This window comes from Oncorhynchus masou, chromosome 12, assembly GCF_036934945.1.
Source record: "Oncorhynchus masou masou isolate Uvic2021 chromosome 12, UVic_Omas_1.1, whole genome shotgun sequence".
Classification (NCBI taxonomy): Eukaryota; Metazoa; Chordata; class Actinopteri; order Salmoniformes; family Salmonidae; genus Oncorhynchus; species Oncorhynchus masou.
Window position 1 is genome coordinate 53,532,622 of NC_088223.1, and position 286,982 is coordinate 53,819,603.

Sequence of the window (286,982 nt, forward strand, 5' to 3'; positions counted from 1 at the left end):
AGTAGGATTGAATGCTCTGGTTGTTCTATACAATTGAAACGAAGTATGAGGAACTTGGTTTCAACATGGTGTTAAAACCCTTTATGGCATAGTAGAGTCACGATGGGACACTGTATAAAGACGTTCAGATACATCAGCCTGTTTGCCTGAGTGATTATATAAATGCATTTGTCTCTTCTCCTCCCTCTTTCTTTCTCTCACTGTTTGCTTGTTTCTCTCTGCAGTAGGAATGCATACGGGAGGAAAAGAAAAGATTCGCTGTGGCACCGTTTTATTTCTCCTTCCTCCTGTTATGTCAGAACTTAAAGAGTGGACTTGACAATGCAAGCAATTAAGCTGAGAGCGGTAGCAGCAGCAGCTGCAGAGGGAGGAGGAAAAGATGGATGGAAGAACGGAGGCTAGGACTTATAAATATTACATCACAGGAACATTTTGGTAATAGTCTCAATGGGCATGTAAAAAAAGGGAGAGAAAAAGAACGAGAGAGACAGACACACACACACACACAGAGAGAGAGAGAGAGAGAGGGAGAGAGAAATTGACACAAGGGCCCGAACAACAAGACCCAATATAATTGTCTTACGTAAAGCTAAGTGTAAATAAAGACAGTTCCACGGTTTAGCTATGCTTTCCTTTATTCATTTCTGAAAGAGTACATGTAAATGCTAAATCTGCACACTGTTGAGTACATTCAGACCCTCAGTCCATGCTGTGAGATGGTGTTCCATGTCCAGAGTAATAGCAGCATCTTATGTCATCATCTTCCTCTCTTCCTCTTATTCAGTCTGTACTTTTGCACTCTGTCTCCGTCTTCGTCGCTCCTTTCATTCATTTCAACCATATTTTATTTTACCACTTGTCAGTATTGCTGTGACAGAGTGAAGGGGGGAAAGACAGGTGCCACCAGAGACAGATACATCTCCATCCTCTCCATAATTAACTTGGTTTCAGTGGCTATCCTTTAGGCCTCGCCGTTGCCATAGCTACCCTATCCCCAATTTTTTTCATCTGTGTGTCTGACTGTGTATGTGCTTGGATACTCCCTGTCTCTATCACACTCCCCCCCCCCCTCTATTTTGATTCCTGTCACACTGACACAGAAAACTCACTTGCACATACACACCAACATACTTGTAGCCGCCAATCATTTTAATAAGGATTCAGAACACATCAAACCCAAGCCTAGTCTTTGGACTCATGTAGTTTTGAATCTCTGCAAAGCTCCAGTTGGTCAGTGTCTACCTCAGCCTATTATACACTAGGTCGTGTTCGTCTGCACATGGGCTTTTGAACTACACTAGAGCATAACTTCAAAGTCAAATACAAATGATCGTGATAGTATTATTGCCCATTGATGTCATTTGTTTGTACGAATCTGTGTATACAATCTCACTATCTTCTCTCTGGTGTCTAGGTTACATAATGTTGTGTATTTCCATACAAAGGGTCCATAGTGGCCACGGTGGCTATGCAACAAAATGACATCAAAAGGACGACACTAGATGATGTCAGTCCATTTTATTTCCATCTCTTTCATGTACCCAACTCTACATCTCATCTGTGGTTTTGTTAAAGGAAGTGTTCACCAGGAGGGTGGAGGGTTACAGAGGCTGGGAATCCAATCAGAGCACCAGATACACAGCTGTTGAACTAGTCGCTGATTGGCTGGCAAAGGTACAGCAATTATGTGGATGGCTAGATTGGGAAGTAAACCAGGGGGTCTTGATTACGGCAACACCCTTCCTCCCTGTCAAGGGACCTTTAATGACCACAGTTAGGACATCTGAACGACATTTCTAAAGGACATGCTGTACAGCCAGTAGGGCTGATAGTGAGTATCAAACTCTGCATGAATAGTGTATATTAAAGCAAGTGTGGTCAATGATCCATGTGCTACACTATATGACCAAAAAGCATGTGGACACCTGCTCGTCGAACATCTCATTCCAAAATGATGGGTATTAATATGGACTTGGTCCCTCGTTTGCTGCTACAACAGCCTCCACTCTTCTGGGAAGGCTTTCCACTAGATACTGGAACACTGCTACAGGATTGCTTCCATTCAGCCACAAGAGCATTAGTGCATGGACCTCACTTTGTACACAGGGGTATTGTCATGCTGAAACAGGAAAGGACCTTCCCCAAACTGTTGCAACAACGTTAGAAGCACAGAATTCTCCAGAATGTCATTGCTGTAGAGTTAAGATTTCCATTCACTGGAACTAAGGTACCTAGCTCAAACCATAACATTTTTTTTTTGCCCCAGACCATTATTCCTTCTCCACCAAATGTTACAGTTGGCACTATACACTGATGCAGGTAGCGTTCTCCTGGCATCCTCCAAAACCCAGATTCGTCCGTCGTACAGCCAGATGGTGGCAAGCTTTACACCACTCCAGCCGACACTTCGCATTGCGCATGGTGATCTTAAGCTTGTGTGTGGCTGCTCAGTCATGGAAACCCATTTCATGAAGCTCCCAACGAACAGTTCTTGTACTGGCGTTGCTTCCAGAGGAAATTTGGAACTCGGTAGTGGATGTTGCAACCATTGTTGCACCTAGACATTTCCACTTCACAATAACAGCACTTACACTTGACCAGGGCAGCTTTAGCTCTAGCTCTTCAATAAGGCCATTCTACTGCCAATGTTTTCCTATGGAGATTGCATGGCTTTGTGCTCGATTTTATGCACCTGGTCAGCAATGGGTGTGGCTGAAATACCTGAATCCACCAATTTGAAGGGGTGTCCACATACTTTTGTATACATAGTGTATCTGTACTTCTATGTATGTCACAGTTACTATGTGGCTCGCTCTGCTCTCTCCCCTCTTCACTTTATTCTGTTCCTTTAGCATGCATACTGGTAGGTTCTACACATGGCTTTGCCTGAGGTGCAAGGATGATGGTGTGTCTGATATGGCAAACCCAGGTGCCTGGCTATATAAATGTGCATTAGCAATGAATGAACACATATCATGGGAGTAGACAAGCTTTCAACAAGCGCTCTATTTGTACCTGTGGGTCTTATGTGTGTGGGTTTAGAGTATTTGTAGGTTTGAAAGAGAGAGAGGGAGACAGAGCATGTGTGATGCATCTGTGCAGCAGCGACTTCTTTTGTGTGTCATGTAAGTGTAATTTATGGGTGTAACGCACCGCTGTGTAAATATTAATTAATAGTGGAGTGTTGACTCAGTACTCTTTGGGGTGTTGTGTGTGTGTGTGAGGGGGGGGGGGGTGTTAAGTGCCTTGGTGCCTTGCTGTGTGCTAATCAATAAAATAAAATGTTATTGGTCGCGTACACGTTTATACCAGTGATAAATCTGCGCTGCTAATTCCTACTCATCAAAACCCATCCCTCTCCTCCTCCTCTTCCACCACCTCCTTTGCTTCTGCCTCTCATTGATCTCCTCACGTATATGTATCTTAGCCTGTCAACTTAGTTTTGCCAATAGAGCAACAAACTATGTCCCAAAAAATATTGAGAAATTCCTCTAGACAAAGTATGTTCTCCACTTCATCATGTTGAAACTCTCATTTGGTAAATTGGTGAAGGGAAGCTATGTTTAATGGACTTGCCTTACATCCTGGCATGTTTGGCTACTGCAGAGATGCTGTTGCAATGGCAGATGCATTTGTATTTATTTTGCTGCGGGGAGTTTGTCTTTTGAGCCCAGTGGTGGGAACAGTGAACACTGGCGTGGTAAGACAGTGAGTCAACTCCTTGAAGAGGCATCCAAGAGCACACTGCTCTCTTTCAGGAGTGATATCTGGGAGGCAGGTCCTATGCGATTTGGCACTGCAGGCTTTTTGAACACAGTGCGTTGACACTATTTGTGTCTATGTTTGCGTTGGTCATTGTCAGTAACTGTGACCATATGTTTCAAAGCGAGCTCTGTTTCAGTTCCTGGCGTTACTGTGGCCTATTGTATAGATTTCTGTTTCCATTTGTGACTCAGACTCTTGTTGTGCCTCAGAGGTTTTGTGATCAAGTCACATTTATAGACCGTATGGGCTTTCTTGTTAGATGTCGTACTAAAAGCCCATACACATTCCATTCTGCCCATATATCTATGCAAGCAAACTCACTGACGGAGACCGTATGAGTATTCTCTGTTCAGAGGGGGAAAGATCAGCATTTGAACTGACGTTTCTATTGATGGAACATGTACTTTATCAACAACACTAGTTTCAGTAATGCCTTGATGGTTACTGGTCATGTACCTGGAGACAGAGTGAAAAGTACCTCATCCCTACATCCCTCGCTCTCTTTCTCATGTCATCCTGGGTTTTGCTGAGAGCAGACAAGCATAGAACCTTGGTGTTAATTATTGAGGGACAGAGAGAGAAGAGAGGAGATCATTTCCAAGGGATACAGTATGCCTGATGAAGCGAGAGAGAGGGGATGGGGAGTAAAAGGTAGAGTGGGAGGAAAGAGAGCTAGTCTGTGAGAGAGACAGAGTGGAGTTGTGATAAAACATCAAGAAAAGTCAGCAAGACATGTTGGCACCGACAGCCAAACTATTCAGACAATAGCAATGTAGAAAATATGCAGAATATATGTGTGTGTGTGTGTGTGTGTGTGTGTGTGTGTGTGTGTGTGTGTGTGTGTTTGTGTGCTCATTGTGCCTATGTGAATCGGAGGTGTAGGATGTGTGTGAAACAGAGAAGCCCATGATCCCCAAGACCACCGCTGCTCTCGCACTGACTCACTGAGAGCCACACTGCACAGCCCCTCAATCAACTCTAACATGTCTGCTCTCTCTTCCTTTCTCTCCCTCCGTCCTCAACACCCCACAGGTCCCTCGCTCGCTGTTTCCCTCTAGATAATCTCTCTCTTCCATTTTATAAACGTTTTTTTAACATGACCAGTTGTTTTTGTTGCTCTCGTCCAGTTTTGTTGTCTTTCTTCTTGCTCTTACTGCAGTGTTGATGTTTCCTCATCCTTGCCATGTTTATATCCCTGTGGTTTTGTTCACATACACTGAAAAAAATGAAGGTTCTTAAAATGGCTCTTTCTCAGCTCTTATTAAGGTTCTTTGGAGAACTCTTGCCCAATAAATAACATTTTGAGTTAAGTGTGGGGTCCTTGACGTTGCATCTACGGTTCTTCAGAATTCTAAAAGATTCTTGAAATTTGTGGAAGCCTGCAAATGTGTCCCTTTCATAGCACACAGCAAATTGGCCAGTGTTAACTAGTGTTGATTTCTCAGCGAAACATTTCTAGCATTGATTCGGTAGTTAAATTAACACTGTGGTGTAAAAGAACCCCAGTGTTGGCGTTAATAACCAAAGTTGAACTAAAACCACGCCCATCATTATCATATTTTCCAGCATGCAGGTTGATTTTGTATGTACATTGATTGATTGATTGATTAATCTTACGCTACTCAGATATAAATAACATACATTTTTCTAAACTATTCCTATCTGTTACTTGTACTTAATGCACCCATTACTGAAATGGTTGTTCCAGTTTATATGTTTAAGGTAGTCTCATATCTTAGTCTTCCCAATCCGGCAGTCATTCTGAATGCAGGTTGCAGGTGAATAAAAATCCAAAATGTTGAATATCCTCACTCTGGCTGGAATCCAAGAGGAATTATAGATCACTTTGCCAGCTAGCATAATGTGACTTGCAGGCCTGGTGTGGCCTGTTAAACTGTGAGTTTCATGCCACTGCATTAAGGTATAACTAGGCCCTTAAATTAAGGCTTTATTAAATATGTATAGTGTTGTCTTTAGTGATGGGAAGTTCAACTATTTTTACTGACTTGGATCTTTCCAACTCGTTCAGTCAAAATGACAAATTATTTATAAAAGTGTGCATCAAACAATACACTTTTGTGATTGCTAGGCATTCAAATAAGATTAGTTCTTGATACCTTTGAAACAAGGTATATTTGCGGCCGCAGCCGGACTAGATTGTTGAACAATTTTTGTCAGAATGCAATTGCTTGACTCCGGTGAGGGAGATTAGCACAATATTGTTTGCGAACTGCAGCAGCCCCGCAAAATGAATGATTCGCTATGGAGTTCGAGCTTGTTAAACAGTCAGGCTATAGGTTTTGGTTCCACAAAGCTTTGTCCATCGATAACGTTAAATAATCAATTAATTGCATTAATTCTTGCACCATGCGATCAATTAATGTATATGATCATATATTTTTATTCTCTATGCTGCCTGCATGATCCATTTTTATTTCCTTATATATGTTAGTCTGGAGCTGCTGAGCCGGTGACTTAAATGAATGAGTCACTAGAAAACAAAAATATGACTCTCAGGTCAATAAAAAGAGTTGTGAATCTGCACATTATTAATTGTCTTAATTTTTAAGAGACCGTATTCACTTATGATCTCATTTCTGAAGGCTACAGGACTGGAAATGAATGAACACAACAACCATGTCTCTGTCACTAGCAAACACGGTCATGGGTAGTACTGGTAACTGTAAAATAGACTCGAAAGGCACCCTGGGAAACATGCAAGTAACATGCTGACCAAACCACACACGCAAGTTGTTTGTTCACCCACACCAGGTTGAAACACAGATTGAACCAATTATATTAATTTGGGTTCAGGTCAAAAAGCATGAAACATTTATAGCAATGAAGCTGGCTAGCTAATTTGTCCTGGGTTGAAATGCACAAGATCCTCTACTCCGACATTGAATCCACAGATAAAACGGTAAACCGAATTCTCCTCCTTCCTTCAGGCTTCTTTTTCTTCTTTGGACTTTATATGGCAGTTGGCAACAAATTTTACAACATTACTACACTGGCCAATTTGCTGGGGCAGCAGGTAGCCTAGTGGTTAGGGCATTGGGCCAGTAACTGAAAGACTGCTAGATCAAATCCCTGAGCTGACAGTTAAATCTGTTGTTCTACCCCTGAACAAAGCAGTTACCCCACTGTTCCTAGGCCGTCATTGTAAATAAGAATTTGTTCTTAACTGACTTGCCTAGTTAAATAAACTGACCAGAGTGTGGACCTGAGTTAATCTTTCAATCACCCATGTGGGTATATGCTCCTAAAAACCAATGAGGAGATGGGAGAGGCTGGACTTGCAGTGGTGTTGAGCGTCACAAATAAAACCAATTTCTATTTTAGCGCCTGTACACAGATTGAATGTCTACATTTATTTTGCACGCGACACGAGTGGTGTGGTCAGTGTGAAAGGCTTAAAACCATACAGCCGAGCTATTCAAATCCGGTCCTGGACGGCCAAAACATTTCTGGTTTGGGATTTTCTTATGGTTCCTTAAAGAACCATCTCATTTATGGTTGGTTCTTCAGAGACCCTAAAATGGTGTCCCTATGACATAGCTCTCAATAACCTTATTTGGCTCGAGCTTGCACCTCTATTTGTAAGAGTGTACTACATCAACTCGTCCTCATCTTATCTCTCCCTCAAGTCTTCGTGGTGTCTGCCCCTTTAGTCAGCCTGATGGAACTATATCCTATTTGATTGGCTGTCAATATTATCCTTTTAGTGTGAGTGACATGAATAATCCTCTCTTTGATTACTGATTGAGCATGCTCAAGCCCTTTGGTTCCTGCCTGATTATATCAAACTATGATTGTACCTGCAGGGCAGCAAAGATCAATTGCACCCCCTCAAAACAAATGTGCCTGGCCAATCACAGTAAAAAGAAACATCATAAATGTTACACTTTAAAAAATATATATATTTCACCTTTATTTAACCAGGTAGGCCAGGTGAGAACAAGTTCTCATTTAGAACTTCGACCTGGCCAAGATAAAGCAAAGCAGTGCGACAACAAACAACAACACAGAGTTCCACATTGAATAAACAAACGTACAGTCAATAACACAATAGAAAAAAATCTATAAACAGTGTGTGCAAATGAGGTAAGATTTGGGAGGTAAGGCAATAAATAGGCCGTAGTGGCGAAGTAATTATAATTTAGCAATTAAACACTGGAGTGAATAGATGTGCAGAAGATGAATTAGCAAGCAGAGATACTGGGGTGCAAAGGAGCAAAACAAAAAAAATACAATATGGGGATGAGGTAGTTGGATGGGCTATTTACAGATGGGCTATGTACAGGTGCAATGATCTGTGAGCTGCTCTGACAGCTGATGCTTAAAGTTACTTGACATGGGGCTCAGTTTCCTCTCTTTGGATCCCATGAATGTCTGGCTAGACCTACACAATGCAGTAGCCCTCTTTTCCATAAGCAGTGAGGACACAGCTGTTGTTAATGTGTGTAATATTGATATTATGAATCTGTGCCTTTTATTATGACCTCAAAATTATTCAGCTCTCGTTTACACTCAACAACAAGATAAACAAAGTTAGTGAATAAATCTACTATCCAATCCCCACTCACGAGGCCCGAGTCAGTTCCCCCTTCATGTTCTTCCCCCACTGCCCTCTCTTTCCCTCCTATTCTATTTATTCCCTCATCCCTCACTCTCTCTCCTCCGTCTCTCAGTGGGAGTGTGCAGTAATTACACAGTCAGACTGTGTTTACAGATGAAAAAGCTATTTAATTTATTCCAACAGTTAGCAGTAATTCCCCACTTTAATTTATAGCTCCCCCACCCCAGGGAGGGAGAGGGAGAGAGAGGGAGAGGGAGATGGAGAGAGAGAGGGAGAGGGAGAGGGAGATGGAGAGAGAGAGAGGGAAATGGAGAGAGCGTACACTGAGTGTACAAAACATTATGAACACCTGCTCTTTTCATGACATAGACTGACCAGGTGAATCCAGGTAAAAGCTATGATCCCTTATTGATGTCACCTGTTAAATCCACTTCAATCAGTGGACCTGAAGGGGAGGAGACGGGTTAAAGAAGGATTTTTAAGCCTAAAAGACAATTGAGACATGGGTTGTGTTTGTGTGCCATTCAGAGGGTGAATGGGCAAGACAAAATATTTAAGTACCTTTGAACAGGGTATGGTAGTAGGTGCCAGGCGCACTGGTTTGTGTCAAGAACTGCAACGCTCCTGGGTTTTTCTGGTGCCAGAAGTCAACATGGGCCAGGATCCCTGTGGAACACTTTCGACACCTTGTAGAGTCCATGCCCCGACGAATTGAGGCTGTTCTGAGGACAAAGGGGGGTTGCAACTCAATATTAGGAAGGTGTTCTTAATGTTTTTCACACTCAATGTATATTAAAGTATCAACCCTACACTCTGCACACTACTATACTTTAAGAGATCTAACAATCTGTTTCAGATTTTTAGGCCTTTTCCTTTGAATGTTTCTGTTCTATTGAAAGATTTCAACCCACAGGAAATTTTAAGGGACTTTCCTCCGTTGAAACCAATTTCCGTTGAAACCAATTGGAATCAGTGGTGTAGGACGCACCGCTACAGCCGGCCACCGAGCTTTAGTGGAAAGGAAAACAACCCAAATGATCTACTTTAACATGACCCATAAATCTGTCCATTCATTCATGTCCCTGGAAAGTATGTGGTGTTTGTGTGCTGACTGCTGTGCAGTGGTGGGAAAAATACCCAATTGTCATACTTGAGTGAAAGTGAAGAAACAATAGAAAATGACTCAGTAAAATACTACTTGAGTAAAAGTAAAACAGTATTTGGTTTTGAATTGACTGTACTAAAGTAAATGCAATTGTAAATGCCATGAATCATTTCAAATTCTTTATATTAAGCGAACCAGACAGAACGATTTTTATAAAACTGTTTTTATTTATGGAGGCCAGGAGCACACTCCAACACTCATGATTTACAAACAAAGTATGTGTGTTTAGTGAGTCACCAGATCAGAGACAGTAGCGATGACCAGGCGTTATCTTGATAAGTGTGTGAATTTAAAAAAAAATCCTGACTTGCTAAGCATTCAAAACGTATGGAGTAAAAAGTAGATATCTTCTTTAGGAACGTAGTGGAGTAAAAGTAAAAGTAGTCAAAAATATGATTAGTAAAGTAGAGATTGCCCCAAAAATCAACGTTGAGGAGTACTTAGTTACTTCACACCACTCCTCTTAGGCTTCATTATCATCGGTTAACAACATCTCCAGTGTGACGAGCTGGACGGCGTGCAATGACATTTCAGACACTGTGTTTGATGACGTCAAACGCCACGTTTAGCTACAGACAGATCAATAATGGGCGTGGGATGAGCGCAATGTCTGGTCATTATTCATCTCTCCACTTAAAACCCATGCAACACCTTTCACTCTGAACAACGCTTTGGCCAAACATTTATATTCAAGGCATTATTGTCTGCTTTAAAAAATACCTTTCTCTGCGTATTTTTTACAGAAAGCAATAATGGAGTTAAAGATGAGTTATAAATAACATGTCGTGCTCTATCAATGTGATTCCAAAACAATCAATGACTTTGTGGCCATTAGCATTGTGGTTAATGGTAGTCTTGCTGTGGGAGTTAGAACTTCATACACTCAATATTGACAGTCAGAGGACCCCCATCCACCACGGAGGCCAGAGTGAACAGCATGAGAGAGAGAGGCACTCTGTCTGGGCATTAAGTGGTGTCGTCAGTCCAGCCTTTTAGTGTTTGGACTTCATATCTACAGAGAGCCTCTGTCCCCAGGGGGAAAGCGAGAGTGTTATGTACTCATGTTGTGTGTTTTCCATGGGCTCCCAGAGTGTTTGTGTCTAATAGACTTCTGAGTGGGAGATGCATGGTGTATCGCTAGACTGGGGATAACCATCCTTTACTTTAAGGAAGAAGAAGGTAGATTCTCCATTCAGGAAGGATACTTTTAAGTCGAAGAGTAAAGCTTAATCTGGGTCGAGAGAACTGGTCCCCAGATATCCTGTGTCAGACATGGACGTGACATGTAGAGTAGGTGTTCTCTATTCTGGTGTCAGCATGGATAGAGCTTGGGCTGAGCATGGGGAGAGGGAGGGTTGTCAGTCTGTTAGCAGGCCTGGTGGCCCCTGGAGGGTGTTGTTCAACTGCTGGGTCGCAGCATGGGGCTGCTCCTAGTGAGGGACAGGGGCAGTGGGAGGGTAGCAGGAGGGGTACTGTATGTGCAGCAGGGAGACATTGTAGTTTAGAGTTGAAAGGCAGTAAAAGACAGGAGGGGCCTGGTCTTGTGTTTATTACTTTTTGGGTGTTCATGGTGATAGGAGTCCCTGAACCAACCTGTGTACCACCGGAAGGCTCACCCCAGTGGAGCAGGGAGAGACGGAGAGAGAAACAAACATCATTCATTATCAAGGGGACCTGGAGTCTGGTCTCTCTACCGTCTGTGTAATTAACATCTGTGAATGCCCCCGTGGCCTAACACAAACATATCCCCAAGGTTCTTTTTTTCTCTCTCTCTCTCTCTCTCTCTCTCTCTCTCTCTCTCTCTCTCTCTCTCTCTCTCTCTCTCTCTCTCTCTCTCTCTCTCTCTCTCTCTCTCTCTCTCTCTCTCTCTCTTTTTTCTCTCTCTCTCTCTCTCTCTCTCTCTCTCTCTCTCTCTCTCTCTCTCTCTCTCTCTCTCTCTCTCTCTCTCTCTCTCTCTCTCTCTCTCTCTCTCTCTCTCTCTCTCTCTCTCTCTCTCTCACACACACACACTACCGTTCAAAAGTTTGGGGTCAGTTAGAAATGTCCTTGTTTTTGACTTCATTAAATAGTACCTGCTTCTTTAATCAGGAATCAGTTTTCACCATAATTGCAAAAGGGTTTTCTAATGATCAATTAGCCTTTTCAAATGATAAACTTGGATTAGCTAACACAACGTGCCATTGGAACACAGGAGTGATGGTTGCTGAAAGTGGGCCTCTGTATGCCTATGTAGATATTCCATTAAAAATCAGCTGTTTCCAGCTAGAAGAGTCATGTACAACATTAAGAATTTCTATATTGTATTTCTGATCAATTTAATGTTATTTTAATGGACAAAAAATGGGCTTTTCTTTCAAAAACAAGGACACCCCAAACCTTTGAATAGTAGTGTATATAGATAATGCTTTTCCAACAGTCTTGAAGGAGTTCCCACATATGCTGAGCACTTGATGGTTGCTTTTCCTTCACTTTGCGGTCCAACTCATCCCAAACCATCTCAATTGGTTTGAGGTCAGGTGATTGTGGAGGCCAGGTCATCTGATGCAGTACTCCATCACTATTCTTCTTGGTCAAATAACCCTCACACAGTCTGGATGTGTGTTGGGTTATTATCCTGTTGAAAAACAAATGATAGTCCCATTAAGTGCAACCAGATGGGATGGCGTATCGCTGCTGTGGTAGCCATGCTGTTTAAGCGTGCCTGGAATTCTAAATAAATCACAGACAGTGTCACCAGCAAAGCACCACCACACCTCCTCCTCCATGCTTCACGGTGGGTACAACACATGTGGAGATCATCCGTTCACCTACTCTGCGTCTCACAAAGGAACAGCAGTTGGAACCAAAAATGCATTGCTCATGTTTCTTGGCCCAAGCAAGTCTCTTCTTATTATTGATGTCTTTTAGTAGTGGTTTCTTTGCAGCAATTCAACCACGAAGGCCTGATTCACACATTTATTTGGGCTGCAATCTAATGTGCAGTTAATAATGAACTTATCCTCTGCAGCAGAGGTAACTCTGGGTCTTCCTCATGAGAGCCAGTGTCATCATAGTGCTTGATGGTTTTTGCGACTGCACTTGAAGAAACTTTCAAAGTTCCTTACATTTTCTGAATTGACTGACCTTCATGTCTTAAAGTAATGATGGACTAACATTTCTCTTTGCCTATTTGAGCTGTTCTTGCCATAATATAGGCTGGGTCTTTTACCAAATAGAGCTGTCTTCTGTATACCACCCCTACCTTGTCACAACACAACTGATTGTCTCAAACGCATTAAGAACTTTTAACAAGGGAGACCTGTCAATTGAAATGCATTCCAGGTGACTACCTCATGAAGCTGGTTGAGAGAATGTCAAGAGTGTGCAAAGCTGTCATCAAGGCAAAGGGGGGCTACTTTCTCAAATATAAAATATACTTTAATTTGTTTAACACTTTTTTGGTTACTACATGAATCCATATGTGTTATTTTATAGTTTTGATGTCTTCACTATTATCCTACAATGTAGAAAATAGAAGAAAGAAAGAAAGAAAGAAAAATCCTGGAATGAGTAGGTGTGTCCAAACGTTTGACTGGGACTGTATGTATAATGTTTTTTCAATGCCTCCCGCTATGACACTTAACTATATACTTATCTCGTATGATACCCCTTCTAAAGCAGAGAACATCAATGATGTTACACATTTAAATGTTGTTAAGAGAAAGTTCTGAAGGGGTGTGGCGACAAATACAGATTTAGGATCTTAATTTGACACCGTTTGCTACAGCTGGAAAATAATCCCCTCAAAGTAACTCAACACAGCCGTTAATGTCTAAACCGCTAGCAACAAAAGTTGCCCAATTAGCCATTTTCCCTCCCCGGTGTCATGTGACTCGTTAGTGTTACAAGGTCTCAGGTGTGAATGGGGAGCAGGTATGTCAAATTTGGTGTCATTGCTCTCACACTCCCTCATACTGACTGGTCACTGGAAGTTCAACATGGCACCACATGGCAAAGAACTCTCTGAGGATCTGAAAAAAATAAATTGTTGCTCTACATAAAGATGGCCTGGGCTATAAGAAGATTGCCAAGACCCTGAACCTGAGCTGCAGCATGGTGGCCAAGACCATACAACGGTTTAACTGGACAGGTTCCACTCAGAACAGGCCTCGCCATGGTCGACCAAAGAAGTTGAGTGCACGTGCTTAGAGTCATATCCAGAGGTTGTCTTTTGGAAATAGACATATGAGTGCTGCCAGCATTGCTGCAGAGGTTGAAGGGGTGGGAGGTCAGCCTGTCAGTGCTCAGACCATACACTGTACACTGCATCAAATTGGTCTGCATGGCTGTCGTCCCAGAAGGAAGCCTCTTCTAAAGATGATGCACAAAAACAGTTTGCTGAAGACAAGCAGACTAAGGATATTGATTACTGGAACCATGTCCTGTGATCTGTTGAGACCAAGATACATTTATTTGGTTCAGATGGTGTCAAGCGTGTGTGGCGGCAACCAGGTGAGGAGTACAAAGACAAGTGTGTCTTGCTTACAGTCTAGCATGGTGGTGGGAGTGTCATGGTCTGGGGCTGCATGAGTGCTGCCGGCACTGGGGAGCTACAGTTCATTGAGGGAACCATGAATGCCAACATGTACTGTGACATACTGAAGCAGAGCATGATCCCCTCCCTTCAGAGACTGGGCCACAGGGCAGTATACCAACATGATAACGACCCCAAACACACCTCCAAGACGACCACTGCCTTGCTAAAGAAGCTGGGGGTAAAGTTGGACTGGCTAAGCATGTCTCCAGACCTAAACCCTATTGAGCATCAGTGGGGCATCCTCAAACGGAAGGTGGAGGAGTGCAAGGTCTCTAACATCCACCAGTTCCGTGATGTCGTCATGGAGGAGTGGAAGAGGACTCCAGTGGCAACCTGTGAAGCTCTGGTGAACTCTATGCCCAAGAGGGTTAACACACAAAATATTGACACTTTGGGCCCAATTTGGACATTTTCACATAGGGGTGTACTCACTTTTGTTGCCAGCGGTTTAGACATTAATGGCTGTATGTTGAGTTATTTTGAGGGGACAGCAAATTTACACGGTTATACAAGCTGTACACTCACTACTTTACATTGTAGCAAAGTGTCATTTCTTCAATGTTGAAAAATATATAATTCACATGAAAAGATATACTCAAATATTTACAAAACTGTGAGGGGTGTACTCACTTTTGTGATATATTGTGTATATACACCTAACTTATCTTGTGGCAACTTCATATAGGCAGCGTGCTTTTGCATTGCAATATGCCCTCTTGACTGCATTTTGATATTACATTTTGTTCATTGTTATGGACAGCTTTGAGGGAAAACCCCCTCAGAAAAACATTAAAACCCCTTAAGTCACGAAAGGTCTGGATTTGACTGGATTCAGATGGAAGCAGAAAGAGGGGAGGTATTTAAGCTCACAGAAAGGCCACCAAATTCATCCTTTTATCATTTTAATTATTTATCTCTTTTATTCTCTGGTCTCAACTCAAGTGCCTTTTCTCCTCTTCATATCTGCCTCTTTTCGTTGGCTGGTCACCTGAGAGAAAAATATGGGAGGAGAGGAGACAGGGCTAAGGGGGAGGCAGGACAGTGAAAGAGAACGGCAGGGGTAAAATGAGCAGATAGCTAAAGGGAATGAGGCCAGGGATGCTTTCGTGGCACTATATGGTCAGTGTGTCTGCTCTGCTGAGCACCAATGGGGAGTGGCGATACTGGTGAGGCCATCTCGCTGTCCCATACCACCACTGACAACAAAAGTAAAACCACTCGCTGCATTATAAATAAACCGGCCTTCTGCAAGCAAATCTGCGCCCGCACACATGCCCTTGAGATGTTTCAATTTGAATTGGTGCTGAGACATAACTAACAACAGCACCACTGAGTGATTCTGTTCACTCTGAGTGTGCGGTACACATTTCCATCTCAATCAAATTGATGAGCAAACAATTCGCTAATGCTATCTCACTTCCTCTCCCTTTCACACCTTCTCTCTGACATGCATACACTCTCTCTCTCACGCTCTGTTGATGTATGGCCTAGGTGACAGGTAAAACAAACACAGGGCCAATCGATGCTGTAAACAGGAGTGGAACGAGGTTGTAAATAAGCCGTCGTGGCAGAGGAACAGGACAGCCAGAAAGGGGCGGAGGAGGAGAGGAGTTCCTTTTTCATTTCCTGCTTTAATATCTAATTTGTCTGTCAATGCAATCAATAAAATCACACGCCTCCCCCTTTCATCATCATTTTGTTACGCCGCAGACCTTTTAGAGGACCGGAGGGGACTGAGCAATATCACTGAACCACTCTGATCAAATCTGGTGCCAGAAGTCAAATGAACATTTGACTTGACAGGAAACACTCCGATGAGCAATACAGAACTGAGATGAACAGATAACTAGCCACACGTTCAAAGTATTTTAGACCTGTTTAGTATGCGGCCTTGGTGATGTCATCTGTGTTATTGGTGTGATATATGATACTGTATGATTAATAGGTTGATCCCAGCAGGTCCATTGTGTTTGTCCTTAGGACTCTTGTTCCTGCTGTTGTTGTTTCTGGGGGGAGATTAAACGGCGTCACACTGGGACTGCTATAGTAAGGTAGGGACAGTGGGGTGAGGGGACAGGGAGTTGTGTTGAGTCAGCCTTGCCTGGCAGTTTATTTTTTATTTTATTGTCACCCCCCCCCTTGCATCGTCCGAAACACAACCCAACCAAGCCGCACTGCTTCTTGACACAATGCCCACTTAACCCGGAAGCCAGCCGCACCAATGTGTCAGAGGAAACAGGTTATCGTCACCGCACGCCTGTGCGTTGGCGGGTCATCGTCACAACACCCTGTGTGTTTGTGGGTTATCGTCACAACACCCTGTGTGTTTGTGGGTTATCGTCACAACACCCTGTGTGTTTGTGGGTTATCGTCACCGCACGACTGTGCGTTGGCGGGTTATCGTCACAACACCCTGTGTGTTTGTGGGTTATCGTCACAACACCCTGTGTGTTTGTGGGTTATCGTCACCACACCCTGTGTGTTTGTGGGTTATTGTCACCGCACGCCACACTGCTTCTTGACACAATGCCCACTTAACCCTGTGCGTTTGTGGGTTATCGTCACCGCACGCCTGTGTGTTTGTGGGTTATCGTCACCACACCCTGTGTGTTTGTGGGTTATCGTCACCACACCCTGTGTGTTTGTGGGTTATCGTCACCACACCCTGTGTGTTTGTGGGTTATCGTCACCACACCCTGTGTGTTTGTGGGTTATCGTCACCACACCCTGTGTGTTTGTGGGTTATCGTCACCGCACGCCGCACTGCTTCTTGACACAATGCCCACTTAACCCTGTGCGTTTGTGGGTTATCGTCACCGCACGCCTGTGTGTTTGTGGGTTATCGTCACCACACCCTGTGTGTTTGTGGGTTATCGTCACAACACCCTGTGTGTTTGTGGGTTATCGTCACCGCACGCCTGTGTGTTATCGTCACCGCACGCCTGTGTGTTTGTGGGTTACCGTCACCACACGCCTGTCTGGGTGGTGAGTTATTCTCAACACAGGGCTCATCCCCCACAGACTCCAAAGACGTGTGAAATTACTAATCAAGGATTCCTTCTTGAAGATTCCCAATTAGAGATCTAATTTTCCACACCACTGGGTCGACTTACTCCGTCACGGAGCATAGGGGACGGAAATATCGGAGGTGGAGAATGTTGGAGGTGTTGCCATAGATACATATGGTTAGACGTGCTGTGTGTATCTGTTGAGAAGAAAACCTCTCCGATGATGGCACTTGAATGCATTCAGATATACAGTCCAGCACAGGTTTGACATGTTGGGTAAAAAAAGACGTCCATTGAGAAGACGACACAGCTGCTCTAATGGTTTCAGTCCTTCAGAGTGCAGTCCTAGCTGGCAGAGTGAGGGAGTGTCTGAAATCCATTTGAGCTGTGTCCTGTTGGGCCCAACTGTTATGATGACTGCACTACTAGATTGTGAGAGCAGAGACAACTATGATAATGATGATGAGAGGGGGGGGGGGGGGTTGACTGTTTCTGAACGATGAGGTTGCACTCCACTCCAACTGTTTGGTTCCCTTCTGCTCTACATGTCCCCTACTCCCCACTCCGCCCTGCCTCGTAACCCTGGTATGAATCACCTCAATGGTAATCATGATGCTACACTGACACTCTGTTTGTGCACAAGGGTGAGAATGTAGTCAGTGCATCCCTCATCCCTTGAGCTAGCTCCAGCACACAGGCAAGCTATTAAAGGCATCAGGCCTGTGAGGACTCTGTGACTGTATGCACTGTGAATGCAATTCAGCTTCAGATCAATAGAGAGAGAGATGGCGAGAGAGGACGCTAATAAGAGCAGCGGTGTCTCCACAATGCAGTCAATTGTGCTGCCTTTGAAATGGTGGCCCGACACGAGTCGTCTCTGTGCTTGTCGGACTGGACCCTTAAAATGCACACACATGAGAGAGATGGCCTTGACCTAAATCACAGATGGACGCGACAATTCATAACGGTTCATCCTTTTGAATGCTCCACGTCCCAGTAGACAGGCCGACCACTTCACAGCCTCAGTGTCTGATGCCGTAAGGCTTGCATTGAGCTCCCCTCAACGATCGCCCACATACGGGACAGTAGGCTACTCATAAAGTACTAATGGGTGGGGCAGCTTATTTACTTGAGAACAGAAATCTGGTTTGCGTTGGCTAGTTCATCCCACCCCCTACGGTCCGTCCCATTGTGTTTAACCTTGTCAGAGATGCACTGCAGCATCCCATTAGTGTCTGTCTGCTGTTTCCAGAGAGGGGTGAGCATTATAAGCTCATTTAGAATGACTTTCACTTTTTAATAAACTGCTCACGGCCCTGTAGATCAGATACTGGGTGAGGTGCACTTAACAATGACAGAGAGACAGATATGAGTCGTTATTTCGTGGAAATGATTTAGAAATTATACCAACCAAAGGGCACATGTCTGAAGCCCCCTCTCACTGTGTGCCCTTCCTCTTCACCTCTTCTCCTCTAATTTGACATGTTTGACACCTTTAGCTGCCGTCTCATCCTCTCCTCGGTGCTGGCCCTACAGTGCTTGCCCTACAATGCTGGCCCTATAGTGCTTGCCCTACAGTGCTGGCCCTACAATACTGGCCCTACAGTGCTGGCCCTACAATACTTGCCCTACAGTGCTGGCCCTACAATACTTGCCCTACAGTGCTTTTTCATACCCTCCAGCTAAATGTATTCCTCTCCTTCTTTTTTCCCCAGCCATGATTCTGCGTCTGTTCCTCACGCACACTTCCTCGGCCAACTGGGTCAGTGTGTCAGCCGCAGCCGGCCCCACCTGGTGCATTTGTCTGAATGTATGAATATGCATATGAATTAATCAGTGTTTAAGGGACGTTCCGTTAGTGATAACATCCGTTTGCTTTTCATTCATTTGACCAGAGAGCGAGAGAGAGAGAGAGGGCTGGTGGTCGGTCAGGGCAGAGAGGGGCAGGATGAAGATAATTGGTGTTAAGGTTGGGGCTCAGAGAGAGTAAGAAAGACAGGGGTGATCCCTCTCTCTCTCACTTTCTCTCTCAAATGAACCAGAAATGAAGGGTTAGGGAAAAAGGGGACAGGGGGAAAGAGAGAGCAATAGAAGAGGGGGGTTGTGCCAGAGGGGAGGGCGAGGTTAATGGAATTGCAGGAGTAAAGTGTGTGTGTGTGTGTGTGGGGCGGGGGTAAATGGCATGTGAATTCAAAATGCCTTTTTAGCCACTGAATCGATGCACAGCCGCTCTCTGTCTGAGAGCCTGTCACAGTAGGGGATGGGGGTAGATGGATAGTTATGACTCGTGGTTATAGGGGTGAATGGGTGCGGGGTGAAGAGAAACTGCAGGAAACCGCTGTTTATATTCAAGGAATTAGAAACTAAAATGTCAACAATCGCATAAATGTATTTTAGGCCAGAAACCAATGCACTGCTGTAGTTTCCTCGCTTTGCATTACACATCTCAGACAAATTAATGCTGAGCTAGGAATTAATTAGTTTTACAAAATGAGTTTTTACCAATAAACAAACAACGGATGAATCATTTACGATACATCTGTGAGAGTTTATGCAAAGACTATGCACGCTTCTAATCTCTTTCATTGGCATGCAATAAATTATATGCAGAGGACGTAGGGGAGCCAACTAAAGAGGAATATGTCCTTATTATAGGAATGATTTGAATTTGTTTAAAAGGAAACACAACAGCTTTTAATTAGCACAAAAAGACCACACACTGAGTGTTTCAAGCAATGACCTCCAACAATCACCAGTCGCAAACCAAATCAACATTCTAATTACTGTAAAAAGAACACAGAGGATCCAGCATAGGCTTGGCCTGCTATAATTATGATATAAATATTCAATACTGTTCAATAATCCAAGGCCCTCAACAACAAAGCTGTTCAAAGCAAACATCTATCAATGTTTAAAAAGTATCCACTTTAAACAATGAAAGATCCTTTTTTCAAGCTATTTAACTGCCAGTGTCGAAGTGGACGCTCACTGCAGTGACAGGAAGATGCGAGCAAACGAATGTGTGACTGTGTAATTGTGTGTGTGCCCACACTGTGGCTGCATTTACAGACAGCCCAATTCTGATATGTTTTCCACTAATTGGTCTTTTGACCAATAACAGATCTTTTCCCGTCAAGACATTTTTTCAGAGCTGATCTGATTGGTCAAAATAGCAATTAGTGAAAAAGAAAACAGGCTGCCCAATTCAATTTATGCAAACTGCAGTCTCTGAGTCCGATGTCTCAGATCTACTCAGATTTTGACTGTCGCAATAATAGTGTATTGCGTAAATGTCATTGAGTGAGAGGCAGAGAGCGGTAAAGGGGTAGAGGGACAGACACAGAGGATCACTCTTACCTCCTCGTGGCAGCTGGCTAATGCAGTATTCAGCAAGCCATCTCCCAAAGCAGAAGGACACTGACACTGCCACCCCGCACTTGCTGTATGGAGACACACACACATTCCTTCCTTGTTTCCCCTCTGCGCCAGCAGCACATCAGTCAATGTGACTGGTGCTTGGAGTTACAGATGAGCACTCACCACCAGTGACCTTGCATGCGGGACACCCTCTTCGCCTCTACAGTCACATGATTTCTGGTTTGGCCCTTTCTACCCCATACTACGGGAACTACTTGGGCTCCATATAGTACATGCTGGTGATGGAATGTTGCCTCCTCGAGTTCTATGGTGCGCAGAGGTCATCTTTCGGTTTAGCAGAAGGAGTTGTCGGAAAGCAACAGTTACATTTTGACGGCAGGGGAATAAAAAGTGGTACATCTGCCATGAAATCAACCTCACTGCATTGGCTGACACGGGTAGAGCTGCCCTTCTCTGCTGTTCCTTATTTAAAAGCTTGGTGGAGGAATGCAAGACGAAGTCAGCATGTGTGGTCTGTTCGCAGGACTTTCGGGTCTGCCAAGAGTTGATGTGCATCTGTGTGAAAGGGCTGGGTATATGTGCTCACGTATACATTTCATCCATTCCAGTGTGTGTGTTCTCACCGAAGGCAGGCTCAGTCCTCTTGGGGCACTTCCAAGGCTGCAGATTGTAATTGATGGAATGGTTTTGATTTAGCGTTCCATCTGTGTCATGCTCAATATATCACAATTTCCTATGCAAATGATCCGCTCAAGGATCGTTTTGATTAATGGCACAATGAGTCACATTATAGCCATTGGTTTTCAATGGCTCATTGTGCCGGTTGGCCTGCTACTGGTAAGCACCCTACTGACCCCTGCTGGCAGCGTAATAATACTACAGGCCATTTCTGTCAACTCTCAATAATACAATTGATAATATATTTCCTGGATCCACAAAATTAATTCCAAGACAGTTGAATTTAAAAACAAAATGGTCATCATCTGTAAACCGAAAACACTAAATGCTAAATTGATGTGAGAATAGGAACACAGACTACGACCAGATCGAGAAAAGTCATTTATTTTGCTCCAGACTGAAGTGTTCTTGACCCAAACCAAGCAATTGTGACATAGGGAATCTCAATGTCAGGATATGCTTTGAAGAAAGAATTGAAAATGTTGGGCAAAAAAGGACAGCTATACAGGAAAAGGGTAGTAGCTCATTAAAAAGAGTCAAATTCATAACATAAAAAAAGACAACACAACATCCAAACAATAGCATTATGACAAAAGCACGGTTCCCAACAAAACTAATGTTTAGAAACGAGTAACTAATAAAATGTGATCAAAACAATTATTTACTACAGTAACTTGCAATAATATACAATCCCCAGAACCAGTCACACCGCACGCGCGCACACACACACACACACACACACACACACACACACACACACACACACACACACACACACACACACACACACACACACAGACAACCATTACCACAGCATTATAAAAACATGACATATAATAAATACTAAAATAAGCATGGTTTAAATCTGAAATAACTATCACTGATTAAAAGGACTACATTTGTGTGATATCCAGGTACAAATCAAATCAACAGTCAATATATTCCGGTAGAAAAAAAAGCGATGAGTAAATGATCAGTGGAACTGACATTCAATGATCAAAACACCTAAACGTCTACAAAAACACTAACCTCTAAACCAGGGTGACAATATTTACTCACAGTAAAAAACTATTCATTTTTTCCATTTGGCCCTGCGCAATATAATGAAAAGTTGCCCTGCTCAGAAAAGTACATCATAGGCCTTGGAGCACTGTGTATGGGACTATGGTATCAAATCAGAATGTCTATCACCAAGCGTTCCATCTCCCTGTATTCCCTGTCAGAATCATGATGGTTGTTAATGTCGCACACGTATGCATACAGAACAATGGATGCCGTTAATTTGATTCTCAGGTGAACTTCAGCGAACCAGTTAACTACGCAGACAGACACCAACGTCGATAGAAGGCTGATATCTCAAGCCAAAAGGAAATGATTCTAAGGGTCCTTGTAAATTGGCCGTATGTAACTAGAACCATTGGGTTACAAAGACAGCGTCCCATGGACTGGGATCATCCCTCAAGGTCAAAGTTCATTTGAACAGCTGTCCGCAGTACCAGCGTTCTTTCTTAATCTCAACCATATCATTAAAAACAGAGCGAGACTTCCAACAGACCCCCAACCACTGCCTCTCCATTTTGCCACGTGATGAGCACCGTGTATCTATCCATAAGTGCTCTGTTGTAGAGGCCATGGCCTCCCTGTGTATGTATGGCTTGTGCTCATTCATGACTTTTGCATTTCCCCTTTAGGACTCTCTCACTCCGCTTCTCTCTGACTCGTTCTACGACAGCGCTCCTTACCTCAGGTGCTGACAACATGCAAAACGTCAGCATCATGTCCAACTGCGTGCTCATCGTCACCCTGCTAAAAAGTGACTGAAAACTTCAGAAGTATGATCTTAAAGCCGACGAAAATGTCTTCCGTAACTTACCATACTGATGTAAAGCCTCTGACCGAAATTTAGAAAACAATAGTCTAAAGCTTTGTTCCATTCAAGAAATGACACGTTAGTTCATTTCTTAAGAAAATGCATGAGATGGGACAAGCTACTGGTATAAATACATATAACGTCCTTACATCATTACGATAATGCAAAATGCCATTCAGCATATTCTTTCAAAGGAAAAAGGGACGTGAACCCTTTTGTTTCATCTTAAGTATTGGACTAGTCTCTTAGTTTGTTCATAAATAAGATCTTAGAATTTGGAGATTCTATATGACTTTGGACTTAGAGGGGATATAACAAATCATCTCTGGTCTTTCAGAGCCAGTATTCCAATCTGTCATAGCTGAATTAATGTGCTTTATTCTCCTAACTCCTTTCCTCCCACTCGTCCACCTCCTCGGCTGCTAGCTCTTTTCTAGCTTCGGGGGTAGAGTTTGGTGTGGTGGCTGTGTTTTTAGGTTTGTTGCAGCGGCAGAGGCAGTTGAGGAAGATGATGACGAGGAGGAGGAAGAGGAGCTCCGTCGAGTCTCCACACCTGTACTTGTCATCTTGAGCTTGCGCCGCTTTGCAAGGGGGGCGTTGTCGACACTCTTCAGAAAGAAGCCCTCCCTCTTCCCCTTGTTGAATGCCTAATGGAGAGGATGTACATACAATAATATAGCCTACTTATTCTATTACATTGCACATACACCTCCATTATATACTCAGTGGACAGTCTATTAGGTACACCACACTGCTCACGAAAATGTTTTGCTCCTACAGACAGCGAGTCGCGTGGCCGTGGCTTGCTATATAAAAATCAGGCAGACAGGAATCAAGGCATTCAGTTACTGATCGATTGAACGTTGGAATGGGCAAAAAGACTGACCTAAGCAACTTTGAGCGTAGTATGATCATCGATGCCATGTGCGCCAGTTCTAGTATATCAGAAACGGCCAGCCACCTGGGATTTTCACGCACGACAGTGTCTAGGGTTAACCGAGAATTGGGCGACAAACAAAAAAACATAGAGTCAGCGGCAGTTCTGTGGGCGAAAACAGCTCGTTGATGAGAGGTCGAAGGAGAATGATAAGAATTGTGCAAGCTTACAGGCAGGTCACTAACAGGCAATGAACAGGCAAAGAAAATAAAAAAAAGAGAAAAGAGAATGGCAAGAAGCTAACAGCTGGGCCACAAACAGGCAAATAACGGCCCAGTACAACAGTGGTGTGCCAAACGGCATCTGAGACCACACAACTCGTCAGTCCTTGTCATGGATGGGCTATTGCAGTTGACGAGAAAAAAAAAGAAGAATCTCCAGTGGGCACGCAATCACAAACTTTACAATTGAGTGAAAAAACACATTGCCTGGTCTGACGAATCCGGGTTCCTGTTGCGTCATGCTGATGGCAGTCAGGATTTTGACACAAGCAGCACGAGTCCATGACTCCATCCTGCCTAGTGTCAACAGTATAGGCTGGTGGCGGTGGTGTAACGGTGTAGGGAATGTTTGGTCCCTTGATATCAATTGAGCAATGTTTCAATTCCCGAAGAATTCTGAATGTTCTGGAGGCAAAGGGGGCTCTGACCCAGTACTAGATGGGTGTACCTAAAACTGTCCACTAAGTGTATTTCTCTACTGTCGTTACATTGCACATACCATTTATTATATTAATATATTATAGTGTTTTTATAGTCATATTGTGTTAGGCCTGAGACTAAGTCAATATATCCTCCAAAAACCAGCTTCGAGGGAATGATCACTTTTACATGGGCTACCAACACATTCAAATAATGATTGACAAACTTGTCATTAAATACCAATGAGCTAATGATGCACGATTTTGCCTGGCATAGCAAAATAATAGGCTCTTTTGCAAGGACACGGTTTAGTGGAGCTAGCCAACTACACAGCTAACACAATGATTCAAATGGAAGTTGGAAAGACAGCAGACTGCATTTCATTTGACCTGATTTTCTATTGACATTTTTTTGTATATACAGCACCAGTCAGAAGTTTGGACACCGACTCATTTAAAGGGTTTATCTTAATTTGTACTATTTTCTACATTGACATCAAATCTATGAAATAACACATTTGGAATCATGGAGTAACCCAAAAAATGTGTTAAACAAATCTATTTCATATTCTTCAAAGTAGCCACCCTTCACCTTTGACAGCTTTGCGCACTCTTGGCATTCTCTCAACCAGCTTCATGAGGTAGTCACCTGGAATGCATTTCAATTAACAGGTGTACCTTGTTAAAAGTTAATTTGTGAAATTTCTTTCCTTCTTAATGTGTTTGAGCCAATCAGATGAGGTGTAGGGGTGGTATACGGAAGATAGCCCTATTTGGTAAAAGACCAAGTCCATATTATGGCAAGAACAGCTCAAATAGGCAAAGATAAACAACAGTCCATCATTACTTTAAGACATGGAGGTCAGTCAATCTGGACAATTTCAAGAACTTTGAAAGTTTCTTAAAGTGCAATCGCAAAAACCATCAAGCGCTATGATGAAACTGGCTCTCGTGAGGACCGCCACAAGGAAAACCCAGAGTTACCTCTGCTGCAGAGGATACGCTCATTAGAGCTAACAGCCTCAGAAATTGCAGCCCAAATAAATGCTTCTCAGAGTTCAAGTAACAGACACATTTCAACATCAATTGTTCAGAGGAGACTGTGTGAATCAGGCCTTCATGTTGCAAAGAAACCACTACTAAAGTACACCAATAAGAAGAAGAGGCTTGGGCCAAGAAACATGAGCAATGGACTCTCACCATACCCTCTCTGCTATGCAATCTGGTTTCAGAGCTGGTCATGGGTGCACCTCAGCCACGCTCAAGGTTCTAAACGATATCTTAACAGCCATCGATAAGAAACATTACTGTGCAGCCGTATTCATTGATCTGGCCAAGGACTTCGACTCTGTCAATCACCACATCCTCGTCGGCAGACTCGACAGCCTTGGTTTCTCAAATGATTGCCTCGCCTGGTTCAACAACTACTTCTCAGATAGAGTTCAATGTGTCAAATCGGAGGGTCTGTTGTCCAAACCTCTGGCAGTCTCTATGGGGGTGCCACAGGGTTCAATTCTTGGACCGACTCTCTTCTCTGCATACATCAATGATGTCGCTCTTGCTGCTGGTGAGTCTCTGATCCACCTCTACACAGACGACACCATTCTGTACACTTCCGGCCCTTCTTTGGACACTGTGTTAGAAACCCTCCAGGCAAGCTTCAATGCCATACAACTCTCCTTCCGTGGCCTCCAATTGCTCTTAAATACAAGTAAAACTGCTCTTCTTCTTTATTTATTATTTAAAAAATGTTTACCCCTTTTTCTCCCCAATTTCGTGGTATCCAATTGTTGTAGTAGCTACTATCTTGTCTCATCGCTACAACTCCCGTACGGGCTTGGGAGAGACGAAGGTTGAAAGTCATGCATCCTCCGAAATACAACCCAACCAGCCGCACTGCTTCTTAACACAGCGCACATCTAACCCGGAAGCCAGCCGCACCAATGTGTCGGAGGAAACACCATGTACCTGGCAACCTTAGCTAGCGCGCACTGTGCCTGTCCCGCCACAGGAGTCGCTGGTGCGCGATGAGACAAGGACATCCCTACCGACCAAGCCCTCCCTAACCCGGACGACGCTAGGCCAATTGTGCGTCGCCCCACGGACCTCCCGGTCGCGGCCGGTTACGACAGAGTCTGGGCACGAACCCAGAGTCTCTGATGGCACAGCTGGCGCTGCGGTACAGCGCCCTTAACCACTGCGCCACCCGGGAGGCCCAAATGCATGCTCTTCAACCGATCGCTGCCTGCACCTGCCCAACATCACTACTCTGGACGGCTCTGACTTTCCCTACTGTATTTATTTATTTAGCTCCTTTGCACCCCATTATTTTTATTTCTACTTTGCACATTCTTCCACTGCAAATCTACCATTCCAGTGTTTTACTTGCTATATTGTATTTTCTTTGCCACCATGGCCTTTTTTTGCCTTTACCTCCCTTATCGTATATAGACTTGTATTAACTGTTTGTTTTACTCCATCTGTGTCGTTGTACAGTGGGGCAAAAAAGTATTTAGTCAGCCACCAATTGTGCATGTTCTCCCACTTAAAAAGACGAGGCCTGTAATTTTCATCATAGGTACACTTCAACTATGACAGACAAAATGAGAAAATCACATTGTAGGATTTTAAATGAATTTATTTGCAAATTATGGTGGTCATTAACAAAAGTTTATCAATACTTTGTTATATACCCTTTGTTGGCAATGACAGAGGTCAAATGTTTTCTTCTAAGTCTTCACAGGTTTTTCACACACTGTTGCTGGTATTTTGGCCCATTCCTCCATGCAGATCTCCTCTAGAGCAGTGATGTTTTGGGGCTGTTGCTGGGCAACACATACTTTCAACTCCCTCCAAAAATGTACTATGGGGTTGAGATCTGGAGACTGGCTAGGCCACTCCAGGACCTAGAAATGCTTCTTACGAAGCCACTCCTTTGTTGCCCGGGTGGTGTGTTTGGGATCATTGTCATGCTGAAAGACCCAGCCACGTTTCATCTTCAATGCCCTTGCTGATGGAAGGAGGTTTTCACTCAAAATCCCACGATACATGGCCCCATTCATTCTTTCCTTTACACGGATCAGCTGTCCTGGTCCCTTTGCAGAAAAACAGCCCCAAAGCATGATGTTTCCACCCCCATGCTTCACAGTAGGTATGGTGTTCTTTGGATGCAACTCAGCATTCTTTGTCCTCCAAACACGACGAGTTGAGTTTTTACCAAAACGTTATATTTTGGTTTCATCTGACCATCTGACCAATCTTCTTCTGGATCATCCAAATGCTCTCTAGCAAACTTCAGACGGGCCTGGACATGTACCGGCTTAAGCAGGGGGACACGTCTGGCACTGCAGGATTTGAGTCCCTGGCGGCGTAGTGTGTTACTGATGGTAGGCTTTGCTACTTTGGTCCCAGCTCTCTGCAGGTCATTCACTAGGTCCCCCCGTGTGGTTCTGGGATTTTTGCTCACCGTTCTTGTGATCATTTTGACCCCACGGGGTGAGATCTTGCGTGAAGCCCCAAATTGAGGGAGATTATCAGTGGTCTTGTATGTCTTCCATTTCCTAATAATTGCCCCCACAGTTGATTTCTTCAAACCAAGCTGCTTGCCTATTGCAGATTCAGTCTTCCCAGCCTGGTGCAGGCCTACAATTTTGTTTCTGGTGTCCTTTGACAGCTCTTTGGTCTTGGCCATAGTGGAGTTTGGAGAGTGACTGTTTGAGGTTGTGGACAGGTGTCTTTTATACTGATAACAAGTTCAAACAGGTGCCATTAATACAGGTTACTAGTGGAGGACAGAGGAGCCTCTTAAAGAAGAAGTTACAGGTCTGTGAGAGCCAGAAATCTTGCTTGTTTGTAGGTGACCAAATACTTATTTTCCACCATTTGCAAATAAATTCATAAAAAATCCTACAATGTGATTTTCTGGAATGATTTTTCTCATTTTGTCTGTCATAGTTGAAGTGTACCTATGATGAAAACTACAGGCCTCATCTTTTTAAGTGGGAGAACTTACACAATTGGTGGCTGACTAAATACGTTTTTTTTTGCCCCACTGTATGTGTCGAACTGATTTGCTTTATCTTGGCTAGGTCGCAATTGTAAATGAGAACTTGTTCTCAACTTGCCTACCTGGTTAAATAAAGGTTAAATAAAAAAAATAAAAAAATGATCCAGTGGAAATCTGTCCTTTGGTCTGATGAGTCCAAATTTGAGATTTTTGGTTCCAACCTCCATGTCTTTGTGAGACACAGAAAAGGTGAGTGGATGATCTCTGCATGTGTAGTTCCCACCGTGAAGCATGGAGAAGGAGGTGTTATGGTGCTTTTCTGGTGACACTGTCTGTGATTTATTTAGAATTCAAGGCACACTTAACTAGCATGGCTACCACTGTCATCAAGGCAAAGGGTGGCCACTTTGAAGAATCACAAATATAAAATATATTGTGGTCCCAAGAACACAGTGGCCTCCGTCATTCTTAAATTAAATTGTTTTACACTTTTTTGGTTACGACATGATACCATGTGTTATTTATAGTTTTAATGTCTTCACTATTATTCTGCAATGAAGAAAATAGTGAAAATAAAGAAAAACCCTTGAGTGAGTAGGTGTGTCCAAACTTTTGACTGGTACTGTATCTATAAAAACAATATACCAATTCATGATTTCAACTGGCTGAGAAAAGCTGCCCGTCTGTCTGTCTGGCCCCTACACATTCATTACTGTGTGGGACAGCTGGAGATCGAATTTCAATATTGAAACATTCCTGCAAAAGTCAGAGACAGATGGCAAGGTTTATACTACACGCCTCTGCTGTTGAAAATCAATTGCTAGTCTAAAAGAAATGGAAGATAATGTCTAGATGATTTTTTACAGTGGAGATCTAGTTGATAAATTGCCTGGCTGGGCTGATGAGACAGTGGATTGATTGCACAGGGAGATGGAACAGTAAATAGGCATTTCAACATCATAGCCTTAGCCGGTGGTAACTTGTGGAACAGCTGGGACACGGTTTTAACCAATCAGCATCCAGGATTAGACCCACCCATTGTATAAATACTCATACTATATTTTTTTGACTTGATATTTTTATTGAATACTTTTTTATAAAATGTTGCACTGTTTGAGAGAAGAGCTTGCAAGTAAACACTTCATTGTACAATACGCAGTACTCTGCAAATGCCAAATTGACTTTGATTTGGTTGGGAGAGTAGGAAAAATTAAATAAAAAAGTTACAAGGAACAAACTACTTTTTCCTCAATGGATTTGAGTAAAAAAAAAAAAAAAAAAAAAAAGATTAAGAGTTCCATTACCTTGTAGGTGGCGTTGACATAGGAGCGGACGATGGGGCCGCTGGACTCGAGCACATCTGGGGTGCAGAGGGGGGTGGACGATAAGATGGCCCCGCCCTGCAGCCAGCTGTTCTCTCTCAGAGCAGACAGCTTGAGACGCCTCTCTGGATCCACCGTCAGCAGCCCTGAACACAAACAGGGGGAGGTTGGTTTAGAAGAGTTAGGGAAGGAGAGAAAAAATGAGAGGTGGGGCAGAGAGGAGTAAGGAAGGAGCAGAGAAAGCAAAATGATAAGGGAGTGACAGATAAAGGGGTTCCATTATTTTTTATATATATGTATGTATATTAGTGCCTTCGGAAAGTATTTAGACTCCTTGACTTTTTCCACATTGTTAGGTTACAACCTTATTCTAAAATTGATTAAATAGATTTTTTCCCTCATCTATCTACACACAATACACCCTAATGACAAACAAAAACAGGTATGTATATTTTTCTAATTTATTCAAAATTGAAAACAGAAATATCACATTTGCATTAGTATTCAGACCCTTACTCAGTACTTTGTTGAAGCACCTTTGGCAGCAATTACAGCATTGAGTCTTCTTGGGTATGACGCTACAAGCTTGGCACACCTGTATTTGGAGAGTTTCTCCCATTCTTCTCTGCAGATCCTCTCAAGCTCTGTCAGGTTGAATGGGGAGCGTCGTTGCACAGCTATTTTCAGGTCTCTCCAGACATGTTCGATCGGGTTCAAGTCCGGGCTCTGGCTGGGTCACTCAAGGACATTCAGAGACGTGTCCCGAAGCCACTCCTGCAATGTCTTGGCTGTGTGCTTAGTGTTGTTGTCCTGTTGGAAGGTGAACCTTCGCCCCAGCCTGAGGACTTGAGCTCTTTGCAGCAGGTTTTCATCAAGGATCTCTCTGTACTTTGCTCCGTTCATCTTTGCCTTGATCCTGACTAGTCTCCCAGTCCCTGCCGCTGAAAACACCCCCAGAGCATGATGCTGCCACCACCATGCTTCACCGTAGGGATGGTGCCAGGTTTCCTCCAGATGTGACGCTTGGCATTCAGGCCAAAGATTTCAATCTTGGTTTCATCAGACAAGAGAATCTTGTTTCTCATGATCTGAGTCTCTTCCGTCTGGCAACTCTACCATAAAGGCCTGATTGGTGGAGTACTGCAGAGATGGTTGTCCATCTGGAAGGTTCTCCCACTATGTCAGTGACCATCGGGCTCTTGGTCACCTCACTGACCAAGGCCCTTCTCTCCCATTTTGGACGGGCGGCCAGCTCTAGGAAGAGTCTTGGTGGTTCCAAGCTTCTTCAATTTAAGAATGACGGAGGGCACTGTGTTCTTGGGACCTTCAATGCTGCAGAATTTTTTGGTAACATTCCCCAGATCTGTGCATCGACACAACTCTGTCTAAGAGCGCTACGGACGACTCCACATTTTTGCTCTGACATGTACTGTCAACTTTGGGACCTTATATAGACAGGTGTGTGCCTTTGCAAATCATGTCCAATCAATTGAATTTACCACAGGTGGACTCCAATCAAGTTGTAGAAACATCTCAAAGATGATCTATGGAAACAGGATGCACCTGAGCTCAATTTTGAGTCGCATAGCAAAGGGTCTGAATACTTATGTAAAAATGTCTGAAAACCTCATTTCGCTTTGTCATTGTGTGTAGATTGCTGAGGATTTCATTTTTTTAAATTTTATTCTGTAACGTAACAAAATGAGGAAAACGTCAAGGGGTCTGAACACTTTTCCGAAGGCACTGTATGTAGTGAACAGATGGGAAAAAAATGATGAATTGAATCAATGTCAATGAGTGAATTAGGAGGGATTGCACAACACACCTTTAACAAGCTCTTTAGCCTCGTCTGACACACCCTTCCAAGCCTCTCCAGCCAAAGAGAAGTCACCCTCTTTAATCTTATGCATGATGTCGGCAGCATAAGATGAGGTCATCCCCGCCCGCTGCTGCTGCTCACTCTGAAAGGGCACCTGTCCTGACAGCATGGTGTACTGCCAGAGAAAAACACAAACATCCTCAATAACATAACGATAATTAGTTTTTACTAATGACACATTACAGAGTCAGTCAGTGGTGTAAGTACCAGGATGACCCCAAGGCTCCAGAGGTCGCAGGCCTGGTCGTAACCAGTGCTGTGGAAGAGCTCAGGAGCAGCGTACTGCAGTGTAAAGCAGGGAGTCTGCAGGGGGGCGCTGCCTGCAGGGCACAGTCGGGCAAAACCAAAATCTATCACCTTGAGCACCGAGTCCTCCCCCTCGTCTGCAAACAGCACATTCTGCCAGGCGGAGAGAGAGCGAGAGCAGTGAGTGGGCAGTGCAGGAATGACTCCGTCAACAGAAGGTTACATTCATTGGCTGATGTAATGGAGCAACAAATGTCAATTTATTTCACCCTGAACCAACAAAATACAATAGGCCATGCTTAGTGGTTTTTACAGCATTGCTAAACACCTTGATCTCATTACACTCACTGCCTGCAAAATTTGGTCGGTGTAATATTGCAGCCATTTCAATGTGTGACTTCTTCCTGGCCATATATTTCTATAGATTCTAGAATATATTCAGACTCCCTCTCTGTGAGTCAGTCTGTTGGCCCACCTCTGGTTTGAGGTCTCTGTGCACCACTCCAGCCTCGTGCATGAAGCCGACAGCTGACACCAGGCTCCTGAGAAGCTGACTGGCCTCTGCCTCCCCAAACAATTTCTTCCTCTTGATCCTCTCCAGCAGCTCCCCCCCACGCAGCAGCTCCATCACCAGGTATGTATGGAACTGAGAGAGGGAGGAAGAGATAGGGGTGATTGAGAGGGAGATGGGAGAAGAGAGAGAGAGAGAGAGAGAGAAGATTAAGGTTGTGTCTGTGATGAGAAAATTGTTTATTGCTGCATGATTGCTTAAGTTTCCCAATATATTCCCCAAATGTCAAACATTATTGTGATTCGAGTCCTGCCACCTTGTAAGTAAACACAGCCAATGAGAAGAGAAAGAACACCTGACAGTTTTGTCAGTGCTTGAATGTGTGTCTGCTGATGGCATTTCTACCATCATTGTGTACCTGATCAGTGTAGACCTCATGCAGTTTGACGATGTTGGAGTGAGCCTCACACTGCCTGAGGGCAGCAATCTCCCTCTGAGTGTTTACTTCCATTCTAACGAGACAGAGTCACACACAGGAGACAGAGAGAGACAGACAGACAGACAGACAGAAAGAGTTCAAAGGCATTCATGCACCAAAGGTCAACAACACAAACCACCTCAGTGCACCAAACAGGTATGGTAAATCATTGGAATAGAATATATTAAAAACACAGCAGCGTGAAGTGTGTAATTCATCATGCTGGTATAACAATGACACATTGCATTAGTGCGTGACGGTCTCTCAGCCAGCGCCACGCCCGGCTCACCTGCGGCTGATGATCTTGACGGCGTACTCATGGCCGCTCTGGTGGTGTCGACACTTCCTGCACACAGAGAAGCTACCCTCGCCCAGGGGCGCCCCCTGCAGGCACAGCTCATACAGCTGGAAGAACGTAGAGTCCTGCAGAGGACAAGAGAGGGAAGTCAAGTACAAACTACACCGGAAACTGTGGAATGTGTCGAAATGTGCTCCACTGCAGGAAATGTCCAAATCCTACCCTTGCTAAATGTGAAAATGTTGCACATAGATTTTTTTATACTAATGAAGTACAGGTTGAGCTCATGTCAAACAGTGTTGTACATAAGACCCTCTCTGGATACATTGTGATAGTTATTGTGTCGTCAATTGCCACTGGAAAATAGGCGTTTGACAAATCACTGACTTAATAGACCATTTCGGTTGATGAAAACAAGGTGAAATTATCTCTGTGACTAAAATATGACTAGTAAGTGAACTGGACAAACATTTTTACAGAGATTGAGAGCTTTTTTTGTAAGGCTTTCTCAACGCAATGTTGCAATTATGTTATTGGTGGGAAATAAATACCATGCTCAGGTCATTCATGATTCACCTCTCTGCCCGGCAACCGTTATCCAATCTGGCAACAACAAATCATTGCTGCAAATAAGGCCCACGCCATGGCTACTCTTCCGGTGGTACAAACTCCCGGTAGAAAAAGGGGCGATGTTTGGAGCCATCTTGTCAATTCAAACAAGACCGAATGCAACGTTTCCACAGTGTTTGCACTCACAAGTTGACAGGGAATAAAATACTACCAACCTCAAGGCACATCAGATAACAACAGATTGATAATCCTAGCTAGATAGTTTGCTGCAACCTATCAGACCACTACTGATGACAGTACTTCAATTACAATATAGCTACAGTATGTCAAGGGGTGAGATTTTTATCTGCTGCAGAGTAATGTGTTCTTCTGCTAACTTGGCTGTTGGGTAGAGAATCATGCGGTAGGATGTTATGCAGAAAAATATGTTGGTAGGACCAGGCTATGTATGTTTGTGCACATGGAAGTCAGTGATTTGTGTTTACTATAGGGTAATGAGGCAAAAAAAATATACAAATAAAGTGACTAAAATGAAAGGATTTAGTTGTCTAAAATGGCCCACTGTTTATCATATTTGACAATAACGAGACTAAATAATTAATCAAATTACAAAAATGTGACTAAGACAATGATATTTTATACAAAATGACTAAGACTACATTTAAAAAAATGAAAGAAAGTGCCAACATTAACACCGATACATTTCACCGAACCTCGTCTATCCTGCGGCCATGAGAGGATTAGTTCCATACCGCTAACATAGCACTGCGACGGACAGTGGCTGAGCCCGGCCGGTCTGCACCCATCTGGCCCTCCATGAAGTCACCCATCACCACGTTCTTGTTGAACAGAATGGAGGGAGCAACGAAGGAGTAGCCCTGAAATGGAAGACAAGAGTCTTGTGTATGTAGGGTGTCTTTCTGTAACAGTGGAAGCACACAATGTGTATTTAACGAACCTGGAACAGGCGGTCAGTGCTTGGTGGGGTGCTGGCTGGAGAATAGACAGGATTCATGCCAGTGAACTCCTCAGCAAAGTTCCCTGTATCCAGCTCACTCCTGATCTCTGGTTTGAATGGGCTGACTACCTTCTTCTCAGCAAGGTCTGACCAACTGAGACCCTATGAATATAGAGCAATGGGAGGAGAATGGTGAGCAGAGTGTGTGTGTGTATGTGTGTGAGCACGTTGGGAGAGAGAGAGGGAGATGGGCCTAGAGACAGAGAGTGGCAGGAGAGACGAGGAGCACCTTGAAGAAGGCATGACTTTTGATGTCCTCGGCCCCTCGTGGTCCCGAGCCTAGTCTCTTGTGGGGGTCTTTAACCAACAGCTTCCTCAGCAGGTCCTGAGCCACGACTCCGATCATAGAGGGGAACGGCGGTTCGCAGCGCAAGATACGCCTGAGAGGAGGGCAGGAGGGGGCGGGCCGAAGAAGAGAAACAGGGAAGAGCAATCACTTTGCCTTCAGTGCCTTCAGAAAGTATTCATAGCCCTTGACTTACTCCACATTTTGTTGCTACAGCCTGATTCAAAATGGATTCAATATAAAATAAATGTATCTCACCCATCTACACACAATAGCCCACAATGACAAAGTCAAAATGAAATGCAGAAATATCTCATTTTAATCCCTTTGCTATGGTACTCCAAATTGATCTCAGGTACATCTCATTTCCTTTGATCATCTTTAAGATGTCACTACAACTTGATTGGAGTCCACCTGTGGCCAACTCAACTGTTTGGACAGGATTTAGAAAGAAACACACCTGCCTATATAAAAGGTCCCACAGTTGACAGTGCATCAGAGCAGAAACTATATCATGAACTCCAAGGAACAATCAGAATTGCAATGAGGCATATCTGGGGAAAGGTTAAAAAACATTTCTAGAGCATTGAACATTTCCCAGAGCACAGTGATCTCCTTGGAAAACATATGGAACTACCCAGACTCTGCCTAGAGCTGACCGTCCGAACAAACTGAGCATCAGGGCAAGAAGGATGTCGGTCAGGGAGGTGACCAAGAACCCAATGACAATTCTGACAGAACTACAGAGTTCCTTGGTTGAGATTGGAGAACCTACCAGAAGGACACCAGTCTCCACAACACTGGGCGTTAAGGGAGAGTTGCCAGACGGAAGCCACTCCAGAGAAAAAAGCATGACGGCATGCCTGGAGATTGCAAAAAGGCAAGTGAAAGACAGATCATAAGGCATAAGATTCTGCAGTCTAATGAGACTGAGAAAATATTACTCTTTGGACAGAATGCAAAGCGCCATGTCTGGAGAAAACTAGGCACAGCTCATCACCCGTCTAACACCATCCCTACCGTGAAGCAAGACTGGTAAGGATAGAAGGAACAATGAATGAAGCCAAATACAGGCAAGTCCTTGATGAGAGCCTGCTTCAAAGTGCAAATTACCTGTAGGAATGCTCAACCGGTGTCGCTCATTCAGCCGAAATAAACGTTCAATCGGGTCTCCACATTAAGAAACGAGTCGGAGTCAGAGGCCGAGCCTCCTCTGGTCTCTCCTCTGCCTGTTACAGGGTCTGAGACATCAAAGCCTCCCACCATTAGCTCTGACAAATTGAAAACCCTAGTCCTTTGCGACTCCATTACCAGCAGTATTAGACTTAAAAAGAATCATCCAGCGATCATACACTGTTTACCAGGGGACAGGGCTACCGATGTTAAGGCTAATCTGAAGATGGTGCTGGCTAAGACTAAAACTGGCGAGTGTAGAGTATAGGGATATTGTTATCCACGTCAGGACAAACAATGTTGGGATGAAACAGTCAGAGGTCACCAAGCGCAACATAGCCTCAGCGTGTAAATCAGCTACAAATATGTGTCGGCATCGAGTAATTGTCTCTGGCCCCCTCCCAGTTACAGGGAGTGATGAGCTCTACAGCAGAGTCTCACAACTCAATCGCTGGTTGAAAACTGTTATGCCCCTCCCAAAAGATAGAATTTGTAGATTATTGGCCCTCTTTCTGGGACTCACCCGCAAACAGGACCAAGCCTGTCCTGCTGAAGAGTGACGGACTCTATCCTATCTGGAGGGGTGCTCTCATCTTATCTATGAACATAGACAGGGCTCTAACTCCTCTAGCGCCACAATGAGATCGGGTGCAGGCCAGACAGCAAGCAGGCTGTTAGCCAGTCAGCCTGCCAGCTTAGTGGAGTCTGCCACTAGCACAGTCAGTGTAGTCAGCTCAGCTATCCACATTGAGACCGTGTCTGTGCCTCGATCTAGGTTAGGCAAAACTAAACATGGCGGTGTTCGCCTTAACAATCTCACTGGAATAAAGACCTCCTCCATTCCGGTCACTATTGAAAGATATCGTGATATCTCACATCTCAAAATAGGGCTACTTAATGTTAGATCCCTCACTTCAAAGGCAGTCATAGTCAATTAACTAATCACTGATCATAATCTTGATGTGATTGGCCTGACTGAAACATGGCTTAAGCCTGATGAATTTATTGTGTTAAATGAAGCCTCTCCTCCTGGTTACACTAGCGACCATATCCCCCGTGCATCCCGCAAAGGTTAAGGTGTTGCTAACATTTACGAAACCAAATGTTTAAAAAAAACTGAGTTTTCATCTTTTGAGCTTCTAGTCATGAAATCTATGCAGCCTTCTCAATCACCTTTTATAGCTACTGTTTACAGGCGTCCAGGGCCGTTTACAGCGTTCCTCACTGAGTTCCCCGAACTCATATCGGACCTGGTAGTCATCGCAGATAATATTCACATGGAGAAGTCCACAGACCCACTCCAAAAAGCTTTCGGAGCCATCATCGACTCAGTGGGTTTTGTCCAACATGTCTCTGGACCTACTCGATGCCACAGTCATACTCTGGACCTAGTTTTGTCCCGTGGAATAAATGTTGTGGATCTTAATGTTTGTCCTCATAATCCTGGACTACATAGGACCACCATTTTATTACGTTTGCAATCGCAACAAATCATCTGCTCAGACCCCAACCAAGGATCATCAAAAGCCGTGCTATAAATTCTTGGACAACCCAAAGATTCCTAGATGCCCTTCCAGACTCCCTCCACCTACCCAAGGATGTCAGAGTACAACAAATCAGTTAACCACCTGAGGAACTTATTTTAACCTTGTGTAATACCCTAGATGCAGTCGCACACCTAAAAACAAAAAACATTTGTCATGAGAAACTAGCTCCCTGGTATACAGAAAATACCCGAGCCCTGAAGCAAGCTTCCAGAAAATTGGAACGGAAGTGGCGCCACACCAAACTGGAAGTCTTCTGATTAGCTTGGAAAGACAGTACCATGCCATATCAAAGAGCCCTCACTACTGCACAATCATCCTATTTTTCCAACTTAATTGAGGAGAATAAGAACAATCCTAACTGTATTTTTGATACGGTCGCAAAGCTAAATAAAAAGCAGCATTCCCCAGGAGAGAATGGCTTTCACTTCAGCAGTGATAAATTCATGAACTTCTTTGATGAAAAGATCATGACCATTAGAAAGAAAATTACAGATTCCTCTTTAAATCTGGATATTTCTCCAAAGCTCAGTTGTCCTGAGTCTGCACAACACTGCCAGGACCTAGGATCGGGGGAGACACTCAAGTGTTTTAGTACTATATCTCTTTACACATTCATGAAAATAGCCATGGCCTCTAAACCTTCAAGCTGCATACTGGACCATATTCCAACTAAACTACAGAAAGAGCTGCTTCCTGTGCTTGGCCCTCTCATGTTGAAGATAATAAACGGCTCCCTATCCACCGGATGTGTACCAAACTCACTAAAAGTGGCAGTAATAAAGCCTCTCTTGAATAAGCCAAACCTTGACCCAGAAAATATTTAAATACAAAATGTAAAAAATAGATATTTTTTTAATGGTTTTAAAACTAACAGCCTATATCAAATCTCCCATTCCTCTCTAAATCAAATGTAAAAGCTATTGCGCATCAACTCACTGCCTTCCTGAAGACTTACAATGTACACAAAACGCTTCAGTCTGGTGTTAGAACCTATCATAGCACTGAGACTGCATTCGTGAAGGTGGTAAATTACCTTTTAATGGCGTCAGACCAAGACTCTGCATCTGTCCTCGTGCTCCTAGACCTTAGAGCTGCTTTGATACCATCGATCACCACATTCTTTTGGAGAGATTGGAAACCCAAATTAGTCTACATGGACAAGTTCTGTCCTGGTTTAGATCTCATCTGTCAGAAAGAAATCAGTTTGTCTCTGTGGATGGTTTCTCCTCTGACAAATCAACTGTACATTCCGGTGTTCCTCAAGGTTCCCTTTTAGGACGTCTATTGTTTTCACTATATATTTTACCTCTTGGTGATGTCATTTGGAAACATAAATGTTAACTTTCACTGCTATGCGGACGACACACAGCTGTACATTTCTATGAAACATGGTGAAGCCCCAAAATTGCCCTTCCTGGAAGCCTGTGTTTCAGACATAAGGAAGTGGATGGCGGCAAATGTTTAACTTATAAACTCGGACAAAACAAAGGCGCTAGTTCTAGGTCCCAAGAAACAAAGATCTTCTGTTGGATCTGACAATTAATCTTGATGGTTGTACAGTCGTCTCAAAACTGTAAAGGACCTCGGCGTTACTCTGGACCCTGAACTCTCTTTTGACGAACATATCAAGACTGTTTCAAGGACAGCTTTTTTACAGTTGAAGTCGGAAGTTTACATACACTTCAGTCAAATACATTTAATTAAACTCAGTTTTTCACAATTCCTGACATTTAATCCTAGTAAAAATTCCCTGTATTAGGTCAGTTAGGATCACCACTTTATTTTAAGAATGTTAAATGTCAGAATAATAGTAGAGAGAATGATTTATTTCATATTTGATTACTTTAATCACATTCCCAGTGGGTCAGAAGTTTACATACACTCAATTAGTATTTCGTAGCATTGCCTTTAAATTGTTTACCTTGGGTCAAACATTTTGGTTAGCCTTCCACACGCTTCCCACAAAAAGTTGGGTGAATTTTGGCCCATTCCTCCTGACAGAGCTGGTGTAACTGAGGTTCTTTAGGCCTCCTTGCTTGCACACGTTTTTTCCAAGTTCTGCCCTACAAATGTTCTATTGGATTGAGGGAGTGGCCATTACAAAGCCATGACAATATCTTGACTTTGATGTCCTTAAAGCCATTTTGCCACAACTTTGGAAGTATGCTTGGGGTCATTGTCCATTTGGAAGACCGATTTGCGACCAAGCTTTCACTTCCTGACTGATGTCTTGAGATGTTGCTTCAATATATCTACATAATTTTCCTTTCTCGTGATGCCATCTATTTTGTGAAGTGCACCATTCCCTCCTGCAGCAAAGCATCCCCACAATATGATGCTGCCACCCCCGTGCTTCATGGTTGGGATGTTCTTAAGCTTGCAAGTTTCTCCCTTTTCCTCCAAACATAACTGTCATTGTGGCCAAACAGTTCTATTTTTGGTTCATCAGACCAGAGGACCTTTCTCCAAAAAGTATGATCTTTGTCCCCACGTGCAGTTGCAAACCATAGTCTGGCTTTTTTATGGCGGTTATGGAGCAGTGACTTCTTCCTTGCTGAGCAACCTTTCAGGTTATGTCGATATAGGACTTGTTTTACTGTGGGTATAGATACTTTTGTACCTGTTTCCTCCAGCATCTTCACAAGGTCCTTTGCTGTTGTTCTGGGATCGATTTGCACTTTTCACACCAAAGCACATTCATCTCTAGGAGACAGAACGCATCTCCTTCCTGATCGGTAAGACGGCTGCATGGTCCCATGGTGTTTATACTTGCGTACTATTGTTTGCACAGATAAACGTGGTACCTTCAGGTGTTTGGAAATTGCTCCCAAGGATGAACCAGACTTGTGGAGGTCTACAATTATCTTTCTGCTGATTTCTTTTGATTTTCCCATGATGTCAAGCAAAGAGGCACGGAGTTAAGGTAGGCCTTGAAACACATCCAAAGGTACACCTCCAATTGACTCAAATTATGTCAATTAGCCTATCAGAAGCTTCTAAAGCCATGACATAATTTTCTGGAATTTGCTAAACTGATTAAAGGCACAGTCAACTAGTCTATGTAAACTTCTGACCCACTGGAATTGTGATACAGTGAATTATAAGTTAAATAATCTGTCTGTAAACAATTGTTAGGGAAATGACTTGTGTCATGCACAAAGTAGATGCCCTAACCGACTTGCCAAAACTATAGTTTGTTAACAAGACATTTGTGGAGTGGTTGAAAAATGAGTTTTAATGACCCCAACCTAAGTGTACGTAAACTTCCGACTTCAACTGTTCGTAACATTGCAAAAATCAGACACTTAGTCCAAAAAGGATGCAGAAAAATGTGTCCATGCTTTTGTCACTTCTCGATTAGACAACGGCAATGCTCTATTTTCAAACTACCCAGGTAAAGCACTAAATAAACTTCAGCTAGTGTTAAACATGGCTGCTAGAATCTTGACTAAAACCAACCCAAAATGATCATATTACTCCAGTGCTAGCCAATCTACACTTGCTTCCTGTTAAGGCTAGGGCTGATGTCAAGATTTTACTGCTAACTTACATGGGCTTGCTCATATCTATCTTCCCAATTTGGTCCTGCTGTACATACCTATACATACGCTATGGTCACAAGACGCAGGCCTCCTTATTGTCCCTAGAATTTCTAAGAAAACAGCTGGATGCAGGGCTTTCTCCTATGGAGCTCAATTTTTATGGAATGGTCTGCCTAACCATGTGAGAGACGCCGATTCAGTCGACCTTTAAGTCTTTATTGAAGACTCATCTCTTCAGTAGGTCCTATGATTGAGTGTAGTCTGGTCCGGGGGTGTGAAGGTGAACAGAAAGGCACTGGAGCGATGAACCACCCTTGCTGTCTCTGCCTGGCCGGTTCCCCTCTCTCCACTAGGATTCTCTGCCTCTAACCCCATTACGGGGGCTGAGCTCACTGGAGGGGTGTGTCACTTGAGTGGGTTGGTCAACTGGCAGCTTCATTAAATTGCACCCGCAAAACACCAGTCTCAACGTCAACAGTGAAGAGGCGACTCCTGGACGCTGGCCTTCTAGGCAGAGTTGCAAAGAAAAAGCCATATCTCAGACTGGCAAATAAAAACAAAAGATTAAGATGGGCAAAAGAACAGAGAATGGGAGAAAATCTCCAAATCCAGATGTGCAAAGCTGATACAGACAAACCCAGGACGTCCTTAAAGCTGTAATTGCCGCCAATGGTGCTTCTACAAAATATTGACTCAGGGGTGTGAATACTTACAGTACCAGTCTAAAGTTTGGACACACCTACTCACTCAAGGATGTTTATTTTTACAATGATCTATATTGTAGAATAATAGTGAAGACAAAAACTTTGAACACATATGGAATCATGTAGTAACCCCCCCAAAAAACGTGTTAAATCAAATCATATTTGAGATTCTTCAAAGTAGCCACCCTTTGCCTTGATGACAGCTTTGAACACTCTTGGCACTCTCAACCAGCTTCACCTGGAACGCTTTCCAACAGTCTTGAAGGCGTTCCCACATATGCTGAGCACTCATTGGCTGCTTTTCCTTCACTATGCGGTCCAACTCATCCCAAACCATCTCAATTGGGTTGAGGTCGGGAGACTGCGGAGGCCAGGTGATCTGATGCAGCACTCCACCACTCTCCTTCTTGGTCAAATAGCCCTTACACAGCCTAGACGTGTGTTGGGTCATTGTCCTATTGAAAAACAAATTATAGTGGGACTAAGTACAAACCAGATGGGAAGGCGTATCGCAGCAGAATGCTGTGGTGGTCATGCTGGTTAAGTGTGCCTTGAATTCAAAAATCACAGACAGTGTTACCTCCTCCTTCATACTTCACGGTGGGAACCACACCTGCAGAGATTATCCGCTCACTTACTCTGCGTCTCACAAAGACACGGCGGTTGGAACTAAAAATCTCTCATTTGGACTCAACAGACCAAAGGATAGATTTCCACCGGTCTAATGTCCATTGCTCGTGTTTCTTGGCCCAAGTCTCTTCTTCTTATTGGTGTACTTTAGTAGTGGTTTCTTTGCAGCAATTCAACCATGAAGGCCTGATTCATGCAGTCTCCTCTGAACAGTTGATGTTGAAATGTGTCTGTTACTTGAACTCTGTGAAGCATTTAATTGGGTTGCAATTTCTGAGGCTGGTAACTCTAATGAACTTATCCTCTGCAGCAGAGGTAACTCTGGGTCTTCCTTTCCTGTGGCGGTCCTCATAAGAGCCATTTTCATCATAGCGCTTGGTGGTTTTTGCGACTGCACTTGAAGAAACTTTCAAAGTTCTTGAAATTGTCCTGATTGAGACATTATGGTTAGTCAAATTAATGATGGATATTCGTTCCTCTGTGCTTATTTGAGCTGTTCTTGTCTTAATATGAACTTGGTCTTTTACCAAATACGGCTATCTTCTGAATACCACCCCTACCTTGTCACAACAACTGATTGGCTCAAACGCATTAAGGAAAGAAACTCCACAAATTAACATTTAACAAGGCACAACTGTTAATTGAAATGCATTCCAGGTGACTACCGCATGAAGCTGGTTGAGAGAATGCCAAGAGTGTTCAAAGCTGTCATCAAGGCAAAGGGGGGCTACTTAGAAAAATCTGAAATATAAAATACATTCGGTTACTACATGATTCCATGTGTGTTATTTCATAGTTTTGATGTCTTCACTATTATTCTACAATGTAGAACAGTAAAAGAAAAAAGAAACCTTCAATGAGTAGGTGTGTCAACTTTTGACTGGTACTGTATGGAAATGAGATTTCTCCATTTAATTTTCAATAAAATGTGCAAAAATGTCTAAACATGTTTTCACTTGGTCATTATGGGGCAGTGTGTGTAGATGGGAGAGAAAACCATTTTGAATTCAGGCTGTAACACAACAAAATGTGTAATAAGGGGTAAGAATACTTGCTGAAGGCACAGCCCTCATACAAGACAACCATTATGGCCATAAAGAACATGATTGAAAAGAAACAGCTTACCAGAAAGTCTAATTAGGCTGCAGGCTTTATGTTACACATAGAACGCAACACAACTCATTTATTTGTTATTGTATTCAGACAGCGAGATAAAGAGAGGTAGAAAGAAGCCACCGTTACAATAGATGTCATTATTTTGATAAGTAGCCGAGGGCCACGGGCAATGATGAAAGAGTTGGATGGAACCATGGTGTGTGTGTGAGGAGGGGTGGATGACACACAGCACTCACTTGGACACCTCACTCTGGGAGTTCCTCTCCCCCTCCAGTGTGAATGGGGATGCCCCCGTCAGCAATTCAAACATCAGGATACCCAAACTCCACCAATCTACTGACTGGGGTGGGCAGGAGAAAACGGTCAAAAGGAAGAATGAAGGAAACAAAAAATACAAGAAAGAGAATACATTTGTGTTCTACAGTAATTGATGTCTAATGAACCGCCGTAGCTCATAACCCATCACTCGGGGCATGGCTAACTCTTACCTTTCCATGACCAGACTTCCCCCTGATGATCTCTGGAGCCATGTACTCTATGGTGCCACAGAACGAATACGTCCTTTCCTTCTGTAGTGGGGGGGGGGGGAATAAAAACACAAGTCTAAGTCTGTAGTGACAAAAATATATGCATGGCTGGATGGATGCATACATGCACAGATTGCGTCCACACAAATAGAGGCATCAATGAAAAATGTATTTTTGTCGTACCTCCTCCTCGAGGAACTCTTTGCTGAGCCCAAAATCTGTCAGCACCAAATGTCCCTCGCTGTCCAATAGGATGTTCTCCAACTTGATGTCCCGGTACACAATGCCGAGCTGTACACATCATACCGAGCAAGAAGTTGTACACAGGATAACATTAACAGATAAGAGCAAAGTATCCAGCCGAAATTGCATCATTGTAATAGGACCACAGATACAATTAAGGAATGGAATATCAGCAAGGTTATATAAAGGACAGAGAGGCTCGATAACATACCTTGTGGAGGTGCTCCAGTGCCAGGATAATCTCCCCGATGTAGATCCGCACCTCTTCCTCAGAGAAGTGATCCCGCTGGTACAAGTGTGTGAACATCTCCCCTCCGCTCACATAGTCTATACACAGACAGATACAGATAACACTTGAATAGAAAAACACACACACATACACAGGCAGAAACACAATATACACACACAAAGACACACTTTCAGCACTTCCAAGGTCATAGCCAGAGAGTTCCATGTATGGGTTTGTTTGATCCAGCGCTCACCCAGGATGAGATGGAGCTTGGTCTGGGTCTGGAAGGCGTAGTGCAGTGTGACCAGGAACGGGGACTGGCGGATGTGCTCCAGCACCTGTCTCTCTGTACGCGTGTGCTCCGCTGTCTTCGCCTTCTGAACGATGGCTGCTTTCTTCAGCACCTGAGACGTTATCATCAACAGGTAGGTCAACCAGTCCATGAATTCTCCCCACATCAGACAATGTCAACGCTTTGGGTTGCCTTTGGACCAATGTCAAAGACAATACAGAGACTCACCTTCATGGCATACAGCTTCCCTTCATCGTGACCACTGTTCTTCCTGACCAGAAACACTTTCCCGTAGGCTAGACAGAGAGGAAAGGTTGGAAACATTTATCACATTTGATTGGAGCCCCTACCACCCATCCTACCACCCACCACATTTACAACCTTAACTTTTTATTCTAAATGCTCCACCAAAAAATAGACAGTAAAATTAAGTTATCCAGGTCTCCAATAATACCATGGCGCTATCCCAAGTGGTGCAGTGGTCTAAGGCACTGCATCTCAGTACAAGAGGCTTCACTACAGTCCCTGGTTCGAATCCAGGCTGTAATCACATCTGGCCGTGACTGGGGGTCTCATAGGACGGTGCACAATTGGCCCAGCATCGTCTGGGTTTGGTCGGGGTAGGCCGTCATTGTAAATAAGAATTTGATCTTAACTGACTTGCCTAATTAAATAAAGGTTCAATTTAAAAAATTATAATCATATACACGGAGTATAAAAAAACATGACAGACTGACCAGGTGAATCCAGGTTAAAACTATGATCCCTTATTGATGTCACTTGTTAAATTCACTTCAAATCAGTGTAGATGAAGGGGAGGAGATGGGTTAAAGAAGGATGTTTAAGCTTTGAGACATGGATTGTGTATGTGTGCCATTCAGAGGGTGAATGGGCAAGACAAAATATTGAAGTGACTTTGAACAGGGTATGGTAGTAGGTGCCAGGCAAGAACTGAACTGCTGGGCAAGAACTGCCACACTGCTGGGTTTTTCACACTCAACAGTATCAAGAATGGTCCACCACCCAAAGGACATCCAGCCAGCTTGACAACTGTGGGGAGCATTGGAGTCAACATGGGCCAGCATCTTTGTGGAACGACTTCAACATCTTGTGGAGTCCATGCCCTGACGAACTGGGGCAGTTCTGAAGGCGGGGGGGGGGGGGTGCAACTCAATATTAGGAAGGCGTTTAGTCAGTTTATAAGCAATATAGTCGGTTTATAAGCAATCGACCCAAGATCGGCGCAGTGAGCCTCACCTCCTGTGCCCAAGACTTTGAGAAGCTCAAAGTTCTCCATGCCCACTCTCTCAGAATGGCCTGTGAGGTTCGCTGGCGGAGGGGGAGGGGGGGGGGGGAAGAGAGTACAGTATCAGTGTATGCATGCACACAACACACGCTCACGCAGGCAGGCACACACAGAAAACATAGCAGAGCACAGTAAACTGAATATTTGTGACACCACACGGTCTGCTGGCATTCGTCCATGGCTGTGTTCCCAGGTGTCATGGTTCTCTGAGATATCACCACTCACCAAAATATAGCACATCAATCTGCACCTGAAGACAACTGAACACAGCTTGAACATACACTACTACTTCTGCTATTGCTGTGTCAGTCAAGGTCAGGATGCAATTGTGTCAGGAAACAGATATTGATCCACACAGAATTACAGAAACTCCAAACAATCACTTTTAAGCTTACATAGAGCCCTAGCCCATAGCTAAATTACAGAAGGCAATATTTACCCAAAGTGTACCACATCTTGAAATCCTTTGGCAGATTCAAATAATCAATTATGAAACAGTGCAGAGCTAGATTGCCTGATTAATCAGACTGTGCTACACAATTGAATTGGTATACAGTCAAACAGGAGCGCAAAATCGTGGACATGTTCCGTACAAAGCTAGAATGTTTAATAAAATGACGCTTGAACTTACTCTACAGTTGGCCTATCAACTGCTCGAAATGTAAGACAAAAATATCCACAGGAAAGTATTATTAAACCGACTTCGCAACCCAGGTCTGTGTGGTGATCAAGACGTGTTTGCTTATGACCGAAGGCACGTGCACAAGACAGAAGTGCATGCATACAAACCAAAGTCTCACGGGTGTTTATGTGGTTTTGTGCACGTGCCAGGTGATAGAAATGTAAACTACAGTACTGGTGCTCTAGTCTAAAAAGTTGTATAAACAATACTTTCATGTGAATACTTTGTCTAAAATGTAGAGCAGCTGAAGTACCAACCTTACAGACAAGCAGTAGAGTAAGTTAATTGCACTAAACATTCTGGCTTGTAAGGGACATTTCCACTATTTTGTACTCCTATGTTTCAGACTGTATACCAATTCCATTGTGTAGCACAGTCTGATTAATCAGGCAAAGCGCTAGTTACGTTGATGGTTACTTACCATTGGTAATCTCATGTTTGACAGTGCAGGCTTTTCTCCGGATCCCTGTATCAGAGTCATCGCTACTACTACTATTACTACTACTACTACTATCCGAGCCGTCCCCAGACATATCAAATATTTATTTGGCTACTCTTCAAATTAAATAAACCGATTTAGCTATATTCGTATGTGTGTTCTATAACCCAAGACGCACCAGATGTGATGTATAGTCAGAGAAAAAAATTAAACGTTGAGCCTTATACGATTTCATTTGGGGGCTTTTGTATGCCTTGTGATCATGGTTGTGTTGTTGTGTTTTCTAAACAATATCATTGCTGCACTAAATCCCCTAGACATCCTGCTGTTCCGCCTAATCTTCAGGCGCACATTGATTTCCACGACACGACAGTGATGATCGTCTGAGTCAGAAATCACGGCTTTACTTGTACTGAAGGGCAAATACTAGCACCATCTACCAAATATAACTATCACTGTAAAAAATAAACCAGTTATCGTCAATCTGTAGTTAGCTAACTATCTGTGCCCATAATGAGGATGTTGTTTCCTATTACGACAGACAAACTGCTGCTGATCTCTCTAGCACTGACCTGGTTACAATGTAGCGCCGATCTGACCAGACAGCTTTAAACTGGCTACATAGTAGCCCATGTCTTGCTTGCTAGCTACCTTTTGCAACAATATATTTTGACAAACTGAAACTAGCTAGTCATTTGTAGCAAAGCCGTAAGAAACTATTACAACTAACTAGTTAACTTCAGTAATATCACAACGCTAACGCTATGTGAAAGCTCGCTAACTTTACAACCTATCTTGTCAGAGATAGCTAGCCTGCCTGCTGACAATCGGTTAATTTTAATTTCATAGGCAAGCTTACTGTTGATAGCATGTCGCGAAGAGTTTTTTTATCCGGTTTCGTCCGGATAGGATGTGACTTGCACTTAAGATATGCACCTTATGTGTCCAATTCATTTGACAACGATGACTGAAAAACTAGCTACCGGTAGGTTAGCTATCTAGCTAGTTGATGTTATGGCTGGGATTCCGTAGTACGGAAGCCGCAATGTTACAGCTTTCATAACTTTTGGTTAGACCTCTGAAGTTGGTTACAGCAGCAGGTGACATTTTTTCTGATATGAATGAGGATAGCAAACTAAGTTATGACAAGGATGACTATTATTATGTTTATATTGATTAATTATCGGCTATTATTTTTATTTAACCTTTATTTAACTAGGCAAGTCAGTTAAGATCAAATTCTTATTTACGATGACGGCCTACCCCGACAATACCCGGAGAACGCTGGGCCAATTGTGGCAGCCCTATGGTACTCCTAATCACATCCTGGATTATAGTTAATTATAATTACTCAGTCATTTTATCTAGTAGGCCTACACCTAATTATTTCCACTTGTTTAATCTTATTCCATATAATGTTGGTTGTATTTCTGGTTTGCATAATAAACCACATATACTGTATGTGAACAGTACATTTATCCCTTCTCCACATACATTTTTGTCATTTAGCACAGGGTTTCCCGAACACTGTCCCCTGGGTGCACGTTTTGGATTTTGCCCCAGCACTACACAGCTGATTAAAATGAAGCGTTGCTTATTTGAATCAGCTGTGTAGTGCTAAAGCAAAAACAATAACACTCTTATCCAGTGTTACATTTGCAGACTTTTTAAAAGATATATATATATATTTTTTTTTTTGCACTGCTCCCCCTTGAGAATCGAGCCCACAACTCTGGCATTGCAAGGACCATGCTCCACCAACTGAGCCACATGGGACTTCATGGCCTTCCTGCATGATGACTGCTGGGGCAGCAGTTGGAGTATTATCCCTGCGATTAGCAGAGTTGTGAAGGGTGTCAGGACAGAGGACACAGACTCACAGCTTTCAATTGCATTACTGACATCAATCATCATCTCCTTAATCCTATTCCTCCCTGTGACTGACACTTAGAGAGGTGAGGAGGGGTTTAGTGAAAGGCAGAGGAAGAAAGAAATGGTAAAGGGAAGCTGGTCAACAACAATCAAATAAGACAAAATGACAGAACGCCACAAAGCAATTCAAAATGGTAAACTTTAATAGATTCCCTGTCATAATAGGTCTGTAGTACAGTGCTGTGTATGTCATTATGCTAAGTGTTAAGTAGCAGAACATTGAGCAGTGTATCGTTCTACAGTCAGCTTTACATTGCAAGTATTCCTCAAAATTCTATTTTTTTATTTGTGTCTTTATCAATTTGACATAGCTCTATCCTTCAGTAATTGGAAATATCTTTACATTGTAAGTGTCAACCATGATATTATTGTGGTATTGATGGTTGAACACTGAAATTGTGAAGTAGTTGAACATATCCAACTAATTCATGTCATGACCATGTTACAGCTGGTTTTGTATCTTTCTCAATTTAATTATCTTTTAATGAACCACAACCAAATTTTCCTTCAAGGTGGATTGTGGACCAGTAGAAATAATAGTACATGTCAATCCCCGGTTCTAAAAAACCAAATGTGTTCTTTATTTCTCCTTTGGGGAGTACATGGAATTGACTGAACATCAAATAGCTTCATTAATCATGAAAGGATTATGGAGGGCTTGGGGTGACGTTAATGTGTTTAATGTGTGTGTGCGTGTGCGTGTGTGTGTGTGTGTGTGTGTGTGTGTGTGTGTGTGTGGCCATGGGTACCTAAAGCTCAGACTGGGACAACTGATACAAAAATATATTTGCCATCAAGTGACTGAAATAGATTACAACATTCAAAACACTCATTTGGGGTAAAACATATCAGCATTGGAATGGATTGTGATATCAAAGAAATACCAAATTAATTTGTCAGTGTCTAGTTAGATTATTTATCACCCAATAAAGTGCCATGTTTGCCCTGTACACCACCCGGTTTGAAACATTTAGATTTCTCCTCATTATTTGGCGGGGGTCTCCCCAGCTTCAGCGTCCTCACTTCCCACCTGGTTCAGCTGAAGGAAAACCAGCACAGGAGTCACGTACTCCATGATCGTCTCCTTCACCCCTTTTTCCAGCAGGTAGCCCTCGGTCTCAATCTCAGTGTTCTCCTGCCCTGCCACCGCCTCCATGGCTGTCTGCAGGTACCGCAGACTTACCAACACTGATGACTGGGAGGGAAGGATAGGAGAAGATAGAAAGGTTATACAGGAGGATGGGCATACTGTATTACTCAACAGCGAGCTACAAGTATAATTGTGGCCACTCACAGGAGTCTGTTCCGGGGACCCTCTGATTGCCACACAGGACATTATCTCCCTTTTAGGTTTTTAGATTGATATATCTGCACAGTACCTGGACCAGGAAGATGGACAGCACCGCAGCACCAATAGTGTTCATCAGGCCCATGTAGTAATTGACCAGAGCCTCCCTGCAGCCGCGGATGTAGATGTTGAGCTCCTCGGTCTGGTGCTCGTAGTTGTAGTGGGCTGAGTTGTTGGTGAGGCGCTCCTGGATGCAGGGTCTTGGGGAACTGGGGTTGCAGCAGCTGAAAGGGACCCCATCAAACAGGTAACGCCCGTCCACGTTGCTCTTAACACGGCTAAAGAAGAAGAGATGGGGAAGAATGTAGAGAATAAACAGTCTGCATCATGGCTTTGTATCACCTCAACTGCATATTTTCCTATAACCTTAATGATTTATTTAAATTATAATCTGACATGGGATTATTCCTTTACCAAAGACTGTCAGACTGCTCTCTGTCCTCTAATAGCCTCTGCCAGTACTCACTCCTTCACTTCCTTAGAGCTAAAGTCTAGGTAGCGGTTGCTGATCCACTGGACCTCGAACCAGTCCTTGAAGTCGGTGTTTCCACAGCACTGGAACTCCATCTGCAGGCGGTCAATGTTCTGCTTCTGGAAGCAGCGGCCGGGTGTGTCTGTGTCCTTGTAGAAGCGGATGCCGTTCTTTAGGCCGATCTTCAGGGACCACTCCAGATTCCCCTTCATAGCGTAGCTCATGATCACAGTTGACAGCATGAGGAGTGTGAAAAAGAGGGAGACTCCCCAGTAGGGTTGTAGGAAGGTCTTCCAGCGGGGGAAGCGTCCGGCATCCAGGGCATCCTGGCACATACGGCCTGCGAAGTAGTTGATACCCAGAGAGGCCAGACCCACTATCATCAGGGTGTTGGGCACAGCATGAATCTCTGTGTTGTCCATTACCTGTAGGCAGAAGAACCTCATGCATCAGTGATACTGCAAACTATACAGTATAAACTGATATGTTGGGCTCTCAACCCATTGATCCCGTAATATTGAATCTGTAGAGGTTGGTGATTCATCTCATTCTTTAAAGTGGGAAACATAATTATGTATTTGAGGAAATCAATTAGGTCGTTTTTACTTTGACTTCTATGCCGAATTTGACATAAAAACTATATTTGCTGCAAAAAGGCTGCATTGAGGGAAGCCTTGACTTCCAGGCCTCGCTCTGAGGTGAAAGCCTTGTTGAGGCTACATTGAGGTTAATTTTGTTTCTATTTATGTATTTAACAAGTGCAATAGTTGATAGTATTTTATTCCAAGTTCTCAAATCTCAAGAGATAAATGGTAAAGTCTACATCCGTTGTATGTGACAAATAACATTTGATTTCAATCCACGTTCTGTAGGTCAGTTAATCTTATCCCTATTCTCAGTTTATCACCAGTGTGTTCAGACCAGAGACAATTGCCCCCTGTTGATAATGTCCACACCTAACCCCTTATCCAATATGAATACCTCGTCACAATCTCACTCATAAGAGCATTATCAAAGGCTCCTGCATTCTGCATGAGATATTATCGTCAACACTCCAATGCATTTTATTGTGTCATGTCTGGAAGCACTCAAAAATAAAATCTTAATTTAAGCTCTAATGCACTCGAAGAATGAATTTCCCCCGTTTTCACCCTCTTGCTTTTCATGCAGTTTATTACCAGAAGTTTACTAGTATCACTCTTTACTAGTATCATTCCATTCTACTGTAGAACTTCACTGAATACAACCCTAAATACCAGAGGAGAAATCCGAGAAAGTGAGGCTTCTGGATAAGTAATATGTATTGTACTGCAAGAATCATAGTGGCATTGTGTACGATGTAAAGCTGTAGAGCATTGTGGTACCTCTGCCCTCCTGCGGAGCTCGGTCTTGAGGAAGCAGCCCAGGGTGAAAGTCAACGCTCCGGCCAGTGTGGCCATCCAGGAGAGCAGCCACAGCCCCTGGGCTAGCTTCATTCTCTTCTCAAAAGGGAACTTCATCTTCATCAGCACCATGGTGTTAGTGGGAGCCCACAGAGGCTCCGAGGGTCACTGTGATAATTGGATGAGGAATGTGGTGATGAAGGGATCTGAGGGGAAGAAGGAGAGTGCAGCAACAGACTGCTGGAGCGATCTGAGATAGGCGGCCTTGAGAAAGGATCGGGTCAAAGGTGAAGAAGAGTACGCCTGGAAGAACTTCAAGCGGAACAGGTAGAATTCTGAACTGGAGATGGAGTATTCTGATGAGTGTTTCTCAAAGGAGAGACAGTAAGATAATTCTTGATGAAGAAAGGTGGTTTTGTTATCCAAAAGTAAATAAGGAATAATACAACCAGATAGTTTGTGAAAAAAATCTGTGGGGAGAAATAAAAGCCACAAAAATCTTAATTGGTATCTTCTGGATTCATTAGTGGAGGTGTGTTAAAGTTCACATGCTTGATCCCCCAAAAATGTGTTAAAGAAAGTCCAGATGCCCCTTCAGTCCTGTTCTAGCACCTGTGTGCCCATGCTTAGGTAGGTGAGACACAATGGATTTGGACAATGTTGGACGTCTAGAGAGTCTTAGCACTAATCCCTCACCTATCCTATTAAACGGCCTTTCCAATTGGAATTCAGGCCTCTGTCTGGTCAGCAAAGGTAGCCTCCCTTGAAGCAGGGGTGGGGACATGGATGAGCTCTGACGAACCAAATTGAAGATGACAGGGCGATTGATATAAGCATGGGCACTGATATGTCGGCCACTCCTATAACTCTTCCTAACCTTTCTGAAATGTTAGCATGAAGCTTATGATTATTATTTTTTAAACTCTCAAGCACTGTGGTGAACATTTATTGGGGATTGATATCAAATTTGATTTTTTTTGTTTTGTTATTGTCACACTGGATAGTGGTGTTGTTTTACAGGGTCAGCCATAGTAGTACGGTGCCCCAGGAGAAAATGAAGCCTTGCTCAAGGGCACGTCGACAGATATTTCACCTTGTAGATTGATATAGTCAAATCTCAAGACCCCAAATCCATATTTTCCCCCAAATCCATTTCAGACAGATAATGTATGGCCAGAAAAGGATTACAGTAAGAACTGGAGTGAAAATGATGTACAAGCATACTGGTAATAAACTCATCGAGGATATACTGTAGTAGGCTACTCTTTAATTGAATTGAGAAAGCAAGAGATCCAGGGAGAGAGAGGAAAACGGAGGATTATCCTTTCTGAAGCTCCTAGAACCGGCTCAGCAGAGTGAGTTTAAACTCGAACACGGAAAACCATTTACAGCCTAAAAACCTACGATCCAGTACATCGAGCACATTGACTTCTCTGTAAAAATGGGTGTTTTCTGTGACAGCAACACCCATGTTCAACTGCTATGAAGTGGCTGGCTCTTGACAACTCAGACTGAATCCACCTTGATTCATTAATACGTGACACATAAAGGTGGACTGACATGGCCTTATGGCAGTATATCAGTGTTAATGAAGCCTTTTAGTAACAGCATTTGACAAGACAAGCCAACCTTTAAATTAACAGGCCACCAAAATGGCCTGAGAAACGGGTAGAAATACATATATTCGTATACTACTCATATCTCAGTAAAACTGCTGCACGCCAAGGAGAACCCATAAATCAAAGAGTGTCTCTCCTTTGTGATAACCGACTGACTCTCCTCCCCTCAATCTAGCACCGTCGCCTACGATCAGACACGACAGCGTAACGTGTTTGACTGAATTATTTATACTAGACTTTGTGTGTCATTATTTGTTTTAATTCATGTTAAATTAGTACATTACAGATGACTATATTTATTGAGAACATTCAGACACACATGCAGTACACAGCACGAGGATAAGAAAATACAGACAGTAGTAGTTGTACACAGCTCTGTAATATCGTGCATGGTTTAATGAAGTTCAACCTGGGAATGGAGAACAGGGGGAAAGCAACAGCTACCTCTAAATAATAAACATGTCATATATACAAACATTATCGTACATGATCTATATAGTGGAACTCTATCACAAACTACTGGTCCTGCAATACACCATTAAGGATAGAGGTATGGATTGGAGGGGGAGGCAGAAGGCGGCCTGACAGTACAATACACCATTAAGGATAGAGGTATGATTTGCAGGGGGAGGCAGAAGGGGGCCTGACAGTACAATACACCATTAAGGATAGAGGTATGGATTGGAGGGGGAGGCAGAAGGGGGCCTGACAGTACAATACACCATTAAGGATAGACGTATGGATTGGAGGGGGAGGCAGAAGGGGGCCTGACAGTACAATACACCATTAAGGATAGACGTATGGATTGGAGGGGGAGGCAGAAGGGGGCATGACAGTACAATACACCATTAAGGATAGAGGTATGGATTGGAGGGGGAGGCAGAAGGGGGCATGACAGTACAATAATACACCATTAAGGATAGAGGTATGGATTGGAAGGGGAGGCAGAAGGGGGCATGACAGTACAGTCATCAGAACACACTGTGCTTTCATCACATCTTGACACGTGACACAGTGACTATGATTTTGGTTGAAAATAGCAATATATGTTCCCGACACACCCTCTGTCTCTATATGCCCCTTCCGATCCATCTCAGTACACTGAGTGTACAAAACATTATGAACACCTGCTCTTTCCTTGACTGACCAGGTGAATCCAGGTGAAAGCTATGATCCCTTGTTGATGCAACTTGTTAAATCCACTACATTCAGTGTAGATGAAGGGGAGGAGACAGGTTAAATAAGGATTTTAAGCCTTGAGACAATTGAGACGTGGTTTGTGCCATTCAGAGGCTGAGTGGGCGGGACAAAATATTTAAGTGTCTTTGAACGGGGTGTGGTAGTAGGTGCCAGGCACACCGGTTTGAGTGTGTCAAGAACTGCAACATTGCTGGGTTTTTCATGCTCAATAGTTTCCTGTGTGTATCAAGAATGGTCCACCACCCAAAGGCCATCCAGCCAACTTGACACAACTGTGGGGAGCATTGGAGGGCCTTGAGGCCGGTACGTGGAGCTTATTTTTGTAACAGTATTCTTTTATTGGAATTTCACAATTTTCACCCATATTAAGAGATACAACAACAAAGACAAAGCAAAAAAACAGCACTCACTTACACAGACCTGCATGTATATATATATATATACATATATATACATACACAGGTACATACCCACATACATACCCACATACATACCCACACACACACACACACACACACACACACACACACACACACACACACACACACACACACACACACACACACACACACACACACACACACACACACACACACACACCATCTCCCTCTCCCCGCTTCTCTCACCCCATCCCCATCATTGCGTCTCTCAATACATACATTTTAAACAAGCATACAAACAGAAATTAAACAAAAAAAGCTCAGTTTAAACCAAGAAGTTAGGTTCCACACATGGAAGGTACAGTGTAATTCTGAAATACATAGATCACCACCATTCTAAGGTAATTTAGATACGGTTCCCACACTTTGTAGAACTGATCTGTTTTAGAATGTAATGTACATGTCAGATATTCCAGAGGCACCCATTCAAATAGTATCTTATTCCAATCTTTAATAGAAGGAACCTTATCACTAATCCACTGTAAGAGGATGTTTTTCCTCGCTGCGAAGGTAAGGATGTTGTAAAGCCTCCTTTTACCCATAGAAGTAATATGCCTACTAGGGAGACCCAACAGTAAAGAAATTGGGTCCAATTCTACATCAACCCCTAAGATCTTTTCAATTTCTTGCAGAACACCAGACCAGTATCTTTGTATTTTGGTACATGACCATAAACAATGTGTTAAGGTGCCTGTATCAGTTTTACATTTAAGACACAGGAGAAGAGGGGCGAAAAGCATGTCTGTGATTTGTGGATATATGCAATCTGTGTATTATACTTAATTGGATTGCTCTAGTACGATTACATATAGATACTGTTTTTGCATATTTCCAAATGTCCTCCCACATCTCTTTGTCAATAGTAACAGACAATTCTTTCTCCCACACTTGTTTCGCTCTCTGTGTGTCTACAGCAGAAAAGGACCTTAAAGCATCATCAAACAGACTTACAGACATTTTCCTTTGTGAAAAAAAAGCATTCTTTCAATGACAGACATATCAGGGTTGCCAATTAAGGTGGTGCACTTCAGAATATAATGTCTTATTTGTAGGAAGCGGAAAAAGTCCTGCTTTGGGAGTCGATATTTCTCGACCATCTGCTCAAACGTGGAGCTTATTAAAGAGCAGTGTGCGGGTTTCTTATTTTTTCTCATTTTAGTCAACTGATTCCATGCACCTGCAAAAAAGATTGCTCAGATGTGCGACTGCGTTTTTGAATTTTGAAACATTGGAGTCAACATGGGCCAGCATCCCTGTGGAACGCGTTCGACACCTTGTAGAGTCCATGACCTGACGAATTGAGGCTGTTCTGAGGGCTAAAAGAGGTGAAACTCAATATTAGTAAGGTGTTCCTAATGTTTTGTACGCTCAGTGTTTTTTTTTTTTTACTGTGGTTGCCTGAGGAAAATCCCTTACACAGGACAAAACAGACATTTCATGTGGCATAACATTGCTTATATCATACATTTCTCAAACTGACTGTTGCATGCCTCTGGTGACCACAATGAGAAATGGTGATTCAGATTTACATTTTGTCTTGTGAGACTACAGCATGTACACAAACATCAATATTAAAATATAGAACATACTGTAGTTTGCATGTACATAAACATCAATATTTCCAAGATAAAACATAGTTTGCATGCAAGAAGAATAAATATGTTGTTTTTGTCCCCCATGGAAGGAGGAAACTATCTAGCAGTTGGAACCATTCACACCAGACCACACAGATCCATCAGCAAAAATCATAAAAACCGTATCAAATGTTTCTGTTTTCATTTGATCTCCATCAATTAAAAACCTGACTTAAAATACATTGTTTCCCATCCACAGTGACGGTCCAACGGACACTCTTTATACGGTATGTTATTAAATATTTGACTATACACTGTACAGATTAGACCTGGTATTATGTCTATATCTACAGGTGGATTAATTTATGAGGATAAACAAAGTCTATCAACACATCTTACATCTTTACCTAAAGGACCTCAATTCTATGCAACACTCCTCTTCTTATCTAACATGCACGGAGGGAAAAACACAAACCATTATGATGAATTATGCACAAGAGGTTCTGGAAGGATCTATTATTATATAATCCAGAGACAAGGGTGGGATTCGGCTGTGCTTTGCTATGATGAGACAGTAGTGAAGCCTAGGACAGGGTTTCCCAGAGTGAGGGAACAGGGAAAATCAAAGCCACATGTTTTTTGTTTGATGTTACCTCTGGAGGACATCAAAGCCAAATCCCTACATACTGGGGGAAAAAAGACCTCAGGACATGTCTTTGATTATGAACCGAGAAAAATATCACAAATATTAAAATGTGGAGCTGAGGATCTCCAACTTGGGCCGCTTGCCATTACAGCTCTTTGCAGGCGTTAATTACTTAATATCTTCAAAAAGAGGAAAACACTATGCTTGAAACAGTTTCTTTATCTTACTTGTTATTAATGATGAATACTATTTGGGGCCCTGTTATTTAGGCCTGAAAACGTTTTAAATCAGATGAAAATTTTAATAATTAAAAGTATTATTATTCAAGTGGTCAATTCTGTTGCTTTATGTTCAAAATACTAATAATGTTATCCAAATCATGCTTACTTCAGTAACCACCAACCCAGTCGACACCTGTCCACATCTGTAGCTCGGTGAAGAGATCAGGTGTCACAGCTGTGTTCTCTCCCCATTCAGCACTTCGTCCGGCGCCCCTCCGGTCCTGCCCCGCCCCTCCTCCACACTGGGCTGCAGCTGGCAGATAAAGTGGTTGAGCATATTTTGGGCCGACTGCAGGTTGTCCAAGCTGCTGCCAGGATCTACCTCCCTGACATCCATACCCATGTCCTCGCTCCTTGTCCTCCAGTTCCGGATGATCTCATCTTCTGAGTCGTCCATGGTACCGTCCTCTGGTTGGTAGAGGTCCATCATGGCCTCTGTGCCCTTCAGCTGGCCATGCTGCTCCTCCTGCCTGTGCTTCTGTCTCCTGGAGGAGGGAATCTCATCCAGACTGGCTGACAGGATGCGGATGGGAGAGCCCAGTTTGCGGCTCGCAGTGACCCTGTACCCGTCCTCCTCAGTTGGGCCATAAGCGGAGTTCTTGAAGCTGGTGGTGAGGGTGACATCATCCATGGGGGCTGGTAAGGTCTCAGAGTGAATGGTGACGTGGAGATGGGGGATCTGTAGGGAGTGGGGAGGGTGTTGTCTGACAATCTCCTCACCCCCTGACTCACTCTCTGTGTCTCCCTCTCCCTGTCCTGCCCAGCAAATACGCTCCTGTCTCCACGGTTGAAACGCTGTGCCACCATGATGACCTCCCGCTGACCTCAGAACGCATTTTGGAGCCTCATCCCCCATCTCCGACCAATCAGATTCCTCCTCTTCTGGCAATGTTCCCAGCGATAGGTCTTCCCCTTTGGTGGTGACCTTTCCATAATGATGACTATCCATGAATTGGACTGGAGGGGGGGCAACAGGGAGAAGGAATTGATTGACAGAATCATCTGGGTGGAAATGTTTGTCGAGGGCTTCCTGTAACAAGGATGTTACCTAAGGAATGAAAATAGACGACACAGAACAGAATACAGTTATGTTGTTATGACAATAAACATCTGTTCATCATGAAAAAAGCTGAGTCAAAACTAAAAGACAACTCATAGCTTCATAACAATGGGCATTAGAAAGAATGGGCTACGTAAAACAGCATTTACTAACTACACGCATCTCAAAGCAAAAACAATGGCTTCTATTGGTGGTTTCACTCTGAACTAAAATGGGTTTGATGAATAAACAAAAGGTCAAACTAATGGGAGATATGGGTGGTGGAAGGAAGGAGACATTCTATACAAAGAGGATATACACTACATGACCAAAAGTATGTGGACATCTGCTCGTCGAACATCTCATTTCAAAATCATGGACAATAATGTGGAGTTGGTCCCCTTTGCTGCTATGACAGCCTCCACCCTTCTGGGAAGGCTTTCCACTAAATGTTGGAACATTGCTGTGGGGACTTGCTTCCATTCAGCCACAAGAGTATTAGTGAGGTTGGGTACTGATGAACACAGTCGGCGTTCCAATTCATCCCAATGGTGTTCAATGGAGTTGAGGTCAGGGCTCTGTGCAAGTCAGTCAAGTTCTTCCACACCGATCTCGACAAACCAGTTCTGTACCTCGCTTTGTGCATGGGGTAATTGTCATGCTAAAACAGGAAAGGGCCTTCCTCAAACTGTTGCCACAAAGTTGGAATTACAGAATCATCTAGAATGTCATTGTATGCTGTAGCCTTATGATTTCCCGTTACTGGAATTCAGCTCTTCGTCCAGCACCCCTCTGGTCCTGCCCCACCCCTCCTCCACACTGGGCTGCAGCTGGCAGAAGCGGTTGAGCATATTTTGGGCCGACTGCAGGTTGTCCAAGCTGCTGCCAGGATCTACCTCCCTGACATCCATACCCATGTCCTCGCTCCTTGTCCTCCAGTTCCGGATGATCTCATCTTCTGAGTCGTCCATGGTACCGTCCTCTGGTTGGTGAAGGTCCAACATGGCTTCTGTGCCCTTCAGCTGACCATGCTGCTCCTCCTGCCTGTGCTTCTGTCTCCTGGAGGAGGGAATCTCATCCAGACTGGCTGACAGGATTTGGATGGGAGAGCCCAGTTTGATTAAGATTTACCTCCACTGGAAGTAAGGGGCCTAGATCAAACCATGAAAAACAGCCCCAGACAATTATTCCTCGTCCACCAAACTTTATAGTTGACACGATATATTGTTTCAGGTACTGTTCTCCTGGCATCCGCCAAATCCAGCTTCGTCCGTTGGACTGCTTGATGGTGAAGCGTGATTCATAATTTCAGAGAACGGGTTTCCACTGCTCCAGAGTCCAATGGCAGCGAGTTTTATACCACTTCAGCCGACGCTTGGCATTGAGCATGGTGATCATTAAGCTTGTGTGCGGCTGCTCGGCCATAGAAACCCATTTCATGAAGCTCCCGACGAACAGTTATTATGCTTACAGAGGCAGTTTGGAACTCGGTAGTGAGTTTTGCAACCGAGGACAGAGGATTTTTATGCACTTCAGCACTCAGCAGTCCAATTCTGTGAGCTTGTGTAGCCTACCACTTCGCGGCTGAGCCGTTGTTTCTCCCAGACGTTTCCACTTCACAATAACAGCACTTACAGTTGACAGGGACAGCTCGAGCAGGGAAAACATTTGATGAACTGAATTGTTGGAAACGTGGCATCCTATTACTGTGCCAGGTTGGAAGTCACTGAGCTCTTCTGTAAGGCCATTCTACTTCCAATGTTTGTCTATGGAGATTGCAGGGCTGTGTGCTCGATTTTATACCTCGGGTGCGGCTGAATTATTCGAATCTGCTCATTTGAAGGGGTGTCCACATACCGTTGTATATATGGTGTAGTTACAATTCGTTAAGCCTTTACACTCGTGGGAATTGGCCTATGTGGTTAGGGCTAAATTTAAATTTCTTACAAAAGAAATATAAAAAGCATATACATAACCATGGTAGCAATTGAAAGGGAACAGTTTGGAGATAATGGAAAAATTATTAGACAAAGGGTGAGTGCACAATAGTTCACCTGACACAAGACTGAATCCAAAAATTATACTTTTGATTTACATATGCTTTTCCCCGCATTTGTTGATAATGAAATCTGAAAAAACTCTGGATACATTCATCAACATGATAAAACTATTCCTGGAAAATGTGGAGTAGGTACAAAATAAGACAAAGAAATTACAAGGGTTTGAGTGAGAGGACTAACTGGTGTCGCCAAGTGGCCATACCTCTCCAAAGTGTGCACAGTTCCTAAGCAATTTCATTGGACTTTTATGACTCATAGAAAAGTTTTCAATTATAAGGTACTTTTTTGAGCTCTCCTAGCTGCGCCGTCAAGGAACTAGAGCAAGCACACTTGTGGTTGTTTCGGTTTGGAACACAACTGTTGTTGTTTACGCAATCCAAAATCGGACCATTTTTAAATTGCAATCTGGGTCAGGTGGGCATGAGTTAAAATCTTCTTCTATTGCCAACATAAGTTATAAAATACCATCTTGCAGTGTTAGGCATCATAAGGCAATTCAGAGAAGCAGATGGTATTTTTTTACGGCAAATAGAAAGGAGTCCTGAGTGCATTCAGATGCGTGTGCCGTGTTAAATCTCTTCAAAATAAACAAAGAGGCTCATTCTGTTCAACAACCCAGGGTATGATGCCATGTCATCTTGTAACTGTACATCATACATAGTGATCATAAATGTTGTCCCTGTACAGATAGATGCAGGATCTTAATTTGAGCCAGTTTGCTACAATAGAGAAATAATCCTGCAGAAACAGGAAATGGGAATTTTTATGGTGATTATAATGAATGGATTTTGTTTTAGGAGTTTGTAAATTTGTCGTTGGGGCAAATCAAGTCTGACATTTTAAAGTGGAAATTACAAACGTCAGAAGCCCTTTTAAACTTTGAAAGCACTACAAGTTTGCATTTCCTGCTGTGCAGGAAAATGATGAGCAACAAAAGAGTGATCAAATTAAGATCCTACATCTGTATGTGATATGCGTTTCAGGAGTTGGAGATGTGAAGTGCACATTTGGACTCTAAGGTGTTTGACTTGCTTGTTTGACATCAGAGCGGGATTTTATTATAATCCTCAAAGTCTTATCATTCAAAATACATTGAGTCATCTTATTTCACAGCATTTCCCTCGCTCAGACAATAAAAAAAATTGTAAAAGTTGCCCAATTACGGGGCGGGATAACTTCTTGTCGCGCAGTGCTCAAGTTCAGATCGGCTGTCAGTCAAAACCCATACAGAGCTCTGACATCATGTATAGCATGTTGCTGTACAGCCACTACATTCCAATTTAGCAGCCATTTTCAACCAGTATACAGGTACGAATGTAAAGGGATAACATTGTGTAAGTGCATGCCATGCACTATAGCTAATTCTTATTGCAATGCAATCCAAGGTTGGGGCTTGAGGGTCAGGGGATCATAAAGGTCAGGCAGGTTTGATTCAGGACCTGTACTAGCAGTATTTCTCTGTACTCGGCCACTCTGGTCTGGTTTTGCGCACGTTTTAGGTTGTCTTTTTGTCTCGGCTAGATCTGTTCATCAGGAGGAGTTCTCACGTTAATAGTCTCCATGCTGTGGATGGTGGTCTTGGCTGAGGACAGCTGATCTGTCAGGGCTGTGATGCGCTGGTTCAGATGCTCACGCTCCCCGTCCATACTCTGAGCCTGTCAAACCACACACATAACATAAGACACACATAAACATGACGAAAAATTGTAATACCATATTCCAGATATGTAAACAATGTACTTCTATCGACTTCAAAAAAATCAAATGAGCCATCTGCTGGTGCCTCACCACTGAATGAAGCTTCCGCTCCAAGAGATTATTGGTCTGTTGAGTGTAGGAGTAGTTATCCCTCAGTCTGAAAAAAAAAATATATATATATATTTTGAGAGAGAGAGAGCGATGGAGAGAGAGAGAGAGAGAGCGATGGAGAGAGAGAGAGTGATGGAGAGAGAGAGCGACGGAGAGAGAGAGAGCAATGGAGAGAGAGAGAGCGATGGAGAGAGAGAGAGCAATGGAGAGAGAGAGAGCGATGGAGAGAGAGAGCAATGGAGAGAGAGCGATGGAGAGAGAGAGAGAGAGAGAGAGAGAGAGAGAGAGAAGAATTGTCAGAGTTACAGTAATAACACTATCTAAGCTTGTCAATGTCATGCATATCAAATCAAAATAAATGGCAAATAAAATAACATTGTAACTGCCACACTAATTTGCCTCCCTGAACCCCCTTTTAATTCTGAGGTACAATAAATATCCCAATGACTTATAACTCCTCCCCCAACCTTTTGAATTTGTCCAGGAGGCTACTCAGCTCCACACGTGTGTTCTGTAGTTCTGACTCAAGGAGCTGGTGACTGCTCTTAAACTCAGTCCCCATGCACTCCATTCGCACGGCAGTCTGGAGCAAACTGTGGTGCAGATCCTCATTTTGCTCCTGAAGCATCCTGAAGGGAGTAGGAGAGAGGAGGGCGGAGGGGTTAGTGCTCAGTTAGATCACCATTTGTATCTTAATGAAACATTTATTCATTTGTTAAACAACAATAATATGGAACATGTGACTAAAACTTTTATTTTACATTCCCAATTTTAATTATTCCCCCGATAAGCAACAAGACAGAGATCAAATGAAACATAAAATCAAACTCACATTATTCGATCAACCTCGGATCCTTCCTATATGGGAAGGACAAAGCCAAAATTGATTTTTACAGTAGTCAACAACGTGCATTTCATAAATAGAAATGGATTTTGAAGCCTCCAGTTAATAGACATTGATAACCAATAGTGACACGTTGTGTGGTCATTTTGATGTGTCATCCATGATTATGTAGGTAGGTGCCTGCATGTTTAATGCCACAATCAATGGGAAGCAAATTAATAGAACATTCTTACATAATTAAGAATGTAAAACACGTGCAACGGTACAAACGGGTCAATAAATATACCGTGCACAGTAGATAATGCATGACATAACTAGCAATAGTAATAAACCCAACCCCATGAGCAGTCATACTTTATGTAGAGAGGCAGTTGAGCCGCTGTAGGCTGTCTGCTGCTCATCCTGATTCGTGGGGCTGGTGGTATTCCTGGAAGACTTGCTGGAATGGGACAATGACTCCAGCTCTGCAGCTGACACACTGACAGGAGAGTTCTCCTTAGAAGGGCTTGATGGGCTGTGGTGATCGTCATGGTGATGATGGTGGTGGTGTGTGGCTGCAGGTGAGGAGGGATGGTGGTGAGATTCAGAATGGGAAGGTTGGTGGTGATGGGATTCATGGTGGGAAGGATGGTGGTGATGATGAGGTTCTAGGTTGCTAGGACTGTGATGGGGTTCAGAATGGGAGTGTGGATGGTGAGATTCTGAATGAGAGGGGTGGTGGTGATGGTGAGAATCTTGGTGGGAACTATGGTGGTGATGGAGAGATTCTGGATGGGAGCCATGGTGATGGAGATATTCTGGATGGGAGCTGTGGAGATGGAGAGAATCTGGATGGGAGCCATGGTGATGGAGAGATTCTGGAAAGGAACCATGGTGATGGAGAGATTGTGAATGGGAGCTATCGTCATGGAGAGATTCTGGATGGGAGCCATGGTGATCATGAGATTCTGGATGGGAGCCGTGGTGATGGAGAGATTCTGGATGGGAGCCATGGTGGTTGCAAGATTCTGGATGGGAGCCATGGTGATGGAGAGATTCTGGATGGGAGCGGTGGTGATCGTGGGATTCAGGGTGGGACAGATGATGGTGGTGGTGCAATTCTGGATGGGAGCCATGGCGACGGTGAGAATCTGGGTGGAGAGGATGGTGGTGGTGTCCATGGTGATGGGGATGAGTTGGGCTGTGGTGGTCTCCATGGTGATGAGGATGAGTTGGGCTGTGGTGATGTCCATGGTGATTGGAATGACTCGGACTGAGGTGATCTCCCTGTTGATGGGGATGTGTTGGACTGTGATGGTCTCCATGGTAATGGGGATGAGTTGGGCTGTGGTGGTGTCCATGGTGATGGGGATGACTGGGAGTGTGGTTGTCTCCATGGGGATGAGTTTGGCTGTGGTTGTCTCCATGGGGATGAGTTTGGCTGTGGTGGCTTCCATGGTGATGAGTTGGGCTGTGGTGGTCTCCATGGTGGTGGGGATGAGTTGGGCTGTGGTGGTCTCCATGGTGATGGGAATGGCATGGGCTGTGGTGTTCTCTATGAGGATGAGTTTGGCTGTGGTGGTCTCCATGGTGATGTTTGTTTTTTTGGCTGTGGTGTTCTCCATGAGGATGAGTTTGGCTATGGTTGTCTTCATGGGGATGGGGATGAGTTGGACTGTGGTGGTCTCCATGGTGATGGGTTGCGCTGTGATGTTCTCCATGACAATGGGGATGGCTTGGGCTATGGTGGTCTCCATGACGATGGGGATGGCTTGGGCTGTGGTGGTCTCCATGACGATGGGGGTGGCTTGGGCTGTGGAGGTCTCCATGTTGATGGGGGTTTCTTGGGCTGTGGTGTTCTCCATGAGGATGAGTTTGGCTGTGGTGGTCTTCATGGGGATGGGGATGCGTTGGGCTGTGGTGGTCTCCATGGTGATTGGTTGGGCTGTGATGTTCTCCATGATGATGGGGATGGCTTGGGCTGTGAAGACCGTGATGGTGATGGTGGTGAAAGGGAGAATGGGAGCGATGCTGGTGATGATGGTGGTGTGGTGTTGAATGACAGGAGGGATGTCTTGATGAGGAGGGGCTATTATCTGGGCTAGTGCTGTCATCGGTGTGGCTGCTGGGACTGTGGTGTATGTCTCTTGCAGGCTGATGGTGTTGGTGGTCCTGGTGTTTGCCGAGATGGGAGTGAGAGTGCTTGCTGGAATGAGAGTGCTTGCTGGAGCGGAACTGCCTGCGGATATGGGAGTGAACACTGAAGGTCGTAGAGCTTGCACTGCCAGGTCGACTACCCTTTTGTCTTTGCCTCTCCTCCCCTCTGTGTTCCACCTTGGGGGACCTCAGGGAGGCTTGTCCGGGGCTGCTGGGCCTGTGAGCAGCTGTGACCCCAAGAGAGGTGAGTCTGTACGGGCTGAACACCTGCCTGGTGATCTCGTTCAAAAAGGCAGAGAACTTCAATTTTTCCTGCACTAAGTTCTTCTTGGCTACCTGCTCTCTTTTCTCCAACTCCTTGTCTACAAATGTATCTGCATCTCCATCCCTGTCCTTACAATGGGACAGTGCCTCCATTGACTTTGCCTTGCGAAATTTGCCAGCCATTCTTGCCCCTTCAGAACTCTCCTGCTTCTTCAGGACGACATTGGCAGGGGTCTGATGAGAGGACATTGCTTTCTTTTTCTTTTTTTCTTTCAAGCTCTTTTCCTGTCTTGGGAGGTGGCCTTCATCATCAATCAAAGGAGATGTGTCATCTTCTTCATCTTCCTCCTCGTCATAGGCCTTCCGCCCCCTGTAGATGTCAGTGCAGGACTGTGAGTACTTGGGCTTCTGCAGTGGATGTTTGTTATCCTTCACGGACTCATTAATACTAGTCTGAGAGGACCAGGTGGAGGAAGAGCCAGAGGATGACGAGGAGGAAGAAGAGGATGATGTTGAGGAAGAGGAGGAAGAGGATGAAGATGATGATGAGGAACCAGAGGAGCTGGATGAGGTTGCTGCAACCTGAGGGTGGGAGGTCACATCTGTAGCATGGTGATGCGGATGGTGATGGTGATGATGGTCAGGGGAAGAGGGATGAGATTTCTCATTGTGGTGGTGAGGGTGATTGTTGTGGCCATGGTGATGGTGGTGGACAATACTGCCCTCTGATGTTGAATGGTTGCTATTGCAAGAGGAGATAACAATGACAGATTTGAGCAGTATTTCACTGAGGCAGAGACCATACTCTTAGGCTGAGTTACACGCTTTACTATAATGCAGCGTTGGTAAATTAACCAGGACAAGATCATTTTGTCACATCTGCATAATACTGATCAAAATATGTACAATTTCCAAAATGTTGAATACCAAAACAAGGAATTATAGTTCCATCCAGACAAAATTTCAGAACTTAGTTAACTAATAAAGTAATGTAATCAAACATACCCATGATCATTCTGATCTTCTGACCAATCTGTCTTTTGCTGGTGATGATGAGGATGGTGATGCTGATCATGGTTGTGGTGGTGGCGGGGATGGTGTTTGTGGTGATACGTTTTTTGGTCAGCCATCTTGCCATGTGTGGGGTCCCTCTCCTGATGCTCATGGAGGTGGGGCTTGCCGTGCCTGTGGCCCCTGGTCCCCTGTTTAAGCTGCACAGGAGTGAAGTACTTCTCCATCACCTGCTGCTTCTCACTCCACTGCTTCCGTGTGGTAGTCCTGGGTGCAGGAACAATCTGTTCCTTTGCTTGCTGTGCAGTCTGCAACAGTCTTTGAACTATTCCTCTCCCTGTGTAATGGGTGTATTTCCTTGATTATTCCTGATGATTCAAAAATATTTTCTGGACCAGAAATCAACTGTTTGGAAAAATGCCATATGCCATAGGAAAGTTAGGACATTACTTCATGTGAGCTAATTCAAAACTGAGCACATTCATAAGTGCATAATAGTTGTGCTGACTTCAAACAGACCATTTAACACATTATCTTGCATCAAGTACAACTATTTTTTATTACAAAACTAATAACATGTTGAGTTATTATTGAAATATTTTAAGAGGTCAACACAAAGACAAAAACATATCAGCAAATACAATCAATCTCAAATCCGTCAGACTTACCTACAAAAATGGTTTGAAAATATTTCGATGTGCAATTAATTCAAGAATCCTCATCAGGATTAATGAACTTGATCTTATTAATGAATTCAGATATGATCCTAAACCACATAAGCAGTGGGTGCCAGCACATACTCTGTCAGAGAACCCACAAGAATGACACAGGCTGAGATGCTCATTGATGTTTTGTACTAGGATTCTGCTGGCACTCTCCATCTGATGAAACCATTTTCCAATTGCGCTGGAGCGTGCATGAAACACACCACACAGAAACATCAATAAATTCTCTGCACCCACCCACTAGCCCCAAGCTATTTCAGAACACATGTGGAAGCTACTTAATAATAGACAAAACATGGAAACTTTTCCTATTTCTGTGATGCATAATAAAGTAAAGCATTGGTCAGCTAGTCTATTCAAGTGACATGGTATGGGCAATGTTACATTTTAAAACACTTGTGTCATTTGTGCAACATTCTTGGGGGTTGTAGTTTATTCACAAACTCAATTATTATATTTAAGAACTCATTGTTTATGTTAAGCTTAAACTGAAACTAAAAATATCCCTGAATTTGTTCAAATAATGTTGCCCTTTAAGTTATCTATGAATACAATGAAACTGTGTGGACTTCAGTGTTTAGGAGATTGCCTGGTTAATGCCCAGCTTGCTACTGACCTACCTGCACCTACTGTGTCACTGCAATATCCACCATGATATGGACCAATAAAATTGGATTTGACTTGCAATAGTCCATGATAACTAAAAGGAACGGCATAGAGAATTCCATTTAATTCCAATGGCATGACACAAGCAACCACATACCAAGAAACACGATTATTTGCAATGAATGATCATATCTTAATCCCATATCACCACACCCTGAGAGTTAAGTACAGAGGTACACGTAAGAATTGCTTCTGGGATGTTTGACACCAGTAATAAAGACAATAATTTGTCTCCGGACTGTCTATCTCTGAGGTTATAGCCATACAATACTAGCGTCTGTAGTTGTCCATCGCCCGCAGCCCCTTTCCCTGAATTGATTATCAATTGTGTGATACAGCACAGCCCTCCACTCGCAATCAATGGCAGCAGTGCACTGATGTGACCCTCCAGCAAAGAGAATGGAAGGTCAAAGCAGTGTGGGGCTAAAACCCAGCCCACAGGTTATATAACTCACAAATCAACTGTTTTCTCCTTCAATTCTAAAGGACAATGTTATTTAGGAGACCTAGAACATTGATACTCAATATAAAACATGGACATTTATAAAAAAATTATATAAAAAAATAATCACTGGCCTGGTAAAATGTTACTTCAAAAAGTATCTTTAAAAGAAAAATTAATGACTATAATGAACGCATTATGTAGCACAGTTGGTATCACAAATGCATAGATCAAAGGAAAAAATAAACTTTGTTTCATACGGTAATTATTCTAACTGGAAGAGTTACACAGAATAACAAACTATTTATTATATTCATGATAACGGAACAATTCTAAAAAGCAACATTACTTCTTACAGAAAAACTAAACAAAGCAAAGAGATCAACCATATGATAGACTTGAGTCAGTAACGGACATGGTCAACCAATAAGAACGCGTTTCCAATTGATATGGAGTGGTGATCAGATAATAAAAGTCTTAAATCACTAACATCTAAACTATCATCTATGAGTGGAATAAAGAAACTAATTACATTTACACTAACACAAAAGAAAATAGCAGTGATGGAAGAAGCCACAATGAGAGGATTAGCGCAACCTCCAGGGAACAAAATATGATAGGTGCTTTGTAAATAATTCTTATAGGTTAAAACACACCTGTAATCCAACAATGATTGAGCAAATAATTTAAAATATAAAGGGTGCTCATCAACACAATATGATGTCCCAGTGACCTAATGAAGTTGTAATTTCAAAAAACAAATAACTATTAACATATCAAAGTGACAGGAACATCCTTGAAGCTAGAATTCTTTCTTGAGATACATTGTTGATGATACCAATGATTTTTTTTTGTATAAAATAAATATATATATATATATATATATATATATAAAAAAAAATCAATCAACATTTCTGTCTTGTAAATTAATCCTGTTGGTTTCCCATAGGTGGCATTTTCATTCAAATAAAAATTTAACTCTTCTTCACTGTCTTTGTAATTCAATAATGAAATTAAAAATATTAACACGTTCTCCAGTATTGGCAACCAGTCTTTCAAGTCACATGTCAAAGTCTTTGTAGATGACCCATGAGTTTATTCCACCAACAATTCAAATCCTTCTGCCTCTTCAAACTCCGCATTCATCTTTGCCGCAAGGTCATCCAGCTCTGCCAGCTGGTTAGGAAGGAAATTGAAAAGTAGATCAACAAAAGGTACAAATGCTATAACTTCTTCCACACCTCCATCTTGAAAATAGTGGTCAGACCTGGTTTTCACATCTTGTTAAGTGGTAAAGTACACTGTAGTCTACTATAGTTTAGTTGTCCATCAATGTTGTCAACAGTGACATATGTCCTCACTTACTTTTATTTGAGGAACCTTCTTCCTCCTCCTCTTGTCCTTTACCACAGCGACACCAGGGATATTGAAATCTGGCTCTGGAGCAGCACTGTTGTCCCCTTCCAGCAGGGTGAAGGAGCTGACTCCACAGAGAGACCTGGAGGCTTCAGGGCCCACCCTGAACTTCTCAACCTGGCGGAGAACCTGAGGTGTCTGAAGCTTCTCAAATCCAAACAGGGTCTCCCGACGCTGAGGAGATGGGGAGTACATGGCCTGGTGACTTTCAAATGAAGGGTCACCTAGGCTTAGGCGGGTATAGGACCTCCGCACCTTTTGTGACCATGCTGAGTCTTCTGGGTTTGCTGCAGCCTGTGGACAGGGTGGTGAGGGGGCCAAGATCGGGCAGAGCATGGTGGCTTTGGGTGTAGGGACCTGGGCAGGTCCTGGGGTATAGATTTGGGACTTCTTAGGACTGCCTTCAATCAATCTTTGTTCATTTTCTGTGTGGTCCTCAGAGGGGACCTGAAACAAAATCAATTGTGCACATATGACTGGGCTAATATGAAATAGCAGAAGGACCAAACATTTAAACTATGCAGCTTATTATAAAAACCGATTTGCTGTGTTCTTTCAACTCACATTGACTTGTGTTTTCCTGGGTGCAATCTTCCTCACAGTGATGCGGCGTTTTACGGCATCTGTAGGAGCCTGTGGATTACAGTAACATAATTCGACAAAATACTGAAATGACTGAAGATGTTTGCAGGATGCAGTTTGACTATGTCAATAGGTAAATTAAAATGTTACTAGTTCTGAAAGACTAGTGGTGTTTAGTTCTAGCTGCTGACAAAGGTACTACTCACAGAGTTGGGGACATTATCATTTGGAGAGGTCAACCGCATTGACCTCCTTCGTGGCTGGCAGGTAGAATCTGGTATGATAAGACAAAGAATGGCCCAACCATAAACAATTTTACCCAACCAGTAGCTACAATGGTGTGATCTTTGTAGCCAATAGCAACATGACTTGACAGTTAAAGACCCTTGACTGCTAAAGTTGAAGTGACAGTTGTTTTTAGTCTACTGTCAAGATGAGTCCATGTCCAAAGCCATCTGTTGTGAAGATCCAGCTGTATGCTTTAATATGTAAAGACATGGGGAAGATAGGCAACAGTTTGTAACTGTAGCCTGCAATTCAGGGCGTTCCCCCTGCCTACCCTTACCACCTGGGGGAGGACCGTTGTAGAGAGCTGTTCAGTCCCAGGTTCCTGCAGATGCAGTAATGCCCAGATGCAGGGACGCCCTGAATTGCAGGCTGCAGTTGTACCCTTCTCATTGATTTGAGATTGGGGCATATAGCTAGCTTTCTAACCAAGTCTACAAAATAGATAACATTTGACACTCATCTCACCATCATTTAAATCAAAAATGTAAGTTTGATTCAGTGAACCACACATTTGCTAGCTTCGGGCAAGTACTTAAGAACTTCTCTAAATTACTTATTTAGAGTCAAAGGTGTTAAGGTAACAAAAAATGATTTGATAAAATATTGACTTTGGCCTTACTACTAAAGCCCATAGAAACACATTGAATAACACATTCATGGCAAAAAAGGAGAGTAATATATATATATATATATATATACACATATATACACACACAGCTCAAACAAATAAAGGGAACACTAAAATAACACATCCTAGATCTGAATGAATGAAATATTCTTATTAAATACTTTTTTCTTTACATAGTTGAATATGCTGACAACAAAACCACATAAAAATTATCAATGGAAATCAAATTTATCAACCCATGGAGGTCTGGATTTGGAGTCACACTCAAAATTCAAGTGGAAAACCACACTACAGGCTGATCCAACTTTGATGTAATGTCCTTAAAACAAGTCAAAATGAGGCTCAGTAGAGTGTGTGGCCTCCACGTGCCTGTATGACCTCCCTACAACGCCTGGGCATGCTCCTGAGGGATCTCCTCCCAGACCTGGACTAAAGCATCCGCCAACTCCTGGACAGTCTGTGGTGCAACGTGGCATGATGTCCCAGATGTGCTCAATTGGATTCAGGTCTGGGGAACGGGCGGGCCAGTCCATAGCATCAATGCCTTCCTCTTGCAGGAACTGCTGACACACTCCAGCCACATGAGGTCTAGCATTGTCTTGCATTAGGAGGAACCCAGGGCCAACCGCACCAGCATATGGTCTCACAAGGGGTCTGAGGATCTCATCTCGGTACCTAATGGCAGTCAGGCTACCTCTGGCGAGCACATGGAGGGCTGTGCGACCCCCCAAAGAAATGCCACCCCACACCATGACTGACCCACCACCAAACCGGTCATGCTGGACGATGTTGCAGGCAGCAGAACGTTCTCCACGGCGTCTCCAGACTCTGTCACGTGCTCAGTGTGAACCTGCCTTCATCTGTGAAGAGCACAGGGCGCCAGTGGCGAATTTGTCAATCTTGGTGTTCTCTGGCAAATGCCAAACGTCCTGCAGTGTTGGGCTGTAAGCACAACCCCCACCTGTAGATGTCGGGCCCTCATACCACCCTCATGGAGTCTGTTTCTGACCGTTTGAGCAGACACATGCATATTTGTGGCCTGCTGGAGGTCATTTTGCAGGGCTCTGGCAGTGCTCCTCCTTGCACAAAGGTAGCGGTCCTGCTGCTGAGTTGTTGCCATCCTAGGGCCTCCTCCACATCTCCTGATGTACTGGCCTGTCTCCTGGTAGCACCTCCATGCTCTGGACGCTACGCTGACAGACACAGCAAACCTTCTTGCCACAGCTCGCATTGATGTGCCATCCTGGATGAGCTGCACTACCTGAGCCACTTGTGTGGGTTGTAGACTCCATCTCATGCTACCACTAGTGTGAACGCACCACCAGCATTCAAAAGTGACCAAAACATCAGCCAGGAAGCATAGGAACTGAGAAGTGGTCTGTGGTCACCACCTGCAGAATCACTCCTTTATTGGGGGTGTCTTGCTAATTGCCTATAATTTCCACCTGTTGTCTATTCCATTTACATGTGAAATTTATTGTCAATCAGTGTTGCTTCCTAAGTGGACAGTTTGATTTCACAGAAGTGTGATTGACTTGGAGTTACATTGTGTTGTTTAAGTGTTCCCTTTTATTTTTTTGAGCAGTAATATATATATATATATAGTACCAGTCAAAGTTTGTACACCTACTAATTCAAGCGTTTTTCTTTATTTTCACATTGAAGCATAATAGTGAAGACATCAAAACTATTAAATAACACACATGGAATCATGTAGTAACCAAACAAGTGTTAAAAAAACATTAAATATATTTGAGATTCTTCAAAGAGGCCACCATCTGCCTTGACAGCTTTGCACACTTGGCATTCTCTCAACCAGCTTCACCTGGAATGCTTTTCCAACAGTCTTAAAGTCTTGAGTTCCCACATATGCTGCGCACTTGTTGGCTGCTGTTCCTTCACTCTGCGGTCCAACTCATCCCAAACCATCTCAATTGGGTTGAGGTCAGGTGATTGTGGAGGCCAGGTCATCTGATGCAGCACTCCATCACTCTACTTCTTGGTCAAATAGCCCTTACACAGCCTGGAGGTGTGTTTTGGGTCATTGACCTGTTGAAAAACAAATGACAGTCCCACTAAGCCCAAACCAGATGGGATGGCGTATCGCTGATGAATGCTGTGGTAACCATGTTGGTTAAGTGTGCCTTGAAATCTAAATAAAATCACAGACAGTGTCACCAGCAAAGCACCCCCACACCACCTCCTCCATGCTTCACGGTGGGAACCGCACATACGTAGATCATCCATTCACCTACTCTGCGTCTTCCAAAGACATGGCAGTTGGAACCAAAAATCTCAAATTTGGACTCAGCAGACCAAAGGACAGATTTCCACCGGTCTAATGTCCATTGCTCGTGTTTCTTGGCCCAACAAGTCTCTTCAACCAAGTAGACCTGATTCACGCAGCCTCTGCTGAACAGTTGATGTTGAGATGTGTCTGTTACTTGAACTCTGAAGCATCTATTTGGGCTGCAATAACTAATGAACTTATCCTCTGCCGCAGAGGTAACTCTGGGTCTTCCTGTCCAGTAGAGGTACTGATGAGAGCCAGTTTCATCATAGCGCTTGATGGTTTCTGCGACTGCACTTGAAGAAACCTTTAAAGTTATTGACATTTTCCACATTGACTGGCCTTCATGTCTTAACGTAATGATGGACTGTCGATTCTCTTTGCTTATTTGAACGGTAGCCTAGTGGTTAGAGCGTTGGACTAGTAACCTAAAGGTTGCAAGATTGAATCCCCGAGCTGACAAGGTAAAAATCTGTCGTTCTGCCCCTGAACAAGGCAGTTAACCCACTGTTCCTAAGCCGTCATTGAAAATAAGAATTTGTTCTTAACGGACTTGCCTAGTGAAAAAGGTTAAAAAAAAATCAATACAAATAGGGCTATCTGCTGTATACCACCCCTACCTTGTCACAACAACTGATTAAATCATACGAATTAAGGAAATAAATTCCACAAATTCACTTTTAACAAGACACACCTGTTAATTGAAATGCATTCTAGGTGACTACCTCATGAAGCTGGTTAAAAAGATGCGAAGAGTGTGCAAAGCTGTCATCAAAAGGCAAAGGGTGGATACTTTGAAGAATCCCGAGGCACATTTTCGGATTTAGCGGGTGTGAAATAAAGAACAAAATAACACAAATACTGACCAGCCAAAACGGGTTGTGGTGTCTCGTTGGTCATCCTTGCCGCCTATCCAGCTTGATTTACCAATATAAAATCAGTAGCTAACAAGCTAGCTTACGAAATGAGAAAAGACAATTGTATAGTTAACAAATAAATATAAAAAGCTAACCAGGCCCCTAATAACTAATGCAAAACCGATGTAATGCAATATTGCGAGTGGATAACTTGCTAGCTAGGTAACTACTGTAGTAGTTCACTTTGCTTGATCTCCCTAGCTGAAGTCCTACTCGTTTCAAAATTGCCCGCCTGGAAGTACCGAAGTGCTAGATTGCCACTTCCTGTCCGTTGTTTACGTCGTTCTCTACAACCATTTACTTCAGTATTGCACAGGTACTACATTAACGATAAATGTGCGATTCCAGCTAAACTATGATAAACTCCAGAATAGTAGGCGGAAACACAGGGCTAGATCAAATAAATATATTAACACTCCAGTATACACCTTTCATTTTGTTGCAACCGCCAAATACAAATTTAATGAAGAAAACCTACGATAAACACAGATAGAAACATTTGCCAGAGATTTCACCGGATGTATACGTTTGAAGCATCCGGTGGGCGTTTCTACTCACTACCGAGTATGATGATGACAAGAAGCCCAGTGGGAAAGGATGGAGCGAGATGGATTTGGACGATAGTTTTAAAAAATTGCGTTGTTTAGGAGTGCAAGGGCGAAATGAGTTAATACACACTTGCACGTCATAGAGTAGGCGAAAATATGCAGCTACGTGCTAGAACGCGCCACTATTATTATTTTGAACAAAACAAATACAAAAATAGAACTATACAAACAAAGAGTACATCACCTAACAGACAGGAGTATTACATATAGAGATACATTTTCAATTTGTTAAAACCTTTTATGGTACGTAACGTTATTGTTTTTTTGTTTTCACACTTATTGATAATTTCAAAATAATACTTAAATTCTATCTTAAACAATGTGAAGAGGGGTTTGTTCTCCGCCCACTTAAAAAAAAATACGATAAAATCTGATGGTTGATCTGCTCTCGCCAAACCAATTTTAACCTGACAACCTCAATTAAAAACTGCACAAACTAATCTTGGACCAGCTGGGCCGTGCTCACGTGACATCATTATTCTGCGACTCTACCGGAAGAGACGTGGCAAAATGTCAGCTTCTGAAAACGTTCACATTTTCTAGATTTAGCTGACCAAGTTGGTAGAGCGGAACATCAGTATTTTTACAACCCTTCCTTCATACGAAAAAGCATCGAGGAGAAAGCTTGTGTAACAGGTAAGGTTGAGATAATTTATAATTAAGGCCACCCGAAACAAATCTGATGCTGGTGAACTAGCAATATGTATCAATCCACGAAAGCAGTGTCTTACACACCCATATGTAATCATCAAACTTAATTTGATCCATGAGTAGATTTGACTGTGATATCAGAACATTGCTTAGATAATACCCATAACTATGATGTTGTTGCAGAAGCTTGTTTTGGTGGTCACTTGTGTCTGAATCTGTGTGTACAGTACTACAGACAGACCATGGGTCTGTGCAAGTGTCCTAAGAGGAAGGTGACCAACCTGTTCTGCTTTGAACATCGGGTGAATGTTTGTGAGCATTGCCTGGTCTCCAACCACAACAAGGTCAGTGGATGGACTGCTCTGAATATTAATGTAATGTGAAATGAAATATAGGTCGTTAACAATAAAACGTCACAATATGGTGCAGCGCGTTCGATCTGGCTGCTGGGGGGAAAGGAGACTTCCAACTCTGCTAAAACCATTGAGAACTACGTCCCGTTTTCAAGGACTTGTTAAATAACTATTTGTTTTTCATATCACCTCTTGAAGAGCATAATCAGAACTACACATTTCCGATTATTCCACGTGTATCAGAGTAATGCAGCAAGTAACTGCATTCGTTTCATGATCAGTAAACATCAATTATCATGTCATTTCAGATATGTGAGGGAAGCCAATCCGATTGGCATGTAGCTCGCTAGCCCTAGATCATGACTCGCCGTTCCATTACACATCGGACGAAGGTGTCTTCTGTACCGGGGAATGTTGTTAAGATTCTCAACACTCGTTCTGAACATTACAATGTATCGCTTGCGGTACAGTTTTGGAAGCATAAGGAACTTATCTATCATATCAGCGAGAAATAATGTAATTTCTATATATATATATCAAAAATACATTTTTTATAGGGTTAATGTTCCCACATGGCCTTATCGCCATGTTATACAGCGCATGTTTACGGAAGTTGGAGGGACCACTTGTTCTACCTGGCATGCTCCGAACACATGTGTGTAACGGAGGAATGCCACCAGAAACGTTTTGTCACTGAAAATTATTGTTGGCTGCAACTCTGATAACGCCTGTTAAAACAGTGTACAGTAAGTATATATTTTGCATTTGTGAAATTATTTTGATGTGACATGAAAGTAAAGTGCTTTATGTTTCTAGAACCTTCTCGCAATTGAGAATCGATTCACTTGTTGATTGAGTTTGTGGCTGCCTGAGCCAGTCCACCTCTGGAAATAACATATACTATCCATGGACCTTAAGGAGAAACGATAGGCTTCTTAAGAGTATATCTTGGGCTAGCTAGCTAAACAAACGTGTCATTTAGCTCGCTTCATCAGAGATTGTCCTTTTGGAAAGGGCTTGACATCAGCAAGTCCTCGTCCTGGTAAAGTTGTCAGTCGGACTTCTGTCATCAGCACTATAGATGGCAAGAAAATCAAACAATATTTGGATATAAGTTAGCCATCTAATTTATCCCCCTGAAAGTTAGTTTATATTGACGTGATATGTTATTAGCTAGCTAGTTATTTTGACGTGATCCATCAATCAATGTAGCCTATCATGTCTTTCAGCAGCAAAAAGTACATTAGCGAGGTCTACTTACCACTAGCAATGTTTAGCCAACTGTACAAAGTTTATACTGGTAGCTTGCAAAGTAAACATTATCAGTTAACTGTACATCGGGAAATGCCCCTTCTGCTACTTGACAGGCAGAGCCCTCAAAGGATGGGAATATAACGCTGATAGCGCTAAATGTGTGCAGTTGTTTTGCAAGTAATAATCTGACATTTGTAGTTCTGATTATACTCTTCAAGAGGTGATGATATTATGACCAAACAGTTAATATTTATTTAACAATCCCTTGAAACCGCACTGTGTTGGAGGTACGGGCCAAAGCTGCCAGCAGGCAGAACCATGTGCAAACCGTCATACTGCAGGTCGGACTGGTAACACTTCTTTGTGGATATATTGTGGATTACCTCCTACATAAGGACAATCATTGCCAACGGGTAAAGTAAGTCCAGAAGTGTGTTACACATTCTGACTTGTAATAGGACTATTTGGAAATGTTGAGCTTACATGTTAGAGACGAGAGTGTAAGTCTTCCACTCTCGGATTCTAAAAGGGACTAATAGTAGCTGTGTTTGCCTCTAAACTATGAAGTATTTTCTCTCCATTCTGATTACCAGTGTATAGTGCAGTCCTACCTCCAGTGGCTTCAGGATAGTGATTACAGCCCTAACTGTCGACTGTGCAATAACCCACTGATCTCCCAGGATACTGTCAGATTGGTCTGCTATGGTAAGATTGTCAACATCTTCGATTTGTTATCCTTTGTGCTCTTATTGAATTTGGTATAGTTGTGTTCTTTTTTGAGAGTAACTCTCTATATTATTGTTGTTGCTTGATATTACTGCTCTGTGGAATTTGCACAAACTCACCTGGATCATTGCCCTTTCTCTCTATCCAAGATGTATTCCACTGGGCCTGTCTTCATGACCTGGCAGCCCGGTTGCCCCTACACACTGCTCCTGCAGGATACCAGTGCCCCAGCTGCCAGGGTCCAGTGTTTCCCCCTTCCAACCTGGCCAGCCCAATAGCTGACATGCTGAGGGAACAGCTCTCCTTAGTCAACTGGGCAAGAGCTGGACTTGGCCTACCTCTGGTAAGGAATAGGGTTGGGCTGGGTCACACTAGCAGTTAGAGAAATTGAATAGTGATGGTGACAGGGATATACTGGTTGAGCTGCTGGGTACCGACATTAAATTGTGTATGACATTAGTGTAAAATATTTTTAAGGCTTAAAATATGTTTTAGGAACCATAAATCAAGTGTTTCTTTCAGCGAGATGGCAAGTATTCTGTGACGATTCAAATCAAACATGCACATACTCTCTCCACTGCAAGATTGATGAACCTGTAGAAGCTATTCAAGACAGCACACAGGATGTCACTGATTATGCTGACTGGTCCACATTTGATGGTGAGTCATTGTCTCTGGTTTGTTACTGCCTTGTTGGTCTGCAATAACGGGAGCCTATATTGCAGCTGAATCCCTGCATCATGACACAATACTAAGCTAAATGTTCAATTTGTTTGTTCAAATCAGAAAGGTTACTGTAACATTTACCTTCTCCCCCACTGTGCTAGCCCCAGCATTGGAGACCACTGAAGCTTACCCCACCCACTCCTACACCCCCAGCCCAGCCCCTAGTCTAGTTCCACCTCCAGTACAGGAAGATCATGGAAATCTCGACAACAACGGGGGGATGGTAGCACAAGAACAACACTCTGGGGTCAACATGATCACTGCAACCGCCAGTGACACAATCACCCTACACACAGGTAAAGGACTATGAATGTTACTCTGGTTTGCAGGAACTGTACTAATCCTAAATTTTACTAACCACACAGTGTTGTCATGCCATACAGGCTAGTCTAAACCGTAGCCTCAAATCTAATCTTAGTTCATGTCATTTTTGCTAACGCATTTGATATTCTTCACGTAGATGCATGTGTATAATGTATCCTCATATTTGGTTATTCATTTGATGTTTATTTTTGCTTCCAGCATCAACCCCAAGGAAAGTCTATGACACACGGGACTCTGGTCCCAGCTCTAGTTACAGCGCTGGACACAGCTCTGTGACACAGATTGACTTTGACGACGACAAGTACCGGCGACGACCAGCACTCAGCTGGTTTGCACAGATTCTCAAGTCAGTAATTTAATTATGTTACTAGTTATTCAACGTAGGTGCTATTCATGTAGTTATTGCACAGCAAGTACACCTTTCTGATCAATTACATATGGACAACAGTACTTTTTATTTTTATTTAACCTTTATTTAACATACTTAAAGGCGAAGTTTCATTTGTACAACCAAATCTCTATTTTTATGTATATGGAATGTTATAGAAGGGTCCAAGACATCTTTTTTTGTGATTTCACTTGTTTTCGATATACTTACCCCAAACAGCAATAATTGTCCTTGTTGTGTAATATGGGGGCCAAAGGCTCCAAAAACACCCAAATACATCCTTTTAGAAACAACAAAGCTCTCAGTATAGCGATGCAGGTCTTTAGATGCTGTACACATGAAACTGTGTCATTACGAACTTTCTCCGCAACGTTTTATTCCCTTTTGTGCGACTCGAGCTGTTTCCCCTATCCAGCTGTTTCATTCTCCATGTAGCCTGCTGCCACAGGTTGCTGCCACAGGTTGCTGCCACAGGTTGCTGCCAAAATAAAAGAAACACCAACATAGTGGTTTTAATAGGGTGTTGGACCACTAGGAGCTGCCAGAACAGCGTCAGTGCACAGTGGCATAGATTCTGGAAGTGTCTGGAACTTTGTGTCTAGTCACCCTATGTTTTCAATATACTGTACTTTGTATTCCTCATTTACTTAAGTGTTTATTTGATTCTTTATTTTTGGCAGTTACCTGTAGAGAGGGTCGCAACAAAATTGAATATAACATTGCAGATAAAGTTCGGAATGACACAATTTCATGTGTACAGCATCTAAAGACCTGCATTGCTATAGTGAGAGGTATGCCGTTTCTGAAAGGATGTATTTGGGTGTTTTTAGAGCATTTGTTCATAGTTTTTCTGGGCCTCCATTATACACAACGAGGATCAGGAATTGATTAGCTTTTTGGGGTAAGTTTCTCAAACAAGTGAAATCCCCCAAAAAGATGTCTGGACTCTTCTATAACAACATTCCATTTACATCAAAAACAGAGATTTGGTTGTAAAAATAAACATATCCTTGTAACTTACATTTTATAGATCTGATTGATCAGTTACTGTCTCCAAAGGTGGAGTCCCATTTCTCTAAACTCTGAAGATATAATTGAATTTGTGTTCTCAGAAATCGGACGGGTTCAAAGAGGACAGGCCTGTCCTGGAAACAGAGGGTCTTCATGCTCCTTCTGGTTGGAGTTCTGGGATTCTTTACCTTGATTATCATTATGGCTAAACTGGGCCGTGCTTCAGCTGACTCCGACCCCAACTTAGACCCCCTACTAAACCCCAACATCCGAGTGGGCAAAAACTGACCAGCACCCAACTCCATGTCCTGGTGAGTGTTGAACATGGGGCCGATCTAAGTCCATCTAAGATGGTGGGACCAGTAGAGGCAGAGAGGCACCTTCTCTCTCGGATATGAAAGAAGAGGACAGGATGATGCGTTTTTGCCCTGCAAATGATGATAACCTTATACCCTTTTCCCCTCTTTGGGATAGGCAGGTGCAAATTTCCTATTCATCTACTACTAAGAACGAATGAGCTATATAACCTGTGTGTGTGTGAACACATTCAATTATTTACATTGCTTTTAGAGCTATATGTAAAATTAATATATTTTGATCCACTGTACATTAAAGTAACTGTCCAGTGAAAATCTCACTTTAAGTTCATACTCTATTTAACTTTTACCCAAATAATGTTGTTGACTCATCCTATACTCATATTTGTGGCCAAAGCATACATTTTAATTTTAATATTTTAATCCAACACAAACTGAACTCAAACAGGCCGTTTAAAAAAATGCTAGCTATTTACTCATAGAGGACGATGTCATCCCGAGGATGAGCTGGTCAATCAGCGCTTTACTCGCATTAATATATATTTTTTTCCTTCCAAATTACTCATTGTAATTCATTCTAGGTCATATTTAATATAAATCTGGGAACACTGGACAGTTACTTTAAATGAGATTGCAGTGATGGTAATAAAGGTGATGGGAAAACAGAAATACTGTTCTATTAGATATGGCACACAAATATGGCTTGTTGCAACATCTGCTAAAAACAAAGGTATTTTTGGAGTGGGCATCAATAACAGTTGTTCAAGTTACTTGAGTGAGTGTGAGGTTTGTGTTGAACTGGAAGAATGCTGTGTCTGACATTCACATACTGTTTTTGAATGTTGATTAAATCTTAAAGTATGTAAATATAGAAATTGAATGAATTACGGTGAATTTTGTGTTGAACTGGAATAAATGATTCTAACCGATTGTCTCCCAAATTCTGAATGCAATATAAGTTGTAATATTTGGACAAAGAAAATGTAGAACAGATAGTCTGAGGATATTAAAATTGAGTAGTTGTTAACCCAAGGGACATTGTTCATTTTGGTATAGCATTAAAATAACATGGAGTACTTTTCTGTATGTAAATCAGAGAAGCTTCATTTTACCAAGTTATGTTTCATATGGTATGTATTAATCTGTGGATGTCCATCACCCATTTCATGACATGTTACGAATTTGCTAAACGTATGATATGTTATGAAATCTAGATAGGTGGTTAACATTAGCTAGGCCTGGGATAAAGGTGAGGGTTAGATAACATGCTAAGTAGTTGTAAAGTTGCTAATTAGCTAAAATTCTAAAGTTATCTGTGATGAGATTTGAAATCTCACCCATCCAACACGACCAACCACCCTACTTTCAATTATGCCTTAAGTAATCATCTGTCTTACGTAACTATACCATACTGAACGTATCATATTTTTTGGGCTTGCGGATTTATATTCACTATGTTACATATAGTCTATGAGACCAGGCTGTGTGCTCAGACACTGTTTGACAGAGTGGGCTACTTTCAAAGATCCTTAACTTGCTTCTCTTGAGTTTGAAGTGTTACTAAAGGTGTCTGCGTATTGCTGTGGTTCAAATTTGGTTGTATATTTGTACATTCTTTGACCATTTTAACTTGCCATTTACAAAAACAAAGTGTTAGTGGGTAGGTGTGTTGCTAGGACCTCTCTTTTGAAATCATTGTGTTTGAGATGTCCCATTTTATGTATTTTAAATCAAATGTCTACAGTACCAATATCAATTTGTTCTTATCTTTGCACTTTTGTGAAAAATTACATACTTTCAAAAATATTTGAGGAAAAATGACTCTTGCTGATGCTTACTCTGCAGAAGACAGTTCTGTCAATGTAAGAAGCTGTATTTTTATTTTTAATTTGATGTCCTTTTGATAAAGCTGACTATCCCTTTTGATAAAGCTGACAACCCCAATTTTGTTTTGCTGTGCTTTTCACATTTATCAATTAAATTATACTCTTTGTAAAGACTTAACTGTTTGTAATGATCTATGAACACATCATTGTCACTTTTCACATCAGTTTTTAAAAGAACTGAATGGTTTGACATATCATTAGGATCTGAGGATGGAAAGTTGCTGACTCATGCAAGTGTTCTGTTTCTTGAGGGGAATGTGATTAATTTATTGGTATCTCAGAACTGCTCTGTACAAAACAGTTCATCTGCTAATATTGTGGAATATAAAAATACTTGCTTGATATGTTTTCCAGTTTCTTGAAATACTTTGCAAAGCAACTTTATTTCAATGTGATAACTGAAATGGTCTATTCATTCCTTTTAGTAGATCAAGAGAAACTGACAGTGGTGAGTGCCTCCATTTCCATACTTATTCATACTACTCCCCTGGTGGGAATCAAACCCACAACCCAAGCATTGCAAGTGCCATGCTCTACCAACTGAGCCACATCATCACAAACCACTTGCTATCTCAATGTACTCAATTATATTGGTCATTTTGTTTTTCTATTCATGGTGATGGAAAGTCTACAGGTATGAACTTAGGCCGGTCATCTATGTAATGTACATTAAGTGGTTTGTAAGGATGGTCAATTAATTTCCATGTTATTTGATCAAGAAAAATGTTTTGTGTCTTTGCCCATTACTTTGCACCTTTTGGATGTAAATGTTTGAGGACAGGGTTTTGTTCTTGCTGGATTCAATTAGAATGACAATCGCAGAGAAAGGGACAAGGCAACAACTCTTTTAATTCCAACTATTGAATCCTACAAGATACTGTTCTTAATTATTCAACTTTTCTTTGCCAAAGCAGATATGGTGAACAAATGTTTTTGCCCGCACTACAAACTCTTCTACATTGGTCTGCTAATACTAGTAAAGGGCCAGTGCACTACTTTCGGGGGATTTTTTGTTGTTGTATTAATCATATTCTTTTTTTTTCCGGGGGTGATGCAGCACCCCTACTTCCCGTGGCTATGGTGCCTAGGGAAAGTCTACACACCCTTTGCAGTCTTTTTTTTCCCTACTGATCTACACAACATACTCACATTTTGAAAGTGAAAGAAAAATTATAGAAAACGTACAAAAAAAAATATAAATAAGATTGTCTTCACACCCCAGAGTTAATACTTGGTGGAAGCACTTATGACAACCATTACAGCTGTAAATAATTTTGAATAATATTCTACCAATTTTGCAGAACTCTTACTGCAACAGTGTTTTTGTCAAAATGGCTCATGTGATTTGGTTGGGAATCATTGGGTCCTGTGTGGCTCAGTCGGTAGAGCATGGCACTTGCAACGCCAAGCGTCGTGGGTTCGTTTCCCACTGGGGCCACCCATATGCAAAAGTGGCCCCAGCCGACTTGTAAGTCGCTTTGGACAAAAGCGTCTGCTAAATGGGATATATTATTGACGGGCAGCAATATTCAAACTGCAACTAGACCACTCAAGAACGCTCAAAACCTCTTGGAAAGCCATTCTGGTGTGTCTTTTGGTGGGAAAATGTGTCTAATTGTCCAACTGAAAAATAAAACTATCCCAGGGATAGGCTTTTAGAAGACTGGCGGGTTTTTTGAGGCATGTTTACATGCGTAGATGCAGTTGTTGTTTGCGGGTCAGCAGACTATTTTGTTGCATTATGTAGTGTTTCCACTACTTCCGAAATCGCCAGACAAAGTTCCACCCCATTCATTTTCAACGAGAACACACGGAACAACGTGCAGGAGGTTGTGGGAAGGTGAGCAGCTCGAACCGTGCTATGAGAGCAAACTTAATAAGTTCAACGCTGCTTTACTTTATGCAAATTGCACGTGGCTGCCGTTAACCAATCAGGTGAGGAGCAGATGTTCGCTTGAAGATCTTCGGTTCATGAAACATTGTTGATTTTTTTCCTTGTTAAAAAAATACAGAGACAAAATCACAAGGTCAATGGCATGGAGGAAGATTGCAGAGATTGTTGATGGTGGGTGAAAAGAGATTTTCACAACAGTGTATGCTTGTGCTGCTAGCTACTGTAGCTATGAACATTTTTTATTTAACCTTTTATTTAACTAGGCAAGTCAGTTAAGAACATATTCTTATTTACGATGACGGCCTACATCAAGCAACCTAAACCTCAAAACTGTGATCAAAGCCACCGTTTATGTAAATGTGCTGAGTAAGTTAAATTATGAAATCTGCCCACCAAAGGTTAGAAATCACCAGTAACACGCATTATAACATTGTAAATGATACATTAAGGGCCTCTGCCAAAATCCCGAAGTATCCTTTTAAGTTGATTGGTCACTCTTTCAGGGCTACAAAATGAGCAGCAACGCTACTCTGGGTGTAAACTCTCGATTTGGAAACTAAAACTGCTCCTGAGTAGAATGGGCCCTTTTACTGTGACAATTGTGTACGGTGCAATAAATGATAGGAGTACATACACAAAAAACAGTTGACCATTTAGGCTTGAAACAAACAAACAAACAAAAACATCTCATATAAATAATTTGAATGATTATTTCTATGATAACTAGTATAAATATATCGATAATTGTGCACTATCATTTTTACCAGTATTTTTCATTTACGAAGTAAACAGGACAGAGTCTTATTCTGAATGATTCCCAAAATCCAGGACCCAGAAGTACTTAGTTATTCTTGCCTGCTTTACAGTGGTGTGGGCAACTACAGAGTCAACGCATTTGTTCCATGACCAATGGAGTGTGATCACTGAAAAACTTTTGGACATGTTTCAAGTGTTTTCAGAAGGGAGAAGCCGAGATGTCCAAGTTGTGGAAAAGATCATATATGTTTTAAAAGTAACCCCCTGCAGGGGTTGTGGTGGGAACCAATGAAGCCAAGTTTTTGGAATGCCCAACAAGAGTGAAAGAGAATGTGGGCTCTCCAGAGCATTTCATATGCAGCGGCTGTTAAAAGTGTTGAGGGTTTGAATGGTGCTCCTAAAGAGTCCATGGTGGTGGATTGGGCTTCACTGAAGGCTGCAGGGGTTGTGGTTCAACAGCAGGATCCAGATATGTTAACATTTTAAGAAGGTGGGCTTTGTGGCCATAATAGCTATGGTGATTGATTTTTATTTAACTAGTCAAAACAGTTAAGAACAAATTATTATTTTCAATGACAGCCTAGGCAGTGGGTTAACTGCCTTGATCAAGGGCAGAACAACAGAGTTGTACTTTGTCAGCTTGGGGATTTGAAATTACAACCTTCCAGTTACTTGTCCAACACTCTAACACTAGGCTACGCTGCCTCCCCAAGGTGGAGAGGAGGTCCAGTAAAATAGATATCATTGTGGATGCTGTGGAACGGTCACTGGGACTGAAAGACTTCTCACGGGAGTAGTTGCATGGAGTATTGTCACCACCCGTAACATCCTCTCAAGTCATGGAGTTTTGAAGCAAGGTAGAAGTGGGAGTTTTGGTGTTTTGTTATTATTTTATTGTTTTATTTGGGTGGATTAAGTTTGTTCTCCCTATCACGTATGGGTTTTATTTTGATCTTGTTTTTTTCAACCCCGTCCAGTTGGTGGCGGTAATACACATTTTGGGATTGTAGTCTTCCATAAAACCCACAGAAAAAGAAGAAGCACAAAGGGCGCAGTTACATTAGTCTAGACAGTTGTCAGTGTGCTGATGTTGAAGTTGTTGTTTTGACAAAATATATTCTCATACGGAGTTTAAAAAAATATATATACTAGCTTGTGGGCTGTCAATTCTACATTTTCAGCAAAAGAAGGTAATTGAATGTCATGTCACTGGATTAGCCACCGCTGTCTTCTTGCTTGGTAACTAGCTAGCTAGTAGCTAATGTTAGCATAATATTCGGAATTGAGTTGTCTACAGTTTGTTGGCAGGATACCAGCTAACTTAGATGTAAAATGTCGTTTCAGTAAAAACTCTTACGACTTAACAACAACGACAAAATCAAAGCTTTGATATTAAACATCATTATAGATAACTAGGACAGGGAATTGTAAGGGACATCACGATACGATATTATATTATCACGATACTTGGGTGCCGGTACGAGAGATGTTCTATTGTTAAGTTAGATATGTTACATATTGCTCAATATGTGTATGCTGCAGAGGGACAAGCGAGACCCATGAGAAAACGAGTTATCATCAGTCAGGGAATATAACTGCTGAAAACAAATTGTCTCACTATTTAAAAAGAAGATGGAGAACAACTGTATCGATCCCCACCACCACTACAGCTATTGTTAACGTTACTCGCGGAGGTGGCTAGCTAGCTATGCCACAGTGAATTTGCTAGTGGATAACATACATTTTTCGAAACACTCATCTTGATTTGTGTGTCTCACAGATGGAAGGAGATGAGTGTGGGGGGTTTCCTCCAGAACCGTCGGAGGGAAGCTCACAGAGAGGAAGTGTGGCATCCTCTGTCACCCGCGGTCAGTTCCCTTTTTCCTTTGTCTGGTGTTTACAATATAGCATTTTTGTCCCTCTCTGTGTTTTCTTATTTGGAACATGGTGTTTAATAGCCTTGTGTATATATCATACTGATTCATGTAAGCTCATGACATCATCGTGGCTTGCAGATGTTCCATGTTTTGCATTAGATTATTATGTTGACTTCCATCCCTGGCTTTGTTCTCCTACAGCTCAAGATGTGCTTGTGTACCTGGTGGGTGACAGTGCAGTACACCTGTGTGTGGAGGGGGTTGCCTGTGTGAGTGTCCAGGAGCTAGGCCGCAGTGTCCGGGAGGCTCTCCACATTCCTGATTCTGCAATGGATGCCTTTGCCTTCTGGCTCTGCTCTCCTCTGCTCGGTAATGACAGCTCACTCTGTATGCTCCTGCCCCCCCCCCCTCCCTCCTCCTTCTCCCCTGGCCCTCAAACAACTGTGCGGCACATGCTGTTATTTTAATATAAGCAACTTGGCCGTTCATTTGACAGTTTCTTGATTTGATCAGGAGAAGAAAGGCAGGTATGTATTACAAAGGAATAGTGTTGTCTGAGGCTGGTCTGGTTCATTGTATCATGTATTGGTGGCAATTCGAAGAGAGCACTTGGGCCATAAGAGGAACATTTTACAATTTGAATGCTTCTTTTTTGAACTACTGTCTTGCTGAAAGACTGGCATTGTTTGTAAAATAGGGAAGGGATCACTATGAGTGTAGGCCAAGTCTACGGCTTGTGGATATGGTGCTATATATTAGCATACTTTGTCATGCCCAATTCCTTTCTTTGTTATGCCATGAGAATGCTTTTCATAATTTTCATTAATTATCATATCGTTGTCTACTACATGCCTTTTCCTCCTCTCTCAGAACTGCAGTTAAAGCCGAAGCATCAGCCTTACAAACTGTGCCGCCAGTGGCAGGACCTGCTGTATCGCTTCACTGAGGCCTCAGAGGAGGACATATCTCAAGGTGAGACTGCCTGTGTCTCTGTGTGTAGGGATGAGCTTGTGTGTTTCTGTAATCTTTTCTATTTGTTTCTGTATTTTTGGCAGATTAACATTTTTGTCTCACATCTGTTAGATTTTTTTCATCCCCACTGCTGAATTCGTATTGCTTTGTCAACCTGACCTCATGTTACCACTGACCCAACATCACTAATCCTAAGCCGTACATCTGCCATCATATAACAATGTTCTGTATTACCCCCTCCTCATGCCCTACTTTCCTTCTTTTTTTTTTCAGATGAGCCATGCTTGCAGTACAGAAGGAATGTGTTTCATCCAAAGTCTAAAGAGCTGCAGGTACTGCTTGTTCTGTTTTCTCCTTAAATTTAACATGAAGCTGTTGGGGGGGGGGGGAATATCAGTCAAGTTGTGTTGTGTCAAATGGATAGATTATACTTTCCTGGTTGTAGACACATACCCCAGAGCACTCTAGCACCAGCCCTCAGACAAAAGGTTATGTTTGTCCCTCAAGAGTTACAAGAATTGATGAATGCCCCTATGCATGTGTTTGGATCCTCCTATATTCCACATTTCATTGCATGGTATTTCCCTCCAGATTGAAGACGAGGGGGTGTTGCGACTACTTTACGACGAGGCACGGGTTAACATCCTCGCTGGTCGCTTCCCCTGTGACCCTGAAACCTGGACGGGTTTGGGAGCACTGTCTTTTGCTATGGAACTGGGAGTAGGTTTGGACGACCAGAAAGCCACTGCTGCTTTAAGGTAAACTATGCCAGGCATCTGAACGTCTGCCTCTTGGTGACGTTGTGTATTATTTTTAAGAGTGTAACTCAAAATAATTTTTCCCAATACCTGCCTGCATACCCAGACTATTGCTTCTCCTCTCCCATCTCCCTCAGAGAGAAGAAGCTGATATCCTTCCTGCCTGCACATGTATCAGGGGGAGGTGGGGGGCTGTTTTCTACCTTGAGGGGAAAAGGGGGCCGTCAGGCAGGGCTGGAGCACAACCTGTTGGAGGAGTATCGCAAGATCAGCACCTTAGGAAGCACCCCCCCGGAGCCCACTCAGCATCTACGCCAGTACCTCAGCACATGCCACTCTCTGCCTTACTATGGGTAAGGAACAAGCCAAACTATTGGCCTCAACGTAACTGCATGGAACACATTCACAGTTTGGATCTTCTTCACGGGTCACGTGCATCATGTTTGTTTCTTGTCTGGCCAGGTGTGCTTTCTTCTCGGGGGAGATTGACAAGCCAGCTCAGGGGATTCTTCATAGAGCAGGACGGAAAGCTGTCAATGTGGGGATTAGTCTGGAGGGGGTGTATGTAATGGACATCAAAGAGAAGGTGAGACCTGGAATGTCAAGCTGTGAGTGGCTGTGTCACATCCGGCCGTGATTGATTTGATTTATGTGATTGGGAGTCCCAAAGGGCGGCGCACAATTGGTCCAGCGTCGTCCGGGCTTGTCCGGACATGCCTTGTTAAATAAATGATAACTCCTCTACATTACTAGCAGAATATGACCTATTTTACTGTGTGTGATTAAGTAAGATGTGGATTTGTATGAATCAGAGGTGTCCTCTATCAATGCAAAAAGACTTCACTGAATGACCCAACTTTCTACTTTTCTGCCTCATTTTCTCCGGTGCATTCCTGCTCCTTGACAGCATGTGCTCCTGGGACTGCGTTTCAGTGAGTTGTCTTGGGACCACAGCTACCCCGAGGGGGAAGGTGACTCGCACATCCTGTGGCTTGAATTCGATGGGGAGGAGGCCGGCACCCCTGTCAACAAGTTACTGAAGATCTATTCAAAACAAGTAATAAAACTTAAACCTACCTTTTTTTAATGTATAATTTAAAAAAATAAAAAATTCATTAGGGGGTCATAGATGTCATTGAAGTGACCAGAGTTGCTACTGTTCTTTCTTCCCTCGTTTCTCTAGGCAGAACTTATGAGTGGTCTTATTGAGTTCTGTGTGGAGCTACAGTCTGCAGGCGACGGAGGGGTGGCGGCGACAGAAACGGACAATGATGTCAGTCTATCCCATCAGCCTGCTGGACAGGCAGAGAACAGTGACAGAGGAAGGGGCGGTCGGCGAGGGAAACTGCGCAGGCAGAGCAGTGTGGTGTGCAGTCGGGTCCATACACTGAACACCATCAGCTACGTGGACAACGGTGAGTCTGGGGAGAGGCCATCATCATGCATGTCATTCATTTCGTCAGTATTAACCATCCATATAAGCTTCATTTGTTGATCAGGTTAGGTTGTAAAACTAACTGTTAAATGCATTTGTTGTCCTCCGGGCAGGTAAAGAAATCAAACGCTTGAAGCCGAAGAGAGCTGCTTCCTTTTTCACCAGGCAGGCACAGCCACCTACATACTCATCAGTACAGGTGGAGCAAGGTTGAGCCTCCATCTCTGATCTAGGCACTGCTCTATACTACCTGGAGACCAAAACTGAACATGCAAGTTGAGATTAAGGCTAAAAGATATGTAGGGAGTTGGTGAGGTTTATCTTCTTGATTGCAAAAATACTATGGACCAAGAGTAGGATTTAAGTGTGAATAAATATTTATGGTTAAATGTTGTGTATATGAAGTTACGTTCTTTAGGTGTTGGAAAGTGACGTGAGTGGCATTGCTTCACTGGTCAAGTTGAACCAGTTGGAATTTAATATGAAACTGTTGATGAGTAGTGGTAACATTGACAGTAGTGCCACCTTTGAGCTTTTACCCTTGTGATAGGGGACCTTTATTACAGTTCTCCTTCAGATGGAGTTTGTGCAATGACTATGTACACTATACATACAAAAGTATGTGGACACCCCTTCAAATGAGTGGATTTGGCTATTTCAACCACCCGTTGCTGACAGGTGTATAAAATCAAGCACACAGCCATGCAATCTCAATAGAAAAAACATTGGCAGTCGAATTGTCTTACTGGAGAGCTCTGTGACTTTCAACGTGGCACTGTCATAGGATGCCACCTTTCCAATGAGTCAGTTTGTCAAAATTCTGCCCTGGTCAACTGTAAGTGCTGTTATTGTGAAGTGGAAACGCCTAAGAGCAACAACAACTCAGCCGCGAAGTGGTAGGCCACACAAGCTCTCAGAACGGGACCACTGAAGCATGTAGCGTGTAAAAAATAACCTGTCACCCGTTGCACCACTCAATACCAAGTTCCAAACTGCCTCTGGAAGCAACATCCGCACAAGAACTGTTTGGACATTCGTTAAATGGGTTTCCGTGGCCGCGGAGCCTAAGATCACCATGCGCAGTGTTAAGGGTCGGCTGGAGTGGTGTGAAGCTTGCCACCATTGGACTCAGTGGAAATGTGTTCTCTGGAGTGATGAATCACGCTTCACTATCTGGCAGTCAGACAGACGATTCTCAGTTTGGAGGATGCCAGGAGAACGCTACCTTCCCAAATGCATAATGCCAACTGTCAAGTTTGATGGAGGAGGAATAATGGTCTGGGGCTGTTTTTCATGGTTCGGGCTAGGCCCCTTAGTTCCAGTGAAGGGAAGTATTTACGCTATAGCATACAATTACATTCTAGACAATTCTGTGCTTCCAACTTGTGGCAACAGTTTGGGGAAGGCCCTTTCCTGTTAAAGCATGACAATGCCCCAGTGCACAAAGTGAGGTCCATACAGAAATGGTTTGTCGAGATCAGTGTGGAAGAACTTGACAGGCCTGAACAGAGCCCTGACCTCAACTCCATCGAACACCTTTGGGATGAATTGGGGGGTGGCCTAGTGGTTAGAGCGTTGGGCCGGTAACCCCGAGCTGACAAGGTAAAAATCTGTCATGCAGATTGTATTATCTGAAAGGAGGGTGATATTGGAGGCTCTGCAACTATCTTGTTCAAACCTCAGTCTTTGTACCAAAACAAACATATATATTGTGGTGGTCTATGCCTCTCCATGCTAAACACTCAGATTCAGAGTCTCATGGTTATCATGGACTTTATCTGTATCTCCCTCCCAGAAATGACAAGGCCTAGCATTCTAGCACTGTTATTGTTTATATTGTACACTATGCAAGGGCAGCTTGACTTGGGAGGGGAGAGACTAAAGATCATTTTCTGATGTGTAAACCAATATTTACTTTTTGAATTGGTTAAATGTGGGTTAAGGTAAGGGTCGGTTTTAGATTTGGCTAGTCGGTTTGCACATCAGAAAAGTACATTTAGTCTCACCCACTTAGCTGACCATTCAGCAAGAGGATGTGTTTCCTGACGACAGTTCTTCTGCTGACCTCTCTTCAGTATGAGAGGAGTGATTCTACTGTATATCTCTGATGCAATTAAGTGTTCATAAACTGAAGAATGTGGTTTCCACTATGTTATAACTGATATGGTCAATTATGCAAAGACAACAAAATGTTCCGATTCATAATTCCTAAGGCACGCGATCTATGGATGTGATATTCCTTTTTAAAAAGATGGTGGTGTACTCACTTGCTGTACATGCACAACATTCAATATCTTTAACATGTACTATTGATACATCAGAAATATTGTCAAGTTTTTACCTTTACCGTCATTATTTGTATTCTTAGTATTATTATTGGAGAAATAACTTGGACTAATAATTTTTGACTCTCTTAAACTGTCTCTCTGTTTCTGTCTTTCTCACACTCAAATGAAGCAATAGTCTGGATAAAAAGACCAAGTGCCTTTTTCTTTCAGTATTAATTTGGCCATTGAGAGACTGACCTGGTAAACGTGTAGGCTTGTTTGTCAAACATGATCTGCTCTGTTTGCTATACATTTACTTTACCTCGTGTGTGTACATTGGCTGCGTTTACACAGGCAGCCCAATTCTGATATTTTGCCCAATTATAGGCAAGATAGCTTATCTGACTAATTTTTTTTTTTTTTTACCAATCAGATAAGCCATCTTGCCTATAATTGGGCAAAATATCAGAATTGGGCTGCCTGTGTAAACGCAGCCATAGAGACTAAAATATATCGAACCCTGTAACTTCACTGTTTTCTTTCCTTTGTAATTTTTATAATGTGCACTACCAAACTTAACCAGTGACTGACTGTAGGTTTAGTTAAACCCATAATACGTTTTTGTATTCAGCTTTGTACTGTTTTGACAAAACTATAAGATTTGTTATAATTGTGTTTTAAACCTTAATCGTAGTTTTTTTTGTTCATATTTGGTCAATAAAATGTTTTGAATATCCGATCCTCCGTTCCTTGATTTGGTGTTCTTTGAGTCATTGCTGCCACCTACTGGCTCGTTTATCACGGGCTTCTCATCGGGACATGTACAGGAACTTCTCTGTTTGCTTTAGTGGCGAATAGCTGGTTTTCTGTTTACCTGGCGGTTACATTTAGCTGTTCTTTGATCTGTCCTGCAATTCATAACAATTTCGCTGGTATTCACTCTAAATGGACGGGGATATTTGTGCTACGGCCACCACACCACCTGACTCCGACCCAGCGCGGAAGCGCGGAGTGCACGGTATGTTGAAGCTCTATTATGGGTTGAACGAAGAAGGAAAGACCGTGGATCAAGCAGAGTCGATGAATCCTTGCGATATAAACGGCACGCATTTCGATCCTGAGGTTTATCTCAATAAGGTAAAATCCCATTTCTGTGTCTGGATGCCACATATATGGGTTCATTGAACATAAGACAACAAATGAAATCGAGGCAAACTATTATTTTCTGTACAAGAGCCAATGCCAACTGCTTATCTGGCATAGGCGTCAGTCACCCAGGGAGTACTGTCACTCACTCAGTGATGTCTGTTAGTTGTCTTGTCTTCAAAACGGACCTTTATGTCATTGGTGGCTGCAGCTTAGGAGAGAATGTTCCCTTGGAGAGCTGATGGACCAGGAGAGCTGCATGGTGAAGCAGATCCGCTCCTTGGACAGTGACATGCAGACATTGGTGTATGAGAACTACAACAAGTTCATCTCTGCCACAGGTAAGCAAATAGGAGACAGTGTATGCCATGCATTGGATATCATGTTTGCGTCACTCACTGTTCAGTATACATACCATGTAATGAATGAATGCCCTCATCTCCTCCCACTAGACACAATCAGAAAAATGAAGAATGATTTTAAGAAGATGGAGGACGAAATGGATTGTCTCTCTACTAACATGGCTGCTATCACAGAGTTCAGTGCACACATCAGTGGGACTCTTCAGGACCAGCATGCACAGATAACCAAACTGTCAGGTTTGTAATGAAACCTGTGGTGACACGCCTCCATCGCCTGAAATGAAAACTAAATAACAAATTGTATTTGTTGGTCATATACCTATCGTTGTCAGATTACTTGTTCAAACTTTTCCTCTCTCCCTCCCCCCACCCAGGAGTCCACACTCTCCTTCGAAAGCTGCAGTTCCTGTTTGAGCTGCCTGCCAGGCTGAATAAGTGTCTGGAGCTGCAGGCTTATTCCCAGGCGGTGAGCTCCCATCGTCGTGCCCGCTGCGTGCTGCAGCAGTACAGCCACATGCCCTCCTTCAGGGGCATCCAGGATGACTGTCATGCCATCATGGACAAGCTGTCACAGGAGCTTAGGCAGAAGTTCAGGTAGGAGAAGTAGTCACTTGTGGAAAGATTCTGCATGCAAACCGAGAGAATCTGTCGGGACTAAATGGGATGCGTAGGATAACGAGCAGCAGTAGATCCGGTGTTTGGTTTTTCCTCATGATTTCGCAGGTGTTCGCATCATTTGAATTTCAGAAGGGGAGGGAACATTCGGCACCTAAATTGCAAAGAAAAAGGGTTGAGATCCTCGTTCTGGTCCTTCTAGCATTTTTTGATCTCTTCTCTTCACATGTATGGACCCAGAACTTAATGGAGAAGCTGACCAATTACCTGAGACTTTAGTTCTGTGTTAACTGAGATTAGTATGGCTGCAAAACAATGTTCTTTGAATTTTAATTTCTAGTTCATATTCTATAGTAATAATACATTATACCTCTGCATGGATGCCTTACCTCTGCTTGGTGTTTGCAGAGATGGAGGTTCGAGTGCGAAGGACCTTTCAGAGTGTGTGGAGCTTCTGCTGCAGCTGGATGAGCCAGCAGAGGAACTGTGTGACAAGTTCCTGATCCACGCCCAGTCACGACTGGAAGCAAACCTCAGAGGACTGGAGGCGGAGCTAAGACCACCATTGTCCTCTGGACCCACATCAGTGATAGATCCCTCCATTGGCCCTGCCCGCAGACTGTCAGCTGCACCCACTGCTGGATCTCCCACTGACCCCACCTCTCCAGGCAATCCCTTCCTCTCTTCCAGCTCAAGGACTGATATTCTGGAATTCATAGACAGAGGTTGCAATGAATTCGTCAGCAGCCTTTGCTTGGTCATTGCCTCGTACCAAGAGTTGTTTGTCAACCGTCCACAAGAGGGTAATCTGGCCTCCAAAAACATCCCCCATATGGCTATTGGCAAGCTGCATGCTTTCGTGGATGCCATGGCCACCTGCTACTTCTCGCTGGTGGAGAGGAGGATACAGGATGAGAAAAGTGTTGGAGACAACTCTCTTCTGGTCCGGGCTCTGGACCGTTTCCACCGCAGGCTCCAGGCCGTGGCCAAACTGCTGCCTGGATCTGCTGTGCCCAGCCAAGGGACTGAGATCGTGGTGCGAGCAGCCAGGGAGAGGATCAAGCAGTACCTGGCAGCCCTGCAGAGCTTCTACCTGGACAGCCTGAGAGACGTGAGGCAGGCCCTAGCAGCCCCTCGGCTGGGTGGAAGCTCAGCTGGAGGGGGCTCTCATCTGGCGGGACCAGCCACTGGGAAAGATGCTCCCGCCAGCCTGCCAGAGCTCCTCTCCTCTCTGTCTGCCTCCATTCTCAATCAGATCAAGTCAGTGCTGGCATCAGTGCACCTCTTCACCGCAAAGGACATCACCTTCTCCAATAAGCCTTACTTCAAGGTGAGATTAATACTGATGCTTTTGTGGGATAGTTGTGTCTCTCAATTTGTGAGTTGCTCTGATAGTTTGCCTTTTGTGAACTTGGTATGCTATTTATGTCATTGACAACTCTCTTTCACCTCTCTATTTCAGGGGGAGTTTTGCAGCCAGGGTGTGCGTGAGAGCCTTGTGGTTAACTTCATTAAGTTTGTGTGCCAGTCCTCACGTCAGTTCTGTGAGAGTGCGGGAGACAGGGGCGGCTCTACACCCCCTGCCCTCCTCCTGCTGCTGTCACGCCTCTGCCTGGACTATGAAACCTCCACCATCACCTACATCCTCACCCTCACAGATGAGCAGTTCCTCGTGCAGGTAAATATGCCAATGAGACTGAACACTTCTTCAACGCTGTTGATGGGAATGTAAGAGTATCTATCCAAATAATAGGTCCTCTTTAGTCATGAGAAATGTGTATCACATGCTGTTATATCCTCATGTTTCTCTCGTTCTCACAGCATCGTTCTCCTGTAACTGCAGTCGCAGCTTTATGTGGAGAGGCCAGAGAGGCAGCACAGAAGCTACTGAACCATTATGTTAAGGTAAAAGTGCCTTCGGAAAGTATTCACACCCCTTGACTTTTTCCACGTTTTGTTTTGTTACAGCCGGAATTTAAAATGGATTACATTGAGATTTTTTTGGTCACCGGCCTACATACAATACCGTATAATGTCAAAGTGGAATTATGTTGTTTGACATTTTTACATATTCCTTAAAAATGAAAAGCTGAAATGTGTAGAGCATGGCACTTGCAACGCCATGGTTGTGGGTTCTATTCCCACGGGGAACCCATATGAAAATGTATGCACTCACTACTGTAGGTCGCTCTGGATAAAAGCATCTGCTAAAAAATGTAAATGTTAAGTCAATAAGTAATCAACCCCTTTATTATGGTAAGCCAAAATAAGTTCAGGAGTAAAAAATGTCTTAACATGTCACATAATAGGCTGCATGGACTCATTCTGTGTGCAATAAGTGTTTAACATTTTTTGAATGACTACCTCATCTCTGTGCCCCGCACTTACAAGGTCCCTCAGTTGAGCAGTGAATTTCAAACACATATTCAACCACAAAGATCAGGGAGGTTTTCCAATGCCTTGCAAAGAAGGGCACCTATTGTTAAAAATAAAAAGCAGACATTGAATATCCCTTTGAGCACAGTGAAGTCATTAATTACACTTACATGCATCCCGTTTTCAACAGCAAAAAGCAATTAACTTTGTGTTCAGGACAAAAAGTTATGTTTTGGGCAAATACAACACATTATTCAGTACCACTCTCCATATTTTCAAGCATGGTGGTGTTGGCTGCATCATGTTATGGGTATGCTTACAATTGTTAAGGACTAGGGAGGTTTTCAGGATAAAAACAGACACTGGGAGATGAATTCACCTTTCAGCAAGACAATAACCTAAAACACAAGGACAAATCTACACTGGAGTTGCTTACCAAGAAGACAGTGAATGTTCCTGAATGGCTGAGTTACAGTTATGATTTAAATCTGCTTGAAAATCTATGGCAAAACCTGAAAATGGTTGTGTAGCAATGATCAACAACAAATTTGAGGTTGAAGAATATTGAAAAAAAATGGTAAATATTGTACAATCCAGTGGTCAAAGCTCTTAGAGACTTACCCAGAAAGACTCACAGCTGTAATTGCTGCCAAAGGTGATTCTAACATGTATTCACTCAGGGGTGTGAATACTTCTGAAAATTTCTGAAAACAAGTTTTGACTTCATTATGGGGTATTGTGTGTAGATGGGTGAGAAAAAAAAGATTTAATCCATTTTGAATTCAGGCAGTAACATAACAAAATGTGGAATAAGTTGAGGGGTATGAATACTTTCTGAAGGCACTGTATACATTTTCCCACTTTACCAACAAATTACTGTTGCTGCGACTGGCCATTTCAGGCCTATTCCTTCTATTTCAAAGTTGACCCCTTCTCTCTTGTTGTTTGATAGGTTCAGGGCCTGATCATATCCCAGATGCTGAGAAAGAGTGTGGAGACTCGAGACTGGGTCAACACCATCGAGCCACGGAACGTCCGTGCTGTGATGAAGAGAGTGGTGGAGGACACCACCTCTATTGATGTGCAGGTAATATCCGTTATCTATATAAAACCCTTTGGAATGTCGGAAAACTCTAATCACTGCATGAATGTGAGTGGACAAAAGCATCATCAGTGCTAGGAATCTAAACAGCTTTACTCCCTCCCCTGATCTGTCTCTCCTTGTGTTGCCCTACAGGTGAGTCTTCTCTATGAGGAGGGGACAAGGAAAGCCCACAGCAGTGACTCCAGCAAAAGGACCTTCTCTGTCTACAGCGGCTCTCGGCAGCAAACCCGCTACGCCCCCAGCTACACACCCAGGTACCAGAACGACAGTCGCCTACCACACAACCCTTTCATAACAACACAATACATTAACACTGCATCACAATGTGTGGATGTTTAGACTGATCCTGCCTCTGCTATCTTTCCTAATGGCTTATGAATGGTTTTTGTCTCCATGCAGTGCTGCTATGGATACCAATTTCCTGAGTAATATACACAAGCTCTTCTCTGAGCGGATCGACATCTTCAGTCCTGTGGAGTTTAACAAAGTGGGTAGGGAGGGGTCACAGAGCTCTGGTAGCTTAGGGCCTAGAGTAGGGGTCTTCAACCGTTAGCTCGCTGCCCACCTATGAGTAGCTCGCAAAGCAATTCTAAAAGTACAGGCAATTCTTTTTCAGGTGTTCCATCGCAAACTGTCATAAACTTAAAGATCCCGGCTACTATCCAATCAAAGCAACATTGACATTATCCCACCCTTGTTTAGCGCCTCTTGGCTTTAAAATCCAAATGTAACACAATATCTGCCAATTAATTTCCAAAAAGATTGCATTTCTGTCTGTCTGGTGCACTCATTTGTCTATGCTCACTCCGTAAGTAGTCAGTTAGCGATGCCAGTAATGATAACATTTGATTGAGAAGGTCGTTGACTGCAAAGTAGGCTTACCTGACAGAAATCATAACTATTTGTAGCAATTGGGTAGCCATTGTTTTGCAAACTTGGCCATGACATGTTGCAGCAGTCGGCCTAACAGAAACATTGCTAGACTGAGCAATGAAATGCACAATTAAAGTGGAATTGCACTCAAATCAAAACATTGTTATAAAAAAAAAATCGGACCTTAAAATTGGTCTTCGGATGTGATTTGAGAATTAACATGGACGCAGAACATCCATTTTCATTGTTTCTCTATAAATAATTGTAATAATTGAGGGTTAAAAATAAAAAAAATAAACCAGGGAAAATAGAACAGAACTGAATCCGGGAAAATACAATAGATAATTTTATGGGGCCCCTTATTAACCATTATTTTACCAGAAAACACATCTATTTTAAAACAAGTCACTGGTGAAGAGTTGCAGGGTAGAGGAGAAGAGAAGAATGTGCCTATTTGAAAGCTATAAAAAAAAATGCTACTCATTTTTTTTAAGTAGCTTTCATGCTATAAATGTTGGAGACCCCTTGCATAGAGACTGTCTCTTACACCCCCCCCCCCCCCCAATTTGACAATCTTAATCTCCTCTCTCAGGTCTCTGTGGTGACAGGGATCATAAAGATCAGTCTGAAGACGTTCCTGGAGTGTGTCCGCCTGCGTACCTTTGGTCGTTACGGCCTGCAGCAGATCCAGGTTGACTGCAACTACCTGCAGATGTATCTGTGGCGCTTCGTCTCCGATGAAAACCTGGTCCACTTCCTACTCGACGAGATAGTTGGCAGCACTGCCCACCGCTGCCTGGACCCCGCTCCCATGGAGCAGAGTGTGATTGAGGTCATCTGTGAGAGAGGTTAAAGACCAGAGTTCACATTGGTTGAGGAACTGGTGAATTGTGATGGTGAAATTGAAGAGGGTGTAACAGGTTAAAACCAAAAAAAGGCCTTGAAGTTAACTCAACATTGAAGATTGGACAAAGAGGGCTTATACTTGATACTCTCGATTCCCATGATGTAAATGTGGGTCAGGAGGGGGATTGAGGTTACTATGAATGTTATTATGAATGATGTGATGTTTGGGTGGAATGCATCTATTGCATCTATTAATTTGATTAGTAATAACAAACATTATCATATGGTAATATGAATTGAATTTAAAAAATTGAACTCATAAATGGATGTAAAGCAGAGTTGCGCCTCCTGCCTTCAAGGACATGTGATCTCAATTTGCACACTTAATTCTGCATTTTAAATTCAAGGACTTGATCTCTATTATTTTTATTTCTCTTGTTTTCCCTTTGCACACTTAATCTTGCAATTTAAAGTATAATAATTATGTTACAATTCATCATCTCTGTAAAGTATGTTAAATAAAGTGTCAGTATTCTAAGTAATAACTTTGTTTCAATTCATTTTGAATCATGATTGATTAATCATCATACTTTGAATCAATTATGGAAATAATGTTTGCTTATGTGTTGCGTGAGTACTTTCTCACGTCATAAGCAAGAGTTCAGTCTCGAGCAACCAATAAGAGCGCTATAGAGTAAAAAGGTGTACATTAAATTTGACCATCACTTTTCTCGGCCCTATGATATATGTTGTCACCGCCCCAGCGTAAATTTGATTGGTTTAACGCTCCCCTCTCCATGCTCTTCTGATGACCATGGCTTAATCCCATTGGTTTAGAGATGGGTCGTGTCAGGGGGGGTATCTTTGGGGGGCAGTTCTACGCAGGCGTTCTTATCGTCGCACTGTACTTGTTGTTTGACGTGAGTATACATGAGGAATACAGGTGAGTGACGCTATAAATTATGAGATGTTGGAAAAAAAAACGTTTAATGTTCTTGGTTTACGTCCAACGCAAAAATGTTCTCTAGCTGTTATCTATTAATGCGCATGGAATTGTTTTTCTGTGATGTAACCTGTCTATGTTGTAGTATCTGTCTTCATTGTGTCATTCAACCGAATCGTATCCTCGTTACGCTAGAGATTAACTATATTGGCAGAGTTATGTTTTTATTTCTCAACATCAACAATAAAGTAGGACATTATAGTAGTCACTAGAGTCTATACTAGTCCAGATCATTCAGAGAATATGAGATAAAGGTCTTTATTGCTGCCTATACACATTTGTCTTGAGCATGCACTCTACCCGTGTCATCTTAACATTTTCACAGGAGACAGATAATGAAATTCAACAAACAAAAATCCCCACAAGCAGAAAAGGAATTTGGGGGGACTTTGGGTGAGTTGAAGTTTGCTTTATTACAAAGAAAACACATTTTTCATGTTCAGTTTTAAATAGGAATATTGCAATCCCATCTCCCACCCATTCTATTCTCTACCAACTTCACTTCCTTGGTCTCTCTTCCTCTTCCCCCTTGAAGGTGCGACCTGTATACCTGTCTTCTTGCCCCTGACGGTACTTTACCTGCTCTGTGTATGTCGCTCCCCTGTGGCCAGCGTGCTCCAGTGGCCCCCTGTCCTGCCCCCCACAGCCCAGCTATGGGACCCCCTGGCCCTTGTTCTCATACTGGGCTGGATGGCCCTCCAGAGCTTCTTTTACCTGCTGCCTATGGGGAAGGTGAGACGAGCTGTTAATTATGAATACCTTTGAGTTCTGGAATCCTTGTCTCTTGACTGATACACATATCTCTGTCTTACCTGCAGGTGTCTGAGGGGATGGTGCTAAAAGATGGCTCGAGACTCAAGTACCCCATAAACGGTACTGTAGGGTTGGTGGGTGCAGAAATAAAGCTTTGAAGTAGTGTGTTCCAATGTGTACAGTTTCAATTTTAGGCAGGTTTGCTTTGAGCTGGGTGCGAAGAGTTAATTGGTTATGTTTTCCTTTCATCTACTGCAGGTGTCATTGATCTTGAGCTATGCAGGCCATTAGTCCACAATGATTTATCTTGTTGCAAGCTACTCAGTACAAATTCAACTTATTTTTGTGTGTGATTCCTTCTCCCAACTAATTATCTATTGTATCTATCCCTCCCACCTGCTCCCTCACCCTTTCTAGCTCTGTTTCTATCTTTCTCTATTTCTCTCTCCCTCTACAGGTTTTCATGCCCTTTGCATCACAGCTGTGCTGTTGACATTGTCACTATGGCTGGGGATGCCTCTGGGGTATCTCTTTGAGCTGTTGTTGCCCCTGGCAGTGTGTGCTATTGGGGTGTCATTCCTCCTCTCCCTCTACCTCTACATATGCTCCTTCTGGGCCCCTCACCATGCCCTCGCCAAGGGGGGAAACACAGGTAAGGGTGGTGCAGGATGAGAGAAGTAACAAAACATATCAAGTAAACAACATACATCAAAATGCATTACAGGTTTTCCTGTATAGGCTCACGCCTGCTATATCTCACACAGGAAACCCCCTGTATGATTTCTTTATGGGACGAGAGCTGAACCCGCGGATTGGAAGCTTTGATCTGAAGTATTTTTGTGAGCTGAGACCAGGTCTGATTGGCTGGGTGAGTGGAAATTGAGCAAGGGTGACTATATTATATGAAGTAAAATATAATTGTGTTGATATGTAAAAAAAAATCTCATCCAACATACTCTCTTCCAATTAGGTGGTGATTAACTTTGGGATGCTAATGAAAGAGGTGGAGCTACGGGACTCCGCCTCCCTGGCCATGATACTGGTCAACGGCTTCCAGCTGCTCTACGTGGCGGATGCTCTGTGGAATGAGGTGAGAGGACAGTCCACAGGAATAGCTAGGAAATAACAGTGGTATAACAGAGTGATGCCAATTGAATGTGTTGTGGTGTTACACTGCAGATGTATATTGAGCCCTAAAATTCTCTCTCTCTCTGTGATGTTGCAGGAGGCTGTGCTGACCACCATGGACATAGTGCATGATGGCTTTGGGTTTATGTTGGTCTTTGGGGACCTGGCCTGGGTTCCCTTTACGTACAGCCTGCAAGCTGCCTTCCTGGTCGTGCACCCACAGTCCCTTAGTCCTCTAGGAGCCACAGCTATAGTCACATTGAATGGTAAATCATGTTTTAAGATGTGGGGTGGGAAAGTGTGCATTCTTCACTTAAAGATTTGTTTGTTTGTCCCCTTATTAATGGAATGTATTTTATCTCTTCTTGTCATTAGGTGCTGGGTATTATATCTTCAGAAAATCAAACTCCCAGAAGAACCAATTCAGACGGGACCCTACGCATCCCAGTGTTGCAAGTTAGTATTCAACTTCTTGATTCGATTTCCTGGCATGGCAACTTCCACACGTTTTTAGTTTGGAATTAATATACTTTTCTTAAATCAGTTTAACAGTTTTGAGAGGATTGAGAGGATAGATAGAATTGGGCCATCTCTCTGATGACATCTTTATTACTGTCTGTTTCAAATTTTGTTTTCCATAATGGAACAAAGTGCATAATGAATACAGTGGACGGTAGGAGGCACCACAGAGTAGAATCTGGCCCCAACAGAAAGATCAGATGGAGTGTGAATAATTTGCAATCTGATATCTCTCAAATGGGGCGGCAGGTAGCCTAGTGGTTAGCGTGTTGGACTAGTAACCGAAAGGTTGCTAGATCAAATCCCCGAGCTGACAAGGTAAAAAATCTGTCGTTGAACAAGGAAGTTAACCCACTGTTCCTAGGCAGTCATTGAAAATGCGAATGTGTTCTTAACTGACTTGCCTAGTTCAATGAAGGTAACGCCACGTCCAAAACTAAAGAAAAATATATATAATTTTCCCCTGTGCCTGTAGAACTGGAGACTATTGCCACAGCAACTGGGAAGCGCCTTTTGGTGTCTGGCTGGTGGGGCCTCGTACGCCATCCTAACTACCTAGGAGACCTTCTCATGGCCATGGCATGGTCCCTGCCATGTGGTAAGTAGACCCTCTCTGCATCAAATAGACCCTCTCTGCATCCAGCCAGCATGTCAGACCCCTTAACTTTTTCCACATTTTGTTACATTGCAGCCTTATTCTAAAATGGATAAAAAAATATATATATTATCATTGATCTACATACAATACCCCATAATAACAAAGCAAAAACTGTTTTTTAGTGGTTTAAAAAAAAATATATATATATATATATATGGGACGAGAGCTGAATTTTTTTTATTTTTTACAACTAACAAAACTGATCTTATTTACATAAGTATTCAGACCCTTTACTCAGTACTTTGTTGAAGAACCTTTGGCAGTAATTACAGCCTCGAGTCTTCTTGGGTATGATGCTACAAGCTTGGCACACCTATATTTAGGGAGTTTCTCCCATTCATCTCTGCAGATCCTCTTAAGCTCTGTCAGGTTGGATGGAGAGCGTCACTGCACAGCTATTTTCAGGTCTCAACAGACATGTTCGATCTGGTTCAGGTCCGGGCTCTGGCTGGGCCACTCAAGGACATTCAAAGACTTTTCCCGAAGCCACTCCTGAATTGTCTTGGCTGTGTGCTTAGGGTCGTTGTCCTGTCGGAAGGTGAATCTTCGCCCCCATTCTGAGGTCCTGAGCGCTCTGGAGCAGGTTTTCATCAAGGCTCTCTCTGTACTTTGCTCCGTTCATCTTTCCCTTGATCCTGACTAGTCTCCCAGTCCCTGCCACTGAAAAACATCACCACAGCATGATGCTGCCACCACCATGCTTCACTGGAGGGATGGTGCCAGTTTTCCTCCAGACGTGACGCTTGGCATTCAGGCCAAATAGTTCAATCTTGGTTTCATCAGACCAGAGAATCTTGTTTCTCATGTTTTGAGAGTCTTTATGTGCCTTTTGGCAAACTCCAAGCGAGCTGTCGTGTGCCTTTGACTGAGGAATGGCTTCCGTCTGGCCACTCTATCATAAAAGCATGATTGATGGAGTGCTGCAGAGATGGTTGTTTTTCTGGAAGGTTCTTCAATCTGCACATAGGAACTCTAGAGCTCTGTCAGAGTGACCATTGGGTTCTTGGTCACCTCCCTGACCAATGCCCTTCTCCCCCCATTCCTAATTTTTGCCATGTGGCCAGCTCTAGGAAGTCTTGGTGGTTCCAAACTTCTTCCATTGAAGAATGATGGAGGTCACTGTATTCTTGGGGACCTTCAATGCTGCAGAAATGTTTAGGTACCCTTCCCCAGATCTGTGCCTCAACACGATCCTGTCTCGGAGCTCTACTGACAAGTCCTTTGACCTCATGGCTTGGTTTTTCCTCTGACATGCACTGTCAACTGTGGGACCTGATATAGACAGGTGTGTGCCTTTCCAAATCATGTCAAATCAATAGAATTTACCACATGTGGACTCCAAGATGAAACATCAATGGTGATCAATGGAAACAAGATGCACCTGAGCTCAATTTTTGAGTTGTGTAGCAAAGGGTCTGAATAAGGTATCTGTTTTATATTTTTAATACATTTGCAAAAATGTCTAAACCTGTTTTTTGCTTTTTTATTGTGGGGCATTGTGTGTAGATCCATTTTAGAATAAGGCTGTAACGTACCAAAATGTCAAGGGGTCTGAATACTTTCTGAAGGCACTGTATTCTGATCCTATGTACTGTATGTCTTGTTCCAGGATTCAACCATCTTCTACCTTACTTTTATGTTGTGTACTTCACTGTCCTGTTAATTCACCGAGAGGCCCGTGACGAGAGGCACTGCAGGGCCAAGTATGGCCTGGCATGGGACAGCTACTGCAGGCGCGTGCCCTACAGGATCTTCCCCTATATCTACTGAGCTAAGCTTCGACCGAAGCAGTCAGGGCAGAGCCGGGGCCCGGGAGCATGCAAGGGATGTACACTGCATATGATGGCCAGCTGCACTTTCTGAACCTCAACAAACTAGACTGAACAAAAACTACTGAAATGCTGTCTTTTCTCTGTAATAATGAATATGTACTTTACACATAATGACTGTGGAGAAAATGGCACTTCTGACTCTATATAAACTGGCCAGACAAGCTGACAGTTTGGCCCAGCGGCTTTACCATTTGTTCACAGTAGTGATGTCTTTTTAGTGAGTCTCAAGCACGATCAATCTTGAGCATTAGCTTTCATACTGATCTTTCCTTTCTTCCTCAAGATTGGACACTATGGACTGGTTTCCCAGACACAGATTAAGCCTAGTCCTGGACTAAAAAGCATGCTCAATGGGGAATCTCCATTTAAAGTGTGTTTTAGCACAGGAGTAGGCTTAATCTCTGTCCAAGAAACCAGCCCTACACTTTATTTCAAATGAACAGATGAGTCACATTTCAGTAACGGTGGTGTATTAGCACTGATCTGAAAGATATTCAAATGATCAGGAAAATGTATGCATGTATTGAAATGGTCATGTTGGACGTTATTTGGAGAGTGACAAGAGTGTTAGCCTGTTTCTTTAATATTTCAAAACTGAAATTGAAGCCTTAAATTTACCTTAACGTTATTGCATAACTTTGTTGTGAATTTTTACAACAAAAAAAACACAATAAACAATAGTAATTGCAGTCAGAATAAATGTTTACAAAATTGTATGCAAACAAGTAATACCAGTCTGGCCCTGAATTTGAATTGAACATAAGATGGGTAAATATGAGTCTCTTTATTAACTGTTATAGAATACTAAAACATTCTCAATCAACACATCCTTCACTTTTCTTCAACTCTTCTCCAAAGCACTCATCTCATCCTCCTCCTTCCTGTGCTCTCTCCATAACTCAGCAGCCAGTCTTCTCACCTCCTGGGTACTGTCAGACCCCCAAGCTTGAAAGAACTCACATTTCTTATTTCAAATACTGATTTCTCATCTCCCCCTTTGGGCAAAGCTGCCCTGGCCTGGGATAGCACAGTACGGAGTTGTCTCAAAGCTGCCAAGCAGTATCCAACGTCATCCTGCTTACTTCTCCCAGTCAAAATATGAGCCACGGATTCCACAGCTCTGGCTGGGGTCCTCTCGGTCAAAGTAACCCCCGGACAAAATGGCTGCCTCCCCTCCCTGAAGGACCCCCCGAAGGGAGCTGAACACCCTGCCTGAGCTCAGAGCCTCGGACACAGTCAGAACCATCTGGCAGAACTCCTGAGTTAGGTCTGACTCAATGTCACCATTGATCATCAGGCATAGGGCGAAGGTGTTGCCAAACAGAGCATTGACCAAGCCATTGCAAAAAAGAGGGGGTTGATGGATGGGAAGACCAGGAGCTCAGAGGTGGGATTTTGTCATTGACTGGAAGCACATTAGAGGTTGATTTTGTCCCCTTGGCCTTCCTCACCTCCTTTCTGTGTTTACCCTTTCTCTGTCCCTGCTCTTTCACTGATTTACCCACACTCTCAAGTCCTTCCCCAGAAGCCTTGACTTCGATATCCGCGATGACCACAATTTGACTTTGACTCTTTCTTCACAACTGGATGAACATGCCCCTTCTGTCCTTTATCATCTGTCTTCACTGCTTCTCTTGTACTGCTCCCTTCCTGTCCTGTGGCATCATCTCCTCCTACAGTAGCTCCATCTGGGATTTCCCCCTCCTGGTGCTGCTCCCACTAGGGTTTCCACAAGGGGACCAGAGCCCAGATTTCTGAACTTCTCCTTCTCCTGGCTGCTCAACAGGTTCCACAGTGCCTCTTCTGAGAAAGCATCGATATTCAGCCCAGAGAGCCTGTCAGAATGTCCAGCTCCTCACTCTCTTCAAACCCCTTCTCCATGTCTGCAGCGACTGTCTCCAATATTTGCAGCGACCACCTGCACTGCTACTTCATCCTTGTCTCCTAACTATTTGAGTTTGGTTAAAATGTCCTTAATCTCCTCCACACCCACTTCCCTAGATGACTGAATTTCTGCTAACCTGGAGAGGAGCTCTATAACCTATGCTCTTTCCTTTGTCTCCTCACTACCTCCCATTTCCTCAACAGCATTTACAACACTCCACCCCTCCCTCTTCCCCATGTTTCAGCCTAAGCAGAATATCCTGCATCTTCTTCCTCCCCCCACTCTCTGTATCTCCCATGTGTTCAGCTTCTGTAAAACAAATTCCTTATAGAAATCCTCTGAGCACACTGAATGATTTGTAGTTCGGTAGTATTCCATTCCACAGTTAGGTTCGTTGTATTGTGGACAGGTATAGCAAGAGGGTTTGGATAAGCACAGCCTGCACACTTTGCTTTGTGGTATCTGTATGATCAGCATCTCCATTCTCTTTCCCTGTAGCTGGTGTCAGAAAATCACTGTTATTGGTGATTACTCTGGCAGGAAGTTCAATTCCATCTCTAGTGATAGTATCAGACTCCATGTCAGTCTATTCGGTCCAATGTCAGTCAGTAATTTCCTCACGGATGGAGGGATTCTCTAAGTATTGGATTCATTCTTTTGGGTGGGCAAATGACTTTCTAATTCTGATTGCATGCGGATGTAATAATGTTGAGTGAAACGATGAACGTCCAATTTGCCTGGAAGGAAAGATATTTTTGCATCCGAGTTCACTCACAGCATTCAACGTGAGAGACAACTTGGTTCACTGGGGCCGTACCTTAACTATCAGTACATCGTCAGACACATGCAAATTCCGATATGGTACAGTAATTCTAATTAACTTGGCGTTTTATCAACCTAAACTGTCAAAGAATTAAAAGTGTGAGACTTAACTTTGGAGAAACTCCTACGCTAAATGGTTTCTGAGTTTGTCGCATATCTGTCGTAAAACGATCGCAAAGGCAACTAACTGGCGGACATGGAAGATGCATTATGAAATGGGGTGCGTTTCAGTCACAAGCTGTGTTTCCTTTAACTTGTCGACATTTAGAAAGTTTGCATATAACATAGATACAGTAATTGCCTGCTAGTGTGCGTTTCCATTCAACTACCTTGGGTTGATAAACTGCTGGACATGACGTTACACCTATATAAAACTTGTTTTTTTCTTGCAAAAACCTAATTTCGAATGACAAGTATTTCCATCACCCATTTAGGAAAATTCCCCATTGATAAATTGCCGCCAGCGTGTATGCCCTCACACCTGTGTTTCATGTCTCTGGTAGCCCACCTAAACCATGCTGGTTGATAGAATAATATTTCACATTTTTCATGTCAACGATAATTACTATTCGGAAAACACATTTCACCATTAGTCGCAATAAGAAAGTTGGACAAAATAATTCACCTGTCGAACGGATAAAAATATTATCGATCTTCTGAAAAACACCATGAACAGCCATGAAAAATGTGTAATACACCAAATCGTAAATTCATTTCAGTATTGACTACACCACAAACAGGTAATGGTGATATTTTATTGCAATACAAGGCAGGTCCCCCAATAGGAAATGCCAATTTAATAATTCAACTTTCAAGCATAAAGTGTTCCATACAAATATAATTGACATGGAGCACATCTACATAAATTAACAACGGTGTCTTTATCTATTCTATTTCAATACAGAATGCATTTCAAATTGTTGGGTTTCATGTAGAAAAGTATGCACTCTTTTTCTCTGACAACTGTTCTGCAACAGTTTACCCCCTCGCCAGCGGTCCAGTTAGAATCCCTTCTCCACCAGCCACTCCTTCAGCTCTGTATCAAAGTGACCTTTGACCCGAAGTGTCATGGTCACCTCATTGACCTGTGTTGGCAGGTCTTTGCCAGTAAGCTGTTGCAGGTACTCCTTAACATCCTTCTCAAGAGCCTGACGGGAGAAAGTAGCACCATTAATTAGGAGGAAACAATTGCATATTGACAGGAAAACATAACAGATAGATAAATATAAAGCTCTTATACTTCCAGTCAGTCATCCATACAGATTTGCAATTCCGCCAAAGTTACAAAAATGTTTTGACAGAAGAACCATAGAAATTCTGTCTCGCTCACCCAGATGTCCCCTTCAACCTTGCGTACAAGGGTTGTCTTGCGACTGCCATGGGTGAGGTCTGTGTAGACAGGAACATTGTGCATTCGGGAGCGACGGATCATGTACGGCAAAGCAGGAGGTACCTCTATAAAATTTTGGGTTAAAGGGGGTAAGGAAAAGATGGAAAAACATTTGAGGTTAACCATAAAGTAAATGTCACCTGCTAGGTTAGTCTTTGATCATGACTTAGTTCCATTACACATAAGAGTCATTGGACAAATGCGTCTTCTGTATATGGGATGGGATGGAGGGGGGAGGGTGTTTGTTAAGAGCCCCGACTCTCGGCCTGAACATTAACATGAATCACTAGCGGTATGGTTTTGGAAGCATAAGGACCTTGTCTTTCATATCACCGAAAAATATACTACCGGCTACAACTGGCCATATTTGCACGTTTTACAGCGCTTGATTACGGAAGACAGACGGAAGACAGTTGACTACCTATGCTAATTAGCTATCAATCTCCGGTGTCAAGCTTTACCTGATGGAGGAGTCCAGCCAGACGGGGAAGGACCGTCATGTTTAGGGGGAATGGGCACTCGTGAAGGTGGGATCAGTCGTTCCACAAATTTGTATTCTTCTGTAGATTGTAATATCCCAGTATTTGCTTCTCCAACTGAGCTACACAATGTCTGTTTTTTAAAGGGGAAGAGACAGGGAGAAATGTATTCCTGCATATCCATGATAACTTAATGAAAAAAAAACAATCCATCCCAATTCCACACATTACGTATTGCTTGACATTGACACGAGCTAGCTAGCCTCCTTGATTTCATGCTAGCTAACGTTTGTTACTTCGATTTGACCAACATTTCGGCCATGTAAATATATTTTTTTATGAATATATTGATATCAAATAGCCAACTCACTCGTAACCGTATCGTAGTATTTGGAATCCTTGTCGTGTGATCGTAAAGATTTAAACTTGCCCTAAACCTTCTGCAAAACATTGCGGATTTGCGTATGAAGGGGAGCGACATGTTTCTTTTGACCACCACACGTGGGCGGGATCAGAGAATACAACGTCATAGGTATGCGCAGTTAAATACGTCCTTTTCATTCATAAACTGTGTTCGAATACTCATACTAACAGTACTGTTTGTGACGTAAATTGAGTATATAGTATGCTTATTGGTCATAGTATGGATACGACCGTTCTGATAAAAACCTTAAGGCATTCAGCCTCGGGGGATGCCTTGCTGACCACACCCCCCCAGTGGCCCCTTCCACCAATCCAATTATTTCTTATGGACAGAAAAGAGCAGAGGCTCTGAGCTGTCCGATCAGGGCCATTGTCTACTTGGAGTATGGATATAGTTCGCATGCCACAAGTTATCGATGTCCAAAGAGAGCAGATACGAATTCGTTGCTTTAACTAATTATGACAAATGTTAAGAAAATGTTGAACAATGTAATAAAGTAAATTACGTTACACGTTATGTTGGCTGACAATTTGTAAGCTACGCTATCCTTAGGAACCGCATATCATTACAGCAGTATGTACCTGGTATGTTAGCTACCTACTGTAACGTTAGTTGGCTACTAGTACGTAGAACTTGCCAGTATTTATGCTATCTAACTAACTACCCAACATTTATTGACTTGATTATTCACATCATTCATGGGGACAACTGATGAATTTACAAACGCTCAACACGGTTGGATGTGGTAGGCTGTCATTGTAAATAAGAATTTGTTCTTAACTGACTTGCCTAGTTAAATAAAAATACATGTAAAAAACAAAATGTGGCCCGGCATCAGTAAAAGTCGGGAAAAAAATTGAGGCTATCTTCATTTTAAAGTTGTTCATTTTCTTCTTCACGATTGGCTCATCCCTCCTTATGACCCAGTTGGATATGACTCCGTCAGGGTCACCAGGTGGGATCAGCCAATGAAGTTGGAAGTCCCACCTCGTTGACTACATTAAAATCTGTCTGTGTTAAAATGGTGGATGTCCTCAATGGTGTTACCCATGCTAATATGGCCTTTTGGTCCAGATGACAGGTGGCACGCTTGTTGACCTGCGACTTTTTGGTGAGATATAAAATACATTTAAACTCTGTGTTGTAACATACTTTCGGTCATGTAGTGTATGTGAGCACCTGCTTGTCAAACATCTCATTCCAAAATCATGGGCTTTAACATGGAGTTGGTCCCTCCTTTGCTGCTATAGCAGCCTCCACTCTTCTTGTATCCTGTGCACGTGACAAATACACTTTGTACACTTTGAGACTAGCCAGAGTCTCTTGATATTTCCGGTCGACTTAAATGTCAACAAGGACAACTTCTTAATAGGCGATATTTAAAATATAATGAAACTTGAGTCCCTTTGTTATTAGTACACTGTACAAAGTATGTGGATTGAGCTATTTTAGTCACACTCATTGCTGACAGGTGTATAAAATCGATCACACAGCCATGCCATTTCCATAGACACACACTGGCAGTAGAATGGCCTTACTGAAAAGCCCCGTGACTTTCAACGTGGCACCGTCATAGGCTGCCACCTTTCCAACAAGTCAGTTCATCAAATTTCTGCCCTGCCAGAGCTGCCCCGGTCAACTGTAAGTGCTGTTATTGTGAAGTGGAAACGTCTAGGAGCAACAACGGCCCACCTCTGTCATCGTTAGCAACCCTAACTACAGAGATCCAAACTGCCTCTGGAAGCAAGGTCAGCACAATGACTGTTAGTCGGGAGCTTCATGAAATTGGTTTCCATGGCAGAGCAGCCGCACACAAGCCTAAGACCACCATGTGCAATGCTAAGTGTTGGCTGGAGTGGTGAAAGCTCACTGCCATTTGACTGTGGAGTAGAGGAAATGCGTTCTCTGGAGGGATGAATCACTCTTCATCTTCTGGCAGTCTGTCGGACTAATCTGGGTTTGGAGGATGCCAGGAGAACGCTACCTGCACCAATGCATAGTGCCAATTGTACAGTTTGGAGGAGGACTAATGGTCAGGGGCTGTTTTTCATGGTTCAGGCTAAGCCCCTTAGTTCCAGTGAAAGGACAAATCTCAATGCTACAGCATACAATGACATTCTAGAAGATTCTGTGCTTCCAACTTTATGGTGACAGTTTGGGGAAGGCCCTTTCCTGTTTCAGCATGACACTGCCCCCCATGAACAAAGCAAGGTCCATACAGACATGGTTTGTCGAGATCGGTGTGGAAGAACTTGACTGGCCTGCACAGAGCCCTGACCTCAACCCCATCGAACACCTTTGTGATGAATTGGAACGCCGACTGCGAGCCAGGCCTAATCACCCAACATCAGTGCCCAACCTCGCTAATGTGGCACTTGTGGCTGAATGGAAGCAAGTCCCGCAGCAATGTTCCAACATCTAATTGGAAGTCTTCCCACAAGAGTGGAGGCTGTTATAGCAGCAAAGGGGGAACCAACTCCATATTAATGCCCATGATTTTGGAATGAGATGTTTGACGAGCAGGTGTCCACATACTTTTGCTTACGTAGTGTAACTTATTACTTCAATACATTTATATTATATCAATATTTGCACATAAAGGAGTTTCCACCGCCATTTCTAGAATAATACACTTTACAGATATAAAAAGATCCCATCATGTCAAACAAACAAATTGTCTGTCGGCATTTATTTAATTGTACCAGCATTTCATGTTTCCATCAGCCCGGTCGCAACTTTTTTCATGCATCAGGTAAGTCATCCGCATTAAATCGTTGGATGGAAAACTGGTTATTGAATGGTATTCAACTCTTTATTTTCTTCCCTTCTCCCCAAGGCTCATATTGAGGAATTGGAAGGACTGTTCTGAGATAACCAGGTGGTGTGCCCCTGCAGGGCAATGCTGTGTTCAGCCAGTCTGCACTGGAGTTCAGCACACTTGAGGTTACCCCCAGACTGTTGGGAGGCAAGTAATCAATAATTAAATCTAGTCCTTAATTGAAACAATAACCAAATGGTCACCCCAGCTCTGTGTTGGTTCAAAGCTGAGGGATGTGCCTGGAGAAATGTAACCACTCTCAAATTCATTGACAGCTATGGATGCAAGGAGTGACTATTTACAGTATGATGTAAAAATGATCGTTTTAACCATGTTTTGAGGCTATACAGTGTTTGTTTACAAACATTGGAATAAAAAAAAGCTTACATTTTGGGTACTGATGGGGTAGGAATTGAACAATGCTCAAGAAGCACTGCAACCTGATCTCAGAGCATTTTGTATTATTCTGTACGTAAATTCAAGACACTCCATTTAGTATGTTATGTGTTAATTTGTGAATGTTCATCACCCATTTTGTATGATATATATATATATATTTATTTATTTTTAACAAGGCAAGTCAGTTAAGAACAAATTCTTATTTCCAATGACGGCCTACCCGGGAGCAGTGTGTTAACTGCCTTGTTCAGGGGCAGAACGCCAGATTTTTACCTTGTCAGCTCGAGGATTTGATCTAGCAAACTTTCAGTTACTGGCCCAATACTCTAACCAATTGGCTACCGACCTACGAATTACAAATCTTATTATATTTTACGAATTTGCAAAACTTATTATATGAAACAAATTCTAGCTAGATGGCTAAGGTTAGCTAGGCTAGGAGTTAGTGTTAAGTTTAGTAGTTAGGTTAAAGGGTTCGGCCACCCATCCACCTTGACAAACCACCATACTTTAGTTTTTGCCTTTAGTAACCATCGATCTTATGTAACCATACTAAATGTAATATATCATACTAATTTGAATGTCCCAGATTTATAGTTACTATGTTACATCTAGTCTGAGACCAGGCTGGGCATTTTACAAGTTGTATTTCATATCATTCATTTAAAAGTTACAAAATAATTATGTAGCAACTAAGGAACTAGCTTTTAGAACATTGCTGTAAATACGTGAAATTATTCAGGTCTGATTCATTTATTTGTGTACCATTATTTCAAGAGATTATTTGGAGGGGCTTACTTTGATTCATCTTTCCCATTTCCTTTTCCTATCCCAGTCCAAGCTCCTTGGCCAGAGCATGGAATGTCTGGGGACCTACTCCCAAGGTGGGATTTTGTGTTTAATAGAAATTAAATTAACTACTAAAATGAATGTGGCATATTCTACATGACTTGCACTTCTGGCAAGTTTGCTTTGAAGATGCCACACTTCTGACCCTTTGTTTTTAACCATTCTCACAGGTGGACAAGCAGGAGAAGAATTAAGCCTGGTAGGCTAAAACAAAGATCCAATATAACAGGCGCTTTCTGAATGTGGTACCAAAATAAACAAGGAGGGACCAAACGCCAACTCATCAAACTATTTCCCCCAAAGCCTGTCTACTGTGTCTCACCAGTCGAACATTGACATGACCATTCACACATGTGAGTAATGGACTTGGACCAGGTTTTGTCATTTGGAATTACATTTGGAATTGGGCTGATATTCACTCTGATTAAATACAATAAAACTCAGTGAGGAAAGAAAGTGGTACTCTGCACCAATTTGATGGCTCTATTACATTGGGAAAATTGAGCAGTTGTATGACAGGCTGTCCTTCTGGTCGTGGTTAAGAACCAGTGATGAAATGGACTCTGGCATGAACACAAGGTAGTTCAAATGCACATTCTCAATTTATTTAATGTATTGGACAACATTTACAAGTCACACTGACAGATGATATGAGAATTGTCTTTGGCCTTATCTCAACCAGTATGTCAAGATCACTCTTATCTGCCAAAGTGATCTTGGATATGACCATGGTTCCATATCTAACAGGGAGGATGGATTATACTTCAGCAGCTTCAAAAAACATATCTGACAGTAGGGCATCATCACGTCTTCCTGTGTGATTTCCCCACTGGATCAGATATGACAACAATTCTCCAAGCAGCCAAACCCGAAACAAAAATATTGAGTTATGACTGCACCTCCAACACAAAGGCCATGTTCTTACTCTTAATACTCTCTGTCATGTCTCAAGCATTTCCCATAGAGGTTGTCCCACCTTGGCGCATCACCTTTCGGGCGGCTAGGAACACATACAGTGGCTTGCGAAAGTATTCACCCCCTTGGAATTTGTTCTATTTTGTTGCCTTACAACCTGAAATTAAAATGTATTTTTCGGGCCATGTTCTGTTATAATCTCCACCCAGCACAGCCAGAAGAGGACTGGCCACCCCTCATAGCCTGGTTCCTCTCTAGGTTTCCTCCTAGGTTTTGGCCTTTCTAGGGAGTTTTTCCTAGCCACCGTGCTTCTACACCTGCATTGCTTGCTTTCTGTGGGGGTTGCTATGGAAGCCAAGAAGGGGAGTGAGGTGTGTGTGTGCTCAAACACACATGCAGGTCTGGGAGAGGAAGTGTGTCCATCTGATGAATGGGAATGTGCCTGAACTCAATTTTATACACTAATTGTAGTCTCACTCATTCATTTCTAATGACCTGTCATTTTTGACCAGGAACACCCCAGGTGTACAAAAGATAAACAAACACCCCAAATTTTATGAAAATCATCAAAATGTATTTTGTGTGATCAGATGCCCTGTGTGGACAAAGTCATGGAACCTTATGACAGTCAGATTAAATGAACTACATTTTTCAGAGAGAAAATTTGGAAATCGGTCCAATCGACCGGAACACAGCAGGAGGGATAATAGGCGGGGTTTATGACTTTGTGGCTGTGGTAAATAGTGACGACCCAACCTCTTCGACCAGAGTTTTGAAACGTTTCTCAAACCGGAAATGGATGCAACCGGTAAAACGGACCCATTTTTCTTCAAGTTTAATGGCGAACTACACACAAGAAATGTGTATTGTCGCCACCCACTGGACGCGGGTGAAACATTTTAAAAGAAAAAGTCAATTCCAAAAGGGGCAAGACAAAGGTTACAATAATCAACACAAACTACACACTTTTTTATAGTATGCAGTATCAGGCAAAAGTTTGGACACGTACTCATTCAAGGGGTTTTCTTTATTTGTACTATTATGTCCAAACCTTTGACTGGTACTGTATATTCTCAGTCATTCGAAACTACAAATTCCCTGCTCAGGCTCTCGGGCCTGAGAGGGTGGTCGAGTGGTTGGGCAGGCCCGGTCATCTGCTGCAACACTGCATCACTCTCCTTCTTGGTCAAATAGCCTTTAAAGAGCCTGGAGGTGTGTTGGGTCATTGTCCTGTTGAAAAACAAATGATAGTCCCACTAAGTGCAAACCAGATGGGATGGCGTATTGCTGCAGAATTCTGTGGCAGCCATGCTGGTTAAGTGTGCCTTGAATTCTAAATAAATCACTGACAGTGTCACCAGCAAAGCACCCACACGCCATCACACCACCTCCTCCATGCTTCACAGTGAGAACCACACATGCGGAGATCATCGGTTCACCCACTCTGCGTCTCACAAAGACACACGGCGGTTGGAACTGCAATGAAAGTCTGTCCTTTGGTCTGATGTGTCAAATTTGAGATTTTTGGTTCCAACCGCAGTGTCTTTGTGAGATGCAGAGTAGGTGAATGGATGATCCCCGCATGTGTGGTTCTCACTGTGAAGCACGGGAGGATGAGGAGTGGGGGTGCTTTGCTGGTGAGACTGTCAGTAATTTATTTAGAATTCCAGGCACACTTAACCAGCATGGATACCACAAGATTCTGCAGCAATAGGCCATCCCATCTGGTTTGCGCACAGTGGGGCTATCATTTGTTTTTCAATAGGACAATGACCCAACACACGTCTAGGCTGTGTAAGGGCTATTTGACAAAGAAGGAGAGTGATGGAGTGCTGCATCAGATGACCGGCCTCCACAATCACCCGACCTCAACCCAATCGAGATGGTTTGGGATGAGCTGGCCCGCTGAGTGAAGGAAAAGCAGCCAACAAGTGCTCAGAATATGTGGATAACTCAGAATAACTCTTTCAAGACAGTTGGAAAAGCATTCCAGGTGAAGCTTGTTGAGTGAATGCCAAAAGTGTGCAAAGCTGTCATCAAGGCAAAGGCTGGCTATTTTTGGAGAATCTAAAATTGAAAAAATTTGTTTAACACTTTTTTGTTTGCTACATGATTCCATATGTGTTTTTGTCATAGTTTTGATGTCTTCACTATTATTCTACACTTTAGAATGATTAGGTGTTTCCAACATTTTACTGATCAATTTTATGTTATTTTAATGGATATAAAATTTGCTTTTCTTTCAAAAACAAGTACATTTCTGAGTGACCCTAACCTTTTGAACGGTAGTGTGAATATAAATGAGAAATGCCATGTTGGCCGTGGTACAATATAGCAGTAGCCGAAAAACTACATTGTTTTCCAAGTCTCTAACATTTTTGAGGAAAGCTGCCAACATGGCAACCGTGAATCTACCTTTCCTTGTGCAGCTTTTTTTAGGTGAGTAATGCGCTTAATTGTGCAGTTTCTACCACCAGGTGTCAGTCAAGTAGCGTCTTCATTGTCATATACTATTGTTCTAGTTCACTATTTCTATAGAAAATCACCTGTGTGCACATTGGCAGAAAGTGTGTGTGTGTGTGTGTCTGAGAGAGAGAGAGAGAGAGTCACAGTGTGTGGGTGTGTATTGAGTGTTGATTCTGTAAGTGCTGATAATATCTATTCATCAGTGTCAGGTAGAGTGCAAAGAGAGAGCATTGTCAGGGTTGAGTTCCAGCTAATTATATAGTGGAACTCAGTCCTTACTGTGATATTATGCACCAAAATGGGCACCTAACTTGAATGGATGACTAAAATGGACACCTAACTCTGCAAGAGTGGATGACATTGGGCAATTATAAAACCAGAGAACACGCTGAAACATTTTTAGTAGGCTACTGTTTGAAGGTGGTTCAACTGATAATACACTTTGTCTTAGATTTTATACACAATTCACACACATAAGATATCTGATGTCTTACAGATCTGCTTTTCCTTGATTGAGTAAAATATAAATACACTTATGAAAAATACATTTTGCTGTAAATGACGAGGCAATGTGCTTCAGTGCTTTCTAAGATAATTAAATTAAACAAATGTATGTCTCAAGACAGTTTTCAAAACCCAGTCCTTTTTATTTTGTCGTTCTTTTCCGAAATATTTGTTAGCCCTAGGCATAACACTCTGACCTTTTTAGAATTATCCCACTGTCCACAGATGTCAATTCAACGTCTATTCGACGTTGGTTCAACGTAATTTCATTTTAATGATGATGTGGAAACGACGTATATTCAACCGGTGTGCCCAGTGAGATGTGTAACACAACAGTACATCCCATTACCCCTCTTTCTTTCTCCCTCCTTCCCTTTCTCCTTGATAGCTCAGTCAATAACGACACTTCTATCCACCCCTATCCCCACCCTGTCCCATCCTCCATCCGTTTCCTTTCAGATTGCAACAGTAACGCTTGCAGATGCCCGTTCCCGTTGCCTTGACAACGTGTTTTCCGAAGGTGCTATGTGCTTCAGCGTGAACATCCATGTGTACATTCTTTGTTTGCTTGGGGTTTATTAAATCCCGTACCACTCTGTTTGCATGGTTCATTTTGTTCGAGTATATTTTTGTCAGAAATTGTTATAGTATTCTATAATATTAATAGTCATGTGTTTGTGCATCACTCAAAAACAGAATCTGTCGCATTCCTCACACCAACATGTGGTCCCTATTCCCCAGCTGTTTCAGTGTTATATTTCACAGCATGACACAGCAGCAAAGAGATGAGACTAAGAGCGAGGGAAGACCTGTCTTTTGTTGTTTTCAACTATGTTTGTCATGAACTGCGACACCTACAACCTGGTCGTTTATGGATCTGGGCTCTCTTCAGAATGCATTTTAATGTGCAAGTTGGGCATCAAAACAAAGCAGGTGTGTGTGTTTGAGAGAGAGAGAGTGAGAAATACAGTGAGAGAAATAGAGAGAGAGAGTATCCTTGGAGAGAGAGAAGGGGGGAGGGTATGCATTGTGTTCATTCGCCTATACCTTTATTGACATATTAGCGTGCATGTGCCTTTTACTGTGAGATTTAGTGGAAAATAAGCCCCAGTGTAGAAGTCTTGCTTCTTCAATTGTATGTTGCAGATTTGGCTGCAGATTGGGGAAATCTATTTGTGAGTTAGCCATAGCCTTATCGCTGCCCAAAAAAAGGAAGACATGCAAATGTTATGCATAGGTTGCATTTCTTATTCAGGGAGCCAGGCTTGTCTCCAGCCATATGGACTCACTGGGAACATACTACATGACACACATACATATTCAGTTTACTGAGTCTTGTATCCACCAGTTCAGTCCATTCATCTCACACATGCATGCTCATAGATTGCATGCAGTCTAAATATAGGCTGTCACGTTATGCCAGATCCTCAACTGACACAACCCAAATGGAGAGTATTTAATACTCTCGTTTGTCTTTTCAGTCCATATGCCCAGTTGTTTAATAATCCCATCCAGATTCCCCTGTCTCGCTCACCCAGCTATCTCCAAATCACCCTCTTTTTTTTCCCCTAATACCCAGTATTTCATCACTCTATCCATTTCCCCATCTCTCCTTCCCTTCCAGCTAAGGTATTTTCTTATTTCTGGACAGGTATAATTATCTGAAATCTTCTCTAATGTATAATTCATATCTCTCTCCAATGCCCCTCCCTGCTCTCTGGCTCTCTACCTTAGCTTGTGGAAATTACTTCCAAATATAGGTGATGGGTTCACTTCTAGAAACCCAAGAATTTTGTAAAGTATTAATTACCCTCTTTGTCAACTATACATCAGTGGGCGTTACATACCACCAATTACTTACACTGTTCCCTGCATGCGTGGACACACTATGTCTAAGTCCTAACATTGCTTGATGTCTTGCTTACATTTCATAAGGAGGCAAGTACAATATATGCACCAAGTAGACATCCTAGTGAATAAACAAGTATTTTTAATTTGTTCTGGGTATTATTCTCTGTGTGTGTGTGCGTGCGTGCGCATATGCCAATCACATACTTTATGTTTCAAACATATTTATTGTAACCAGTTTCCATGGAAACATCTCCCTGGAGGCAGAGAGAAGGGAGAGTGTGCAGTGACAGAGTTGAGAAAAGGATTATTGCAGAGGGGGCAAAAAAGGAAGAGCCATAGAATGAATTAAAGATGTGGTATTAGTATCTGAGAAGGGGGGGGGGTTACATTTATGTGAATCCTTACGTACACATGTGTTGTGTATATAATACAACTTGTTTGTGTGTTGTAGAGAGATGTCTTGCTGTGTGTCTGAGTTTAATAAGGATACGATTTGGTCATCTATTTTCTATATTGTGTATATGCCTCTACTTCTACCATTCATTCCACTTAAGTGTTCTATGTGTTTTGCCATAGTTAATTTATTCTCCAAGCTTTAGCACACGCTTAGCAGAGTTTTGAGTAAGAGCAATAGAGTGAGGAAAATATAGTTTCCTACTGACTCACCCTAACTCAATTTGGTTGCCATGGTGACACCGGAACATGAGATTCACTCTGTCAGGTTGTCTGTCTCTACCGCTCCAACTCTCCCTCACCCACTCTGCCCACAGCCCCTCCAACCCCCATAATTAACACACTCACTTCCTCCATCATACTTGTTCTCTCGTAGATGTACAATCCTGAGCTGTTGTTTATTGTATTCTTCTCGTGGTGTGTGCCCTGTACTCTATGTTCCCTCCAGTCCATAGCAGATGGAATTTCTTGGGATAGAGACATAAAAGGTATGGCCTTCAGAATTCAAACCTGTGTAAACCTTTAACTTCACACAACGTATTGGCTCCTTCCGCTGCACTATACTTTCCCTTCTTCCAATTTTCTCTTGCTCACCTGTTACTTACAGCTGAGACAAAATCAAACATAGAATTTTCATCACTTGCATTTTTAACTATAAACACCCAGTGCACCACTACCAGATCACCGAATCAAATTATTAACAAATATACAGTACCAGTCAAATGTTTGGACACACCTACTCATTCAAAGGTTTTTCTTAATTTTTACTATTTTCTACATTGTAGAAACATAGTGAAGACATCAAAACTATGAAATAACACATATGGAATCACATAGTAGCCAAAACAGTGTTAAACAACCCAAAATAGATTTTATATTTGAGATTCTTCAAAGTAGCCACCTTGATGACAGCTTTGCACACTCTTCGCATTCTCTCAAACAGCTTCATCTGGAATTCTTTCCCAACTGTCTTGAAGACGTCCCACATATGCTGATCACTTGTTGGCTGCTTTTCCTTAACTCTGTGGTCCAACTCATCCCAAATCATCTCAATTTTGTTGAGGTCGGGTGATTGTGGAGGCCAGGTCATCTGATGCAGGACTTAAGTGTGCCTTGAATTCTAAATAAATCACTGACAGTCTCACCAGCAAAGCACCTCCATACCCCCACACCTCCTCCTCCATGCTTCACAGTGAGAATTACACATGCAGAGATCATCCGTTCACCTACTCTGTGTCTCACAAAGATATGCCGGTTGGAACCAAAAATCTCAAATGTGGACTCATCAGACCAAAGGACAGATTTCCACCGGTCTAATGTCCATTACTCGTGTTTCTTGGCCCAAGCAAGTCTCTTCTTATTATTGTTGTATTTTAGTAGTGGTTTCTTTGCAGAAGTTCGACCATGAAGGCACTACAGAGGGTAGTGCGTACGGGCCAATATATCATTGGGGCTAAGCTACCTGCCATCCAGGACCTGTAAACCAGGCGGTGTCAGGAAGACCTTAAAAATGTCAAAGACCCCCAGCCACCCCAGTCATAGACTTTTCTCTTTACTACCGCATGGCAAGCGGTGCCGGAGTGCTAAGTCTAGGACAAAAAGGCTTCACAACAGTTTTTACCCCTAAGCCATAAGACTCCTGAACAGGTAATCACATGGCTACCCAGACTATTTGCATTATGTGTGTCCCCTAACCCCTCTTTTTACACGGCTGCTACTCTCTGTTTATCATATATGCATAGTCACTTTAATTAAACATTAATGTACATACTACCTCAATTGGGCCGACCAACCAGTGCTCCCGCACATTGGCTAACTTGGCTATCTGCATTGTGTCCTGCCATCTGCCAATCCCTCTTTTACACTACTGCTACTCTCTGTTCATCATATATGCATAGTCACTTTAACCATATCTACATACTACCTCAATCAGCCTGACTAACCCGTGTCTGTATGTAGCCTCGCTACTTTTATAGCCTCGCTACTCTATAGAGCCTATCTTTTTACTGTTGTTTTATTTCTTTACTTACCTATTGTTCACCTAATACATTTTTGGTCCTATTGGTTAGAACCTGTAAGTAAGCATTTCACTATAACACCTGTTGTATTCGGCACACATGACAAATAAACTTTGATTTGATGTAGGCCTGATTCACGCATTCTCCTCTGAACAGTTGATGTTGAGATGTGTCTGTTACTTGAACTCTGAAGCATTTTTTTGGGCTGCAATTTCTGAGGTTGGTAACTCTAATGAACTTATCTTATGCAGCAGAGGTAACTCTGGGTCTTCCATTCCTGTGGCGGTCCTTATGAGAGCCAGTTTCATCATAGCGCTGGATGGTTTTTGCGACTGCACTTGAATAAACTTTTAAAGTTCTTGAAATGTCTCAAAGTAATGATGGACTGTCATTTCTCTTTTCTTATTTGAGCTGTTCGTGCCATAATATGGACTTGGTCTTTTACCAAATAAGGCTATCTTCTGTATACCACCCCTACCTTGTCACAACACAACTGATTGGCTCAAATGCATTAAGAAGGAAGGGAATTTCACAAATTACATTTTAACAAGGCACACCTGTTAATTGAAATGCATTCCAGGTGACTCCCTCATGAAGCTGGTTGAGAGAATGCCAAGAATGTGCAAAAGGTGGCTACTTTGAAGAATCTCAAATATAAAATCTATTTTGATTTGTTTAACACTGTTTTGGCTACTATGTGATTTCATATGTGTTGTTTGATAGTTTTGATGTCTTCACTATTATTCCACAATATAGAAAATTGTAAAAATAAAGAAACCCTTGAATGAGTAGGTGTGTCCAAACTTTTGACTGGTACTGTATATAGTAACATACTGTATATAGTAACATAATAGTACCACATAATATTGCAACACATTGCTATTTTATTAGAATATGTGAATTGCTGTGTGTACTGTATATCATATTGTATTATAATGAATACAAACTAGCACACCAACAACTATAGCATACAGTGATGAGACTTGTGTAAAAGATCGTATCAAATAGTTATTCTTCAATATACTGTATATTAATTAATTCATTCTGATAAACTGCATTATGACATTCATTGATGGTCAACCTAGCTATATTTCCTCTCCTTTGTGACCCCCCTGTTTTGTGCTTTAGCGACTGCCTGTGATTTACTCACATTGTTGTCAGGGTTGAAGGGTTGTTGTCCTGTTTTGGAGGGAACTGTCATGATGAACAGAACATACTGTATGTCTTGGCACAAGAAACCTAGCTGAACAACATTGACACATTACTCAAATGTGAATGGCTCCACTATAATGCAGGGCGCTGTGTTCAGATGCCAACATGAACCCTATCGGACTTGTCGTACACAATTAATTACTACAATTATGGTCAGTTTATGGTAAACAAATGATCACACAGTATTTTTCAAGTTCCAGTACGACTCATTTCTCTAATGAGTTTAAAATTACACAGTGTGATCATCATCAATGAGCTACACACAGAGCTATGGTTGCATGATGATGAGGGCAGCGCCAGCTAAGTCACGGCTTTGAAATGAACCAAGAGTCAAGTGTCTGCCAACATTCACTGTAACACTTGAGTAAGAACAGTTATGTAAGTCCAACCATAGTGTTCTATGTGAGAAGGTTTACTGCGCTTGACATAGTCATCACAGCAGACCGATCTATCATCATCTTCAGCAGCCTCGTCTGCTACTTGTGTCACACAGTATTATTCCACAGAGGAAATACGATCCCATGTACAGTCATCTCTCCTAGGCTATGATCACATTGCTGTTGTTGTGAATTTAAAATTGCTTTTCTTGAATGAGGTTTCCATGATCTAGAATCACGGAGCGCAGAGCTCTTTGGAAAGTCTTGGTGAAATCAGCCCTTCCTGCCTAGAACAGAATAGACAAACACAGAATACTTAAACACCCCAGTTCCAAGTCACCCAGAGTCAAAACATCCATTTCAATCCTGAATAATTTTGTGTTGGAATGAAATGTGCCTGTTTTCCCTGGGTGGGGACTGGGATCTGGGAGATAGTGCCTTGACTGGAATGGACCTCGACTCAAACACCACTCTGGGGTGTCCGCGATCCTTCACAGAAGCTTATGCCCATCGCATGTAATTTATGAGTTCATACATTTGATATTTTTGAATAACGCAATTACCATCACGCTGGTTCGAAATAGTAGCATTGAATTGTGTATTTATCTGATGAAACAACTATTCATATCCTCAGAAAATTATCTACCACAACTACTGAATTATTGAAATACCAAATCGGTAGAAGAACTAAATACGTTTTGTGCATTTTGTATTCTCTTTTCTAAAAAGGTTTATTGGAATGGAAGGATATGAATCTGCAACATCTACTTTAGGACTTAGGCAACACAAAGTGTATAAATTCACAGGTGAGTGACTGTAATACTCAGAATTGCAGAGGAGACCTGCAGGCCCTAAGAAGTGATGTGGTCAGATCAAGGCAACACGTATACTAGTTGAGATGTGTTCTCTCTTTCTCTTCTTTATTTCCTTCCTCCTCCTTTATGGCTCTTCTATGTCTGCTCCTCCTCTTCTAGATGGATTGCAGTCTTGAGCAGGCGCAACAACGTCTCTTTGCTTTGCCTTATTTCCTCACAATGTCCTCGAAGGTTCGTCCCTCCATCCAAAGATTTGAGGAGAGCAAATCATGGTCTGTGATGATGGAGTAATGGGTGGTGAGAAAGAGGGGTGAGTGACATCACCTGGTCTTAGTCGTTCTCTTTCTCTGTCTTTCAATCTCCTCTTGGTCTTCTATACTGTGTTTAGAAACTCACCAAGGCATAGACCATACTGTCAAGGACAGAGAGAGAGGCAGAAAAGAGAACAGGAGGACACCAGTGTTAGAAGGAATGTGACATTGCCAAGCAGTAACAACTGACAGCGGTTATTGTGCAGCAAGAAGAGGAGGCTCTCATTCGTACAGATCAACGTTCACCAATGAACTGGCTGGACTGATGAGAGATGGCTTTATTAATAGGAACTCACCTGTACAGGTAGTAGAAGAAGGAGAGCAGGTAGAAGCCCAGCTTACACCAAGACTCCTTCTGACAGTAGTTCAGGATGTCAGAATTCATCACACTGACAGGATCATACATGACCTCTGACCCATCTGCTGGCCGATGGAAAAACCTGACGAGAGAGAGCTTTCTTACAACAGATACAACTAAAAAGCCTTGTGATAGAATGCTGGAAGTTGGTTGTGTTGTGTACCTCCAAAGATGGTAGAAGAGCAGGGGGATGTTTAGGCCCAGGGTGACCCACTCTCCAGCACACATGAACATCAGGCAGAACAGCCCATGGATGGAGTATTCTGGCACCACCAGCTAGGAATAATACAGACCGTTAGGGTGCATATGGCCACACAAATGCAAACTCTGTCATTATCATTAACACTTCAGGACAAAATGCTTTGAAAAAGCTGCAATTTTCATATGAATGAGAGTGATAGTTTAGTTATGATTTTCTTAAAAGAATGCAGGCCTGCAGGTGTTCCCTCCTTCAATCTCCCCTCAATGGCTCTATTGCTTGCCCATTAACACTGACAGAGGAAATGAGGGCGGGGTGGCAGTATGCAAAGCCAGTTAATTATAGTATGTGCGCAACCTGGTCTCAGAGCATTTTGTATTATTATGTACGTAAATCCGAGACGCTACATTTACTATGATATGTTACATTTCGTATGGTATGTATTAATTTGTGGATTTCCATCACCCATTTCGTACAATATGTTACGAATTTGCAAAATATATGATATGTTACTAATTCTAGCTAGGTGGCTAAGGGGCTAACATTAGCTAGCTGGCTAATGTTAGCTAGGCTAGGTGTTAGGGTTAAGGGTTAAGGCTAAGTTTAGGAGTTAGGTTAAAGGGTTAAGGTTAGGGTTAGGGGATGGGTTAGATAAAAAGATTAAGGGTAGGGTTATGTCTAGGTGAAGGATTAGATAACATGCTAAGTAATTGCAAAGTAGCTCAAAAGTATTAAGCAGTCAAAGTTGCTAATCGGTGGAATGATATCAAATACATCAACACATGGTTTACATCTGTTTGATGCCATTCCATTCGCTCCGTTCCAGCTATTTTTATGAGCCGGGTTCCCCTCAGCAGCCTCAACTACCGTGATGAGATTCGAACTCGCAATCTTTGGGTTGCTAGACATTCGGGTTCCCTAGTGCTAGACGTTTTCATTATATGTTCACGTTACAAGTTCCCATCTGTCTTATGTAACCATACCCAATGGTGTAAAATACTTAAGTAAATATACTTTATAATACTACTTAAGTTGATGTTTGGGGTATCTGTAATTTACTATTTATATCTTTACTTTTACTTCACTACATTCCTGAAGAAAATATTGCACTTTTACTTCATACATTTTCCCTGACAACCAAAAGTTACATTTTGAATGCTTAGCAGAACAGGAAAATGGTTAAATTCAAGCATATAATCAAGAAACACGTAGTCATCCCTACTGCCTCTGGCCTGGTGGACTCACTAAACACAAATGCGTATTTTGTAAATAATGTCTGAGTGTGGGAGTGGCCCCTGACTGTCCATACATTTGAAAAGCAAGAAAAGGGTGCTGTCTGCTTTTCTTAATATAAGGAATTTTAAATGATTTATACTTAAGTATATTTTAGCAATTACATTTACTTTTGATACTTAAGTATATTTAAAACAAAATACTTTTAGACTTTTACTGAAGTAGTATTTTACCGGCTGACTTTTACTTGAGCAACTTTCTATTAAAGTATACTTTCTCAAGTATGACAATTGGGTACTTTTCCATCACTTACCATATCAAACGCAACATATAATACTAATTTGAGTGTCTCTGATTTACACCGTTATGTTATATCTAGTCTATGAGACCAGGCTGGTGTGTGATTGTTGTGAGTTTGAGAGAGTGAACGAGATTGAGGAGGTGGGCTACAGGAAGGAGGGGAGATGTGAATCAATCGATCTCAGTCCTCAAAATAGATGCATATATATTTTTCAAGGTTCTCTGGTGCCCTTCTGTCACTCTCATCCTCCACACCACCACTAGTGTGTGTGTGTGTGTGTGTGTATACATGGGCTGGGAGCCACACTCACCTTCCGCAGCAAGTTGCAGATTCTTTCAATATTCAGAATTCTTTCCCTCTGAAAAGTGAACAGAGAGAAAGGAGAGTCAGATATCTAGCTAATATTTTTGCCAAACACCCTAACAAAAGTAATAATCACACTTCCCTGGTGTTGGCTCTGTTTCAGAATGTTCTTGTGTACAATATTGCAAAAATATACTTGGCAAAATAGAAGGTACGTTACATTGAGTAAATGCTTTAGATAAAAAATGATAAATAAACCAATCAAAATAAACAAAAATGTTCTATTTGAATAAGTGTCCATGGTCTATGTGTGCCTGTCTGTCTACAGTGCTCTGCTCTTCACAGCTGAGTGGCAGTGACTGTAGGTGGACACGGATGGAACTGGATCACACTTCACAGAATTCCAATCCCTCTCATAAGGCATGGGGCCTTACCGCTCTGGTGGGGTTGCTCTGATCGATTGGGTTCTTGAAGTCTGTGCGCAGCTCGTCAAATGCAATAATCTAAAAAGACATGTACAGTGTATATGGGTAAACTTTCTGCCGTTGGATATATCTAAATGTGTTCTTTCACTGTGTTATTCACATTCAAACCAATCACATACCTGTTTAGCTTGTTTTTTTCCCTCTATTTCTTATCTTCAGTTTTCCATCCCCATACCTCCACTCATCCTTTTGCATCTTCCGCATACTCTGACTCTCTCTTTCTCGCTCTCTGAGATCTCCATCTAAGCATCCCTTTCCGCCTCTCAACATTCTTCTCTCCCTGTGACATCTATCTTTCCCTATCAGAGACCAATCACCATCTCCACATCTGTCTTTTACTCTCAACAATACCTTTATCGATCTATGTCACTCCCCCTTCTCTGTTTCATGCTCTTCTCTGTTGTAAACAGATGCAGTTTCCATGGTGATCCGATGATCCCTTAGCGGGCACCATGGTTACTATAAAAGTGAACAAGCCGTGTCATTGGTTGAGAGCCATACAGAGATGGGGGGGGGGACCATGGATGGAGGCAGATGGGGGGGAAGGGGTGGAACAAAATTATAATTTAATAAGCATTCTCAATAACATGGTTCGTTGCTGACACATACACACTCCCTCTCTCTCCACCTTTTCACCTTATCTTCACACACAGAGACAGACAGACTCTTTCCCTCCCCCATCTCTCTCACAGACTCACACATTGACTGACTCATATGCAGTGCATTCTCACCCACTAGTCAATACTTCAGTTATTTCAAGACAGTCTTTTGTATTGTGATAATGCTGTGTTGAATTTCAACTGAACAATGTCTCCGTCGAGGGAGGTAGACAAACTTGGTCCTGGAGAGACGCAGGCACTTCATGTTTGTTTTATTTAACCAACCTGGAAAACCAGGTGTGTTGAATTTAGGCAATCACTGAACTGATCAATTAGCTCAGTTGGTCAGGTGTGGTGCCTAGTTGGAACAAAATCCTGCAGTGCCTGCGACTCTCCAGGTAAAGGGTTGCCTATCCCTGCCCTAGATAGAAGGCTACAGCTGAGAGAGATGGTCTCTGGCTATTGTGCAGTCTGTGTCTGAGGCTTTAGACATGTAGAATACTGATTGTGCGGAGGTCTCCATTGACGCCTGTACAAATTCCATTAATCATTCTGCAGTCAGTAAGCTGGTACACAAATATACAGGTAACTGCCAAAATATAGGAAACACGGGTTAATGAGGGATACAAAGTATATTGAAAGCAGGTGCTTCCACAAAGGTGTGGTTCCTGCTTTCTTTTAAATGCCCAGTTGCCCATTATTTTGGCTACCATGTCTAGAAGAAGAGATCTCAGTGACTTTGAAAGAGTGATGTCAAAGGAACGTGTGTGTGTGTGTGTGTGTGTGTGTGTGTGTGTGTGTCACCAGGTCTCAACCCAATTGAACACTTACGGGATTATTTTTTATTTGCTTAAACTTTTATTTAACTAGTCAAGCAAGACAGTTAAGAAAGAATTCTTATTAACAATGACGGCCTGCTCCGACCAAACGCAGACGACGCTGGGCCAATTGTGCACCGCCCTATGGGACTCTCAATCATGGACAGTTGTGATACAGGGTCTGTAGTGACTCCTCTAGCACGGAGGTGCAGTGCCTTAGACCGCTGCGCCACTCGGGAGCCCATCGGGAGACTAGCTCATATTAATAATAGGCTTCCGGTTTTGGGTGTCTCACACACACCAAACCCACACACACACAGACCTACAGTACTGATATAAATAACAAAAATAATGAGTCACACATGGGCACATGGACACACATTCACACCAACCAATGGCTACACTACACTTATTGTATTGTCTCATTCTACTATTAGTCATCACCTGGAATTATATATATTTCTTTGATTATTTCACCTTGGTTACAGACCAACCAATTCTTTATTTAAGGTATGAGTCACAATGCACACAAGAGAATGTTGCTGAACCACCATCCCCCAGTTTAAAAACATGGTTTAGGTGAGAATCACCATCACCCAGAGTCTAAAAACATGGTTTAGGTGAGAATCACCATCATCACCCTGTGACTGGAACGAATTGCAAAAATCGCTGAAGTTGGAGACCTTTATCTCCCTCACCAACTTCAAACATCAGCTATCTGAGCAGCTAACCGATCGCTGCAGCTGTACATAATCTATTGGTAAATAGCCCACCCATTTTCACCTACCTCATCCCCACAGTTTTTATTTATTTACTTTTCTGCTCTTTTGCACACCAATATCTCTACCTGTACATGATCATTTATCAATCCAGTGTTAATCTGCAATATTGTAATTATTCGCCTACCTCCTCATGCCTTTTGCACACATTGTATATAGACTCCCCTTTTTTTTCTACTGTGTTATTGACTTGTTAATTGTTTACTCCATGTGTAACTCTGTGTTGTCTGTTCACACTGCTATGCTTTATCTTGGCCAGGTCGCAGTTGTAAATGAGAACTTGTTCTCAACTAGCCTACCTGGTTAAATAAAGGTGAAATAAAAAATAAAAAAAAGAGTCTAAAACATGGTTTAAGTGATTGAGTGTGTGTGTGAGCTCAACTCACCTGCCAGATGACAAAGAAGATGAGTGCAGCACACAGCACTAAGGTGAGCATGTAGCAGAAGGCTGCGAAGGTGAACGCCGTGGCTGCACCTGCCAGCCTGACGATGAGATGGGTCGAGAGAGGGGGAACTTCCCCTCCTCTCTCTTGCGGACTATCCCTCCTTTCTCTCAGGAGGTTATTGTCTGTTCTTCCTCTCTCCCTCGCCCTGACACTCTGACTGCCCTCTCTCTCAAGTTGTATTGAGAGCCCTTATTGTCCAAGTGAGGAGTAGAAGTTCTGGAAGAAAGAAATCCTGCCCTGCTCTCCAGTCTGCTGTGGTCTTTCTATTTCAGCTTATCTAGGTTACACAGTTGGTCCTTCTTGAGTTCCTCTTCCCTTTTCATGTGTCTGTCCAAAAGCTTTTCTCCTTCACTGTGCAAAGGCTTTCCACACATAGACTTTGTAAAGCGGTCGACAGGCACAGTTGTTCAGGGAGAACAGCTACAGCTGAGCAATGCTCTCTCCTCTGGCCCCAGCCTCTGATTCTGACAGACAGGAATGTTTGTGCACTTAACGTGTCTGCCCCCTCTCCCTTTTATAATGTCCACTTTGCCACTGAAGATGGCACATATTTCAAGAACAATATAATTGTTATTAAACATCTGTAATAGAAAAAAATGGCGGTAAATGGTATTAGATATTATTCAGAAGATGTGTTTTTGATTCTATTCTGATATTTCAATGGTTTTAAACAGAGCAGATATGCTGTTAAGAAAGAGATGACTGTTTATACTTTTAGTAAAGAGGAAGGATTTTGCTTTTCATCCAAGAACAGCAATTCATACATGTACAATTAAACAAATATTCGAACAATGACAGCTGTTAGTGATCATTTAGAATAACACAATGAGCGAAGATTATTAGCTTACAATCAAAGGATCACTTTAATAATAATAATAGCTTGAAATGATTTGGTAAATGGTGTTGTAATGTATAGAGTAGAATATAAACCAACTGCAATATGATATCATTCTAAGGCACTCCATGCTGAAGTCTAGAAGCAATAAAGACTGATGAACGATGTATCAGGATAAATATCATCTGTGATGATGACAATGGATATTTTGATTGATCTTAATATTGATCAGAGTGTACCTGTGTCTGGGCGTAGATGCGTCTGTCACTGAATATCCCACTTCTTCCTCTCCACACTTTGTCTCTGTCAATATGGGTTGACACCATGTCAGAATTTTCTGTCTTGCCTTTCTCTATCCATCTCAGTCGCGTCCATGAGATTTCTTCACTCATATGCTTTTCGGTGCTCACTTGCAGGGTGAAAAAACTACATTTAGAGAATCAACAATGAGAGATGTTAAGATGTTTTTTGATATTTTGGTACGATTATTTTTCTCAAGAAAGGAAAAACATCTCCACAGCCCTTAGAAGTCTAAGTTAATTAATTATGTATCTCGCCCCCTCCTCTTTCGCTTCTCTCTCTCCAAAACTCCCCCTTATGCTTTCTCAAAGCAATGTTTGTATCTCCCTAGAATATAATGGCCAAGTTCATTCAACAGTCTCTCTCTCTCTCTCTCTTGGTCCCTCTCTCCCTGGCTTGTATCTGTTGCCGTATCCCCTTGTTCCCCAGATATGGATGAGGGGGCAGGGCAAGCTTTGAATCTCCCCTTGTTTGTCTCTATCTATCCCTCCCTCTGCTCCCTTTCTCACTCGCTCTCCCTTTGTCTCTCCTCGCTCTCTCTTTCTCGCTCGCTCTCTCTTTGTCTCCTTCTCTCTCTTCATCTCTTGCTCTCTCTCGCTCTCACTCCTTCTTCCCATTTGTCATGTGACACTGGGGTCCTATTCTTCAGTCCTTTCGAGAAAGATGAAAAGGCTTTCACTCTTTTCTTGTAATTATGGGATTATTTCTGTTACCTTCTTTCCCTCCCTTCTCTGTTCTCTCCAAGCTACCTCTCTCTTTCTGTGGTCCTGCTGTTTTCACTCTCATCCCTTTCTACCCTGACATTGTCAGTCTCTCTGGACCTCTTCTCTTGGGAGGATTTCCACACTTTTAATTCCCACAAATCTTTGGCTTTTGATTTTAAAGTGCCCATGCTGTTTCCCCGTAATCCCTATCCCTGGCCCGTCTTTTGTCACCCACTAAATCTGTCCCAACAGCTAGTCTCTGGTAAATCCCCCAGGGTGACCTGAAGACTCATAAACTCTCCTCTGATTGATTAGCCACTTTCTCCTCTGCCTGTCCCCTACTCTACCTCAACGATTACAAATGTGAAAATGTGGAAAAAAACATCATACAACAAGGAAATTAAACAAAAACACATTTTGAAAATGAAGTAATGAAATCGTACATAATGTAGAAACAACAACAAAATGAATTTGTTCTTTGTTGGTGTCTTGTGTTTTTGTTTCTGTGCACGGTATGTATTTACTGTATGGCCCTTAAATATAGCAGTGATTAATATTATTTGTGTGCAATAATGTCTGTGGATTTTGGATTGCTTGGACTGATATAAAATGTAAAGCTCAAGAGCACCATCTGCTGCATATTTTATATATGAAAATGTAGGTCGTAACAGAATTCCGGTGAGTAGCGTATCCCTACGGATGACATTTTGGACACGCTATAACGTGTTAGAACATTTGTTGTTGTTTTCTTGACAATATTTTCTTTCTTGTTCATGGAAGACATAAGTCAAGTTTGTTTAGTATGAGTTGGATCAGAAACAGGGCTATTGAAAGGTAAAAATGATATAACTCAGTAAATTAGCCATGCTGTCATTTTGTTTGTGTGTGCTATTTGTTAGAGCTAGCTATCTAGCAGCCCACGTGTTTGCTAGCTAACTTCCCTAACTTGACAGTACCTTTCCCTAATGCATCACAGATTGTTTTAGGAATGATGACCATGTACACTATCAGGATATTTAAATGGCTATCATTTACACTGTGTGTTTGTTTCATTAGGTGTGAGCCTAGATCCACAGGAGACTGACTGGTGTGTGTGTGTGTGTGTGTGTGTGTGTGTGTGTGTGTGTGTGTGTGTGTGGTGTGTGTGTGTGTGTGTGTGTGGGGGGGAGGAGGCTCTAGAGGGTAATGGAGCCCTGGATGATGTCTGATCTGTTGGTCATTGATGTGTTTAGAGTGCACATAGGTCTGAAAGTTTGCATTGTGGTTGTTGGGCTATTGTGTTTACTTACCAGTCTTGTCAGTTTGAGGTGGGGTCTATGAATGGCACAGTGAAGAGGTTCAGTACAAAGAAGGGCATCAATACTGAGACCAGACAGTGTGGGGAGAGCAACCAGGGCAGGATCACAGGACTCGCCGCCACAGACCGGTATAGTGGTTTAGATAAAGACACTGGTCATAACACGATACAGGAGCTGTTCATTGACACTGTCAATACACACTAGCAGCTCTGTGGTCATGTGTTGAGGATCCTGATGTAGACACTGGGCGACTCTCTCCCTGTGTGTCTCTGCGTTTTCTGATCATGTGTGTGGAGACAGGACTGCTGAGGGTCTGGAAGGAGGGCAATACAGACAAAGTGAATGAACAACAACTCCTGTACCGTGCTTCTACATCTGCAGTGTTTGCTGTTTGGGGTTTTAGGTTGGGTTTCTGTACAGCACTTTGTGACATCTGCTGGTGTAAAAAAAGGCTTTATAAATGACATTTGATTGATTTTGCCAGAATACCACTCAGGCTTCCTAGAGGTTGTTACATTGCAGATGGATACTATATACTTATGAATGATTGACGTTGACTGACATTTTTGGAACATAACCCCTGTCCCTATATCTAGGTTGGAATAAATATTGGGAAGAATGTTTGTCGGAGGCGACAGAATCCCTAGCAGCGCAACCAAGTGGCTACAGGAGGGAAAGAGAATGGCCTGAAGGCCTGGGATCCGGAGAGACCTGAAACACCGGTCTCCGCCTCCAAGAATGTAAGAGTCTAACAACGACATTTCAAGGAATTACAGTGGGACTGTCTACATAGTATGTTATGTTTCGGTGTTGGGTGCGTTGACACAGCTTCTTTATGCTGCAGGTGCGTAATGACTGGCTGGACCTGCGGGTGCCAGAGTGGGTTAGAGACATGGCCTTCATCGCAGACTCAGACAAGATAGACACCTGCACAGGTCAACACCAGGTCTGTCTGTCTTTCCCTGTACAAGTCCTGTTCTTAGACTGGGTCTGCTGGTCTTCTCAGCCAGCCTTGGAGTCTTTCCCTGTACTCAAACGATACATTCATCAGGAGTTTGACGCATTTTTGTTAGATACACAACCAGGCGCAGTACATTTTGGGGGGGGTGAAACTGTCCTGTAAAAGGTTCATTCATATTATACAACGGGTGGTTCTAATCCTGAATGTTGATTGGTTAAAACAGCATTCCAGCCGGTGTCTATTCCACAAGTTACCACCGGCGAAATCTATGAAGTCTATTTACTCTATTCCATCTGACTTCGCAATCCATTGTCACATCAGCCAAACCAAGCAACTTATAAACTTGATCTCCACTATAAAAAGCATCTCCTTTTGAAGTGATTGTGTTAACTGTGTTGTTGACTAGCTCCTCTGAACAACAGTGTCCTAATGAGAGAGCACGTTTTCTATGCCAGGTGAAATTGTGCCTCATTAGCTCATTGTTATGGATGTATCCAAATAAATGTTACTAGAAAACAGCTTGTGCAAATGCAGCTACTGTTATTATTTTGTCTGCAATGTTTGATGTGACTGTAAGTTAGCAGTAGTTGGCTAGCTAGCAAGCAAGGGATAAGAACATTGCCAGCCAGTATGGAAATGGAACATTTAGAATGAACGACAGGGTCACATCCATAGATACCGAACAAAAAGACTGAACGACTGGTTCGAGTCTCTAGCAAATGACAGAACGAACCACCAGCCGGCTTGGGTAGCAACCCGGGACTCTGTCTTGTGGAAGGATGAAATAGTATGAATAAATTCATCAAAGTAATGTTTTTAATGAAAATATGTCAGTCATAATTTGAGTATGTTGGTAAACCATTGTATAAAAGTGATAATGCCCTGGACTTTGTCTTGAGCTTAACAATACCCGTGCCAATATATCTTCCAAACACCGGCTCCTCGGGCATTATCACTTAATTGGTCAAGTTCAAGTACCCTGATGTATGGTTTGTATCATTGCTACATAAGCAAACCATTAAACTTCTTAACTTGACTCGCGTCTCTTTTTCTTATTCATCTATCTAACAACGTAACAAAAACAACCTATTTTTAACTGATTTAATAGTTAGGTGTGAGTGTATGATCCAGGGAGAGGCAGTTTGGGGAGTACAACCCCCCCCCCCCCCCCACACACACAGCCCTCTCCCTCCCTGCCAACCAAGACAGTGGGCATCACACATGGCCAACTCGTCATGTTAGGTCTGCGGAAAGGGGAATGTGGGAGTCGATATCTCTTTCCGCTTGTTGTAATGATTGTGCAGTTGCTTCGTGATCTCCATGTTAGATTCTTTATCTTTTTGTCCGTGTATGTACATTTGAAGTTGGAAGTTTACATACACCTTTGCCAAATACATTTCAACTCAGTTTTTCACAATTCCTGACATTTCTCTGAAAAGTACAATCTTTGTCCCCATGTGCAGTTGCAAACCGTAGTCTGGCTTTTTTCTGGCGGTTTTGGAGCAGTGGCTTCTTCCTTGCTGAGCGGCCTTTCAGGTTATGTTGATAAAGGACTTGTTTTACTGTGGATATAGATACTTCTGTACCGGTTTCCTCCAGCATCTTCACAAGGTCATTTGCTGTTGTCCTGGTATTGATTTTGCACTTTTCGCACAAGTACGTTAATCTCCTGAGCGGTATGACGGCTGCGTGGTCTCATGGTGTTTATACTTACGTACTATTGTTTGTACAGATGAACGTAGTACCTTCAGGCATTTGGAAAGTGCTCCCAAGTATGAACCAGACTTGTGGAGGTCTACAATCTACATCCACAGGTACCTCTCCATTATTTCAATACGCCTATCAGAAGCTTCTAGAGCCATTACATCATTTTCTGGAATTTTCTAAGCTGTTTAAAGGCACAGTCAACTTTGTGTATTTAAACTTCTGACACACTGGAATTGTGATACAGTGAAATAATCTGTCCCAAAAATATTTTGGAAACATTACTTGTGTCATGCACAAAGTAGATGTCCTAACCGACTCGCCAAAATTATAGTTTGTTAACAATACATTTGTGGAGTGGTTGAAAAAGCAGTTTTAATGACTCCAACCTAAGTGTATGTAAACTTCCGACTTCAACTGTATGTGCCATTGTGCTACATTAGAGATGAATTTGCTATATGTGCTCTTTGAAGCTTCTGTGTAAACTTAATTATTGCTGCTACAAACAAAACAATTATCTTCTGATAGTCCGATTTAAGCTTTTTGTGTGTGCGAGTGCATGTTGCATGCCTTTTGTGTTCTGTGAGATTCTCTCCCCTTGACTACAGTCTCTTTTTTTCTCTAACCCATCCTCCTCCTCTTGTCCTCTCCATTCGCTGCAGGCCTAGAGTGTGTGGGTGTTTAAAGGGGCTGGCAGGAGGGGTGTGGGGGCTTCAGTCCCACCCTTCTCTCTGGTGGCTTCTTGTGGTTTGGACCACTTTCTGAGGGTACACAGCCTAGAGGACCGCTCTCTACGGAACAAGGTACACACACACACACTTACACTCTCCGCACACTAGAAGCCAGCTACATAATCCATCATTAGTGAAGCCTCCTACACAGTTTTTGAATAATTGTGGTCAGTAAAAGTTTGAGGTTCTTTCTCTTGGTCTCCCTTTCAGGTGTATCTGAAATCACGACTCAACTGTGTGCTTCTGTCCAGCAGAGCTCTCGAAGTAGGGGAGAATTAAGTGCAATGAATCAGCCTATGTTTTAGACTTTGAAGTGCAATACTTTGTCATCTGTTTGACTTTCAAATTGAGACTTGCTAGTTTTTAATGTTGTGATATTACAGAGCTGTTAGAGGGTTTTCATAACACCTTTCATGCATATATTTACTTATTTATTATACACTATGATAGAGTAGTTCATTTAAATTGACATAACAGTAATGCTAAACAACAATGTTAACTGTCATTATTTTTAAATGTGATTTTCCTGCATTATGCTGTAGTATGTTTAGTCTCCCTCTCTATTTCAGCTGGGCAGTACAGGAGTGAACGGAGATATGGAGGAAGTAAAAGAAGAGAGAGGAGAACTGGATGAGGTGTGGAACACTATGGGGATGATAAAAGAGAAGGCGAAGAAATGCGAAACAGAAGAAGATGAAGCTGTTGTTGAAGACGCAGAGAAGATGAAGAAGCAGACAAGAATACTAAGAAGAGGCATCAAACACTATTTATTTCTGAAACATATTATACCCTTATATTAAACTAAATATGGCTGATACCGCACTAGACATGACCACAACCACCGAGATTTCAGAAAAGGAGCTCAAAGAGAGGAAAGGGGAGGTGGAGGAGAATGATAATGGCAGTCGGGACACACCAGCCAACAGCAATGGAACACACACAAATGGTGCAGAGAAGAAGACCAATTGTGCAGATGGTTCTGAAGAAACCCCTGAGGGTGAGAAGGAAGAGGAGGATGGAGAGGGACTGGATGCAGAAGAAGCTGTGATGAGGAAGTTGACCACCCTATGAAGTGCCCAGCTGATGAGGTTGACCACTCTGTGAAGCGCCCAGGTGATGAGGAGGAACAAGTGGAAACAAAAAAACAAAAAACAGTGAATCAAAGGAAGCTGAAGTGAAGGCATAATGTGCGTAGTATGTACTCCTCCGCAACGCTGTCTACATGGTGCGTTCAACTTCACCTTGAAGAGCTTGTGCTTTATGTATGCTTTAAATAATGGCACCGGGGGGATGGCTGCCATTTTATGGGCTCCTAACCAACTGTGCTATTTTGTTGTTTCTAACTTATTATGCACATAATGTTGCTGCTACCGTCTTTTATGACCGAAAAGAGCTTCTAGACATCAGAACAGTGATTACTCGCCACGAACTGGACAAAGATTTTTTTTCTTTAACAAATCCGACGCAGAGGATATACTGCATTCTCGAGACCAGGCCCAAACCCCGTCATTTGTGTGAAGAAAAGACGGAGATAAAGGGGGTGGAGGTCAGGCTTCCTTCTGAGAATTCATAGGCGAGTGAGTAAACTTCTACTACCATTCGTACTATTGGCCATCGTGCAATCACTGGAAAATAAAATGGATGAGCTACGATTAAGAATATCCTACCAACGTGACATTAAAACCTGTACTATCTTATGTTTCACCAAGTCGTGGCTGAACGACGACACGGATACTATAGAGCTGGCTGGGTATTTAGGCATCGGCAGGACAGAGAAGCTACGTCTGGTTAGACGAGGGGCGGGGAGGTGTGTCTATTTGTAAATAAGAGCTGGTGCACAATTTCTAATGTTAAAGAAGTCTCGAGGTACTGCTCGCCTGAGATAGTGTGGTTTACAGCTTATCATGAGGTATTCTGTCTACCAAGAGAGTTCTCATCTATATCTATTTACCACCCCAAACCAATGCTGGCACTAAGACCGCACTCAACGATCTACATAAGGCCCTAAGTAAAGAAAACAATGCTCATCCAGAAGCGGCGCTCCTAGTGGCTGGGGACTTTAATGCAGGCAAACTTTAATTCGTTTGACCAAATTTTGACCAGCATGTCACATGTGCAACCAGAGGGATACATACAAAACTCTCCCTCACCGTCCATTTGGCAAATCTGACCATAATTATATCCTCCTGATTCCTGCTTACAAGCAAAAACTAAAGCAGGAAGTACCAGTGACTTGTTCAATATGGAAGTGTTCAGATGACACGGATGCTACAGGACTGTTAGGCTAGCACAGACTGGAATATGTTCCGGGATTCATCCAATGGCATTGAGGAGTATACTGCTTCATCAATAAGTGCATCGACGACATCGTCCACACAGTGACCGTACGTACATATCCCAATCAGAAGCCATGGATTACAGGGAACATCCGCACCGAGCTAAAGGCTAGAGCTGCCGCTGTCAAGGATCGGGACACTAATCCGGACGCTAATAAGAAATCCCGCTATCCCCTCAGAAGAACCATCAAACAGGCAAAGTGTCAATACAGGACTAAGATTGAATCTTACTACACCGGCTCTGACACTCGTCGGATGTGGTAGGGCTTGACAAATATTACAAACTACAAAGGGAAACCCAGCCACGAGCTGCCCAGTGACGCGAGCCTACCAGATGAGCTAAATGCCTTTTTAATACTCACTTCGAGGCAAGCAACACTGAAGCATGCATTAGATCGCCAGCCATTCAGGATGACTGTGTGATCACACTCTCGGTAGCACATTAGAGCAAGACTGCTGCTCCTCAACACTGGGGCCTTTCAGGGTTGCGTGCTTCGTCCCCTCCAGTACTCCCTGTTCACCCACGGCTGCGTGGCCAAACACAACTCCAACACAACTAGAGGTCGACCGATGATGATTTTTCAACGCCGATGCCGATTTATTGGAGGACCAAAAAAAGCCAATACCGATTAATCGGACGATTCATTTTATTTTTTTGAAAAAAATACATATTTTTAAATTTATTTGATTTATTTTACATTTTTAAAAATGTATTTGTTATAATGACAATTACAACAATACTGAATAAAATCAATTTAGCCTCAAATAAATAATGAAACATGTTCAATTTGGTTTAAAAAATGCAAAAACAAAGTGTTGGAGAAGAAAGTAAAAGTGCAATAAATGCCATGTAAGAAAGCCAACGTTTAAGTTCATTGCTCAGAACATGAGAACATATGAAAGTTGGTGGTTCCTTTTAACTTGAGTCTTCAATATTCCCAGGTAAGAAGTTTTAGGTTGTAGTTATTATAGAACTATTTCTCTCTATACGATTTGTATTTCATATACCTTTGACTATTGGATGTTCTTATTGGCACTTTAGTATTGCCAGTGTAACAGTATAGCTTCCGTCCCTCTCCTCGCCCCTACCTGGACTCGAACCAGGAACACATCGACAACAGCCACCCTCGAAGCAGCGTTACCCATGCAGAGCAAGGGGAACAACTACGCCAAGTCTCAGAGCGAGTGACGCTTGAAATGCTATTAGCGCGCACCTCGCTAACTAGCTAGCCATTTCACATCGGTTACACCAGCCTAATCTCGGGAGTTGATAGGCTTGAAGTCATACACAGCTCAATGTTTGAAGAGCTGCTGGCAAAACGCACGAAAGTGCTGTTTGAATGAATGCTTACGAGCCTGCTGGTGCCTACCATCGCTCAGTCAGACTGCTCTATCAAATCATAGACTTAATTATAACATAATAACACACAGAAATGCGAGCCTTAGGTCATTAATATGGTCGAATCCGGAAACTATCATCTCAAAAACAAAACGGTTATTCTTTCAGTGAAATACGGAACCATTCCGTATTGTATCTAACGGATGGCATCCTTAAGTCTAAATATTGCTGTTACATTGTACAACCTTCAATGTTATGTCATAATTATGTACAATTCTGGCAAATTAACTACAACCATTGTTAGGAATAAATGGACTTCACACAGTTCGCAATGAACCAGGCGGCCCAAACTGCTGCATATACCTGACTGCTTGCACGGAACGCAAGAGAAATGACACAATTTCCCTAGTTATAAAAAATTCATGTTAGCAGGCAATATTAACTAAATATGCAGGTTTAAAATATATACTTGTGTATTGATTTTAAAGAAAGGCATTGATGTTTATGGTTAGGTACATTGGTGCAATGACCATGCTTTTTTCGCAAATGCGCTTGTTAAATCATCACCCATTTGTCGAAGTAGGCTGTGATTCAATGAGAAATTAACAGGCACCGCATTGATTATATGCAACGCAGGACACGCTAGATAACTGCACATGGTTGATGATATTACTAGTTTAACTAGTGATTATGTTAAGATTAATTGTTTTTTATAAGATACGTTTAATGCTAGCTAGCAACTTATGCGAGGGCAGCAAGAAGCCAAGGTAACAGGTAGTTAGCCTGCCACGCAGGCTCCTCGTGTAGTGCAATATAAGGCAGGTGGTTAGAGCGTTGGACTATTAACCAGAAGGTTGCAAAAACAAATCCCAGAGCTGACAAGGTAAAAACCTGTCGTTCTGCCCCTGAACGAGGCCTAGGAACGGTGGGTTAACTGCCGTCATTGAAAATAAGAATGTGTTCTTAACTGACTTGCCTAGTTAAATAAAGATGTTTTAAAAAAAATTTAAACAGCAAATCGGTGTCCAAAAATACAGATTACAGATTGATATGAAAACTTGAAAACGGCCCTAATTAATCGGCCATTCCGATTAATCGGTCGACCTCTAGACACAACAGTGGTAGGCCTGATCACTGACAACAATGAGACAGCCTATAGGGAGGACATCAAAGAACAGTCCCCCATTAACATCGATTGAACCCGCTCCGCTATAGCCCGAGTTTCAAGTTCCTTGGTGTCCATATCACTAACAAACTACCATGGTCCAAACACACCAAGACAGTCATGAAGAGGGCACGACAGCACCTTCTCCCCCTCAGGAGACTGAAAAGCGCAAAGTCTAGGACCAAAAGGCTCCTTAACAGCTTCTACCCCCAAGCCATAAGACTACTGAACAATTAATCAAATGGCCACCTGGACTATTTACATTGACACCCCCCTTTGTTTTTACACTGCTGCTATTCGCTGTTTATTATTATCTTAGCATGGTCACTTCACCCCTACCTAGATGTACAAAATAACTCAAACTAACCTGTAACCCCCGCACATTGACTCGGTACCGGTATCCCCTGTATATAGCCTCGTTATTTTAGTTTTACTATTTTTACTTAAGAGAATATTTACTAAATAAACTAAACTCTTTCTTGAACCGCATTGTTGGGTTAAGGGCTTGTAAAGTAAACATTTCACCTGTTGTATTCAGAGCATGTGACAAATAAAATATTATTAGATTTTTGTTTGTCCCGAAGATATTACATTGCACCAGAGTCCTAAAACATAGAGGCCTGTCCTCTCTTTTTATAAACTGTTATTTTTTTGGTTTCTTACGCAAAATAAAAATAACCTGTGCAAATAGAATCTGTGCTATTTTATCAGTTTTTTTTTTTGTTGTGTCCGTATGAGTTAAGCACATTCTCTACATAGTTAACTGCTGATTCAGAGGCAGACGGCTCTACCCTTCTCCACATGTTCAGGGTGACATCTCAGACTCAATGAAGACCAAATATAAGTTCTAAACGGGACTATTGTCAGCATTATTCATTTAGTATTTAAAAAAAATATTTTTGTTTACTGCTGCTAGTAGTTAATCCTTTGCCAGGCTGGTCTGTTAACACAAAATGTTTGCTCTATTCCTCCAGGCGATCTCTATCGCACCACACAACCACCACATCTTATCTTTGGCATGCAGGCTCAGTCATGCCGGAGACATCTCCCTCTCCTGCACCACTAATCAGAATGGAATGTGGCTGTTGGTTGTATAGCCATCACTTAATCAGATGCCAACCCAAGCTTCGAAGACTCCCCTCAGTTCACTCAGAAAAGGAGAGAGTTCAAAGAACCCTACTCTATTGCATAAAACAACCATTCGGGTGCATAAACAGTATTATAATATAATTTTGTAATTTTGCTACCATACACAACAGACGGCCTCCATGATAAAACGCCTCCACGATAAAAGACGCTTGACCCCATTTGGGGGGCTGGCTTCTGCAATGTTAATTACCCCCTCTTAAATCTTAAGGCTTTGGTCATGTTCCGTATATATTTCACACAAGTTTGTACCATTTAGGTTATTATGTTATGTCTGGGTGACTCAGAAATTGTGTCGACAATGGTCTTTATCAACATTCCCAACCTGGTGTTCTTAGTCTCTTCTTGTGCAGTTATATTTCATGATTGCTATTTGGTTGCTTCAACCACTGCTTTGTATATTCTGGTTCTTGATGATTAAATAAATCAGTCTTGTCTTAAAAACAAAAAAGTTTCCAAATGACCAGTAGTGGAGAGCTTAAGGAAAAGACTGTTCTCTTTATGAGGAACGCAGAAGGTCTAGAGGTCTGCCAAAACCTGTGTTGTGGTTGTACTGATTGTTTTCCCGTTGAGTCTGTACTGGAAATGCATTAGCCAAAGTTTCCCATTAAAACTATAACCTCTGGTGCCGTGTGCATGCCTTTCTGTATCAACTTCATTGAAATGTAGCCAACATTAAACATGTACGGATATTAAATGTACAATATCCCAGGGCTATAACAATTTCTCATGAATTCTGAAGGGAGAAAAAGAATGCAACGTCTTTAATAAACAGATAGGTGGCGTCTGGCACCATTGGTTGGCTTACTTTTTGTGTCCTCTGCTGAAAATCACTCAACATGATGGGTGTCTTTCAAGTTGTGTACTTAGCATGGATTTGTTTTGTCATTTGTGTTTGTCAGTTTGAGTAAATGTCTCTATGTTCATTATTTTGAATTCAGTAACAGTGGTGTGTTTTGTGGGAATTGATGTTTGTAAGCCTAGGGCGGGGCTGGCCCTGGGCATAAGTGACCGGTTTAGGGCTGCTAGGGGGCACCCACCCCCCCAAAAAACAGAATGGCTGCAGATCCGTCTTTTCTGGACCTTTCTTCCTGGGGCCTTAAGGTCCCAAATCTTTTGCGCATGTGTGGGATTCTCTACTTGCGCACAGTATGTGCTCTACTCATAGAGATCAGGCTACTCTGGTGAATGCTGCTTGTCTAATAAAGTTAGATCAAAGCTGAATCAATGTCTGCAAGATCACATAATGATAGTATTGTACATAACAGAACCCAATATAACAGCATAACGTTACTGTAAGACAAACACAATATCTTATGAGATTTGTACATACTGCCATAACTCAACAGCACACCACTAGGAAAAATATGTGCTTTGATTGAAACAAAACACAGCTCAAATATTTGCTCACTGTAACCTGCATAATTCAAAACAACATTGTACATAACAAAGAAGATCTACATGCATATTCCCATGAAACTGATTGAGAACAAACGGTTGCCATGCACATGCTGCATGGACGTTTCACAGATGAAATGATTGACAGTGAGAAATGGGAAGGGAGGGTGACCACAACAATGTGTGTGTAAAGAAACAGGGTGGTTACCGACAGATACGCAGCCACGACTGAAAAACAAATAATATACACGAACCAAAAATATAAACGCAACATGTAAAGTGCTGGTCCCATGTTTCATGAGCTGAAATAAAAGATCCCAGACATTTTCCATACGCACAAAAGGCTTATTTCTCTAAAAATAATTGCACAAATGTGTTTACATCCCTGTTAGGGAGAATTTCTCCTTTGCCAAGATAATCCATCCACCTGACAGGTGTGGCATATCAAGAAGCTGATTAAAGCTTGATCATTACACAGGTGCACCTTGTGCTGGGGACATTTAAAGGACACTAAAATGTGCAGTTGTGTCACACAAGACAATGCCACAGATATCGCAAGTTTTGAGGGAGCATGCAATTGGCATGCTGACTGCAGGAATGTCCACCAGAGTTGTTGACAGATAATTTAATGTTAATTTCTCTACCATAAGCCACCTCCAAAGTCATTTTAGAGAATTTAGCAGTAGCCTCACAACCGCAGACCACGTGTGACCACGCCAGCCCAGGACCTCCATATACGGGTTCTTCACCTGTAGGATCGTCTGAGACCAGACAGCTGATGAAACTGTGTGTCTGCACAACTGAAGAATACCTGCACAAACGGTCAGAAACCATCTCAGGGAAGCTCATCTGCCTGCTCATCGTCCTCACCAGGGTCTTGATCTTTCTGCAGTTCGTAACCGACTTCAGTGGGCAAATGCCCACCTTTGATGGCCACTGGCACGCTGGAGTGTGCTCTTCACTGATTAATCCCAAGGTGGCAGACACTCTGTATGGCGTTGTGTGGGTGAGAGGTTTGCTGATGTCAATGTTGTGAACAGAGTGCCTCATGGTGGTGGTGGGGTTTTGGAATTGGCAGGCATTAGCTACGGACAACGAACACAAATGCATTTTATCGATGGCAATTTGAATGCACAGAGATATTGTGATGAGATCCTGAGGCCCATTGTCGTGCCATTCATCCGCCACCATGTTTCAGCATGATAATACACAGCCCCATGTCGCAAGGATCTGTACACAATTCCTGGAAGCTGAAAATGTCCCAGTTCTTCCATGGCCTGAATACATGCCAGACATGTCACCCATGGAGTATGTTTGGGATGCTCTGTATCGATGTGTACGACAGCGTGTTACAGTTCAAGCCAATATCCAGCAACTTTGCACAGCTATTGAAGAGGAGTGGGACAACATTCCACAGGCCACAATCAACAGCCTGATCAACTCTATGTGTCGTGCAGCATGAGGGAAATGGTGGACACACCAGATACTGACTGGTTTTCTGACCCATACCTTTTTTTAAGGTATCTGTGACCAACAGATGCATATAACAGATCATGTCTTCTTATATAAACTATTACTCAGTAAAATCTTTGAAATTGTTGTGTTTATATTTATGTTTAGTGTACAGTACCAGTCAAAAGTTTGGACACACCTACTCATTCCAGGGTTTTTCTTTATTTGTACTATTTTCTACATTGTAGAATAATAGTGAAGACATCAAAACTATGAAATTACACATCATGAATAATGAAGTACCCCAAAAAAGTTTTAAACAATAAAAATATATTTGAGATTTGAGATTCTTCAAAGTAGCCATACTTTGCCTTGATGACAGCTTTGCACATTCTTGGCATTCTCTCAACCAGATTAATGGGGTAGTCACCTGGAATGCATTTCAATTAACAGGTGTGCCTTGTTAAAAGTTAATTTGTGGAATTTCTTTCCTTCTTAATGCATTTGAGCCAATCAGTTGTTTGTGACAAGGTAGGGGTGGTATACAGAAGATAGCCCTATTTGGTAAAATATCAAGTCCATATTATGGCAAGAACAGCTCAAATAAGCAAAGAGAAACAACATCATTACTTTAAGAGATGAAGGTCAGTCAATCCGGAAAATTTCAAGAACTTTGAAAGTTTCTTCAAGTGCAGTCGCAAAAACCATCAAGCGCTATTATGAAACTGGCTCTCATGAGGACTGCCACAGGAAAGGAAGACCCGGAGTTACCTCTGCTGTAGAGGATAAGTTCATTAGAGTTACCAGCCTCAGAAATTGCAGCCCAAATAAATGCTTCACAGAGTTCAAGTAACAGACACATCTCAACATCAACTGTTCAGAGGAGACTGCGTGAATCAGGTCTACTTGGTCAAATTTCTACAAAGAAACCACTTCTAAAGGACACCAATAATAACAAGAGACTTGCGTGGGCCAAGAAACACGAGTAATCAACATTAGACCGGTGGAAATCTGTCCTTTCGTTTGATGAGCCCAAATTTGAGATTTTTGGTTCCAACCACCGTTTCTTTGTGAGATGCGGAGTAGGTGAACAGAGGATCTCTGCATGTGTGGTTCCCACTGTGAAGCACGGAGGAAGAGGTGTGATGGTGTGGGGCTGCTTTGCTGGTGACACTGTAAGTGATTTATTTAGAATTCAAGGCACACTTAACCAGCATGGCTACCACAGTATTCTGCAGCGATATGCCATCCAATCTGGTTTGCACTTAGTGGGACTATTATTTGTTTTTCAACAGGACAATGACCCAACACACCTCCAGGCTGTGTTATGGCTATTTGACAAAGAAGGAGAGTGATGGAGTGCTGCATCGGATGACCTGGCCTCCACAATCACCTGACCTCAGCCCAATTGAGATGGTTTGGGATGAGTTGCACTGCAGATTGAAGGAAAAGCAGCCAACAAGTGCTCAGCATATGTGGGAACTCCTTCCAGACTGTTGGAAAAACATTCCAGGTGAAGCTGTTTGAGATAATGCCAAGAGTGTGCAAAGCTGTCATCAAGGAAAAAGCTACTTTGAAGATATAAATATAAAATATATTTTGATTTGTTTAACATTTTGTTGGATACTACAAGATTCCAAATGTGTTATTTCATAGTTTAGATGTCTTCACTACAATGTAGAAAATAGTAAAAATAAAGAAAATCCCTGGAATGAATAGGTGTCCAAACTTTTGACTGGTACTGTATAGATATATATATATAATTTCATTGTTGTAATTGGCGGAGTGGGGATCTGAACTTACACTTGAGAGTTAGTCAAATAGAATACACTAGGTGCATTTTCAAAATTTGCAGAAGCAGTTTGTTTCTTGTTATGTCAGTCACTGACAGTCACTCAATTAGCCCATGTCAGATAAACATTTTTAGATTGGTAAATTGGTCTAGCCAGCTATCTAAACCTTGTAGTAATCATGGCCAAATTACATACCGTTAGTCACTCACTCAGATATCATATTAACATGGCATGAGTCATGGTAAAACTTGTAAAATTGCAGGTAAGTTGCTGTAAAATTGCTATTCTTTCTCTTTCCACCCCATGGCAAAATTACTAGAATAGCATGAAGTTATTTATAAAATTGCTAAATATTTTCTCCACCACAAAACTGCCTTTAAAAAGTGCAACATTTTCTCTACGCACCATGGCAAAATGTGTAGAATTGCAGGCATCACCATGACTGCACAATCACATGTGCACCTTTCACTGTGGTTGACAATGTACATTTATTTCACTGCATATTTCATCGGTCTGTTTAATGCTGTTTCATGTCATCAAATTGACCTTCTGATATTTACGCATTATGGTTGTATTGAAGACAGCTCCAAGTTTTCTAGTTTCATGGAGAGCAGTGTGTGTCAGAGATATACCTGTGCTTGGTTCCATCTGAGACTGGACTCTTCCACACAAACACACCCATTCCTTGAGCTCTAGATAAGATAAGACAGGTCGGATTTTTTTTTTAAAGAAAGATGAGTTCTCTTTATTTGTGAGTTGCAAACTGAAAGTCCCATTGCTTCTCAGCTTTTGCTTTTAGCTCAAAAAACTACATTCAGGGATAAAGCCCAGTGAAATAACACAGGCTTTTGTAACATGTCAAGTGTCTAATAAAACATGAATGACAATGTTTGTCACCTGATTGTTGATCGACGGCAATGAGGAAAAATGAGAAAGGGTCAAGAGTTTAGGCGCAAAGGGCACAAAAGGGAAAACATTGTTCCAACTGATGTACAGTACTTGACTATGAGACCTCATCGGGTGGAGGAAGGAATGTTTTAATTTGGCAAAACCTATTGGAGGGGGTCTCGTATGTAGAGTTGTACTCAGCGATGGGTTGGACTTGCCCCGAACATTAACACTTTGTATTCAGGATGTAAAGTTCATTGCTTTGCCACATTTTTTGCAGCTGTACTTTAGTGCCTTGATGCGAACAAGATGCATGTTTTGGAACATTTGTATTCGGTACAGGCTTCCTTCTTTTCACTCTGTCGTTTAGGTTAGTGTTGTGGAGTAACTACAATGTTGATCCATACTCAGTTTTCTTCTATCACAGCCATTAATAAACTCGGTAACTGTTGGACTGAGTCACCATTGGACTTATTTAGTCCATGCATCTTATGATGTGACTTGTTAGGCTTACCATAACAAAGGGGTTGAATACCAATTGACTCTCAAGACATTTCAGGTTTTATTCATTTGTAAACATTTCTAAAAACATAATTCCACTCCGACATCATGGGGTATTGTGTGTAGGCCAGTGACACAACATCTTAAGTGAATCCATTTTAAATTCAGGCTGTAACACTACAGAATGTGGAAAAAGTCAAGGGTTGTGAATACTTCCTGAAGGGACTGTATATTTCGTCTCCAATGTTATTGAAAACATAAATACATTTGCACAATGAGCACTTGTGTATCAAATACATTGTTACAGTTGCTAGTTAGTGGATTTTAGCCATATTAGCATAGACATGACACTCAAAGCACTCAAAACAAGACATGGTATCAAAAGCCTCTGCCAAGTCCCCAACAACCGGATGTTCCGGTTTTCAGGGGAAATGGAAGGAGAGCCTGTGACCCGACTTCCACTTTTGGACAATAACAAGACAAAACTCCATCTTGACACCTCCAATTTTACTGGATTGGTTGAACAGTGCAGAAGATGTTTCTCGTCAAGACCAGTATGTAGGGGATTTAGTTCCAGGTGTATTATTTACGCCTACTAGGTTAGGTTATGGTATCAATATCAAGATAGAATGAGCCACATACTATTCCCCCACATGGTAGCTTCTTGTCATTGTTGCGAGCTATCTGACCATCCAGAATCACAACACAAGGACTTCTGACCTACTGAAGTGAGTGCATTGTTTTCCTGACATTTCTATGCTCTTAGAACTGAAATCATAAATATTCTTTACTTGAGATATGTTTTATATGTCCACACGGATTAAAACATGAACCCTTTAACCCTGTTTTTAATCAATCATTAACACACTCTTCAAAGGCATTTGTACCTGCCTTTTTTTTATTATTCTGTTCCCCTTGGTCAGTGTTTAGAGTCCAGAGTCTTGTGCTTGTTCCTGCACCTCATAATCTCATTGAGTTTCATCTTTCCTTTCCAGTAATCTAGAGCCAGTGACTGATTGTGTGTGTGTGTGTGTGTGTGTGTGTGTGTGTGTGTGTGTGTGTGTGTGTGTGTGTGTGTGTGTGTGTGTGTGTGTGTGTGTGTGTGTGTGTGTGTGTGTGTGTGTGTGTAGTTTTTTTACTACTAGCACTGACTTTGCTGATAGCTACTTTATTGAGGAAAAATGTACTTACTATGATTGAGATGTGATTGTCCCAACTAGCTATCTTAAGATGAATGCACTAACTGTAAGTCGTTCTGGATAAGAGCGACTGTTAAATGACTAAAATGCATGTGTGTGTGTGTTTGTTTGTTTTTACTATCTTTGTGGGGGCATGAAGTCCTCACCAGGATATTAAAACAAGGAAAATGCGAACAAGTGAGTATATTTCTCAGCTCACCACAAGGAAAAAGGCTACATTAGGCTTAAAGGTTAGAAAAGGCTACATTAGGCTTAAAGGTTAGGATTACGCTTTGAGGTTAAGGGTTAGGGAAAATATGATTTTCAATGGGAATCAGTTGTTGGTCCCCACAAGGATAGTAAAACGAACATGTGTGTGTATGACTTTGTTTCACCCCCTTTGCCTTTCTTCCACAGTATGCATCAATTAACTGACAAAAAACCCACCGGCTGTCGCCCACTATGTAGTTTGTGATGTTTTTTGTACTCCAGTCTAGTGATTCCATGTTAAAAAAACTAAAGACAAATGTATATTTTTATCCAGTCTATGTGCCCAATCCAACCACACAATCCCTGCCAATTTTAGCCAACTATACTCGTGGTTTTCATTTAAACATTAATATTTTCACTTAGAGCAATGTTTCAGTTGGTGGAGAAATCTGATATGGATAAAGGTGCAGCACCTACTCACTAGATTTTTTAGTATGAACTACATCAGTGCTGCCACATAACATGGAGATCACACCGATGAGCCAATGAGGTCAAGTGCATTCATGGGAAGTCATGTTGAGGTAAAAATCATCATACAATTAGTGGTGATGAAAAATGGAGTGGTGAATTTACAAATGTATTTTACAATGTGTGCTATGCTGTCATTGGCACTTTCAGCTGTTGGTGTGTGTTGACTGTGTGTTTGTGAGTGGAACAAAGGAAAACGAAGAGCGTGTTTCACTGTAGCCCTACCTTGAGTGTGAGTCTCTGTGGAATCAGGATGTTGGATTGAGGGGCAGGACGTCAAGCCTGTTAAATATTGACTGGGAGTGTAATAATTAACCTGGCTTCAACTCCTGATCTTTATTAAACTGGGCACTCTCGCTGCCATTGCATTGCTGACAAATGCACCCTTAACTTCTTCTCCTTTGTTCGTCTCCTCTCACTGAGTCTGCCTTCGTCTTCACTCATCGCTGTTCTGTTTTTTAACTTTTCAGAATTTTCTGCTACATCTGACCGGTCTTCCATTACTTCTGTCTTTCTATCATCGCACTCCCAAACCTTTGGCCTCGTCCTATGAAGGCCACTGGGCTGGCTGCAGGTGAGTAGGCGAGAATGGGGTAAGTTGAGAATTTTATTACATTCAGCATCATGATGGCAAGGGAAATATAGTATTCTTTCTATCAAAGATATCTACATATATTTAAGGTGTATCCCTGGAAATAATCAGATTTCATGTAAACAATACGGTATGGGGTAAGTAGAGCCCGGGACAGGGTAAGTTAACTCGCCTACAAATGTCTGTACTGAATGAAATACAACCACTAACTTATTAAAACCATTTCTATCTTTATTCCACAAACACTTTTTTGTGTTTTAATAATTTGAAGCATCTTTTAACACAAGCCTAACACCTAACAAACCATTTGTACTTAAAAAAACCCAACACTTTTAACATAGGCCAGGAACCGTGGTTGTTACCTCATATTCTAGCGGTAATCCCTTGGTAAGAAAACACTTACATTTGCTCAACTTGCCATTGGCTCAATTTATGATGACTTCTTCCTAAATATTTACTGAAATTATACATTTTGTGTTTCCTAGAAATGAGGTTGGCTCAACTTACCCATTTGCCTCAACTTACTCACACTCCTCTACTGCTCTGTGGTATGTTTGTCTGTCTGAATGTGTTTGCGCATATTCAAGACAAACTTCCTACGCTGTACATTCATAGGACCTGTTATTTAGGGAGAATAATCTTAAAAACATGTAAGGTGGCGATCCATTAGCCCCATGCCATGTCAACCATTGTTCCGAGATAAACTCTCAGCATCAGTGGGGAAGACTATCGCTTTGCCTTAAAAGGGAAAACACAACATTATCTTACAAACCTCAGTACTAGATTTTTCTAGTTCCAATTTCAAAGGCATGTTTCAACTGCTGTCCTAACAAGAGGCTGTTTAAATAAGGGGGCAAGTTTCGCCACAGAAGCCTACAAACATAATCAAAAGGATTTGACATTCCACTGTTCTATGCAGTGACAGCTGGAGTAGATCAGCGTTTTAGGGAACACATTTGGCTTAAAATCCGCTCCTTACAAAGATAGTATTTTGAGACATATAATTAACAGATTTAATTACATTTCCACCATTCAATGTCTGTATGTGTGTGTGAGAGAGGGCAGGAGAATGGCATGCAATACATTCTAAATTAGTATTTCAAAGAATTTGAACTAACCCAAACTCAAGCATGTTTGGCTTTTGCTCAGAGTTTTTGTTAACCAAGGTGAAAAAAAGTAGGTGAGCAGTGTTTGGATTCAATAAGCGTGCTTGGGTACTTTGCAAAACTTCACATATCATTCAAATTATTAATTATTAGGGAAACTTGTATTATTTAGCATAACAAGAACAGGCTCATTGTGCTTGTCACTGTTGATACAGTCTGCTGTTTCATACTGGCCAGAGTTAAAACATGAAGACCACCTGCCAAAGTTGTTAATATGAAATTATAATACACCGTTTATTAGACACTTTTATCCAAAGTGACCCAGGGTCATGCGTGCATACATTTTACATGAGTGTCCTCAGAGGGAATCAAACCCATGACCTTTGGCATTGTAAGCACCATGTTCTACCAACTGAGTCACACAGCCAAAACACGACAATTAAATTGAACAGAGATAGAAAATATGTAAAAGGCAGTGTTTGAGAGTGTGCCTGACAACAAGGGTGACTGAGTCAGACACGGGGCAACAGGGTCAGTGCCACCCATTTTTAATTGCTTTATTGTTTTGTTTATCCCAAGATAGAGGTTTACTGTGAGGCAAAGTCTACAGAGATATCAGAGGAGAGGGACTGCTAAGCATGATAGGGGTCAGAAATAAAATAAAGAAATGAGTAACAATCTTTCATCGGGGATAAATTACCAGTATACCAAACACTAGATACATTTTATGGTGAAATAGTATGAGAAAAAGGGAACATAGTTGAGAAGGCAGACACCCATTATGCTCAGCTTGTGTTCACAATCCACAATCCACCCTTATATTGAGAGCCACCATAAAAACCCTGTTATCTAGACAGAATGGCCAAAGGGCCAAGGTCTATTAGTGCATTGTGTGCTATGATGGCGTGTATAGCCGGTCATAAAGGTGGGGGGGTTAAAGTCAGTTGCTATCGAAGGCTCCTCACATGTAACTTAACCCCACCATTCCCTGTCATTTACCTTACATGTACTTCTGTTTCAGGTGTTTCCAAGTGAGACATCATACACAAACCAGAAACAATGGAAGGTGTGACCTCAATCTATGAGCCAAGCTGCATAAACTTTGTAGCAATGAAGTATTATCTCTATCCTGTAGGAGGCAGTGTGCTACGGACAGCTTGTGGACAAAACTGGTGCTTGCTGGCTGTAACAGCAACTCCATGTGGAAGTTGCCTGGGTTCCAGTGGAGATGCTGTTACCTGCAGAGAGTTACCCCCATCCAGCTCTGACATAAAAATCAATGTGAAGAATATCCCTGTCCTTGTTAATGGCCATTTCATTCCCGTTATGATGTTTCTCTCCTTTTGGTTGAACTCACATTTGCTCTACCCACATTGTGATGTGTTTTGTAATGAGATTCATTGTTAAGAACAGTCTCTTGATCATTCGACAGATATCAGCTCCTTGTTCTCTATAACAACATCAGGTGAAGGTATTTATGCACTCCAAACGTTGGTTAGAATGCAGAGTCAGGCTAAAAGAAGAATGGGACGCATGGTGATGACCTATGAATTGACAGCCAGTGTTTGCAACACGACTGCCTGTCAGTTATGTAGGCCACTGCCGTGTCTGTCCTACTGAGCACACACAGGTTAAGATAGAGAAAATTAGCTCATTGATATGTTTGATAAATTATCAGGAAACTATTATGTATTTATGAGACCACTGATAATATCCTGTATAGTATACATTTGTAAGTTATTTGAAGCCAATACGTTTTTGTTTGTTGCAAACCTTGGAAATAAATATTGAAAACATCACACTCTAATTATTGAAATAATATGATACCTGTTATAAGTGCGTGACTGTTAGTGGGGAAAAATCAACTATAAATTCAAGATTTTTACACAGGGTGTCTAGTCTGGTAGAAGCTTAGTATTTATTGAGTGCTACCACAGGGTGGAGGTGTTTCAACATATCTGCCAGGGAGGGGCTATTAAAAGGTTAATGCAAAAAGAGTCCCAGATTTACTATCATTAGACTCTCCCCCTCACACACCCCTTTACCCACTCTTATCCAATGTCTTAGTTTACATTACATTACATTTACATTTAAGTCATTTAGCAGACGCTCTTATCCAGAGCGACTTACAAATTGGTGAATTCACCTTCTGACATCCAGTGGAACAGCCACTTTACAATAGTGCATCTAAATCATTAAGGGGGGGTGAGAAGGATTACTTATCCTATCCTAGGTATTCCTTGAAGAGGTGGGGTTTCAGGTGTCTCCGGAAGGTGGTGATTGACTCCGCTGTCCTGGCGTCGTGAGGGAGTTTGTTCCACCATTGGGGGGCCAGAGCAGCGAACAGTATATAGTTCGCTAACAGTATATAGTTCCACTAATGTTCCTACGGTTTATAAGAAATTCCTGGTGTACCAGGAAAACACCCAAGAACTCAATGAATTTACTTTCATTTTCACAATCCAGTCCCGAGATGAGTCACCTTCATGAATCAGTCACCTTCATGAATCAGCCCCCTCCTTTTTTATTGCAGGAAAATCAGTGTTATTACCAGTCAGATGAGTTTCACAGTGTACTTGGTAAGAAACATATATTTTCATATCAGCTGTCAGATTTTCCACCTCAAATAGTAATTATTAATAGTTTATCACTGTTTGTGTGTGTGTGTGTGTGTGTGTGTGTGTGTGTGTGTGTGTGTGTGTGTGTGTGTGTGTGTGTGTGTGTGTGTGTGTGTGTGTGTGTGTGTGTGTGTGTGTGTGTGTGTGTGAGGGGACAATGTCAATATTTTGACCTCAACAGTAAACTCCATGAAGAAAGATGACTGACTGAGAATGCAGACACACAAGAACATTAGTGGGTAATGCAAAAAAAAAAAAACTTTCTCCTTGGGAAAATGAAACAAAAAAAATTCCCTAAATAATTCCATAGCTGTTTTTCCCAGGAGGAAAAAAACATTTAGGGAATTATTAGGCTACATTGCTTCAATGTAATTTGCTCAAATCAAGGTTGTAATAATTGTGAACGATAACAGTTTATTAAATGTCACTAACAAGTCAGACCAGAATGGTTGGGGTTTCCCTTTCGAATTCATAAAGCATGTGCTCATCAGACTTGTAGAGAGGGGGCTTTTAATTTGAAACCAACCCCTCTTGCATTTCCCCCATAAATTGACTAGCCTTCTGACGTTCCACTAGGAAAGCTCGACACCGGATTTGTGATTGTAGAAGCACAGAGGAGAGGGTGTCTTCAAGGGAGTTTCTTGGTCTGCTGTTAGCGAGCCTTGTAGTTTCAGTTCGAGTGTTAGTTAGCTAAACAAGGGTAGAAGGCTAACACATTTACTCATTCAAACGTATTACCGCGTCCGGGACAGCCACAGAGTCGTTAGCCAGCGATATCATCAACTTTACTACATTGAACAACTTGATTGAGACGATAAGTAAATCCTACAATAGTTCTGAATTCGGGCACCATGTTCAAAAGGAATGGCAAGAAGGACCCAGAACTAATCCAAAATGTGTCGGAGGGGCTGAAAAAACTGTACAAGACTAAACTCTTTCCCTTGGAAGACACCTACCACTTCCACGATTTCCATTCACCGGCTTTGGAAGATGCCGACTTTGACAACAAGCCTATGGTGCTCTTGGTTGGCCAATACTCCACGGGTAAAACCACATTTATCCGGCATCTTATGGAGCAAGATTTTCCCGGGATGCGGATAGGGCCCGAACCGACCACCGACTCGTTCATAGCGGTCATGCATGGAGAGCAGGACGGGCTGATCCCAGGCAACGCTCTAGTAGTTGACCCCAAAAAACCCTTCAGAAAACTCAACGCTTTTGGCAACGCCTTTCTTAACAGGTGAGTCCCAGTCCAGTGTAACCAGCTAGATTGCAAGCTAACTAGGATAACTGGGAATGTTTTTAATGAATCCCCCAGGGAATTAAAAGGATGTGCTGAGTTAGCCCATTCATTGTCGCTAACTACGTTTAGCGCCTATTTAGGATAGTATCTTCTGGCCTGGCATGTTTTGTTAAGAGCCCCGGCGCTCGGACTGAAAGTTAAAACGCATCGCTTTCGGTAGTGTTTTGGAAACATAAGGAACGTATCTTTCATATCAGCAAAAAAATACAAATATTTTGTATAGGATTAGGATTCCCAGGCGGCTTTATAGACAGTAGACTACCTGTGTAAACCGAAGACAGAAGCCACATATGTGTTCACTGAAAAATACTGTTGACTGCAACTGTTAACCTGACCATTTCCAGTAAGTGTTTTTATGTTGCGTTTGTGATATGAAGTATAGCGCTTTATGTTTCTAGAACCTACTGCAATTGAGAATCGATTCACGTTTTAGGTGGTGTAGTTGGTTGTTTTGGCTGCCAGAGTACGTTCGCCTCTGAACAGAATGTGTACGTTTCTTGGACTAACATGCTAACCACACCGTCGCGTGCATGAGCGTTGCCAAATAAATGTACACATGCATGTTATTCAATCATTGCACCCACACTGCTGGTGAGTGTCTACGTAGCCAGGCATTAATATAGTTCTTGGTTCTATTCGTGACGCTTGATGCAATCCAAGTCCCGCCTCTCCCATCTCCTCATTGGTTTTTAGAAGCATATACCCACGGTGGGTGATTGAAAGATGAACTGTGGACCACACTCCAGTTCAGTTGGTGGTAATGCACCTTAAAGGTGGTTACCAACTCCCCTATAAAGTCAGAAGCCTGATGGAGTAGAGATTGCTAGAAATTAGTTTACCCTTTTTATCTGTGGATTAATTGTCAGAGTAGAGGACCTTGTGCATTTCAGATAAAATAACAACCTGAGGTTTATATCCCAGGACATATTAGCTAGCAACGACAAGCTAACTAGCTAATTTGCCATATATTTTTTTATGCTTTTCAACTTTCTCCTCAAATTAATATAGTTGGTTCAGAGTTCGTTTTGATATTTCAAACTGTGTGTCCTGATTGTGTCTGGTGTGGGTGGTCAGCATGTAAGCAGTAATGTTAGGTTAATTTTGTCCATTACTGAGCTAACACTGTTAGAGGATAACTAGCTATCTTAGTTAGCAAGCTCCTCTGTAATAAAGGTCAAGTAGAGGTGTGAAAATCATTGGAATCATTAACTCTATGTAAACAATAATATTAAATTAATATTTTAACAAATTAAAATGACAGTGCAGTTATCACAACTACCACTAACTGGCCATCATAAAACAAAACATTTTAAATTAAACAAGTACCTAATGCAACAATGTTTTAATGTTAGTATGAGGAGATACGCTTCTTTCAAATGATTTTCCGCGGATATAAAGCGCTCCGCACGGCATCCTTGTTAACAGTTGGAAAAATTGTATTGCGTCCATGCAGAAATCAATGGGATGCTCAAGGAGGTTTGTTCATGCAGATCCAGGAATACCGACATGCAGGAACCCCCCGCATTGCGAGCCGCAATTACACATTATTGCGATCATTAGGGGGGTGTTCATAAATTCATTCAGGCTATCTATTCTGATTTCCAGAGCATTCTCGTCTGAGTGTGCCAGAGTGCTGAATAACTGATGAATTTACGAATGTGCAGCACCCGTTGAATATGACCGTTGTCAGTAAATATCTGCAAAAAAAAGCCATCAGCACAGTTAGTCAGCAACGCTTTAGATAACAGCCTAACCAGCTCTGCTCGGTCAAGTTAAACAGTCAGTGAGGTATTCTCTCATTTATGTCTGGAAGTAGCCAGCAAGTTGGCCAACCTTAGCCAGTTAGCTTGGGTGCTTGACTGCTGTTAAGGTCAGAACACTTGGATCAACGCTACACCTGGCCAGAGCATCCAGTGTGCTCTCTGAATGCTCCAAGAGTGAAACGCTCTGTCTCTTCATAAATTCAATCTGACAACGCTCCAAATTTACAAACGCCCAGAGCCCTCACACTGAGTGCACTGTGGCACTCCACAGTGAATGAACACACCCTAGGAGAGTCACACATTTTCAGCTGGCCCTTTTAAAGGATGGGCTGTTACTGGTGTAACTGGGCACTCCCTTTTCTGTGATGAAAAAAAATCTCTGATTGTGGATGTCTTCCTAGCAGCAGATTGTTTGAGTTTTCTGCAACCAACATTGAAACACAACCTAGCATGTGAACAAAACGATGTAACTGACCAAGAAATATGAGGACAGTCACACTATTAGCCTTTCTTGTCAATTTGACCAACTCCTACATGTGGACTAAAATTCAAAAAACATTATATACATTCTGACCCGCCAATGACAATCTACCCGTATTTGGCCGGTGTTAATTTCCAACCCTGATGTTGTCTTCACTGCCCTGATGTCATATCTAGAACCAGACTACAAGATGCCATGTTGAAAAAAAAAGAACGTGATGCCTGGATGGAGAAATTGTACAATGATTGTTTTGCGAGTACAACGCGTGAGCCCTGAAACACCATACGTGGCGATAACAGACTGTTGGATGTATCAAGACGCATCACTGCAGTAAGCCATCACATTGATGAGAGGTGGGACATGATGTCCCATGTACTGAGAACATGGAGAGGGACACCGCAGAGAACCGAAAACAGCATTAACTACCATCGTTGCTGAGTGGGTGGAGGACAGCAGTAAGGTGAGCACTGACTGATAAGTAGCCAGGACTTTGAACTGCACTGCCCTCTAGCGGTTATACGCCGGAACATATCTGAATTGTGAATTCATGTCATTTTTATCGTTAAAAGATAACAAATGGCAGTTTAAACGTTAAGAGCAATTGTGCACATCCCTTGTCCAAGGACAATCCTATCTTATTTGTCAGCGAATCAGTGATCCTTGAATTAAAAAAAAAAAAATCTCTTTGTATTCATGTATTTTTTTTAAATTAATTGTTTGTCTTCGGATCAGATGTTCAGTGTGTGACAGTATGGGAGGGGAGTGGCTGTCAGTTTGCGTTGAACTTTGAAAAGCCCCCTCTGGTCTGCCCATGTCCTTTGACTGAGGCTGTTCATGCAGTAAACTTGTTAGCTTGACCAAACACACTTTTCTATCACCTCTGCTTTTATAATGCTCCCATACAGACCTATGTATGAAAGAACAGTCTAGCCTGAACCTTGCGCTGACCCTCAGAGAATATGTAATCTATTCATTACACTGTATGTAAGTAGGGTACTTATTGTAGAATGTCACCTCTCTTCAGTGGTCCCATAGAAACCAAGGAGCAGTGCATCCTCTCTCCTGGTACAAACTGCCGTAGTGGCTGTCTGGTTCAATCAATTATTAACTGACATTGCTCTCATAGCTACATTGATTCCCACATTACTGGAGAATACCTGGACAGAGATTCTAGTGTTTCCTGACCAACTATTGGGGTTTAACTGATGCCAGAAACATACACTCATAAGTCTGTAGTGGTTGTCTGTGGTATGAACCTTTGCTTCACCAAAACTGTTTGCTCATAACCATTGCTCTGCTGAATCATTTTACTTGCAGCAGTCTACAGTTTGACAGTGCAATATTCTCCATTTTTTCAGTCTTAAATTCCAGCCTTCTCCCCTGCTCTGACAAACACCACACCAAGCTGTTTTATAGTAACCGTTCAGGATTTATTTCCTACACTTTGAACAAGTAAAACTAGTTACACATTGATCTGTGCTACTGTAGCTACATTTTGTGACTACTCAGACTGTGTGCAATCACTTTAGCATTCCAGTAGTGCATATGGAAAATGAAGTGTTTTGGTGTCGGATGAAAAGCGGATGCTGTATTTGTTATAATGCTGATCTTTTGTGAAATAGTATGACTTTTCTGGTCAAAATTGTGGGTGTGTCACACCTGTGTTTGTAGCACTGTTCTGCTCACCTATTTTCAATCAGTTGTGCGTTTCCTTTTGGTGTGAACTAAACTGACATTAGCCTGCCTTTTTGAAGGGGTCAATTTGACAGCCACTCTAAGAATGGGATCCTCTGTATTGAAAGTCATCCATCATGACTGACTTAGTGTGGAGGGAGTGGTAATGCTCTCCTGTGGAAGCAATGATGAAATGCTACAATAGTTCTGACCAGTTGTGTTTATACTTGGCTGTGTGAGGCTGTTACCACCCTGCCTAAAACATTTCACCCGGTTAATTCACAATTTCAGTGTATAGGCTAACTCACTTCTTTTGGGCTGTCCAGATTTTGTTTTCTAAATCATGAAAATTAAAAGTTAGGACAATACCCAGTAAATATTGTCTTGCCAATACACTGTAAGTTGTAATGTATAAATGTGTGTTTGTGGTACATTGTACTGAGCTGACTGGTTAACCAATAGTGTTTCAAGTTTTTTTTTCCTGGATCAAAAGGGGGTGTAGGTGGTGGGTGCCGTAGGGGGTGTTGCAGAGGTCGTGGCAAGTTGGCTCCTGAGTGGCGCAGCGGTCTAATGCACTGCCTTAGGGCTAGAGGCGTCACTACAGACCTTGGTTAGTTTCCAGGCATAATCACAACTGGTCGTGATCGGGAATCCTATAGGGCGGCACACAATTGGCCCAGGTTTTGGATGGGATAGGTTGTCATTGTAAATTACTTTTTTCTTAACTGACTTGTCTGCCTTTTGAATAAAATAAAAAATAATTGACGCGGTCAGCCTGTTGGCACGGCTACAGTTTAGAGAATTTGAGTCCCCCGTCTTGGCAGTGTAAACTTATTTTTTAAAATCCAATTTCCTGACTCTACAAATTTCTCCATTGAACTGAGATGTTTTTGTAGTTTTTATAGCAAATATCTTATTCTACAGATTGGCATGCAGCTGAGAGAATGTTGCAATTAAGGCTAATTTCCTGCAATTATATGCCTTTTGCCATGCCTAAAGATCTTTTGCTCAAACATGAAGTCAATAATGCTAAAATCATGTTTTTTGGAACTTGAAATTTTCTTGAATATCTAGCTAATATTTGGATGATGTTTAATTCTCAGACTATTTAAAAAAATTAAGGTCCATTATCTTTTCGACATACTTTATCTGGTTTCAGTTTTAAATTTACACCTAAAGCATTTTTCCATCATTACCAAATATTACAAAGGCATAAATATCCCTGCCATTTTTGTCTGAGGTGGGTCGACTGGTCAGGCTTTCAGAGCGGAAAGACCGGAGTCAGTTCTGTACTCCAGCTCTGCCTTGGCAGAAAGAACTCATACTGACTCAGCTGTTTCGCTCTCTTTCCTTCAAACAGCAGGCAGCTCATTGTGACCATAACGTATTTCCTTTCACTCTTGGCAATCATGCACTGTCATCCATAACCTTCCATTTTATCCAGCCCCACTCTGCATCTCTAACCTAACATTACTCCAGATGCATAAGGAACCTTTCAGGGTGGTGTATGCTACTGTATGTCTGTGCCTACCCCGAGTCCATTTCTCGGTTTTGAGTTTGCAGCTCACATGAACAGAACGCTTTGGCAACCGAACCAAGGGAATGCCAGGAATTCTGGATGAGAGTAAATGTGGTAAAAAGAGGGAATGGAGACTCAGATGAGACTCAACATGGCTGGGGAGAATCGGAGGGAAACATCCAAGAAGGGTGTGCCTCGTGCTTCCTGGCTGGGTGATATGTGGTTTAAATTGCGGCGTTAATGTGTTTTTGTATGACTACAACTGGCAAGTAAAAATAAATATTCCCATCATGCGTGGTGAGGTAATGTTCAGTTGTATTATATCACTCCACTGAAGGCCCTTCACACAAGACTGCTACGTTTTCATTGCCTGACAGCAGATCTGTAAGTCTGTCTCGATGAATGTCTCTACCAAGTGTACTGAGGGTGGAGGGGAAAATGAAAGCTACTTCAAGTACATGCCGGTGTTCATAGAGGAATCATGTGTTCAGCGTCTGGTGTTAAGGACTAGTTAACTGCCCAACATTTCTACATGTGATTTTGAGCTCTCTTTAAATAGTTTTCTAGCATAGTGGACAAATGATTTGGGTATGCTCGTTGTCTTGAGTGTAGCATATGGTTTTGTGCCTCGATTGGAGGGTCTCCAAAAAGTCTATTTCTAGAGGAGCTGGAAAGATCACATACAGGCTTACTACTTATTCTTACAAGACGTAAGATGTTGGAGAATGTAGGTTTGCGTCAAAGCTTCCAATAATTACTTGTCTTCCATACACCTGATCCGCGGTTGTGAGGCCGGTTGGACATACTTCCAAATTCTCTCAAACTAATTAACGTTCAATTCTTCGGCACCAGCTCTAGTGGACATTCCTGTGGTCAGCATGCCAATTGCACGCTCCCTCAGCTTGAGACATCTGTGGGATTGTGTTGTGACAACTGCACATTTTATAGTGGCCTTTTTATTGTCCCCAACACAAGGTGAACCTGTAATGATCATGCTGTTTAATCAGTTTCTTGATATGCCCCACCAGTCAGGTGGAAGGAAATGTCAAATGCTCACTAACAGGGATGTAAACAAATTTGTGTATTTGAGATGGGTTAACAAAGTAGACATTGAATATCTGTTTGAGCATGGTGAAGTTATTAATTATGCTTTGGATGGTGTGTCAATATACCCAGTCAATACAAAGATACAAGCGTCCTTCCTGACTCCGTTGCCGGAGAGGAAGGAAACCGCTCAGGGATACACCTTGAGGCCAATGGTGACTTTTAAAAACAGTTAGTTTAATGGCAGTGATAGGAGTACACTGAGGATGGATCAACATTTTAGTTACTCCAGAATACAAACTTAAATGAAAAGTAGTGAGCCTGTACAGAATAAAAATATTCCAAAACATGCATCCTGTTTGCAATAAAGCACTAAAGTAAAACTGCAAAAAAATGTGTCCTGTATACAAAGCGTTATGTTTGAGGCAAATCCAACACCACTGAGTACCACGCTTCATATTTTCAAGCATGTTGGTGGCTGCATCATGTTGTGGGTATGCTTGTCATCGGCAAGGACTAGTTTATTTTTATAAAAAAAAAACTCCCTAAGCTAAGCACGTGCAAAATCCTTGAGCCAGGTTTTCCTCGGTCTGCTTTCCAACACACTGGCAGACAACATAACGCTTTGACGTTTTTAGTCTAATCGAACCCACAAATGCTGATGCTCCAGATACTCAACTAGTCTTAGGCCAGCTTTATTGCTTCTTTAAATCGGCACAACAGTTTTCAGCTATGCTAACACAATTGCAAAACGATTCTCTAATGATCAATTAGCCTTTTAAAATGATCAACTTGGATTAGCTAACACAATGTGCCATTGGAACACAGGAGTGATTGCTGATAACGGGCCTATATAGACATTCCATTAATAATCATCTGCTTCCAGCTACGATAGTCCTTTACGACATTAATGTCTGTGCTCTTACTGATTTAATTTTATGTTATTTTAATGGACAAATGTGCTTTTCTTTAAAAAACAAGGGAATTTCTAAGTAACCCCTAACTTTTGAACGGTAGTGTATATTGACTCTGGTGTGACTACCTATGTAAATTTGATATTCAGATATTTTTGCTAATTTATTGAAAAATGAAATACAGGAACAGGTTTTCACTTTGTCATTTTGGGGAATTGTGTCTAGATGGGTAAGGGGAAAAATCTATTGGAATAATGATACCTGTTATAAGTGCGTGACTGTTAGTGGGGAAAAATCTACTATAAATTCAAGATTTTTACAGTGTCTAGTCTGGTAGAAGCTTAGTATTTATTGAGTGCTACCACAGGGTGGAGGTGTTTCAACATATCTGCCAGGGAGGGGCTATTAAAAGATTAATGCAAAAAGAGTCCCAGATTTACTATCATTGGACTCTCCCCCTCACACACCCCTTTACCCACTCTTATCCAATGTCTTAGTTCCACTAATGTTCCTACGGTTTATGAATATTCCTGGTGTACCAGGAAAACACACAATGAGTCGAACTTTCGTTTTCACAATCCAGTCCCTATGAATCAACCCCCTCCTTTTCATTGCAGGAATATCAGTGATATTAGCAGTCAGTGTTTTGGTGAACTTTAAGAAATATATTTTCATATCAGTTATCAGATTTTCCACATCAAACGTGTAGTTTCACTCTGTCAACATTTGGACCTCAGTCCGTCACCTTTCTTCATGGAGTTTACTATGTGAGGCACACAATAACAAATCTAAGTGGAGGGTGGATAATAAGAACACGTATGCATTCTTTGGAAACACTTCAAATTAGCCTAAATAATTCCCAAATTTTTGGGGGGAGAAAACATTTAATGTATTAATTCACCGTTTATCATATTTCCATATTTTAGGCCATACTGCTTCCATTTCATTCGCTCAAGGTTGTAGTAAATGTGAATGCAAGAATCTGTGATATTACCAGTCAGGAGTTTCACAGTGTACTTGATAAGAAACATATATTTTCATATCAGCTGTCTGGTAGAGAGTGGGGGCGGGGCGTTCATGCAGATGCAGGAATACCCACATGCAGGAATGCCTCGCTTGCGGGCCACAGTCACACATTGCATTCATTAGAGGTGCGTTCATAAATTCACTCTGGCTATCAATTCCAATTTCAGAGCACTCTCACCTGTGTGCCAGAGTGCAGAATAACTGATTGAAAAGGAAGCTTGTACAGAATAAAATTATTCCAAAACATGCTTCCTGTTTGCAATAAGGCACTAAAGTATAACTGCAGAAAATGTGGCAAAGAAATTAACTTTAGCCCTGAATACAAAGCGTTATGTTGGGGGGCAAATCCATGACATCACGGAGTACCACTACATATTTTCTAGCGTGGTGGTGGCTGCATCATGTTATGGGTATGCTTATCATCGGCAAGGACTAGGGAGTTTTTTTAGGATACAAACTAAGCTAAGCACCGGCAAAATCCTAGAGGAAAACCTGGCAATCTGCTTTCCAACAGATCTGGGAGACATTCACCTTTCAGCAGGACAATAACTGAAAATACAAGGCCAAATATACACTGGAGTAGCTTACCAAGACGACATTGAATGTTCCTGAGTGGCCTAGTTAGTTTTGACTTAAATTGACTTTAAAATCTATGGAAACTTAAATGGCTGTCTAGCAATGATCATCAACCAACTTAATAACGCTTGAAGAATTTGAATAAGAATTATGTGCAAATATTGTACAATCCAGGTGTTTAAAGCTCTTCGAGACCTACCAAGAAAGACTCACAGCTGTAATCGCTGCCAAATGTGAATCTAACATGTATTGACTCAGAGGTGTGAATACATATGTACATTTTTGTATTTCATTTTCAATAAATTTGAAAAAATATCTAAACAGGTTTTCACTTTGTCCTTATGGGAAATTCTGTGTAGATGTATTAAAATCGATTTTCCCTTATCCATTTTGAATTCAGGCTGTAACAATGTGGAATAAGTCAAGGGGTATGAATACTTTCTGGAGGTACTTTTGTGGTTAAATACTGCAGTTATTGTGTAGTTAAACATTGATGCCTTTCTCCCAGGTTTGTGTGTGCTCAGATGCCCAACGCTGTATTGGAGAGCATCAGTATCATTGACACCCCAGGAATCCTGTCTGGAGAGAAGCAGAGGATCAGCAGAGGTTGGTACTTAATGGTACAATAAATATAGGCTGTTAAGGTTCTTTTGATTTCCCCATCTCTTTCTTTTTGTTCTGCGTCCTTCTTCCCCCTCTCAATGACTCTCCTTTTGCCCTCTTCCTCCATCTTGATCCTTGATTCTGTCTCATGATTTATTTATTTTTACTGAAAAAGGACCACAGTTCTACTTTAAGGTTGGCCGGTCCAATGATCATGTAATGTGGTCAATTTCATTTAGCACGTTTTTGTGTCCCTGAGAATGCAGATAAATGCTGTAGACATTTGGTACATCCTAGTGAAGCAGTGAATGATCTGCATTACAAGGCCTGTGTTTATAGCCATCCTATTTCATATTACTGCTGAACAGCCTCTGACATTCTGAATTCCTGCGTGATCTGCGTCAGACCACTGCCTCTCATGCATGGTTCTAGAGCAAGTGTATTGGCGAGTACTGTGAAGAGAGAATGTCAGAACCTCCCCCTGCCGTACACCATGACGACAGAATGGGTGTGAGTGCCATCCCACTGTGAGAAATGACCTGACAGAGGGAGGCTGCCAGGAAACGGTGGTGGCCTCTGAGGGACAGAGGTGGAAGATGGAGGGTAAGAAGAGAAAAAAAGCTGACTCCTGGGCAGCAGTGTGGCACAGCTATTAGGGAAGGTTTGCCACTTCAACTCAATGAGCCTGGAACCTTTTTGAATTCATCCAAAGCATAAATTGTTCTCTAGGGCAAGTTTTTTAACTTTTTCGAAGTCAGTGAGTCTTACTCTTTGCCCTCTACCCTTCACCCCAGTGTGGTTGCGAGTGATGGGATGTGTGTGCCTCAGACCATCACCTGTGCGATGTCTGTTAAGAGCCACAGCAAGCCAGACAATGGAGTTAGCTGAAGAACAAAACAGAGGTTGTTATTTACACTAATCATAGGTGTTTATGCTTAATTTGTTTCACCCTGGTCCGAGCATCCTGGGTGAAGAATTGTTGGGCTCGCCCAACTGCTACTGGGTCACCTCGGGTGGAAAAACACTTCCTGGGGACATAAGAGATGTGATGGTAGGGAGAAAGTGAGAACTTAGTGGGGCTGTCTTTTATTTTTATTACAACCATGGCCAAATAAAAGTAGACTTGGCATGTTTAGAACTCTTTGATGTTTGAGTGCTGAAGGCAGGAGATCAAATGAGTGTTTGAAGTCCAGGGGAATTAAAGAGAATCGAAAGATGGTGTGCTGTACCGTACTTACAAAGCACTTAACTGTAGATGGGAGTCAGGGACTGGGATGTTACGTTGGGCTTTCATACACTTCCTGGAGCGGATTGAACACTTCTCTTAACCCACTGTGGGCTATAGTAAATCACATGCATGCTCACATGACCACAGAACTGAAATGGGGAAGATTTGAATTGACATTCCTACACAGTATATTGAACCATGATGCAGTACTGAGGTTACAACATTTTGTAAAGTACTTATTGTGGTCAATTCAGTGCCGTTTATTACAAAGGGGAAGCCTTGCTACAGTCATTACTCAATGATGGAAAATTAGGTGGTTGGTTGTAGTTAATTCAGTTTGAGTTCTCTCTAGAACACACATACTACTATACACAAAGACGCGTGCTCGCACACTCAAACACAGGAAACCCACACCACAGTCAATGTAGGGTCACTGCAATATACTTCCCCATTGTCCCTGTGACTGGATCACAAATTCTCTCATCCCACTCAACTACTTTCCCCTTTATTTCCCACCATTTTTTCATTTATGAATTCATCTAATAGGGTCTGTCAACAGAATGTCTGTTGGCCATCGTAGTGTTTTATCAGCCTCAAAGTGATACTTGTCTCCATTTGCCCTGGCTCAGACCTTGCAAGGGCAAGTTAATAATCTCCTCAAGTCTTCTGACTCCATCTGTCTGCTCCACGGCTGCTTTACATTTCTGTTAATCGTAAAACTGTGGCCTGCTTGACAATATGGAAGAGGGGAAAAAAAGCATACGCTATTTGGCTGCCTTACTGTTGGGGTGTGTGTTGGACTTTTCCTTTTAAGGACTTTCCCCCGGGAGGATTCCAGCAGTGAATCTAGGCTACTACTTCATCTGTGAAGGGGAAGGCAGGTGAATGAGGCGATGTCCTTGTCACTCTAGCGTATCTTGCAAGGTTCAGTTAGACAGACCGTTCATTATTTACTGTATACATGGTGAAGGTCCTCGGTGACTCCAAGCTTTCTCCCGGGTGTCGAGTGTCAATAGCATTCCCTCACACTCAGACAATTCTTGGCAAATTTAAGGCTGGTAATTAAAGGGGTTGCTGTGTCTGCTGTCAGCAAGTGAGCTGGAAGAGATTTGAACCCATGTGGTTAACCGGTGACAAAAGACAGCTTATGCAACGTGGCTGGTTCCTTAACCTTAAAGGAGGAGGCGTGGTCATGTTATTGGCACTTTATGCCTGTTTTTATTTCAGAAACATATAAAGTTTGGTTTTCACATGCATACATACACACAATGAACCGTTTAACCGGAGGCCATACAGGATTCCAAAATATTGCAAAAGCAGGCCCTTTGCAAACAAATGGGTCATTAGTCATTGAATTGTGGAATTCAAATGCCCATTCTGTGAACACATTCCTAGATCCTTCCTCTGTTCTAAGCCTTTCTGTTAACTGGAGAGGGGATGCTGTGTGAATGGGCCGTTGGTGTGGAGAGATGACTATTTCCCATAGTGATACAGGGGAGATAGTTATAAGACGTGTGTCGTACTGCCCAGGCTCCAGTTCGATCAGCCAGGACATTACTAATGTTTCTCCCTGGTGGCAGGGGGGAAAGAGTTGAGTTTGTGGCACTACCATGTACCAAAGAACCAGTAATGTAACTCATGAAACAAGGCCAGGCAGTGGGATTCATGACCTCTGACCAACTAGTATAAGTCAGGAAGAGGACCACATTGTAGGAAGTGATGACAGTGAACCAACCACTGTCAGTCTTAAACAGTGCCTGATGTCTTACCGTGTACGTGGCCAGATGCAAACAAACAGGCCTGTTGCTATTGGACATGCAGCTAAGCATGTCTTATTTCTGAGCCCTGCAAGGATGGTCTCAAATTCCTATTCTGCTGTATGCTTCATAGGCGCCTGAGTATGACACTGACTTTCTCTGCCAGATCAGCATGCAGTGTTCATTGTCACCCTAGGTACTTCCCCATTTCTTTCTATCATTACATTGAAATTAGAAATCATTTTTGTCAATTCCATGCGTGTGTTCATCACGGATATTTCCTTTTTGGAAAGGTGAAGGAAGAAGGTATGCTGTGCCGAGAAAGCAAAACTGAAAAATACCTTCCGTTTAGATGCACTTTCACCTCAACCAATTAGCTCCATCAGGGTTGGGGGCAATTTCAGTGATTCACCCGATACAGACAAGGTCAAGGGTCAACGCTGTTTCAAGTCAAAGGGATTCATAAAATGTGTTCTCTTCAACTCCACTTCTCTCACAGCTTCCATGAACTAAAGATAATGCCTTTTTTGTTTTGGGTAGGGCTGACACAAGTCTGACGTACAGTTGATTGGGTGGTATGTCCCTTTATCCCCCTTGTGATTGCTCTCATCTTTTTTACGTCAAGTTGGCCTTTATTTCACCAGAGATAGGTTACTAGGTTCAAATATGGTGTGGTAACAATTAGAGGTCGACAGATTTAATCGGAATGGCCGATTTTAAATTGGGGACGATTTCAAGTTTTCATAACAATCGAAGATCTGTATTTTTGGGCTCCGATTTGCCTATTTTTTTATTTTTTTTAAATACTTTTTATTTAACTAGGCAAGTCAGTTAAGAACACTCTTATTTTCAATGACGTTCTAGGAACGGTGGGTTAACTGCCTCGTTCAGGGGCAGAACGACAGATTTTCACCTGGTCAGCTCAGGGGATCCAATCTTACAACCTTACAGTTAACTAGTCCAACGCAATAACGACCTGCCTCTCTCGTTGCACTCCACAACGAGACTGACTGCCTGTTACGCGAATACAGTAAGTCAAGGTAAATTGCTATTGCTATCTAGCATTAAACTTCTTATAAAAAAACAATCAATCATAATCTCTTAACTACACATGGTTGATATTATCTAGCGTGTCCTGCGTTGCATATAATCTGACTGAGCGGTGGTAGGCAGAAGCAGGCGCGTAAACATTAATTCAAACAGCACTTTCGTGTGTTTTGCCAGCAGCTCTTCGTTGTGCGTCAAGCATTGCGCTGTTTATGACTTCAAGCCTATCAACTCCCGAGATGAGGCTGGTGTAACTGAAGTGAAATGGCTAGCCAGTTAGCGCGCTAATAGCGTTTAAAACGTCACTCGCTCTGAGCCTTGCTCTGCATGGGTAACGCTGCTTCGATGGTGGCTGTTGTCGTTGTGTTGCTGGTTCGAGCCCAGGGAGGAGCGAGGAGGGGGACGGAAGCTGTACTGTTACACTGAAAATACTAAAGTGCCTATAAGAACATCCAATAGTCAAAGGTTAATGAAATACAAATGGTATAGAGGGAAATAGTCCTATAATAACTTCAACCTAAAACTTCTTACCTGGGAATATTGAAGACTCATGTTAAAAGGAACCACCAGCTTTCATATGTTCAGAGCAAGGAACTGAAATGTTAGCTTTCTTACATAGCACATATTGCACTTTTACTTTATTCTCCAACACTTTGTTTTTGCATTATTTAAACCAAATTGAACATGTTTCATTATTTACTTGAGGCTAAATTGATTTTATTGATATGTATTATATTAGGTGTTCATTCAGTATTGTTGTAATTGTCATTATTACAAATAAAAATTAAATCTGCAGATTAATCGGTATCGGCTTTTTTGGTCCTCCAATAATCGGTATCGGCGTTGAAAAATCATAATCTGTCGACCTCTAGTAACAATTAACCTTCAGAAGAAATGGGAGGAATTGTGACAGGCAGTGGTGTTTTCTTCTATCGCCTCATGTAGATTTTATATCCCGGTCTTTTATTACCAGCATATACCTCTTTAAAGTGCGTAGAGATAACGAGGAGCTGTTCTTGTGGACTCTTGACTTTGCCAGGTCACGCCCTCATTGGATCGGTGCAGAGATCACACATCCTACCAACATCGACACAAAAAGACTGATGGAAGACTACCTTTTCAGTATTTCACTAGGATTAGATTCACAACTAGTTCTGTGCTTTGTCATGTATTTGTACATTTTACATTTGCAGTAGCTCATGGGGATCCTAATAAACTAAACTACAGCCAACATATTAGCATACTCTGTGCTTATTATCCTAGTGAATAACATGATTCTAACCAACTACTGTACTGTTTTAATTGACACTCATTGTTGAATCTAGTCTCTGGACATTCTCCAGTTGCTAATGATTAGTTGAGCACTAATCTTGGGACAGACAGGAAAAAGGAGGAAGGTCAGGTTTTACACAACACACAGGTGGATGGCTTTATAGGGCTTCTCTTCTGGTTTAATCAGCAGAAGTTAGATAATAAATCAATGAGCAGGTACACCTTACTTTGGTATTTGATATAAAGGAATAGCTCTGCAACTTTCCCAATGGAGCTCTAATGTATGTGTGATGGGAAGAGCCGGTGAGATGTACATTTTGTTTCTCGCTGTTTAAATAGAACGCTGAGTCAGACTGCTCTCTGCCTTGTACATCCCAAACCCGACTTAAAAATAATACTAAAAAATTAAACTGTGGTCGTTGTAGTTTCTAATAAAGGGATTGGCCACAACTACGTTCAGTATGACTATCAGTGTTTTGTCTCCACCTCCAGCACAACGTGCCAAGGCAGTGGTGCCCTGCTGCCCTATAGCACAATTCAGAATGAACAAATAACTGTTCTAAGGCGAGGAAGAGGTCTCTTTGTGGGACCAGTGTCTCCACTGCACAATTTATGCTCCAAAGGCTCTTTCCTGTTTGTCATTCAGGGGGGATATGTCAACGTGTGGAGGTGGGTAGAAGACATCCCGTAGAAATAGAATGGACCCAGCCTAATACATTTAAAACATTACTGAATGTCTTGTTTTGATGGGATAAATGTCATGCATAAAGCATTTGATCTCATTCAGTCTTGATTTTCTTTTGCATGCTTGAAAACCATGAATCCTGTACTATTCTGAACTGAAATATAAGTTAGGCTTAGTGTTCAGCAAATTGTGCTCCAGAAAATGACATGTCCCGACGCTTATCTTTTTAGAACGTGATGAAATTGGAGGCCTAAACTTGCTTGCATCATCACATCTATTTCATAAGGCTTTACTAGGTGTGTCAAGTGACATGAAATGGATTCCACTTTATCCATTTCTATGCTCTGTCGGTCATGGGTAAAGAGCACAGCTCTGCTCTGGGCAGTGTGAGGGGAAGGAAGATGGAGGGTATTTAGTCAAGGTTTTCCTGGCAGAGGAAACTCATTTTGTCTCGCTGTGAAATATACCTGTTTTGGTATCTAGCTGTGTCTGTTGCCGTGTGGAGCGGGACCATAGAGACCGGATAAGCTGGAGTGGCACTGGAATCTGAGCTGATTGATATGCATAGAGAAACAAACACACACTTACTAGGAGCGGCTCACACATTCTAAATCAAGTTGGTGTGGATTTATCTGCATGTTTTCACTCTTCACATAATCACAGATCCAATAAACTTGTTGGACTGTAATTTGTTGACCACATCTCGTACCATTTTCATTTGATTTAAATGCTAAACTTCTGATAAAAGAGTAATTCCTATGGATGTTTTGACGATTTCATACCCCTTATGACAAAGCAAACACCATTTTCCTCTTTCCTCTCGTCAGGCTATGACTTTGCTGCAGTGCTGGAGTGGTTTGCAGAGCGTGTTGACCGCATCATTCTGCTTTTCGACGCCCACAAGCTAGACATCTCGGATGAGTTCTCTGAGGTGATCCACTCCCTGAAGAACCATGAGGACAAGATGCGGGTGGTTCTGAACAAGGCTGATCAGATTGGCACACAGCAGCTGATGAGGGTCTATGGCGCCCTCATGTGGTCTCTTGGTAAAATTGTCGGTACGCCAGAGGTGATCCGGGTGTACATTGGTTCTTTTTGGGCTCAGCCGCTCCTGGTCGCAGACAACCGGAAGCTTTTTGAGGCAGAGGAACAGGACCTTTTCAAGGACATCCAGGGGCTACCTCGGAATGCTGCTCTGAGGAAGCTCAATGATCTCATCAAGCGGGCTCGACTCGCCAAGGTGAGACCTAGGTCTTAAATGTTGGGTTTATTAATAATTATCTCTGGAATCAATTACTCTACTGTATTGTATAACCCTCATTGTGCCAAAAATCTGTGTTTAGGACCAGATGATTAATTTAGTCTTCCTCCCTCAAGGTCCACGCCTACATCATCAGCTCTCTAAAGAAGGAGATGCCCAACATGTTTGGTAAGGAGAATAAGAAGAAGGAGCTGATTGCTAACCTGGGGGAGATCTACACGAGGATTGAGAAAGAGCACCAGATCTCACAGGGAGACTTCCCCAAACTAGCTAAGATGCAGGTACACAAATATACATTATTTTTCCAAGGGGGGTAGTAATTATGTTAAAGGAGAACTTCAGCGTCAGCTGAACTCGTGAATACCTTTTTTTATGTCTCTGCGTGCAGTTTGAAAGAAGTTTATAACTAGTGTTAGTGCGATGACTGGAAGTCGATGGCAACTGCTAGCATGCTAGTCTATACCGTAGACTTAGTCATTGCACCAATGCTAGTTAGCTTTGGCTTGCAAAACTACCTCTAACTTCCTTCATACTGGATGCAGACATAAAAATGGTGTCCATGAGTTCAATCCCGAAGTAGTGATATCAGTAGTTGTGATGAGCGTTGCAGATACCTTTGCTTGACTAGAACTCCCCTGACCTCATTTCACCTTTTATAAACACACAGGAGATCTTGGCTAACCAGGACTTCAGTAAGTTCCAGGCAGTGAAGCCCAAGCTGCTGGAGGCTGTTGAGGACATGCTAGCCAATGACATCGCCAAACTCATGACCCTCGTCCGCCAGGAGGAGGCAGCCATGCCCAGCCAGTCAGTCCAGGGTGGCGCCTTTGAGGGCACCATGAACGGGCCTTTCGGCCATGGCTACGGCGAGGGTGCAGGTGAGGGCATTGATGAGCTGGAGTGGGTGGTGGCACGAGACAAACCCACCTACGACGAGATCTTCTACACCCTGTCTCCTGTCAACGGCAAAGTGTCAGGCGCCTTGGCCAAGAAGGAAATGGTGAAGTCCAAGCTGCCCAACACAGTGCTGGGAAAGATCTGGAAGCTGGCCGACGTAGACAAGGATGGATACCTGGACGATGACGAGTTTGCCCTTGCCAACCACTTGATCAAGGTGAAGCTTGAGGGGCACGAGCTTCCCACTGATCTGCCAGAACACCTTATCCCTCCCTCCAAAAGGGGACTGTAGAATTGTAATTCTTTCATATATGGGCAGGCCTGAATAAATAGATGGTGGCTCAGAGGTTTTTCGGAGTGAGTGGGATGAGTTAAAAGGGAAAGGTGCATTTTTGGCCAAAGTAAATGTGAGTTTTGAGGAGAATCATTCTGGTTAGGGTGTTGTCTTACGTCAAATGGCGCAACAGCCGTCTGCATAACTGCATGTTGTGTTAGAATGATTCCATCTGATGTGAGACAATGGAGGGGGTGGCGGTCTGGGTAGGGCTATGATAATGGTGTTGGGGTGAAATTAATGTTAGACTGACTATGATTAACATAGTCCATTCAAAGATAAAAATGTTAATGTCTAACTTCACCTGAATCCCTTATATTCCTGAGTACTTATTTGTCTTACCATTTATCTTTATCAAAATGCCTTTGTAGTTATCATGTATCAAGTTCAATCTCCACTTTGGGACCTGCTGAATTTATTGTGCTTCAATTTATTGTATGGCCAGTCCTTTTTCATTTTTTTTCTCACGTCACAGGTCACTCAACAAATCAAATGATTACAAAGAAATAAGGGTAACTCATAAACATTCTATTTAAACCTAGTCTTCCATTAAGTTTGATTTGTGTCAGTGTAGTCAATTGTTTATTCTATTTACAGATTTATAATCAAAACCATTTATCTTTAGCTTTTCCTAACGCCATTGTAAAGCTAAGTATTCTTAGTCTGAGGGAATATAGATACATTTGTATTGTCACGGATTTAACACTGACAAACTAGTGTCATGGACGACCTTGACTACCTGGTCTCTTTTTGAACATCTCAAACGCTCCAGTAAACCATATATTATGTAAAGAGAAATGACATGTGATCTAGTTTATGCTTAACTTTGCAGTTTTATCTCAGATATCCAGCCCATACTCCGAGGCTTTCCAGTATAGTGCTTTCGATTGCAACAACAAAATATTGTCTTTCCACTCACTGGTTCCAGGGAATGGTTTGGGCATACAGTATGCATTGGCAAGATATCTGATCAAATGTATTTATGGAAAATCAATTAACGATTTGGGGCACAGTACCACTTTAAAAATCCCAGTTTGATCCCTGGCAGTTACATCTAGCCTGCAATGCCAAAGTCGCTTAAGTATTGTATGTAGAGGTGGCTCTAGCCCTCAAATGTTAATATGTACATTGTTTTTTTTGTCTCTTCTGAAATAAAATGTTTATTCAAATACATTTGTCTGCTCTGTTAAGACTGGATCAAACATTGCCCAGTAAAAGCCCAAATTCGTAGTTCAGTACCTTTCTGCCTGCTTCAATTGAAGTAGGATCAGTGTGAAAAAGCACACTTCCTTTAAGAGAAACCCGCTCATTTCATCTTCCGGCAACGCACAGAGCAGCATGGCAGCAGATAGCACAATGCCTAATGGCCAAGAAACGGCCTTGAACGGAGAGCCTGCTTTCAAGCGACCTCGGGAGAATGGACAGGTCGAGTCCCTGCGGACTCCGAAGGAACCTCGGAATAAAGTAACCGTGGTCCTCGGTGCGCAATGGGGAGACGAGGGAAAGGGGAAAGTGGTTGACCTGCTAGCAATGGACGCAGACCTAGTATGCAGGTGTCAGGTACGTAGCTAGCTATGCTGACTAGCAACCTAATGTTCGCTAACCCAGCAAAACACACGGCATTTGAACTTCACAAAAATACGGAAGTCGTTAGGCTGCGTTAGCAAGGCCTAAACACAACCAATAACTAGAGTATAACAATATTTAGTAATCTACCTATTAGCCACATCATGCAAGCCTACAAACGAACTGTACCGTGGTTCGCTAGCTAAACTTGCTGTCTAGTGTGGTAGCTGATAACGACCCCCAACAAATGTGTAATCTAGAGATTACTAGCTATAGTAGTTACGAAATGGAGTTATCGAGATCCTTCTCGGCTCCCGTGGTGAAACACTACCTACATTGGTTTCATTCGACTAACTTTGACCTTGTGATCAGTGCCCGATTTGCAGTCAAGCTAGATAATGGCACTGGCTGCTGCAACAGAGAAGTCCAAGGCATTAGGATGTGTTGGATGGCCCATGCTAGTGTGCAACGTGTCCATATGTTGTACTACATTTCCGTTTTTGTTGCCGTTCAGATAATGCCCTACCAGTTGGCTGCTAATTATTAACAGAACTGTGCTTGTGCACCTCTTGGTTTTCATGTAAATATTGTCTCATCCAGGGAGGCAACAACGCAGGCCACACAGTGGTGGTGGACTCTGTGGAGTATGACTTTCACCTGCTGCCCAGCGGAGTGCTCAACAAGAAGGCTGTCTCATTTATTGGTGGGTTGACCCTCTCACTGGCACTTCAGCCTCCAAGCTGCTTTCACTTATTTGGATTCCTGTTCAAGTCATCCCTAACTGAACTGGTTATCCACAGGGAACGGGGTTGTGATACACCTGCCTGGGCTCTTTGAGGAGGCTGAAAAGAACCTGCAGAAAGGCAAAGGTAAGTATTTGCAACAGAGGCTTGCAGGAACGATGAGGGATAAAAGGGTGATGGATGGATGGATGAATGAAGTGGAACAAGACCTGCAATTTGTTGTCTTTGTCCAGGACTGGAAGGATGGGAGGAGCGGTTAAAGATTTCTGACCGTGCACACATTGGTAAGTCTATGACTTGGTTGTATGTTTAGCAAACCTATGGTTTAGTGTTTTGCAATTACATTAATTTACTATTTTTCTTTGCCTCATCTGTTCATAGTGTTCAACTTCCACCAAGCTGTTGATGGGATCCAGGAACAACAGAGACAGCTACAGGCGGGAAAGAAGTGCGTGGGTTTTACTGTATGAGAAAGTGATGAGTATCTGGGCTCATATTTATAAAGCATGTCTGAGTACGAGTGCTGATCTGAGACTTTTTGTGAAGAAGAGCCCTCTTAATTTTACTATACGATTAAAAACATCACCATGTGGAGATTTTTAAATACACTACAGAACCAAAAGTATGTGGACACCTGCTCATCAAACATCTCATTCCAAAATCATGGGCATTAATATGGAGCCCTCCCCCCTTTGCTGCTAATAACAGCCTCCATGGACTTCGCTTTGTGCAGCGGGCATTGTTGGGCTGCAACAGGAAAGAACATTCCCCAAACTGTTGCCACAAAGTTGGAAGCACAGAATCTAGAATGTCATATGCTGTAGCGTTAAGATTTCCCTTCGCTGGAACTAAGGAGCCCAAACCATTATTTCTCATCCACCAAACTTTACAGTCGGCACTATGCATTGGGGCAGGTGGCGTTCTGGAATCTGCCAACCCCTGATTTGTCTGTCGCACTGCCAAAGCGTGAAGCGTGATTCAGCACTCCAGTGAATGCGTTTCCAGAGACCAATGGCAGCGAGCTTTACACCACTCCAGCTGACGCTTGGCATTGCGTATGGTGATCTTAGGCTTGTGTGCGGCTGTTCGGCTTCAGCACTCTGTAGTCCTGTTCTTTGAGCTTGTGTGGCCTACCACTTCGCGGCTGAGTCGGTTTTGCTCCTAGATGTTTCCACTTCACAATAACAGCACTTACAGTTGACTGGAGTATGTCAAACTGACTTGTTGGAAATGTGGCATCCTATGATGGTGCCGTGTTGAAAGTCACTGAGCTCTTCAGTAAGGCCATTCCACTGTCAATGTTTCAATGTTTGTCTATGGAGATTGCATGGCTGTGTGCTCAATTTATACACCTGTCAGCAACGGGTGTGACTGAAATAGCCGAATCCACTAATTTGAAGGTGCGTCCACGTACCTAGTTTTATTATTTGCAGAAATAGGTGATTTTATTAGTTGTAGGCCTATTAGTAGTTGTGGACATTTGGACACTTGAAAACGAGATCCTACAAAATGTCAAAAATAAATATGGTCCGTGATTGCAGCTATTAAAAAATGAATTCATGGTAGCCTTTCTAAACTACTGCCAAGGCAGTATTGTATATTCCTTCTGTGGCACTCCTGAACATCCACTATCTGTTTTTGTTTGTTTTCCAGTTTGGGAACCACCAAAAAGGGCATTGGACCTGCCTATTCTTCCAAAGCTGCTCGTAATGGACTGAGAGTCTGTGACCTTGTGTCTGATTTTACCGTCTTTGAAGAGAAGTCAGTACAAAAATTGTTAAGAATGCATGGTGATGCTTTCAAGCCTTAACTTTATTTAAGTCATTGATGTTGATTGCTAGTGGATGTCCTTTTCTTCCACAGGTTCCGTGTGTTGGCAGAGCATTTCTTGACTATGTACCCCAACCTCAATGTTGACATTGACAATGAGCTGCAGCAACTGAAGGTAAAAAAGAATATTGCTTGAATGACACATCTTTACTTAAATAAAATGTTGGACTTATCCAACACCTGCCCAGGATGCAGTCAGGGATGCTAGTCCAGTTATGTCTTGTTTATGAGGGGTCTCTTTATGCAGGTTGGTACCGTCTCAATTGAGCTGGTTCCTTGCAGCACAGCTCTTGATAGTCTTCCAGTAGAGAACAGAAAATGTAAAGGGAAGATGCTGAGGTTTCTCTGATCCAGTATGTGTTTAGTCACTGATTTTCCTTCTTTTCCAGGAGTATGCTGAGGTTTCTCTGTGATCCAGTATGTGTTTAGTCACTGATTTTCCTTATTTTCCAGGAGTATGCTGAGAGGTTGCGTCCGCTTGTAACAGATGGGGTGTACTTCATGCACAAGGCCCTCACTGGGCCCAGTAAGAAGATCCTGGTGGAGGGAGCCAATGCAGCCCTCCTGGACATTGACTTTGGTGAGAACAGAAGGGGTTGAGATGGTAAAATGATTATGCTCCTCTGCTGTTTGCCATTGGAATATAATTTGAAGGAAGTGGAATAATTTGTATTTTTCAGGTACCTACCCATTTGTCACATCCTCTAACTGCACTGTTGGGGGAGTGTGCACTGGCCTGGGTGTGCCCCCGTCCTATGTGGGGCGGGTGTATGGTGTGGTCAAGGCCTATACCACCCGGGTAGGCGTAGGAGCTTTCCCCACTGAGCAGGACAATGTGAGTGGACAGAATTTGTTGTGCGGAATCAATGTTATGTGCAGCATGAAAGTCTTGCATAAACATACTGTTTATTCCAGTACTTCATATTTGCATTCAGTTTTTACAGTGAATCCCAGATCTGACTTGTTGTTGTGTTGGTTGTGGTCCAGGAGGTGGGCAACTTGTTGCAGTCCAGAGGGAGGGAGTTTGGTGTGACGACGGACCGGCAGCGCCGCTGTGGCTGGCTGGACCTGATTCTGGTCCGATATGCCCACATGGTCAACGGCTTCACTGCGTAAGGCTCACTCTCTCCTCCTCCTTCTGTTCTTCTTTCTGGATATGTGTTCCATACTGTATGCATTGTAATTATTGGAGCACAGTGTTCACCCTCCACAATGTTGATTCCATAATCATGTTTGACACGACTGTTCCTCTCCCACAGCATCGCTCTGACCAAGCTTGACATCCTGGACACGCTGTCAGAGATCAAAGTCGGTGTAGCCTACTCTGTTGATGATGAGCCCCTTCCCAGTTTTCCTGGTAAATTTCTCCCTGTCAGGGAGGACTAATCTGATCTTGTTCTGTTCACTTTACCATTAGACACACTTGATTTGGCTTGACCTGTGTGCTGGGTAGCCTCCCATCTCATTCTTTATCTCCCTCTGTAGCCAATATGGACGTACTGACACGGGTGTCCGTGAAGTATGAGACGTTACCTGGATGGTGCTGCAGCACTGAGGATGTGAGGTGCTTTGAGGAGCTGCCCCCTCAGGCACAAAGCTACATCCGCTTCATCGAGGACTTCTTGCAAGTGCCAGGTTAGTCAAGAAAACGAGTATGGGGATTAAGCAGCCTTACTAAAACAGTCTTATTTTCAATTGCTCATATATTCACTGTGAATTTTGTTTCACTTTTCAGTGAAATGGGTTGGAGTTGGGAAATCCAGAGAGAGTATGATCAAGCTGTTCTGATCATTTGGGGGTTTGGTAACTTATGGTCCATTTGGGTTTCTCTCCACCACAACAGCTGCTTCGGACCATAATGATGTTTTGTTGATGAATACTTAGATGACTATAAACCTTGGGTTAAAGTCCCAACGTCTGTTCTGCAGAAAATAAAACATCACCAGCAACGTTGTTAGTGAAACGTGAAGTAACCATTTGAGGTTCACTTTCGCATCGACTCTTCGGGAACAGTAATGCATAACTTCCATTCCATAGATTTCTTTAGTTCTGGTATGAAAGACATTATTGGTGTGTTATGGCGTTCATCCTCCGTAGCTAGTAACCATCCCAGGCTTCCATCAACCTTTTCATTCCATTTCATTGAACTATTGTAGTAACACAAGTTTTTACAACCCTGTAGGAGTTCGTAATATATATTTTTAGGTTTCTTTTAAATTTTAAAATGACCTCACCTTGTAGTAAATGTTTTGCACAAAGGTATACTTATGAATTGTATCTAGTTTCCCAGAGTCAGATGAACTGGTGGATACCATTTGTATGTGTCTGGTATGAAGGAAGTTGGAGGTAGTTTCACGAGCCAATGCTAACTAGCATTAGTGCAATGACAGGAAGTCTATGGGTATCTGCTTCATTTGACTCTGGGGAAGTAGATAACGGGCCTCATTGCCAAAATCCCTAAGTATCGCTTTTAAGAGTCTTGATACTAGACCAATGTTTAGAGGCCTCGTAATTAGGTATTTCCATGAGCTGGCATGTTGTGTGAATGAATTATAGGCATGATTTGAGATGCAAAAGAGATGCTGTCTGAAAGCCTTAGTTTCATATTAATCATTAAGATCAAGAACTTGGGATTGCACACGAACACACTGGTTGGTATTTAGAAAATGTAGAAAACCTTGGAACTCCACATTAATAATGTATATACAAACTACAAATATTTTCCATAACATTTCATTCAGTGTAATCCAAAAAGGAAACAGTATGCTTATTCTCACCTGCTACAACCTTAAAATGATCAATAAAATAAGTGTCATTGCTTTTCTGTTTGAGTTTTTTGTTAATGATAGTATCTATCATGTGTATCATTGTTTACTATCTATCATTGTTTACTTTTCAATGTATGTGGAGTAATTGGTCTGCTATCCAATAAGTCAATGATATGCTTCTTTCTTTATAAATAAGTACATTTTCAAGACTATGGCTGTGTTCCAGTGCATTCAAATCAAATTTTATTTGTCACGTGCGTCGAATACAACGGGTGTAGACCTTGCAGTGAAACACTTACACGCCCTTAACCAACCATGCAGTTATAAGAAACCTAAAAGGAGATGATAACAATTAATTAAAGAGCAGCAGTAAATAACAATAGCGGGGCTATATACAGGGGGCACCGGTGTTGAGGTAATATGCACATGTAGGTAGAGTTAAAGTGACTGCATAGATAATAAGAGTAGCAGCAGCGTAGAGGGGGGGAGGCAATGCAAATAGTCTGGGTAGCCATTTGATTGCCTGTTCAGGGGTCTTATGGCTTGGGGGTAGAAGCTGTTTAGAAGCCTCTTCGACCTAGACTTGGCGCTCCGGTACCGCTTGCTGTGCGGTAGCAGAGAGAACAGCTACTATATAAGTATTTAGTCAGCCACCAATTGTGCAAGTTCTTCCACTGAAAAAGATGAGGCCTGTAATTTTCATCATAGGTACACTTCAACTATGACAGACAAAATGATGGGGAAAAATCCAGAAAATCACATTGTAGGATTGTTAATGAATTTATTTGCAAATTATGGTGGACAATAAGTATTTGGTCAATAACAAAAGTTTATCTCAATACTTTGTCATTGCCAACAAAGGGTATATAAGAGGTCAAATGTTTTCTGTAAGTCTTCACAAGGTTTTTACACACTGTTGCTGGTATTTTGGCCCATTCCTCCATGCAGATCTCCTCGAGAGCAGTGATGTTTTGGGGCTGTTGCTGGGCAACACGGACTTTCAACTCCCTCCAAAGATTTTCTATGGGGTTGAGATCTGGAGACTGGCTAGGCCACTCAGGACCTTGAAATGCTTCTTACGAAGCCACTCCTTCGTTGCCCGGGCGGTGTGTTTGGGATTCTTGTCATGCTGAAAGACCCAGCCACGTTTCATCTTCAATGCCCTTGCTGATGGAAGGACTTTTTCACTCAAAATCTCACGATACATGGCCCCATTCATTCTTTCCTTTACACAGATCAGTCGTCCTGGTCCCTTTGCAGAAAAACAGCCCCAAAGCATGATGTTTCCACCCCCATGCTTCACAGTAGGTTCTTTGGATGCAACTCAGCATTCTTTGTCCTCCAAACACGACGAGTTGAGTTTTTACCAAAACGTTATATTTTGGTTTCATATGACATTCTCCCAATCTTCTTCTGGATCATCCAAATGCTCTCTAGCAAACTTCAGACGGGCCTGGACATGTACTGGCACTGCAGGATTTGAGTCCCTGGCGGCGTAGTGTGTTACTGATGGTAGGCTTTGTTACTTTGGTCCTAGCTCTCTGCAGGTCATTCACTAGTTCCCCCCGTGTGGTTCTGGGAGTTTTGCTCACTGTTCTTGTGATCATTTTGACCCCAAGGGGTGAGATCTTGCGTGGAGCCCCAGATCGAGGGAGATTATCAGTGGTCTTGTATGTCTTCCATTTCCTAATAATTGCTCCCACATTTGATTTCTTCAAACCAAGCTGCTTACCTATTGCAGATTCAGTCTTCCCAGCCTGGTGCAGGTCTACAATTTTGTTTCTGGTGTCCTTTGACAGCTCTTTGGTCTTGGCCATAGTGGAGTTTGGAGTGTGACTGTTTGAGGTTGTGGACAGGTGTCTTTTTATACTGATAAGTTCAAACAGGTGCCATTAAAACAGGTAACGAGTGGAGGACAGAGGAGCCTCTTAAAGAAGTTGTTACAGGTCTGTGAGAGCCAGAAATCTTGCTTGTTTGTAGGTGACCAAATACTTATTTTCCATCATAATTTGCAAATAAATTTGTTAAAAATCCTACAATGTGATTTTCTGGATTTTTTTTCCCCCTCATTTTGTCTGTCATAGTTGAAGTGTACCTATGATAAATTACAGGCCTCATCTTTTTAAGTGGGAGAACTTGCACAATTGGTGGCTGACTAAATACTTTTTTGCCCCACTGTACATGGGGTACCAGTACTGAGGCGATGTGCATGGGTACAGGGTAATGAGGTAGATATGTACATGTGACTACTCAACAGGAACGCTAATAAATTAGCAGCAGCATATGTGTTAGAGTTAGTGCAAAAAGGGTCAATGCAGATTGTTCGGGTAGCGAACTGTGGAATATTTTCCCACTCCTTCAATGGCTGTGTGAAGTTGCTGGAAATTGGTTGGGACGTGGAACACACCGTCTTACACGTCAATCCAGAGCATCCCGAACATGCTCAATGGATGACATGTCTGGTGAATATGCACACCTCTAAAATAACGTTTGAGGCGGCTTATGGTAGAGGAAATAACATTCAATTCTTTGGCAATGATTCTGGTAGACATTCCTGCAGTCAGCATGCCAATTCCATGCTCGCTCAACATGACATCTGTGGCATTGTTGTGACAACTGCATATTTTAGTGGCCTTTATTGTCCCCAGCACAAGGTGCACCTGTGTAATGAGCATGCTGTTTAATCAGCTTCTAGATATGCCACACCTGTCAGGTGGATGTATTATCTTGGCAATGGAGAAATGCTCACAAACTGGGATGTACACATTTGTGCTCAAAATTTGAGAGAAATAAGCTTCTGCATATGGAACATTTCTGTGATCTTATTTCAGCTCATGAAACATGGGACCAACACTTTACATGTGCACCATTTGCAGTCTTAGACTTGTTTTTGCTTGCACTGTCCTGGTTAGATCCACCATTTGACAATGTGAAAAAATATCCAGAACAGATTATTTGATCCCTTGTATATATTTAGGCTGAATTCACATGACTATTCTCTGCACTGTGTTTGGGCTCTACAGAAACCATGCATGAATGGACAGGTCGGAATTGGTCCTACTGGGTTTCCTTACCCTGTAATGTAATAAAGTCGACCTGACGCTGAACTCTGGGTATAGATGATGAACCCATAGCCTTTAGTAATGACATATTTTTATAACTAATCCTAGACAAACTTTAGCCTGTCGTTTCCAATGGGAACAAATTAATCACAGTGGGCAGAACAAGCAAGGAGGTGGGCAGAACCAAAAACGAGCTAGCAAGATCCCATTGGCATATTCTAGCAGTATTTGCATGTTTCTGTTAAGGAACGCTTACTCGGGTAATGCATACGCGCACTCCAATCTTCGCCTTTGCAATCTTTCTAAACTACGCGATTTAAAAAAAACTTTGGCAAAGAGTAAAGTTCACAAAACCTAGTCCACTCTGTTCATAACATATTTTAGTTTTAAGAACAGAACAGTATTGAGAGAATGTTTCCTCGATGAGCAAATGTGCAGAATGTCTGCCAAAATCCATCTAGTTCCATCTTCCCCCACTGCCAACCACTGGACTTCCTCTCACTACAATATTTGATAGTGAGTGGAAACGCCAAGCGGATGCTTCATATTTATACATCCGGCGAAATATCTGTCTCATTGTGCCATCTGGTAAAATGCCGCCTTCAAAACAACTGGGTACTCAAAGATACGAGGTAAAATCATGACATCAGTGATCTTCAGATCGGAGCTCTAGATAACGTTCCTGAGTTGGAATTCCGAGTTGGATGACTGTTCAAATCGATTTTCCCAGTCGGTTGTTTTGAACGCACTGAAGTCGGAGATTTCCTAGTTCCCATTTGTTTTGAACGCGTTATTATATTAGAGAAGCAGTTTTAGCATATCTTCGTATTATACTGTATTTGGCGGAGTGATCAAATAAAAATGATAAATAAGTAGCGAGCAATATACTTACCGGTAAGATATTGTTGGTATTGAAACCTCACTATGGGTCGAAAAGATACCCTTATAACACATGCTTAGTTATGTATCCAGACTGTTTTTGTGGTGCCAATGTTTTTACTGTAACGCTAACTACTACAGTAGCTAACGTTATATTGTTACCTAACCTAGTAGTAGCTAGCTAGGCTAATTCAGTGTTGGTAACCGGAATGCTAACTAGCAGCAGGTTTGTTTAGAGAATATTGCCATTGGGGCGGCAGGGTAGCCTAGTGGTCAGAGCGTTGGACTAGTAACCAAAAGGTTGCAAGTTCGAATCCCCGAGCTGACAAGGTACAAATCTGTCGTTCTGCCCCTGAACAAACAGTTAACCCACTAGGCCGTCATTGAACATAAGAATTTGTTCTCAACTGACTTGCCTAGTAAAATAAAGGTAAAAAAAATAAATCGCTCACCACCAACACAGAGCCATTCCATATTTTGTTAGCTAGATGCATCTAGGAGAAAATGACATTTATGAATATTGATGCCGTTGGTCCTAGATTATAGTTTGTGGATACTGTTAATATTAGCCGCCCGGCTGTGTGTAATGAGGTACCTAGCTAGCCAGCTAAAGTTAACGAATAAAGTAGCTTCTTAATACTTGTTTGCTGTTCTGACCATAATTCGACGGTTACTGTTAGGCCAACTCATTTATTTAACTAGGTCATCAGTTAAGAACACATTCTTATTTACAATGACAGCCTGGGAACAGTGGGTTAACTGCCTTGTTCAGGGGTAGAACGACAGATTTTTACCTTGTCAACTCGGGGATTTAATCTAGCAATTTTTAGTTTACTGGCCCAACGCTCTAGGCTACCTGACGCCCCCAATCATTATATTAACTAACAAGCGTTAGTGTGTTCTGCCTTCAATGGATAGACCGCTAGTACCTCAACTAGTATTAGGTCAATCAACAAGTGGTCATCTGGATTTTACATCATTGGATTGTTCTATTTCGCATTACTGCGCTTTGTTGATCTTTTTAGACTTATTTTTACCAGCAGGTTCTTGGTTAATAACCCTGACCCTAAAGATTGCATAAAGCTATGGGACATTCAAGCTATTTGCATGTCAGGCACATTATGTAACAGAACTGTATCCTTATTCTGGGAATGACGATTTGGTGGGGGCCTTGAAAACTATTTTACCCAACGGTCACTTACCTCACACATTGGTTCTCACTTTTCCATTGACTACTCTGCTCTTTTATCTCTTAGTAAGCAAGGGGAAATAAGTCACTCTTCAAGAATAGTCTTGTAGACAGACCAGTGTTGCCCAACCCAGGTCCTTGAGTACACCCAACAGTACACAGTTTTGTTGTGGCCCTTGACAAACACACCTCGTTCAACTCATTGAGGGCTTGGTGATTAGTTGACAAGTTGAATCAGGTGTGCTTGTCCAGGGTTACAATAAAAATGTGTAGTGTTGGGAGGCACCAGGGTTTGGAAACACTGTTGTACACTGGTCTATAATGTATTGATTGTAACTCAAAACACAAAACATTCTTAAAGAAGAACATTAATTTTTATTTATTTGCTGAGTGTCTGTATATAGTTTTTCGGGTGGCTTTATCCTATCCTCAACAACACAAGTGAAATGGTCAACTTGTTGACAGCCTAGCTAGCAGCTACGGTCTCATTTCAGATGCAATGCTTCCTGGGACACTTTGATGTACTTGTCATCTTGGTTCTACAAGTCTTTTTGATGAAAACATTTAACACAATTCTTACTGGGGTCAGGTGAATCAAACCAAAATAAAATTGTATCGATCACATGCATCAAATACTACAGATGTTGACTTGAAGTACAGTGAAATGCTTACTCACATGCCCATTTATAACAGTGTAGAGTTACAAATGAAGACATATTTGCTAAATAAATAAGGAAATGATAACACAAAACAATGAGGCTATATACAAAGACTACCAGTACAGAGTCAATGTTCAGGGGTACAAGGAAGTTGCGGTAATACAGTATGGCTAGGGGTAAAAGTGAGTAGGCAGTCAGGATATATAATAAACAGTGGCACCAGCAGTGTGTGTGTTGGAGTCAGTTTAGTATGTGTGAGGGTTTGGGTAGAGTCTAGTGGGTGTGCATAGACCCATTGCAAAGAGAGTCAGGGCAAAGCAATTAAAATAAATAATAAAGGTGGTCAATGTAAATAGTCCCGGTAGCCATTTGATTAACTGTTCAGCAGCCTAATGGCTTGTGGGTAGAAGCTGTTCAGGAGCCTTTTGGTCACAGACTTGGCGCTCCAGTACCGCTTGCTGTGAGGTAGCAGATAGAACAGTCTATGACTTGGGTGGCTGGAGTCATTGACAATTTTTAGTCCCTTCCTCTGACCCTGCCTGTTATAGAGGTTCTGGATGGCAGGGAGTTCGGCCCGAGTGATGTACTGATGTCTGAAGTGGGACTCTGTGTTTTCTCCAAAAGGTGATGTATCTGAGCATCCATGAACACACGTCGTTGCCACGGTCCTAGGAACAGCCAGGAAGGGGTGTACCTAGGGCTTGCCCAGACCCAGTCACTGCTGATCCAGCCACAGGACCCACAACTCACAGCGCCTAGTCCACCTCCACCTGACCCATGATGGACAACATGTCTGGCAGGGACCGCACCAATGAGTTCCAGTTTGTCTGCAGGTCACTACAGGGGAGACAGGTGAGCAACATAGAAAGGCCATGTACAGTCGTGGCCAAAGGTTTTGAGAATGACACAAATATTAATTTTCACAAAGTTTGCTGTATCAGTGTCTTTAGATATTTTTGTCAGATGTTACTATTGAATACTGAAGTATAATTACAAGCATTTCATAAGTGTCAATGGCTTTTATTGACAATTACATGAAGTTGATGCAAAGAGTCAATATTTGCAGTGTTGACCCTTCTTTTTCAAGACCTCTTCAATGCGCCCTGGCATGCTGTCATTTAACTTCTGGGCCACATGATGGCAGCCCATTCTTGCATAATCAATGCTTGGAGTTTGTCAGAATTTGTGTGTTTTTGTTTGTCCATCCACCTCTTAAGGATTGACCACAAGTTCTCAATGGGATTACGGTCTGGGGAGTTTCCTGGCCATGGACCAAAAATATCGATGTTTTGTTCCCCTAGCCACTTCGTTATCACTTTTGCCTAATGACAAGGTGCTCCATGATGCTGTAAAAGACATTGTTCGTCACCAAACTGTTCCTGGATGGTTGGGATAAGTTGCTCTCGAAGGATGAGTTGGTACCATTCTTTATTCATGGCTGTATTCTTAGGCAAAATTGTGAGTGAGCCCACTTCCTTGGCTGAGAAGCAACCCCACACATGAATGGTCTCAGGATGCTTTACTGTTGGCATGACACAGGACTGATGGTAGCGCTCACCTTGTCTTCTCCGGACAAGCTTTTTTCCGGATGCCCCAAACAATCGGAAAAGGGATTCATCAGAGAAAATGACTTTACCCCAGTCCTCAGCAGTCCAATCCCTATACCTTTTGCAGACTATCAGTCTGTCCCTGATGTTATTCCTGGAGAGAAGTGGCTTCTTTGCTGCCCTTCTTGACACCAGGCCATCCTCCAAAAGTCTAAGCCTCACTGTGCATGCAGATGCACTCACACCTGCCTGCTGCCATTCATGAGCCAGCTCTGTACTGATGGTGCCCCGATCCCGCAGCTGAATCAACTTTAGGAGACAGTCCTGGTGCTTGCTGGACTTTCTTGGGTGCCCTGAATCAAATCAAATCAAATTTATTTATATAGCCCTTCGTATATCAGCTGATATCTCAAAGTGCTGTACAGAAACCCAGCCTAAAACCCCAAACTACAAGCAATGCAGGTGTAGAAGCACGGTGGCTAGGAAAAACTCCCTAGGAAGAAACCTAGAGAGGAACCAGGCTATGTGGGGTGGCCAGTCCTCTCCTGGCTGTGCCGGGTGGAGATTATAACAGAACATGGCCAAGATGTTCAAATCTTCATAAATGACCAGCATGGTCGAATAATAATAAGGCAGAACAGTTGAAACTGGTGCAGCAGCACGGTCAGGTGGACTGGGGACAGCAAGGAGTCATCATGTCAGGTAGTCCTGGGGCATGGTCCTAGGGCTCAGGTCCTCCGAGAGAGAGAAAGAAAGAGAGAAGGAGAGAATTAGAGAATGCACACTTAGATTTACACAGGACACCGAATAGGACAGGAGAAGTACTCCAGATATAACAAACTGACCCTAGCCCCCCGACACAAACTACTGCAGCATAAATACTGGAGGCTGAGACAGGAGGGGTCAGGAGACACTGTGGCCCCATCCGAGGACACCCCCAGACAGGGCCAAACAGGAAGGATATAACCCCACCCACTTTGCCAAAGCACAGCCCCGACACTACTAGAGGGATATCTTCAACCACCAACTTACCATCCTGAGACAAGGCTGAGTATAGCCCACAAAGGTCTCCGCCATGGCACAACCCAAGGGGGGGGGCGCCAACCCAGACAGGATGACCACATCAGTGAATCAACCCACTCAGGTGACGCACCCCTTCCAGGGACGGCATGAGAGAGCCCCAGTAAGCCAGTGATTCAGCCCCTGTAATAGGGTTAGAGGCAGAGAATCCCAGTGGAAAGAGGGGAACCGGCCAGGCAGAGACAGCAAGGGCGGTTCGTTGCTCCAGAGCCTTTCCGTTCACCTTCCCACTCCTGGGCCATACTACACTCAATCATATGACCCACTGAAGAGATGAGTCTTCAGTAAAGACTTAAAGGTTGAGACCGAGTTTGCGTCTCTGACATGGGTAGGCAGACCGTTCCATAAAAATAGAGCTCTATAGGAGAAAGCCCTGCCTCCAGCTGTTTGCTTAGAAATTCTAGGGACAATTAGGAGGCCTGCGTCTTGTGACCATAGCGTACGTGTAGGTATGTACGGCAGGACCAAATCAGAGAGATAGGTAGGAGCAAGCCCATGTAATGCTTTGTAGGTTAGCAGTAAAACCTTGAAATCAGCCCTTGCTTTGGCAGGAAGCCAGTGTAGGGAGGCTAGCACTGGAGTAATATGATCAAATTTTTTGGTTCTAGTCAGGATTCTAGCAGCCGTATTTAGCACTAACTGAAGTTTATTTAGTGCTTTATCCGGGTAGCCGGAAAGTAGAGCATTGCAGTAGTCTAACCTAGAAGTGACAAAAGCATGGATTAATTTTTCTGCATCATTTTTGGACAGAAAGTCTCTGATTTTTGCAATGTTACGTAGATGGAAAAAAGCTGTCCTTGAAATGGTCTTGATATGTTCTTCAAAAGAGAGATCAGGGTCCAGAGTAACGCCGAGGTCCTTCACAGTTTTATTTGAGACGACTGTACAACCATTAAGATTAATTGTCAGATTCAACAGAAGTTCTCTTTGTTTCTTGGGACCTAGAACAAGCATACTGAAGCCTTCCCATCAATTGAACCGCTCTCCTTGAAGTTCTTGATGATCTGATAAATGGTTGATTTAGGTGCAATCTTACTGGCAGCAATATCCTTGCCTGTGAAGCCCTTTTTATGCAAAGCAATGATGACGGCACGTGTTTCCTTGCAGGTAACCATGGTTGACAGAGGAAGAACAATGATTCTAAGCACCACCCTCCTTTAGAAGCATCCAGTCTGTTATTCAAACTCAATCAGCATGACCAAGTGATCTCCAGCCTTGTCCTCGTGAACACTCACACCTGTGTTAACGAGAGAATCACTGACATGATGTCAGCTGGTCCTTTTGTGGCAGGACTGAAATGCAGTGGAAATGTTTTTCGGGATTCAGTTCATTTGCATGGATCAAAGAGACAACAGTGACATTGCAAACTGTGTTATAAACACTAATTCATTATGAGAACAGACATTTTTGCAATTCAAATAATGTATGTGATTAGTGTCCATAATATGGTAAAGCTTATGTAACTTACATATTCTTATCTTTCCTAGTTGCCAAAAGGAAATCCCTCTTTGATAACAAAGCTGTGGAGATTGAGGAGTTAACCTACATCGTTAAACAGGTGAGGAGAGACATAGGCCTCTATTAGATTCCGTCATTTTGCAATGTTATGCTACAGTGTTTATACAGTGCATTCAAAAAGTATTCAGACCCCTTCCCTTTTTCCACATTTTGTTACGTTACAGCCTTATTCTAAAATGTATTTAATTGTTTTTTTCCCCCTCATCAATCTACACACGATACCCCATAATGACAATGCAAAAACAGGTTGACATTTTTGCAAATGTATTATAAATTTAAAAAACGTTCTTACATTTACATAAGTATTAAGACCCTTTACTCAGTACTTTGTTGAAGCACCTTTGACAGTGATTACATCCTCGAGTCTTCTTGGGTATGACGCTACAAGCTTGGCACACCTGTATTTGGAGAGTTTCTCTCATTCTTCTCTGCAGATCCTCTCAAGCTCTCAGGTTTGATGGGGAGTGTCGCTGCACAGCTATTTTCAGGTCTCTCCAGAGATGTTCGATTGGGTTCAAGTCCGGGCTCTGGCTGGACCACTCAAGGACATTTAGAGACTTGTCCCGAATCCACTCGTGTTTTGTCTTGGGTGTGTGCTTAGGGTCGTCATCCTGTTGCGAGGTGAAACTTCGCCCCCAGTCTGAGGTTCTGAGTGCTTTGGAGCAGGTTTTCATCAAGGATGTCTCTGTACTTTGCTCCGTTCATCTTTCCCATCAATCCTGACTAGTCTGCCAGTTCCTGCTGTTGACAAACATCCCCACAGCATGATGCTGCCACCACCATGCTTCACGGTAGGGATGGTGCCAGGTTTCCTCCAGACGTGACGCTTGGCATTCATGCCAAAGAGTTCAATCTTGGTTTCATCAGAGAATCTTGTTTCTCATGGTCTGAGAGTCCTTTAGGTGCCTTTTGGCACACTCCAAGCTGGCTGTCATGTGTTTTACTGAGGAGTGACTTCTGTCTGGCCACTCTACCATAAAGGCCTGATTGGTGGAGAGCTGCAGAGATGGTTGTCCTTCTGGCTCTCCCTTCTCCACAGAGGAACTCTGGAGCTCTGTCAGAGTGACCATCGGGTTCTTGGTCACCTCCCTGACCAAGGCCTTTCCCCCACAATTGTTCAGTTTCGCCGGGCTATAGGAAGAGTCTTGGTGATTCCAAACTTCTTCCATTTAATAATGATGGAGTCCACTGTGTTCTTGGGTACCTTCAATGCTGCAGACATGATTTGGTACTCTTCCCCAGATCTGTGCCTCGACACAATCCTGTCTCGAAGCTCTATGGACAATTCCTTCGACCTCACGGCTTGGTTTTTGCTCTGACATGCACTGTAAACTGTGAGACCTTATATAGACAGGTTTGTGCCTTTCCAAATCTTGTCCAATCAATTGAATTTACCACATGTGGACTCCAATCAAGTTGTATAAACATCTCAAGGATGGAAACAGAATGCACCTGATCTCAATTTCGAGCCTCATTAGTAAAGGTACTGAATACTTGTGTAAATAAGGTGTTTCTGTTTTTATTTTCAATAGATTTGGTTACATTTCTAAAAACCTATTTTCGCTTTTTCATTATTAGGTATTGTGTGTAGATTGATGAGGATCTTTTTAACATTTAATCCATTTTAGAATAAGGCTGTAACGTAACAAAATGTAGAAAAAATCAATGGGTCTGAATACTTTCCGAAGGCACTGTATTTACAGAATGCTATTCACGCACACTTTATTAGATGCCTTTTGAGATGTAAAAGTAAACCGTCTATTTTTGTCTTCTTTGTACAGGACATAAATAGTTTGAATAAACATGGCACAGCTGCAGGGCCTTGTGCGCTCCAGACAAAGTCAGAATGGCAAACATCTACAGACACATTCCAACACCATCGTTGTCTCCCTCCAGGTAACTTCCACGCTCTGGCAATCTGATAGGCCACTGGTTTTATCCAATGTAGACTTTTACATGTTGCTTTCATTTTATAACAGCCTTTTTCTGTTCTAGTCAAAACTGGCATCAATGTCAAACGACTTTGTCCGTGCTGGAAGTCAGGACTGAGGTAAGGCATGGTGACACACACCTCTTTTCACAGTAAATCTTTTGACCAGACTAATTTAATTTTTTTGTTCCATTTACAGTGGGGTATGAAATGATTTACACCCTTGAGAAAGTTCAGCGAAAATGACTGTATAAAATACTGAGCTACAGGTAATTGCCAAAATAAAGGAAACACATAGGTGTTAAGTTAATTAAGCAATTAACATCCCATCATGCTTAGGGTTGTGTATAATAATGCTGGACAGGCCATTATTTTGACTACTATGGCTATGCCCCCATAGAATGAAAATGACCCATCCACAGGGCATGAGTGGTCACTGAATGGTTTGCCGAGCATGAAAACAATGTACACCATATTCCGTAGTCTTCTCAGTAGCCAGGTCTCAACCCAATTAAACACTTGTGGGAGATTCTGGTACAATGCCTGAGACAGCATTTTACAACACAATCACAAAACACCAAATTATGGAATTTATGGCGCTTCCCTCCCATAGAGTTCGAGATACTTGTAGAATTTATGCCTGAGTGCATGGAGCTGTTCTGGCTCGAGGTGGCCCAACACCCTATTAAGACACTATGTTGGAGTTTAGTTTAGTTTTTTTACCTGTATTTTGTATGCAAAAAAAAATAAGGGAAAATATATTATTTTAAACTAATACAATTGCTTACAGAAAGAAGTAATCATTTTTATCTCAAAAAGGAAGGGGTCAAAATGATTGACACCCCAGTTTTCAATACCTCACCTTGCGAAGATAATGGCACTGATACTTTTTCTTAAATGTTTTTATGATATTGGAGAACACATTGGGAGGGATCTTAGACCATTCCTACATACCACAATCTGTCCAGATCCTTGATCTCTTTTGTCTGTACTTATGGACTGCCCTCTTCAGTTCAAACCACTTAAACGCCAAACCCACCACTGGTGTACATGGCCAAAGAGCTCCATTTTCATGTCATCTAACAACGCCTGGAGTTTGCTAAACGGCACTGGCACATGGATTGGAACCGGTGCTTTGGTCATATGACATGAAAATAAAGCTCTTTGCCCACGTACACAAGTGGTGGTTTTGCCGTTGAAATGAAAACCCCTACCTTTTTGAGGAAACACATTAGTTGTTAAACAGCTTGCTGTTTTATCAAGGATGTCAATACTTTTGGACCCCACAGTATATTTGTTGGTTCATAAACGGTTTAAACATTGATTTTCTTCTCACCCCCACACTCTTTTCCCTTTGTAGAACCTCAAAGAGCAGAAAGCTAGAAGAGATCAGTTTTCTCAAGCTCCAGCATCCTCCTCCCATCTCCACGCCAGCAACTTCAGTGAGGGAAAACTCATATCAGCTCTAATGTACAAAACAACAGGAAACAGTACAGCCTGACTTACTACTCTCTCTTGTAGGTAACTTATTGTTAATGCAGGACGACTGTAAAAAGACAGGTGAGGTCTCTGTAGATATGGAATTCCGCGCCAGTCAACAGCTGCAGCTCAGGTATTACCGGTATTACCTCAGCTCCTCTTGACTATGTGGCGTTAAAGGGATGGTGACAATAATAACAATTACATTTAAAGCTTGACACACTGTCCACTTTAAATGCAAACGCTTTTATGGACTTGTTTCTGGATTCATGTGTAAATCAATAATACTGGTTGTTGCTAAATAATTGGCATTCATGCTAAGTGGTCTAACTCTTGTGGCGTGTGTTGTACACGACTCGTACATCCAGAGGTGCGCAGACACCATGCAGAACATAGAGAGCACCATCGTAGAGCTGGGCTCTATTCCAGCAGCTGGCCCACATGGTGAAGGAGCAGGAAGAGACTGTGCAGAGGTGAGGGAGAAATGGAAAGATAGACAGAGATTATCAAGCTGCTGGTAGAGATGCTTTGTCCCTGATATGACATAGTTGTTCCAGTGTTTTGTTGATTACATATCTTAACTGTGATCAGACGGGGCGTGCAGTGGTAAGCAGGCTAGTGGAACCACTGACACTCATTGTCCTCCCCTTTTCCCATCCTCTTTCCTGCAGAATTGATGCCCACATGAAGGTCAGCCAGCTCAACGTAGATATGGCCCATTCAGAGATCCTCGTGTACTTTCAGTCTGTCTCATCCAACCGCTGGCTCATGGTCAAAATCTTCCTCATCCTCATAGTATTCTTCATCGTCTTTGTGGTCTTCTTTGCCTGAGGACCAGGAGGCACTTGGCGAAGAATGATAGGAAGGAGGATGAGAAAGGGAGGAATTGTGCTGGAGGAGAGTAGAGTGGGGAGGAAATAGAGAGGATGTGTGGGGAACAGAGGAGTAGCTGGATGGGTGTTGTGTTCCCTCTTTGTTTCTCCTTTGTTTTTCAGACTTTCTCTTGTGATTTAAAGAAAAGACCACTACTAACAAACAATTCTATATGTGTCAGGATGCAGTTGTGTTAATAATAGCTGTATGGGAGGTAGAAAGGAGATTAAAAATATTATTATCCTCCATTGTATGGAGTAAATAGATGATGATGGCAGGATAGAAGATTATTGCAGTTGGATTAAAACTTTCTTTTTGTTTTCAAATCAAAATAAACATTTAATTTTTATTTCACCTTTATTTAACCAGGTAGACCAGTTGAGAACACGTTCTCATTTACAACTGCGACCTGGCCAAGATAAAGCAAAGCAGTGCGACAAAAACAACAACACGGAGTTACACATAAAGAAATGTACAGTCAATAACACAATAGATAAATATATGTACAGTGTGTGCAAATGTAGAAGAGTAGGGAGGTAAGGCCATAGAGGCGAAATAATTACAATTTAGCATTAACTCTGAAGTGATAGATGTGCAGATGATGATGTGCAAGTTGAGATTCTGGGGTGCAAAAGAGGAAGAGGATAAATAACAATATGGGGATGAGGTAGTTGGGTGTGCTATTTACAGATTGGCTGTGTACAGGTACAGTGATCGGTAAGCTGCTCTGACAGCTGATGCTTAAAGTTAGAGAGGGAGATTCTTTAAAAAAACACACAAAAAATGTTTTGTACGGTGACCTCGGTCATTTGGCTGACCAATAACGTCATCCAAAATTCCATGACCGTTGCAGCTCTACCGGTTATTTAAAGTATGTTAAATCATGGTCTGCACATAACACCTGATGAGTGATGTTTTACAGACCGTGTTCTCTCCCCCCCCCCCCCTCCCCCAGCACATCTCTTAAAGAGAAAAAAATACATTATTTATAGATAATGTAAACAAACTATCACATGAACGTTTTTAAATCTTGGTTGTATCTGTGCTCCCGAGGTATCTGTCAAATTAAATTAATTGTTGAAATTCTCATTTGTTATGTCTCCAGAGCAGAGGTTGCTGGTGCGAGGAGCTATAGGAGGACGGGCTCATTGTAATGGAATAGGAAAAAATGGAACAGTATCAAACATATGGAAACCATATTCCTTTCCAGACATTACAATGAGCCGTCCTCCTGTAGCCTCCCACCAGCCTGCACTGCTCTAGAGTCCTTTTTGTTCAAGGCAATGACTCAGAAAGACACTGGGGAAAAAATATTCTAATATACAAACTCATCTGCTTAGCTCAAATTCTGGAGCCAAGAAATATTGTAATGGAAATTTTCTGGATTTTTCCCACCCAATGTATTTAGCCTGCACTCATTGTACCACTATTCAGTTACTGATTTACCCATTTGCTCTGTCTTTGGACATCTTGGAGGAAGTATTGTAGATCATGGCAAATGTTATTGATGCCCCTCAGTTCTGTATTTTGTCTGATGCCTTTGTTGCAAATAATAAGTAATGTAAAAGTGAAAATAAAAAGTAACTATTTTAAAGTAGTTTTTTTCATTGTCAATGGTAACTGCCAAAATAATGGAAACACTTGATTAAATGATGGATACAAAGTATTTTGAAAGCAGGTGTTTCCAGACAGGTTTGGTTCCTGAGTTAATTAAGCAGTTAACATCTCATGCTTAGGGTCATGTATAACAATGCTGGGCAGGTCATTATTCTGGCTACTATGGCTATGACCCATAGGATAACAATACCTCCATCCACAGGGCACAAGTGGTCACTGAATTGTTTGATGAGCATAAAAACTATGTAAGCCATATGCCATGGCCATCTAAGTCACCAGATCTCAACCCAATTGAACACTTATGGGAGATTCTGGAGCAGTGCCTGAGACAGCGTTTTCTGACACCATCAACAAAGACACAAAATTATGGAATTTCTCAAGGAAAAATGGTGTCACATCCCTCCAATAAAGTTCCAGACATTTGAATCCATGCCAAGGTGCAAGAGGAGCAAGGGAAGCGCTACTAAGGTACACAGTAGTACATTTTGGTAGACAGAAGGTGCTCTTTGGTGAAAGGGGTGAATTGGTCATCAAAAAGTAAGGAGGACCAAGGCACTCTTCATATAATTAATTCAAATGCCTTTATTTGTATGGCATGTTCAATAGAAACAAAGTTTTAAAATCCGACGCGTTTCGGCTGCATGGCCGTCGTCAGGGTGTGCCAAAGTGTATTGAAGCTGTTCTGGCTCGTTGTGGCCCAACACCCTATTAAGACACTTTATGTTGGTGTTTCCTTTATTTTGGCAGTAGGTTTAGCGTTATCAGGTTTATGGTTAATTCTAAATTAGTCAGAAACAGTTTGTTTGCATCCTTTGGAAGCTGAATAGTTTATTTACATTTCTGAATTGTTTACATATGCATCTATTTTAGAATAATAAAATCTTCCATTAGGAAACAGAATATGTAACTGTTGTATATTGGCACTATTATAAGTTGAGTGAAATTTGTCTTGTAGCTCTGATAATGAGGTTTGCTCCCAGTTTGACTTCTTGTCTTCTCCTGTTATTTCTCCATCTGTCCCTCCCTAGCTTTTGCCCATCTCCACAGGACATATCTCAGGCCAGCCTGGTCTCATAAACTAGACGTAACATAGTAAATGTAAACCTCGGGAAACTCAAATTAGTATGATATGTTTGGTATGGTTAAAAAATAAACTAAAATAGTGTTTTTGGTAGGGCATATAACGCGAAGATCTAGCAAATGAAAGGTTCGTGTTCGAATCCCATCACGGACAACTTTAGCATTTTAGTTCATTACCAACTTTGCAACTTACCTCTTTTTTTTAGCTACTTTGCAACTACAGTACATAGCATGTTAGCTAACCCTTCCATAACATTAACCCTTTTACCATACTCCTAACCTTAAATCCTAACCCCAAGCCTAGCTAACCGTAGCCACCCAGCTAATGTTAACCACAACAAATTGGAATTCGTAAGATATCATACGTTCTGAAAATTGTACGAACATATTGTACGAATTGCAATTCTTAACATATCATGCAAAATGTAATTCGTAACAAATCATACAAAATGGATGATGGACATCCACAAATTAATACATACCAATACGAAACATAACATACTAATTGGAGGGAACCAGATTTACCTTTACTATGTTATATCTACCCCTGAGTCCAGGTTTCTCAGGCATGCTCCTAGACCTCCTGTTGACCTCTATGGCTGCCTCTTCTCTCTCCTCCTCATCTTTGGACCACCCTTCCTGTCCTGTGTTCCCCTGGCCTGCTGTCCTGCTCCACATGGGGTTGATGCAGGTCTGGAAGGTGATGGAAGAGAGGACCTGCTGCGTTTCAGACTTCAGCGGGCGGCCCCTAACTCTCATGTCCTTGTCTCCCTCTGCCTTGTCCAGGCAGTCACACAGCACTAAGTGAAAGATACGAGACACCTCGCCCACCTTCGGCTCCAACTCTGTCACCAGCTTCCTTGTCCTAGACATGACAAAGATTATGTATGGAGAAAAAGAGAGAGAATGGTGAGTTTGATAGTTCATGACTGTGATAACTTGAACTGACATTGTCTGTCAGGACTGTTTAGAACCTCCTGCTACCTCAGTTTGACAGGGCCACACTTGCAGGAAGGGATTTTGGCACAAACATCCTGGAGCTCCATTAGTTCCCCAGGGGTGAGAGTGTATGGGCGCATTCGAGCGGATCAGTATTGTCAAGTCGGTGACCATCATTGGTGACCATCGCCTTTCAGTGTGTTGCATTATGGGTAGAACATTTGTCCGACTTGAGACTGCATGTCGACTAATTTTACAAAACTCATGTGATCAAAGGTCACGCTGCAGTTGCTTCTCACCAACTGCACCATGCAGCCATCACCTGCATTGTGGGAGGCACTGTATGTCGACCAATCATTAGTGGGGGTTTTAGCCCACGCAAACATGGACAAAGACATTTGAAACAGGAACCAACTTTGCTGTGATTCTGAAGCTACAGGGGATACAAATGAAGGTGATATTTGGGATCACTCTCTATTAACCAATTAATTATACACACATGTTTTCAGTTAGGAAGTGTATCATATGGGGGTATAAAGAGTTTATTTCGACATTTATAAAGAAAAACTTTTATAAGCAATCACGACTGCCATGTTTATATGAGCCTTGTTGTTGGAAAACCACTACAGTGTCAATTAAAGTGAGAGTTCTTATCTTAAAAATATCCAATGAATATAATACATAATGAATAATTAGGAATCTAATAATAACAATGAAAGATCCAATGGGAGACAATGTACATTATTTTGCCCTGTAATAGTTCTGTGCCAAGTGAGTAGAAAGGCGGATGTCTAAATTCTAATCTGCTATTAATTATTAATAATATTAATGTGTCAGACCCTTATTGATTGGACCAGCATTTCCCCAGCCAGTGACAGGTTAACGTGCCTTGATTTAGATTGGGAATAAATGCTGCCATCTGAGCAGAATCACAGTCGCTATCTCCAGTCTATTTATTAGGGGGATTTTAGAGTAGAAAGAATTAATATTAAAGTAGCCAAAACAGTCGATGCATATGGTTAAAGCCAGATGATTACTACATAGGCTCTGACTGCTGTCACTACCAAACAATATATCCTCCTGAGTATTACATCTCTCATATGGGGATGCACTCCTTTCTGTGACTACTTTAATCCAATTACGGTTTTACAGAAATAATTACTGTGAATAAAAATGCTTAGTATTGTAATTACCTAAGTAAGTAATACATGAAAGAATGTCCAGAACAGAGGATTGAGTTCTCGAAATTAAACTGTTTCTCACACAGGCTACTGATTTCCAACGCTCACTTTTACAGGACGTAGAGAGGCAGAACAATAAACAGCATGGTCATATTACAGAAGCTACTGTGCCCAGCCCCCCGCGCCTCCACCAATCACACCAGACATTCCTTTGATTGCCAGACAGCAGGTTGACTGGCATGCTGGACCCCGTGAAACCTTGATTGACTGGTAAATGTGCACTGATAACAACAGAACTCAGTTCAGCCACAATTCCATTAGACCATGCACTGAACACTGGACTGATTGGAGTAGTTTGAGAAAAAACATTCTGAAATGTAGTTGATACTGAATAGATGTTTGCCATTGGCAAGCTTCAGTTGATAGAAATGGTGAAATGAAGTCTGAGTTTATAATTGTAACCACATTATCACAGGCTACTTCATTAACAAAGTCTACCAACCAACGTTGCAGTTACTCTGTTGTTCCTTTTTTACTAAGCTGCCTTTAAATAATATGAAAGATTTTTATAACTAAACCAAGATAGACCACAGCCTGTAGTTTAAAATAGGAACACATGATCCATAGTGGGCAGAACAATCAAGGAGGTGGGCAGAGCCAAGCACGAACTAGCGAGATCCTATTGGTGCCTTCTAGAAACAATTTGCATATTTCTGTTGGGGAACGCCTGCTCTGTGATGTGTGCATGTGCAAAAACTCAATCTGCCTTTGCATGCCTTCTAAACAAGGCAATTTTTAAAAACTTTGGCAAAGGGTAAAGTCTACAAAACTTTGTCCACTCTATTCGTAACAAATTCTAGTTTTGGGAACAGAAATTTAAATTGAGATTAAATGTTTAATCGATGAGTAAATTAGCAGAAAGTTGGCCAAGATACATCTCATTCCATCTTCTCTCCCCCTACTTCTCATTCCCTTATCACTGCCGGCCACTGGGCTTCCTCTCAGTACAATATTTGGTAATGAGCCGAAACACCAAGCGGATGCTTCACCTTTATACATCCGGTGAAATTTTTGTCTCATTGTTCTATCTGTGGTAATATTTCACTTCTGGTTTTCAGTGTGGCAAGCTCATCATTGACCAAATGGGACAAAATTGCAGACGTTTGCAAACAAATCAATTTCCAGACCCAGAAGTCCATGCATCATCATAAATGGGATAAAGGAGGATTAGATGCAAAAATGCCCTAATTGAAAACTGCTCATAATGGAAGTCAAGTCATCATCCACCTCATCTTTACTTCTCTTATAGCCCCTCCCTTTTCTCCCATCACCACCACCCACTCTCTCCTTTTCACATGTAATTGCTGGTTTTTCACTCCATCTATTGCCCATCCCTTGTAAATCTGCCCCTCTCTCTCTGAACTCTCTCTGCTTTGTCTCGCTTCTCTTTGTTTAGGTAAACATCTTGCAGAGACAGAGAATACTAAGATACCAACTAGGAGAAGAGTAACTGGGAATCTGAGTACTGCAGTCATCTATGAGGGAACAGAAGGAAGGACTCTTACATTTTCTTATATTGTCCTTGTAAAAATGATAAGATAAGTTGCGATGGTCTTGATGACATTACAACAACCGTGTTTGACAGTATTGACATGATATTTCTTCAGGTTTTCTATTTTTTATAAAATGGTTTTCTCTTCCAATTCAGTTCTGATTTTCATGCTGATCTCTTGAAATTAATCAGTGGCTGTTTCAAATCCAACAGATTGAACTGAAATCTTTGACCCTTGATATTCTGTCAGAAATACATCGCTATTTTACCCCATCAAATATCTAGAGTTTAATACAGAGTAGGGTGTTTTGATTGGGTGGTCAACTGGCCACTGATTGGCTCAAGGCATACCACTGCACTTTTATTTCCCTTATTCCCTCTTCTGTACTTTTATATTCAAATGTCCAGTCTCCACTCAGACCAGATACTCTGATTGTTGTCAGCGGTATATGGATTATTGTATATATCTTTTATGTTTACTTCAAGATTGGCAGTATATGCATTATATCTCCTCTATGCCTCTGTCTGTGCTTGGCCCTGATTTACAGGCTCCCAGCCCTCTGAGTAATAAGACTCCTGTTTCATAGCAGTTGGACTCAGTTCAGTTTTTTGGTGAGGGATCTGCAAGCTCTCACAGATTGAATTGACGAAGCTAAATGTGCATTAAAGTTACTTTGGTGGGTATTTGTACTGTAACTAATCAAATTCTCATTGTCTGCCAGTGTACCATACCAGCAGTACAGTATAGAACAAAGTGCTTCTCAAGATTGGTATAACTTCCAACATTTTCTTGATAAAAGGTCTTACCATTTGCATGCAAGCATTATATTTGTGCTTATTCTGCTTAAAACTGAGTTGCATTTTAACATAGCTAACATTGATGACTACAGTATATGCAGTGACAAAGGGAGAGACCGCCCTGGCAAGATGATCTGGCCCGTGAGAGAGAGAGGGAGAAAGTTTGTTTTGCTGTCAAAGCCTTGTTAAACTGAGTAAGCGACTAATATATTTCATACTGACTGACAATGATGACAATGGGCCCAGAGTTAATAACATGGAGGTACATCAGTTAATTGCAAATGTTACTTTTTAATCTTAGAGACTCCTCTGACAACCAGGGACACTCTAGGGGACACGGTCCACAGTCTCTGAAGGTGGTGTCTCATGCTTCATCCAGGTTTCAACAAAGTGGCATTTTTGGTTAGTGAGACCTAGCTAAGAGTCTATTAGAGAATGTAGGATTTGAATCCTATGAGAACACAGTACAGAATTCTCCTCCCCTCAAAAGATTTATACAAATTCAATGCTTATACACATCATTACTAACATTTATTTTATTTTATTCAATCATCAGGTCACTGACATTGAGAGATCTAACACACTTGCTTTGGCAATGTTAACACGCCAATAAAGCCCCATTTTGAGAGAGAGAGAGACCTTTTTTTCTCGCAAAAACTTATACAGGATAATAACCTCATTAAAACCTTCAATCCAATATCAAAATTCCATACCTGAAACCTTGATTTGGGACTAAATTACCTGAATAGACTATTACTACCAAGGACTATCAAGGAAAAACTTCTAACAAGCCAAAAACCTGCAGAGGCAACTCACAGGAACCTGTAAATACCATCCAACACAAAACTGAGTGAGTAATATTCTGAAGCTACTTATGAAGCCAAAAATTTAAATACAATTGTAGGTAATTTTGTTATATAAAGCTAAGTAAATAAGTATACTAAGCTACCAAGCTGCTAGGACAGAACAGACCTGGTGGCACCTTCAATTATTACTGATGTGTGAAAACTCTTGTGCCCAACAATGGCACGAGAGTTTCACAGCCTCCACCCCCACCCAAATGCAGAGGTCTTTGAAGCCCCAGTGGCGTATCCCTGTCCAGAGTCCATTACAATACAGTTGATTAAAAATAACCCTGCAAGGAATAAGTACAAAAAATGTTTATCAAGGACAATCCAGAGACACCATTTGCTGACTGCAACAAAGAGGGGGATGTAAACAACTTCATTTTCCACACAGACTGTCCCAGTGCTATAAGAGCATACTACTCCTATGTCAATAGAGAGGGTATTGGCATAGGGTGGAAACTCAGAATAATAGACATTGGGGACATTGAAACAACCTCTGTCAACCTCTACAAGTCTGGGACAGTAATGGTGCAGGGCATCCTCATGCAGTTCCAGCAGGACTTTTACGGGATAAAGAGAGAGAACCGCAGGAAAAGCTCTCTCTGTGACTACTCCCCCATCCTGAGTGAGTCTGATCACAACTTTTCAAACTGTCCTGCACTGAACACACCCAGGTCCACAACCGCACTGCTCCTCCATCATTGAGAGGGATCAATTCACAGAGCTAGAGGGAGACATGTTGGAGCTCAGAGAGCTAGTCCACACAATCAAGAACAAACCCACAAAACAGACCAGCACAACAACCCCCCAACAAGACCCAGAAAGCTGAAAGGGGAGATGGACGGCTGACTGAGAGAGCTGGCTGCTCTACGGACTGAGGGGAGATAACTTAGAGAGGCACACGTGGCACTGAAGGACGAGGTCAGAAAGCTGAGGTGTGACAGAGAGCAGGACACTCCCCGAGACAAGCCAGCAGAACAGCCCACCTCAGATCCAGACCCAGTCCACAACTTCAACACCCCAATGGGGCAGACAACATAGGACCCTCCAACCAAACAGACCCCACCCCCTCCTAACAGCCCTCCTGTCAGCGCCCCACCGATAGCCCTCTTGACAACCACCCACACATCTTTTTCTAATCCAAGATGGCGTAGCAGTTCAGACGTCTTTGTCTTGTCATGTCCCATGTATATATATATATATATATATATATATATATATATATATATATATATATTTTCCTTCGTATATATTTTTTATATTTTTAAGCCCAGTTTCAACAAACACTCCTGCAACCCGCCTCACCCAATGTTGTATGGATCTGCTATTTTCTGTACTTTAGAACCGGAACCCCCAACAGAAGCTAGCCAGCTAACTAGTTACTAGCTAGTAGTCAGTTAGCCACTGCTAGCGGTCATCAGCTAACCTTAGCCCGGTCAACTCCTGCCAGTCTGCACAGTGCGATTCAACCCAGCGCATACCGGACTGCTTTTTCTCCACATGTCTAGTTTCCGACCATAAGCTCTGAACCTTTTCACCTGGATCATCACAGCTAGCTAGCTGCTATCTGAGTGGCTACCCCCTGGCTAACGTCTCTGTTCCGAAGCAAGCACCAGTGAGCCTGGAACTGCCCATCTCCTGGCTAGCTGAAGAGGTCCATCAGCCACTCCTTGGGCTACAATACATATTTTGCCAAATGGCCTGGAGCCCTTTTGCTGCCGACACGGAGCCCCACCGAATCCATCACGACTGGTCTACCGACGTAATCCACCCAAGGGGTTTCAACAGCCTTCTCCGTCGCGACGTCCCCTGAAGGCCCATCCACTAGCCTGCTGGCCACGGCCCGCTAGCTGTCTAGAGCATATCGGACTGTTAGCTGAAGAGGACCATCAGCCAATTTCTTGGGCTACAATACCTATTTTGCCAAATGGCCTGGACCCTTTTACTGCCTACATGGAGCCCTGCCGATGCAACACGACTGGTCTGCTGACATAACCGTCCGAGGAGGATACAACAGACTTCTTCCGTTGCGACGTCCCCCAAGGCCCTTCTGCTATCCTGCTAGCCCCGGCCCGCTAGCTGTCTGAATCGCCGTGTCTCCAGCTCGCCTAGCTATCCACTGGTCCCTATGATTACTCGGCTACGCATGCCTCTCCCTAATGTCAATATGTCTTGTCCATTGCTGTTTTGGTTAGTGATTACTGTCTTATTTCACTGTAGAGCCTCCAGCCCTGCTCAATATGCATTAGCTAGCACTTTTGTTTCACCTCCCACACATGCGGTGACCACACCTGGTCTAAATGATGTCTCTAGAGACAAAACCTAGGTTAATCTCCACTGTATTCACATCCTACCATACCCTTGTTTGCACATTATGCCTTGAATCTATTCTTCCGCACCCAGAAATCTGCTCCTTTTACTCTCTGTTCAGAATGCACTCGGCGACCAGTATAGCCTTTAGCCGTACCCTTATCCTACTCCCTTATTAACTCCCTAAGTTTGTTTTACTCACCGCTTTAGCACACTCTGCCAACCCATATGTCCTAGCTGTGTCTGAATCCTGGCTTAAGAAGGCCACCAAAAATCCTGAAATTTCCATCCCTAACTATAACATTTTCCGACAACATAGAACTGCCAAAGGAGGCGGAGTTGCAATCTACTGCAGAGAGAGCCTGCAGAGTTCTGTCATACTATTCAGGTCTGTGCCCAAATAATTTGAGCTTCTACTTCTAAAAATCCACCTTTCCAGTGTTGGAATCGGCTTAACTTTGAACATTGAGATATGAAATAAATGATAGAGACAAGGCCTTGAAAAGAAAGAGTTTGTAAAAAGCAAGGAGGCTTTGGAATGTGTTTGATGGAGGAGAGTAGAGCGATGTGTTAATATAGGGAAGACAGATGGATATCTGTGGATTAGGGGGTGAGGGGTGAGGTCAGTTCCCCTTAAGGGAGTAATCAGGGTTGGTATCTGGTTACCTCCTTTCCTGTGGAGCCATACACTGTAAGGAGGAGGAGTGTCTTAAGTAGGATGCATATAAACTGTGATGTCTGAAATGTTTTTGCTGTCTGATTTCAGCTGTACAGAAGCCATAAAGCCAGGAACAATAAACTTGGTTAAAGCTTCTCTAGTGTCCATGGGTTATTTACTCTGAAAAATAATAACCGAACACCAGAAACAAGTCTCCCACCGTTGCCGCTTGTTATAGAACACCTTCAGCCCCCAGCTGTGCCCTGGACACCATATGTGAATTGATTGCCCCCCATCTATCTTCAGAGCTCATACTGTTAGGTGACCTAAACTGGGACATCCTTAACACCCAAGCCGTCCTACAATCTATGCTAGATTCCCTCAATCTCTCACAAATTATCAATGAATTTACCAGGTACAACCCCAAATCCGTAAACACGGGCACCCTCATAGATATCATAATCACCAACCTGCCCTCTAAATACACCTCTGCTGTCTTCAACCAAAATCTCAGCAATCATTGCCTGTGTCCGTAATGGGTCTGCGGTCAAACGACCACCCCTCATTGCTTTCAAACGCTCCCTAAAACACTTCAGCGAGCAGGCCTTTCTAATCGACCTGGCCCGGGTATCCTGGAAGGATATTGTCATTCCGGCAGTAGAGGATGCCTGGTTATTCTTTAAAAGTGCTTTCCTCACATCTTAAATAAGCATTCCCCATTCAAAAAATTTAGAACCAGGAACAGATATAGCCCTTGGTTTACTCCAGACCTGACTGCCCTTGACCAGCACAAAAACATCCTGTGGCGTACTAAATTTGCATTGAACAGCCCCTGCGAGTTAGGAACAAATATACACAGGCAGTTAGGAAAGCAAAGGCGAGCTTTTTCAAATAGAAATTTGCATCCTGTAGCACAAACTCCAAAAAGTTAATGGACACTGTCAAGTCCATGGAGAATAAGAGCACCTCCTCCCTGCTGCCCACTGCACTAAAGATAGGAAACACTGTCACCGCCGATAAATCCACGATAATTGAGAATTTCAATAAGCATTTTTCTATGGCTGGCCATGCTTTCCACCTGGCTACCCCTACCCCGGTCAACAGCCCTGCAACCCCACAGCATCTTGCCCAAACCTCCCCCATTTCTCCTTCACCCAAATCCAGATAGCTGATGTTCTGAAAGAGTTGCAAAATCTGGAACCTTACAAATCAGCGGGGCTAGACAATCTGGACCCTCTCTTTCTAAAATTATCTGCCGCAATTGTTGCAACCCCTATTACTAGCCTGTTCAACCTCTCTTTTGTATCGTCTGAGATCCCCAAAGATTAGAAAGCTGCTGCGGTCATTCCCCTCTTCAAAGGGGGAGACACTCTAGACCCAAATTGTTAGACCTATATCTATCCTACCCTGCCTTTCTAAGGTCTTCGAAAGCCAAGTTAACAAACAGATCACCGACTATTTCGAATCCCACCGTACCTTCTCCGCTATGCAATCTGGTTTCTGAGCTGGTCATTGGTGCACCTCAGCCACGCTCAAGGTCCAAAACAATATCATAACCGCCATCGATAAAAGACAATACTGTGCAGCTGTATTCATCGACCTGGCAAAGGCTTTTGACTCTGTCAATCACCACATTCTTATCGGCAGACTCAACAGCCTTGGTTTCTCAAATGACTGCCTCGCCTAGTTCACCAACTACTTCTTAGACAGAGTTCAGTGTGTCAAATCGGAGGGCCTGTTGTCCGGACCTCTGGCAGTCTCTATGCGGGTGCCACGGGGTTCAATTCTCGGGCCGACACTTTTCTCTGTATACATCAATGATGTGGTTCTTGCTGCTGGTGATTCTCTGATCCACCTCTACGCAGACATCACCATTCGGTATACTTCTGGCCCTTCTTTGGACACTGTGTTAACTAAACTCCAGACGAGCTTCAATGCCATACAACTCTCCTTCCGTGGCCTCCAACTGCTCTTAAATGCAAGTAAAACTAAATGCATGCTCTTCAACCGATCACTGCCCGCACCTGCCCGCCGTTCTGACTTCCAGAACTCTACTTCCAGACTCACATTAAGTTAGCGGTGGCAGGTAGCCTAGTGGTTAGAGCGTTGGACTAGTAACCGAAAGGTTGCAAGATTGAATCCCCGAGCTGACAAGGTAAAAATCTGTTGCTCTACCCCTGAACAAGACAGTTAACCCACTGTTCCTAGGCCATCATTGAAAATAAGAATTTGTTCTTAACTGACTTACCTAGTTAAATAAAGATTAAATAAAAAAGCATCTCCAATCCAAAGCATCTCCACCATATCAGACCTATGCCCCTTCTGCCCACCCCATGCCCCCTGCCCCTGCGACAAGGACCTCCACATGACAGCACATGCTGTCAATATGCCCAGGCCATGAGCAGAGCAACAGGCCCAACCCTGTTCACCCACGACTGCGTGGCCACGCACGCCTCCAACTCAATCATCAAGTTTGCGGACGACACAACAGTGGTAGGCTTGATTACCAACAACGACGAGACGGCCTACAGGGAGGAGGTGAGGGCCCTTGGAGTGTGGTGTCAGGAAAATAACCTCACACTCAACGTCAACAAAACTAAGGAGATGATTGTGGACTTCAGGAAACAGCAGAGGGAACACCCCCCTATCCACATCGATGGAACAGTAGTGGAGAGGGTAGTAAATTTTAAGTTCCTCGGCATACACATCACAGACAAACTGAATTGGGCCACTCACACAGACAGCATCGTGAAGAAGGCGCAGCAGCGCCTCTTCAACCTCAGGAGGCTGAAGAAATTCGGCTTGTCACCAAAAGCACTCACAAACATCTACAGATGCACAATCGAGAGCATCCTGGTGGGCTGTATCACCGCCTGGTACGGCAACTGCTCCGCCCACAACCGTAAAGCTCTCCAGAGGGTAGTGAGGTCTGCACAACGCATCACCGGGGGCAAACTACCTGCCCTCCAGGACACCTACACCACCCGATGTCACAGGAAGGCCATAAAGATCATCAAGGACAACAACCACCCGAGCCACTGCCTGTTCACCCCGCTATCATCCAGAAGGTGAGGTCAGTACAGGTGCATCAAAGCTGGGACCGAGAGACTGAAAAACAGCTTCTATCTCAAGGCCATCAGACTGTTAAACAGCAACCACTAACATTGAGTGGCTGCTGCCAACACACTGACTCAACTCCAGCCACTTTAATAATGGGAATTGATGGGAAATTATGTAAAATATATCACTAGCCACTTTAAACAATGCTACCTAATATAATGTTTACATTATTCATCTCATGTGTATACGTATATACTGTGCTCTATATCATCTACTGCATCTTTATGTAATACATGTATCACTAGCCACTTTAACTATGCCACTTTGTTTACATACTCATCTCATATGTATATACTGTACTCGATACCATCTACTGTATCTTGCCTATGCTGCTCTGTACCATCACTCATTCATATATCTTTATGTACATATTCTTTATCCCCTTACACTTGTGTATAAGACAGTAGTTTTGGAATTGTTAGTTAGATTACTTGTTGGTTATTACTGCATTGTCGGAACTAGAAGCACAAGCATTTCGCTACACTCGCATTAACATCTGCTAACCATGTGTATGTGACAAATAAAATTTGATTTGATTTGATTTGGAACCCCCACTATTACACCAGCCCAAGCCCCATCCTGCGACCTAAGAGGTATGTGTCAGATGCTCAACATCTTCTCTACTGTGATCGTCTGGGCCTAAACCACACAAAATGGAACACAGTGTTCCACAAAAGCTTTTACCATCTCACCCTGGAATATACAAGGTCTGAGGTCATCTGCCTTCATCCTAAAAAGCAGGAACCCAGACTTCATCAAAGAAATTGGAAATACTGACATTGTCATCCTACAAGAAACATGGTATAATGAAGACACACCCACTGATTGCCCTCTAGGTTACAGATTGCTGGTTGTCCCATCCACCAAACTACCAGGTGTGAAACAGGGAATAGACTCAGGGGGTATGCTAATTTTGTATAGAGCAGACCGAACCCACTCTATTAAATTAGTCGAAACAGGAACATTTTACATCCGGCTAGAAATTAATAAGGATATTATCTCAACAGAGAAACATTTCCTCATGTGTGCTACCTATACCCCCCAATAGAATCCCCATACTTTAACGATGACAGCTTTGCCAGACTAGAGGGGGAGATCAACAATTTCCAGGCTCAGTGACATGTACTAGTCTTTGGCGACCTAAATGCCAGAACTGGACAAGAACCTGACACCCCTAGCACACAGGGGGACAAACACCTGCCTGAAAGTGACAGCATTTCACCCCCCATATGCCCCACTAGACACAACTAAAACAACATAACAAAAAAAACGGGTCACAACTCCTGCAGCTCTGTCGGACGTTGGGTATGTACAGTCAATGGTAGGCTTCAAGGGGACTCCTATGGTAGGTACATCTATAGCTATAGCTCATCTCTTGGCAGTAGCACTGTAGACTACTTTATCACTGACCTCAACCCAGAGTCTCTCAGAGCATTCACAGTCAGTCCACTGACACCCCTATCAGACCACAGCAAACTCACAGTATACTTGAACAGAGCAATACTGAATCATGAGGCATCAAAGCCAAAGGAACTGAGTAATATTAAGAAATACTATAGATGGAAGGAATGTAGCTTGGAAACCTACCAAATAACAATTAGGCGACAATAAATTCAATCCCTTTTAGACAACTTCCTGGACAAGATGTTCCACTGTAATAGTGAAGGTGTAAACTTGGCAGTAGAAATTCTTAACAGAATATTTGACCTCTCAGCTTCCCTATCAAATCTAAAAATCTCAAATAGAAAACCAAAGAAAATGAAAAACAATGACAAATGGTTTGATGGAGAATGCAAAAATCTAAGAAAGAAATTGAGAAACCTGTCCAACCAAAAACATAGAGACCCAGAAAACCTGAATCTACGCCTTCACTGGTGAATCACTAAAACAATACAGAAATACACTACGAAAAAAGAAGGAACAGCACATCAGAAATCATGTAATTGAAGAATCCATAGACTAACCACTTCTAGGAAAATTGGAAAACACTAAACAAACAACAACACGTAGAATTATCTATCCAAAATTGAGATGTATGGGTAAACCACTTCTACAATCTTTTTGGCTCTATATCAAAAAACAAACAGCAAAAACATGTTCATGATCAAATACAAATCTTATAATCAACTATTGAAGACTACCAGAACCAACTGAATTCTCCAATTACCTTGAATGAACTATAGGACAAAATAAAACCCTCCAACCCAAAAAGGGTCAAATATACAGACAACAAATTCCAATTGGCTATACTAAAACTCTTTAACATCATCCTTAGCTCTGGCATCTTCCCCAATATTTGGAACCAAGGACTGATCACCCCAATCCACAAAAGTGGAGACAAATTTGACCCCAATAACTACTGTGGGATATGCGTCAACAGCAACCTTGGGAAAATCCTCTGCATTATCATTAACAGCAGACTCGTACATTTCCTCAAAACATACGACATTATAAAATCCATGTATACAAGCAACAAGTGTGCGGTTAAAATAGGCAAAAAAACACACACATTTCTTCCCACAGGGCCATGGGGTGGGACAGGGATGCAGCTTAAGCCCCACCCTCTTCAACATATATATCAACAAATTGGCGAGAGCACTAGTAAAGTCTGCAGCACCCGGCCTCACCCTACTAGAATCTGAAGTCAAATGTCTACTGTTTGCTGATGATCTGGTGCTTCTGTCACCAACCAAGAAGGCCCTACAGCAGCACCTAGATCTTCTGCACAGATTCTGCAGGACCTGGGCCCTGACAGTAAATCTCAGTAAGACTAAAATAATGGTGTTCCAAAAAAGGTCCAGTCGCCAGGACCACAAATACAAATTCCATCTAGACACCATTTCCCTAGAGCACACAAAAAACTATACATACCTTGGCCTAAACATCAGCGCCACAGGTAACTTCCACAAAGCTGTGAACAATCTGAGAGACAAGGCAAGAAGTGCATTCTATGCCATCAAAAGGAACATAAAATTTGAAATACCAATTAGGATCTGGCTAAAAATACTTGAATCAGTGATAGAACCCATTGCCCTTTATGGTTGTGAGGTCTGGGGTCCGCTCACCAACCAAGAATTCACAAAATGGGACAAACAACAAATTGAGACTCTGCATGCAGAATTCTGCAAAAATATCCTCAGTGTACAACGTAGAACACCAAATAATGCATGCAGAGCAGAATTAGGCCGATACCCGCTAATTATCAAAGTCCAGAAAATAGCTGTTAAATTCTACAACCACCTAAAAGGAATTGATTCCCAAACCTCCCATAACAAAGCCATCAGCTATAGAGAGATTAACCTGGAGAAGAGTACCCTATGCAAGCTTTTCCTGAGGCTCTGTTCACAAACACACCCTAGAGAGCCCCGGGAGAGCAACACAATTAGACCCAACCAAATCATGAGAAAACAAAAAGATAATTACTTGACACATTGGAAAGAATTTACAAAAACACTGAGCAAACTAGAATGCTATTTGACCCTAAACAGAGAGTACACAGTGGCAGAATATCTGACCACTGTGACTGACCCAAACTTAAGGAAAGCTTTGACTATGTACAGACTCCGTGAGCATAGCCTTGCTATTGAGAAAGGCCGCCATAGACAGACCTGGCTCTCAAGAGAAGACAGGCTATCTGCACACTGCCCACAAAATGAGGTGGAAACATAGCTGCACTTCCTAACCTCCTGCCCAATGTATGACCATATTAGAGACACATATTTCCCTCAGATTACACAGATCCACAAAGAATTTGAAAACAAACCCGATTTTGATAAACTTCCATATCTATTGGGTGAAATAACACAGTGTGCCATCACAGCAGAAAGATTTGTGACCTGTTGCCGCAATAAAAGGTCAACCAGTGAAGCACAAACACCATTGTAAATACAACCCATATTTATGCTTATTTATTTTCTCTTTTGTACTTTAACCATTTGTACATCGTTACAACACTGTATATATAAATAATATGACATTTGCAATGTCTTTATTATTTTGGAACATCTGTGAGTGTGATGTTTACTGTTCATTTTTATTGTTTATTTCACTTTTGTATATTATCTACATTTGCTTTGGTAATGTTAACATATGTTTCACATGCCAATAAAGCCCATTGAATTGAATTGAGAGACATGAGAGAGAGATAATAGAGAGAGACGTACAATAAGAGAGAGAGAACTAAAGGAGAAAGAGTGAGAGAGAGAGCGAGACATGAGAGAGAGAGAAAGAGAAATAAAGGAGAAAGAGAGTGAGAGAAATAAAAGAGAGAGAGAGAGAACGAGAGAGAGACATAAAAGAGAGAGAAATAAAGGAGAAAGAGAGAGAGAGACATAAAAGAGAGAGAAATAAAGGAGAAAGAGAGAGAGAGAGACATGAGAGAGATAAAAGAAAGAGAAATAAAGGAGAAAGAGAGAGAGAGAGAGCTACTGATGATTATAGTGCTCGCCATTGTTGATGTGTTGTTTTCTGTCACCGCAGTCTGATTTTCTCATGAATAATGAAACAGCATTGATGCATAGTAATCACATATTTGGTGTTTAATGTTGATCAAGAGTAGGTTTGGTAAATTGCGTCAGTCCCATTCCTGATGCTTCACCCCTCCTTGTGTTTGGAAAATTCCATTAATTTTCACCCATTATTTTTGCTCAGCATTCTGTTTGGCAGTGCAATGCCAATAAAATCTATTTGATAGAGCACTGGGAAAAAAATAAGACAACTATAAAAAGGTAATCTAGTCTACTTAATGTGCCACCTGGCACCTGTGTGTGTAGATAGTCCAACTGTAGTACAAAATGCATACCTCATAAATGTATTTCAAAGGTTTCATTAACGGTGTGGATGCAGAAATAGACTGGCACTCCTCCAATTGGGCTTCAGAGGAAGATAAAGAGGAGGGGCGGGACAGGGAGGGGGAAAGCAGTGGAATGGAGGAAGAAAGATATACAGGAAAGATAGGAGAGGGGTAAGAATGAAATATTTGATTGGGGAATTCTGGGAGCTCAGTCCCATCAGCGGGATACCCCTGGGAAGCATAACCACAACCCTGCTGCTGCACACACACTACACACAGAAACACACGCAAACACACGCACACCGCATATATCAAACCCAGCAGCAGCAGTTCCAGGGAGTGGCTGGATTCTTTGGAGGGGGTCTGCTGAGGGTAGCAGAGGGGGAGCTTGCTGCCCATTGCAGAGTCGGCAGTGTACCGCTAGCAGACCTCTTGTAAACTCCACGAGAGGAATTCATCCTGGCACTGTCAGACTGAGACACTGATACTGATAACTGCTCATGCACATGGAGTCACAGAGCTACACTACTACAGTATATTGCACAAGTAGTGTGTTACACTGTAAGTCTGAATAGTGGAAATGCTTACTACCACACTCACACGATGTGGACCACAATGTGGTAATCAGGTTAGTGGGTGCTGCTTAGCATATTCTATATCCTTTTTTTACTCTATGCTTATTTCCTTGGAGAAACCAAGCAATCCAAATCAGGGTAGAGGAAACAAACAAAAAAATCCCATTCTAGCTCAGTGTATCTGCATTGACCCCTCCCTTCATCTCTCTCACTCCCTTTCTCCCACTCATTCCACTTCTCCCTCTTAATTCACCTCTCTCCCTCTCTTTTCTTGGCATCAGTTTGATGGAGTATCTTTTCATTTCTTTGGTTCTCAGCAACAGCCTATCCCACACGCTTATGCACACTTACTATCCTAGTGTCCGGTGTCTAGTGTTTTGTGTCTAGTGTGTGAGTGTGAAAGAGACGCTGCTGATACCCTGGATTTTTAAGATCGTTCATTTTGAGGTAAGAGATGACCACAGGCTTCGCCCCGTTTGTTAGAGACCCCAGAATCCTGCGTTCATTGGATGAGATAATTCATGTTTTATTGTTTGATAGATCTTATGGGCCGATGGGGACTTGCTGTTTGTATGTGTTATTAAGCATTGTAATGGCTATTGGTTGCAATTGTTTCCTTGGAACAGATCATTTACCCCATTTTAACTGCAATCTGTGTGATTTAAGAATGTAGTCTCAGGCATTCTGACTGTATTGTGTGTGAAGTATCTATACCTTACAAGGGCCATGGCTTGGTATCACGTTGAGCATTAAAGCCACTTAACTTCAGTATCTCAAGGATGACATGTTCACACAAGAGTAAGGTACTACATAAGTTCATGTACGGTTATGCTAAACTGGAGAGATTGTAATTAAGAACAATTCAAAGTAAACCTTGTTAAAAGTTTCTAAACGATTCATTGCCGGCACTGGAAAGGCCTTTTGACAACTTTGGTAATTGTATAGAAATGTGACTGTCACCCTAATAAGGAAGATGTCAGCTAATGCACATGGCCAAAGGGTTGAAGGGCAGTTATTTTGATCGGTGTACACGTGCAAAATAGCTGCACGTAAGGATGCAGGCTTGTCTGTCTGTGCATTTGTTTGTGTATCCTGAGCAGCTGCTGAATTTGTTTGGCTGGGTGGTGTACCTTTCACTGTGTGGGTGACAGCCTATTGGTCTCAGGTTGAATCAGGGCCAGAGGAGCTGCTGACTGCAAAAACAATGTTACATCTAAAATGAGAAGGAGAGATAGTAATATATTACGGTCACACAAATACAATACGTACTGAAGTAAAGGCCTACTACTCCACAATTTCAGTAAAGAAAATCAGACAGAGGAAAAATATTGCGACTAAATGACACCTACATGTAACTAACTGTACAGTATTAGTGTGCCCCGGGAGTCTTTAATCTGGGCTGACTAGAAATCTAAATTACTAATTTCCCCAACCATTCACCATTAGAGGCGGCTTGGGAATCAGGTTGAAGTTTATTGTCATGAATCTGGAAACAGAACCTAGTGTTTTCCGCTAGATGGGTCAGCTACAAATTAAAAAAATCAGCTATATCGTAAAAACAAATGAAAACAAAAAATGTGCTTTTTCATTTTAATTTAGGTTCGGGTTATGTTTAAAATGAGATTTGATGACTTTGTGGCTGTGCCAGCTAGTGACCACTCTGCAGAGCTGCCTTCAGGGCAGGATTCATGACAATAAATACCAATGTGCTCTTGGGAAGGACATTACACTAAATCAGCTCTGTCACGTCAGGGTCCTAAGAGTCATGGGGTATTCCTTCTTCACACAGTCTGCTAATAGTGTGGCATGCCTGGTAGAGAACAATATTTCTCCCCTGTGTTATTGGACAGACATAGCTCACACACACACACACACACACACACACACACACACACACACACACACACACACACACACACACCTACTTCATGCTCTACCCCACCCTGCTGACGCACACCTCTATTTGTCTTTTTAATGTTCATTGAATGTGCATTTTGTACATTTGTGTATCTTCCCCTTCCACCCTTACACCGGCTTGATGTTCTTTTCTCTCCTCGATGTGATCCATTAGAGAGAGAGCATACAACAGATGCATCTTTCATACAGGGTTTTGGTTGACAGCAAGCACCTACACGGGTGTCTTGTTGCAGCTCATTGTCTGTCGTCGGTAACGTTGTGTTCACAACGAAGAGCACAATGTACCAGTGGAAGCCCATGTTTTCATTGGCAAACAGTAATGTAGGGAATCTCTTTCATCAATGGAGAACATACAATGAACTATTCTGAACAGGCAATTGTTGTGTTTGTAGTTTGATGATCTTTAATATGATCTTTGTAATGTTGTCATGGATGAATTAGGAATCTCTTCCATGCCTTTCAGTCCAGTTACATAATGTTTATTTTGTTTGACACCAGGCTCTGAGTTTGACGGCCACCCCCAGCAGCTACGGGTCCAGAGACTCCATCATCAGGCGCAGCTGGAAGAGGGAGAAAGACAAGTAGCGAGAGAGGTAACCGAGGGGTGAAGAGGAATGGGGTGGATAGTAATGATCATTTACGCAGACACATCTCTGGTAGAGTTCATGTCCATTCCTGGTTTGAATGTATACTACATCCCTGACGCCACCCAAACAACACTAGGTTTGACAGGTTCCTTCCTGCTTATCAGACAGTATATAGTAGCCTATGCATGTAGTGTAACCATTAGCAACATCTCTATAGGTTTCCGGTCAGTAATATGGTAGGGGATTCAGTCTGCATTATGTTTCGTTTCCCGGTTAATAATTACCTTGCAGTTAAGCTAATGTGGATCTGTTTCCATGAGGTCGCTGTGTTGTCTGTTTGTTCTGCAGCTGGGCTCCAGAGCGCACCAGCACTGGCAGCTGGGGGAAGAAGCCTCCTTCTCTGGGGCTGAACGAAGGTGCGAGCATGCGCTGCTCCACCCTCCTGTGTATCCTGGCGGGGGTGCTGCTGTACCTAGTGCTGGGGGCTGTGGTGTTCCAGGCCCTGGAGGCTCCTCGTGAGCAGGACCAGCACACGCAGCTGCAGGACACACGCAGATCGTTCCTGGAGAACTACACCTGCGTCAGCCCAGACATCCTGCAGGCTCTCATAGAGGTACACTACGTTAAGAGATCAAACAGATACATATGACGGGGATATCAGGCTTTCAGGTTGTCATTCCCTCTCACTTTAACTCACTTCCTGACCTGACTATGTCTCCCATCCCAGGAAGTGGCAGATGCCGTGGGAACTGGGGTGGATCCTAGCAGCAACTCCTCTACTTTCACCAGCCAATGGGACTTGGCTAGTGCCTTCTTCTTCTCTGGGACCATCATCACCACCATCGGTAGGTCAGCAGCCTGATCTCCCCTATGTTTACTCAATTGTGACACACTGACTCTACCTATCCCAACCCTAAAGCTCTACAACCCATCATCCTCAGGTTTTGGGAACATCTCCCCGAAGACGGAATGGGGGCAGCTGTTCTGTATCTTCTATGCCCTGGTGGGGATCCCTCTGTTTGGTATCCTGCTGGCTGGAGTTGGAGACCATCTGGGGACTGGGCTGAGGAAGGCCATCCTCAAAATAGAGTTCATCTTAGCGGTGAGACACTCAACAGTAGCTGTTTGGCTGAACGTGTTTCCTCTGTCTTTTTCAGTCTATCAGTATTTCAGTCTCTGCATTTCTTTCATTCCTCTTTTTCATGTTTTCCTCTCTCTCCCTCAGAAATGGAAGGTCAGTCCTACTATTGTTCGTGTCATCTCAGCTGTCCTCTCCATCCTGTTGGGGGTAGCCATTTTTGTTGCTGTGCCAACGCTGGTGTTTCAGGAGGTGGAGAAATGGACTCTCCTGGAGGCTTCCTACTTTGTTGTCATCACTCTGACTACAGTGGGCTTTGGCGACTATGTTGCAGGTACTTTCACCACTGCATTTTGGGATTGGGTCAAGGAATCTGTCTCAAAAGGTCAAAACTCTCTTTTCATTGTTGAAACTCTCTTTTCATTGTTGAAACTCTCTTTTCATTGTTGAAACTCTCTTTTCATTGTTGAAACTCTCTTTTCATTGTTGAAACTCTCTTTTCATTGTTGAAACTCTCTTTTCATTGTTAAACCTCTTTTCATTTCAGACACATACATGCCTGCTTCTCCAGATGTAGTTCCCACTGTGTTTTTAATTTGTATTGAACCTTTATTTAACTAGGCAAGTCAGTGTTAGGGCACTAAACAGTCCAGTCAGGAGTGATAAAATACAGTCAGTCACCAAACTGGCCACTTCCTTTATTCAATTATTCACAATCGTCCTACGACAGTTGAATTATTAATTGGCTCATCTGTGTGGTTTCATTGCCCCTAGAGTTTTCAGGCAACGCAGTCTGTAATGTTCATTCTTGTGAGATTAACAGCACGCCTTCCATGTGTAAACTAACCTGTAGACGTGTAAAGTTGCTGATTCTCCATTGTCTATACTTGTAAACCCCTATCTATCCTTATCCTCTTGCTTATCTCTGTCAGGTGATAGCGGAGATGGTGGGAAAGACCACTGGTACAAGCCTCTGGTGTGGTTCTGGATCCTGCTGGGCCTGGCCTACTTTGCCTCTATCCTGTCCATGATTGCAAACTGGCTTCGGGTCCTGTCCAAGAAGACCAGGGCTGAGGTGGGGGGCCGGAATGGGAGAGTACAAGCTTAAAGCAAATGGGCTGCACCAAACATTTGATGTCACCTACAGCCACCTTGTTTTCTTCTATGATCCTCCCTTCCTCTCTCATCAACTCTCTTTTTTCTGTTGTGACTTTTATTAAATGCACTTTAAATAAATTGTGACTTGATTTGATCTCTTTCCTCTCTCTCTTCCCAGATGGAGGAGCTCAGAGCCCGTACCACTGACTGGGGTCAGAACATCCAGAACATGTCCGTGGACTTCCGCATGCCAGACGACCCCTTCAAACGACGGAGGCGAAAGCATCGCCATGGTCCTCGCAGCCGGGGCCATGGGGCGGGTCATGTGTCTGGGACCAGGGCCCCTGGGGAGGGGGACAGGGTGACGGGGAATGGCCAGCTGAACAGCCAATCAGAGACTGGATCGTCCTCATATTCTTACTCCTCCAACGATTCCAAGTCGGGGTCAGGGTCTGAGACAGGGTCAGAGGCCACACAGTCGGAGCGGGTAGTAGAGGGTAAAGAGAAGGATGTCGATAAGGAGAACGCCTTCCCAGAAGCCCTGTATTCCCAGCCTCTGGACTACTTTGGAGAGAATCTGGCATACATTGATGAGTCCTCAGACGCAGTGAGTGGGAAATTACATTTGGATCCCCTATTGGATTCAGCACAGCCCATCTCTGCACGCTCACGGAAGCCCAAGAGGAGACGGCCCAGAAGACCGCCCCCAGAGAAGATCCCCAAAATCAGCCCTACCAAGCCTGAGAAGAAAGAGCCAAATGGAGACATACCCCCTGAAAATCCCCCGCCCCCTCCACCAAAGGATGGATGAACCAAATGCTCAAGCGTGAGTTTGTATGTCAGGTAAATGAACAGGAACTCTACTGGTAGCAGCCAAATTCTCCCCTTGGGAGAGCTTAACGATCTGACTAACCGGGGGGGGTTTGTTTCCAGAGCATGTTGAAAGTGGATGGAAGGGAAGAAAAAGAAGTGTTGTGAGAAGAACTGAACCTGATTGATATGTTTTATTCACTGCACTGTTCATGTTTTCTAAACATAGTTTGAGTGTGTGTATGTCGTAATATGCCTGATTCTAATATGGACTAGGCCTTGATGTAATAGTAAAGTGACTTATTCAAATAATCCTAACAAAACTTAATCACCGTCACCACACTGACCTGAGGTTGCCTTGGTAGGGTTTTAATAATGTTTTAACGTGCCCCTCTCACCCATGTTTATTTGAGCGCTACCTACTGGGCAATCATGGAACTGCACAGCCCTGTTTCCTCTGGATAGAATCTGCAGTGAAGCACAGCAACACAAAGGGTTTCTAACTCTGAATCAATCCCTATTGCTTTCGTCTTTACGGGAAAAAAACGCCTTACGACAATAACTCTACCATGATGAATTTGCCCCAAATGTCTGGAGACCAAACTTTAGTAAACAAAGCTTTTGGTCTATAATAGGACAATTCAAGGCAGGAGTAAATCCTGTCTCTGCCAATAACCACATCAGGTCTTGCATGACCTAGCCTAAGTATTACAGTACTGACTTTCCTCATGCGTGCACTGTGTACAGCATATGCCATTGTATAAATTGTTCTGAGTATTATTCTTCAAATGTATTGCACAAAACTGTCATGTAAAATAAACCTTTAAAAAAAAAAGATTTTCCAGCATTTTTATTATTTTCCTGAGGAAGACGAAAAACAAACTTCAGAGTGATTTGTTTTATTGCGAAGGTTTTATCAAGTTTAATACATTCATAAACATGAATGTCAGTAAATCTAAGGACAATGTATACACAGGGACACAATGAGCAGGAATAACAACAGTCATTGAGAATGATATTGCAGACATCCATCTTCTCTTAGTTCCTCAATTAACTAACTACATACGTGAAATGAGAAAAACATATATTATGTCTTACAAACCATTTGCACTTATGAACACTTAAAGGGGCAATCTGCAGTTGAAACAATAGCCATGGGGACCTTCCCGCCTGTTTTTGGCAAAAATCTGAGTGATGGCCCTGGAGAAATGTGAGCACTCTCAAATGTATAGACAGAGCTAAGAATGCAAGGACTGACCATCCGAAATATCGACATTCTAGTTTTCAGCATGTTTTGAGGCTATACTATGTTGAAGCTTATATTTTGGATTATGATAGGATATGACAGTTGAATGAAGCTCATGAGGCATTTATAAGTATATTCTTCAAGAATCAATGGGTACATATCATTCATTTCTATGTCCAACAATGTATGCAACAGGAAATTCAAATTGAGAAGTAAATTGTAAAGAAGATATACATAATTGATTAGACCCCATGTAGTTCATACTCACTGATATACTGTAGGTTGTTGATCCTCTGGATGCCAGACATATCCTGCCTCTGTCTTATGTTCACAGAGGAGTCAGGAATGGGAAGGGTGTTTTTTCCCCTCTTTCTCAATTGAGAAGGAAGTCCTAAAATAGAAGAGACAAAGTTGAAAAAAACCTTCAGACATGAACCATTCAAACCCTCTCCCTGGCTCAGACTTACAGCTGAGGTAACCCCCGACCTCAGCCTGACCTTACTGTCCAGGGATAGAGGACAATTCCCACCTCTGTGCTCGGGGTCTTTCTGGAACTCACTCCAGGCCTGGGTCATCTGACCTAGATCAGCTAATTAAAGGCTCTACCAGCGAGCAGCAGAACCCCCACATGTGCTTTAGTTGTTCCCAAGAGGGCAGGTTGGGGTCTCTGTAAACTCCTGTCTTCCACTACAACTCACAACCTGACCTCTCACCCATGGACCCTTCTGTCCACCACTCTGGACTTCCCAACTGGTGTTAGTGCATCACTGACCATAAAACCACTATTCACCTTCAATTTCCTTCTTGCACTGTTGTGTGTGTGTGTCTGTCCTGTGTGGTGTGGCAATAAACCTGTCACCTTGAGGAATATATTCCCAATTGATCTTGACATACTGGTCTCTGTCGCTCCCAGTGTGTTCGTGGTAGAAGCCCAGTGCGTGGAGGAGCTCATGCGGAACGATGCCGTGGTAGACCCAGCGGTACACATCCAGAGAAAGTTCCTGTTATGCTCCATTTCTCCCCAGCAGAGACCAGCATCTACAAGGGGAGCGAGATCCACTTTGGAGCTCAACAGCATGCTGCAGTCGAGCCTTCGCCTGAAGGGTTTTTACATCAGTGCACAGCTGGGGTTTGACCTGCACAAAGTGGCTCTCAACTCACCCAGTTTTACTTTGAACGTTGATGTAGCCTGACTGGCCACTCCAGGGAACGCAGCGAATGCAGATTCGAGTGTGAAATGATTTCATGGCCATCAATAATAGCCTTTTCAGAGTCATGTGCGATGAAGAACATCTGTCTCGCTTATGTTATTACATCATAACTTCAGGTTATATGTGATCATGGCTTAATAACACACTTTATAAAAACAATTCAATAATGATTTCCCCTTACAGAAGTAATAGTCTATGACGGGGTAGGCAACCCTGGTCCTGGAATGTCGCAGGGGGTTCATTTTCTTTGCTTTATCCGACCTGGAAAAGGTGTGTTGAATTTAGGCATTCGCTGAACTGATCAGTTAGCTCAGTTGGTCAGGTGGGGTGCCTAGTTGGAACAAAATCCTGCAGTACCTGCAGCACTCCAGGAATAGGGTTTCCTACCACTGGTCTATGATATATGGCACCTCCTCCAGTCCAGATGAGGATTTGCTCCATCTGAAGTAGTTGCTTGTTGTCCCAAAACTTCATCATGGGTTGTAGATGCCATCTTAATCAGATACTGACTTGTTAGCTTATGAGTAAATCATATTTGTTTGCCTCAAGGATCTTTGTAGCGATGTCTAATGTGTTTCACGTTTCAGTCGTGACATCTGAACAGGAGTATACGGTTATATATGGAAGCTGTCTCCCCACAGTATTTCAATATTTCTTGCTAGTTCAGCATTGCGTCTAGGGTTTGTAATTTGGACTAATCATATATAAATGTTCAATATACAGTAGATTTGATTGTTATATAGCAGCGAACAGTATGGTACATTTAGAGTGAAGACCTCCTCAATGTGCCATTCCTGGAGGGGAGACAATCTCAGAGTGAGTGAGGGATTCTGAACACAAGAGGGATTTGAGTTAAGATAGGAGCTCAGCAGTGCTGAAGGTTACATCTCTTACCAGGGGAGAGTGGGCCTGGGAGAGGCCCAGCAGCAGCAGGGTCGAGATGGTGAAGACGAGGCTCTGGTCCATGTTCCCTCAGTGTGTGGAGATGCTCAGAGAGGATCAGGTGTAAGCAGGTGTGTGAGATAGACGATAGATTTTATACAACCACACAGGGAGTGGGCTTAGGCCTTATGTCAACACTTTGGGCCTAAAAACAAGCCTTTCAGTAGAGGGATAACTGCAGTAATCTCACTTATCCATTCAGTCACTGACTTAGGATACTTTAGGACAGTGTTTCCCAACTCCAGTCCTCGAGTACCCCTAACATCACACATTTTTGTTGTAGCCCCGGACAAGCACACCTGATTCAACTCATTGAGGGCCTGATGATTAGTTGACAAGTTGAATCAGGTGTGCCTGTCCAGGGCTGCTGCTGTTGGGGGTACTCGAGGACACCAACGTGGGAAACACTGCTTTAGGATATATAGTTCTACAAGGACAGGTTGTGGAGTTGTGATAGCTATGTTTTTCTTGAATAGTCTTAGATGTAATTCATCAGATTACAAACACTAGGCATCTACAATTTCTAAGTAAAGTTGGACATTTAGGAGTAGGAAGTTGGCAAAGCTTTAATTCAGACATTAAAATAATTCTTAAAGAAGACACAGCTAATGTGTAGAATCCATTAGTAAATTAATTAAGTGCTAAATATTTTACCAGAATTACGTGCATTTAACATATTAACATAAATCTGAACTGTAAAGCCGCACTTTACTGATTAAAACACCCTAGAGTCTAGGATTGTAATGTTAGTGAAAGTCTTCTTTCCATAGAGGGGTGATATTTGTTTGTAGTAATTATTTGTAGGCCAAACCGTTCTACAGACGATTTTGTGAGAGGACTGATTTTCAGGATGTCTCATGGTCTGACAAACACAGCTCTGGCTCTGTCACCTTTCACTGCAATAGCTGAGATATCTGTTCATTTGCATTGGATGTGTCTCAATCCACCGCATCTGCCGATGGCGCACATTCACATCTGTGGTGAAAGATAACAGAGATAACAGAGATAACAGAGCTAGAGGGTGTCTGTCAGACCATGAGACAAAAAAATTTTTATATATTTTTTGATAGGCTACTTCAAGGGGTCTATAATTACTAATCAAATAGCAAAATTATCCTTTGTATGACTTTCTTCAAACAATTCCGTACAGCTTAGTAGAACTTCCCGTCTTAGACAGGGCTTAGAGTGTAATGGGTTAATGGTCCAAACGGTTCAGTTTTCAGCAAGGGACCCTCCCTAAATAAACAATTCCTTCTTTTAACAGTACCACTTTACATTAAGGTACCAGTTACAAAGAGTATATAAAGTTGTTTATAAATATTACATTATTCGTTTAATAGATAATAAACTATAGATAATATCTAGTTCATTTTAGTTAATAACCCGTTTATTGTAAGAGATTTAGCCACAACCTACATTCTTCGTATAGAAAAGAGTTGTAAATAATGTGTTGAAAATCCCATTTCTATAGTCTAATCATGCATCTGACACGCTGGGTGTACTGTAGACCCAAAGTGATGATAAAAAGCACAAGCCACACTGTTTCGTAAATAATGTCCTAATATTTTAGTAAATTGCCTTAGTTTTTATCATATCAAAAGTCCATTTAGAAATGTCGAACCAACCTTACTTTATAGGCTAATGCGCTAAATTAAAACTTTGCCCTGACCGGCACCAGAATGAATTAGCTGCTATCTGAATCTATTCGGTATTAATGTCTAAAGGTTGACTGATGACTGATGAACTCTGGCTCTGATAAACCGTGGAACCTGCATGCGCAGTAAAGTCTGTGACCTTGCGCTCGACAACACGAACGTAGACGTCACCACATACAGGCTGGCACATATACTGGCAATGTAATCAAGGTACCACCAGGGAGCGCTACAATATTAATCAAATCGAATCAAATCAAAATGTATTAGTCACATGCGACGAATATAACAGGTGTAGGTAGACCTTACAATGAAATGTTTACTTATGAGACCCTAACCAACAATGCAGTAAAAATAATAATAATAATACGAATAAGAACTAAAAGTAACAAGTAATTAAGGAGCAGCAGAAAAATAACAATAGCGAGACTATTTACAGGGGGCACTGGTAAATCTGCGGGGGTACCGATTAGTCGTGGTAATTGAGGTAATATGTACATGTAGGAGTTATTAAAGCGACTACAACTAATAAATAGTACTATTAATAAATGCGGAAATTCAGATTCCCCTGACATTGAATCTAAAAATAAATGATCAAATATCTCGGTCTTCTTTCTAAACATATACCATTGATGTAGTTAAAATTGTTGGCACTCAAAATCAATGCTGACTGTAAATTGTGCAATGGTGACAGCAAGTGTCTTATTCCACAATGATCCAATAATAACTAAGACATGTCATGTGACATGCCATGTAACAGTTATGTGTGTTTGGCTATTGGACGAGTAACATTAAGATTATTCTTTCAGGAGGTTAGGAAGTGCAGCTCAGTTTCCACCTCATTTTGTGGGCAGTGAGCACATAGCCTGTCTTCTCTTGAGAGCCATGTCTGCCTAGCTTTCTCAATAGCAAGGCTATGCTCGCTGAGTCTGTACATAGTCAAAGCTTTCCTTAATTTTGGGTCAGTCACATAGCATTCTAGCTTGCTCTGTTTTGTTAATTCTTTCCAATGTGTCAAGTAATTATCTTTTTTTTGTTTTCTCATGATTTGGTTGGGCCCATCCCGACAGGACAGAGTTGTCTCCTATAGAGAGGTTGAACAGTTCCTCAGGCGACAAGGCCTTTTTCAAAACAACTTGACCACTTTGAGGGTCTCTCTCTTTCACCCGTTTCCCCATTTAAACTATGACCCGTTTCCCTATTTGTTCAATTCACTCTTGGTTATTTAACCTTAGATGGACAAGAAAGGGCTGAAGGCACCCTGCCAATTAAAATCAGTAAATAATGAAACTCCTTTATATCTCTGCACTGGCCTATAACCATTTAGCAGCAGAACCCCAACACTAACCCACAAACCTCTCCCTTGGCTATACACTGTTAGGAAAAAGGGTTCCAAAAGGCTTCTTCGTCCGTCACCATAGGAGAACACTGTTTGGTTCCTGGGAGAACCCTTTTTCGTTCCACATATAATCATTTTGGAACCCAAAAGGGTTTTTACCTGGAAGCAAAAAGGGTTATTCAAAGGGTTATTCTATTAGGTTCTAGATAGCACCTTATTTCTACAAGTGTAGGGGGTGAGGGGATGAAAAGTATTGAAAACAATTGGATGACTGGGCTACAGTAATAAGATACACGAGGTTGACTAAAACATCATGCAGCCCTTTTCCAATGTAGCACATGAGGAGTCCATGTATGACCTTGAATCCAAGGTCAGTGGTTTTTTCAATGACATGGGAACACTGTTGCCATCATCCTAAATCTTTCTGCAGTGTCTATAGGTTAACAACATCTCGTCTAAACATACCATATATGCTACCGTAGTGCTTCTAACACGTGGATGTACGTTATTATAACGTAATTATTTTATGATTGATGGGTTTGATTAAAGCATATTTAATGTCAAATAGGCCTATGTGTTATGATAGGAGACTACCACATAAGGTGTTCCTCGTGATAAGCTATTTTAACAAATAATACTCAATATTTCCAGTTTTCAACTGATCTGTGTTTTAAAAGGAATTTTCCGAGACAGTGGTTGTCCGTACTTTTTGGTGAAACCATTGCAAGAGCCCAGGGAGAACGCGCACCCCTCTCCCTTCCTCTCTCGATGCCAGGTTATGGTCATGTTACCAAGCGGATTCGAGACTCCGGTTCTAGCTCTTCTCATCTCCTTCTAGTCATCCACTGACCCCCACTTCCTTCGCCTCGATCCAAAAACTCGGTGTAGCAGTTGACGAGTGGGGCCTGTAGCGGAGTGAGCCGGGTAAATGTCACAAGACCGAGTTGACTAAACGTGGCTGCAAACATTTTCCATGCCATCCTAAACGCTGTGTGATTTACTATGGTGTGGTGTTATCCATAGGGGAACATGAATTCCACTGCATTACAAAAAAGTACGAATGTCGGCCTAATGAATTTTGTAAATTGGCTTATAATAAACCACTTGAAGCCTATTTATTAATTAGGAACTCAGGTATGACAGGACTGGGAAGAGTGCATCATTTACATTGTGTAGCCTAAGTAAATGCGGATTGCATAATCAAATAGCCACCTCAGAATTGAAGTAGACCTACAAATGATCAAACTGCATAGGCAATCCAAAGAGTCGCCTTTATGGAAGTTTGTTGGCCCAACTACGGGGTAGTTCTAAGCATTATATCGATCCAACTATTTAACATTTCAAATGTGGGCTACACATTTACATTTCTATTGAAATCCCTGAAACCTGTTAATTAAACAAATTATGGCATATTACTGGTTTGCATTGGAGCCTAGATACAGTATATCGTTCAATATTAGATACAAGAATAAACCAGGTAATTTTACTGTGCTTTCTCATGTTGGTAGTGAGAATGATCTAAATAGTATAGGACCTATATGGCCTGGGTTATGATCACAACATTTATGTTTTAATACATGGGTCGTATTTAAAAAAAAAAACTACACCAGCGAGTCAGACAGACGCTACATTAGACTACCGTAGACCTCGGATTTTTCATTATTGCGACGCCGATTACGCTAATAGAAGGAGGCTGGATTGGAGGGCGTGCACGGATGTAACGGATTACGGAGACACAGCAGACGCAAATGGAGAGAGGGAGGAGAATGGATAAGGGATATACGTAACTAGAGCCTCAATTGTAGCAGCGAAAATAATATAGAACACACAGTAGGCTACAGAAAGTAACAACAATATGCGGGACTAGGCTGGATAAGAGAATAGCCTATGGATTAAATAGTCTACCAAATCGGGTTAACCAATTGTATCACCTGCAATCATTCTTTCAACGCTGTGGCCCTAGATACATTGTTTTTATTTTCAAGCAATAATTTTGGAAACATTTTGCGCTACGACGACTCGTCGCCTCTGAGATCCTGCTATTTAAATATAGGCCTACATAAATGTTATAGGATATATATATATTTTTTTATTTTGGGGGGGGTTCACGATCTGCATCCACTCTTGTGGCAATGTCGAAAACACCGTGATCTTAACTGTGGCTAAACCGGACGACATACATCATTGTAGTGGAGTTATCTGTGGCTTCCGTAGCTACGGTACTGCCTGGGTTGAGAACTCTTTCCAGCGATGTTCTCATAAATACAAGTAAGTATTTCATAATGGTCAACATTGTAAATCTGTGCACATATAGTTTACTGTATTACTTTGGCGCGCACGGTTCCTCTATTCCGCAGCTGATTAACTTTGCGTGAGAACGATAATGGTAACCGTGCGTTGCTGTAATAATAAACTACCGAATGTTTTGGCATGTGTGTTGTGTCTCTAGGACTTCGTGACTGATCCATTGAGCAAGATCCACCCCCTCTATAACCTATTGTATATAGCCTACCTGTACTGTCAGTCTTCAGCACAATTTGGTCATCTACAGATTCCCATGAATCTACAGCATGTATCAATCCAACCAGATTGGTATGAAATGGAACCAAACAAATGTATAAAGTAACTTTACTTTAGCGATAGTGGATATGGTTTTTGGATTGCAATGAACTACTTCTGGTTTCTGATCTTTGCCTAACGCATAAAATTATTTTCTCCAGGTAAAGGCTAGTCCTGACCAATGGTCTTTGATGGCATACTGAGTGACAACCATCATTTGAACAGTCTGATGCTTTACACAGTCATGTTCACCACACATACAGTCCAGTTTCTCAACTGCTGTTGAGTTAGTAACCTACATTTAATCGGTGTTCAGAATGCAATTGAATATGCAATGGCGTCAGTCCAGCTAAACCTTGGGTATGGCAAAGCCTACTTTTACATTTTTGGTCTTGAGCTAGGCTTTATATATATATATATATAAATATATATATATAAATATATTATATATATATATATATATATATATATATATATATATATATATATATATATATATACACACACTAGATGACTGACAGGGGGCACTGTTTTGAAGCCAACGCGCCTCCCCCCCTTTTTTTTGCCACGGTTATTCGACCTAAATTCATACTTTAAAGTATATTGTGTGAGCTAAACATAAAACATATAGAAGCATTTTCCTTAATGTATACTTTTGGGAAAGTTATGTTACTGTCCTCACTTACAACAAAATACTTTAAAAACTTGTAATTTTGACAAAAACATTTTTCTATTTCAATACTGTAGAATTCCACTCATTCCTATGGAGGACTGATTCTTCTGGGGAGTGCCAATATGGCCGACCGGTGGCATAAAAGCCTCTTATTGCCCAATGCATAGCATCCGCAATCCAGGGTTTATATACATCATTGTACACAACTGACACCCCTGGAATAGTCTCCCAAGGCAATGACCTATGCAAATGATGGCCCTCCAGGACCTGATTGAGATTCCTGATCCAGTATGCCTACACATTGTAAACATGGTACTGGAACTGACCCTGTATATAGATAGTATGCTTACTTACTTTATCATCTTATTCTTATTCTTCTTTTTATATCTTGTTATTTTTAGTATTACATTGTTATTGATTATTGCATTGTTGGGTTTAGAGCTTGCAAGAAAGGTATTTCACTGTACTTGTGCATGTGACTTGAAACTTAAAGGTCTGATGCAGCCGTTTTTATCTCAATGTCAAATAATTTCTGGGTAACAATGAAGTACCTTACTGTGATTGTTTTCTTTGTTTTTACCATTTAAAGTTCAAACAAAAATATTCTTAGCAAAGAGCAATTACTCTAACAAGAATTTTGCTTGGACTGTCTGGGAATTGTTTTGAGTGGGGAGGTGGAAATTGAAAACGAGCTGTTATTGGCAGAGGTTTGGAACTCTTTCTTATTGGTCTATTAACTCATTTATCTCATGGTGACGTCACCGTGGAAGGCCAAAACTCCCTTCCACCAAAACAGGCTGAAATTTCAGGTGGTCTTTTAAAACAGCTCTCACACTAAAGGACATTATAATTTTCACAATTTCACACTATTATTCCAACCTCCTATTGTGGAAATATAGTGCAGTCGGAAAATATTCAGACCCCATCCCTTTTCCACATGTTACGTTACAGCCTTATTCTAAAATGGATTAAATAAAAAATGCCTCATCAATCTACACACAACACCCCATAATGACAAAGCGAACACATGTTTTTCAAAATGTTAGCAAATTTTTAAATAAATACAAAATTTCAATCAAGTTTACATAAGTATTCAAACCCTTTCCAATGAGACTTGAAATTTAGCTCACGTACATACTATTTCCACTGATCATCCTTGAGATGTTTATATAACTTGATTGGAGTCCAACATTTGTAAATTCAATTGATTGGACATGACGATGTCGATGTCGGAAGTTTACATACACCTTGGCCAAATACATTTAACCTCAGTTTTTCAAAATTCCTGACATTTAATTCTAGTAAAAATTCCCTGTCTTAGGTCAGTTAGGATCACCACTTTATTTTAAGAATGTGAAATGTCAGAATAATAAAAGAGGGAATGATTTATTTCAGCTTTTATTTCTGTCATCACATTCCCAGTGGGTCAGAAGTTTACATACACTCAAATAGTATTTGATAGCATTGACTTTAAATTGTTTAACTTGGGTCAAACATTTCGGATAGCCTCCACAAGCTTCCCACAATAAGTTGGGTGAATTTTGGCCCATTCCTCCTGACAGAGCTGGTGTAACTGAGTCAGGTTTGTAGGTCTCCTTGCTTGCACACACCTTTCAGTTCTATCCACAAAATGTCTATGGGATTGAGGTCAGGGCTTTGTGATGGCCACTCCAATACCTTGACTTTGTTGTCCTTAAGCCATTTTACCACAACATTGGAAGTATGCTTGGGATCATTGTCCATTTGGAAGACCCATTTGCGACCAAGCTTTAACTTCCTGACTGATGTCTTGGCTGATGACAGATGTTTTTGTTTGTCCACCCGCTTCTTGAGGATTGACCTCAAGTTCTCAATGGGATTAAGGTCTGGGGAGTTTCCTGGCCATGGACCCAAAATATCGATGTTTTGTTCCCGAGCCACTTAGTTATCACTTTTACCTTATGGCAAGGTGCTCCATCATGCTGGAAAAGGCATTGTTCGTCACCAAACTGTTCCTGGATGGTTGGGAGAAGTTGCTCTCAGATGATGTGTTGGTACCATTCTTTATTCATGGCTGTGTTCTTAGGCAAAATTGTGAGTGGCTTCTTTGCTGCCCTTCTTGACACCAGGCCATCCTCCAAAAGTCTTCGCCTCACTGTACGTGCAGATGCACTCACACCTGCCTGCTGCCATTCCTGAGCAAGCTCTGTACTGGTGGTGACCCGATCCCGCAGCTGAATCAACTTTAGGAGACAGTCCTTTCTTGGGCGTCCTGAAGCTTTCTTCACAACAATTGAACTGCTCTCCTTGAAGTTCTTTATGATCCGATAAATGGTTGATTTAGGTGCAATCTTACTGGCAGCAATATCCTTGCCTGTGAAGCCCTTTTTATGCAAAGCAATGATGACGGCATGTGTTTCCTTGCAGGTAACCATGGTTGACAGAGGAAGAACAATGATTCTAAGCACCACCCTCCTTTAGAAGCATCCAGTCTGTTATTCGAACTCAATCAGCATGACAGAGTGATCTCCAGCCTTTTCCTCGTCAACACTCACACCTGTGTTAACGAGAGAATCACTGACATGATGTCAGCTGGTCCTTTTGTGGCAGGGCTGAAATGCAGTGGAAATGTTTTTTGGGGATTCCATTCATTTGCATGGGAAAGAAGGACTTTGCAATTAATCTGATCACTCTTCATAACATTCTGGAGTATATGCAAATTTCCATCATACAAACTGAGGCAGCAGATTTTGTGAAAATTCATATTTGTGTCATTCTCAAAAATATGTCCACAACTGTATGTAAACTTCCAACTTCAACTGTATATAGACACACCTACAGTATATAAGGTTCCCCAGTTGACAGTGTATGTCAGAGTCAAGTCATGAGGTCGAAGGAATTGTCTGTAGCATTCGAGACAGGATTGTGTCGAGGTACAGATCTGGGGAAGGGTACCAAAAAATGTCTTCAGGATTGAAGGTCCCCAAGAACACAGTGGCCTCCATCATTCTTAAATGGAAGAAGTTTGGAACCACCAAGACTCTTCCTAAAGCTGGCTGCCCGGCCAAACTGAGCAATCTGGGGAGAAGGGTCTTGGTCAGGGAGGTAACCAAGAACCCGATGGTCCCTCTGACAGAGCTCCAGAGTTCCTCTGTAGAGGAGAAAACCTTCCAGAAGGCCAACCATCTCTGCAGCACTCCACCAATCAGGCCTTTATGGTAGAGTGGCCAGACGAAACCCACTCCTCAGTAAAAGACACATACCAGCCTGCTTGGAGTTTGCCAAAAGGCACGTAAAGGACTCTCAGACCATGAGAAACAATATTCTCTGGTCTGATAAAATCAAGATTGAACTATTTGGCCTCAATGCCAAGTGTCACATCTGGAGGAAACCTAGCACCATTGGGCGGTGCACAATCGTCCCAGCGTCGTCTGGGTTTGGCCGGTGTAGACCGTCATTGTAAATAAGAATTTGTACTAAACTGACTTGCCTAGTTAAATAAAGGCTACATTTTAAAAATTTAAAAATCCAAACGGTGAAGCATGGTGGCAGGGACTGGGAGACTAGTCAGAATCGAGGGAAAGATGAACGGAGCAAAATGAAAACCTGCTCCAGAGCACTCAGGACCTGACTGGGGCGAAGGTTCACCTTCCAACAGGACAACAATCCTAAGCACACAGCCAAGACAACGCAGGAGTGGCTTTGGGACAAGTCTCAGAGTGTCCCTGAGTTGCCCAGCCAAAGCCCGGACTTGAATCTGATCTAACATCTCTGGAGACCTGAAAATAGCTGTGCAGCGACGCTCCCCATCCAACCTGACAGAGCTTGAGAGGATCTGCAGAGAAGAATGGGAGAAACTCCCCAAATACAGGTGTGCCAAGCTTATAGTGTCATTCCCAAGAAGGCTTGAGGCTGTAATCGCTGCCAAATGTGCTTCAACAAAATAAAGGGTCTGAATACTTACGGAAATGTGATATTTCAGTTTTTGCTTTGTCATTATGGGGTATTATGTGTAGATTGATGAGGAAAAAACAAACAATTTAATCCATTTTAGAATACAGCTGTAACATAACAAAGTGGAAAAAGTGAAGGGGTCTGAATACTTTCTGAATGCAATGTATATCTAAAACATTGGAAAATCATATTTTTGACTGCAATGGGCCTGTAAGAATCCATAATGTACAGACTATGTAAACATACAGTGGGGCAAAAAAGTATTTAGTCAGCCACCAATTGTGCAAGTTCTCCCTCTTAAAAAGATGAGAGAGGCCTGTAATTGTCATCATAGGTACACTTCAACTATGACAAACAAAAGTAGAAAAGAATTCCAGAAAATCACATTGTAGGATTTTTAATGAATTTATTTTCAAATTATGGTGGAAAATAAGTATTTGGTCACCTACAAACAAGCAAGATTTCTGGCTCTCACAGACCTGTAACTTCTTCTTTAAGAGGCTCCTCTGTCCTCCACTCGTTACCTGTATTAATGGCACCTGTTTGAACTTGTTATCAGTATAAAAGACACCTGTCCACAACCTCAAACAGTCACACTCCAAATTCCATTTTGGCCAAGACCAAAGAGCTGTCAAAGGACACCAGAAACAACTGTGGGAGCAATTGTCTTCCATTTATTAGGAAATAAACAAAATACCAGCAACAGTGTGTGAAAACCTTGTGAAGACTTACAGAAAACATTTGACCTCTGTCATTGCCAACAAAGGGTATATAACAAAGTTTTGAGATAAACTTTTGTTATTGACCAAATACTTATTTTTCACCATAATTTGCAAATAAATTCAGAAAAAAATCCTACAATGTGATTTTTTGTCTCATTTTGTCTGTCATAGTTGAAGTGTACCTATGATGAAAATTACAGGCCTCTCTCATCTTTTTAAGTGTGAGAACTTGCACAATTGGTGGCTGACTAAATACTTTTTTGCTCCACTGTAAATGGTATCATAGATCTTTCAGAATACAACTGTATGCGTGAGATTGAGATAACAAGCAGCACAAGTTCCGGTGCTTTTGACACTCATGATTTCGCAGGTGATAGCATCTTTCGAATTTTGGAAGGGGAGGGAACAATTGGCCCACAGACTTGTCTGTGACTTACAAAGAGAGAGGGTGGAGCTCTTCGTTCCGGTTCCGAATCCTCGTTCTATTTCTTATCTTTACACGTATGGACCCAGAACTTAATCGAGCATCTGACCAATTACACATGACTTTAGTTCTGAGTTAACAGAGATTGGGGCGGCAGGGTAGCCTAGTTGTTAGAGCATTGGACGAGTAACCGGAAGGTTGCAAGTTCAAACCCCCGAGCTGACAAGGTAAAAATCTGTTGTTCTGCCCCTGAACAGGCAGTTAACCCACTGTTCCTAGGCTGTCATTGAAAATAAGAATTTGTTCTTAACTGACTTGCCTGGTTAAATAAAGGTAAAATAAATAAAAAAGAAGCAATAATCCCATTTTGCAATGAACCTTTCACCAGTCTGCTGTCCTCACCAGTCTGCTGTCCTCAACAGTCTCCACAGTGTGGCGCATGCAAAGCTTTCATGAACTTTAGATATGTCATACTCCTCAGTCCTCACTTACACAGAACAGTTGTGCTGTAATAGTTCTTACTCTGAGATAAGGAACATTTACATACAGTTCCAGTCAACAGTATGGACACACCTACTCATTCAAGGTTTTTTCTTTATTTGTACTATTTTCTACGTTGTAGAATAATAGTGATGACATCAAAACGATGAAATAACACAAATGGAATCATGTGGTAACCAAAAAAGTGTTAAACAAATCAAAAATACATTTTATATTTTATATTCTTCAAAGTAGCCCCTCTTTGCCTTCATGACAGCATTGCACACTCTTGGCATTCTCTCAAGCAGCTTTGCATGGAATGCTTTTCCAACAGACTTGAAGGAGTTCCCACATATACTGAGCACTTGTTGGCTGCTTTTCCTTCACTCTGAGGTCCAACTCATCCCAAACCATCTCAATTGGTTTGAGGTCGGGTGATTGTGGAGGCCAGGTCATCTGATGCAGCACCATCACTCTCCTTGTATCACTCTCCTTGTACACAGCCTGGAGGTGTGTTTTGGGTCATTGTCCTGTTGAAAAACAAATGATAGTCCCACTAAGCACAAGCCAGATGGGATGGCGTATCGCTGCAGAATTCTGTGGTAGCCATGCTGATTAAGTGGGCCTTGAATTCTAAATAAATCATTGACAGTGTCACCAGCAAAGCGCCTCCACACCATCACACCTCCTCCTCCATGCTTCACAGTGGGAAACACACACGTGGAGATCATCTGTTTACCTACTCTGCGTTTCACAAAGACACAGCAGATGGAACCAAAAATCTAATATTTGGACTCATCAGACCAGATTCTTCAAAGTAGCCACCCTTTGCCTTGATGACACCTTTGCACACTCATGGCATTCTCTCTACCAGCTTCATGAGGTAGTCACCTGGAATGCATTTCAATGAACAGGTGTGCCTTGTTAAAAGTTAATCTGTGGAATTTCTTTCCTTCTTACTGCGTTTGAGCCAATCTGCTGTGTTTTGAAAAGATAGGGGTGGTATACAGAATATAGCCCTATTTTGTAAAAGACCAACTCCATATTATGTCAAGAAGTGCTCAAATAAGCAAAGAGAAACGAAAATCCATCACTACTTTACGACATGAAGGTCAGTCAACCCGGAAAAGTTCAAGAATTTTGAATGTTTCTTTAAGTGCAGTCGCAAAAACCATCAAACGCTATGATGAAACTGGCTCTGATGAGGACCGCCACAGGAAAGGAAGACCCAGAGTTACCTCTGCAGCAGAGGACAAATTCATTGGAGTTACCAGCCTCCGAAATTGCAGCGCAAATAAATGCTTCACAGAGTTCAAGTAACAGACACAAATCGCAACAGGCCTTCATGGTTGAATTGCTGCAAAGAAACCACTACTAAAGGACACCAATAAGAGTAAGAGACTTGCTTGGGCCAAGAAACACGAGCAATGGACATTAGACCGGTGGAAATCTGTCCTTTGGTCTGACGAGTCCAAATGTGGAATTTTTGGTTCCATCTGCCGTGTCTTTGTGAGACGCAGAATAGGTGAACGGATGATCTCCACATGTGTGGTTCCCACTGTGAAGCATGGAAGAGGAGGTGTGATGGTGGTGTGGGGTACTTTGCTGGTGACACTGTCAGTGATTTATTTAGAATTCAAGGTGCACTTAATCAGCATGGCTACCACAGCATTCTGCAGCGATACGCCATCCCATCTGGTTTGCATTAAGTGGGACTATCATTTGTTTTTCAACAGGACAAGGACCCAAAACACACCTCCAGCCTGTGTAAAGGCTATTTGACCAAGAAGGAGAGTGATGGAGTGCTGCATCAGATGACCTGGCCTCCACAATCACCTGACAACCCAATTGAGATGGTTTGGGATGAGTTGGTCCTCAGAGTGAAGGACAAGCAGCCAACAAGTGCTCAGTATATATGGGAACTCCTTCAAGTCTGTTGAAAAAGCATTCAGTGTGTTGCTGGTTGAGATAATGCCAAGAGTGTGCAAAGCTGTCATGAAGGCAAAAGGTGGCTACTTTGAAGAATATAAAATGTATTTTGATTTGTTTAACACTTTTTTGGTTACTACATGATTCCATATGTGTTATTTCATAGTTCTGATGTCTTCACTATTATTCTACAATTTAGAAAATGTTAAAAATAAAGAAAAACCCTTGAATGAGTAGGTGTGTCCAAACCTTTGACTGGTACTGTATATAGTTAACTAAAAAACTAATACCAGACAAAGGAAGTAGAGACAGAAGGGTATTTTGATGATGCTGTTGGCATTGTTTGAAGTGTCAACTGTCAAGATAGGTTTACTGTGCTCAGAGCTCACAATGGTCATTAAAAGCCTTTTAAACCTTTTTATAATGCACTAGATGAGCTATAATCATGCAGAACTTGAGTTAGTAAACAGATGACACTATCTAGTAACTGTTTTAGACTTGTTATTTGTCTGTCGGGTAAACTGGACAGTTTTAAAGCTTCACTTTAGATTAAACTATTGTGATGCGTGTGAACAGTAGTTATGGCACTGTGTCATATTCCAAAGACAAGTTGTTTTTTTACCTCAAATATGAAAATGTTATACTTATACATGTAAATCAGAGATATTTTATCATTATTATTTTACCCAGAAATATATATAGTAATATACCCATTTTATCCCCTAACATTTCTTCCAATATTTGATTCCCCCCCCCTTCTCTCAAAACTTTGTGAATTATCACCCAACTTAAGCCTTTGTGTGTGTGTGTGTGTGTGTGTGTGTGTGTGTGTGTGTGTGTGTGTGTGTGTGTGTGTGTGTGTGTGTGTGTGTGTGTGTGTGTGTGTGTGTGTGTGTGTGTGTGTGTGTGTGTGTGTGAGAGAGAGAGGCAGAATTGCAGTTACTCTATCTGTCCTTCAAGCTTTCCTGTGACTTTGACCTTTGGAATGTGTCAGAGGGTGAGAGTAAGGGGGAGGGGTGGTTGGGTGTAGTGTGCAGAAACATGTGCTTGAGTGCTTGTATGGTAATGAGAAAAGGCTACTGCAATGAGCTAAATTGTGCCTGTGAGAAAGTCAAAGCAATGGTTTCGACTTCTGTCTAGCAATTTAAACCAAATGGTGTTGATGAAGAGAACAGGACACAGTGTATGATACAGTCACTCAGTTATACATTTACATTTACATTTAAGTCATTTAGCAGATACCTTACTGGTTTAGAGATTAGGAGTAGCTTAAGTAGTTTTACAAAGCTTTTCACAAATCTCTGTAATTCTCTTTCTCCAACACACACACACACACTTTCTTGGCTATACATTTCCATACCCTAATAAGTTGGAAACACCTAGACAGAGTGCTTAAAATACGATTGACCTCTCTATGACAAGGATGAATGCTTGCATCTTCAGGCTTATGTTGGATAAAGCAACCATTTATATAGTGTTGGAGTTATACTCTTCAGGACACATGGATTTTGAACATGAACATAATAAGACATGGCGTGAGGAGAAATCAGTAAATGTTTTGTCTGCCTTCTTAGGTTTCCTAATAATTGGACTGTTCTACCCAGACCATAGCCACAATTCTAAACCAATAGAGAGTGAGTGGGGTTACCAGCAGAAGAGACCAATAAGGCTTTCCTGCAGCACAGCACACAGGTAATTGCTTTTTCTATGGCCTTTAATCAAATCTGAACCACCAATAATTATGGATGTAAAATAGCCAGTGATCTAAATATTGCTGTTGTGAAGTTGTATGCTGAAACTATTTTGAAGATATGATCAAACTGATTGATTTTAAGCACTAAGATAAAGTGTTGGCCTCTCAGCCTGTGGATCAACCTCATAAAAGTTTGAGGAGTTGAATCATTTCACAGATCAGAAGGTATAGTGTTTTTATTCCCCCCCCCGCCTTTTGTCATATGCAGCGAACTGTAGTGGCCACTACCCCAGTACTGTGTCACCCTTCTCTGGCATTGAAATATTAGTAGCTACTTCCTATCATGCACCAGACCTCCCATCTCTCCAATCGACACGTTTTTAGAAGCGTTATAGCGCGTTACCTACGTTGTGTATCCTGTCAACACAAACGCCCGTGGTAATATCGCCGAGGGCAACCAGATACTTGGGGAACTCAAGGTACCTTGAGGGAGTTGGGCTCGTCAGTTTGGTAACTAACTAGCTAGCTTAGCTAGAAGTAAGTTGATTTCACCTGATGAGGAAAGCCAACACATACGAATGGTATGCTAGCTAGCTCTACTGCCTGGTTATTTTCTTTAGCCCTTAAAGTTGTGATTAACTAACTTTAGCTACCTAGCTGTTAACTAAATGTACGTTTTCCATTCAGCTAAATACCTGAACATCCATACAGATCTTTTAAGAGTTCATATTTGCCCGAAAAGCTAGTTGTTTTGAGGATGTACAAACGCCACACATGGAACTTCACTTGTTAACACTGCTAACTGTGATACCTAGCTGTAACGTTAGCTAATTGTATAGCCACATTCCTCGTAAATTCTAGCATCATAATAGGGATGTGGCATTCATTTTCTTATTATCCTCACTCTTTCCTTTACCTGCTCGGTGGTATTCATTTTCTTATTGTCCTCACTCTTTCCTTTACCTGCTCGGTGGCATTCATTTTCTTACTGTCCTCACTCTTTTCTTTATCTGCTCAACCAGCCTCCTTCACAATCTCACGAATGGCTTTGCCCGGCTTCAAGTGCATTCAAATAGCTAGCAAAGGCATTGCTGCTAACACCTTTAGCTTGCTATCTAGCTAACTAGGGGGGGGTGAAGACCTCCCTGCATTTGTCAGGTCATTTACATTACTGTTTTGGCGCTTAAAGTTTAAGACATGTTAATTTGTGAAGACTGGAAAGTATTTGTATCTGTGGCTAGGGATCATCATTATCAGACAATGTTAATTATTGAATATCTTCACAGATGATGGGGAATTGCTACAAAAAATAGTCATCCATGCCAAATGTGGGAGCTACAACAGCCGTACAATCTTTACACTGTAGTAAGGTGGACATGTTATGTAAAGGCGTAAAGATTACAGGCCAGAGTGTACAGCATTTGAGAAGCATTGGGCCACTGGACCAAAATAAGTACTATGTTCCACATTTCACCACCTGCTGAGTTGTGGAAAGGAAAGGAGGAGTCGGGGTAAACCCAGTGGCCTACAGTCTAGAGTTCAGACAGAAATTCCCTGTTTTACACAATCCCTGTCTGTGTGCTGTCATAATCCCAGAATCTCTGTATTCGAAGTTACATTTTTACATTGCATTTTGAAAGTGTTCAGATGATTAAGTGAATTGTACAATCGCCCTTGCAAAAGTGTCAGCATTCAATAGAACACAGCACTCTGGTGCTGTCTGTAGGTTCTGGTGGGACATAATGGATAGTGTTGTCCATCTCCTTACTGGGAATTCCTTATGTGGGTTTCATTAAGGGAGAAGAGATCAACATCCGACGAGCTTCTCCTTCACGTCTCTATGGATTAAAATGACCCCTGCTCTTCTGCTGTGGATTAATTACCCTAATCTGGAGAGGGCAGAGTAGGTTGGAGCTGGGATTATGGTCTCTCTCACAGCCCGTAGCATTTTAGAACTCACTTTAGCACAAACATACAGTATTTCCACACGCACGCACAAACACACTCTCTCACTCGCCCTTCACTCCCCATTCTCTGTCTCTTCAAAATATCCCATTATGTCAGATTATTCTTTGCTGGTTTGCAGCAGCCATTTTTCTTGTAGGCTACTTGTTGTTGCTGTGCGGTATATTTATTAGGCAATAGGCACACACACTGCAAGCTCCAGTAGGCCTACATTTTTTGTTTATGTGTTTAATAAGGGAAAAGGACACGCATAGGGTGTGCAAACATCATGTTCAGTCTATGCAGTTCTCCGTTGAAGGCTTGACAGTCGACCCAAAGGAGTGTTCGTCGTGACTTGTCAGTTGTCAAGCTAGTGATATAATTCAGCGCCAGTTTTGATTATCTTAATGTTTTTTTATTTAACTAGGCAAGTCAGTTAAGAACAAATTCTTATTTACAATGACGGCCTAGGAACAGTGGGTTAACTGCCTCGTTCAGGGGCAGAACAACAGATTATGACCTTGTCAGCTCGGGGATTCAATCTAGCAACCTTTACGGTTACTGGCCCAATGCTCTAACCACTAGGCTACCTGCCAGGATTGATGATTGTCCTGGTTGTCTGGATGGGTCTATTGATACTAAAATGTAATGAAAGGGTGGCACATTAGAAGTGGGTGTGTGACAGTCTAATACCTCTGTCTCACTTTTTTTCCCTCCCTCCCCCTCCCATCACTCTCCCTCCATCTGCAGTGACCATGTCTTCCAGGGAGCGTCGGTCAGACCTGTACATCAAGGCAGAGCCCAGCAGTCCAGAGGGAGGTGGTGGGGGCCGGGCCAGCCCAGGAGGAGCCTCCTCAGACTCCTCCCAGAGTGGTGGAGGTGGAAATAGAAGAGACGGGGTTGGGCGCTACTCACCCCATCTGTACACCCCAGCCCTGCGCTGCCACTTCAAGGAGGAGGGTGGGGATGGGGCAGAGGAGGGATCCACAGGTAGCGGAGGAGGGCGGTGCAAGTATGCCCTGAGCACGCTACCTAAGAGACTGTGTTTAGTGTGTGGAGACGTAGCCTCTGGCTACCACTACGGTGTAGCCTCGTGTGAAGCCTGCAAGGCCTTCTTCAAGAGAACCATCCAGGGTAAGGATGCTCGTGGGGGTCAAGTTGAGTGTGTGACAGTATGAGAATTGAAATGGGGTAGACCTTGATTGCTTTGACAAAAGTCTCATATCGCTGTTTTTTTCTTCCTTCTCATCTCTCCGTCCTTCTTTCCACCAACTTGCCTTACCTAAGGTAACATTGAATATAGCTGTCCGGCGTCAAACGAATGTGAGATCACCAAGAGGCGCAGAAAGGCTTGCCAGGCATGCCGCTTCACCAAGTGCCTCAAAGTGGGCATGCTGAAAGAGGGTGAGCATATGATCCATCGCCCTTAACTATTGGACCGGTCTGGTCTGGTCTGGTCTGGTCTGGTCTGGTCTGGAGGCACTGTTTGATGCCTTGTGACAAGTAGTTATTTGATTAAGATCTGCCTCTTTATCTCCATACTTCTCCAAGCAAAGGGAACTTCGTTGTCTCTTTTTCCCTCTCCCCTACTCTCTTTATCACGCTCTCTTCATTGTCGCGGTGTTGTGTGTCGCAGGAGTCCGTCTGGACCGAGTCAGAGGAGGGAGGCAGAAGTATAAAAGACGTCCAGAGGTGGAGAGCGCGACCTATCAGAGTGCCGCTTTACCGCTTAGGAAGGAAGGGGAGAAAGGTAAGGAAGGGACTGAGAAGACCATATCAGGTTCTGTCTTGAAAGAACACAACTGTGGGCCTCCAGAGTGGCACTAGAGATTCTGGGTTCAAGTCAAAGCTCTGTTGCAGCCGTCTGTGACCGGGAGACCCACGGGGTGGCGCACAATTGGCCCAGCATCGTCCGGGTTAGGGGAGGGTTTGGCCAGCAGGGATGTCCTTGACCCATCACACACTAGTCACTCCTATGTTGGGCCGGGTGTAGTGCACGCTGACACGGTTGCCAGGTGTATGGTGTTTCCTCTGACACATTGGTGTGGCTGGCTTCCTTGTTAAGTGGGCATTGTGTCAAGAAGCAGTGTGTCTTGGTTGGGTTCTGTTTCGGAGGATGCACAGTTATTGACCTTCGCCTCTCCCGAGTCTGTACGGGAGTTGCAGCAATGAGTCAAGACTGTAACTATGAATTGGATGTCACAAAATTGGGGAGAAAAAGGGGTAAAAAGAAAAAGAAAGAACACAACTGTGCAGGCAAGTTTTCTAAAGAGCCCTCATTTCCCAACAAAACCATTATATTAACATAATATCTTTTGTTTTATGGTAAATGTAACAGCTGTTGTGCCATAATGCTTGCTTTCTGTGTGTGTGTGACCTAGGATCCTCCAGCATCATTGTGTCCCACCTCCTGGTGGCAGAGCCAGAGAAATTGTTTGCAATGCCTGACCCCTTGCAGCCTGATACGGCTCAGCGCACACTCACCACCCTCTGTGACCTCGCAGACCGCGAACTGGTCGTCATCATCGGCTGGGCCAAACACATCCCCGGTAAGGGGGGTAGGGAAGAAGGGTGGGTGGGGGAGGGAGATTGGCATGGGAAGAGAATGGAGGAGTGTAGGAATGTAGTCTGGGTCTACGGTGAAATATGTTGGTTGGAACTAGCCCTCAGCACTTATCAGTAGCCCTGCAGTGGTTCACAATGTCTTATTCAGGGACTAGAATACTGTCTCTTTGTATCAGCTGTCTGCCTAGTGATTGAGCAGTCAGTCTGCTCTAACCCTAACCCTCCCTCCCCTTCATGTGTCCACCCTTGCAGGCTTCCTGTCGCTATCCCTGGCAGACCAGATGTCGGTGCTACAGTCGGTGTGGCTAGAGGTGCTGGTGCTGGGTGTGGCCTTCCGCTCCCTGGGCTGTGAGGACGAGGTAGTGTTCGCTGAGGACTTTGTCCTTGACGAGGAGATGTCTCGCGTGGCTGGACTGACAGAGCTCAACGCAGCCGTCAGCCAGCTGGCTCGACGCTTCCGCTCCCTGCAGCTGGACCGGGAGGAGTTTGTCATGCTCAAAGCCATTGCACTCACCAACTCAGGTAAACTAGCTATACAAAGTATAATCATAGAATATCCATCCAATCAGCATTATGTGGAGTGACATAACATGAAAATGTGATGAAAGCAGTAGGTGAGACTGAAATATCGAACCCTCCATATGCACAATAAGTTACTAACATTCGTTATTGGAAGCACTACTCTACTTCAGTTTCATTTAGCAGATTGGTCCAAACAGTTTATTTCAGAGAAAATACACCCCAAAAAAATCAGCGCAGACAGATTAGTAAATATTTGTCTCAGTCCCATTCTCTGAGGAGATTGTTGAAGTGCATAACTCCAGCCCTGAGGGACTGACAGACAATTACTGTAAACAGCAAATTCACCCCATGGTCACGGTTAGCGTACAAAGGCACTATTTCTTTTATTTTTGTCACGTTAGGGACCATTGCGTCCTATTACTTAATCACCTACGTTTACTGCCATACACAATCTTACAAAACCCTCTGTCCAAAAGACAAAAGGAAGCTTTTAGAAATACACGCTGACCATGCTCCCCCTCTCCCCTGCCAGACTCTGTGTACATAGAGGACATAGAGGCGGTGCAGAAGCTGAGGGACCTCCTTCACCAGACCCTGTTGGAGCTAGAGTGCCAGCGACGCCCCGAGGACCCCCAGCGGGCGGGGCGTCTCCTCCTCACCCTCCCCCTTCTCCGCCAGACGGCTGGTCGAGCCCTCACCACCTTCTACAGCATCAAGACCCGAGGCGGCGTGCCCATGCACAAACTCTTCCTAGAGATGCTGGAAGCCATGATGGACTCGCCCTAGAGAGAAGAGAGGAAAGCCAAGGAAAGAGGATGCAAGGGCATGAGAGACAGGGAATCTGCAAAGAATGAATGACTGGCTGGTGTGATTGGAGAAATGTTTATTCGATTTTGATAATGAAGAATGTGGAGATTGTCTCTGGATTGTTTTTGTTTTTTTATCATCGACCTCTTCAGAGATTCAAGTGTGTTTAAAAACAGAGAACCCATGTACATGTATTAGATGCCCTCTGTGGAGGTTGATGGTGGAATATAACTCCTTAATACATGACCGCCAAACTTTGTTGAAAGACTCCAAGACTCGGTCAGTTCAAATATGGGAATAAACTACATCCAATCAATCTGAATGACAGAATCATATTAGATGCCCACTATCCCTAACCTTTAGATGATAAACTACTGAAGGACTGCAGTGAGATTTCTAAGACCAGACTGTAACCTTGTGGCTAAGACTTTATTGCGAACGATGCAATTACCTCCCTCCACACAAAAGCCATACTAAAATACCAGACAAAGAAATAGCCATTGACAATGACTGCAGTATGGAGTCAGACCGACATGCACCCATAAGAGTATTTGTAGGTTTCTCTACATACACAGTCTTACAATGCATTCATATGAATTACTTGCAATGTGTTTTTAAGCAATACTTTACATACAATTAATTGCAAGAAAAATAATAGTTGTGACTCGTATGGCAATGACTGGCTATACATATAGGCTTAGGTGGCCAGGTGGGTGTGGAAAAACTGCTTTATAAAAGGCTGTGCAATTGATTATTAGTCTAAGAATAGAAGAGTATTATGATTGTCAACAAAATGTTGACGTGTCTCTTTACTTGGAAGTTGTTAGATTTTATTTATACTGTAAGTAGACTCAATAGGTACACAAAAAAATGAATACTGCTCAAGTAGTTGTGTGCGAGACAGAAGGGAAGGTTTACTGCAGTGTTGGCACCACATTGAAGCAATGAAGGTGCAGCAAAATCGGGGGGGAAGGGGGGGGGGCGACAGTTCTACTTTTTGGAATAATTGGTTCTCCAGATCTCTTCGCTAGTCCTCTCCAACCCATCTGATTCAGTTGGAATGTGCTGCTTAAAACCGTTAGTTTGATGAACTAAATTGGCCATTATGATTATGATCAAATTGACTTGGGACTCAAATTAGGAATTTAAACGGTTATATTTTCATTGTTGTGCCAGAGAAACAGATTGCTGCTGCTCTTGCAGCCGCTCAAAGACTGAAGAAAGGGACCTCTGTTGTTTTGACCTGGAGGTCCTCGTACTGTGTATGATCTTTGAACTGCAAGCATATTGGTGCCCAAATGGGGCATTGAATTTCAACACATTCAGCTCCAGCCCAGTCTGACCGATACCATAGTTTTAATCCTTTTCAAACCCACTGAGCACACACTGGTTGAATCAATGTGGCTTCCACGTCATTTCAATGAAACTACATTGAACCAACGTGGAATAGACGTATTACTAGAAATAACTGAAAATCGTTATGAATGTGTGTTTTCACTGTTAAAGAAAACGTTTGAACATGCCAATGAGAGCTGAAGCCTGTAAATGTAGGAGACGGTCCCTGACATGAATGATGGAATAGATTAGACTGGTTGCCACTGTTAATTGAAATTCATGCTTGAGTATCTGGATTTTCCAACGTAGTTTTTTCTTTCTTGGATTTTAAGACTATCTCGCATTTAAATTGTTACACTTGGCCTCTGGTTTGGTACTGAAATAAAGCAATCCATTGAGAATGTTGTGACTTATGTTTTTCAAATGGATTTTAGTATGATTTTTTTTCTGACAATGCTTTGAATCTGTGAAGAAAACCATGTCCTTTAGGAATTGTTACACCATTACTGAATTGACATACTCCCCTCTTAAGTATCCCACCTACATTATCTGTCAGAGATTCTGCAGTCTGTTCACTCTCCCAAACAAATGTTCTAGGTTTATAATGTACCCATTAATTTCTGTTCTTCATGGATGTGGATGTTTGCATTTGACATTTTGATTTGTGACTATTTTAATCGTGTTTTTTTTTTTTTCAATTGAACAGTAGCATTAGGTGCCAATTGGCTCAACTCTGTTCTATATCTTGCAGTCTGATTTGTTCTTTGTTCAATCATTATTTTGTCATTTTGTTTCTCAAAGGCGACTTGGAATTTTTGAAAATGTGTAAACAAACATGGATGCCTGGGTCCAGTTTAAGAAAGTTGTAAAATATATATATAAATGTTTGTGTCAATAATAACTAATATAATAATACAAAGGTAGTGTTTTCAGAAGGATACGCATTATGTAATGTCACGTTGTCTGTCATATATAGGTACGGTTCGGGGGGCATTTAGAGTATCACAATTTAGAGGATGTAAAATCATTGGTGGTTGTTGTAAAATGAGCAATACAAGAAATTACCAAAACTCTGTTTCACATTTCCTTGTATAGTCACAATGTAAATTCAACATAAACAGTAATAAAAATAACATTTAATAGTAGTACTAAAGCTTATAACATGGAAAAGTTCAAATCAATATTTGTATTTTTAAAAATACTGTATTTAAAAGATTAAATTCTATTTTTTACTCAATTTGCTGATATTTGTTGATACTCATTTGATCTTTTGTGTGGGTTTAAGTCAAATGGCTGTGAATGTCTGTGTGTATGTACTGTTTTTCAGTAAGCTACAATGGTTATTTTGATGTGACTGTCTAAACAAAATGATTAAATTACAGGTGCATTATTACTATGAAGAAAAGACAAATGCTACACTGAAGTAAACAAGGGGTAGATTAAAATATTGTAGGTGCTTTGTGTTTTGTAATAAATTAACACACACCATCACATTTCATTGATCTCGTACGTCTTCTGTCATGATTTGTTTGTCTGCTGCTGTCCTGTTTCCCAGTCATGTTATAAACTGTTTCCTGTCCTGCTCAGCAAAGTTTATGCGTCAGATATAAACACAGAGATCCTCTTAAATTAGTTCTAATAAGCAATTATATGGATTGTGCCTTCAGAAAGTCGTCATACCCCCTTGATTTATTCTACTTTTGGTTGTGGTACAGCCTGAATTCAAAATGGATTACATTCTACACACAATACCTCATAAGTAAAAAAACATGTTTTTAGAAATGTTTCTGAATACAGAAATATCTAAGTATTAACACCCCTGAGTCAATACTTTGTAGAAGCATCTTTGTCAGTGATTACAGCTGTGATTCTTTCTGGGTAAGTCTCTCAGACTTTTCCACATGTAGATTGTGTTACGTTTGGGGCAAATCCAATACAACACATCACTGAGTACCACTCTTCATATTTCAATTCACCTTTCAGCAGGATAATAACCTAAAACACAAAGCCAAATCTACACTGGAGTTGCTTAGTAAGAAAACGGTGAACATTCCTGAGTGGCTGAGTTACAGTTTTGGCTTAAATCTATTTTAAAATCTATGGCAAGACCTGAAAATAGTTGTCTGGCAATGATCAATAACCAATTTGACAAGAGTTTGAAGAATTTTGAAAATAATAATGGGCAATTGTTGCACATTACAGGTGTGGAACGCTTTTAGATACATACCCAGACTCACAGCTGTGATCACTGCCAAAGGTGCTTCTACAAAGTATTGACTCAGTGTGAATACTTATTTAATTAGATATTTCTGTATTTCATTGTCAATAAATTTGAAAAAAAAATCTAAAAACATGTTTTCACTGTCATTATGGGGCATTGTGTGTAGATGGGTGAGAAAAAATATATTTTATCAATTTTCAATGTGGAATAAGTCAAGGGGTGTACCTGAGTTAAATTTTGAGTCTCCTAGCAAGGGTCTGAATACTTATGTAAATAAGGTAATTCAGTTTTATTTTATTTGATAAATTAACCAAAATTTCCAAAAACCTGTTTTCACTTTGTCATTATGAGGTATTTTGTGTAGATTGATGAGGATTTTTTAGTAATTTAATCAATTCTAGTATAAGGCTGTAACACAATAAAATGTGGAATAAGTCAAGGGGTATGAATACTTTCCGAAGACACATTTGGAAACTGTTCAGATCCCTTCACTTTTTCCAAATGTTACTTTACAGCCTCATTCTAAAATTGATTGAATGTAGTTTTTTTCTCATCAGCCTACACACAATAACCCATAATGACACAGACAAAAACTGTTTTTAGAAATGTTTGCAAATGTCTTCAAAATAAAAAAACTTAAATAATTATTCATCCCCTTTACTCAGTACTTTGTTGAAGCACCTTTGGCAGTGATTACAGCCTCAAGTCTTCCTAGGTATGACGCTACAACCTTGGAACACCTGTATTTGGAGAGTTTCTCCCATTCTTCTCTGCAGATCCTCTCAAGCTCTGTCAGGTTGGATGGGGAGCGTCATTCACAGCTATTTTCAGGTCTCTCCAGAGATGTTTGTTCAAGCTCAAGTCCATGCTCTGGCTGGGCCAATCAAGGACATTCAGAGACTTTTCCCGAAGCCACTCCTGCATTGTCTTGGCTGTTTGCTTAAGGTTGTATTCCTGTTGGAAGGTCAACCTTCGCCCCAGTCTGAGGTCCTGAGCGCTCTGGAGCAGGTTTTCATCGAGGAGCTCTCTGTACTTTGCTCCGTTCATCTTGTCATCAAACCTGACTAGTCTCCCAGTCCCTTCCGCTGACAAATATCCCCACAGCATGATGCTGCCACCACCATGCTTCACCGTAGGGATTGTAGCAGGTTTCCTCCAGATGTGACGCTTGGCATTCAGGCCAAGGAGTTCAATCTTCGTTTCAGCAGACCAGAGAATTTTGTTTCTCATGAGCTAAGAGTCCTTTAGTTGCCTTTAGGCAAACTCCAAGCGGCTGTCATGTGCCTTTTACTGAGGAGTGGCTTCTGTCTGGCCACTCTACCATAAAGGCCTGATTGGCGGAGTGCTGCAGAGATGGTTGTCCTTCTGGAAGGTTCTCGCATCTACACAGAAGAACTCTTGAGCTCTGTCAGAGGGACCATCGGGTTTTGGTCACCTCCCTGACCAAGCTCCTTTTCCCCTGATTGCTCAGTTTGGCTGGGCAACCAGCACTAGGAAGGGTGTTGTTGGTTCCAAACATCTTCCATTCTAAAATGATGGAGGCCACTGTGTTCTTGGGGACCTTAAATGCTGCAGAAATGTTTTGGTACCCTTCCCCGGATCTGTGCCTCGACACAACCCTGTCTCGGAGCTCTACGGACAATTCCTTCAACATGGCTTTTTTTTGCTCTAACATGCACGGTCAACTGTGGGACCTTATATAGACAGGTGTGTGCTTTTTCAAATCATGTCCCATCAATTGAATTTACCACAAGTGGACTACAATCAAGTTGTAGAGACATCTCAAGGATGATCAATGGAAACAGGATGCACCTGACCTCAATTTTGAGTCTCATAGCAAAGAGTCTGATTACTTATGTCAATAATTTCCAAAAACTTGTTTTTGCTTTGTCATTATGGAGTATTGTGTGTCGTTTGATGAGGGAAAAAAAGTATTTAATCAATTTTAAGCATGGTGAACAGTATCTATCTATATGGATATTAGAGCAGCGGTAACTCACCAGAACTACCAGCATTACAACCAAGAATATGATTTCCCTGGAGCAGATCCTTTGTTCGCTCTCCCCAGAGCAATTGAACTTATTCCAGAGGCCAACCCAAAACATCACCGGTCGAGGAGAGGCACACGATGTGGCCAGCTGGTTCGACTTTGGAGGCGGGCACACCACCCACCGCTTCCGAGTATATTACTTGCTAATGTTCAATTTGGATAACAACGTTTATGAGCTCAGAGCAAGGATTTCTTTCCAGAGAGACATTGGGGCCTGTAACATACTTTGTTTCACCAATATATCATGCAGACTGTAATAAATATCTTTCCGGGAAGCAGAAGGACGGAGGGGTGTGTTTCATGATTAAAGACTCATGGTGTAATTCTAGGAACATACAGGAACTCAAGTCCTTTTGTTCACCCGACTTAGAATACCTCACAATCAAATGTGATCTCCCAAGATCCCAAGAGAATTCTCCTCCGTCATTGCCACGGCCGTTTACATCACTCCTCAAGCCGATACCACGACGGCCCTCAAAAAACTTCACTGGACTTTATGCAAACTGGAAACCGCATATCCTGAGGCTGCATTAATTGTGGCTGGGATTTTAACCAAGCAAATTTGAGGACTAGGCTGCTGAAGTTCTATCAACATATTGACTGTACTACCTGCGCTGCTAAGACTCTCAACCATTGATATTTATATTTCCGGAATGCTTACAAGGCCCTCCCCCACCCTCCCATCGTCAAATCTGACCACGACTCCATCTTGCTCCTCCCTTCATATAGGCAGAAACTCAAACAGGAAGTACCCGTGCTAAGGACTATTCAACGCTGGTCTGACCAATCGGAATCCACAATTCAGGATTATTTTGATCACGTGGACTGGGATATGTTCGGGTAGCTTGCGAAAATAATCTAGATGCATACACGGATACCGTGACTGAGTTTATAAGGAAGTGTATTGGAGATGTAGTTCCCACTGTGAAAACCTACCCTAACCACAGTAGCATTCGCGCGAAACTGAAAGCGCGAACCACCTCATTTAACCTCATGGCAAGGTGACTGGGAATATGGCCGAATATAAACAGTGTAGTTATTCACTTCGCAAGCTAACAAGCTAAACGTCATTATAGAGATAAACTGGAGTCGCAATTCAACACCTCAGACACGAGACGTATGTGGCGTCGACTACAGACAATCACAGACTACAAAAGGAAAACCAGCCACGTCGCAGAGGCCGACATCTTGCTTCCGGACAAGTTAACCACATTCTTTGCTCGCTTTGAGGATAACACAGTGCCACGGACGTGGCCCGCTACCAAGGACTGTGGGCTCTCCTTCTCCGTGGCTGACATGAGTAAAACATTTAAATGTGTTAACCCTCGCAAGGCTGCCGGTCCAGACGGCATCCCAGCCGCGTCTTCAGAGCATGCGCAGACCAGATGGCTGGTGTGTTTACGGGCACATTCAATCTCTCCCTGTCCCAGTCTGCTGTCCCCACATGCTTCAAGAAGGCCACCTGTACCCATGAAGGCAAAGGTAATTGAACTTAATGACTATCGCCCCGTAGCACTCACCTCTGTCATCATGAAGTGCTTTGAGAGACTAGTCAAGGATCATATCACCTCTATCTTACCTGCCGCCATAGACCCACTTCAATTTGCTTTCCGCCCCAATAGATCCACAGATGATGCAATCACCATCACTCTGCACACTGCCCTGTCCCATCTGGACAAGAGGAATACCTATGTAAGAATGCTGTTTATTGACTATAGCTCAGCATTCAACACCATAGTACCCTCCAAACTCATCATTAGGCCCTGGGTCTGAACCCCGCCCTGTGCAACTGGGTCCTGAACTTCCTGACGTGCCGCCCCAGGTGGTGAAGGTAGGAAACATCACCTCCACTCCGCTGATCCTCAACACTGGGGCCCCACAAGGGTGTTTGCTCAGCCCCCTCCTGTAGTCCCTGTTCACTCATGACTGTGTGGCCAAGCACGCTTCCAACTCAATCATCAAGTTTTAGACCCAAGCCACCCCCTGTACCCGGACATTGAACTACTCCCCTTTGGGCGCAAGTATAGGGCACCCCTCAGCAGGAAAAACAGAACTAGACAATCATTTGTGCAAGATGTGATATCCCTCCTAAATAGCTTGGGCTAATGTTCCTATAAACTCAGTAAGGCCAAAGGGGAGTAGTTACAAATGTTTTATTGGTATGTAACGGTTAATAAAGTTGTATTGTCAATTTTGTTTTGTATTTAAACACCACTGTAAACGTGTACATGACACTGCAAAAACAAATCCCCATGGGGACAATAAAGTCAGTAAGTAAGTAAGTGAGACGACACAACAGTAGTAGACTTGATTACCAAGTGGGAGAACTTGCACAATTGGTGGCTGACTAAATACCTTTTTGCCCCACTGTACATACGAGATGAGTAAGGCAAGATATGTAAACATTAAGTGACTAAGATACCATAGAATACAGTATATACATAGAGATGACTAATGCCAGGTACAGTGCCTTGCGAAAGTATTCGGCCCCCTTGAACTTTGCGACCTTTTGCCACATTTCAGGCTTCAAACATAAAGATATAAAACTGTATTTTTTTTGTGAAGAATCAACAACAAGTGGGACACAATCATGAAGTGGAACGACATTTATTGGATATTTCAAACTTTTTTAACAAATCAAAAACTAAAAAATTGGGCGTGCAAAATTATTCAGCCCCTTAACATTCAGTGCAGCAAACTCTCTCCAGCAGTTCAGTGAGGATCTCTGAATGATCCAATGTTGACCTAAATGACTAATGATGATAAATACAATCCACCTGTGTGTAATCAAGTCTCCGTATAAATGCACCTGCACTGTGATAGTCTCAGAGGTCCGTTAAAAGCGCAGAGAGCATCATGAAGAACAAGGAACACACCAGGCAGGTCCGAGATACTGTTGTGAAGAGGTTGGATGGCTGAAGGACAACAACGTCAAGGTATTGGAGTGGACATCACAAAGCCCTGACCTCAATACCATAGAACATTTGTGGGCAGAACTGAAAAAAATGTGTGCGAGCAAGGAGGCCTACAAACCTGAATCAGTTACACCAGCTCTGTCAGAAGGAATGGGCCAAAATTCACCCAATTTATTGTGGGAAGCTTGTGGAAGGCTACCCGTTAAAGTTAAACAATTTAAAGGCAATGCTACCAAATACTAATTGAGTGTATGTAAATTTCTGACCCACTGGGAATGTGATGAAAGAAATAAAAGCTGAAATAAATAATTCACTCTACTATTATTCTGACATTTTCACTAACACCAATGAAACCGAAATATGTGCAATGGTTAAGTCTCTCGGGTTTGATTGGTTGGATCAGAGAGGACCCTGCTGAGACTGTCCTCTCATTGGAACGCTGGAAGAAGTGCAACATCTTTTGCTTCCCCTTTGCAGTGCATTAATGACATTTAGTTCTGCATTTTATAAAGGTATAATGGAAAGAGGGATAGCTCGTCAGTTGTCCAACTGAACGCATTTAACCCAACCCATCAGAATCGGTATAATTTGTAATGATCCTATAAATATAATTTCTCAATGTGTTAAGTAATTCATATGTAATGTAAGGTTTAGTGTAGTATTTATGTGCTTGTTTCAATTTCATGAAATAAAAATAGTTAAATGGGTAAAACAGTTCATAGCGGTTGAAAAGGTAGTGTCAGGTTCCTGCCAGGTGGAGAGGCGGAAGCTTTTTGTAAATTCCTTGCAACCAGACAGACGCTCGAGTTAAACCTGAGGTAATATCGAAGATTTTTTTATAACTAAACCAAGATCGACCACAGCCTGTCGTTTCCAACGGGAACAAATGAGTCATAGTGGGCAGAACAATCTATGAGTTTGGCAGAGCCAAGCAAGAGTTAGCGAGATCCTATTGGCCCGTTCTAGTGACATCCCGTTAGGGAACGACTACTTAAAACGTTGACAAAGGGAAAAGTCTACAAAACTCGGTGCACTCTGTTAATAACAGAATTGTCGTTTTGGGAAAAGAAAATCAATTTCATCGATCAATATTTCATCGATGAGAACATTTGCAGAATATCGGCCATCTTCTTCCACATTCTCCCCCTGCCGGCCACTGGGCTTCCTCTACTACCATATTTGGTAGTGAGTAGAAACGCCAAGCGGATGATTCACATTTATACATCCGGTGAATATCTGCCTCATTGTTCTATCTGTGGTAACATTTGTAAGCCAATTTTTGTGACAGCCACGCTGAATTTGCGGCAGCCAGCTAGTCTGTCCTCTGCTACCACTCGAACAACGTTAAAGGGGCTCGTCTCAACATAGGCCAATGATTTCCAGCTCAGCATTCCTCAAAGGGACCCGTGCGGTCCAGTGCTTCAGACCGTTACACACCACACTCATTGCCAACATGCCTATCAAGGTAAGAAATGCCGTCAGAAAAATGTTTGATCTAAAAATAACGCTCCTTCATGACCTTGACTGCAAACTCGATTCAGTTGTTTTTTTAATTAAACACGTGATTCTTCTATTTATTATCCTTGTTGTCCATGATGCAAACATCCCCCATGCTCAAGCCGCATTATCTAACTTTACTCGATGGCCTTAGTGCCCTGATTGATGATGGATGGGTAAAGCATGATCGACTGGTGCATTCAATCAGTGAGCACGGTTACATGCACACGCAAACGAACTATAATCTGACTAAAACGTTTGACATGCTTTGCAAGAATACATTTTCCTTAATAATCATGTTTACATGACACATCTGAAATAGGGCTAAAGTTACCTGATGAGACGGTTTAATACATTCAGAAAATCGACAAGCCAAATAAAAGTTATAGTACACAGTGACCATGTTATTTTTGCGAAGTCTATTTGACTTTGAGTTCGGACATATCGTTTTCACATACACTTTATATAAAATGCATATACTTTCCTAACTCACTTCACTTGAGCATAATACCCACTAGATGCATGCGTTTTGTTTTTACAGATGTCGAGCCCGCATTTAACCGTACTTGACGCACATGCGCTTCGCTTTTCAACTAGCTAGCAAAGCGGAAGAGTGCGGCCCAACTCGGCGGAAAATCTATTTCTCTTCAGCAGGTAGCGTTTTTTTTCCATTTCGCCCACCAAGCAAGGAGTTTTTGTATGGAGGTCAATGAGTGTCAGTTTGGTTTAAAAAACAAACATTTATTGCTTATTTGCTACATGAGATTTATTTGAAAGTCTATTCGATAATGCTTAAGTTAAGTGTACTTATATAAGTAGGACACGTGACATCTTGGCAACTTTGAAAAAAAAAAACAATTTATAGGAGTTGCCTCGATGGCAATGCATATTCATAATGAGACAAGTAGCATGGCATCTTCTCCGTTGAATTACAGGCGGTTGATGTCAACAACCCTCATCGAATATTCAAAAAATGATTACAGTAATGAGATGTATCCACCAATCCAAACAAGGGATAGGCGTGATGCTGTACAGTCTGCCATGACGCTTTGTGGACAACTACTCCCATTGTTAAGTGTCTTGTCAGTATATCTATAATCTTTGAAGCTAGCAAGTTGGAGTCTGTGTGTACTTCCGTTTGTGCCACGGTGAAGGCAACACATGACTTGTTGAAAATATTGAACACAAGCAGTACACAGAATGAGGCTTCATGCCTTATGTCCACCAGATGCATCGAACTCTGCGTGTCAGTGGAAGTCATTCATTGTCAATGGAGCAGTCCGCAAAGCTGCGTTGGGGGGACCGCATTAGGCTGGGGTGTGTTCTGTGTACCTCATGCATTCAATGTTTTCAACTCGTGCGTTGCTTTAATGTGTGGGGGTACAAACAGAAATACAGACCCCAACTAGCTAGTTGAAAAGCGAAGCACATGCTCGTCAAGTATGCAAAATGCGGGCTAGACATCTGGCAAAACAAAACGCATATGCATCTGGTAAGCCTCCTTCACATTACTACTAAGCGTTCCGTTGCACTGGATGTCATGCATTTCAATGATGACGTCCACAACGGAGTGTAAACACAACGCCCCTTTGCGGTTGAATGCTCCATTGCGAGACGGATGATGTTGCATACTTTGAAATTGTTCAAATTTTGCATCTTCAGTCCAGCCAGAGTCCGTCGAAGAACCGGAAGTTACCAAAGTTCAGAAGAAGATGAAAATATGTGGTTTTCGGTGATGGGTTTTATGGGATAGCTAGCAACTTGGAAACAATGACCCATTCCTATAAGTGAGTACTATTTTAATAGTAATGTTAAAATACACGTTGGCTGTTAAGCTAATTATATTATATAACTGTTGCCTCCCGTTTAAGTTTATTGTGATGGTAATGGCGTTTGTTTTTGATCATTATTAGGTGGAGGTCGCTAGCTACAATGGTATCTTCAGCCTAGCTTTTAGCTAGCTGCTCTGCAGCACAAGCTAGCTTGAATGAAGGGTCATATTTGTCAATCTCCCAAAATAAATGCTTTCTCTAACGAGAGGCAGTTGCAGTGTGTTCAGTGTGGTGCATACGTTGGCTTTATCGAACGTATGCGTCAAACTGTATGCGTAGACGGCTTGACAGAAATGGTAGCAGAAGGTGAATGTTGCATACATATCCAGATGATGCTGCATACTATTTTGCGCAGTGGCGGTCGGTGTGTTTTATGTTTAAGACTCTGTGTCACGGTGTAAACCGAGCATCAGCGGATGGCTGGGACATACGCGCATCAAATCCCCCGCGGGAACTCAGATTAATAGTGTTTTCATTGTCCTAATCATTTGAAAGATTGCTCAGAAAACCAGATGTTTTTATCGGTGTATGCTTACTTTGATTTTGACTTTACACCGATTTAGATAACTAATGACTAATGCCATACTCAGCCTTCAGTTTAATATTTTAACTATTAGTGTGAATGTAAACATACTCAGTCTACCTTTTTTTTATAGGTGCAAGATTAGATAACCGGATGGGGCAGGTTTGGAAACGGTTACCACATCATTTGTAGGGAATCAGATCTGATATATAAAGGCATATGGCACGAAATCAGCTTTTCTACTTACCACTTTAGACCCCTGTCCTTAGATTTTTCCCAACATGTCATTTTTATTTGTGGTAATATAGCTGAGTCAGTGGTAGACATACCAACACTGTGCATGACTGAGCCAGCTGCTGTTAGTGAGTGCCCCGGAGAGGACTCTGCTTTTGGCTCTACACATTCAGCAAAGTCACGATGCTCCAGTAGTAACTTTTCAAGGCCATTGTGGTGGCAAAATGTCCATAACCACTCCCTGCAGGGCCAATATATTATTCAAATGTTGCTATACAGAGTCAAGTTCCAAATTCAATATCTGTGACTAATGGAATGGGGGTTGCAGAACAGAATAAGATTTTTAATGTATAACTTGATTGACCATCAAGTGTTTGACTGAATGCTTCACACTCACTAGGTTGGAGAAAAACTTCCGGCAGTGGAGGTTCATGAGAATGAGCCAGGCAATAAGGTGTCGATGGACCAACTCTTCAAGGGGAAGAAGGGAGTTCTCTTTGCTGTGCCAGGAGCTTTCACGCCTGGGTGCTCCAAGGTAACCTCCTTTCAGATCATCCTCATTTCAATGAATTTACCTGGATGTGCATTCCTCTTTATTATTTTTTAAAAGTTTGTTCACTATGTACGTTCTGCATGCATCATCTGAAACCACTGTTTCACCGCAAGTCCTTTCTTGCTCTTATCCCTCAGACTCACCTTCCAGGGTTTGTGGAGCAGGCAGCAGCGTTGAAGAGCAAGGGTGTGCAGGAGGTCGCCTGCATCTCCATTAACGACGCATTCGTTATGGCTGCCTGGGGGAAGGAGCATGGAGCAGGCGGCAAGGTGCAGAATGCTGTTTGAAATTAACAAGCTGATAACTTGACCTTCAGCCTTTTGAATTGTCTGTTCTTGTAGTCTATATAGTGCATTATTCAGTCCTGGGCTGAATATCTCCCTTCTGTTATTCTGGTCTCCAGCACTCTACTTGGTACAGGAAACCTTAGTCATCTGGTTGCAAGTCTTTGTCCTAAGTAATCAATCTGCAGTTGCTACATACATTTTTAGACTTTTAATTGAATTATATGTACCCAGTGATTTGAATATAAATTACAAATGCCTCATGAGCTTATTTATACTGTCCTATACTATCAGAACCCCATAACCTTTTCTTACTCCATTGTTTATAAACAATGTAATTGTAAACAAACACTCTAGGCTAAAAACTTGATTAAAACTATAAATTTGAGCTCATAGATGGCCTTGCATCCATAGCTGTCTAGGAATTTGAATGGTTACATTTCCCAAGCCCCATCCCTCAGCAGTTTACCAAAAACGGTGGTGGGGTGTACGGCTTTGATGTTTTAACCTCAGATTGCCTCGAACATTCATTGGAAATATCTTCTTTCCCAGAGACATTATTACAACAAGCCTAGAACTGGTTAAATTATAGTACCAGTCAAAAGTTTTGACACACCTAATCATTCAAGGGTTTTTATTTGGAATATTTTCTACATTGTCGATTAATAGAAGACATCACAACTATGAAATCATGTAGTAACTAAAAAAAGTTAAACAAATCAAAATATTTTTTTGATTCTTCAAAGTAGACATCCTTTGCCTTGATGACAGCTTTGCACATATGCTGAGCACTTGTTGGTTGCTTTTCCTTCACTATGCAGTCCAAACCATCTCAATTGGGTTGAGGTCAGGAGATTGTGGAGGCCAGGTTACCTGATGCAGCACTCACTCTCCTTGGTCAAATAGCCCTTACACGGCCTGGAGATGTGTTTTGGGTCATTGTCCTGTTGAAAACCAAATGATAGTCCCACTAAGCGCAAACTAGATGGGATGGTGTATCGCTGCAGAATGCTGTGGTAGCCATGCTGGTTAAGTGTGCCTTGAATTCTAAATAAATCATGACAGGGTCACCAGCACAGCACCGCCTCCATGCTTCACAGTGGGAACCACACATGCAGAGTAGGTGAACGGATTATCTCCGCATCTCACAAAGACACGGTGGTTGGAACCAAAAATCTCAAATTTGGACTCCTTACACCAAAGGACAGATTTCCACTGGTCTAATGTTCATTGCTCATGTTTTTTTGGTTCAAGCAAGTCTTCTTATTGGTATACTTTAGTAGTGGTTTCTTTGCAGTAATTCACCCATGAAGGCCTGATTTCATGTCTCCTCTAAACAGTTTGTCTGTTAGTTGAACTCTGAAGCAGTAATTTGGGCTGCAATTTCTGAGGCTGGTAACTCTAATGAACTTATCTTCAGCAGCAGAGGTAACTCTGGGTCTTCCTTTCCTGTGGCGGTCCTCATGAGAGCCAGTTTCATAGTGCTAGACGGTTTTTGTGACTGCACTTGGAAGTTTTTCGAAATTGTCCGGGTTGACTCTTATCTTTGCTTAGTTGAAGTGTTGCCATTATATGGACTTGACCTTTAACCAAATAGGACCATCTTCTGTATACCACCCCTACCATGTCACAACTGATTGGCTCAAATTAACAAAATTCCACAAATTAACTTATCAAGGCATTCCAGGTGACTACCCCATGAAGCTGGTTGAGAGAATGCCAAGCTGTCAAGGCAAATATTTTGATGTTTATCACAATGTAGAACATATTCCAGGTTCTTTATTTTTACTGAATAGGTGTGTCCAAACCTTTGACTGGTACTGTATATTGATCTTTCAGTCTAGGCATGTTCTTGAACATGTTGCATCTCGTGTTAGGCCGGGAATCAATCCAACTTTCAAAGGCAATATTACATTTGCGAAGATTGCATTCAAGGTAAAAGCTGCAGACGTCGGTTCAATTGGAAATGACCTTTTAATTCATTGCTATGAACGCTACGGCTTGGTTTCGGATTGAATCCCGGCCCTAATCTGCACAGGAGTGGATATAAAACATGTATGCAAGCATGAAATGAATATACCGTTCGTAGTTTAATCATACATACAGCTAGTGTACCCAATTTATACTTTCGTGTGTGGTGTCTACGGCCCGTCTTTTGCAGGTGCGAATGCTGGCTGATCCTACTGGCGCATTCACTAAGGTCAGATACGTCTTCAAAGCCTTGATTTTATTAGTGTACACTATGTACACCGAATGTAACCCCCATTTTATTTACAGGCAGTGGACCTGTTGCTAGACAACGATCAGATTGTTGCTGTGCTTGGAAACAAGCGCTCCCAGAGGTGAGGTCTTTTCCCCTATATCATTGTTAACTTGCTGCAACAGACTGTAGAGTGGGTCACAGTTAACACTTCTGTTTAGTCTCAACATTTGGATTTCACACTGCAAAAAGCATAATCAACCCCAATAAAGTACTTCATATTCCTTATGTCTCTAAGGTACGCTATGTTGGTGGAAGATGGCGTTGTGAAGAATATCAATGTGGAGCCTGACGGTACTGGTCTGACATGCAGCCTAGCCTCTAATATGCTCTCTGAGCTGGTGTAGGCCTGTTGGGACTAGCTCACTCCAATCAGACAGCAGAAGTCTAACCTTAAGTTACAATGCGCTGTCATACTACTTTACCTGACCCTTGTCACATGCCTGTGAAGATAGATGTGGTTTAATGGACAGACATTGTCTGGTTCATAAACTGTGATTAAAGCAAAACATGTAGACTGCAAAGATGTTCAAGTTTTTTTCCACCTGCTTGGGGACTTTCTGGATGATGGCATGGCAGTCCGACTTGATGGTACTGGAGATTCACTAATTGCCAAATTCAACATGTAAAATTAACTAATCCTAGAGGTTTAAATATGCTTTAAAGGGCATAGCAGTTAATTTGAATCCTTAAGGTTTGTGCAATCAACAATGCAAAATGACTACAAGCAGACATGAATACGTTCACTTTTAATTATAATGACAATGAAATGCTTGTTATCTAGTAATCCAGGAGGGGAATAAGAATCAAAAGGGAATAAGTGACAATTTAAAAAGCTCCACAATCATTCCTATTCACTTTATGAAAGCGACATCTGGGATCTTTCCATGAGCCTGAGGAGAAACAGAAGTTCAGTATGAAGCTTAAGGGTACAAAACATTAAGAGACATTCAAACGAAAGCAACACACATTGCTCCATTCAATATACTAGGATCAAGCATTTACCTTAAGGTCTGTGAAGACCTGCCCTGCTCTGTTGAAATCCCACTCATTGTCCTGCAGGCATCTGAAATACATTGATCAAGTAAGTTAAAACCCATCATCATACGAAGCAGTGTTTGTCACTACTTGAGCCCACTTAGAATCTAGGCCATGGCTGCAGATCCATAGAGAGAAGGCACCCAGTGTCCTGTCTGAAGCTTATGCGCTACTGTGTTGCAACCTAGCGGTGGCAAAAGTCCTGGTGTGCCCATGTAAATTACAATAAGCCCTCCCAAAATGTTTTTGGCTCTAAAATAAGTTTGTGCTGAAACAGACCCAGGTTGACTCGGGCAGTATAAAAACGACTACGTCGACCATGACCCTTTGCTAGTTACGGCCACTTTCAACGTGATTTTTTGTTATTGGTACCATTCAGAAACATGGCACGCGTCAATTCAAATGCTTAAAATCGGGAGTTTTCCATAGGAACAAGTGGATGACATGAGCGCTACCACTATCTACTGGTTTTAGTATCTGTCCACCCCCCCCCGGATCTCTTTTCACCAGAACTGAAGATCCTAATCACATTCTGCATGTTTCTTTAGATCTACTTTACACACACGGTCCCACTGTCAATTGTGAATGATGCATATTAGAGGTAACGTCCATGCAGCATCTGATCTCAATCAGTTTCAAGGGGAGATGCTTTAGAACTTGAACGGTGTGTTTCGAATTATGTACAGTGAGCAACCTTTACAGCAAATGGCGTAAAACTGTAGCATAGCATACGTTCTCTAGAGCACAGACTGCGTAAGTAGAGAATCATGCGCAGACGCTTCAGGGCCTTTAGCTGTCGGGAAGAGGGTCCAGAAAAGTCAGATCCGCAGCCACTCTGTAAAATCTAATGCAAGTTAACTGTGTGCCACTCACTTCTGGGACCATTCCAGGTTCATGCCGGACTTTAGGGAGAAGGCAGAAAGCATCTCTTGCTGGGGAGCTGAGAGGGTGGGGACAGGGCTGCTGGATGGTGTGGGGGCGGGTGCAACAAAGGCCCGCCGGATCTCCTCAGTTGTAGCATTACGAACAAAAAGCTCGTCGTTTACTATGCAAAGACTGTTGAAACAAAGACATACAAGAAAATACATTACACATTTCCATTATCTTTTATTATACAGAGTTACAGTCAAGACATCTAGCAGAGTTGTCAATACACTACATGACTAAAAGTATGTGGACACCTGCTCGTCAAACATCTCATTCCAAAATCATGAGCATTAATACTGCTATAACAGCCTCCACTCTTCTGTGAAGGTTTCCCACTAGATGTTGGAACATTGCTGCGGTGACTTGCTTCTATTCAGCCACAAGAACATTCGTGATGTCGGGCACTGATGTTGGGCGATTAGGCTTGGCTCGCAATCGGCGTTCCATTTCATCCCAAAGGTGTTCGATGGGGTTGAGGTCAGGGCTCTGTGCAGGCTAGTTAAGTTCTTCCACACCGACAAACCACTTCTGTATGAAACTCACTTTGTGCACAGGGGCATTGGCATGCAGAAACCGGAATGGTCTTCCCTAAACGGTTGCCACAATGGTGGAAGAACAGAATCAAAGGGGCCTAGCCCAAACCATGAAAAACAACCCCAATCCATTATTCCTCCTCCACCAAACTTAACAGTTGGCATTATGGTAGCGTTCTCCTGGCCTTTGCCGAAACCCAGATTAATCCGTCGGACTGCCAGATGGTGAAGCGTGATTCATTACGCCACAGAACGAGTTTCCACTGCTCTAGAGTCCAATGGCAGCGAGCTTTACACCACTCCAGTCAATGCTTGGCATTGTGATCTTAGGCCTGTGTGCGGCTGCCCGACAAACATTTCCTGTGCTGATGTTGCTTCCAGATGCAGGTTGGCACTCTAGTGAGTGTTGCAACCGAGGACAAAGCGCTTCAGCACTCGGCGGTCCCGTTCTGTAAGCTTGTGCGGCCTACCACTTTGCGGCTGAGCTGTTGTTGCTCCGAGACGTTTCCACTTCACAATAACAGCACTTACACTTGACCGGGGCAGCTCTAGCAGGACAGAAATTCGAACCGACTTGTTGGAAAGATGGCATCTTGTGATGGTGCCACGATGAAGGCCAGTCTACTGCCAATGTTTGTCTATAGCGATTGCATGGTTGTGTGCTCGATTTTATATACCTGTCAGCAACGAGTGTGGCTGAAATAGTCTAATCCACTAATTTGAAGGGGTGTCCACATACTTTTGTTAACATAGTATATTGAGGAACCATCTCTATGCTTGTGGTGTGGTACAAATGTCTAGGCCTACCTTGTCCCTCCAGCCGGCACTGTGATGAACACCCGAGAAAAAGCTCTGACAGAGTCTCGGGATTTACCTTCAACTAGAGTGAGAGAGAGAAAAGAGACATGGTTAATGACTTTTTTTTGCTAATGAAAATGTGGGAAACAGTTTGAAAAGCAAATAAGTTTGAAAAGTAAAAAAAAGCATACCTTCTTTGAACACTCCAGTGACTGTGAACGACAGTAACGTGTTCTGTTAAAGTGGAGAGAGAGAAAAGATTGAAGCTATGAAATCAAGGATGGTCATGCATGCGAGTTGATGGTTCGAAGTGAATTCTACTCACGGTGAAGGTGTTGACGTCCACATTTAGCGATGCGGTGTCATGGTGCGTTTTGGGCAGTTCGTTTAGGAAAGCCACCACATTCAGACGGGTGTGCTTCAGTAAGCGGAATCGTGTGGCTGAAAGAACAGAGGGCAAGAGCATTTATTTAAGAACAAAGATGTTACTCTCAATGTAGTCTTTTACTTTGTGTATATGAGTGACTTTCACAAGAGGTTTACTTTAGTCAGAGACTAAATTTGCACTGAAAGAGATGACAATGACATCAACCATTACTTCTCAAAACTTTGAACTAGAGAATCAGAAGAGACTCACAGGGATCTTTGAGCTTTTTCAGGTTCCGAGTGTCTTTATGGTAATCTCCGAGACTGCACCTAGAGACAGTGACTGACTATGTTAGAAACAGGTGACAAATAAGTGCTGCTGAGCGCGTTTATAATACACTGTTTATGCTGCTGGAGACATTAACAACTAGCCGAGGGGGTACCTGGATGGGTTCTGCATGGTGATGAACATGCTTAAGGAGAAGGTCGCTCCATCATGGTAGGCATCTAACAAAGGTTGTCTGTCCCCGGAGTCATACACACTGTAGTATCTAAAAAAATAAAAAAGGGGGTTTATTTTATATCAGTTATATCAGAAGAAACATACAACTTACATTTCCAATCGGTACAGATAGATGTTCTACCTATTGCAGATAAATTTGTCGTTTAAAGAATAATACAAATTATATCAAATCATTCTCCCCTTTTGTTCTAACCATTTATAACAATAATATACGTTGTTGCGAGTCAGTGTTTTGGGTTCAGGCTTAGTGTGTACAGTAATAATCTATCTGTGGATTCCATCGTCTTTCCCTGTTACACATATAAAGAGCTAAGTGCAAACTCACTGTTGTAGGAAGGCGAGGATGGGAGTCTTGATCTCTTCTGAGCAGAAGTAGCTGGCCTGTGACAGCAGTCAAAAATAAAGAAATTGTAAAGTAAAGAAAAATCTCCTATTTTGACAAAGGTGATTACATGCACAGCCCCGAATGATAAACAATTGGCTGTATACATTACCTTGCAGGGTGGAAGGGCAGCAGGAGTCACCTCCACATCAAAGACTATAGGAGGGGGGAGATCCTGACCATCCTAGTGAGAGACAGAGAGAAGTCAAGGAGAGAACTAAAATAACTCATTAAAGAGTTGAAAATGTTTCACAAATACAATTATAATAATATCAAAAACGGAAAAGGATGAATTTAGAATCCTTACCAGTTTGAGAAGCCTGGGGAACCTCTCTCTCACCGTGCTGTCCGACATTCACAAAAACACAGAAGATACAAGAGACGGGAGTTAGTGCTGCTGACCAAATATAAGAGACTCGGAGTCATCCCCCTGAATACCATTTAACCACACACACACACACACACATTTGCTCATGCACTCACAGCCTCATCCATGGATAATACTCTCTAATAGCTGCCCAAATGTTGATATAATCCCCGTCCAGACAATTAACAAAAATTAGGGGAGGAATTTGGCCAAAGACCAACGGACTTGATTTGTCATTATCAGGGTGGTTTGAACTTCACATGTGATTGTTCAGGATAGACCACACCCATGCCTGATCATGAACTATTCAGCTCTGCATATCAGTGAAGAGGTACTTAATGTTACACATCCTCATGTACTAATATGAACAGGGATACAGATAATACAGATGAATCAAATGTCAAATAAATCTACGGCGACAGTCCCGATTTCGCCACCCACCCCGGCCCTCTTTCCTGTGGCAATGTACTCACCCCTTTGTGATACTCACCGTCCCCCTACACGCCGAAACACACTGACACACGCTGTCTTGGAAGGGGTGGTAGGGGTAGGGGTGTGAACGTTGGTTGTGAGCGCTCATACCAACAAGAGAAAGATCAGTGCTTTTCACACGCATAGGGGAGTGGACTGGTAATTCAGACGTGTGATGTGGCCAATGTGATTGGTAGAGTCCACAAGGGTGGTACCGTGGTAAAACTAGGTGTTGCATGTTTGAGCTGTCCGATACACACGTCATAGAACCAAGAGATAGTGAAATGGAATCTAAAGACTGCAGGGATGAGATGTAGAGGTGATGATAGAGACTGTTGGAGATGACTGAATTCCATGAAGCAGGGTTATGAGGGGTTAATCCGTTACATAAAGGCTGGTTAAAGTTACACCCTGCCATTTCATGTAGAAAGCAACTACACACTTGCCATCAGTGTATTTCAACAAAGCCATAGCAATATGTAGAACAGAGGGGGATGGAGGGAAGCGCTAGACTTATGGTAACATAGATCAAGACAGAGTCGCCGTAACAAACCAAAACAGCAAAGGAGAGTTCACGAAAAGCTTTGATAGATGATGCAATGTCACTAGAAGTAGAAAACGAGTAAGTTGAGGAGGCCATACACAGCATCCCCTTCAGATGAAGAAAATACACACAAATAGAATTGAAAAGATAAACAGAGTGATAGGGAACATGAAAGTTGGGCCCTGAGCACCACTACAGACAGAGCACTATTGGAAGTAGCTCTTTGTTGCTAGCATTGATTGACGTAAGAATGATACTGCATCTCACACAACGCATTTTGTACCAGAATAAATTATAAATTACATTTTGGACCCCACTTCAACTTTAACATTCTGGGGGTGGTTAAAAATAAATAAGTCTTTCAAGCAAAGGTGTTTTTGTTTGATATTTTTAGGGAAACATGTTGAGAGCGATATCTGAGGACTTGATCAGTGAACATTGACATGACTGCATGTCTTTATGCCCACAGAAACTTTAAGAGTCATATCCTTAAAAGGAAATCAACTTCCTATATTGAAATCCCACTGATTGAGGGTCTCTCAATAAATGCATCTTTGTGTCCCTCATTTTCAAAGCCTCTCCTCCTCTCTGGCTGTTACATTCTGAGGACGTGTCCACCAACCTGCGAAAAACAAACAAGCCTTGAAGTAAAGGCATGTTAGATTTAAGGGAATTATGAGAAAGCTTGTATTTGGGGACTCTGCTTGGCTTTGTGGAAACCTCTCTCCCTCTCCAACCCCAGGCCTGTAGAGCAAATCTTCACCTTCGTTTTCTTCTTCACTTCAATGTCTTCTTTGCTTAGCATATACTGCATGTACGTGCGTGCGTACGATGTGGCCAGATGCACGGCTGTGCCTGTCTTAGGTTGTCCCGGTATCAAAGGTGGGATCTTACCCGTCATTGGCTAACCAGCCCTCTTCACTGGCCACATTTCAGGACCCGTTATAGGGGAGGACGGAAGGAGGTACCATCAGCCCAATCAGCATGTAGCACAAGCAGATAGTAAATACCATGTTTCCCATGTTTCCCATATGAATATTTAAGGAATTCCTTTCCGCAATGAAATTTTCTTAATCCAAGCTCCTCCCAAAGTATGGGTCTCAATGACTACTACGGGTCAAAATGCTGTGGTCAGTATTATCCAAGATAAGTGTGTGTGTGTGTGCTCGAGCGAATACTTCTCGACATTTAAATGATATGGATATCCTTTCTTTATGTAAAACTTTTATACAGAGGTGTCTGTAGGGGGCACAGGGCCATCTCCACTGCAGAAAAAGATGGAAGGTAAAGATGAGCTGCAGAGTTTGAAAGGTAGAGCGAGACAGACACAGAGCACTCAGACAGTTGAACCTGCATCTAGAAGGGGGGAGGGGTGGAGAATAATTAAAGTGATAGATGTAGCCATTATCCTCAAATACACCATGTGTTAAGCTGGTTAATGTTGAGGTATATGGCGTGAAGAGGTTAATGTTTTGATCATGTCAAAACTTTGGCAGGTGTGGCATGCATGGACCTTAAATTAAAAGAATCATAAAGGTGGCATTACATTTGAATTCTGGTGCTTCCCCACAAGCATTGAGTAGGGTATTTGTAGGATTCCAACATAAAGCAAAACATTGTCTAAGAACAGATCTGAAATCTTAACTTCTTCACCACATATGTTATTGTAGTAAAGTGGGAAGGCTCAGTGAGAGGCTCTCTGATAGGATGGTGTTCACTAAGCCACTCCGGTTCTTTCAAATTTGAGCGGCGCGTTACTATTCAGTAGTACCACACCCAACATGTCCTTCCTGAATCATATAATCCATAAATAACATGTCATTTCCCGCAGCACGGGAATTTTCTGAATACATTCAAGTTCCCCCCTGAAATACAGAGTGAGCTAAACTACCCCCCCCCCCATACACCTCACAACACACTGTCAACGTCTTACTATTACCCACCCACCCATCCTGAGCACAGACTGACCTTATGTATGATGCCTGGTCCTTGAAATAGTCGCAAAGGGGATTCCTCTCCAGCCATAGCTCCACCAGCTTAAGACCCTTGATCCTATCCAGCTCACGCTCTGTCTTTATCTGGAATGGTAGGGACAATGAAATCTAATCAAACAGCCAGTAGCCTAATTCATACTCTAAAGACCTGAGAGAGAGAACTCCTAGTCCCCAAGAGTAGTCAATTTACTAAATTATGTGGATAACTGAAAAGCAACAGAACTTTGTGCAATCCCAGTAAAGATCCGTGTTTGAGTAACAACCCATTGTGCCTCAACCAGACCCGGTCTCCTCACCTCATTATGAGAAAGATTGAGTGTCTTCAAGTTTGGAGCCTTGTTGACCAGCTCTGACAGGTCATCCAGCCTAAACAGCTTGTTGTTGCTGATGTTCAGACAAACAAGCTATGGAAGGAAACAAGTAGGGATCAGTGGAAAGGAAGGCATACATATTATTCAGCTACAAGTAAGGGCCACATCCATACCTCTGGAATGTTCTCCTCAATTATCTTAATAACAGCGTGCATAGAGTTCTTTCTGTTCAATGTCACATCAATGTTCTGGGAAACCAGGTCTGTGAAAATCAGGGAAGCGTAGGACTGTTAGATGGCACTACCAAAATCCATGTCATATAATGTAAATGTACAGTGAAAAATATTTGATGTGACTAACTGCTCTTGCCGTGTGCTTACCTGGGTCTATCCGGATGTTGTTCAAGTCCAGGGCTTGTTGAGAGCCATCAAAGCGTTTAGCCATGCATTGCTAATGAGGGGAAAAGGGTTTTAATAGACATTCAGCCCATACATCTCCATGCATAATAATATACTTTATTAAAACCCATCACTCCATCTCCTATTCATTAACAGCGGGTCTCCTTGTCTTACCTTTAGGTGCTCCAGATCAGCTGGCTTTAGTTCAGACTGAAGAAAGGAGGGTGGAGGACAGGGATTCATCAGTACAGTCACCTGGAAAGATGGAAGTTGGAGGAGTGAATGGCATGTCTTCTAATGAGTATCCCCGAGGGGAAATGGTTCTCCTTGAATTCCAATTGGAAGCCCTAATCATTAACCACTGCTTGACCCCTTCTCAAGATCCTAATGATGGTCCTATCCTTACTGATTTGCCATCCTCAAACCATTAACCTGGCCTCAGCTGTTTTTATATCAATATCAAATCATTTCTGGGTAACAATTAAGTACCGTACTGTAATAATCTCCATTAAAATGGGCAAAAATAGCCTTTGAGCGAAAAACTATTTCTCAATAAATACTTTTGCTAGGTCTGCCTGGCTGTGGTATGAGTTGAGAGGAAAACTGAAAACTAGCCGTTATTTGGATGTCTTTGTTATTGTTCTAAAAAACAAAATTTACCGCATGGTGATGTCACCGTGCAAAGCCGAAACTCCCACCCATACAAATCTGCTGATTAGTAGGTCCTGTGTAGTCCAGCAATCAGGAAATAAGATTTTTTATTTATTTCTACATTTTTTAAATCTCACTTTTACAGTGTTAGTTTCATCAGATGTTTTTGTACAATATGATATAAAACTAGGTCAGTCCTTGACTAAAACAGAAAGTTCTGTTCTTTTGGCCAAAAAAATAAGAACATGTACGTGTATTTCTCCATATACACACACACCCTGTGTTTTAGTAAAATCAACTATATGTATCGAGCTCGCGGTTTGATGAAACAAGAGGGTGCCAGAGATCTAGATAACCAGGGAAAAAAAGGGAACAAAAAAAATAATTGGGTCAGGTTTTCTCCTCACTCAGATTCTGCTATTACGCTCCTGAAGTTGACAGCAATAAGCTACGTGAGGAGTCGGCAACCTTTCTCATGTTGAATGCCAATTCATCTTACTATTTCTACCGGTCTGCATGCCAGTTATGGTTTTCAGACAATGACTAAATTGACAAAACTTGTAAATGAAATAAACCAAAACTTGATTCTCACAAGTGTAGTATACAGTGGTTCCTCCTTTAAAAGTTGCGTCATACTGCGGCACACCTTGTGTGCTTCCGCAGCACGTCATTTAATTATCAGCCATTTTTCCTGTTACTGCAAGTTATTGCTAGTTTGACCACCAGAGGGCATTCCGTATTGGCATAACCAGAGAATTTAAAACCTTTTTTTCTAATAACATAGTATATGGGATTGATTTTAATAACTTTGGATCAATTTGATTAATATTATGGTGAGAGAAAAACAAAACTCTCAGGGTGGAATGGAAAATATGGTGATGTACAACATGACTGTTTGGAGTAGGCTACAGGATTGGAGGATTCTAAATTGTTTGCCTTCATTAGACAACTTTTTTCCAATATTTCTGTAAATCAGTGATATTTATTCGCATAGTAATTCATTATGGATCCATAACTAAATCAACACCTGCATTTTGAAAGTATTTATCATTATTTTATTAAGGAAATGTGTTTATTTGTTTATTAGGCTACTGTGCAGTCAACAATACGTATTATAGAAAACATGGGAAAGTCCCTAATTCCTTACATAAGGGAGAGCAGGCCATGTCTGTACAACATAATGCAGGGCACGCGGGAGACCGGGGTTCAAATCCCCGTTGGGAAGGAAGGAGCCGGCTGTCTTTGTAAATAGGAATTTGTTCTTAACTGATTCTGTGTGTTATTTCATAGTTGTGATGTCTTCACTATTATTCTACAATGTAGAAAATAGTAAAAATAAAGAAATTCTTGGAATGAGTAGGTGTCCAAACTTGACTGGTACTTGCTTAATTAATTTGAATAATATTATGGTGTTTCTATTCCATGAAAATAGAAACACTCAGGGTTTCTGTTAGGATGGAATGGAAAATATGGAGCTGTACAACTGCATTTTGAAAGAGTATTTATCATCATTATGTTATTAACAAAATGTGTTTATTAGGCTACTGTGCAGTCTACAATACATACTGTAGTAAACATGGGAAATTGTCTAATTCCTTACATAAGGGAGAGCAGGCCATGTCTGTACTACAGAATGTTGGTAACACAGGAGACCAGGGTTCAAATCCCCGTTGGGGAGAAAGGAGTAGGCTGTCCTTGTACTGATTCCATAGTTGTGATGTCTTCACTATTATTCTACAATGTAGAAAATAGTAAAAATATTGAAAACTCCTGGAATGAGTAGGTGTGTCTAAACTTTTGACGGGTACTTGCTGGAGCGGAAAATGACGGTCGGCAGTACAGTACTGGGCTATTGACGAGGAAGGAGTAGGCTGTCATCGTAAATAAAAATGTGTTCATAAATGACTTGCCTAGTTACATAAAGTTTGCACTAAGAGCATAACATTTCTGCACCCTAATTTTCTCATTCTTGTCTAACCAATACCCAAATGGAGATTAAGAGAAAATAAACATCCGCATTTGAACATCCTTTTTTCTCGTTATTTTATTTTCGAAAGCATAAAGATGTTGAAGAAATACTGTACTGCTGTTTTGAGTTAGAAATGTAACACTTTATAGAGTACTTAAGCATCAGATACATTGCAAGTTGAGGGATTTTCACAACAGTAGCCAGGCTATAAAAAGTATATTGTCCTGCTAATAGGAAACATTTGTATGATGGGCTACATTCTTTATTGTAACCACAATGTCACACATCATTTGTATCTACCTTTCCAATTACTTTTAGAGTTTGGGAATTACAAAATGTGCGCTTTCTTTTTAGTTACACTTGTTTTAGTTTGAACGTGCAGACTTAAACTCCAATTAAGCCCTCTTGTTGTTTGTAAAGCCAAATTCAAAATTCAAAAGGAACCCGCACATCTGAGCTATCTTTTTTTGCAGGTGCAACAGCCAGATAAGATGAGGAAAAAGAGGAAGGAACCCGCAAACTGCTCTTGATCGTATCACTGATCTTTAATAAGCTTTACATATTGTCCTCACAGCCTCCGTCAGCTTTTGTGAGTTTTTTTTAATGAGCACTGTTATGTAGACCTAGCCACACCCACATCGAAAGGGGTTGGAGGCGAAGTTAAACAAATAAGTGCTACCAAATATAACAATATGCATTTCAAAAATATTCAAATCAAGTGTGTACATAAAACGTATTAAACACGTCTGTAAAACCACAATGGGGACATCGACCTACCAAGCAAGATTTCATAAATCCTTGGGTACAGTGTAAGAAAAACATCATAATTCATGTTCAAATTTACAACAACATACATATGCATTTCATCATTAAGACCTCTAGTAAATAATGTCTGGAGGGTGAAAATCCAAAAACATTCTGGCTGATTTTCTTTTGTGGCTGGCTGTTGGCACGGACCAATTTATCACGCAAATAAAACATGCCAGTGTTTCTTGACTGCATCTCCCACTTTTTGCGAGTTCAAAGTATATGTAGTTGTGAACATTACAGAGGGTTCTTCAGCGGGTCTTTTTTGTAGTAGTTCATCTCGTGTTTTCCCCAATCCCAAATTAAGAGCTTCTTCCACACATTGTGGAGAGTAACCTCTTCTTAGAAACCTATTGCGCATCTCTGCTGCTTTTTCTAGATAGTCCTGAAAATGATTTGTTCCAAGTTGGGGAGGAGGGGCGGTTCACACCTAGCTCGGCTATTAGACAATTCGTTAGTAAAGGTTGAATAGTCTATTGTTCAGCTAATAGTCCATCCTGCTATGCTTGTGAAAAACAAATAATAATACTTTTTCCCCTTTCCATGTTAAAGATTCCAATTGATAGTGTTTTTAGCCACAATCGGCCCCAACCCCAATGAATACATTTGGGCACAGTCGATAGCATGCTGGACTTCGGGCTAGAGTGTTGAGGGTTCGAAACCTGCTCCCTGCTTGTTATAATGATACACCTGGTATTGGATATGGCTATATATCCAACATACATACATACATACATAAAAAATATCAAACAATCAACAAGTACGATTAATTGGAGTCATAGCCATACATACATAAAACACATAGACAAAACATACAATTGACTGCACTGGGCCTTTAATTTAAAAATCCTGATGACATAATGAGTTGTCATGTCAGGTTCCCAGTCTGCCAAAATGTTCCACTTAACACTAATTGATAAAACTGGCAGAGATCTTGTGGAAGGGAAAAAAACTAACACAATCGTGGTCCACTAATGGCCTAAATATCAAACAATCAACAAGTCGATTAATTGGGAGTCAGCCCTACATAAAACACAGAAAAAATACAATTGACTGCACTGGGCCTTTAATTTAAAAATCCTGATGACATAATGAGTTGTCATGTCAGGTTCCCAGTCTGCCAAAATGTTCCACTTAACACTAATTGATAAAACTGGCAGAGATCTTGTGGAAGGGAAAAAAAATTTGTACCTTGTAGCCTTCTTTGTCTGTGATCTTCCGAGATACCTTTAACAAGGCATTCGCAGTGATGGAATCGTCAATATAGAACTGTGCTCGGTTGCCCTCTACTTGGTACTTGGTAAAACAGAGGTGTAGAAAGAACGTAGTTTAGGTTATATTAAAAACAATCAAATGAAACAATTTCAAGGGACATGGGAATTAAACTATTTATGGACTAACTTGACCACGCAAAAGAGCCATTAGGCAGTGGTCACTTACATGTACTGGGGTGAAGGGTATAGAGCAGATACTCTGCAGAGCTGTTATGAGCCAGTCTTTGTCATATTTCTTTCCATAGGGGACCTGTAAGAGTCACAAATTAGCATTGGTTAATTACAATCCAATCGATGACAGCTTAGTAGATCAGTAAAGCCACCCAATTCATTCACAATGTTGACTCACAAATATCTTGAACCAGGTATTGCGGCCATCTCCACCTCCATCCCCTCTGTTATTACCACGACCCCTGTGACCTCCTCCACCTCTGCGGCCACGATCAAAGCGGTCATCACCACGGCGATTCGGCCTTCCGTAAGGGTTACTGGCAAGGTAAAACCATGAGAGGGTTAAAAGGATAACTTCCATGATAAAACCTATAAACATTTTAAATTAAATATTCCACCTAATTTGCATGACAAACCCACAATCTGTGTTGGGAGGACCCATCTTGGGAGTTGCTGTCTGTCATTGCCACATCTCCATCCTCATCGTCAAATCTCGCTCTGGGTCCCTGGCCGCCACTACCTTTTTGGCCACCACGATATCTTGTTCTTGTCCCTGGTGCTCCTGGCCCCTGGTCACTATACATATGGGCCCTAAAAGGACCCCTGCCTTTGCGGTTGCGAAACGTTTGTCCTCCAACTCTGTCATCGTGATCTGATGGACAAAGTCACAAAAATGTGTTTTTGCTTTCACAGAATAAGTACTTCAACAAGGTCACGGGAATTAGCCTGCTAATGGCTCATATTTAGTCATCGTCGTCTGTTATCATGCATGTTTGGCAGAAGCGTAGCTAATGCACTCTTTTACTACGCCATACGTTCAGCCACGTTACGATGTAGTTAGCTAGCTAGCTATGGAATTACTCAACGTTGCTGTTGGCTAGCTAACTAGTTACCGAACGTTACTTCTGTCACACAAGAGGTGTGCATTTTAGCTAGCCAGATATATATGCTGCCAGAGTGAGTATCAGCATGCGAGCCATGGGTCCAGTGTAATAAAATAAAAAAAATGCTAATTAACTTATAAACCACAAATAGCTGGCTAGCTAGCTACAGTATCTAGCTGCTTTCTGCGGATAACCCCTAACGTTAGCTGGCTAACTTATCTATGTAGCTAGTTAACGTTAGCTACCTACGTATCAATTGATAGTTACTGCCGTATTACATTTATTATTACGAAAACAACTTTAGCTGACAAGGAAGAACATTGCTGTTAACAGGGTTGTTAGCGAACGTCAGTTAGTTAAGCCACAACAGCTAGCTAACGCGTTAGCTAACTAACCCTCATCGTACCGTTCTGGTAACGTGAATCGTCGGCTGTTGACATAATCAGGAACCGAACACACACTTAACACGAAGACGTATGTTCAATAATACTGGATAATATCACTTCTATATGTAGATCAATTCGAGTTTATCATCCGTAGCTAGCAAAGACATTCACTTTGTTCGTAGCATGCAATGTATGACCCCGCAGTCTGAGCATGTGCATTCGATTTGAACTCGTTTTGCTCACAACACGCTCTGATAATGACGTCATGAACACTTAATTCTCCAGCACTGTCTTCAATACAAGTATTATGTGTGTGTAGTCCTCAGATGTTGGATCTCACACTGATCTGTGTGTGCATTTCTTTTATTTTTTGTTTCATAGTAGGCCTACCTGGGCCCATATTCATAAAGCATTTCAGAGTATGTGCTGGGCTGGCCTATGATCTGATGCCTAGTTAAATAAAATTAAGAATCCGTTTGGGCTTTAGATTATTATGAATGAACAGGGGGTACCTGATCCTAGAGATGACCAGGGATGTTCTCTTGATAAGTGCGTGAATTGGTCCATTTTTTGTCCTGCAAAGCATTCAAAATGTAACGCGTACTTTTGGGCGTTGGGGAAATGTATGGAGTAAGAAGCATATCATTTTCTTTAGGAATGTAATGAAGTTAAAAGTAGTCATAAATCTAAATAGTTAAGTACAGATACCCCCAAAAACTACTTAAGTAGTACTTTAAAGTATTTTTCTGAAGTACTTTACTGGCTTTTTCAACATTGGTCTGAACTAGGTACAAAGAAACCCCCGTCATATTTCACATTTCACATCAAAAGCCAGCAAGTTAGAGCAACATCACTGTTTTTCATACTAGAATAACAATACAGACTACCATCCTACTGCTAGGACAAAATTAACAAACTACTTCACCAGAAAATAACCTCATATTTGTTGTCTATCCTTAACATATGTAACAGATGTATATGTACTCTCCATGCGTTGTGTTTTCTCAAAATAAATCACTTCGGCCAGTGGTCCCAGTTGAGCATCATTTATTTATGCTGTTGTTAAATGGGAAACAGCACGTTAGTTGTGCAGGGCTTAACGGTATTGATGGCTGTCGATGGCAAAATCCCTTGCATCACATTTTCATACTGGGGAGACCTGACGTTCGCGATCTCCCCCTATCTGCAAGCGGGGCCAATCACAACACACCTTATTGTCAGAGTTGAACTAACCAATAAGAATGCTTGAACATTAAATACACATTTCTTTAGAGGCAAGTGGAAGTATAACCAACCCTGTTACACATACACATGTATCAGCTTCATTTTACCTGATTAATAAAGATTGAATGTATTCGCTTTTCATTTATTAAGTTGGGCATTAAAGCTGGCCAGTTATATACTGATAAAATTCACATTATCTTGAAGACATTTCAAATAACCTTTTATTCATACTCAAGTCAAAACATTCCATTCATGTCATTATTACCCTCATTCACATTTGAATTAACCTCACCAATGAAATTTGACACACATACATCAGACAATATCTTATTTTCTATTACAGTTTTTACCTATATGGATACTTTCAACAAAACTCTACCAATTGTAACTTCACTTATCCTTCATTGCTCCTTGAAACATTAAGTTATCTAAAACAGAAAAAAACGACATGTATTTAAAAGAAAAGTAAAATCGCGGACCACTTTGGAAATAAGTGTTTAATAAATACTTTTAAGTGCTATCCTCTGGGAATACAATGTACATCTTGCTGTATATGTTTCGACCCAAATAAATTAATTTCAATTCAATACGTGGTGGTCTTTGTAACAGCTCTAAAAAGCATATTTGCTCAAGGAAAGTCATACAATAATGTATTGATTTATATGGTAACCATAATAAAATCAATCAAATCAATTTATAAAGCCATCTTTACATCAGCTGATGTCACAAAGTGCTATACAGAAACCCAGCCTAAAACCCCAAACAGCAAGCAATGCAGATGTAGAAGCACGGTGGCTAGGAAAAACTCCCTAGAAAGGCAGGAACCTAGGAAGAAACCTAGAGAGGAACCAAGCTCTGAGGGGTGGCCAGTCTTCTTCTGGCTGTGCCGGGTTGAGGTTAAACCAGTACATGGCCAAGATGTTCAAACGTTCATAGATGACCAGCAGGGTCAAATAATAATCATCATCATCACAGTGGTTGTAGAGGATGCAACAGGTCAGCACCTGAGTAAATGTCAGCTGGCTTTTCATAGCCGAGCATTCAGAGTTAGAGATAGCAGGTGCGGTAGAGAGAGAGAGAGAGAGAGTCGAAAACAGCAGGTCTGAGACCATAGGCTTCAATCCCAGGCACCAAGACATTCTCAACTATGTTGGTGTACCTGCTCAGTCACATTCCTTAAGATTTATAACATAAAAACCTACCTGCATATTTGCCAGCTATGCCACTCCTTGCTGTTGTTGAACCATGGGAAATGCACAGGAGAAAACTCTCCGTTCCAACCAGGTGGCAGATTCATCAAGTAATTTGATGTTGAAATATCCACCCCCAACTGACATATTCAACACCTGCGTGAAGGGGTGGTTCCACATCAATGGGAAGGAGGCAATAGTGGTCCTCCTGCCAAAGATTAATCCACCGAGCATTGACCAGCTATGGTCCGTGTAGCTCACGCCCCTTCTGGCAAAGTTGTGAAGGTTTTGTTGCTGAATGGGTGGATATCCAAAAAAACATCTTCAACCAACAGTTTGGCTGCCTCAAGGGATGCTCAACCGCCCAGTGCCTTGTAAGCATGGCAGACCAGTTGTACAGAACAGCAGACACCAGAGGCACTTCCAGCACATGGGTCCTGACAGACTACAGCAAGGCCTTTGATTGTGTGGATCACACCATTGCAATGAAACACATTTTGCAATTATCTGTCCGACCATAGATCTTGCCATGGGTTTATAACTTCCATTCCATTCCAGCAATACAGTACCATGATACTCTCCTGTGACCTCCCCCAGGGCACAAGGCTTGGTCCAATTGTATTTGTGGCTCACGTCAAAGGTGCATCAGAGGGCACCCTATCCAACTCCCGGGCCTTTGTGGATGACCTGAACCTCATCCAATCAAGACCCTTATGTGACACTTCCACCATACAGCAGGACCTCAACCAACTAGCCGACTGGTCAGATCCAAACAAGATGAAGGGAACCGAAGGTTCTTCATGATGAACTATCTCCCACTGAAGACCTGACAGTCTACAACTGTCATATTGTATACTACATCTATTTTTTTCAATTAATTTACTTGTGCTGCAATTCAACTATAAGCTGCACGTGTAACATTTTAAATAAACCTTAAATATAACGAAGGCTGAACAACTGTCATTGCTACAATGATTCAGGCAAGGTAATTAAGTAAGCATTTCAAGACTGGAGTGTCACTTTGGCATAAATGATTCATAAATGAGACAGACGCAGGAATGCGTAATAGTTTTTTAAAATTCAGCCCAAATTACGACGTGCGGGTGTAAGGGAAGACCAAACAAACACGTAACAAAACACAGGGTAGAAACCCAAAACAAAAGAGCGAGGAGTTCCTCAAGTAAACAAAGCGAGGAGTGGTGGTGAACATTAGTGTTCGTGGGTCTTTTTTGTATGAGTTAATCTCGTGTTTTCCCCAATGCCAAATTAAGAGCTTCATCCACACATTGTGGAGAGTAGCCTCTTTTTAGAAACCTATTGCGCATCTCCGCTGCTTTTTCTAGATTGTCATATACCAGGCAGTCTGAAAAACTGGCTTCACTGAAGTCCTCTTTTTAATGGTTCAGGGTGGAAGCTGTCCCCCTGTAATATAGTATTTCTGTCTGTTTCTTTTCTATACAGAGTTGTAAACAGGATTCCATTTGATTTATCAATCCACATATCGAGGTAATGAACACGTTTAGTATCACAATCAATAGTGAATTGGAGATTGGGATCAATGTCATTGAGTAATGCCATAAAGTCTGACAGCTCTTCTCCCGTTCCTCCCCATATGCAAAAAAATGGCGTCAATATATAGATACCACTTCAGGACTTCACTAAAAAATTGATTTTCGTTTAATGTTAACAAAACGTTCTTCAAAAAGACCCACATAAAGATTAGCATAGCTCGGAACGAATGTGGAGCCCATCGATGTTCCATTCGTTTGGAGGTAATATTCATCACATCAAAACATATTCAGCCAACTCTAGAATAAAGTTTGTTGGTGGGTATTCGTTTGTATCCGTCTCAAATAGTCAGCTAGGGCTTCTGGTATGTGGACTCTCGACATATGTGACCAAAATACAGTCTTCTGTTAATCCCATTATTGGTGAGATCTTGTTTATGATGTCTATAGAGTCTTTCACATATGATGGCAATGCTTGCACGAGAGATTTAATAAAATATTCTACAAAGTTCGACAATGGCTCTAGCATTGAGCCTATTCCTGCAACCACTGGTCTGCCTGAATAATTCAAGCAAATGTATTTATAAAGCCCTTTTTACATCAGCCGATGTCACAAAGTGCTAATTGCCTTGTGTTTTAGGTTTGTGTAATTTCGGCAAAATGTACAAGCATGGACATATGGCACATTTGCAGCAAAGGTATTCATATTCATGTTTGAGATAAGGTTATTTAATAGGGCTTGCTCCAGATTAGAGCATATATCCCTTTGGAACACCTATGTGGGATCAAAACTTAATTTCCTATAGAAATGTTCATTACTGAGTTGTCTCTGAATCTCTTCTTTGTATTTTTCATAGTCTAAAACGACCACAGCACCCCCTTGTCTGCAGGTTTGATAACCAAAGTTGAACCTTTCATTAGTTCATTAAGGGCCTGTTCTTCTGAATGCATTCGACTAGACTACAACAGGTATTAATCGAGGAGTTGTTAAATATAGGACAGAATTTGCTTTTGGGTTTAAAATGGGTACCAGTTCTTTGTTGGGTTTCTAGGCCTGAAACAGTGTTTTGAGAAAACGTGCTTAAATTTAATCTTGCAAAATAATTGAAACAGATCTACTTTCGTATTGTATGGTTTATCTGTTCATGTAGGTACAAAATAGAGGCCCTAAGATAAGATGATTTACACATCAGTGAGCTCTTTTTGGAGAGGTTAATTACCGCGTCCTGCTGTAGCTCCGTGTCCACGGCCTGTGATCCTGGTCCCCTCTGACCGCTTGCCTCTCCTACATTGTTCATTTTCTGTGGTGGAGCCTTGTTGTGCTGCTTTCGGGCAACAACAAAAAAGTCTGTGTGCGATGGTATCTGTAATATTTGTGTTATGGAGAAATGACCAGGCAGGAGACGAGAGTACAGTTAGTTTTCCTTTAGTCAAAATCCCTCGTGCTCTACAGTTCCCAGCACCCCAGTGTGCATATGCATTTCCTATTAGGTGTAGTAACGTAACCCTGCCGTAATGCATTACTGCTTAGTAACAGCACAGTAACTAATATAAACAGATATAGATCCCAGATACTACACTTCTCCCCCATAGTGTTTAACTCCCAGAGAACAAGGTAAATATGTTAGGTAACTACTAATGCAATATCTGAACAATGAATTCTTAAACATTTTTCAACTACTGGGTTGAAGCAGACTTTTCAGATCCCAGCAAAAATCCAGGGGATTATTCTGCCCCGAAGATGGAGTTTGTGTCCTAATAACTAACCCAGGTAATGTCCTTTGTCTTTCCTTTTATCTAGGACATATTTGTTTTAGTGTCTGTTACCTCCTTAACCAAGCTGTTGAGGTGCCCTTCGCTGTCGAATAGGTATCTCCGCTCCTCCTGGGCTTCCTGTGGTGGGTCAGGTTCGGGTGGTAGGTCAGGCTCTGTCTCTCCTGTACGTCCACAGTCAGGAGAATAGTCCTGGGGGTCGTTATTGTTCTTGTTCTCTCGGCATGTCTCTGCTGGGGCGTTGGACCGTAGCAGATGATCCACATGAACGTTGACCTGGCGATGACCAATTTGGACTTGGTAAGTCAAAGGTCCTCTGCGTTGCAAGATCACACCTGAGTTACACAGGCGCTTAGGGTGTCTGAAATCACGTACCATCACCCTCTCTTCCTCTTTGAATTCTCTGACATTCTTTGAGTGTCTGTCATGAGCTTTCTCAATTTGAGCATAATTTTTTCTCACTTGGTGACAGAGCCCGTGATGCAAATGCTATAGGGTGTTCTTCACCTGACGGTAGAACATGTGAGATGACGGCTCCTACTCCGTATGGAGATGCATCACACGCGAGTCTCAGCTTCATCTCTGTGTTATAGTGGGCAAGCCACTTGCTCTTTAGCAGACGCTGTTTGCAAGTCTTGAATGCTTCTTCGCATTGTGGGGACCAATTCCACTTTGTATCGGCCTGCAGCAGTTGGTGAAGCGGATGCAACAATGTGGACAAGTTTGCCACAAACTTTCCGTAATAGTTCAGGAGCCCCAAAAATGACCTCAGCTCTGAGATATTAGTGGGTGCTGGTGTGTTTACGATTGCTTCCACCTTGCTGTTGGTTGGGTGCAGTCTTTGTGCATCAATCTTGTATCCGAGATACTCCACTGAGTCCTGGAGGAACTCACACTTGCTGCGTTTCATTCTCACTCTTTATTTCTCCAGTCTTGACATCACTTTGTCCAGCACTACGAGGTGCTCTCCAAAGGTTGGTGCTGACACGAGGATGTCGTCCATGAAGCACACAACATGGTCTATACCGTCCAAGATCTGATCCATTGTTTGTTGGAATATCGCTGGAGCTGTCGAGATTCTATAGGCCAAGCGATTGAATCTGAATAGCCCCTTGTGTGTATTGATGGTCAGATACTGTTCTGACTCCGGATTCAGCTTCAGTTGCTGATAAGCGAATGCCAGGTCCAGCTTACTGAAAACCTTCCCACCAGCTAGAGTGGCAAACAGATCTTCAGCGTTTGGTAGTGGATATTCCTCTGGTAGTATGCAGCGGTTTACTGTGACCTTGTAGTCACTGCACATTCTGACGGTCTTGTCTTTCTTTGGGACTACAACAATCGGAGCGCCCCAGTCGCTCCTCGCTACTTTCGTGATTATGTTATTCTTCTGTAGGCGGTCCAGTTCCTTCTCTACTGCTTCCTTAAGAGCATAGGGAACCGGACGTGGTTTGTGAAAGATAGGCTTGGTTCCTTCTTTCACTCTGACTTTTGCTGTGAAGTCTTGTATTTCACTGTAGCCATCTTTGAAAAGTTCTTTGTGCGTCTCCAGCATGTTAGTGAGTGTAGCCTGACTCCCTGGGACTGAGGATTTCTCCCCAGTTCAACATGATCTTTTGTAGCCAGTTTCTGCCTAGCAAGGCTGATTTTTCTCCTTTAACAATGACAAGCGGTAGCGTCCACTCCTTCCCCTCATACCGGACTGGTACCTGGATCTGCCCTAACAGAGGAATAGTGTCACCAGTGTATGAAGAAAGGCGGATGGACGCGGGCTGAAGAGGGCACTCTTTCAGTTTTTCTTTGTAGAGTCTCTCTGGAACCAGAGATACAGACGCTCCGGTGTCCAGCTGCATTTTTTACTGGTTTTCCCGCAAACTTCATGTTGAGATAGATTCCATATTTTAGTTATTGAGCTGTGTACACTGTGAACAGTTCCAATACTGTTTCAGTTGTACCTTCCTCTTCTTGTGCTGCGTCTGACACTTTGTGCGCTCTTGCTGTGCGTTTCGAGGCTTTACACACTCTCTGTAAATGTCCAACCTTTCCACAATTGTGGCACTTTTCATTTTGGAATCAACATTCACCGTGATGATGATTATCTCCCCCACATCTGTAGCAACTTGGCTTAAACCTTTGAGATGTGGGCTGCTTTGTTCTTGTGTAACCCTGAGGATGGGACTGAAAAAAGTGTGACTTGTGAGCTTTTTTCACCACGTGCATCACTGACCTTGTGAACACCTTTCTGACGTTCTGCATGTCCCGATAGCTCAATAGTATCCCTGTGGGCAAGCTCGAGTCCAAGTGCTATATCACAGGCTTTCTTAAAGGTCAGGTCCTTCTCTGATATGCTTCACCTGTGAGACCACATACAAACTTGTCTCGGAGAGCATCATCAACAAATCATGCAAACTCACATGTACTTGCCAGCCTTTTCAAAGCAAGGATGTAGTCAGCCACGGTTTCCCCTTGACTCTGATGACGTTGGTAAAATCTGAAATGTTCTGCAATGAGAATTGGCTTAGGCTTGAAATACCTTGAAAGAGTTTCAGTCAGTTCTGCATAGTTTAACTCCACTGCTTTCATTGGTTCAATGAGACCTTTCAGCAATCCATACTCAGTTGGACCCAAAACACTGAGAAATATGTCTGCTTTCTTTCCATCTTTGATTTCATTTGCAGACAGCCAACGATCAAAACGCTCCAAATAGGAATCAAAATCCTCTTTTGTAGCCTCAAACTCTGGTACTCGACCAATGGTTGCCATTTTCACAGTTAATTGTTCAGTTTCCTTATATTCCTTAATTTTCTGAATTTATCTAATTCTTCACTTCAGAAGTTTCTGCAATTACTTCATTCACTGCACTCATTTGTATTAATGTACACACCGTGTTATGTTCCTTCTTCCTTTTTTTTTTCTTGCCAATATTTCTCCAGTGAGATCTCCTAATTTCAATGGGTTCATTGAGACAGTTTTATTTAACCACCAGAGGGCAGTGTCGCTGGAATAGTCTTGCTACTTGGCAGCTCCTGAATACTGTACTAGCAGTGCTAACAGTGCTTAGCCTTCTCTACTGGCGAAAGAAAATAAAAAATAACTGACGAATTACATAATTATTTTGAGTTTCATTACTCACGCAACATTCTTCCCTTCAAGCAATGTCCGTTTATGTAGTTTAATCACCTCGTCGCCACTGTAATATTTGTGTTGTGGAGAAATGACCAGGCAGGAGACGGGAGTACAGTTAGTTTTCGTTTAGTCAAAACCCCTCGTGCTCTACAGTTCCCGGCACCCCAGTGCGCATGTGCATTTCCTATTAGGTGTA

The 286,982-nt window shown here is 42.2% G+C and overlaps 16 protein-coding genes, 1 long non-coding RNA gene and 3 pseudogenes across 26 annotated transcripts; 12 read left to right on the forward strand and 8 right to left on the reverse strand.

Annotated features, from left to right (window-relative positions):
* Positions 1–21,517: 21,517 nt before the first annotated feature.
* LOC135550399 (ribosomal protein S6 kinase alpha-4-like) lies at positions 21,518–48,664 on the reverse strand. Of its 3 annotated transcripts, none has more exons than XM_064981172.1 (18): positions 47,623–48,664; positions 46,471–46,542; positions 45,442–45,509; positions 45,175–45,325; positions 44,904–45,019; positions 44,633–44,740; positions 44,411–44,491; positions 44,159–44,262; positions 35,154–35,304; positions 34,865–35,026; positions 34,659–34,784; positions 33,328–33,461; positions 32,979–33,072; positions 32,525–32,695; positions 32,011–32,202; positions 31,750–31,918; positions 29,907–30,070; positions 21,518–23,666 (listed from the first exon to the last, which is right to left on the reverse strand). In XM_064981172.1, the coding sequence occupies exons 1-18, from the start codon at positions 47,732–47,734 to the stop codon at positions 23,442–23,444; spliced, it is 2,400 nt and encodes a 799-aa protein (XP_064837244.1). In that variant the 5' UTR covers positions 47,735–48,664; the 3' UTR covers positions 21,518–23,441. The 3 variants fall into 3 exon arrangements, with proteins under 3 accessions (XP_064837244.1, XP_064837245.1, XP_064837246.1); XM_064981173.1 differs by lacking the exon at positions 47,623–48,664 and adding an exon at positions 47,151–47,236; XM_064981174.1 differs by lacking the exons at positions 44,159–44,262; positions 44,411–44,491; positions 44,633–44,740; ... (3 more) ...; positions 46,471–46,542; positions 47,623–48,664 and adding an exon at positions 38,964–44,147.
* Positions 48,665–50,557: 1,893 nt separating this feature from the next.
* On the reverse strand, positions 50,558–52,906 carry LOC135549148 (RDS/peripherin-like protein xRDS35). Its single transcript, XM_064979193.1, has 4 exons — positions 52,757–52,906; positions 51,387–51,817; positions 50,952–51,198; positions 50,558–50,767 (listed from the first exon to the last, which is right to left on the reverse strand). The coding sequence occupies exons 1-4, from the start codon at positions 52,904–52,906 to the stop codon at positions 50,558–50,560; spliced, it is 1,038 nt and encodes a 345-aa protein (XP_064835265.1).
* Positions 52,907–64,933: 12,027 nt separating this feature from the next.
* Positions 64,934–67,824, reverse strand: LOC135549358 (mucin-2-like). Its single transcript, XM_064979351.1, has 3 exons — positions 67,692–67,824; positions 66,563–67,261; positions 64,934–66,504 (listed from the first exon to the last, which is right to left on the reverse strand). The coding sequence occupies exons 1-3, from the start codon at positions 67,822–67,824 to the stop codon at positions 64,934–64,936; spliced, it is 2,403 nt and encodes an 800-aa protein (XP_064835423.1).
* Positions 67,825–69,132: 1,308 nt separating this feature from the next.
* LOC135550401 (sororin-like) lies at positions 69,133–76,166 on the reverse strand. The gene is made up of 6 exons (XM_064981175.1): positions 76,130–76,166; positions 75,601–75,686; positions 71,735–71,802; positions 71,511–71,579; positions 70,896–71,393; positions 69,133–70,706 (listed from the first exon to the last, which is right to left on the reverse strand). Exons 2-6 carry the CDS (start codon positions 75,632–75,634, stop codon positions 70,626–70,628), a joined length of 750 nt encoding a protein of 249 aa, XP_064837247.1. The 5' UTR covers positions 75,635–75,686; positions 76,130–76,166; the 3' UTR covers positions 69,133–70,625.
* Positions 76,167–76,709: 543 nt separating this feature from the next.
* LOC135550402 (zinc finger protein-like 1) lies at positions 76,710–84,013 on the forward strand. 2 transcript variants are annotated; one of them, XM_064981177.1, is made up of 8 exons: positions 76,710–76,895; positions 77,094–77,254; positions 79,111–79,222; positions 79,393–79,586; positions 79,828–79,903; positions 80,071–80,265; positions 80,492–80,639; positions 81,794–84,013. In XM_064981177.1, the coding sequence occupies exons 2-8, from the start codon at positions 77,153–77,155 to the stop codon at positions 81,978–81,980; spliced, it is 1,014 nt and encodes a 337-aa protein (XP_064837249.1). In that variant the 5' UTR covers positions 76,710–76,895; positions 77,094–77,152; the 3' UTR covers positions 81,981–84,013. The 2 variants fall into 2 exon arrangements, with proteins under 2 accessions (XP_064837249.1, XP_064837248.1); XM_064981176.1 differs by having other exon boundaries at positions 76,711–76,895; positions 77,138–77,254.
* Positions 84,014–87,581: 3,568 nt separating this feature from the next.
* Positions 87,582–94,593, forward strand: LOC135550403 (FERM domain-containing protein 8-like). The gene is made up of 11 exons (XM_064981179.1): positions 87,582–87,735; positions 88,326–88,413; positions 88,624–88,791; positions 89,293–89,394; positions 89,668–89,726; positions 89,986–90,152; positions 90,290–90,505; positions 90,615–90,738; positions 91,060–91,209; positions 91,336–91,567; positions 91,701–94,593. The coding sequence occupies exons 2-11, from the start codon at positions 88,326–88,328 to the stop codon at positions 91,799–91,801; spliced, it is 1,407 nt and encodes a 468-aa protein (XP_064837251.1). The 5' UTR covers positions 87,582–87,735; the 3' UTR covers positions 91,802–94,593.
* Positions 94,594–94,646: 53 nt separating this feature from the next.
* Positions 94,647–101,716, forward strand: LOC135550404 (vacuolar protein sorting-associated protein 51 homolog). The gene is made up of 11 exons (XM_064981180.1): positions 94,647–94,991; positions 95,212–95,341; positions 95,453–95,599; positions 95,737–95,956; positions 96,386–97,307; positions 97,440–97,655; positions 97,799–97,882; positions 99,306–99,440; positions 99,591–99,712; positions 99,858–99,945; positions 100,924–101,716. Exons 1-11 carry the CDS (start codon positions 94,800–94,802, stop codon positions 101,182–101,184), a joined length of 2,517 nt encoding a protein of 838 aa, XP_064837252.1. The 5' UTR covers positions 94,647–94,799; the 3' UTR covers positions 101,185–101,716.
* A 359-nt stretch (positions 101,717–102,075) lies between these two features.
* Positions 102,076–107,799, forward strand: tm7sf2 (transmembrane 7 superfamily member 2). The gene is made up of 11 exons (XM_064981181.1): positions 102,076–102,120; positions 102,506–102,573; positions 102,716–102,912; positions 102,999–103,053; positions 103,391–103,585; positions 103,698–103,801; positions 103,904–104,023; positions 104,159–104,327; positions 104,437–104,517; positions 105,056–105,178; positions 106,848–107,799. Exons 2-11 carry the CDS (start codon positions 102,516–102,518, stop codon positions 107,006–107,008), a joined length of 1,263 nt encoding a protein of 420 aa, XP_064837253.1. The 5' UTR covers positions 102,076–102,120; positions 102,506–102,515; the 3' UTR covers positions 107,009–107,799.
* A 112-nt stretch (positions 107,800–107,911) lies between these two features.
* On the reverse strand, positions 107,912–109,438 carry LOC135549359 (zinc finger HIT domain-containing protein 2-like; annotated as a pseudogene).
* A 1,080-nt stretch (positions 109,439–110,518) lies between these two features.
* On the reverse strand, positions 110,519–112,159 carry mrpl49 (mitochondrial ribosomal protein L49). Its single transcript, XM_064979194.1, has 4 exons — positions 112,017–112,159; positions 111,629–111,779; positions 111,108–111,232; positions 110,519–110,925 (listed from the first exon to the last, which is right to left on the reverse strand). Exons 1-4 carry the CDS (start codon positions 112,125–112,127, stop codon positions 110,779–110,781), a joined length of 534 nt encoding a protein of 177 aa, XP_064835266.1. The 5' UTR covers positions 112,128–112,159; the 3' UTR covers positions 110,519–110,778.
* Positions 112,160–125,210: 13,051 nt separating this feature from the next.
* LOC135550406 (protein cornichon homolog 2-like) lies at positions 125,211–132,636 on the reverse strand. The gene is made up of 6 exons (XM_064981182.1): positions 132,520–132,636; positions 129,887–129,955; positions 129,460–129,507; positions 127,580–127,692; positions 127,355–127,498; positions 125,211–127,159 (listed from the first exon to the last, which is right to left on the reverse strand). Exons 1-6 carry the CDS (start codon positions 132,568–132,570, stop codon positions 127,132–127,134), a joined length of 453 nt encoding a protein of 150 aa, XP_064837254.1. The 5' UTR covers positions 132,571–132,636; the 3' UTR covers positions 125,211–127,131.
* Positions 132,637–135,734: 3,098 nt separating this feature from the next.
* Positions 135,735–144,645, forward strand: LOC135549360 (WD repeat-containing protein 74-like; annotated as a pseudogene).
* A 13,230-nt stretch (positions 144,646–157,875) lies between these two features.
* Positions 157,876–177,917, forward strand: LOC135550407 (EH domain-containing protein 1-like). The gene is made up of 5 exons (XM_064981183.1): positions 157,876–158,602; positions 168,171–168,268; positions 175,082–175,494; positions 175,632–175,796; positions 176,183–177,917. The coding sequence occupies exons 1-5, from the start codon at positions 158,214–158,216 to the stop codon at positions 176,702–176,704; spliced, it is 1,587 nt and encodes a 528-aa protein (XP_064837255.1). The 5' UTR covers positions 157,876–158,213; the 3' UTR covers positions 176,705–177,917.
* Positions 177,918–178,045: 128 nt separating this feature from the next.
* On the forward strand, positions 178,046–183,716 carry LOC135550408 (adenylosuccinate synthetase isozyme 2-like). The gene is made up of 13 exons (XM_064981184.1): positions 178,046–178,306; positions 178,913–179,015; positions 179,113–179,181; positions 179,289–179,339; positions 179,437–179,503; positions 180,709–180,816; positions 180,919–181,000; positions 181,339–181,465; positions 181,566–181,720; positions 181,873–181,997; positions 182,145–182,242; positions 182,371–182,520; positions 182,621–183,716. Exons 1-13 carry the CDS (start codon positions 178,085–178,087, stop codon positions 182,671–182,673), a joined length of 1,410 nt encoding a protein of 469 aa, XP_064837256.1. The 5' UTR covers positions 178,046–178,084; the 3' UTR covers positions 182,674–183,716.
* Positions 183,717–189,608: 5,892 nt separating this feature from the next.
* On the forward strand, positions 189,609–204,918 carry LOC135549361 (syntaxin-5-like; annotated as a pseudogene).
* Positions 197,029–199,463, forward strand: LOC135550409 (uncharacterized). Its single transcript, XR_010457107.1, has 2 exons — positions 197,029–197,129; positions 197,365–199,463. It is a non-coding gene; the product is annotated as an uncharacterized LOC135550409 (long non-coding RNA).
* Positions 204,919–217,746: 12,828 nt separating the features above from the next.
* LOC135549151 (potassium channel subfamily K member 4-like) lies at positions 217,747–223,652 on the forward strand. Its single transcript, XM_064979195.1, has 8 exons — positions 217,747–217,786; positions 219,755–219,849; positions 220,192–220,456; positions 220,571–220,688; positions 220,785–220,945; positions 221,069–221,255; positions 221,854–221,996; positions 222,198–223,652. Exons 3-8 carry the CDS (start codon positions 220,268–220,270, stop codon positions 222,828–222,830), a joined length of 1,431 nt encoding a protein of 476 aa, XP_064835267.1. The 5' UTR covers positions 217,747–217,786; positions 219,755–219,849; positions 220,192–220,267; the 3' UTR covers positions 222,831–223,652.
* A 7,301-nt stretch (positions 223,653–230,953) lies between these two features.
* LOC135550410 (steroid hormone receptor ERR1-like) lies at positions 230,954–250,042 on the forward strand. Of its 6 annotated transcripts, none has more exons than XM_064981191.1 (8): positions 230,954–231,487; positions 241,514–241,631; positions 244,327–244,710; positions 244,864–244,980; positions 245,213–245,326; positions 245,958–246,125; positions 246,394–246,663; positions 247,196–250,042. In XM_064981191.1, the coding sequence occupies exons 3-8, from the start codon at positions 244,332–244,334 to the stop codon at positions 247,447–247,449; spliced, it is 1,302 nt and encodes a 433-aa protein (XP_064837263.1). In that variant the 5' UTR covers positions 230,954–231,487; positions 241,514–241,631; positions 244,327–244,331; the 3' UTR covers positions 247,450–250,042. The 6 variants fall into 6 exon arrangements, with proteins under 6 accessions (XP_064837263.1, XP_064837258.1, XP_064837259.1 ...); XM_064981187.1 differs by lacking the exons at positions 230,954–231,487; positions 241,514–241,631 and adding exons at positions 241,909–242,111; positions 243,430–243,535; XM_064981186.1 differs by lacking the exon at positions 241,514–241,631.
* Positions 250,043–257,242: 7,200 nt separating this feature from the next.
* On the forward strand, positions 257,243–263,698 carry LOC135550413 (peroxiredoxin-5, mitochondrial-like). 2 transcript variants are annotated; one of them, XM_064981193.1, is made up of 6 exons: positions 257,245–257,456; positions 260,478–260,612; positions 260,768–260,899; positions 263,076–263,114; positions 263,192–263,256; positions 263,413–263,698. In XM_064981193.1, the coding sequence occupies exons 1-6, from the start codon at positions 257,364–257,366 to the stop codon at positions 263,519–263,521; spliced, it is 573 nt and encodes a 190-aa protein (XP_064837265.1). In that variant the 5' UTR covers positions 257,245–257,363; the 3' UTR covers positions 263,522–263,698. The 2 variants fall into 2 exon arrangements, with proteins under 2 accessions (XP_064837266.1, XP_064837265.1); XM_064981194.1 differs by lacking the exon at positions 263,076–263,114 and having other exon boundaries at positions 257,243–257,456.
* A 206-nt stretch (positions 263,699–263,904) lies between these two features.
* LOC135550412 (nuclear RNA export factor 1-like) lies at positions 263,905–278,195 on the reverse strand. Its single transcript, XM_064981192.1, has 21 exons — positions 277,989–278,195; positions 277,119–277,350; positions 276,877–277,015; positions 276,694–276,777; positions 276,445–276,549; positions 272,001–272,081; positions 271,809–271,878; positions 271,602–271,690; positions 271,414–271,521; positions 271,092–271,201; positions 268,049–268,085; positions 267,854–267,925; positions 267,685–267,740; positions 267,280–267,387; positions 267,108–267,166; positions 266,796–266,911; positions 266,662–266,704; positions 266,480–266,552; positions 265,086–265,268; positions 264,180–264,240; positions 263,905–264,067 (listed from the first exon to the last, which is right to left on the reverse strand). The coding sequence occupies exons 1-21, from the start codon at positions 278,020–278,022 to the stop codon at positions 264,029–264,031; spliced, it is 1,899 nt and encodes a 632-aa protein (XP_064837264.1). The 5' UTR covers positions 278,023–278,195; the 3' UTR covers positions 263,905–264,028.
* Between the last annotated feature and the right edge of the window lie 8,787 nt (positions 278,196–286,982).

Excerpts from the sequence above, each read along its gene's own strand:
- LOC135550399 (XM_064981172.1), bottom strand. The coding sequence starts at position 47,734 with ATGTCTGGGGACGGCTCGGATAGTAGTAGTAGTAGTAATAGTAGTAGT. Across the intron at positions 45,326-45,441 it reads GGAAGCTGTATGCCATGAAG|GTGCTGAAGAAAGCAGCCAT; the intron begins GTGAGTCTCTGT and ends ATAACGTCTCAG. Across the intron at positions 32,203-32,524 it reads ACAGAGACCTCAAACCAGAG|AATGTGCTGTTTGCAGACGA; the intron begins GTGGGCCAACAG and ends TCCGCCTGGCAG.
- LOC135549148 (XM_064979193.1), bottom strand. The coding sequence starts at position 52,906 with ATGGTGCTGATGAAGATGAAGTTCCCTTTTGAGAAGAGAATGAAGCTA. Across the intron at positions 51,818-52,756 it reads AGCTCCGCAGGAGGGCAGAG|GTAATGGACAACACAGAGAT; the intron begins GTACCACAATGC and ends TTCTGCCTACAG. Across the intron at positions 51,199-51,386 it reads AGCTCTAAGGAAGTGAAGGA|CCGTGTTAAGAGCAACGTGG; the intron begins GTGAGTACTGGC and ends CTTCTTCTTTAG.
- LOC135549358 (XM_064979351.1), bottom strand. The coding sequence starts at position 67,824 with ATGGCAAGATGGCTGACCAAAAAACGTATCACCACAAACACCATCCCC. Across the intron at positions 67,262-67,691 it reads GAAGATCAGAATGATCATGG|CAACCTCATCCAGCTCCTCT; the intron begins GTATGTTTGATT and ends CTCAGGTTGCAG. Across the intron at positions 66,505-66,562 it reads GGAGAGGCAAAGACAAAAGG|GCAGTTCCGCTCCAGCAAGC; the intron begins GTAGTCGACCTG and ends CCATATCCGCAG.
- LOC135550401 (XM_064981175.1), bottom strand. The coding sequence starts at position 75,634 with ATGACCAACGAGACACCACAACCCGTTTTGGCTG. Across the intron at positions 71,803-75,600 it reads ACCACAACCCGTTTTGGCTG|ATTCTACCTGCCAGCCACGA; the intron begins GTCAGTATTTGT and ends TTATCATACCAG. Across the intron at positions 70,707-70,895 it reads AGAAGGTTCCTCAAATAAAA|CTGGCAGAGCTGGATGACCT; the intron begins GTAAGTGAGGAC and ends CTTCCTAACCAG.
- LOC135550402 (XM_064981177.1), top strand. The coding sequence starts at position 77,153 with ATGGGTCTGTGCAAGTGTCCTAAGAGGAAGGTGACCAACCTGTTCTGC. Across the intron at positions 79,223-79,392 it reads TGTCAGATTGGTCTGCTATG|ATGTATTCCACTGGGCCTGT; the intron begins GTAAGATTGTCA and ends TCTCTATCCAAG. Across the intron at positions 79,904-80,070 it reads TGACTGGTCCACATTTGATG|CCCCAGCATTGGAGACCACT; the intron begins GTGAGTCATTGT and ends CCACTGTGCTAG.
- LOC135550403 (XM_064981179.1), top strand. The coding sequence starts at position 88,326 with ATGGAAGGAGATGAGTGTGGGGGGTTTCCTCCAGAACCGTCGGAGGGA. Across the intron at positions 88,414-88,623 it reads GGCATCCTCTGTCACCCGCG|CTCAAGATGTGCTTGTGTAC; the intron begins GTCAGTTCCCTT and ends GTTCTCCTACAG. Across the intron at positions 90,739-91,059 it reads TAATGGACATCAAAGAGAAG|CATGTGCTCCTGGGACTGCG; the intron begins GTGAGACCTGGA and ends GCTCCTTGACAG.
- LOC135550404 (XM_064981180.1), top strand. The coding sequence starts at position 94,800 with ATGGACGGGGATATTTGTGCTACGGCCACCACACCACCTGACTCCGAC. Across the intron at positions 95,342-95,452 it reads CAAGTTCATCTCTGCCACAG|ACACAATCAGAAAAATGAAG; the intron begins GTAAGCAAATAG and ends TCCTCCCACTAG. Across the intron at positions 95,600-95,736 it reads ACAGATAACCAAACTGTCAG|GAGTCCACACTCTCCTTCGA; the intron begins GTTTGTAATGAA and ends CCCCCCACCCAG.
- tm7sf2 (XM_064981181.1), top strand. The coding sequence starts at position 102,516 with ATGAAATTCAACAAACAAAAATCCCCACAAGCAGAAAAGGAATTTGGG. Across the intron at positions 104,518-105,055 it reads TACGCATCCCAGTGTTGCAA|AACTGGAGACTATTGCCACA; the intron begins GTTAGTATTCAA and ends CTGTGCCTGTAG. Across the intron at positions 105,179-106,847 it reads GGCATGGTCCCTGCCATGTG|GATTCAACCATCTTCTACCT; the intron begins GTAAGTAGACCC and ends GTCTTGTTCCAG.
- mrpl49 (XM_064979194.1), bottom strand. The coding sequence starts at position 112,127 with ATGTCGCTCCCCTTCATACGCAAATCCGCAATGTTTTGCAGAAGGTTT. Across the intron at positions 111,233-111,628 it reads TGGCTGGACTCCTCCATCAG|AGGTACCTCCTGCTTTGCCG; the intron begins GTAAAGCTTGAC and ends AAAATTTTATAG. Across the intron at positions 110,926-111,107 it reads AGGTTGAAGGGGACATCTGG|GCTCTTGAGAAGGATGTTAA; the intron begins GTGAGCGAGACA and ends TTCTCCCGTCAG.
- LOC135550406 (XM_064981182.1), bottom strand. The coding sequence starts at position 132,570 with ATGCTCACCTTAGTGCTGTGTGCTGCACTCATCTTCTTTGTCATCTGG. Across the intron at positions 129,956-132,519 it reads TCTTCTTTGTCATCTGGCAG|ATTATTGCATTTGACGAGCT; the intron begins GTGAGTTGAGCT and ends ATGTCTTTTTAG. Across the intron at positions 127,693-129,459 it reads TCTGCAACTTGCTGCGGAAG|CTGGTGGTGCCAGAATACTC; the intron begins GTGAGTGTGGCT and ends TATTATTCCTAG.
- LOC135550407 (XM_064981183.1), top strand. The coding sequence starts at position 158,214 with ATGTTCAAAAGGAATGGCAAGAAGGACCCAGAACTAATCCAAAATGTG. Across the intron at positions 168,269-175,081 it reads GAAGCAGAGGATCAGCAGAG|GCTATGACTTTGCTGCAGTG; the intron begins GTTGGTACTTAA and ends TCCTCTCGTCAG. Across the intron at positions 175,495-175,631 it reads AGCGGGCTCGACTCGCCAAG|GTCCACGCCTACATCATCAG; the intron begins GTGAGACCTAGG and ends TCCTCCCTCAAG.
- LOC135550408 (XM_064981184.1), top strand. The coding sequence starts at position 178,085 with ATGGCAGCAGATAGCACAATGCCTAATGGCCAAGAAACGGCCTTGAAC. Across the intron at positions 181,001-181,338 it reads ATGAGCTGCAGCAACTGAAG|GAGTATGCTGAGAGGTTGCG; the intron begins GTAAAAAAGAAT and ends CTTATTTTCCAG. Across the intron at positions 181,721-181,872 it reads TCCCCACTGAGCAGGACAAT|GAGGTGGGCAACTTGTTGCA; the intron begins GTGAGTGGACAG and ends GTTGTGGTCCAG.
- LOC135549151 (XM_064979195.1), top strand. The coding sequence starts at position 220,268 with ATGCGCTGCTCCACCCTCCTGTGTATCCTGGCGGGGGTGCTGCTGTAC. Across the intron at positions 220,457-220,570 it reads TCCTGCAGGCTCTCATAGAG|GAAGTGGCAGATGCCGTGGG; the intron begins GTACACTACGTT and ends CTCCCATCCCAG. Across the intron at positions 221,256-221,853 it reads CTTTGGCGACTATGTTGCAG|GTGATAGCGGAGATGGTGGG; the intron begins GTACTTTCACCA and ends TATCTCTGTCAG.
- LOC135550410 (XM_064981186.1), top strand. Across the intron at positions 244,711-244,863 it reads CTTCAAGAGAACCATCCAGG|GTAACATTGAATATAGCTGT; the intron begins GTAAGGATGCTC and ends GCCTTACCTAAG. Across the intron at positions 246,664-247,195 it reads CATTGCACTCACCAACTCAG|ACTCTGTGTACATAGAGGAC; the intron begins GTAAACTAGCTA and ends CTCCCCTGCCAG.
- LOC135550413 (XM_064981193.1), top strand. The coding sequence starts at position 257,364 with ATGATTTCCAGCTCAGCATTCCTCAAAGGGACCCGTGCGGTCCAGTGC. Across the intron at positions 257,457-260,477 it reads TTGCCAACATGCCTATCAAG|GTTGGAGAAAAACTTCCGGC; the intron begins GTAAGAAATGCC and ends CACACTCACTAG. Across the intron at positions 260,613-260,767 it reads TCACGCCTGGGTGCTCCAAG|ACTCACCTTCCAGGGTTTGT; the intron begins GTAACCTCCTTT and ends CTTATCCCTCAG.
- LOC135550412 (XM_064981192.1), bottom strand. The coding sequence starts at position 278,022 with ATGTCAACAGCCGACGATTCACGTTACCAGAACG. Across the intron at positions 271,879-272,000 it reads CTGATCTGGAGCACCTAAAG|CAATGCATGGCTAAACGCTT; the intron begins GTAAGACAAGGA and ends TCCCCTCATTAG. Across the intron at positions 266,705-266,795 it reads TGGACGTCAACACCTTCACC|AACACGTTACTGTCGTTCAC; the intron begins GTGAGTAGAATT and ends CCACTTTAACAG.